We start from the raw sequence: 288358 nt of genomic DNA, 5'->3' as shown, positions 1-288358 counted from the left end.
ACACCTGCATTTTTTGCTTAAATGGAGATGTCTAAAAGGAATATTATGAAACAATAAATTAGCTTCGCATTCTTGTCATTTCTGAGATAATGTGTCTGATGATCTGCTGAGAAAATAAAAGTGGAATGTTACTATCTCTGGCAATCATTCATCTATCAAACCTGAACTTACTTTCCAGGAGCCAATTCTCATTCTTCCTAACATGGTTTCTTCTAGTTTACACTAATAAGGGAGATCTGGATTGCAAAAAAAATCTGGAAAATCAATATTATCTTCAGCGTTTTCACAAGCGATAAATAACGCTGTGCCTACTGAAGGCAGTGAAGCACTGAGTGGAAACTGTTGTACCTTGCAGACGGCCAGCTGAGGCCGCAGGATACCTACAGAGCACCTATGGCATAAGGCAGCTAAAATGCAAAAAAAAGCATATTGCAGCCTTGTACTAGCACTGAGCTTTTGCCTGGGTAAGCTAGGGAGTGACCTTTTTATCTTGATGGATTTACAGACTTCCAAGTGATTGCTATCAGTGTTTGGATACCTTCTCATAGCTGTTCCTGATCAAGACGCACAATGGGAGTAGCAGTGTTGGGGAGCATTGTTTACTTTCTGAAGTAAATGGAGAGCATGGGTGAACTGAACTCACAAAATAAAACTGGAAGTCTATTTTTTGGTCAATCCTAAAACTTAAATTCAGTTTCAGTTAAGACACTTAAAATAAATCTAATGGGATATTTTTATTGTTTTCTTTTACTTAGATCAAATTTGAATAGAGCCTTTTTCTTAAAAAAAATAAAGTCACATTTAAGGTAAGAAATTGAAAGTTTCCCATTATTTCTCATAGTAAATTCTGTTTAACTGCCAAATTTGAAGCCAGTTTATTGCTACATTTAAAGTTGCATTTTCCAATAAAATTATTAATGATATGAAATATTTTCCTAGCATCACTTCATGGCACTTTGTAGAGCAAGAGGAAGCCTAGGCCTCCCATGAAGTATCTGGCAGACAAAATCACATAGAGACCGAGAATAATGGAAGAATAAGGGGACAGATCTCTGAAGGAGAATATTGTATATCGTTTGTTCAAAGAATTAGTCCTTCTAACAGTATTCTTGCTTACTGGAAGTTGAGTTATAACTTATATTACATCCCAAACTTAAATGCTGCTTTTCATTTCAACTACTTGGTATTTGATAAAACAGATTAAGAGCTGATGATCAAAGTACACAAGAGCTAAAACTGACAAGTCTGGTGACCTGCCCTAACCAGGCAGTGCACCCATAAATTCAGTATAAATGGACTCTGGAGGATTGCCTTTGGCTAAGAGAAACACCAAGAAATAGACAGTTGTCTTGGTTTCTCCAATTATTATTTCATATCAAAAAGTGGGAGGAAAAAACATCCACACAGTAACACAAAAATGTCTACATTAACTTTAGATAAATATAAAATAGAATAAATATATTTTTATTATTAAAATTAGTTAATGAGGAATGCAGCTTTTGAAACATTGACACTGCATGTGCCCTGCTTCTGTGTTTCTCCTCCTTTCTTGTTTTTTGCCATTAAACACCTTCCCTGAGGAAGCACTGTTTGAACATCATTGGTTGTATAGCATTTATTAGCAAAAAGACAAATGTCACTGTGGGGAATGCAGAAGGAAAAAAAACTTAAACCAGATAGTCATGCTTTGATAAAAGTCAATAATTTTTCCATGAAATTAAACTTTCAAGTAAATACTTCCTTTAGAATGAAATACTTCTTACACTGAAAATTTCTTGTTAATGTGGAAAAAAGAATTGTTTTGCCTAAGAGATACTTAAATAGTCATAATCAATATACTGCCCCAAAATGTCATGACCAATGATCTGCTGATGTCCATGCTTCTAGGATTGTGTTATCTTTGTTATTTTGCAGAGAAGAATTTGAGACACAGGAAGATTAACATCAGGGTTTTCAGAACTTCATGGTGATTTGCAGCGTCTTGGAATTTTAATGCTCAACCCAAGACTCCTAAAAATATTAGCTCAAGTTAGCTCTTCTCCCAAATCTTCTTCCTACATCCCCCCTGAATGCAGTTCCATGGATGCTTCCTAGAAGAGCTCGCTGTGTCTGCAGTACTCCCTGAGGTTTGGAGCAGCCTTAAAACTTCTCTAAATTGCACCGTGGTTTGAAGCAGTTCCCCATTAGACTAGGGAGGGCAAAAAGTGGAGTACACACATACTGCACTTTCATCCTGTCTGTGCAGGAGATCACACGCTGTCTTACAAAACAAAATGTCAAAAAGGAGCTTTCTATTAGAAAACACATTTCTTAGAGTCAACATATCAAAATATGGTTTTATAATCACCTTGGCATTGCTGTGTTGTTTAGCACTTCACATGCTGTTTTCACACATTCCTGTATTCAGTGCATTCTGTCACTGTTATGAACAGAGCCAATCTGAGTGCTGGGCAACATTTTTAAAAGTCTTGCAAAGACGTAATACATTTTGCAAATATTTAGAAAAAGAATTAATGTAATATATGTAAAGATCTGCACATATTTGATAATCTTGAACCAATTTAATAAATCCTGTCCAGTTTTAATAAACACTGGATTAGGGTTAGACTTATTACAAATAATAAATTAATAATGAAAATATTGCACATGTGGTGTATATGCAGAGCTTTTTTATCTTTTTATATTTTTTTTAAGATCATGAAAACACCTGTAAGTCCTGTTACGGATTTTTAAAACTTCTTTGTTTTCCAGGAAAATATGCACACAACTCATACTGTTAGCAACATGACAGCTTCTAACACAGTATAGTAGAAACACTTGTTTGCATACTCTTACAAAAACTCCTTGTAGCATCCTGACTGTGTTGTAAGAACTTAAAATCAACACAGTGATGATTTTGGTAAAGATTGGAGCATTTGGTGTGTGTGTTGGGTGGGGGGGGACTGAATAAAGTGCAAATAAAAGCAAATTCTTTAATCTCTTGCTGTTTACATGTACAGCCACTTTTCAAGGACAACATATTCGACATTATTAATTCATAGTGAAGCACAGCACATGCATAACCTTGTGCTGGGCACTTCCAACCCTTTCCCTATCATTCACCCTGGGGTAACTAAGTTTTCCAACCAAATGAGAAACTGGAAAATTTGCTACTGTCGTAAAATAAATAAATAAATAAATAAAATAAAGCTTGTCACATTTCTCATAGAAAGCTGCCAGTTTCAATAAAATTTTAATTATGAAAAGCTTTCTACATCCCCAGAGACATGATTAGTTGATATACGCGAGAACCATGGCATGACCAAACTGACTGAAATAAATGTGATAGAGTAATGATTTTTAATTTTTGAGCAAAGATTTTTGAAATCAGATTCATTTGAATCATTCATTTGAAATCTGCATTCATTCAATGCAGAAGATTTTGTTTTTAATCACAAATATCTGTGTGTCCTAGGACATCTCTGCAAAAGATGCTTAGATATGGGACTGTGTGTCTTGGAAGTCCTTGAGAAATAGAAATGAGTGAGGATCTATGTGAAAACCAAATGGATTTAGGCAAGATGGAGTAGAAAGTGCTAGCTGACAAGGGAAATTGAATACAAGTTAAGGAGCCAGACGGGATGAATTAAAATGGCTTCAATATAACAAGGCAAAATAAAGATCCAATGTATTTTAGGATAACATATCAAGGAGGCAGAACAGACCAACAAGGGAGCTTTGGGGGACACCTGCCAATATTGGAAGATGTGGTAATAAATAAATAAATAAATAAATAGCACCATGAAATTATCCTATTGACATCTTAAGAAGCATTTATTGGCCTCTTTCATCCTAATAATTTATTTACTATAGCATATGAGGTACCAGCTCTTCACCAGAGACAGACAGGCTTTCTGCAGACAGGACAGAAACAGCAAGTTTCATGTCAGACCAGGAGAGCTGCAGGGCAAAGCCCATGCTAGTCTTGCAATTTGATTTCCATGCTGCACTTTTGCAGATAATTTCTGTGTGTTTAAAAAGTAAAAGCTTCTTCTCTAAATGTATCCTCTTCTGAAAATACTTATGGAGAGGAATGTCTTACGCCTTGAGCAGTCACTTGATTACATAAGACCTTCAAGAGAGAACCAGTCATTAATTCAATTGCTTTGCACAGTGAGAGCTGTCGCACAGGTAGCGAGCGTGAGCTGGCAGTTTGTTGAAACTGAGAGTAACTGTGTATTATTAAATAATTATAGTAACCAAACTGAGGAAATCACAGAAAAACAGGATATATTCTTCCCTGGGCTTTTCTAGTAACTAAACAATTAAATGATATCATGCAGATAAAAGTTGGGTGGAACTAAATATCCATGTTAATTATGCAGAAAGATGGAGCAATATTGTTTCTGCCTATCTAGCTTTCCATTGGGTAATGTTCGTTCTTTTTTATGGTAGAACTACATATTTGAAACAATTCATTATGGGTCTTGGTTTGTGAAAGCTAAGAATTATTCTGAGGAATATAAAACAGAGTAAGTGGAGAAATGTCTATTAGAGAAATGTAGAGGAAGACTGTTACTGACTTGCAATTGCTGTAAATGAGCCCTTTATTACCTGAGATTTGAAAGCCCACCAACCATAGCATTTTAGCATAGACAGAACCAATAAGGTTTATAAAAGTCTTCCTTTGCCCTCCTCTACCAGTGATTTCTGCATTTTCTTTACTTTAGGTTTAGCACAGTCTTCCTTATTCTCAGCAAACTATTATGCCAACAGTATTGTCTCAGGCATTTAAGCCTGCAATAAAATTATATTGATTTTAACAGACCCTAAGTAGATCTTTAGAACGGACTCTTTAAAATATCCTGCAGTGCTATAGTTCTTGCCCATCTCCAGGTGTGAAACAGCAAGTACACTACTTCAGCAGCAACTGATTATCTGAGTTTTGGTCTCACTATATACATGGACTTTGCATCAGTATAACAAAGTTTGCACTGTGCTTCTCCATTTTAGTATAGATCCCTGGGTAATAAAATCTCTCCTGGGTAAATAACATCAATGAGAGGAAGGCCTGGACAGACTGTTATTATCCCTCAGTTACAACTCACTACCTATGAGGCATCCGTTCCTCAAAGTCTCCTTAAAATACCCTGACCTTTGCAAACATGAGTGAACTGGGAGAGTACAACATCCTTTTGCTTGGCACCAGTAGGGTTAACACTGTGATATACCTTGATCACCGGCAGGTATCAAACTTTGTCAGGAAAGGAGATATCTTCCAAACAGGAAGAGACACAACACAGCTAAGAATCCCTCATCAACTACAATAGTATATGAAAGTACAGCTCAGTTTTTTAGCTCTGGCATCCAATAATAAGTCAGAACCCCGAGGACATTGTCTTGTTCAGAGATGTGAAATGCAAATGAACAGTAACATTGACAACTCAAGACCAAGCACAGAACAGAACACTTGAAAGCTACCTGGGAAGGTCTTGTGTGAACATGAGGCTTGTTTTTGTTGGACAGAAACATATTCATTTATGTGAATAAGTTAGATGGGTAATTTTACTGATCATTGGAGTCCCTGAGAATGTTTTAGTAGAGATAAAACCTTGAGATGGCAGTGTACTGAAATCATTTAACAGCGAAAGTCATCGGGAGCTCAGAAAAACTAGCTCAATGTTAAAAGTTTCAGTGTACAACATAACACGGAAGGATTCACTTGCCCAGTGAAAATTCCAGTATCTTTTCCTTCTCAAAGATTCACTTTTTAAGACGAGAAAATCTAAATTACATTTAGCTGTCCGTCCCTAGTGCCTGTCACAAATTCTCCAAGAAAGGCAGAGTAACACTGTTTCTGCCTACCTAATTCTCCGTTGTGTCATGATTTTGTACTTTTTAATAGTAGATCTAAGTATCTAAAAGCATTAAATATCAATCTTGACCAAGAATTTTTCTCAGTAAACAGAGAAAGCTGTTAAAAAGTCAGGTAGATCCCTGTTCTGGTCACTCGGCAAGACTGCATAGAGACCCCCGTGGAGAAGCTCCACAGAAGACTAGGAGGAAGTCATGACAGCACATGCCAGCCCCCAACACATGCTTCACAAGGCCCAAGACATGGAGAGGGGCAGCTTCAATGCATGGAGGAGCAGGGAGTCAAAGACTCTGAGCTTGGACTTAGTATGGCCTGAAGGGGCCAGTGGCAATTCCCCTTCCAAGCCAGAACATGCAGCTCAGGTGCAGACCAATTCCATGTTGAGGGAAGCATCAGTCCATCCCTTCCCCACCATGGGAGGAGAGCGTGTGTGGAGGGAGCCACGGCATGCTTGGCAAGCTCCCCACAGCCATCAGGTCCAGAGTCAAGGTGGAGGGTGAATTCAACCTTCCGAAAGTAGGCTAGAGGACAGCTCGTGCCTCCAGAAGAAAACAGAGCAAAACTCACAGTGTGTTAATACTACCTGATCTAAGGTAGAGGACATGCAGAATATAGTTGTAATTCACATGATTCCACCCCAAATATGACTATCTTCCCAGCAAGCCAAGGAGAAAGATATTTTATTAGAAACAGAGGGCCGTTCAAACTGCATCATCTGAAACACGAAGAATACAAAAAAAAAAAAAAAAAAAAAAAAAAAAAAGCTTACAGCAAAGCTCTGGAGACCAAAGACTAATAAAAGATACAGCCAAATGCTTTGTGAACCAAAGACAGGAGCGTGTGAGGAACAATAGCTACAAAGATGGGGGAGGGATAATTGTTTGCTCTTAAATTGGGAGAAAAATCTACTGGAAGCAGTGGCTGGAGGAAGGATGTCAAAGAGCAGTGAGCTAATAAACACATGGAAAAGAGATACTGAGAGTCCTTCCTGGACTGCAAGCACTCTCTCTTTTTTTTTATTCTGCAGCAGCTGGTATATTTCCTGCTTTCTTGTCCTTGCATGCATGTGCAGGAGCGTCTCTCAAAGCTTCTTTCTCAGCTAGATCACTCAGAGGTAAATGGAAAAGTTCAAATAAAATATCTCTTTGCTAATGTTGGAGGGATGAAAGAAAACAGAAAGTGGTTTTATGGTACAGCTGACAATTCAGCAGGGTAAAGCACCTCGTATTTGGCACATCTAGTAGCTGTTGTGCCTATGTCCAAGCACAAATACATGCATGCATCTTTATTCCATCAAAAAAATTCTTGAAGTTTTTGCTTTTCTGACCCCCTCTACCTTCTTCCTATTCAAAGAGAGGGAATTCCTCTGCTGACATGCAGGCCTTAGCTTGAAAGCCAGAGTCCCTCTCAGACACCCTCTTATGTCCCCTAGGAGTGGCTCTCTGTTTTCCACTAATATTTTGTGATATGTAATTTCCCACAAAAAAAAAAAATGATTCAGTTGTGAGAGGCTTTAACTCACAGAGTTCAAGCAGTGTTTGTCGGTGTTTGTCTAGTTTGCACCTGAAGCGTTCTGCTTGCTGCTTATTGTACACTAGGAAGCTAGCTGACCGGACAAGCCAGATACGTGAAGAACTTCAGGCTGGATTCACAGAATCACAGAATCACAGAATGGTTGAGGTTGGAAGGGACCTCTAGAGATCATCTAGTCCAACCCCCCTGCTCCAGCAGGGACACCTAGCGCACGAGGCATCCAGGTGAGTTTGGAAGATCTCCAGAAAAGGAGACTCCACAACCTCTCTGGGCAGCCTGTTCTAGGACTCTGTCACTCTCACAGGAAAGAAGTTCTTCCTCACATAGAGATGGAACTTCCTATGTTTTAACTTGCACCCGTTACCCCTTGTCCTGGCACCATCCACCACGGAAAAGAGCCTTGCCCCATCCTCCCTACATTCACCCCTCACAAAACCAATTGCCAGAAGAGTCAGACTGATGCCATATGATGAACTGCTCTCTCTTGGCTGCACTGACCATGGAGGGAACCTGGACACTTGGCTGAGGTGCTCTGAATCATTGTGTGACGCCAAACACCTACCTGCCTTGTACTGCAATGGTAAAGCTGGTTTCTAAATGGGGGCAGCCTGAATTTCATCCATTCAGTCCAGGATCTCTCCAAAAATTATCTGTTCCTGGGTGTCTCTTAGGCCCTGATTCTCAGGAAAATCATCCCTCTGCACATGCAATACATCTGAGCAATAGCATGTGTTCTGCACACAGAACGTGCCTGAGAGTCCCCAGAGAATTGCATGGGCAAAAGCACACACCGTTTAGCAGATACATCACTGCACACAAATGTATTTCATTGCTTTCCCAATAAGGCCTTTTGGATTTGTTAAAAAGTATTTGCAGAGAAAATGCAAGGAGCCCCTGGCATTAGGAGTCCTTGGAGAGAGAGCTCTGTACTGGCTAAAGGCTCTGCTGATCACAGTTGGAAGGACAGCCTGACTTTATCAGGAGGATCAAGGAGAAGAAGAGATGGAATATGGGAAAGGTTGGAGGAAGATTAAAAAAAAAATTATCCATCAAGGTCAGCTAAGTGGAGAAGAGTCTCTACTATGGGGCGGCTGAAAGCAGAATTAATCCAAGCCAAAATTTTACCCTTTGGAGCCTCACACATTGCTTGTGTAGGATTTTTATATTGCCATAGAAAGGGGGGTCTATTTTGGTACTGAATCATTCTGGGGCAGGTTTTACTCTCCATATGTTTGCATAAATCTACAGAGGGCAATGGAGTTACACCACTGTGTGTTGGTGTGAGATCAGAGGCAAGCTCAGTATCTCTCACCTTGTCTGACAGACTCTTTGACCCATTTCACTCTTTTTTTTTTTAACTCTGTCAGCGTTCCAAGGTCAAAGACCATGCCCAAATCTAAAGCAGATCATAACTCAGACGCTGCATTTTAAAGGCATAGGCTCCCTTTTTACATAATACATGATCTAAAATACACTTTCCTTTGTGGTAGCATTATTTCTACATCCAAATGATCTTGACTTGGGCTAGGGGGCACACATGTTTCCGGGAGGACGGATCCCATTTCCTTCACACCAGTTTCCGTGGCATCATCATCATCATCCGCTTATTTCTGCCCTTGATCACATCCTCTGAAAAGCTGGCAGATGTGAAACCTGAGCTACCCATGGGCCTCCACACATCCCATAGCAGTAGGTATCCAAAATGGTTCAGATCATCTCTAATTTCTCTGTGGATCGTATGTCTCCTTCAGAAAAAGGGTGGGGAACAGATGTGCAAAGCAGAGAGACAGAAAGGCTACAATAATCATATTTCTCCTTCACAGAAGGGAGGGGTAAGTATGGGTATTGGGCTGGGGAGGGAGAAAAAGGCATTATAAACAGAAGAACTGCAGAAATTCAAAAGACAGGTCAGACTGAATATGTTAACTATGTGCAAAAGTTTCCTAGCGAGAATATTTCCTTTTGGATGATTTAGCAAATGTAAGCTGGATCAAGTCTTCATTATGCAAGAAATATGTTAGGTTTCTTCTCTGGCTATGAACAAATGGCTGGGAAAAGCTGGATATAGTCCCATCCTATAAACCGGAATCAGAAATAAATTGAAAGATTTATAAATTGGAGGTGCAATTCTTCAGCTCCATTGGTTTAAAGTTGGTGAAATGAATGACTAAAGCATTCGCTCACAGTGTTTTATGAAGCAGATCTAATGTGCAGGTTTTGTGACCTGCAGTGACTTTAACTTCTCAGTAAATCAAAAAGCTTAACAAATATTAAGATGGCAAAGATTACCTGTGTGTGCCAGATTTTATCTTTTATCCGTTATCATTTAGGAAATGAAAAGCTTGAGTCGGAAATCAGACAGCCAGTCACGTGCTGCAGGCGGTCTGGCAGCCCCGCAAGACAAGAACCTGTAGGAGACGCAGATACTACACATTCACTGATTAGTTTTTAGTCCTTAAGAAATGACTCTTTTTATTGTTATTATTATTAGCAACCAATGGGCTTTAGAAGCAGAGCAATTCCTTTCTGAATTCCTCCGCACTGAGAATTCATCAACACAAGCTACAGGAAGCAGCTGGGTCAACCGCTCAGCTCTCTGTCAGGCTCAACCAGCTCCCCGCATACATGAGCTTTAGAGGTGTTGATATTTAGGGGTGCTGTAAACCAGCACCCATTTGACCATGCAGAAGCCAAGAAATCTCTGTTTTCAGCCTTGGACCAGAGAGGCAGGAAGCCTGCTGTCAGATAAGATGTTGGCTAAGCCCCTCACCGCCCCTCTCTCTCCTCCACAGCCCCTCACCTCAACTACCAAAAGTATTTGTGGTCACTCTTTCCCCTCCCACTTCATAGCTGTAACTGAATATATATTAAAGAGCAATGAGGGAGAGGATGGAATAGAAAAGACTTTCCTAAAATGAAGGTTTCTTTTTTTTTTTTTTTTCTTTTCAAAATGCAAAATCTCAATGAGGAAAAAAAAAAACCACTTTTCTACCATACTGGACAAACATTATAGCTGTTTAATAACAGGAAGATATTGTCTTAAAGCACAGAAAATAACTTTTTCTTCTCACCTAATGTACAAAACAGTAAGAAAGGTAAGAAAAACATCTGATGTTGAAAAATAGATCTGGGTTTGCACTGCTATTCCCCATATAGCTGTCCCTCTGTCACAGCCTGAAAAGGGCCAGCAGCCAGAAGCTGACAAAGTCAAAATGCACCATTGCCATCACCTCTCCTTGACTTGCGCTGTTTAGAAAAAACGAAACCAAGCAACCCTGCAGCTGGGGTAAGTCAGCCTCATTCCAAACAGCTTAAGCTCAGGCTTAAGCATCAGGCATCATTCGGCCCCAAATATAACAGAAAAAAAAAAAAAAGAAAGAAAAAAAAAGGAATGGAATGCCCCAAAATAATTGCCAAGCAGTTTGCAAATAAATCAAGAGAAAAGCTTATATATTAACTACTAAAGGCTAACAATGAATGACAACAAAACAACTCAGCCTGGAAGAGAATCAAATTTAAAAGAAACAAACTGTGGAAATATATGTATTAAGCAAATGGTTCTGTGATAGGTTTGTGAATATAGGTCTGTGATAAGGCTCTGTGAATATATGTTTGTCCACCAGATCCATGTTAAACCTTTTGTAGAAACTCAGCATTATTGGCTAAGATTCACCCTGAAAGTCAGGCTACCTCCTGTGGAAAAGTCGCAAATGCATCCTGTCTCCAGGATTGTGCAGATAGGGATCTATAATAAAATCCTTGAATAATATATCACATTTAATTTAATGAAATTGGCTAATTGTTAACATATCTATACAATGCATTTCTAAGCTTTGAGACTGAACATTAAGGGAAGTTGTTGTGAGCTGATATTATTGTGTTGCATAGCGAATGGAACAAACTGGGTCAACAACCACCAAAAGGCTGAAAGACAACTACGCAGTCTGCTCCAAGCAAGGGGTTCTGCACATGTCTCCTCTGCCAAAAGCAGATTGCGTCTCAGCAAGTCAGGTTTCCCACCCTGTTCCTCCTGACTTTGGGAAGTAAGTTATTCCACAGCTCCTGCTCCATGCCTCTGGCCTACAAAAGACATACAGGAATGGAGGCAACTTTCTTCACCAACCCATTTCCTTATCACTCCTGCCCTGATTGCCTTGCCCTTCCCACCAAGATCAGGGCATCTACATCAAATTGGGCCAGACAAAAGGAACTACAGTCTTGCTTCCTTTACCAGTCCTGTACTCTGGGGAGAGCATAGAAAATTAAAGGGAAAAGAAGGAAAAAAAGAAAAAAACAATGTGCACAATGCCACTTTCAGGTCTCATTGTCATTGTTACCTTGCTCCATGGCCTGGGATTGCAAGTAAAGGTAGACTTGCTGTTTAAGATACCAGTGTTATTCAGTGAAGAGAGCAGGGTGGACTGAAATGCCTGCCTGGCTAAGGCTAAGGGTGGGACTTAAAGAAGTTCTTCAAGAAGCATAATTGTTTATCAGAGCCTTTATCTTCCCCGCCTTTATCTGAAACTCACCTCAGGAAGGTTTGTCATATTGTTCTGCCTTATTGCTCTTTGAAATGTGAGGGGGATGAGTTTAAAATGGTGTTTGCTAACCATTGCTGTTGAGGTTGTAGGAGCTCATGGATGAGCCATCACCGAGCAAAATCGGAAGCTGTGGTGCCAGAGCAGAGATCCTGCAGAAACGGAGGAGAATAAACCACCTTAACCACCTTAACAGACAAAAGCAGGAAGCTTCCCTCTCCCTATGGACAGGTCTTTGTAAAGTCTGAAGATTTTTACATGAACTACATGCAGTGGTGCTACATTCCTGCCAGCTGTATTATGAGTCACTTTAATTATGAAAGTTCTGCTATTAAATGGACTTTAATATCTAAATGCATTGCTATTTCTTCGTCTCTTATTATGATTTAATTTACCTATTCATTTTTCTCTCCTTTGAGTTCTTAATAAAATGAATAGCTGGCATCTCCCAGGCCTGCTCACTTTTGTATTCTTGCCAATAGAATAACATCACAGCATTTTGCAGTAATGCTTTTTGGGGCATTAAAGATAGAAAATGTCAAGTACCTTTTATAGACAATTTTAATATTTGTTTTACTCTCCATTGTTTCTAATATCCCCTGAGAACCTTGAAAATAACATTATTTCCTTAACAAGTTTGGCCTTTCTTCCTTCTATTTAGCAAGTCATTTTCTCAGGGCCTTATTATTGCTGTTAAGGAGTATAAGCAACTGTCACAAAATGTTGCTGCTCATATTTCTAGGCTACGAAAAAGAATCTAGAAATAAATAAGCATATCTTCTGCTTTCTTCCTTATCAGCAGACACCCTGCCAAAAACAGGAACATAGAAAATGTCCCCAGAATCCATGCTGGTTTTCCCTTAATACTTCGATTCTACAGCTATGAAAATGGGTCTGTGCTGATAATCCTGTCCCACCTCATTAAAACTTAAAATAAGAAGAGTCATATCATTTATTGGAAAGTCCTATGGAAACTTCTTAAAATTTCTAGAAATGCTTCTCCCAGTAGATAAACTCACAAGTGAGATCCCAGTGTACAATGTGGAAACCAGGAAATACTCAGAGATGTAATTAAAGTTCATCGAGTGATCTCAATATTAAAAGGAAGATGCAGTTAAGCGAGCTTCCAGTCTTCATCATCTAGACCGCAAAGCTCAGTATTTTTGCTTCATTTTCTTCAGCAATTTTAGTTGTTAACTGTTGTGGTCTTTTTCTCCCCAAGAGCATGAAGATTTTCCCTTGTTTTTTCGATCTCTACTGTGTCCATATTTTTTTAATTGTTCAGTGCCAAGAATTAGATTCCTCGGCATGAGACAATACAAGTTAAAGTCCTAGTCAAAGTGAGAAGCACTGGGCATTTAAAAGCTTTCCACTGGACCAGGTGTACTGCAAGTCTGGTCATTAGGTCCATGGGGTACCACACAGGCTGTTTAGAAGGAATATTGTGGCTTTCAGTATTTCGGCCTCTTTCTCCCTTCAAAACCTATTTGCAAAGTATTTGAAGGTCTTGAATCCCCTGGATTCCTCATCTTTTATTTCCTGCTCTGCCTTCCAGCCTGACAAAGAAAAACTGTTTCCAAGGCTTCTCCTCCTCATATGTCCCTAAACCAGTGACAAAACAGGCAAGGATGGTTAAATGTATAAATTCACTTGTGACAGTGCATCATGAAACAGAAATTCTGCACTGATGCACTTCTGGACTTTTTTTTTTTTTTGAACACACTAATTTTTAGGATTTTTATGAGGCACACATGCTGGAATCCCACAGTTCTTATTTCTTTGAGGGTTGCAACTAGGGGTGAGGGAGGACTTAAGGCTCAGCTGAAGTGTTTATGGAAGTTAGCCCATGTAACTGGATCCCACTAGACTGCACGCAGTCTGTCCAGCACGGCACTTGCCCAGGCAGAGGGACAACAAAGCACAGAACACACTGGTCACATTTCACAGGCCTCTATTGGTTTGCTTCAAATGCTGCTTTCTAAAGAAAGGACACAGCATAAGTAACTCATCCAATAGGCCAAAGGAGTCACAATGGCTACTTAATTATGAAACTCTTCTAGGCACTTATATATTAATTCATGGTCTAATGTGGTGTCAAGCTGAGGCGAATAAAGGTTAACATATTCTATTAGTCCCAATTGTCACAAGAATTTCATCGAACAATATGGTTCATTAAATGCTGAATCTAATAATTATGTTCGCCATAATAGAAATTATTCCTATGAACATGATCTCAATAGTTGTGATTTATTAATTTAGACATAAATTTAATTAGCAATTGATTTCAATTGAGTATTACTCCAAACAGTAAGTTTTGTTGTAAGCCATGTACTGGAAAAAATATCCAAAAAGAAATAGGGAACTATGAGACTCCTGTTGATTTTCTTGATTCCCACTGCTGTTTCCTGCTGTATAGGAACAGGATTTCTGCCAAGCACAGAAATCTATTTTCCACCCCCCGCAAAAAAAGAAAGGAAAATCCATCTCCCAAAAAAAGGCTCCATAGTTAGTAGATCTCTTTTTAAAGGTATTGCTGAGTGGAAGAGAGCTCATCCTCTGTGAAATGTCCTAAGGAGCCTATGAGTAGCTACAGCAAGACATGAGATAAAACAAAACCGTGACCTTTCTTTCACGAAAGACCAGTGACAAACTCATCCTCCTGGGCTTTCCTTTCACCTTATCCACATCTCTGCCAGCATCATGTCTGATTTCCCCCTGTCATGCCCAAGCTGACTGTGCAGAGCTGCACTGATCTGGGATCACCCTTCAGGACATCACTTTGTTGTTACAGCAGGGCCACTTAAATGCTCCATAACTCAGTTTCCCCCTCTATAAAACAGGGATAAAACTGCATTCTTGGCAGAGATCTGAGAACCTTAATTCACTAATGTCTATAAACCCCTCTGAGGTTCTTACACGGAAGGCACTGTAAAAATGCAAAGTATTATCACTGATTCAAACTGACCTTCCCCTTGAAATATCACCATTTGAGCTATAATTCTAAATCCTGACTCTAACCAAGTGCTACGCTCTGGGATTAACCACATTAATGCTTAAAGCTGTTGCTCTTTTTTTCCACCCCCCCAGTGTTCACAAGCTAATGCCTGTAGGAGTCTAATCTTGGACAATTCCTTACAGAATTCCAATCCTACAGCTTTTCAGATGAAAATCACTGGCACATTTTCCTGAGTTCTAACAGGAATTAGTCTCACTGCACCTACAATATTGGAGTGCTCTTTAATTATAAACACAATATTCTCTGGATAGTCTTTCCTTTTTGAGTATACATATCTGTGTGCATGCATGTGCACACACACTGTAAATCATTGTATTAAGAGTGATTACACACCCACTGACACAGAAAATTCATGATCGGGTTGTGAGACATAAGAGGTTTACCAGATTGACTATGGAATGGCCACAAATTCTCCATTTTTTTTTTTTTTACCAATCCTCCTGCCACAAACCAAGATCCTTTAACTATAGGAATCTTTCTTTGCTTCAGCAGGGTAGAGAAGGTGGCATTTCAAACTGAGGTATTTTAAAAATGTACTTAAATATCTATACACAGAAGTGCTTTGGTCACTTCGTAAAACACAAGATTACAGAGTGATAGCTGAATCTTCAAAGATTCAAGCCAAATCTGGACTCAATGACACAGGGCCAGGCTCTGATTTTAATATATTTTGGCTGTTGTACGCTCATCAAAACACTTCAAACCACAGGATGAGACTCAAACATCATGTCAAAGCTGCATTTCTACTGTTTGATCTGCTGTCGGACTCTACTTGGATGGACCAGGTTCACACCACAGTCTACCAGGCCATCTCCAACATGAGGTCTCAGCCATCATACACCAGTGCCTGCATGATTTAGCATCACTCCTCATCCCTGCAAAGCCAGGCTGCTGTAATTTCATTAGGTGCCTAGAAATTGGGGTAGGAGAATCATTATTATTATTAAAGGAGATCACCTGCGCATCTTGAAAAATAAGCAGACTGGGCATCTCCAGTAACAGATGCAACGCTGATCTTAGCAACCGTGACTCAGCCAAGGCAGAAGGTGCTCTACCGCCCCATCCACCCAAAGGAGTGCCAAGATATCACAGCAGCAATATTACCAAAAAAAAAAAAAAAAAAAAGGCCATACTGGTGCCGCTTCATTCATTCTAGGGCAGAATATGTCACTCCAAGAGAGGGAGAAAAGAATGAGCATACTGAGTGAAAACTCAACTCAGATCAAGGTTATTCTTTCTTTTTTTTTTCCCCTCTAGTACCTCTATCACTGCCTATGCGGTTGAAGATCTTAAAGAATCAGTCCCCAGGAGCTCAAACCTGAAACTCTTACTCAAGATGTGGACATGATCTCCCGGTCAAGTTTTCCATCTCTCACATCTTGGTGGGGATGTGACTGATGGACCCATTGTCCCCGTGCGTCCTCTGAGGTTCCTGCTGCACAAAGACATGTGCAGCTCAACACAAAGCCATCCTACTTGAGGAGTTATTTGAAATCCTGGGCAAGAAAGTCAAATTAGCCCCTGTAACAGTGCTTATTTACAGTCAGTAAGGTAACCTTTACAGGCATTGTGCTTTGGAAATGCACCATCAGGGTGCTTCAGAAATATCTGACAAAGCAGAATTTTCTCTCATGAGAAATATTACAAGAGGCTCTGTCTTTCATTCGTCTATTAAACTCCCTGGTGTAGAGTGCCCAGAAACATGGCATTTCAAGGAATATTCAGGGGACAAAGACATCTACACATTATGTCCCAGAATCTTGGACTGCAAAAATCTCATAAAAGGACAGAGACAGGATGAGTTAGATTATCAGGCCAAGTAGGTCAGGACCAGTATTTATTCTCAGGCCAGTACAACACAGCACATTGAGAAAGCTTCCAAGAGGCATAAACTGAAAGGGATGTTTGAGACAATGGATGCCCTAATTGGATGCCCATTCTCACAGCTTCCCTCAATTAGGGAGACTCATGGATAATTCTGCCAAGATATTGATGGACAATGTAAGCATTGGCTGGAAAACTTCTACAATTTAATGAACCAAACTCTACACAGTTGTGAATTACATCTGGTCCAAAAATAAATACAGCAGAAAACAGTCCAGTGGTAGCTAAGTCAAAAAGTTACAAAATGATTAATCACTGAATCTTAATAAACTTTCACCAGGGATACTACAATGCAGAGCTCTTGATTTCATATGTTGGCTTCATCAAGTTTACCCAAACCTTTGAATATTTGTTATGTTCCAGAAGACTGGAAAAAGCATCTGTGTTATCCCCTCAAATTAAGAAAAGGGAAAGCCACCATTTGCTCCAATTAGAGAGGAGTAATTCCACTGGTAGTCTCATGAAGTGTCTTACAATACAAATCCTGAGCCAACTGTAACCTTACCACAGCTCTGAAATGAGAGGTAACTAATATGTTTCCTGCACAGGTCAATCCACATAGGCCATACACTTTATGAAACACTTGCTGAAGGCAGATAGAAGAGCAATAGTATATTAATATGGGATCCACACACCCTGTAGGTGTTTAATCCTCTGCATTGGTTAGCTGCATGTCCTCCTATGCCTTTACAATGCAACTGGGGGATGCACGTAGCATATTAATGCCTTTGAGGACAGATTTACTCACCGTCCAGGCTGTTAGTCTGGAGCTGTTTCTGTCATACTTGCCTTCAAACACCTGGAGAAAACTCTTGGAAGGCCATGTACTCTTCGATGCACCCAAGGACACCACCCTTGCTGGGACTATGCTCCAGAAACTTTCCTTCTTCTCTTTGACCTTTAAGTGACATCTTATTATAAAATCATCTCAGGACCTGGTTTTGCCTACAGATCCCATCTTCCTCTTGCAGCAGGAAATCTACAGGGACAATTTGGGTACACTACTAGGGTTTGGGGCAGACAATTTCTTAAGCGTCAAGAAAAGACAACTAAGGAAAAATAGAGATATAGACCCTGTGTCCAGTGGTCCACTTCAGTGGAAATGTTAGCTGTCAGTTGCATTGTGAACTGGACGATAGTGGAATCAGAAATGCATAGACATATCTCTCCACCATAGTTAACCAATATTTTACAGACTAAGACCAAATTGGAAGCAAAAGAACTTATAGTGCGAGTAGTTGTGTTGACAGAAACTCAAGTATGAGGCTAAAGGGGAGAAAAAGTTAGAGAACTTCCAGAGTCCAAAACAACAGCAAACTCATATTCAAAAGTCTCTTACTCATTGCAGACATTCCCAAAAGCAATTCCCAAAACAGAATAGTTTTATGTCGGTTAAGAATAGTCAAGTCCTTTGCTTCATAAAAGAAATGGGAAGGTTAACTCAGCAGCATCATTTAAACTTGCTCTCAAATGTTTGTTAGGTAGACATTGAATAAAAGGATCTATAAGCACAAAGCCTAGTGTAATGGTCCTGTTCCTATGATGTCTCCACATAAAAACACAGATTCACATGGATTTAACAATGCTATGTTGAATACACCTTTGCAAGAATTTCTGTCAGTCGGCAGCATCCTTTGACCTCTGAAACTGGCTGCATGGCACATCACCATGAGGCCCAAGTGGCAAGAAGCGAAAAAGAAGGTTTGGGTTTTCCAAAGGGGGACAGCAATACTCCGACACTTAGTATTCTCATTTGCATTGTTGCTTCATCTGATGTGTGCATACATGCATTTAAAAAAAAAAAAAAAAAAAAAAAAAGGAAAGTCACTGCCCTGACTCCTGGAAAACCTGACTAATGGGCAGTGATGTGGTTGCAGACTGCTGAGAGCAGCACCAAGACACACATTCCCCTGGGTGCACCATGAGCAGCCTCATACTGCTAGAAGAGTTGACCAGAAAGAGGACACGGCCAGGGACCTGGGGAGCATTTGTTTAAACAAGAACACCCAGGGAGCACTAATTAGCAAGCTAGCCAAATGGGAGGAGAGGGAGTCTTCAAGGTGGTGCCTGCATTCAGTGCCCCAGCGGACCTGGCCAGCAGCGCAGCAGTCAGAATGAATTGAGAAGACAAAGCTGGAGGAGTCCCCAGAAACCACAGTTCCCGCAGCTGGCACGAGGTCTAGGTCCATCTTTGCCCTGGGTTATAGAGAGAAGGAGATATCATACCAAGAGCACCAGTGCCGCAGCAGGCACAGGCTGCATGTGCTGTAAACAAAGAGGACAAAACAAGATGAGCTGACAGGCAAGATGCCATGAGGTATCCCAAAATATACATACTTACATACATATATATATATATATATATATACACACACACACACACATATATGTGGTTTGTACCTACGCTGACATTTCCCTTGGTGCAAACATAGTCCTTTGGAACAAAGGGGCTGTGTAATTAATATTTGAACTCTGCTAATATGACAGATCTTGAACTTATTTATTAACCTTTAATTGGGACAGAACTGAACATCATCAAGTATTTTAAACTACAAAAAAAAAGTATGCAGTTGGGCAGTATGATTTAAAAAAAATTAGGAGTGCTCAGGAAACAAGGAACTTCTGGCAGACATTTCACCCACACTTTCTCCTTCTTTCCAGGAGTTCATGAATTTGGAGATTTTTTTGTAGATGTGGCTAGAAGTTGGTGTAAAATATTCCTTCCTGTATATAGTACATTCACCTGGCCTACTAAGTAATGGAGAATTCCTAAGTATTCCTAAGTAATGGAGAATTACTGGAGATTCTTCGCTGCTGATATTGCATAAGGGTCTCCTAAGGCAAATGAGATTATTACTATGCCAGGCTGGATGATGTACAACCCTACAAGACCCAAATCCAGTCAAGTTCTTAGTTATGGACTAACAAAACACATGAATAGTCCCATGAACCAAAGTTTGTGAACTTAATAATAGGTTACAAGATGTGCCTTAAGGCCCTAAAGAGTCTTTAAGAAGGCTGTGCAATGATATCTGAAGAAAATGCTAACACAAAGTTACAAATTTACATAAAAAACTTCGTATTTATATAAAATGCTTGCCAGTGAATGTATTTATTTCAATGCACAGATTCACACAGACACAGCACTGCGATTCAGTTAAAAAAAAAGAAAAAACTCCCCTATTTTCAACAAAATAAAAAATGGTTGCAGATAATGAAGGATATATTCACATTTTTAATCCAAATGAACGCTTTTTATTCTTCCCTTGTCTAGTTCTTATGCTAAGTGTCCTTATCATATGATCACAGAAATGCTTTTCTTACTCAACATTGCTTTAAATTGTTAGTATATCATTTTTTTAAGTCTCTTACAAATTTTATAAGGCTGCGTGCACTTAGCAGGGCTCCATTTTCACATGTGTCTCTCCTCCATAAAAGCTTATTTAAAATATAGATACAAGCCAAAGGAAAATGATTACAAAGAGTACTATCATTAGTTTAGTACAATCAGAACAATGTGTACATGAGTTTATACTACAGAGGAGCTCATATTTGAATAACACATGCATATTGTCCTCAGACAAGGAAAAAAAAACTCCAACCAACCATAGAAGCCAAGTCACGAAATTTAATTAGGAAGATAAGAGGGTATTTTTTTTTAGGTTACGGAAAAAGATAATTTTAGGCAGGGAATTAGCATCTTCTAATAATCTTAGACAAAAATGATTTTGTTTTGCTTTGGTTTGCAAATTAGCTCATGATTAAAGTATCTCTTTAGTTGAGCTTCATTGTCTTTTTGTGCCTATTTTCTGAATGCAACCCTGGCCTGAATACTCTTGTAGCTCAAGTACAAGATTTGAGAGCATGAGAGGAACAATTATTATAAAGTGAAGTACTTACAGTTTTACTGCAAAATCAATGAACTTTCAAGTGATTTTTATCATATTTTGCAGCTGTTCTGTTTGCTTAGAATTATGTTTATCACATCAACAACTGTAGTACTTTTAAAGGATGCTTTCTCTAGAAACTTCCTCCACCTTTATTTCCTTGCACCACCCAGTGTGGGGAATACTGCTTTTTATCTCGTGATTCTTTCATGTCACTGAAATGATCTTTCTCCACACTGAAGCCAGTAACTTTACTTGGGCCCCTGCTCTGCTCCCTCTCATGTTCCTTAAAAAAAGTCCCCCTCTGTGCAGATTAATTCACAGTTTTAGCAGTGCAGTTGTTTGTAACCATTCACAACACTTATTACCTGTATGAATGATCTCACATGCTCAGGAGTCCACATGATGCAACAGGAGCCTCTCACACAGCCAGAGGTACCATTCCTCCCACATCCAACACCATTGGCATCACTGGGAAATACCCCCTGACTGCAGTTCATCTTATTCCCAGATAAGTCTGCTTCTAAATCCATCTTTCACCTCAAGAAAAGCAATCTTCTTCCCCAAAGGGGATTGCGGAAGTCAGGCCCCTGAAGAAACCATCTGTTTGGTCGCATTTCCCGAACTTGACCTCTTCAGGCTCCAAGCTGCATGTTCCAAGCAATATTCACTCTGTACTTCCTGCTCCTTCATAACACTATGAACTCTGCAGGCTATTAACAGTCCTACAAACCTTCCTCCCTCGAAAGATCTCCACCAGCAATCTCTTGGCCTCTAATAAGGCCACCAGTATCACTATCCTGGTATTCTGCTGCAACTGCCCCTCACATGCATTTGCTGAACACATATCCTCTCACTTCAGATTATTTACAATCCAGGTTGCAACTAGATATCACAGGGGCAAAGCAAACACGTGGGTAGGGAGAAGCTGAGCAAGAATGAGGCGACAATAAAAACCAAACAAACAAAATAAACGCAAAATATGTATCACCTGGCATGGTCTTGTAGGCACTGCAGCAGAAGAGAGTTTATTCATGGTGCTATGCCCAGCAGCACTGTATAATAAAATTATATTTCATACATCTACCAGTACATAAAATTAATGCAGCTGTGTAATTCCTATTACACTTCCTTGTGTAATTCCATATCACTCCTATTTCCTTTCTGTTTAAATCAATAGAAATTTAATTTTACTTAACTGCTTACTGATCACCAGTAAAACCTTTGCCTTTTTAACATGACTTATTTGTTTTATCAGAGCAAATACAAAGCTGTATTCATGCTGTTTCAGAATGCAAGTAATTGGCACTCACCTCTACTTCTAAATCACTTTCACTGCCCTTCCAGACCACGTCTCACCCAAACGCAGACTGTGCAAGTCTGACAGTGCACCATCCCAATGCTCAAATACAGGTTGGAATGTGATTAAACTAGTGCCAGCTGTGCTACCTGGCCAGCTAGGTACCCTGCACTATGGCAAACAAAGTGAAACCACATCAGCTAAAACACACGTGAAAGCAGTAACCGCAGCCCGGCAAATGATCATATGTCTGAGTCCGAGAGGAGAGAGAGACTTTACATACATAGCATATGAAAACTCCTATAAACTACATTAAGCTCAGAAAAAAAATATTATTTTGGGAAGTTTATTTCCATCAACACCAGCATAGGGGCATTTATTTAATGGCTCAGACCCTGAAGCTCTTGAAACATCTATCACTTGTCTTCTAGTTCAAAAGGATGATAGCATTTCCCTCATACCTCTCCCTTGTGGCTGGATAATTGGTCTTTATTTAAATTTACCCAGTTACAGCCTTGAAATCAATTTTATTTTCCAATCTTTTGCTGTATTTCATCTAGCATTTTGTATTTTCTTTCTTTTTCTCTCTCTCTTTCAGAACAATTCTTAGTTGAATTTAACACGTGACAAACCTAGACAGGAATATAAAACATCCTAGTGGCTTGTTTCTACAGTACTAATGATATCAAACAGGATACAAAGAAGTCTGAATCCTTGGAATGCAGATCTCACTATTCCAAATGTGCAAAAAAGAAAAAAAAAGTTATAATTACAAATTATACAATAATATAGGATCTTCTACAAAGGTACCCATTTTGATGAAAATAGAGAAAATATGTTTTTTGATGAAAATAGGGAAATATATGTACACGGATCGTGGTGACAATTTCACCAAAAAAAAAATCACAACAAAAACTTTAAAACTTTCATTTGGAATATTTTAATTTATGAATTGCTTAACTTTAGATTTTTATTTCAAGTCCTTTTTATGTTATTTTAACTCATTTATATTCACTCTACTATGTCAATACTTAGAATCTACTACTAGATATAGAATTATGCTGGGAGATTTTTGTATTTTACTGTAAAAATGTTGTGGCAGTTGCTACTTAATCCTTCCTGAACAGACTCTTCTTTTCTACTGCTTGAGTGCCTTAACATTATTTGGCACTAACACAGATCATCTCTTTAACAATTCTTACAAAGAAAAGTTATAGTACTTCAATATTTATGTTATTTCAGATTAGTAGAAACACTGGGTATGTCACAAAAAATATAAAGGTATATGGAAAATGAAATTTTTCCTTCTGACAATGATTCTAAATGAAAGTAAAATGTACTGTGAAAATCAGACATTGGCGGCATTTGGTAAACTTAATAGATTTTAGCAAGAGACAAGGACTACTGTTAGCACTTACTTTCATTTCTTACATACCATCTGAACTTCTATTATTTCCTGTTTTGAATCCAAAAGCCATGATTAAACTGGAGCACATCTTACAGCACAACCTGCAATATTTTCCAGTGGCAGAGAAACTACTTCAGCCCTTGCGTTGTTCCAGCAGTTAATTATCCTCCCTGATAAAAATGCATCTTATACTTAGTCTAAATTTGTCAAGCTTCGCTTTTCATCCCTGGACTTTTTTTTTAGATCTTTTTGTCAGTGCTGGAATTTTTTTCCCTCCTGCAGGTGTTTTTATCACTCTTAAACTTCTCTTTGATTAGCAAAATATGTGGAGAGCCTTGACTTCTGCATTCCAAAGCAGGTTTCCATTCAGGCGATTGCTTCTGTCACTCTTCCTCAAACCCTTTTTCCTCTTTCTCCTCTTTCCTAAAGCTTCTTGGAAGTGCAGCCCCCAAACCAGACACAGTGGTAATCGCTCCCTCTCAAAGCCTTTGCCTTTTTCAACATCCAAGGGTTACTCTTCTTGCCACTCTGTTGCCTGCTTGACCATCTGTATCCACAATTTCCTTGCTGGGGCTTCAGACAATTCCCAGTCTCAGGTAACACGATTTTGGTCACTAGAAGAGGCAGATAAAAAGAAATGGAAGGAAAGAGAGGCAAGTCTGCGTGCTTAATTTCCACTGCTGCCCTCAACTTAGCTGTGAACAGGTGCAGTTTTCTTCAGCTTTGAGGCTTATTTCTTTAATACCGATGATGATGCCATGGAAGGAGCCAGAACGGACCTGCATCTCCTCAAGCAGGCCAGCATCTCAGCCGTCCCCTAAGCCTATTTTAGATAAATATTATAAAGCATGTGATCAAAGTCAGTAGGAAAATACTAGATATAGGCAGTGTATGGCTCTTGTAATGAGGGCACAAAACTTGGGAAAGCCTGTTATCTGGCACAAATTCTAGAATGAAGTGCTTTTTTGAGCATGTTGCAGCACAATAGCTTTAAAGAACATTAAGGAAGAAAATGACAATGAAAGCAGTTGCCTTTGCAACATTACCTGCTCTCAGCTGAGCTAATACCCTCTGTGGTTTTGCAAAGCATTAGTCAAGAAAAAATCCAACAGCAAGTAAAGAGCCCTCAGGGTCTGGGCCAGAAATTCGTACTAAAACAGCATTATAAGTCTCTCTACAGAAGCTTTTAGAAAACAGGAAAGTATTCAAGTTACTTACAACTTTAATGGATTGTTTGTCCTTTCTAAGAAATAGATTGCAGCGATGAAAGAAAGCCCTGCAAAAGCTGGTACCTCAGGTCTCTCTGACTGCAAGTTTGGTTTGCATCCCCCAGAGGTGCTGTTGCTAGCCTGGATGCAAACTCAGAACTGAACCAACACCTTCATGGGATGCCAGGGGATGCAGCAAGACAACCTCTGGGAGCAGTCTTGAAAATCTACATCCTCTCCAAACGACTTGTATATATTGTAGAATCAGTGATTCTTTTTATGTGAATGTACACCAGTTTTGTCATTCACAAGCATTTGAATATCTTGAATCAGGTCCCCTTGTATAATAAGATTTCCTTAAAATTCATGAGAGCCTTTACAGTTGATATATTTGAAGATGAACTAATGCATATAATGAATATTTTTTTAGATCCTCAAGGCCTGTACAACAAATTAAATAAAGTATCACATGAACTTTCATGCCTAAACTATTTTGTGTCACCCTGATTATACACAAAGGTGCTGGATCTTCTTTACTCATCATGGAAGATGGTGGCGAACTATGATTGTGGATATTTGAAATGTTAAGGAAGGCAAATTCTAGGTTAGTAATACGTTTGTGCTATATGGCATAAATGCCTTAGGAGATGGGAAATTACTACTGTTTTCTGGCAATTACAGCCTACCCAAAGGACAATACTTCTGAAAGCACAATGTTTAGCGCAGTCATAAAACACATCTTAAAAGCTCAAACCCCTGAGTTTCAGCGCTTAAAAAAAGATGGCAGCTTGACAGACTGACAGTGGTGGTGTCAGCTCTCCTAGCACTTCTGCCAAAGCACCTCAACCTTGACCTGAGGAGGAAAACACTGAGGGTTTGACTGCGATTTCGTGCCCATTTGCTCTGGCATCTCTGCTGAGATTGCCAACAAGGGGGCCAATTAGCGCCTGCTACTGAGGATCTTTCTCTTTGCCATGTGGAATGACACCTGTCCACTGGAATGGAGATGTGCTAATCCACTGGATGCCAGCACCTGGACAGCCACTGCAAGCATTGCCCCTCTTGGGCACTCCAGAAATGCAGCAGCTTTTAGTCATTGCGCCAGCAGGACAAGACACATCTTGCTTTCCCCACAAGTAGCCCTTTCTTTGTTATAACAGCAGTCTTGTGTTAAAGATTTCACTTAAAAGGTAATTCTTACTATTCAAGCTCCTGTAGCCCCAAGTGTGTTTTTGCTGAGCAATCGATTAAGAAGTCATCAGAAAACTGCACCAAGGCAGAAGGAGATGAAGAGAGACAGCTTCAGCCCTTTCTCTTGAAAGAGGGAAAATGCTATTCCCCCTGCTGGGCTCTTCTCCTCCTAGGTGCTCCCAAGCACACAAGAGATAAATGGCAAATTTCTCAGGCTTTTCTTTGTTCTTCACTACAACAGTGTCTGCTCCATCTTTTTGTAGAAGAACAAGTATTAGGAAGAAGGCTGTCCCCTCGGTAGGAGGTGGATGAGTTTTAAGCTCTCTGGTTCAAGACATGCGACATCGTGCCAGAAGGCCATCAACTAGTCTAGTGGCCAAGAGGAGTAACTGCCACTGTAATATGCGTAGACATAGGTCTCTTGAACCTAGACACTATGAAAGTCATCACACCTTAATTAAACATCTAGCAGTTCGGTTGGACTGCATGCCCATTTGTACTGTAAGCTGTTTAAATATTCCTCAATGGGACCTCAATTCCTGAATTGCTTACCCATTTAATTAAAACAATTATTAATAAATTTTAATTATTGATAAAATTATTAGTAAATAAAAGCAATTGTTTTTCATAAATCCCAATTTATTCAGCTTCATTTTGCCAGACGTGCAAAAAATAAATGTAAAAGCCGTTATTTTTCGAATCAGACATCACCCTCTAGTTCATCTGTCACCAAGTCAGGTTTGCTAACGTCTCTAAGGATGTCATCTGCCTAGAGTTTTCTGTCACTCTTTGTCATTCCAGGTGCACTTCTTGACAATTTTTTTAGATGCTTGTCCAGAGTCTCCTCCAGGAATCTAGAAGGACCATGAAGATTGCATCAAGGACTTGATTAAACAACAGATAACATGCATACCCAGCATACTAACCTCATTTGCAAGCTCTCACAGAAAAAGATTGACAGCTGATGCCCTAAGCAAAACTGCTGTTTATAAAGTCCTTTTCAGTCCAGCTACATTAGTCTCTCCACATAGCAGAAGTCAGTAAACTGCTATCAAAACCAAGCTTGTGACTGGTAATACTGAACTCTTCATTACCTCAAGTGTTGCTGCAAGTAATAGCATGAGTTTGGATGCTACCATTCAATATCTAGGCTTGTTATTATAAATATTCAGCTTATGTCATGATGACAACAAACAGCTTTGCAGCCAAGCTGAAAAGGGTGAACTGCAAATAGGCCTAGGTTAGGGTGCAGACAGTGCCCTATTTATATGAAGTGACTTTGTAGTCTGGCACTGGGACACAGTTTGGTGGAATACCCTGCATTCTGCCAGACAAAAGCGATTGCTTGTTAGCAGAAGCTATTCTGAGAAAACAGAAAAATTGGATCATGCAGGGAAAAACTCTCCTGTCACATGATGGTGTTCTTTTGGTCTTGTCTCAGATTTCTAATACTTTATTAAGATTCAAACCTCATCAGAGTTTTGTTTGTTTTAATCTTGTAAGAGTTTATTGAATTGGAGAAGACACCACAGAGTAACTGTAACATTACAGTTCATGTGGCTCATAGGAATAGAGATTTGTCCTGGCCTCTTCTCCTAAAAACTGACTTCCCTCCCCTCAAGAGGTAGCTGCATGAGGCACTGGCTGTGCTTTGCACCAGCATCTATCAGCAGCAGAACTACTAATCGCTCACCAAGGTTGTGCTGCCTGGAGTCACAGCACACCCTTCGGGCTCCCTTATCCGCTTCGTATTTCATAGCAATTAACCAAAAGTTGCTAAAGGTAAAAATAAATAAGGGAAAAAATTACTTCCCAGCACTGTGAATATGTTGATTCACATGAGCTCGGCACAGAGAGTTAAGCGAAGAGCACAGGACAGCGCAGCACGTCTGTGGTCCAACAGGGAGCTGAACCTTTCTATCAGTGGGATGCATTTGGAAAGCCATAGGGAACAGATCACATACAGGGGAAATATTGATAACCAATAGGGAGCAGAACTAATAGAAATCAGTGCCAGAAGAGACGAGAATGAACAACTAGCCTTGCCTCATTAGCAAACAATTAAAATGCCCATCCATAATGCTCATTCATAAAAAGTGAGCAAAATTAATTTTCTGGAGGATTGGAGGCAGGGGAAAGGAAACAGTGGGGGGGGTGGGTTTTTTTTTTTAGGGAAAGGCAAGCACTCATACAGGACTGCAATGAACCGAGTAGAACTGGTCAATCCTATTTCAGCAAGAAGGTCTCCTGATAGCACGCATATGCTTGAGAACAAAATTTAGACCTGAAACTGAAATCTTCCTGCATCACCCTGCTTAAGAAAGAAGAGCAGTGGGTTCTAAGGGTAACCATTAAAAAAAAATTCTTAAAATATTCTCCTTTCCATTCTCGTTAGCAATTCCTTTTTCAACCTATTGCCTCCAATAAGGAGGTTATTTCTGTCTGATCAGTTGCATTTCATGGTGTGAACTGTTGAAGCTGTACTGGCTTTCTCATTTACAGGTTTCCTTCTTCTGGTTCACTAAAGTTACATCAGTTCTGTGAACTGCTACTCTGAACTACAATCAGGATAATTTCCCTTTAGCTTCTAGATAACTTGGAACAGGCTCAAGACAAATAGAAGCAACATCTAGAATTTACATACTTACATGAGGTTTAGACTAGAGTTTGGTTTGGTTTCATTAAACTGGTCCAACTAATTCCCTCTATAAACGGAATCACTAAAAGTCACAGGCAAGCTCTGATGAAGTTACCTGCAAGGGTTTAAAATATGCCATTCCCCTTCTTCTGGCCTTCTCTCTTTCCCATCCAAAGTTCCTGAACGTACATGAGACGTGCAGAGCAAGACGTGTGCCGCCCCTTAGCTATTGCAATTCACAGTGTGGCATCTCTGATGAAAACAGACAGGCACTAATGTGTAGGATATGCAGTGGCAGATGAAGGATGGGTACATCTTGCAGGTGAGTTATGAGACAAACATGGGGCCGAGGAATGGGACCTGCAGTACAACTTAATCCAGCAGAGCTCAGTAAGAATCTGAAATCAGCAATCTTTTAAAACTGATTAATTGTTCTTCTTTTTATTTAGCCTGCCAAACACGATGTCTACTGAGACTGGTCTAGCAGGAATCTTCCTTTGCAAAGCACCCTGTAAACTATGAGGGACCTGACAAGGCAGAAGAGCGGTCCCATGTCATTGTCCATATAAGGTACACCCTGAAGAGCTGTTTCTCCCAACTGAATTCGGTGCAATTTTGAAGTAATTTTTAATCACCACGTCACTATGTGTTTTGATCACCTTGCATTATCCTGTTCAGTACCCTCCGGATTGATGAATGAAAGTGAAAGACATACCATAAAGTCTTCTGAAACGTCAGCTTCTCATTTACGCACCAGACTCATTTCTTCCCTTCACTAGACTCATACCCTTCCCTTCAGGGTAGGGTATGTGCTCAGCTATTACGCAGGTCCTCCATGCAGCTCAAGACACATGACACAGCTCCCTTTGTCAACTTCCCCACCAAGTTAGCGCCAGTTAATGTGCATGTACTACTGAAAAGTGGAGTCATATCCTCCATTCGGAGGGTGACTCAGAAAAACCTTTTTGTTGGTCCAGCAGCAGAGTTTTGTCAGCTCTGGTGTCATCTCCAACTTCTCCACTCTCTCTACTCTGATCTTACCAAACAACCAGCCCGTGCATGGCCAGCATAATCCCCACCATTGCTGGAAAGGGTGTAGCAGAGCCCTACAAGCTCTGAACTGTACTTACTGATGCCTCATCCAGGATGGCACAGCAGCTCCTGCCTGCCCCTCGCCTCAGAATTGCCCACTCTGCAACTAGAACTAATAAAACTATAGAGCACAGAAGGAGCAGCCCTTGGAAGGCTACAATTTGCAGGCCAATATATAAAAGAAAGACAGAGCCAACGTCAGTCTGCTATACTATGCCGGGCTATAAATGGCAACAGTTCAAGAGCTGGTGGGCCATCCCCGCTCCAGAGGCAGCACTGTCAGAAGAAGGAAGCCCAGGGGAGGGCGGCTGGTTGGGAGCAAGGGGGGTTGGGACGGTTGGCACTTCAGGCATGCCAGTATAATCTGAAGTCATGAGTGAGTCAACACCTCCGCTGAAGTGATGTGTCTGACCAAAGATTGCAGTCTGCCCCTGAGGAGGTCACTGGAGAGAAGGTGAAGATAAAACACACAAAACAGGCATTTGAAATAGCAGTCTCACAGGCCTTATTCATGCAAGCATTCCCTGAAGAGCTGACTGCCACTTGAGTGAGGACAACATGCATGAGCAAGAGAGTCTGAGTTATTTAAGGCCCTGGATTCATTTCAGTAAGCAGGTAAACACTCAAGCAGTTGACAGAGCTGCATTACTGCACAACATTGCCCAAGGTCTTACCTCAGTTTTGCGATCCATAAAATGGGAACACTATTTCAGAGAAATACAGCTGAGGCTGGTATTTGGTGAAGGATTTCAAGAATCCCAAAACACTAGATGCCACTCAATTGCAGAATGTTATTTAATATGACACAGTTAGCAGGTAGCAAAAAATACAGGTCTTAATGAAATTGTTAGGGCTGTTTCTATGCAAAGGCAATGCAGGCAAAAGCCTGTGGCAACAGACTGTGAGGGTCAGTGAAACAGGCAAACAAGGGCAGCATAGACTTGGCTATGTCAGATCCCCAGAAAGCCAGACCAGCTGTTTCTGCCTCCAAGAGAAATATCTCAATGTCCACGGCAGTAGCTACTGCTGGGGAGGGGAAGAAGGTTTCCCCCCCGGAGCAGCCACCACTCCTCCCAAACGCACGGCTAAGGACCCCATCCCCCGGACCAGCACTGAGCTGCCCTTCCTCCTGTCTGCCTCCCACCAGGGCAGCCTGCTTCTGGCTGCTCACATTATGGGCATTAAAATTCAGCTTTGCCTACATTGCTAAGAGACCTTGAGCCAAACTTGCATGCAAGGACTTCCTATGTGAGCAGTGCTACTCATGCAAGCCACCCGTGAAAGCAAATAAGTGATTCATATAACAGAAAGCTACTACCCTGAGTAAGGATTATAGAATCGGGTGCACAGACCATCCATTATGGCCTGAACAGTTAGCATTTATGCGTTATTGGAAATATGCATGAGAAGAATTTGCAATTTAGGGCCTTTGTCCAGCAAGCCACGCTGGCAGACCAGTAAAAGGGTTTGGCCATAGTACAATGAACGATAACAGTAAACAATAGGAGAGAAGAGAGTCGTGACTGCAAGACCATCTGGTTGTTTCCATTTGCTATGTACACATCTTGCTAGTCCTGCAGTTAGAAAGAGAGACAGCGAAAATAGTTGGATCACTGAGTTACCAGTGAAGAGACGGTGTTTGTGTCTCATGCACCAATATTGACATCATTAGTTGTCATATCGCTTGAGATACTGGTTTCAGAGGAAGACCAAGGTGTGAACATTTCTGTCTGAAAAATGATTTGATTCATGCAACAACTTTGTTTTTAGAATTTTCATATGCTGTTATTTCATGGATGAGTGTTCTTCCTTAATCTCTGACATTACTTAAGAGTTCTTAATTCCTTCACAAGGATCACCAGTACTCAGATGGTTAGGTCCATAACCGGCCTTCTAGGTACGAGGACAGAAGGATAAACTGCAATAAAATGAGGACAAGTGCACTTTGGTAGGACACATGAAGGACACCCAATTATTTTCAATTAGTCAATATAGATCAATAACGGATTTGTCCTTAGCAAATCTTCACTAAGCTTCCAAAACAATGAAAAGAAAACAGATTAGGCAGATGCATCTTGTTCCGTGCTCTACCTGCAACCAGATGTGGGCTTTACTAAACCACATGTGGGAGTGAAAACAGAGCCAAGGGCCCTTCTCAGAGAATCACCTGCCACTTGACCATATGGTTTCAACCTTGGAGTTGGGTAGCAAGGGCATTCCAGGCTTTTGCAATCACTCAGATAGCTGACCAAGCAGGAGAAATGCTCAAAGATATTGTGAACTATCCAGGAGGGGCAGAACCATGTCTGGAAGTGGAGAATGGCATGTGTCTCTGACGAAGAGGAAATATTAGATTTGAGCATCTCCTCACTCGAATTAGCGTGGTTTGGTAATAGCTCCATAAAGGTCAAGAGTACAAAGCTGCAGTCAATAGAAGACTCAGGCCTGACTTTTGCTTTGAGCATCCTCCATCTGAATGCTGTCAAGGCTACTTCCCAGTTTAGGTACTCAGAAAACTTCTTCTAATCTGGAAAAAGAAGGGAGAGGAGACTTTGCACTGCTCAGAAGATAAATCTCACTTTCCCACCACTATCTTAGCAAATAGGAGGATGCAAAACAGACTGCCAGAGGGCTCAAGGGGCTTTCTTTCCTGCCGCTCATTTTTCATCACCAATCCCGAACAGACCCCAAAACTCAGACTAATTAAAGACAAATAATTAAGCACATTCAGACTGGGAAGGTTGGCAGACTCCCTCTGCATTGTGAGACCACCTTGGCACTTAAATGGTTAGGGACTATATCCCACAACATCATGCTCATCTCATTGTGGTAGAGAGCTCTTGAGAATGTTATTAGCTGGGTGTTCGCCTTGCCGTTTTTCCACATGAGGCAGATGGGTAATTACGAAGCTAATAGTCTGATTGAGAGAAATCAGATGCAGTGGTTTGCCCAATTAGATGATACATTAGCTTCCTTCTTTGTAAGCAGCTAATGTGTGAAGCAAAGTGGTATTTTTGAGGGTCAGAATCCTTAAACAAGTGCCGAGTTGCAGATTATTGTGTCTCTCTTTTTTTTTTCTAATGGAGGAAAAGTGCTAAGTCTTCATTACTAAAAGCATAGAAAATGCAAATCAGGCTCTGAAACAAAAGAGTGAAGGGACAGGCGAGAATATTTGGTGTCCAATGTGTCAACCTACAACATCAATTACATTGAAATGCAATGCATGGGAGCCTAATCAAGGATAGTATAATTGTAATAATTGCATGCTTTTGTTGGAGAGCTGCTGCCATTGTTATTGTCAACCATTTGTTTTTCTCTATTGTTTAAGGGGAGAGTATTTAAAATATATATATATATACGTGTGTGCATATATAACTGTATATAAATGACTGAAGAACTGCATAGGTAGAAGGTTGGGTTACTGCATGCACACTTTCCGTGAAGTCTTTCCTAGTCCTGTCCTTTGCATGATGGAAAATCAAGAGCCTGAACTCCATGAAGACAGGTAACGCCCAAAACTGAGAAATGGACATTAGCTTACAGACCGTGCCAGGCAATGAGAGTTACTTTTCCTTTTGCTGACGTGTCCCCTGGTGCAAGAGAGGTGAGTTACTCACGGTGACTGGCAAGTCGCGAGGTGAGCCGGTAGTAAATCATCCAAACAACCCCCAAGACACCTCCAGTCTGCTGTCTTACTTCAGGAAAAAAAAGGGAAGAGGTCAAAGTAAACAGCTTCTGTCTTGTTATATTTCCTCCAGAGCTGCAATCTGTTTCTGCCATTTAAACGGCTTTTACAAATCTACAATCTCAACTAAGGCATTCAAGATAAATTAACACAAAGGGGAGTACTGAGTGGGAAAAAGAAAAATGAAAGCAGGAATTTACTTAGGATCGTATTAATAAAGAAAGAGGGAGTGAGAGCCTCCTGCAAATAAACCAGAGATATTTTCCTATATCCTGAAGTTGGGCTGGAAATTCTTCTTACGGCAAAGCTCTCAACATTCAGATCAAATAAGAGGTTTATTTTCTCGCATCAGTTGGGCTTGCCAATAGGTTGAAACAGAGGCACAATAGAAACGGGCTAAAACATTTAACATAGCTGTTAAATCTCATTCTCCACAGCTAAAAAAGAACAATGCTGAACCATCTTTACTGAGAATATGCTCTCAGCCATAGGAGGCTTTTCATGTATCTCTAACAATCCTGTACATACTCCAAAACTCACACTAATTAAAAGCAAATAATCAAATACATTCAATTTGAAAAGTTGGCAAACTCACTTGTATTATTGTGTTAGCACCTTGGCACCAAAACGATCACATCGAACTAATCTCATTGTGCAGGAGAGCTCTTCAGCATGTTATTCAGTAGGTCTGCTCCCTGCCCCCTCCTCCCAGACCCATCCCATCTTCCTCCGCTACCAGCCCTCTCCTTCTGCTTATGCTTTATATCAAGAAAATAAAGCATAAGCAAAGATTGTGTTTTCATCATATTCATTCAAAGGTGACTAGAATTTGTGCCACCTTTTACAGAGGTTTTTTTTTCATCCTGGTTTCAGTTCACCTCCACATATACAGCCGGTAAACTTGAGAGCTGTTTTAAAATAAGCTAAGCAGACTGCATTTGTTTCTCGTTAACTCCCAAGTGTAACGCTGCTATGCTTTTTCACGGAGTGCTCAGCAATGTGCATAATGTAAATGCAATACATAAGAGACCAGAAGATGTTGGCAGTGTTTGACCGACCAGATGAAGAAACACAGAAGGAAGGATCTTGGGATCTCTTCTCCTTGGAAATTTTGATTTACAGGTAAAATTTATTTTCAGTTGCTGTGGCATAAAAGCAAAGCTGTCTTCACTAGCAACGGCATAATACAAACTAAAAAAACAGTCTTTTTCATACAATCTGCAGAAAAAAACTTCTCTTTTTTGGCAGGCTTGATTTATACAGAGAAAAACTTCTCTGTAATGATGCTTGTAAAAACATGCCTGGCAAGAATTTTCACTTTTTTCAATGGAGTAAACCATTCTTAATAAAAGACCATTGTTTTCCAAAGGAAAATAGACATATTGTAGGTTTAGAATGGATGAGATTATAGAAGTACCAGTAGTTTTATAGCTGAAAAAGATTGCGTAGGAGAGCTTATACATATAACATTAGCAAAGCATTAGGCCTCCCTGGGGACTATGTGTTGAGACTGCAAGGTCTTTCACATCAGCCCTCAGTGTGCATCCCCCTGAAGCTAATGACTGAGATCACATAGATGCCTGCTTGCGTGCTATGAAGAAGTGTCAGTCTAATTTTCTGCCCGCGTCTGGGAGGAATTTTCTCCAAATAGTTCAACAAATCAAGACTGAACAAACTTTCATCAATAAAGTGATATTCTGGTGTTTCCAGCCACTATATTTTTTACATCTACAAAGTCCACCAGAGTAGCTATGATCTAGGGCCAGGTATGACCAATAGCCAGAGCAGGTATGACTATTCAGCAGTAGCTTTTCTGCCTTCAGGGAAAGAGAGGCTGGAATCTGTGTTTTTCTACTTCCAAAGTCCTGTACCAGGCAAAGAGGAGCATTATCCATTGGCAGAAAGTATTTGACTGGGGTCGTGTGTCTGCACTTCAACATGCATTTGTTTTTTAAATATATGGCCTGCTATCTATAACATTTTCCATTGCTGTCTTGGTTTTACATTTTTGCCCAGGTCCCAGAACTTTGGAGAAAGAAAGCTCTGACTCTTTCACACTGAAAAGAGCAGTTAGTTAGTTAAATGTTGGTGTTGAGATAAACATGTATTTTCTTAATTTCATAACATTTATTAGGTAAGATAACATTAAAATTAGGGCAGGTGTTCGTGCTGCAGAAATGCAGTTCCAAACATAAGATAACATTTTGTTAAAGAAGAGACAGGAAGGGACAGAGTAGGACCATCCTGACAAACCCAGGGAGGGTGTCACTTGGCTTTTAGGGCAAAGACATCAATACAATAATATTTTACACTAATAAAGTCTTAACCAGGGAGGAAGGTATGTTAGAGAGTCCAATTAATTGTGACCTTCAAGACAGTTAGTTCCTAATGGCACATTTTGCTCTTCAAAATCAAATAATGATGGGAGCCCACATGGCTGAACCTGTTACGAAACGAAAAAAAAAGTGCTGGAGAGTTGGTCCCCCTGAATATCCATGAATTCGACAGAGGTGCCTTTGCAGCTCCCTGCATCGCCTTGCGTGCTCCATCCTTGCTGCAGGGACAGAGGACTGCCCAGAGCCTGCAGACTGACCCGTGCCTTCTAGACTCACGAACATGAAGGCAGACCTGCTCTAGAGCAGAGCAGCACAGGGTATCCAAAGAGCGCAGTGAAGAAACCTTCCACTGTTTCTCTAACCTGAGTCTTAAAATGTTCAAGAGTCTTCCTGTTGACTTTAGCAGGTTTTAAATCAGGCATATATATATGTAGGGCAAAAGCCACATATTGATGTTATTTACATTATCTATTACTGGATATGCATATTTTGCATATTTATGAACAATATTTTGTTCATAAGGTTTGCAGCAAAAAGCTGTTTCTTGATACTCAACAAATAAATAATTACTTGACTAGGCAACTTACATTTTAGTTGTTCATGATTTTCTATCTGCCGTGATGAAAAGCTCATCAGCACAGCACAGCACAGCCCAATCTTGGACAGTCCTTGCTCTATGCAGGGGGGGCTCCCATTGACACCACCAACAGGAATGCGTGTAGGCATATGGCCCCTCTCACATCAATATCAATTTATAGCTTGACATATGGGTGGATAGATACCATGGAGAGATTGAAATAAATACGACAAACTAAGTCATACAAAGAAAAACATGTACACACAATCACACTCGAACAGATGCCTTGGCTGAAATAGGTGATTTTAGAGGAACACATTGTCGATCTGAGAATGGAAAATTTTATCTAAAACCTACAGTGGCAAAACACACTTTTGTAAGCAAAACTGAAAGATGGTTCAGATAAATTCCTTAGAGAATGGTAAGGTACTGGTAAAGAAAGTGCTGATGAACTTGCTGCAGGTTTAACAGTAAATCTAACAGGGTACTTTCCTGCCTCCAGCTGGAGTAGAAAGGTTTTTAAACCAGCTCCATAGCATGGAGGAGATGGAGAAGATGGATTTCTCCAAGGCATTCAAACAGGCTGATGCAAACACTTCACTCTTGTTTGTGGTTTATCGCATTACCCTAGAGATCTGCATGTGAAATCTGGACTTCAGGAAGAAAATCCTCATTTAGCAAAGAAAACGCTGCAGTAACTATGTGTGAAAGCTCTTCCAGCACTGTTTTCTGCTTGCCATATGGCCAGCTTCATCTACATTAGTAGCAACTACTGAGCAAAGCTTCAGCGTTTTGAAAGAGAGCGAGACAGAGAGCAGTGCAGCGGCCTCGTTCAGCAGGCACGACCTAAGCAACACCCGTTTGCCTGTTTGCGCTGATACTTTACCTTCGTTTGTATTAGGTGTTATAAAAGCACAGGTTTGTGCTCTCTCACTGGGCACAGGGGCATTCATTTTACCTCTCCTAATAGCAACAGTAGTATTAGTCTCAGAAATTGTATGTATTTATGTACTTCAGAGATATTGCTGTCTTGTTCTGAGTTTCAAAGCATTTTAAACTCTCCAGTGTCTGCTGTTCCAGGATATAGTTACAATTAGCAGAAGTATCAAGGTCCTCCTTCGAATTAATGAATTTCAGGAACTTACCCAAACCTAATTCCTGTTATGCATATATACACTCTCCCACCCTTAAAAGGAGGAGAACCTACCCAGCCTTACATGCCACTACATAAATAAATAAGCCATCCTCCCTGGTGCTTGGCCTTGAAATGCGGGGGAAAAAAAAGGCCTTCAGGTCACCCGGGGATGTAGATCTGTAGCATTCACAGAGATTCAGCACAACATGAAAAGTTCTCAACAGAAAGTAGCGGGCTTCTTGTATTTGTTACCTTCCTGGTTTCCAGGGATTCACCATCTGCTTATCTGCATCCAGGCCTCCCCTGGCTCTCACGTTATGCCTGCTGTACACATGGTCCTTTAGAGAAGGACTCCTTGGCCAGAGTCTTTCAGGGATTCAACTTTCACCTTGCGCCTGAAACAAAATGCATCACATTCGATCTGTTGTTTTGCATTGCTGCTGCTTTAGTTTTCGCTAGTTGTTGAAGCTGCTAATATACCTGCGTGTGAGTTCTATTCCCTTCAGCCCTCCCTCTCACACATTGCAAGGGCGCAGGGAACGTGGGCAAAGAGAAGCCCTGGATGTAACAGCTGAAGCTCTGGAAGTTCACTAACACATCAGGAGGAAGCGGGGACGATTACTAGGCAGTTTTTTGCTGTTTAGAAATGAATGCCATACTCGTGGAAAGAGTCAGACCAAAGGAAATCAAAATCTGATTTATTCAGAGGATAGATAATTCCGGAACAAGGCGATCATGGCTGAAACTGCCCCACAGAAACACACTCTATCCTGAGCTACAGGAACCAACTTAAGTGCTCCCATCTTATTGATATTTTCCTAAATTTCACACTTCTCTTATTGCTGATGGAAGTTCTGGTGCAGGCAAGACATTCATCACTGCCAACATTTTTATTATTACGTCTTGTGTTCTTACTATTTCCCGGTTAGGATGACATCATTTTGCTTATCTGTTGCCTTCACTGTTGGGAGCTGTGCTTGGAGCTATTTCATAACAGTAGGAAATTTTTACATAGAAAAAAGGCATAGGAAGTTTCTGCTGCAATATATGCTGCCCCTCCCCGCCCCTTGGCCTTTCTGTTGAAAGCATCCTCAAAGACAGTAGCTAAAGTCATGAGCAGATTAAAAATTCAGCAGAAACCACCCATTCATTCACCTGCCTCAGCAAATAACCTTCAGACAGTGTAACAAATTTCAGGCTCACGAGAAGGCTAAACCTGCAATGCAGAAGTGATTTGTTCCATAGCCCATTCCCTAACTATTCACGTCCTCAGAAAAGTAAAAAGAAACTCTTTGCTTGAGTGTGACTAGTCCCTCTAAAAGTTAAGCAAAGATGGTAAACTTGTATATGAAAATCAACAAAAACTAGCACTTGTGCCATACATATTGCCAATAGTTATATTTAGTACAGTATATGCAGAATTTCAGTTTTAAGCTGGGAAAAAAAAATTACCAAGGTGAAGAAACAGTTATATTCAGTGAGCACTGAAGCCTGGTAAATATTCCATTTTTAATAGCATCCACTTCTATGTTGTTCACTGAATTATTGGACTGACCTTAAATTAGAGATCTGGATGGAGCTGAATTGAATATTGTGAAGACGAGTGTAATTACCTTGCTTCCCTTTATTCTAATTCATTTTTATTTTTTTTAATTCTTCCTCTGTGTGACAAACTGAATGTCAGAGTGCTTGTGGATTTATACTCACTGTAACAGGGAGCAGAACCGATAGGCCAGACTGTGCCACAAGGAAAGATAAATCTGCATTGCGGTCAGGAGTGTGACAGCACAACCTCCTGCCTTCTTCTCAGGGAAATAACTGTCCACACATCAGTACAGGCCAAATAAGACTGCTGGAGTTCCTGCATACATCAGTGAAGCCTGTGCTTTCCCAGCTCTTCTACTCGCAAGATCCAACTCAAGTGTATTTTCCCTACTATGACTAATGGCCTTAGGCTTCGTTTTCTCCCTCTTGCCTTTGCTGGATCTGTGGAGGAAATCCTTGCAAGCTAACCTTGGACCACCGATGCAAAGATCAAGCCACCTATGCTCTGTATTATTAGGAGTCAGACAAGGGGTTGCCTTTGCTGTGCCACCAGTGTGCTGGTCTTCCCTTATGACTAATGAATTTGGAGGCTGAGACAACTCAGTCTATACTGGACCTTAGTGTTCCCATCACTTGTGCTTGAGCCTCAGTATCGCCACTGATAGTCAGTCTCTCTTTTTATCTTCCGAGTTTCCAAGGTATTATTCAGGTACACAACAAAATCCTCAAATACCTCCTAAGCTCTTCTCCTATTTAGTGCTATCTGACCTCTACGTATCTGGTTGCTGACATCTTCCCTCACAATGACTTCTTTCCAGCCCATCTCATTTTGTGGAATTATCACTCAATATTCTTTGGTAAGTCACTAAGTAACTGCACATTTCCCTAGACAGTCAGGAAAGCTCAATTCACCAGTACATATACAGATGCCTAAGAGAAGTATATTACAAATAGTGAGACTCCAAGTGGTTAATGAAAATATACATAGTAGGCAGAAAAGAAGGCCAACACAAACTCTCTTTGATAGCCCTAAGAATATGTGCAACGGCCCTAGCTATGTTTGATGGTAAATGTCACATCTCATGTCAGATCCTGCCTGGATAAATTACCCCTGAAGACCGTACTGCCGCAGAAGCTAAGCATTAGCAGCTGCACGCATGCCATTAACCCCTCACCTGCCACACAACAACTCTATACTTGCTCAGGGCCAAATATTTTAAAGGAGGGTTGACTGATTTCAGAGTGTGGGGTCAAGAAAGCTGCAGGACATAAAATGTATGGCAAAGCATGCCTATGTACGTGTGCCCTTTTGTAGGACATTTGCAACAAGGGCACCAAGTGTTCCAGCAGTTTTAGCTGATTTGAAGGGGAAGACTCCTGTTCAGCTGCTCAGCAGAGTAACAGACTATATTCCAGATTTTTCTAATTCCTTAGCAATTATACTTTAGTGCTTTATCATAATCCTAAAAACATAGGAAAATTTACCCTCAGGTATTTGTATGTGCTGATAAGATCCCCTCTTAATCTGCTCTTCTCGTGGCTAAACAATCCCAGCTCACTTCTTGAGATAGATAGATGTTCGAGTCCCTTAATCATCTTCATCACTCTACACTGGACCCTTTCTAGAAGTTCCACATCCCACTTGTCCTGGGGAGCCCAGAACTACACACAGTGCTCCAGGTGCGGGCACACCAGAGCTGAGCAGACAGGGAGGATCACCTCCCTCAGCCTGCTGGCAACACTCCTCCTGATGCAGGCCAGGATCCCATTGACCTTCTTGGCCATGAGGGCACATTGCTGGCTCGTGGTTAGCTTCTTGTCAGCCAGGACTACCAAATACCTCTCTGCGGAGTCGCTTTGCAGCAAGTCAGCCCCTAACCTGTACTGGTGCTTGGGGCTATTTCTCCCAGGTGATAGAGGTATGAACCAAAAGGTAATCCACAGACAAAAAAAAACAGTAGTGGAAAGCAACCTAGAGAGGAGAAACAGACTCATAACAACTAATGTAAAAATGTAGAAATAGTTGTATCACATGTTGCACTGGCTGCATCTAGTATTTTCCATTTTGACCTTCCAGGCTTGAGGCTTCACAACCATTTGTTTTTTTAAAGCACAATATCCTCTCTTTTGCCTGCTATGACATAGATTTTTTTTTGAAGCTGGCTAGCTAAGGGGTTTGATCCATAGATTAATTGATCCATAGATGAATCTGTCATAAATGTGAAACAGTATGGGAGGGATTTACTCTATGTAACTTAAACATTTAACTTCACCTGTATACTTTAAGGTCCTATGTAATCAAGTGAGAGAGGTATGATATGCTCTTCCACAAGGCCATTCAAGGGAGTAAACTCCTTCTGCTGTTTATAACATTTTAGAAGTTGAGAAATTCAGAAATTTGGAAAAAAGGAATAACGTGATCCCTGGCATAACTGATTTGATTGCATTTAAAAATGAAAAAAAATAGAAGAGAAATATAGAAAATTGTTGACTATTAAAATGTATCTTTAAAATGAAATTAAAAATAGAATTCCAATTAAAGGAAAAAGACCATTTTTATCAGTTAATAATTCATTTTCATTGTTTTCCTATTAAAAACATTTATCTTCAGTAAATTTATCTATCTAAATTTATTTGTATTCCATGTTCCCTGAAGTTATAACACAAGGTGCCCTAACTATCCCATGAAACAATCTGGACAACTGATCTCATACCGCCCAAAACAGAAATGTCAATAGGAAGCAGTGAAATAAATCCAATTTTTCAGTCATGTTAACAGAAGAATAATAGAATACCACAAATCATGTAGTGATAGGATATAAGAAGTAGCATAAATGAAAAGGTAATTATAACTGCAACAAAGCAGAAGGCATATCTGACAGCACTAATGATACTGGCACTTGATTTCTCAAGTCCTATAAAAGCTACTCCTTCCCCAAATCCTACTAGATTGTCTAAATCTGAAAGCATGGATCCCAATATCTTTTTTTTTTTTTGATATGCAATATCTAATAGCTATCTGCTTAAACAGGCAGTTACAAAGACTTGGGCTGATATTCAGAGTTCATATTTTCAGAATATCATTCTTGATTCTCTGATTCACACTTGTGCTTTCCTCTCTTATTATCTCCCACAAAGTCCATGTCATGTCTTTCACATTAAATGACCTATCATGGTACTATTTTGACATAGTGTAATAGCACCACTAGATAAGGATGAGTTCAGTGTGTTAACTTGCTTTATCTCTTCCTACTACTCTGTTAAAATGAAACCACAGCCTGAGTTGAACAAGGGAATATAAGTCACCAAGGACAAAATAAATTCTACTGTTAGAGAAGAAAGAGAAAATAGGTGGACCTTCATTGACCTCCAATTACCCAAGACAATAGAGACCTTCAGGAGATTGCCATAGACAGGAGGTGCAGGAACTCTCCGCATTAACTGTGTCAGATCTCTAAGCCCTCAGTGGAGAAATACCCATTGCCAGCAAGCCCTGGAAACAAGAAAATAGTGTCCGTTCTAATTCATCCAGCTCAAAGAAGCAATTGCACATTACCATCTTTTCTAATTCCCATTTAGAAAGAATTCATTTTTTTATGGATTCTTTTTTGCTTCCTCTAGAGCAAAACAGGAAATTACTAATAAACTAGGATTTATTAATGAAACATAATGGGAAATATTAGAAAAGCTGTGTTTCATGTTCTTCATCCTCCTTGAATGACAGAACCATGTATGAACAACTTCTTTCCAGAGGAACAGCATTTACTAAAATACAAATAAATTATTGTCTGCTGCTTGTTCACCAGATAATGCACAAGTTTGCAGTGGTGGCATGTTCAGATATCCAGACTCTGGGATCTACCTCAGGTCTCTGAACCAAAACATATGTTCCATAGGGCCAGATATTTGAACACAGGATCCAGGTCTTATGGAAAACAAAACAAAAAAAAACATCATTGGCTGGCACTAGTGCAGGGCTGAAGATTTGATCTTGGCTGAAACATCTTCGTTCTGAATCCACGACACGGCTGTTCTCTCCAAGACAGTGGACCATTCGCCTGAGACCTTCCTGCCTAGACACAATGTCTGGCTCATCAGTAGCTTCAACTAAAGAATTCTGGGCCTTCTTTCTATAGATATGGGCTTAGACTGCAAAATCTGGATTTTAAATTGACAGGTCAGATTTACGAGCATATATAAGTACCAAACTGTAATGAAGTTTGTTCCTTAGATCTCCATGAAAACCCAGCAATAAATGTTCTGGTGTATCCATAGTTACTCCCACAAGTCTTCTTTGTGTTGCTAGCAAATCCAGGAAAAGAGGGGATGGTTCTTCAAAGGATTTCTTGCTCATTGGGGCCATGCTAAGGCATCAGTTTGTCACACTAGCTTTGGGATTTCCCTCTGAGTATCACTAGGGCTGCATGACTATGCAGAAGTCTTTAGCTTCTTTAGCTTTAACTTAACTTCTTTATAGTCTTTAACTATAACTACTTTGCTAATAGATTTTATTTGTGATAGCCAAAGGGTGGTCGAATGCTAAGTAGACAGGGCAAACTAGAATGTATCTCACTATGTGTTTCTCTAATACTTCAGCACATCTACCTAGTCTAATCTTCGTCATGCCTGGGTCACAACCATTCAAGCTTGCTGTCCTATGACCCTTGGTCATCTCAAGGATACACACAGTTTCTCTGCAAGACCACTCTGGCACTCAGTAACATGAAATTTGGGCATTTGTAAAGGTAGCTACAGCCTTTATTCCCCTCTCTTCTATTCCAAGCCATGATGGGCATATAAGAGAGTGAGTTGGGGATATGGAGGTAACACATAAGTTTGTCAGTGGGACAGGTTTCTGTCACAGCTACAGATTAAGGGGCATTTTTTAGACTTCTTAAAATATAGCACGATAAACTGCAATGTCGGTAAAGAACTTGCTATGGTCTAGTAGATTCACACAGTGACCTGAATTATTTTCAGCATTAACCTGTGTTATCGCAGTGGAATTATTGGGGTGAGAGTGAGTTCACACTTCTGGCCGTCTTTGTTTCCAGTGATTGTTGATATCAAAAGCCATCCTGCACCTGCTGTGAAAAATAAATAGTGTCATCATTGTATTAGGCATTTTTCAGGTAGGTAAAGACATATTTTGCCTAATATATTGAATCAAACTCTAAGTTGTAGAGTCCTTTTCACTGGTTTGGTCCAAGCTTTGTGCACCTGAAACCTTGTCTGTTATTTTCAATTATATCAGCTCATCTAACAAAGATAAATCCTCTTCCTACAAATCTCAGTCCTCTCTAATATTCTTGGATTGTCAGGGATAGAGTGTTATACTTCATGTGTTTTCAACTAACAACATGCTCCCTCTTCTCCCATTTCAAGTAAATCCTAAAGGAAAAATATTAAAAAGCAGGCTACATTTGGAGTGCTTATAGACAATGTTTTGAGCTTGTTGATGGTTTGTTACAAATGGAATGGCAGGGAAGTTTTTTTCAGAATAAAAGAGTGAAGAATCTCAGGCAAACTTGAAGCAGTAAAGACAGTAAATGTTGGTAATCTTGTAAACAGCACAGTAGATAGAAAAGTTAGCCTTAACTTTTTGATGCTAATTGGGAGGTGTCTTGATATCTAGTGATGGCAGCTCAGAGTATTCATATGATGGGAAGAGGTGCTTAGATATCTTCCCAGCTTCTAAGTTGTTTGAGGCTAAGACAGACAAGCAAAGTGGGCTACATAAAAGGCAGGTATCCAGTAATGGATTTTCACCACCACAAATTGTGAGTTTGGGAGTAATTTTGCTTATAAATATTTGGATAGCTTTCAATGTAGCAAGACATATTCTACTTCTCTGATTTCCTAATCTACCACCCAGTCATAAGATCTGCAGCAAAGCCTGGCTTTTATAGAAGTGTTTAAGGAATTACTTAATCTCCATGACTGCGTAAAAAACTTACTTTATATTAAGGTTCAGTTTTCTGCAGTGAGGGGACAGGTCTGTACTAGCTTGAACTCCCACGTTCTCTCAACCATATCTATCTCCTTGTGCAACAGATGATTTCTGCCAAGCTGGTTATATTTTTTCCAGGCTAACTATCAGGGAGGTCTAACATACTGCTCCTTTACCATCAGCTTTGTTTTCAAACATACAATGGTTTGGCATGACTCCAGTCACCACCAGGTGATTTTTGGCCCTTGCCCTTTTTATTATCTGGTATCTCTTAGGGAACCACAGATGAAACCAATAGAAAAGGAGAGAAAAAGGAAAAGCAGGAAAAAGAAAGAACTTCTCCTTTGCTTTCCTGGTAACGTGACATCTTGCCCTCTTTGCATTATATATTTTTGTCCAGCTGATGCTTTGTCCTAGTGGAATCGTGGTTCTAGTATTAGCTCCAAATGGTAGGCAGGCAGTTTCATTAAAAACAATTACTATTTCCAAACAGGAGCTGGTTCCTCAGTTCCAGCCATTCTTGCTGTAAAACGTTCAGCTGAGAGGAGCAGATTGTTCCTGCTGAAAATGAATGGAATCTGGCAGGAAAACCTCATGTTTTTCCAATCCTAGTTTTTTACAAAGAAAACACTGGGATCTTGTTGAAAAATTGCGATTGTTTTGGTGGGCACATTATTTTTCCCAGCTGAACTATTTCCAGCTAGATGGTACAAGTTTTGTGTGTGTGAATATGTGTGTGTGAGTATACATGTGATTGTACATATACATACACATAAGTTTTTGTTTATAATTGCTACATGGAATATGATTAATCAGTCAAGGGAGAGTAAACACATTTTTGTTATTAAAAAGCATTTATGCAAATTGATTTTTTTAAAAAGCTTCCACATTATGAACCCTCAAAAGAAAGTCAATGAGTAAAATACTATATCATAATAACAGCTAGTCTCACTTTTAATACTAGGAAAAGAAAGAGGCCAAGGTGACTGAACTGTTTATCCCTCGGTTGTTCTCAGTAACTTAAAAATGTTGTCAGACTGAATTATTCTGATAAAAATATCAAAGGAGAGAAAACATAAGATTCTATTACAGTCATGAAGGAAATAAGTCACAGGGGTCCCCATAATGATTTTCCATACAGATGCTGCCATTTTAGTCATAAGTGATTTTGTTTACCTCAGGCAAAAATAATGAGCCAGAGTGTCCTGGAATTCATACGAGACTGCAAACATCTCCATCCCCTAGTTGCCTTTCCCTGCACATGAAGTGTCCATCCCAGAGTCAGCAGACAATGAGGGGGGAGAGACTGTTATGTCTTGTACCTGCTGCATCTTGAGAGTTTAAGAAAACCCCCCAAGCAAAGTTCATCTTGCAACCTTCAAGTCCGTCCCCACTGTCAGGTCCTGACCCTCAATACCAACAAATGGGCAGGATCCAGCCACTTTAGCTATGGCATCCCCATCCGTGACCTTCAAGACAATCCCACTGCTTTGACCTGCATCTGAGAAGCATACTCATACTCTGCAGCAACCTGGTAGAGTATTACAGACCAGCCCAAAAGCTGATCACATCAAATATGTCCTGCCCAGCCCTCTCCTGCTCTTCCATCACAGCCATACAAAAGTAACAAGCAACATGAAAACCCCCTAGAATCTCTCAAGCTTAGAAGCTGAGTCCTCCTTGAAGCCAGACATAAGTCACTGATTTTCACTAGTCTTTTGGGATTACCTACTGAGCCAAAATTAAATAGACAGCAAAGCAAATCCTAATGGAAAGAATTACAAATTACAGTAAATTATGATTTTAATGGTGATTGCCTCATAGAAAATGGAAAAATGAGAAGCATTTCCCTTTTCTGTTATTTCCCAGCTATTACAATTTCTTGTTTCTCTTTCAATTGTTCTTGCCCAGAATCTCGTCATTATAATAATACATTCGTAGAAGTTGGGAGCCAAAGGGACCTCAAGAGATCTGCTGGCCCAGTTCCTTGCAGCTATGCAGAAGAGACTGCACCTAGACCCTCTCTGACAGATAGGAGTTCAACTTGTGCTTAAAAAAACTCATAGGAGGAGACTCCAAAATCTCCCTTGTAAGTCTGTTGTTTGGATTGTTTGTCCTGGAGATTAGTCTGCACAAAGTCCATGGGACTTCAGCTACAATTTCAAGGGCATAAAGTACTTTGAATGAGTTGTCTCCTCGTTTCTTAACATAATTTAAAAACATACACTAAATAAGGTGTCAGCAGGCTTCCCACAAGAATCCAGCTGTTATGCCTCTATTGTTGTGTTGGCTTTGAAGTCAAGGAGAAAAAAAAATCTTGTTTGCCAACTTATGCTTCAAAAATGCCAGAAGAACCCTCTTACAAACAAACAAGATGCAAAAGAAATGCTGGCACTGAAGTGGCATAGCCTGTGAATTATGGAATTGTGGAATTGTTTTGAAAGTTAAATTATATGATACATAAATGTACATAGAATTTTTTATAAATAAGAAGATTAGATTTCTTTCCCAGGCAGGGAGATACACATCAGAGGCACCTGTTTATGGATGGCCATCAGGCACTGTGTGCTCTCTATACGCAAGTATGCAGCACAACAAAAAGAGGACACAGTAGGGTTGAATACTTGTATTAAAAATGGGGGAAACCTTTTCTTTGTAAAATACAGTTGAGCCTAGAGTCCTACAACAAATACTGAACAGCAAAACTACTTCTATCACTTGAAAATCAAGAAGCCTGGGTTTAAGAGCCATTTGCCCCTGTAAGAATCTAGTGTGTGTATTCCTCAAATGAGAACGTTATTTTGTTGAGGTATAAGTGCTCTATGGCCTTTTGTGCTGTTCCAGGACCATATCTATATTTTCTATTCATTTTCCTTCTGTCTGATTTATGCTGTTCTCCAATGATTTAGACCAACAGTGTCCGTTTTATACAAAAACAAAATATGTCAGAGGCCCTACAACAGTAAACATTAGATTCCAGCCCAAAAGCTCAGCTGTATGCACCAGAACATCTACCAGCACCTGAACTCAGCTATACTCACTGGAGCCTTGCACTTACATATGGAAATCAGCTCATTGCATGCACTGTTCCCTGTTTCCATAGTGTGCACGTAACCACACACACAGACACACATGTTTTTGCACCAGTACTTGGTAGGCTTGAGGGCAACTTTTATAGGTAAATGGGCAAGGTTTTGAAGCCCGCTCATGGGCTGCTATTTGAAAATGTCCTTTTGGACACTAGAAAAAATAGAACTATGTTTTTTAAGATACAAAAATTCTGATTGTGAGATTCACAAATGCACCTGCCAGCTTTTGAAGATATGCTCTGCCCAGAACCCAGCACCGCATCACTGGGTGAGTGACCATCTCACCAGAAGACCACACAGCAATAGCCTAAGAGTCTCAGCTCTGCACGAAGAGCAGGATCAGCAGAGAAGGAATGCCAGGAAAAGCTTTTCCAAAAGGAGTATAAGACCTAGACATCCAAGTTTTTAGAAAAAGAGTTTTGGTTCAAACAAGCAGTTTGAAGTGCTATAGGGGCCCTCAGCCCCTATAAGGTTCTTCCTGAGAGCAATTAGACCACTGTGCATTCGTGTGCAAACTGCTCTGGCTCATGAAGAATGATAGCCAATGCCATTAGGCATAGTCATTTTATGAAGGAGCCATCAGATGGTGTCACTACTCTGGACCTAAACCGCAGATGTGTCTTTTCCTGTCCAAGCAGAGGTTTCCAGCCACAGCTACTCCGCACCTCCAGTTTCCCACCTTACGTTAATCTGAAAGCCATGCAGCTTGTATGAGCACTCCCTAACTTGCTCCAGTTCACATAGCCCAGCTGAAACCACAATTTATAGTTGTGCAAACTGAGCTGCTTAATTTTCCCTCGAATGAGTTAAGGAAGCAGAAAGCAATTACCTCTGGGAGGAACAGTTGAGGGTAATAATTTCTTCTACTGGCACATCTGGATCCAGAAGAGGATAAGCCCTCTTTGGCCACAAAGGTGAAAGATCTGCAAATCCACAGAGCTATCACATCCCCTGAGCAGAAGGCTCTGAGCTGTTTTCCTGTGAGATATCTCCAACTCTGAGCTTGAATGGAAGTCAGACATCACCAGCTCTGACCCTGCTAAAGTCAAAGGGAGTTTTGTCATTGACTTCAGTGAGGCTAGGATTCACCCTAGGCTAAGGGGCATTGTGTTTTTCAGCAGCCACCCATGTGGAAATTTTGCTTAGATGACTGACTGCCTGGAAGGTAGCAGTGCCAGGCCACGAAATACCAGAAATGTTTGTGTTAATCCACATACTCCAGCATTTGTAACCGCAGATATCTGACTACATCCTTGTCCTCTAGAAAGAGCATGTTCTTATACCCTTGGCTTCTTTACCCCACCTGAAGCTGGTTATGCACCTGATGTACCTAACCTGTTGTTCAGCTGTGCTACTATGTCTGACTGTTTATCAGGAAACATCAGAGAGGTTTTATGTTCACACATTGTAAATAATGTGACAGACCTTGAAAATATAATATGTCTTTTTATAGCTACTGTATGCATTGTGAACTCAAATGAAAACAGCTCCTGAAAATAGAGTTAGAAATAGGTTATTACATTCATGTTTCATGTTCACTCAAATTACAGGTAAAAAAACAAAACAAACAAAAAAAAACTCATAATATATGTTCAGACCGTACAGCAATGGACAAAAAATATAAGAACAAGGATGCTAAAAAAAAAAATAAATCTGAAAGCATATCTAGGAAGTTCCTAAATGCATCTCAGGAATTCGACTGATGCTTACGGTCCTGACTGTGAATACACTGGACGCTGGGAGTTCAAATGAACCAATATACATGTGCAAAGGTATTTTAGCAATGCGGGCTTAAAGCTTTGGGTCCAGATCAAAGTTTTATTATTACAGAAATGCAATAAAACTCCATGACAAGATTACTTGCTTGTCCACAGCCCTTTGTAGTAGAAGGAACCTCACAGTTGGCAATAGATGCATGTAAATATGTACCTAAGTAGATCTATTATTAAGACTGCCATGTAAATGTGTAGTGTGTAAAGAACCGTACCGCAGTACAGGACACATAAGAAAAATGGAGCATAGTTCAGCTGGTTTTGTGCACTCTAATTAGACAGTCTCACACAAACCCATCAAATCTGAGATGAAGACAAAGCATCAGAAATGTGGAAGGGCTGTAAAAATGGAGAGAATACAGAGAATGTATGCCAGCTGCCATGCGACCTAAATTTCTGCCTTTGCATCTTTGGCTTCTTTCTAGCTCCAAAACCTCCAATAAGCTTCTGCACAATGGGTTACTTCTTTCAGTTCCTTTGGCCCAAACCCTGAAGCAGGTATATATCCACAGAGCAGAGAGTGTCTTGCAAGATTTTTGTCATTTCCTGCTTCTCCTTTGCAGCAAATCCATGGTTCTACTTTGGGCCAAGCCACAACAAAATTAGATTTATTGTAACAACTGGAGGTGTTTGTGCCCCTTTGTATAAGATGTAGCAGATGCTAAATTTTATGGGGCTGAATTGAGCCAAGAAGGAGTTTGGGAATAGAAAATGAGTACTTTACTGCACCTGCTTGCAGGCGCTGATCTCGATGGGCAGAATTTATCACTATGACCATCCTTGTGTGATCTGAAAAAAAAATAGAAAAGAAAGAAAGAAACTTTCCACAGCTACAAGCAGGCAGCAGGCAAACAGGCCAGTCACAGACTTGTCCAGTGGATCTATTATCAGCACTGGTTATACCAACACTTTACTCGCCTCCAGCCTTAGCTATCACCATGCCTCAGCGAGCCTCAGAGATACCAGAGAATGAAGGGAAGGAGAAAGACTTACGTATTTTCACATTGTAAGGTATTATTTTCACTTTATAGATGGGAGATCGAGGCTAAAGAAAACAGAGTGACTGGCCCACAAGACATGTCAAATATGAGACAGCCAGAAGCGATCCCAAATTTCCTGAACATTTTTCCTAAAGCACAGGAAGAACCACCTGGCTCCTTCACTCTCCTCACCTCCACAGAGAGTTTATCCTTCACTACACAAATCAAGGAAGTTTCTCTCATGCATCCCCCATACCCGCTTACAAACTGCCTCCCTTCGAGGTATATTTTATTTCCATCCTCCCTCTTTAGCTGCCAAAGAGCTTTCTACCTCAGCAGTAGAGTCTTACAGAGCAACTGCAAAATCCCGCGGTACAGCAGAACAGAGGTTATATGGCCAAGACAACTGCTATTTTCATCAATTCTTCAGCAAACCAGCTGATCATAAAAGCTATTCTTGACTGTCCTGCCTTTGTAACACCAGTCACCAGGAGAACAGAGCACATACTATTGGCTGTGGCCCTCACTAAAAATACACTGCATTCTTGCACAACAACAAAAGCTCCCACTAGGGCCAATGGACAGCAGACTAAAAACAGTAACCAAAGGCTTTAAATTGCAGAAATTACAAAGGTAGAAGAACTGAAAGCAGCATGCCACTAAAAGCCATCTGCCTTCTTGGCCCGCCCATGTGTCCCTTCTCCCCAGCAGTGTTTTATATTAGTAATGATGTCTCTGTATTATGTATGACAGAGTCTCTGCTGCTTTGAGCAAGCAATAATATAGATGCTCCTTCAGTCTGGTGCTTTGCATATACACACGAGCTGGGGCAGAGGAGGATCTGCCTTCCAGTCTCTCTCTTTCTGGATATAGTTCAACTGGAAGGCAATGCACACATGCATATATCCTCCAAGTCAAATGTACATACCATATATCAGGACTTCCACACACATAAAGAGTATGCAAAAATCAATAGAAATAAGCCTGTATTCAGCCATGATGTGGATTATTTAAGATAATAATGAACAACATAGAAGTATAAGAAAAAAAGCAGCAAATGGTTAGTGTGATTAGTGGTTAGATTATGGACCTGTTTCCAGAATACAGGAAATGTTTGGACTTTTTTTTTTTTATAAGTAGATTTTATTAGTAAACAAATGAGTAACTGTCATAGAGGCCATCACCTATAATGGTCTTTGAAGTGAAGTCTCATGAAAAGATTTGAGGAAGAGGAAGAGAAAGAAGCCAGTGCAGACACTGGGATAGCTTGAAAGAAGCTACAGAGGTGGTTGTGGAGATAAGACTGGGGCACAGCCGTTCTGTGTGGAAAAACACCTGAAACAACTCTTTGTGACCCAGCTCAGGCATTGGAAGAAGCTTCTTCACAGGTTAATATCCCTGTGCAAAGTCATTTATTCCAGTTTTTTCTGGAAACAGAATGTGTTAGTCCAGGAGATGCAGCAGGCTTCTGACCACCTGCAGCTGGAAAGGGGAGTGGACTGAGGGGTAGACAGAGATGGAGAAAGGTGAGGACGAAGAATGGAAATTTATATAGGCAAGCAATATTACGAAACAAAAAATAGACATTAACAGGAGCTCATGCAAGTGAAATGGCTACTTTTGCTGGTGACCTCAAAAAGCACTGGGAAGTGAACCAGATTTGGGAAAGTTGGTGGAGAAGTTTATCTGCTAATTGTATGAAGTCATTTATTAAGAACAGCTAGCAGAAAATTCTGTGCAATGTACATTCAGCTGATGCACATTCAAAGTATGACTACAAAACAGGAGCTGCTCTCATCCTTCTGTAGTGCTTGCAGCCCTCAGTCAACATGCGGCTGCAGACAATGTGCATTAGTTGATCTATGATTATCACAGAGAGCTTAAGTTACTTCCTAAGCTTTTCCAGGGGCACATGCAGAGATGCTGACAGGCAAACAAATAACTGGGAGGACATATAAGGAAAGTCCCATTGTCACAGTCCACCCCTCTCCAGAGGCAGGTTGAAGGTGTTGGATGAAAGGGGAGATACTGAGGGTGAGGGCAGGAAGGATCAGAGAGGAACCTAGCACACACAAGAAGTGAAAAGACAGAAAAGAAAGTGAAGGAGAAGACAGGGAAACCATGCAGAGGGAAAGACAATGGGAGAGGAACTAGCAGAGGAGGAAAATGAAAAAAATAAACACAAAAGTGTGACAGGTAAGTAAGTCAGATATAAGCCTAGATAGCAGGCTAGAGATAAGCAAGACTGCAAATAACAGGAGAAAGAGACAGCAGCATGACTAGAAATTGAATAGTTGAGTCTATGAGGAACAAGGGAGCAGAACATGCTGCCCAGGTGCAGGGACAGCAGCAAAGTATACATGATAAATGTATTTTTCGTTCTCCCAGGTAGAGCATTTTTCTCCATTAGAGCTGAGATGGCGGCACGTGAGAATCATCCCACTAGTGACCTGGGGCTCCCAAGCCAGCACAGCCTGTATTTCAGCACAGGATACTATATAGTGGGGTAGGTTTCCAATTTTCAAAGGCCCTGAACATCTAATCATAAGTCTGACTGCTATCAGAGACTGTTGCTTTCCTCTAAAACGCAGTCCTGTGACTTTGCACCTGGGAATTATTTTGCTGTACTTTCACTCATGGTTTTGAGGCATCAAACCTCAGCTCTAAGAGCTGCAGGACAAGAACTGCCATTTGTCTAGCACATAGTACAGGAATAAGGAAAGGTGAATTGGTTCTTGGAGGTAAAATGCTTCAGGTTTGCTGATAGGCAAGCTGCTCGGCTGCATGGTGCCTCATATATTTGAGATGAGAACATCTAATTCCCTAATTCCCAGGATTATTTGCCTGGGCGTGTAAAGTGCACTGAGATCCTCAGAAGAAAGGACTGATTTTAAGTCCAGAGAGTTGACATTTACTTGATTTTTCCCAATCTGCTGTTTCTTAGAACTCCAAATCCAAAGGGATTGGATGGTGTAGGCAACTGGCGATATCATTGTCATAACAGCTACATCATGGCACAGACAGCCCCGGCTCATAAGGCGGTAGGAAGCACACGAGTTGATACATAAAAAAGGACTGGCAGCACAATGCAGTGTACGGATGCCAATTTCATTGCTCACTGAAAGCTGTGTTTTCAAATCCAGCATTTGCCTCATGTCTGAATTCAAGCTGCCTATCACAGGGAAAAAAATACTATTAAAAAAAATGCTAACTCTAAGACTGTGTTGCCGCTGATCCTTGCAGCAGAAGGAGGAAAGCAGGGTATCTGCACTGAAATAGCACTGAAGTGTTTGTCTGAACTGAGCCTTCTCTTGGCATTTGGGTGGTTCCTGTCTTTGTAAAAACTATCAGGACAGAGTTTGTGTCTTTGTGAGAGATTTAATGAAGCTGCAGACATCCATTTTAGCCAAAGTGATTTCATCCCTTTTTCCTCCCAAGCTGCCCAAATGAAGAGGCATCATCAGAATTTTTCTCATCGCCATCACTAGTGTCACTAGCTTGTATCAACGGAGCCTTCACTTCTTCCTGCCTCTCCCTGGACTTACAATCAGTTTGGATGTTCACCAGAAATAGGACTAAAAATTAGTGAAGGAGATAAAAATCCAAGCTACTCTTCAGGGACTTTTCCTGACCTAATAAATTCTTTCAATGTGAAGCACAATGCAAGAGGAAACCTACGAGCTGTTCCCCCATGTCTGGGGAAGCTGAGATTCAGATTCATGATTTGGCTTCATTTTGAGCTGGGATAGCACAACTACAAGACATTAAAAGAATTGCCCAAGGATCTGATTACAGGACTGAGAGCCAGGAAACCATGAGCATCAGCATTATCACTATGATTTTCCTCTGTAAATCACTTAATTTCAATGCTTCTTCATTCCTGTGTCTGTATGAGAACAGACAGACTTGCCTAGTCTTAAGTCTCAAAGTTACTGGCAGAGAAAATCTTCGGCTAAAGTGTTTATTCAGTCTTCATTCTTGAGCACTTATCAGGCACTCGGTATGTAAAGTACAGGGAGATGAGACAGCTGGCAAAGGATTTAGCAAAGGGGGCATATTTTTAGACTCCAAAGGTGTTTTAAGGATCTGGATGCTTACAGAAAGCTGAACAACTTCAAACTTGATCTTGGAGGCAAACAAATCCTTCTCTTACCAACTTAAGATTTACGTCCTGATTTGTATCACTGCACCAAAGCTAGAAGTATTGCCACTCTGCCACCTGTCTTTGCAGAGAAAGTTCAAAGAAAAATGTTGACAGTTCACTCAATCTAAACATTTTCTTAGCATAGGAAACATAAGAAATTTTTAGTGAAGAAGTCATAAGAAACAAATCCTTCTGTAAGGATTTGTTTTTGGCTAGAAAAATCTAAATGAGGCTTAATACCTCTTTGTCAATACACTCTTGTTATATAATTTTCATAAAGCATTTCAAAGAATAAATGCACAGGCTGTAATACTACAGACCATGCAAGTTTAAATTGTGATTAAGAATCTGCAAGAAAACAAAAAGAGAAGTTTCTGCAAATCTTGCCAACCAGTGGTATTATCTGTTCAAAGACCAGCGCAAAAGTTGATTACTAGTTAAGAGGTCAGATAAAATAAAAGTAGTAAGTAGGGAGAATCTATAGAAAGTCATGATGATATGGATTATCTGTCAAGGTTCACGCCACCTCCCTTTTTAAGGGCATGTTACAAAGTGACTTTGCTTGATGTGAGCTACAGCTGTAAGCAGACACTTGAACAATGTAAAAATATGGATCATAAATCCAGCACCATCAGGGACATGATATACGGAAATCATTTGCACTGCCAGAAGATGTGCCTTCAAAATTTAGATGATTAGGTGTTGTCCATAAGCAAGAACAGCAGACAGCTACAGTACAATTTGCAAAGATACAGTCTGAGTGTGAAGTACAAGTGGGGTGTAAAAATACCCTAGCACAACTGAAGAGGGATCTATCTTACACGAATGCAATGTAAACAAAATTAAGCACACAACAGTGCAGATCTGTTGCTGTATTCCAAACCACAACAATTTGTTTGAGAGGTGGTTAATAGTTTTCTAAATACAGTCTAGAGAAGAAAAGGAAATAAACTCAAAAATAAAATTTACCCATCACTTAATGGAGAAATTTTTGCTAAAAACAAAAGACTGATTTTTCTAGTAGTGCGGGGAGAAAAAAAAGATATAGACATTGAAATACAGAGTAGTATTCAATATAATAAACTATAACAAAACAGCAAATAAAGAGTAACCTGTCACTAGGATTAGATGGACAATATGCAAGAATTCTCAAAGAAGAAACATTACATAATTAGTGATAGAGGCCTGCAACCAAGTCCTGAAGCTGTCTCAGCATCTTGAGGAAGAGAAGCGAGAAAACATGGCAACCGTTTTGAATTCAACTTTGTGCTTGGGGAGCTATGGATCTACCACTCTGGTGAATAAGCTGCTAGAAAGTACAATAAAGAATAAAATTGGTAAACCCTTATATGCTGGGGAATGATCCAAATCCTGCAGAAAGAGGTCACGTCTCATGAATCTGGTAAAGTCTTCAGTGGGCATGTGGCCTAGAACTCTGTCTAGTCAACATAGTTTAACAAGCCTCTACTTGCAATGAAATTAAGCATTTATTGAAGAAGAAATTAGCAGCAGGAAGCAAACTGTGCAATAAGTTTTTTCAATGGAAAGACGTTACCAATATGTTATTCACTATATTCATAAAGAAAGCAGATAAGTGAGTGCTGATGATGCAGCATTGGTCAGAACAGTCAAAATTGAAGCTAGAGTTGCAGAAGGATCTTGCAAACTAAAATGAAACTTACTGGTGGTGAAGAATGCCAACTAAGGCACATGGGAAAAATTAACATTAGCTATAGGTATTCAGTAATCGGCTCCACTCAGGAAAGAAGTTTTGGTGTCACTTTGAAAGGTGACATAAGTGTTCAGCTTCTGCCAGAAAGGCCCAGAGGGGTTTTTAAGAACTGCTATGAAAAAGTTGAGAAAAAAACAGAATGAAAAAAATTAATTACCATTTCACAAGGCACCAAAGTGTGACAAGGCACCTGCATCTTGCATACTCCTAGTCTCTAACTCAGATAGAACACAAAACACCCAAGAATATTAAAAGAGTTATGGAAAAGGTGCTGAGAGACACATAAGAGATTTTTTTGCAGTGAGAAATTGAATAGACTGTAATTCTTCAGGCTAGAAAAAAAAATATTGAAGGAGGAACATGACAGAAGTTTACAAAACCATGACTAATTTCAAGAAGTTGACCAGGGAATGATTTCAAAACTGCACAGAGTAGGAGACACTCAATGAAAGTAGCAGGTAGCATAATTAAACTAAACAAAAGGACATTCTCTTTCATGCAACACAATTAAATTGGGGAATTTGCTGTCACAGGATGTCATGAAAACTAGAAGTACGAATAGGTTCCAAAAGAGATTAGACAAAATTAATGGAGAAAGAGAAATCTATCAGGAACTCTTAAACGCAATGCAGCCTCCAGGTCAGGAAGTTTCTCAATTGCTGGTTGCTGGGAGTTAGATTTGGAGTGGGGGGCAGCTCCTCTGGGGTTTGGAAGGTAAAATTGTCATTGCTATTATGGTTGCTCCCTGAAGGTCACCAGTGAATAGTGGGTATATATTATGCTAAGCATGTATTCACATGACAAACAGATGTTCTCTGCCCTCAAACATATATGCTGCGTGTGTTAACTAAAGCTTAAACATGTCAGGAACTTAGCTCTGACTTGCTACCGAATGGGGAAAACACAGCTATCTGGCTTTACATCCTCCTTGTACCCAGAATTTCTGCATTTCCACGGAGGGAGTCGCCCTAAGCAAACACAAATTCCAAATTAGTTGGAAGGTTAAAATGGGCAGAAACTAAAAAAAAAAAAAAAAAGCTTTTTCAAGATCTGTCTCAAAGCAGAAATAGGGAACTGCATGGTTGAAGTTACTGTTTTACTTCTTGCCAGAGAGGACTACTCACCCACAGGGATGCACCATTCCCCTCCCAAGTACAAGTTCCTGAGTTGGTAGCGCATAGTAAGGCCATGAGCTTATTTCAAATGGGCTACAAGATGATGCACAGAACAAAAACTAGCTTAGGAACTAATCCAAAAGGGATCTAAACAGCATGAGCTACCTTGTGAAAGAGGGTGAAGTAAAAGTGGAATTCTCCCACTTCATCTCACATCTTCCATTGCCTCCTGCCCTGCCTATAAATCATTTCCCATACACATTATACACTCACTTCCTTGCTCTGTAACTGATTATGACTTCTCCCTTACTGACAGGTAAACACTCAGCCCCTTAATTTCCCCTGGGTGGATTCCGACTAAAGGCCCTAAGCCTGTTAAGAAGGCCCCAATTCACCTTGCCCTGCCTCCATTTTGTTTCTCTGCATGGCAGTGCCAAACTTTTTACCATTCCCAAACACAGAAAGGCAGCAAGAAAGAGAGGCATAATAAAAGAAAAGACACCACTAAAACATTTTTTTTCATCTCCATGCTGTTTTTTTTTTTTTTTTTTTTTGAGATAAACTTGAGTTCACCATGAATCAAGTCACATACTAGGAGAAATTCCATGGGAAGCAGGGCATGAGCAAGGCGTGGAAGTTGAATTAGTGTGGCACCTTCCAGCCCTTCTCAGCCCAATCTGGCTCAGCCAGTTTCCCTTCCCCTAATGGGCAGTTCCTGCTGGGGTACCAGTACATGGGCCTCGCACATGCCCAATCCTTAATTCTACCTGCATCCTTAACATCCCTGTAACTTCACCACGATCATTCTCCCTTCTTATTTTATCTCGAATCACACACACATACACCAGTGGCCCTCTCCTCAACTCTTTCAACTATGGCTGGATAAAAAGGATTTCTTGTGCACAAAGAGAGTATTTCAAAACTATTCATGCAGGCCCAATCTAGAAGTATTCACCATATAGTTTTGAAGTATGAGTGTGGCTATTATCCCACATTCTGAAATATCTTCATCTGGACTGTCCTTGCAAGGACCTGAAGCTTTCAGCTGGCATGAGTTGCATATTAGCATTTTGGAAACACATAGCCAAACCACAGACACTGCAGACACAGCACAGTGCGGGCTGAAGAGTCCCAGCTGCAGACAGCTAGCAACTAGGGATGGATGAGAGAATATATCTTACTGCAAGCAGGGATGCAGTTCCCAGAGGTATAGGGAGCTGCCATAAAATATTTCCGCCTTAAGATCTTGACCCTTTTATTTTTTGCACGCTTCACATTCACCGTCCCCACAGAACACACTGAGAATTTGTCATTTCAGCATAACGAAGGCAGATTTAAAGTGTTATGTTTCAAAACCACATTTCCTATCAGAACAGGTCTGCACTCATTAGGAAAAGGAACCCATTTTCCAGAGAAAAGCTCACAAGCCACTCGAGTGTATGTGGCAGACAAGAAAGAAAGAGGCCTATTTTCAAGTTCAAAACATAGCACAAAAGCAAGGTCATGTTTCCAGCAGTTTTGTTGGGGTTGAGTTACATCCAGTTCCAGCAATGCTATAGAAGGCATATCAGACATTAAAATGATACCTCACTTGATCTGGCTCAATAGAAAAGCAAAGCACATAAAACAGGTGCTAGACAGCAATGCAGCTTCCCCATAGTTATCTGGTTTACAAACAGCAAACTCTTTAGCCCTATTATTGTTTCTCTCTTTTGCCACATTCTAGCTCCAAAAGCCACTCTAGTTCTCTAAATTGTTAGCAGCTTTTATAGCCAAAGATAAGTGTCCATCACTTTTAATTTTCCTCATTGCATCTGTTTTGTCATTTAGCTGCAGCAGGTTGTATTACAATGAGACAATTAATGAGGAAATATATACAACATTTTTGTTTCAAACAGCAGCTCTCGGACAAGATCTGGAAAACAGAATCGGGCCATATGATTGTATTAAAAAAAAAATCACCCACAAAACCTGAACACCTAATCAAGTGAGCATCATGCCTCTGCCTGTGAGCTGTGAGTATCCAAGAAACACAAATATCTGAACAAGAGAAGGGAAAGATACATATTTTTTTCCCATGTTTACCTTGTTATTTTTATTACCATTAATTTGGGCCTTTTTATTTCACATAAATGTCCAGCTCAAGTGTGGCACATCAACAAATAGGATCATTTATCTTTTACTGAAAAGCCAAACACTGCATTTCCATTCAGAAAAGGCAGCATATATAAAAATATACTGCTAATAACAGAGACCTTCAGAATGAAAAATAATAATTTCTATTGCTCTCTCTAGGACATTTGCCATAAACATGGTTCATTTGTAATTATATTAGAAAGAAATATTCTTTAGTATTACAGTCACCTGCAAATCTAGAAGCCCCAAATTCTATACAGTTCTATATAGTTTATAATTCTTACTGAATTGTGAGAAAACTTAGCACTTTTGGGAAAAAAAAAAAAGCTTTTTAGATGTATCCCCTTTCAGAACAGTCTTTCAATCTGGAAGAATTAATTTAATTTCATTAATATTAATATGACATTCACTTAGCCATAAAGCTTTTAGGAGGTAAAAATAAGAATTTATAAGCATGTAGGCACAGGAGAAAACTATTCCTCTAAATTCCTCTAAAGAGCAGAAACAGAAAATACAGATGAAGTTTTTAATACTAAAATGAGATAAATAATCTAGCCGGAGACCTATTGGATTCTACACTTTCATGTCAATGAAACATTTTGCCAACTTCAGGGCTCAGGCTCTGCAGGAGAATACAGCCATGGATCTCTGCAGGAAGAGAAGACCTTTTTTTTCCAAGTAAAATGTTCCCTAACTCTGCAAGGGAGGTTGGCAGTAGATCTCAAACTCTGGCCTGTCTTTTTAATACCCCTACAATAGCTCAGTTGGATTGAGACCAGCTGTTGGTGCATTACCATTTGTAAATGCTTAAAGCAACTACTCCTTGTTTTCTTGGCAACATGTACTGTGGAGGAAAAAAAAAGGCACTTTCATTCAGACATTAAGAATTGCTGGATGCCAGCTTTGGCTTGCACAAGCCATTGTTTGCACAGATCTCTTCAACAAGTTTTCATAAAAAAAAAAAAATCCATCCAGGAGAGATAAATTGAGCCCTAAAATTCTGATTTACACCGTCCACCCAACCTTCACTGGAAAGAAAACTCCTTTTTCTTTTCTTTTTTTTTCTTTTTTTTTTAAATCTGACTGTTTTAGGGCACTAATCTTTCTGAGTTTCAATTTCTGAAATATCCCCACAAAATCACCCAGAATGTATTCTTAGCAATGATAATTATAACTTGTTTGCGTGTTTAAAAATAACACTGATTTTTTTTCCTTCTAATACACGCATAAGAAAGAGATCTGAGCCTTCTGTACCCATAGCCTAAAATCAAAATTTGGGCATTGCAAGCTTGGAAAAGAAAAAGAAAACAGCATTATTCTTACATTAGGACTATACTTCACCACTTGAGAAATACTGAGCGAATGACAAAACAGGAAAAATCTCCCATTTGGTTGCCCTGGTAAAAAGAGGCCAGTCATACTAGGAAACTCACACACTAATATTTTTTATTATTGTTATTCCAAGGAAAACAGCTCTCATGACCTTTCATTGCCTCGTCCTTTCCAACCAGCCCTAGCAGAGCTTGGTGCACTGGAAGCGTCTGAGCACGAACGCTCGCATCTCGATGGTTGCAGCTGCTAGTACAATAGGATTAATTTGCCATCTACCAACTCTAATGCCCTTCTGTTTCATCTTCTTTCCCCACCAGGGGCAGTGGTGACAGCATCTGTTCCACTGTTATTTTAGTGGCGCCTTTCATGCTGTTGTAGTTAAGGGTCTGTCAGCGTTTCCATTACACACACACGCGCACATGCATGCACACACGCATTTCTTGAGAGAAAGGGCAGTTCCAATCACCCTTTGCAAGGGTGAAAAAAAACAAGCCATTGGGGCTGAAATGATGTGAGTCTTAGAAGGAAGCATTTATATATTCAATTTGATCATTTTATTTGAGAGGAAACTTGGAGATACAAGAGGTTCCAAGTAATCTGTCTTGTATTTATTAGCGTAAAATAATGAATAATGAATATTGATAAATAGTGAAAACTGGTGAATAGTGAAAATGCAGATGTTCCATGACCTTGCAGAAAACAACTGTGCCAAAAAAAAAAAAAAAAGTAATTGTTTCTGAGCAAAGACCTTCTTTGATTAGTTTCTAGGTGCAACTTTTTACTTCTAGGTAACTTTGTTGTTAGGTTATTACTTTAAAAACATTCCAGACAAGGCTTGATGAACAGGCCACTGATCAGGATGACCAACTTTAAAAACATAAAAAGGGGCAGATCTCTAAGATGTCTTCTCCAGGCAGCCCAGCCATACAAAGAGGTAGAGGATATCTCCAGCAGCTGAGATGGTTTGGGAGCCTATGACTGGAATGCCTGGAAATGATGTGCAGTTCTTCCTGCAGTCCACAGAACATAGGCCCATTCCCACATCGCTTTCGGGGAGCTGCCCCAAAGCATGTCTTCCTATTGCTTTCTAGGCACAAAACTTGATGGAAAAGAAAAAAATAAGTGACAAGGCAATTTGGAGAAGGGGCTAGCTTATTTCAGCAGTGAAAATCCTGTGGAAGGGTGCCAGGTAGCATCAAGGAAGGTCTGCTTCAGCGATCACACACATCTCTCAACAAGATGCACCAACATTTCCCCCTGAAACCATTGCACATGTGCAGGCTTCCACCTAGTCCAGAAGGACTTTGAACCAGTATAACCCTTCTAAAATCTCAAAACAAAACCCCTCTTGCTCAGTGCACCTCAGTGCTATGGCGAGGTACAGCTTCTGCAGCAGAAGGAAGGAACTAGAGGTTTCCAGAAATCTCTTCTTCCAAAGAAAAATTCAAAACAGTTCAGAAAATCAGCTTGGGCCCTTCTTAGTGCTCACATACTTTTTTAACAATGGCCATTGGATTGGCGTAGTCTCTAATGCCAATGTGAGCTTTCTATGGGTGAACTCAATTTTGCCTCCAGTCCCAGCAACATGCTACCATGTATGGCACCTTCTGAAAACCTCACCCTCTTTACATTCTGCAGCAATAGTAACGCATTTCCCTTCTTGAATGATACATAAGGCAAATGAGGACATTCATAAGTAACGGGATTTTTAAACTCAGCACACTGGAGAAAAAAAATTAGAACCTCACTTCAACCATATATTGTGATAAATATAGAATGGGTAACTTAATAAAGGGCAAGCTAATCCAGAGACGAGGCTCCAAAGCCATGCAAATTTCTGTAAGCGCACTGATGAAGCAAGCATGGCACAGTCACTGTGGTGGGAAACAGATTAATAACATGCAGTGTTTTTTTCAAGTTACATTGTCAAATACCTAGGTGTCCTTCGTCACATCACTTAACTGCTCTGCATTTCGGCATCCTCATCTGTGAAATAGAATAGGTAATTAAACACTCATGAATGCTTTGGGACTCCTTGGTGGAAAGAATTATTATGGTGTCTTATTACTGTGAGACAACACGCAATTGTCTCAGGTCTCTGTAACAGCTGAGCCTAAATGGTAAAGGGAAAAAATCTAAAAGCTCAACTGAGATCTTCTGCCCTGTCCTCTGCAAGATACAGCTACTACTTCTGTCCCTTCTTCATGCTGGGGGGAAATCATTCTGAGGCTGATCACACTGCAAAAATATTAGCATATTACAGCACTTTCTAAAACAGATTAGCTGGAAATTAGGAAGAGAACAGTGAAAAGAAGAAACATACCTCCCAGAAATATTACATCCATGAACTGTAGCAATTGCTTAAGAGATGCCTGAAAAGAGGAAATTCAAAATAAGAGCTCAAAATGTAAAACCTTCTCGCACAAAAAAAGCCCACCCTAAAAGCAGCAGACCCCTGCAGCAGCACAGACAATTTCCCAAAAGCCCATGACAATGAAAAACATTTTATATTGCCCCAAAACTGGCCAATAGAGCTATCTAGGTGGCTACTGCCCACCTCACAGCACTGGAAAAGCAAGTGCCCAGTGGGTATCATTCTCCATTATCTCTCAAACCTTTGCCACCAGTGTACAGATAGAAGCGGCGGAAAAATGAAAAGTGTGTATATTGTAAGCGTTGGTTAAACAACCCCACAGTAATTCTTATTTGCTGGAGGTTTTAGAGAGCAGATGTAGGATTGGCAGGGGCTGGGAGCTGGCTATATTGTTCTAGCTTGGTTAGAGCCAACACGGAAAGAACACGAAAAACTGCATTTTTGTGTGTGTGCATGCGCGTGTGTGTGTGCGTACGTGCCTGTGTGTGTGTTTGCCTTTTGCCATCGACTCGTCTAAGATTTCTTGGAATCACACTGACACATACGAAAAAAAAAAAAACCACCACCAGGTTGGTTCTCGTCCAAAAGAAATATGACTTATATCAGCTGCTGCATGAGAGTCTTTCAATTGCCACTACTAAGCTGCCTATTTTGCAGTAGCAAGTGGCCATGTGCTGTAACACACTGATTGCCTGCTTTGGTGGTATCGGTTGCTAGAATAAGGGCAAACAAATGGGGAACCAAATATAAAAAGCAGCCAGCAGCACTGAAGAAGCATTACAGCTGCCAGGCAATAACTTAGATAGTTACAGCTGCCATCACCTAGTTCACGCAAGCTTTTTAATATCTTTTGGCAGCACTCGGTGTCACAGCACAAAAGGAAAGTTGGCACTTCCTAGCATACTTTGTTTGACATAACTGTAGGCAGAACCCAGCTGATACCTTCATCAATGTGTATGTGTTTGCTCTTAAGGTACGTTTTAACAGATCAAACATTGTTTTTCTCTTTCTGTTGCACTCACCACTGTTAAATCATAGGTTGGGAACCACACCAGATAAATGGGAAAGAGCTCACCAAGCTGGAGCACATGGCCAATTCCAGCAGCACCTCAGATAAGGAACATACACAAAAAAAAAATCCTAAAAAAGAAAAATATAGTTCGGCAGGAGGGTTTGGGGGAGGGAGGTTTAAAAAATAAATAGATATACTGCTTTGCCAAAATGTTCTCCTGCCTCGCCAGTAGCAGCAGCAGCAGCAGCAGAGCGAGGCCAGATTCTCTTCTCCATTTACCATACTTATAAAAAACCCACAAGCACAAACACAGAGACCATCACATACACATAATTAAAGCACCGACATCCCTTACCGTGATTTACAATCCACACCACCAGAAGTACACAGGCGCTCCCAGGATTTCATCAATGTCTCATCTGGTGCTCTTGGCAAAGCCAACCTCTTCCTTAGACACAGCGCGTGCTACACCTCATTCTCTCAGAAATGGGGATTCAGAACTCTTCCCCTTATGTGAACTAGAGAAGACGGGCACTAAACGTGTCAGGGCTGTGTGATTTGCAGCTATGGGACCTCATTTTGCAGGAGATTAATAAAAGACTAGCCTGCAGCATTGACTCTTGAGGCTGCTTTCTATCATAGCAAGTCTTCACGTGGCCCACAAATCTGGCTTGCAACGTTGCACAAGGAATTGGATGGTCTCCACATAATGACACTATTTTACAGCCATGTCCAGGGTGTACAGAGAGAGAAGGCTCTGCTCCCAACATCTTCCATTAGGTCTGAACAAAGCAAGCAACCAAACTGCTATCTGGAGCCACCCCAGCTTTCTATTAATGTGCTTAAGTCAATCCATAAAGCAAATGCACCCAGGCCTTTCAGGTCTCTGACATTTTAACAGGCGTTAAAAAGCCACAGTCTTGAGACAAACAAACAGCTTTATGGATTCTCCTAGGTTAGTTACCACAAGGAAAGGTAACAACTAATGTAATAGGAGAAACAAAAAAGAGGGCAAATATCATTGTCTTAATTTTAAAAATGGGAACCTGGGGTACGTTAAGGGGAGATGATTGTCCCCAGCCTGATCCAGGTAGCTGGACCAGAGACTGAAGGTCAGTCTCCTTGGGTTCCCATCAAGCACCTCATCCTCAGGTCACTGGCACCATGGAACCACAGACCAAAGGGGGCTTCTCTCCAGGAGCAGAACATGTTCCCCAGCTGAATGTGGCTTGAATTCAAGTCCATAAGTTCCAAAGGGACAGTAGGAAAGTGCTTGCATGTTTTCCTCTCACACCCTATCTAAAATTGACATTCTTGAGGTAGGTGAATTGTTGACAAATTGATGTAAAAACATGTCAAGATTCACATGAATCTGTCTGAAAAAAAAATATCTGAAACTGATCTGGGAGTTAACTGTTTTTAATGACAATTTACAGTGCAAGGGGACTAACCGTGGCTAGGAATGGATAAATCACATATGTTGGGTGAAGGTGAACAGGTGTTCCAAGGAAAGGACAAAAGGTTTTTGCTTTGGGGCTCCAGGGGACATGTTTGCGGCATCAGGAAAAGAAGAACTGATCCACAAGATGCCCCTCTGTCTGTTAGGAGGGTCCAGGCTATGAATACATTTTGAAAGCCCCTAATATGCTGTATAAAGAAACAGTCATTCATGTATATGCACACAAAAGGACAGTCCCAGATTTACAGCCACCCACCAAGGTAGAACAGGTGGCTGTAGTGTAGTAAAAATGTATTGCAAGGAACTTGTCATGAATTTTAAAAACAAAGACACCTACAGACATAATAAAATTGATGTGACATTCAGTTAAAACTAGAGCTTTGAGCTCTCTTGAAATGACAAGGCTGGGGAATTCAAGGAAAGGGCCTGCTCTCACCGTCACTCAACTGTTGCACTCCACTGGTGTGGGTACACTTCTAATCTCAAAATGACAACATGCAATAGGACAACATACAAGAGCATGGCATTAGCCTTTCACACAGGTAAGAAATTGGGACCAAAAACAACCCCAGACGATTGCTGTAGCAAAGCAATGCTCCAAGGTCCTAGCAAAGAAAGACGAGGCCTTTCCTTCCTCTACCACAGGATATGACATCTTCTTTTCCTTGATTATTTTAAACATTTCAGGGGAGCTGTTTTTAACTGTTAGCCAAGAATTGCTTCCTCCTTCCTTGATGATGTTTTTAGTGGCAGCACACATAAGTGGAAAGACTATTCAATAGTTTGAGAGCAATAAAATACACTCTCAGACACTTCTGCCATCCCCAAAAATTAAAAGAGGGAAAGCTAGGCTTAAACTTTTCACAGAAGGTATATCCATCTCAATTAAGATGCAGATTAACAAATTAGCTCAGTCTGACAAGTTTACCATAATTTTTAACAGAAAAAAACCCACAGGTGTAATGGGATAGGGAAGAGAAAGAACGAAGAATAAAGAGCGAAACAGGGATAAATAGTCAATTACGATAAATCAGTTTCCTTAGTAACTGTATTTACAACTGTAATAACATTGATATTTTTAGTAGTGTGCAGATATAAAGTTACATAACTCAGGCATATAGGTTAGCATCTCTTCCACTGGTAAAGTCGAACCCACATCTTAATGGAAGATGATAAACCTCAAAAGATTTGATGGTCAGGCTAGTTCAGCATTGCAAATGCTTTTAATTTGCTTCTAAATATTTCTAAACTTCCTCCTACAGAGAGATGAGCTCATACTGCTGAATTTCAAACCCACCACATCAGTGCTCGGCTGCAAGTTTTCCTTAAAATCTTTGTGACTAGAATAAGGCTCCAGTTTAGAGAGACAGCAGGCACAGGAGAAAGAGAAAAAAAATCAAATGAGAAAATCTTGGGGTGATATTGGAGCTGTTGAGTACATAAATGGATGTGACCTTTACCAAATGTATGCATATAGTGGCCAAAATAATGTACATCCATTCCTGACCACCTCTCCAAATGATTCTGTTGAAATGTACTTGAATTTTCATGACTGACACCTGAAAATAAGGTGTTTTGATATCCCTCTCTGACATTTTAACTGTTTGGGGAGTTCACTGAAATCCAGGTGGATATTACACTCCAGGCTGCAACGAGTTTCCCTCAAGGAACCGCTTTGAAGGAGCACCTGGGGGCTGCTTCCGAATGGCAGGTCCATCTTTCTCCATGTACCTCTGATGCTCAGGGCAAGCGAGGTGCCAGAGCAGGACCCTGCTGCCTCCTGCCTGCATTCCCAGGAAATCAGGGAGACAGATGGATACATGGACAACTGAAGAAGCTGGTAGAGCTAAGTAGTGCAGATGTAATACACTTTAGTCAATAGCTTTTTTTTTTCCATTTACTCCAAAGGGTTTTGGATCACCTGTCTCATGAGTGCATTTCTGTGGGAGGAAATGCCTTATAGAGAATACTAATAATTCTCAAGAAGATTTTCAGATGTTTTCTGAGGGGAAAATGAAGGCACAAAAAGAAACAAAGCGAAAACCCCAGAACTTTTGGGCAGAAAGTCCCTGAAAGCTTTTTATTCCCCACATGCCATAAGTATCAGACTATGATGCTCACTGTAATAGTTATATCACACTGTGGTGCTGAGATCATTGTGTGCTAAATGACAATGCTTACCCTAATTGATGCCATTACGTGATAAAATAATTGCATCTGGGCTCAGTGGCATTCCAGAAATGGCCACAAGCAGTGGCGTGTCCCTCACACACAGTCCAGCAAGGAAAGAGTTAAACCATATATTATATGTCAGTAATGAAAACCAGCGCTCGAGCAAGGCAATTCAAAGCTAAGGCTGACACACCATCGTTAACACGGCCCTTTGTGCTTAGCTACCACGGGAGTCTTGAGCAGCACATGGTGTTGTACCCCACACAATATGTGCTACTACAATACTGCATTCACAACACAATGAATTGAGGTCAAGTGAGTGACCTTAAAAGAGCTTTCTTTTAATTCTTTAAAGAAACACCCCATGATATGTTGGAGCCCATTAAACAAAGCTGCAAGAAGATACAGTAAACTTTAATTAGCAGTGAAGGCAATAACCTCCCTTTATATTTCATAATTTCTCCCACCATGTTTTATTACATGGCACAGTCATTTTAGTACCTTTGTACCTCAGGTAGCATCCATGTGGTGTGGAAAGGGATGTGTTGTTGGATATTTATTGTAATGGGGCTTCATGTGGTTGGAGGTCAAAGTGTAGGACTTTCATTTGTACATCACTGCTCTACTATCTGCTCATGTCTCTGGGTAACCTGATGTTCAAACCTTTTGTAAGGCAATTGCTGAGGAGGTTGTTCTTATTGTTATAAGAACTTGGAGAGAGGATGCTGGGCCTGGCTTCGGCACAAGCTTACTGTGTGACTTAGGGGTACTACAGCCAAAATTTTTCTCATGCTCTTCTCAAATGCTTGCATTTTTAGGGGACTAGGGTGCAGCTTTTATGGCCTGGTCTCAGAAAGCTTCAGAATCAGTAGTTCCTGTTGACTTCTCAGTACTGCTCAGATGAGCTTGGAAATTTTCAGATTTATTACCCCACCAGTTATCTGAAATTTGGAAATTCGGGCCTTTTACCTGTGTACAGCTCAAGAGGAGTTGAGTTGTACAAGTTGGAATGGTATTTACTTGCCTCTTAGAGGAGCTCACTGATTGAAAGGAGTGCTTTTTAACCCTTCTTTATCCTTTTTATGTTATCTATTTATCTAATAATGGGGCATAACATCTGAACCCCTCAGGTAGGCAAGGACTATCTGTATTTTACTGGTGAAAAAGCTCCCATACAAAGATATTCTGGTCCAGATCCACAGCAAGGCTTTAGCAGCTATATCCAATCCTCAGAATACCCAGGAGTCTTTTGGCATGTCACTAATTGCATTACATTTTCTCCACTTTCTACAGTTCTGCTTCTGTGCATGCTTAGAAAATGCTGTCTTGAAAAGGCTGAGTCACTTGAAGATGATCAAGCATTCATGTTCCATCTACATACATCCACATATCTCAGAAGAACTCTTGGTCTTAGAGGCACCTTTGGAACATGCATACTGGAAGGTGCTCCATACAAAGCTGTGATCACTCTCTGTTTCCTATAAAGCATGGCTAGGCGAGGAAGACTTGCCTAGTTATAAAAGCAGCACTTCAGTTCCAATGTATCCTCCACAAATTTAAACAGTTTAAACAGTCTTTGCCATACAACATCCCCTTCCCAAACGAGTGTGTAATAAGCCAACTGTAAACACAGGGCCGAGGTAGTTGTTTATGTCATTTCTGCGCAGAGATGGGTCCTCAGTGGTATTCCACAAAACTAGCACACCTGACAGCTCCATACACTCATTATTTATACAGTTGCTATTAACACATTCCACCTATCCACTGCATATTATACTTCAGCTCTTATAGGATTGGGTGTCTTGTCTCACATACCTTTTAGATTACTGCCTATGTGCTGCTCCTGCTTTCTTTTGGATTGAAGAGTTTCTTGAGCTGGCGGCCACTGGGCTGGTAGTCATGCTACCCCCATCCAGAATTACGTTTCCCCTCATTTTCTCACACATAGTTGATGTTTCCAGTGAAAAACGGTTCATAGTCAGTGCTGCAAGATTTTGCTGATGCAGCAGATGGTCCCTTCTTTTCCTGCTTCAAGGCTCCTGGTGGCATCTTACTGGTCTATTTGCATTTCTCCTATCTCCCTGGCATTAGGTCTCAGGAACTTCCAGAGCCTTGAGACATTACTATGACACTCAATAGGTATTGCAGCACTTGTGGTATCATTACTTGTGGTACTTTCTCTAATCTTCCTCCTTCAAGTCATGCAGCAACTATGATTGCTCAGGACGGGAAAATACAGAAATACATATGATACTCTTTTGCCTTTTTTTAACTATTTCTGGCAAAATATAGTAGAATCCTTTAATAAGAAAGGGTGAAATATTTGAAGATCTTTCTTTTGAGCTTTGGAAATGCCAGGGCTGCAGTGCTATTTAGCTCCATCTGACAGAAACATTGTGAGCAGCACCTCAAACAAACCTGGAAGATTTATGCAATTTCTCCAGACCTCAGCATCCTTTCCTGCCTTTGCCTTGAAAGTGCAGAACTCTGGAGCCTGGGAAACACGACCCTCTTCAACTAGCACACTGGTAGCACAGAGACCTGAACTAATCACAAGTGCGGAGCATAGGTGAAGTTTGCTCTCAGCAGCTTGCCCTCTGTGAACACTGGGCAAGATGCTCTGCTCCAGCACAGGCTTCTCAATTGCCTTTAAAAGTAGGTCTCGTCAGAGCATATTGCAGCCATCTAGTTACACAGTGACAAAGGCACGTGTAATTGCAGCCAGGTTTACATTAGAGGAAAGGGCAAAATCTGGACAACCCAACTGAAACATACAGATGTGCTGATATGAAAGCAAATGAGAAAATTCAACACGACCGATGTGGGATGTATTAGCACTTTCTCCTTCAAAGTCTATCAAAAGGGGAAGCATTGGTGACATGTAGACTTTATTATCTCTTTTCTTTCTCCCATTTTATGGAAGGCATCATACTGATGCACTGGGAGCCAAGTGAGGGTCTTATTGCAAGGATCTTTCAAAACGAGTGTTATGTGCCTAAATCTTTGTTGGAAGCCCAGCTGGCAAACACCCAGTCTACACCATTATCACAATGTCCACAAAGACCTATCTGTAGAAGTATGTAGGACTTCCAAAAATACAAAAAAAAAATCCACTACAAACAATATAATCAATAATTCCCTTTCTCACAACACCCTTATTCCTAGGAAGTACTAGAATATACTCATTTAGATTCATCCTAAAAGCATCACATACCATTAATAATTCTCTTTCACACGACACCTTTATTCCTAAAAAATATTAATATACATTTATTCAGATACATCCTTAATGCAACCCTACCAAAAATATCTGTGGAAAATGTACATCAGGTGTGATTTCGGCCCATGGAGAGCACTCAAGAAAAAATCAATGCATTGAGACTTAAGCACACCAAAAAGAGAAACCACCAATCAGCTCCAGAAAATCCAGGGATGCCTCTGTTTCTGTGTTTTCCCTGTGTTTTTATAGTATATTGTTGCGTATGAGTTACAAATGTGTGAAAACATTAAAGTTGAGCCAACTACAAAATAAGCTAATATCTTGTGTTTTCTGAAAAATGCAAGCTTAATTAGAGTTTAGGTAATTAAAGCTTTCACAGTTATAAAAAATACAATACATTCATTTATGCAAATCTGCCACTGAGTGTGATTTCAGTAAAATACCATGTAATGTGCATAACGTCAGAATTTTGCTTACAATTGAAATGTCTGCAAAGCAAGTTCTCTTCCTAAATTTCAGGCACATGCACTGTAATTCTCTTGCATTATGGATTTAAAACTCAGATTGCTTTGTCTTCATTTAAAAATGATTAGCAGTTTACAACGGATTTATGTACTGGCACAGCCTTTGTATCATTGCACAACTACAAGCTGATTTACAAAAGCCCAAATACACTATGTGTATGTCTATGTAGCTACAAAGTAATATGTGATGGCAGGCATAACCAGCACACATAATTTACAATTAAATGATTAGCCGTATAAGCCACTATTATTAATTAATTTTTAATGCTGACATTATGCTTGGGGCTATATAAAATACAAGGCAGACTCTGCCCTGAGGTGGCAAGAGGCTAAAGTGACAGGTACTGGTTCCCATCCTACAGCTTTCTGGGAGCTGGGGAAAAACCACCAGTCCCGAGGTCAGCTCTGCATTGCAAGGCACAGGCACCACCACAGAGACCCCTCAAATAGCAGCAAACAGGGAAAGCTGAAAGTACTTTTTTTTTTTTTTTTGTCTAGTCTAAAAAACCAGGACCACATCTCAGCACGTAAAGGTTCTACAGCAGCACCCAGGACAGCAAGTCCTGCCTTGCAGCACTCAGTGAGTTGCCGTGTCACTTGTCAGAGTCCCTTGGCTAGGTGGATGGACAAGAGGCACAAAATTGCTCATCCTGAACCCAGCACAGCTCTGTCAAATGGCTTGACTGGAGAAGCCAAATCCCAAGAGGGAGTAACTATCTACTTCCAGGCAAAGAGGGGTGGGCAGAGCTTTTAATACCCACCATGTGAATTATCTAGGAGAAGTTTACAGAAAGTAAAATCAGGTTCGAAACTTTTTGTGGATAATCAGCCCTAGAAAAAAAAAATACCTCTAGCTGATATTTTCGTTAGTTCTGAAAATCCTCTGCTTCTTTCACTCTCAGCAGTCTAAATGGGAAAATATCCAACCTGGAAGTGTCCTTCATTATTATTTACATAGAGCCTTACCTGCTCTTTTGTTGATAAATCGAAAAGCTGTATTTGCAACAAAATAATGATAATATGCAGCTGCATGGACAGATTACGAAAAGCAAAGCAACCAGACAATTATTTACTGTGCTGCTATAAGACAGGATACTAACTTTCTTTACATCAACAAGTTTTAAAACTGTCACACAGCTTTTAATTGCCATTAATAAAGCCCTCTGGGTCTTAATCCCATCATCATGTTGTTGCCAGTTAATGATATGTTAGCCAGCTCTGTATATCCCGAGCTTATGGAAGGGTCAGAAGGAACATTTCATCCTAGGCCAGCGAGGCTGTATTCCATTGGTAACCTCTAACCCACCAAGGCTGTCAATCAACAAGCAGTGTACATGAACACCATATTCTTGGTAAACCTCCTTCCACACCTATGAATTCTGCCAGTCACCCTCCATTATTAACAGTTCTTTCAGCTAGATTAAATTGTCAGATCTTTTCAAGAGAGTACAGGGTGATTTGCTATTGTTCTCCTCTCAGAGAACTAGTGATGTACTGCATGGCTTTGGGCAACTGATAGCACCATGAAAGCCAGAAGATTGTTTGGCTTTCTGCAAAGGACCTCAAAAGGTTTACAAGGAGAATACAAGAACTGTAAGAAACCTCACCACTTCGGATGGATTTAGCTGAGAGATGAACTGGGATCATAAAAGTCAGGTCATGGATAGTAGCTGGGCCCCAGTAATGAGCAAGACCTCTGAGCAGCATTGTCATATAGATAATAGAGATCTGCATCCAACCTACCACAAGATTCATTGGCACTTTGATCAGATCTATGTCTCCTCTATAGATAAGGGCAAACAAAGAATCCAAAGCAAAAGCCATTTTTCCTAGCTTGCTCTTTGAAGTCTTTTTACAGAAAAATACTCAGGAGAACAGGGGCTGTATTGAATAGTTTTACATAGGAAATAGGACTAGAAGAGTCCTCCCAGGTCATCCCCTGCTGTGCTTGACACATCATACCTCATTGATATCACAACATCACAATCTCATTGATAAATTTCTCAAGTTTCTCCTTGAAACCAAATAGTTTTCTTGCCCCTGTGACTCCTACTGGAAAGCTGCTCCAAAAGTTCATGTTGTTAAAAAAATTCATCCAGTTTCAACAGAACATTTATTCAAAGGTGGCTTCTTTTTGTTGTTTATATGGTATTCAGTACATTCCTAATTTAATCAGTTCTTCTCTTTCACACTTTAACCTGGTAATACATTTATAGGGGCCAGTATGCCCCTGTTCTGTTTTAGTTTTGAGAGACTAAAAGAAGGCCCATTCCTCTGTTCCTCATTCCCTGCCTCAGTTTAACAGCCTTTTCTTTTTCCTGGATGTTTTCAACCTTGAGTTCATCTCTTTTGGGCAGAGGTGGCCTGGTATTCTGAAGGAGATTTCCCTAGTGCCTTGTACAAAAGTAGTCAGGAATCTCACATGTTTCCTGGATGTGCTTCCCTTGATGCAACATCCAGGGGAACATCTCAGGGAATATTTCCCTTTTCTGCTGTTGCAGAGCTCCAGCAGTTGCCAGTCATTGTGAATTTCAGCAAAACACTTCTCTCTGACTTCCATCTGATGAGCCTTCAGCTCAAAGCAAAAAAAAAAAAAAAAAATAAAACATCTGTATGACCTTGTGGTTTATTAGCACTTAATTTTATCCGTATTCCGTTTCTCCTGCTGGAGGGTCAGTCCTTTGAATTGTCAAGGCCTCTCAGCTTTCTGTTACTCACTAATACTTGCACACTTATTTTTTCTGCTATGACCAAAATAAAATGTTAAGATAGGTCACAAGTTTGATCATTAATAAACTATGCTAGTTACTATTCTCCTCTTTTGTCAGTTCTTTCAGTTTTGCTCTCTGCAATCCTCCAATAGCCATTTTACATTTCTTGTACTAATCCTCATGATCTCCATCCCAAATAATTTTTCTTCTTGTGACCCTGCATCAAACCTTTTACAGAAATCCAAATGAATTAGAGCTACCATATTTCCCCTGGTCACAAACTCAAAGAAAGATACCATACTAATCTGATACAATTTACCTTTGGTAACCTACCTGCTATTATAATATTTGCTAACACACACTCTGGAACCTCACTCCTCTGGAAAACAAGTTTATCCAGTTAGTGGAATGCCATCAATATAAAATAGATGTAAGAGCTCATCTGCCTTAAAAGAAGAGCCACAGTTCAAACTCATAAGAGAAGGATAATTTATAGATACACAGAGGATCTCAAAATTATTAGCCATCTCAAATCTCAATTAGCCATCTCAAAATTATTCCATATAGAGTCAAAATGATTCAAATGCCCATTGTTCTTTGACATCATTTGAAGTTTATAGCAGAAAGCTTCACCGGCCACTGTTGTTGAGAGAATATGGATCAGCCGCACCAAGTTACTTGTCCTGAGGTTTGCAATGAGATCATAGAAAAATTCCCTGTGTTGTCTTAAATTGTCCTTAAATTTGTCTCTTAGCATTTATCAGTATTTATCCCTTAGTGTAAATATCTTAATGGAAACAGGACATCGTAAGGAAAGAATTGCCTTCATTGTTTCTTTCACGTAGCAGGACATGCAAGTCTGCAGAATTCCCAGCATCCAGAGCAGCTTTAACTATGACCTTGTTCTGCAGGACAGTGACTTTGATATTGAAGACATGCACAGAGCCCATGCTGCTGTGGGCCATTTCAGATAGCTAGTCATGATGTCTGATTGAAAAATAACTGAAAATAACTATCCTTTGTGAACTCCACTATCTTACCAGGTCAATTTAATTACTCAGAGAAGATTAACCAGGAGAGGAAAGAGTAATATTGCTAGACCCCAAACCATGTGCCATGTCCCCAGTGGAGAAAAAAGGATTATTTTGTGACTAAAACACAAAGTGTCTCCAGACATTCTACATGACATTGGACAAGTCACTGAAGGTCTTTGTGCCTCAGTTTCTCCACCTATAAAGTTTCTATCCTAATAGCTCACAATATCACTGGTTAATTTTGAGACCTCACTCATTAGAGTTTTTTAGGCAGCTGTAGAACTTTTAGACAGTTGTAGAGATGGAAGTTGGTAGAAACTGTCATTGACACATTGAGTATATTTGGATGCAAATATTATCTATCCTCTCAGTTGAGTCAGTAGGGCTGCTCCTTTGGTGAAGCTCTTAGAAACTCTTCACACAGGCTCAGGGAGCCTGAATCTCAGTCTTTTTAAGGTAACCAGAGGAAAGGAAGTTGACAGGGTTCATAGATAAAACGTTTCTATCCTCACTTGTCATTGGAAGCTGGTAGATATAGGAGAACATGAAAGCCATAGCAGACAGAAACCTCACACCTTGGCAGAATTAAATAGGGAAAAAAAAAGTGTGTTGGTAAGGATCAGACACTTTTCCAGAGGTCCAATGCTATGAAATGCCCAGATCCTATGAGAGCCATTCATCTGACCCTCAGCATTGTTTCATTCAAAGCTCCCTAATCAATCTAAATCACTCTCTGTACAGCTGTACAATTTCTTTATAAAGCTTGTCAGAGCTGGGCTTGCACTGGTCCAAAGGGCATCCACCAAGAACGCCAACCAACCACGCAGCATGCAGCCATCTGCAGGATGCTTGCCTATCCTCCTACTAGGTGCACATAACTCCAGTCGTCCAGCCTTCCCCAGAGAAAGGGAACAACAGGGAAGGTCATTGTTTCCCTGACAATTTGTGAGAATATTCAAATTAAAAATGGAAGTTTTGTCATTTGCATGGCAAAGAGAGAGGGGAAAGAGAGGAAGTATTGTTAGGTATTAGTAATGTAAAAACATAAGTATGCTGTTATTTATGTAATTAGTTATTGCTTTCATTATGGGTGCAGTCTTAATGGTTATAGTATTTATGTATAATTACCTTAATATTCACTGAAATTTCCAAGTAGCTCCCTAATTAACTGTCTCAAATATATAATTACATTGCATCTTTACGCAAGACTTGCCTAATTAATGTAGTTACACTACTTCTTTGTGAATGTGCATTATTAAATGCTCTCCGCATCATTCTTCTGACTTCTTGTAATTCACGCTTTACAAAAATTAAGACCCTGAATTAGAAACCTTCATGAGCAACCAGCTCCAAAAGCAACCGCCAGATGATCTTTTCTTAAAAAAAAAAAAAAAAACTAACAAACTTACTAAGCCTCATTACCTTTCCTTTTAACAAAAGCTTTCCATCTGGATCTGAAAGAAATCCTAGGTACTCTTGTCTTTTAAGAGGGCATAGAAATCATCGTATAGATTTAAAGAGAAGGAAATCTTACTGCCACCAAAATTCCAAACTCCTGGACTACCTAAATCATCTTCCAATAAGCCCATCTGGTAAAGGAATCAAGTGGTTGCATGATTACACCCCAATCACTTGACACTATCAAGCCACATTTTCAAAATGTCAAGAGCAGCAAGGGATTTAGGAACACTGTCATTCAGTGAGATTAGTCCTCCAAAATTAGGTGGCTTTCATTCAAAAGCTCAGAAGATCTTTCTACTGGACACCATCATCAACCTCTCCATTTGCCATTCTGTGCACCATTCTGAAGAACTTTGCATGCCACAGGTAACCCGTGTGTCACAGCTTGGGAGCTCTTACTCTGACATGCAGGTAGCTTCCGACTTGCAGCCACTGTCAAACACGAAAGCACATGAAGGGGAGGTTACAGCTCCAAAAAACCTAGTTGCTTTTGGAGCCAGAATGCCTCCAATTCCCAGTGCCCTGGGCTGCTCAGTTACTCTGGTAGTGAACTGAGAAGAAAGGGACCAGGAAGAAATTCTGGGATTTTCTCAGAGGGTCTTTATGCCCATCTTCGCCTTGCAGTGAACCCTTCCACATTGCAAAGGGGCTACAGAAAGTACACCAGAGAAAGTTTCTCTAAGCTGGAAAAGGGACATTGGAAAGCAATAAAGCTGAGAAAAACTCAGCAGATTTTTTTCTTAGAAAACAGATAAAAATCTGAATTCATCAAAAAAGTAAGATCTTAAGACAAGATTTGTTAGACTGTGACCAGGATTGGCCTCTTTTCTATGGACTTGTCAGATGTTGGTTTTCCCCTGCACTGGACCCTCTCTGCAGATGCTGTTGACTGTATAGGCATGACAAGCCTAACGGTGCATTCCAGCAGCTGTGAAATCATTTTTTAATGGGTGGTCAGTTTCCTCAAAGGCAGTATGTTTTTCACACCCTGAGGTTTTGGGAGGATTTGGTCATGTACAAAGCCATTTTCCAATGATTTATATACTGATTAAGTGGTTACCCTAACAACTAGGATCTGGAGAAAAAGTTGCCATATGTATTTGTTGAATCTACAATGGTTTTAGCTATTGACACCCATCCATAAGGCAAGTAAAGTGGAAGAAGAAATGTGTTTCAGGGACATTTACTTAGCAAACATTCATATGGAAAAAGGAGGTAAATATTACTGACAGAACTATAATTAAGACAGTTATTATCTATTCCAAATAGACTGATAGCAGGCCAATTTCTAAGAAAGGCATATTTGTACTCCAATATCATTATAGACTACCTGATGCTCCTTCAGTGCGTCACAGCTTCCAAACACACCTACACCAATCTAGAAGATGGTCCATATGCGAAATGGGCACCTGATGTTTTAGGTCTTTATTTTTAAAGGTGGCAAAATTAATCTCACGGATTCATTTGGATGAGTTAATAAATATGAAGTTAGAAAACATTAGTGGGTATTTTGTGTACCAATTTGAGTAGCAAGAGATTAAACCAACAGAATCAGATCTTGGAACTATCGTTAATAAAGACTACCACTACCTTTCATCCTGTGCCCACTCTGTACAGGACAAAGTTGCTCTTACAAAAAAGATAGCCAGTTCCTATACACTATGGCCTGAAAATCACAAAGGTCCAAGATGGGAACACAGCTTGCAGAAGAGAGACAGACAAAGAGAAAATAGGAACAGAAGTTAAAGAATGTTTAAAAAAAAGAGCAAAAAAGGAAGATACAGGATAATTGAACAAAAGGGACATTATTTTAAAGGAATTCTTTTCGAAAGTAAAGGTTGTCCAGGTAGAAGAAAGGTGAGAGAGAGCGGATGAGGCCATTTGAAAACAGAGATAGAAAAGGAGAGGGAGAAAAAAAGGAACAAGAAAAAATAAGTTCTGATATATTCCAGCCAGAGGCAATCTCCTGACTATGGAGATTGCTAAATAGTCCATCCAAAGGAACTGAATATAACCAAGGGGGAAAAAAAGGAATAAATATTATCTGAGCTCGTTGTATGTGCTTGAAATTTCAAGGACCAGTGGTTTTACTAGCCCATTTTTTACATTAGTTATCTATTTTCAATGTGAAATTTTACTTGACAGCTTTGCATGGCAACCAAATCTCAGAAGTAAAAGAACAAAACCTTTGGAAATTAGAACTCAGTTTTATTTGTATTTATTGTTGCAATTACAAAGTTTTTGACCTCCATTTGTCAGATAGGGAGTACAGGCATACCAAACTAAGGATAACATCCCACTTCAGCTCCCATTTAAATAAATCACTACCTACAAGGGTATATGATGTATAAACTATACCATATGAAAGAACCTAACTGATAACTCTGTGTGCATACAGATAAAGTTACTTTGATAAGCAAAGAGTTAGCATAATAGAGGTTTACAATGCAGGCCAACATTTTTAAGTGTAGAAACTTGCAGTTAGGAACCTAAAGAAACAGTCTGACTTTCTGAAGTACAAAATATCAAGAAGACTGGATGAGAGCTAATAGATGCATCTTCAAAAATCCTGCACCAAGTTTGTATATTTGGAACCTATATAGGGCTTTTCCATAGAATTTTATTGTCCTAAGCTGCTTATACTAAAGAAATCTATGCTCAAACAGGTTCAAGCACTGAAAAAATATCAAATACATCATTTCCAGCAAATCACTGCTATTTTAGAAAAGCCTCTTGCTTTTTGAAATGACAGATACCAAGTCATATCCCGAATGTGCACATTAATTGAGCATTTTGTTCTGCAATATTTTAGGCAAATATTTAACACAGCAGTTGAACATGTTACAGCCAACATGTGACATATGCATGGAAAATACATTGTGAATACAGCACCGTTTTTTTCCACTTCCCTTTTTTTTTTTTTTTTTTAAAGTTTTGTAGTGCACAAAGAGTTACTGAAATAGCCAGCCATACAACATCTGGGAGACAAAAAACACACACAGGAAAATGCAGCAGAAGAGGAAGATCCATGAAAACAGGAAACATTAAGCGGAGAGTGAAAATATGTCAAAACAAAGGAGGCAGTGGACTGTCAGGACAAATGGGTTTTCACCAATCAGCAGAAGTTCCTCAAGAGTCTTCAGAGACCAGCCAGGTGACGCATGCCACTCCTGGCACAGAAGGACAGCAACCTTTGTAACTCCCATTTCACACACACACCAAGTATGGTGGTCTGCCTGTCCCCGTGCCAGCTGCACCCAGAAAGGTTAGCTCCACTTTGGAAGTCTGTGCTTTACTCAAATTGGAAACACTAGGTTTTAAAGAGCCCAGTTAAGTGCAAATGGAGATACTTACGGCCAAGGTGCCCAGGGAAGGTAGCTTGAATTAGTTAAAGCACGTTTGCAAATGCGCTTTTTTTTTTTTTTTTTCTCAGCCGGTTTCATAGCCATTCTCATCAACGTCTGCAGAAATAGCGTGTTATTTGCCCAAAGCTTGCCAGTTCTCCTATATTTCCAGGCAAGCAAGAGTATTTACTTGCATCATGCACCTTCCCTTCTGCTATTGTTCAGGACGGTGCAGTTACCCAGCCAGATACTATAAATAATATTTTGTGGGTTGGGGTAGTGCATTTGGCACCAAAATAGGAAAAAGTAAATACTCAAAACACATATTTTGCAAGTAGCCTTCCACCCAAGCACGGTGCACTCAAGCTGCTCAGGCCACATTTCGGAGTGACAAATGTGACAGAGGACGCGATGCAGCGTGAGGCACTGTGAATGCGAAGGTCGTTCGGCAAGAGACTGCATGGACTTCAAAGCCCACCAAGGCCCAGCTCCCATGTGCCTTGCTGAGGGGTCCTCAGGCAGAGAAGCCCTTGCAAGACACCACATACCCTTGGATCTGTGCAAAGGGACATTCCTCATGCACCTTTTCTCAGTCTTCCCATCACAAAACCGTCCAGGAGGATTTTGACTGAGGGATGGGGCACAAATCCAGTTGCTTTTCAAAGGAGAGGAAAGTGCTCAAACACCCCTGAGCCCCCTAGCGTCATGGCAGCAAGATTGAGCCTCCAAGAAGTAGGGGAAGATGCCTTGCCTGGGCCCTGTGACAGTAAAAGCACATTTTAGTAGTGGTGGCCCCCACAGCTAGGAGTGGGGCAGTCCCCCTGCCCAGGAGGCTGCCGAGGTCCTCAGAGACCTTGCTGTAGCCATGTCACCACAAACCCAGGCATCTTCATGGCAAATAGTCTGTTCACGGCTAGAAAATTTGCCCAAATTTCCCTTCGCTACAGTGCCAGAACTAAATGTGAGGGCCACAGACCCCTATCAGCACACAACGGGCCTATCCTCAAGTGGCGAGAAGGCAAACCAGCTCCTGGACGCAGTCCTCGGTGCGAGGTCATCTTGGCTCTGACACATCTCCTCACCATTGGTGTCTCCGCAAAGACCAAGCCTCTCTTTTGGCCTCCAAGATGTCCAGAAAGCCAGTATCGGACACTGCAGTTCTTAGCACAACACCAGAGGAAAGCAATGCTCCCAGGCACCTGTCAACCACAGAGACTGGGTCACAGCAGAAGTTAGCACGGACTCAAGAAATCCGGGAAATATGGGACTATATCATGTTACATAAAGACATGCCTATCTCTGAGTACAGATTCCCATAATGAGTACTGAAATGGGGAATACCCTGTTACCCACCCCACCGCCAAAAGACCCATTCAAAAGAAAGATAGTTCCTTCACAAAGCGCTGATCCTTCACAAACAAGAGAATTAGCAAAGATAGAGGGGTTATGCAAAAAAAAGGAAAGAAAAAAAAAGCACTTAATTACATACAGTGCTGCATGACTTCACAGAGCAGAGCTTTTCTTTAAGATCTTGCGGCCACCCACAAGCACAACACATGGCCTGGAACCTGAGGAGAATATCTGAACAGGGGTCTCAGCATAAGGATGGGAGGCGGGCAGTTGTGCTCAGGCATATGCAAATGTTTGTTTCTGTGGGATCAAATAAAAATTAACTATTTGCTGTGCCTGATTATCAGATCGTTTGCATGAGCTGGGGGCTGCCTGGTGCAATGAGAAGAAAATAAACCTTCAAAACCTGTGACACAGGAGGATTATTTGCCTGTACGAGGCTTTCGTCGCGGGTTTTGGTGCTTTATGTATGGATGTTTTGCAGGAAGAGGACAACGAGGGCTTTGTTCAACTTGATCATCTCATCAAACAAGGCTAAAAGAATAAAAGTTGGGATGCAAGACTAAATGGATATGATCTGAATGCATATTTGTGCTACATCTAATACAACCAGCATCATAGATGAACAAGATCAAATAAATGGTAAAACCTGACAAAGAGAAGAATAGATGGTGTGTGGAGCCATCTGTTTTGGAGGACACCCAAATCTGTCTGAATCAGGAAGGCCAAACTACCAGCTATTCTAAGATCCTCCATTCCAAGAGTGGCCTAATACGCAACTACACAATCAGCTTCTCTCACCATCACTTTGGCTGCAACTTTTTTGTGCAATTAAGTAATTTATTCCTTTCTTCATCCTCCTGATTCTAATGAATCCAAGCCACAAACAAGCCCCAGTTGCTCCTATTCAAGGAGTCTGATTGCATCTGGCAGTAATTGCTGAAAATCCTGAAGAGGAAACAGGGAAGGAAAGCATATTGTTTGTGGGGGTAATAGGTGAAGACCTGCCTCTCTTGACCTATAATACATTAGTGTCAGTGAACATTTGGCAGCCTTCAGATGATTAGCAATGAAGATGAATCAAGCAAAAAAAGAGGTAGAAATCTGCCTCATCTGAATCGCCAGAACTGCATAAATTTGCATGTTGATTAGCTGTTCTTTTGTCTGTGTTCCTAATTATTATGACACATTATGTCTTCATCATGCAAGATTCTGATCTGTCTTGTTCAAAATGCATGTAGAAAAAAGTGTGGTTTATTGATTCAACATGTAACTTTAATTTTTATGTTTGCTTTAATTAAATACATATTTGATTGCCTTTGACTGGTGTCTCAGATTTTTTTAGCTTTTATTTACTTCATCCTGTTGACAAACAAACAGGTAACCTTTCTTTATTCTCAGATCACTTGCTGATTAAAATCTTCCCCGCCCCCATCCTCTTCTTCTCTCACAACAACCTTTGCTTCCTTGTTAGAGCAAAGATTACCGAAAAAAAGTCCTTAGATAACAAATGAGTGGTAAAACATGATATCTACAGTTCTGGGCAGAATTGCTAGGACCATAATGATGCTAACGATAGCAAAGAAGTTCATGAATTACAGAGTCAAGGTAATTTTCTTATAGCATCGATTTGATAGCAATAAGACTGGTAAAATCCCTGAATTTGCAGACATTCTGGTTTGCAGGATTAGTTACAATGGGCTAGATCTTACCCATGAATATTTCCATTTTCACAGGAGCAAGATTAAACTGCAAAATCCTGGCCCAATAGCAAGTGAAATCCTTCGCGTCTCGCTAAATTTCCTACACCATTCCAACATCAAAATATTTTATCTTTTTCTAATAACTAGGAAACTTGGAATCTACACTTTTCCCTGCAGTAATTGTTTGAGTGGGTTTAAGTGGTCAAACCAAAAAATAACATCTAATCACTCAGTGCTTTCATCTAAAACAAGATTCCAAGAGGGTCTATATTTGTTTTTTTCTAAAGACAAAAAAAACTTTAGCAAAAAAAAAGCAAAATAAGGTTCAGTTGCAGTGGAACATTTTATTCGCTCCAAAACAGCATTTTTCAGTTGATATTTTATCTGTTTCATTTTATTTTTTAAAAGAAAAAAAAGAAATAATTTTGAACTTTAAACAATATTTTGAATTTTTAAAAATATATATTTTATTGTAGAACATGTTGAAATGTTTAAAAATGTTGCAGTGAAACAGAATGCTTTTTTGGCTTTTTTTCCTTTTCCTCAAATCGAAACTATTCACTAAAAGCAGTAGAAATTCATTACTCATTTTTCTGGAAAAAAAAAAAAGCATCTTCTAACAAGAAATTCAGTCTAATTTGAATTAAGCATTTTGCCTGCATATTTGCCTACTAGTAATAATTCATCTTCATTGAATGCTTATTATGAATTCTGACCTGTTTGTAGTAAGGCAAGCAATTCTTCCCTGGAACTTTTGCTCTGCTAAATTAAAATAAGCATAATCACTTATAATTTGGAGAGCTAAATAGTGCACAGAAATTTGCAGATAATTCTTGAGAAAGTGCATCAAATATGATGATAATCGACCTTGATCAACTAAACTTAAAAGTTATGTAAGCTTTTCTTTTTTGCATTTTCTGAATCTCTCTTTTGATAAAAGCAGTGAACAGCCTGCTCAAAGTTCTCTAAGCAGGAGCAGACAGGTCTGTGTAGTTATTAATTAAAACTGCAGTGATGAAAATGCCTGAGATTAAAAAAAGCTATATATTCAAGTAACTGATTTAACATTTACTTTTTACTATTGTACCCTTGCCAACCAAATGAGATTTGAAAACAACAGTGCCTCCCATTTTTCACTGTTAATGGCACATGATTGGCTGCAAGTGTAATCAGTTGCTTGGTACCCAATAATCATCCTGAAACACAGGTAAGTGTAAATCCACATATGTGGGTAAGATTGTAAGTGTTTAACCGTAGAAAAACTACTGGAACAGAAAGGCTTAAAGGCTTGGACATAAATCTGCAAAGCAGCAAGGAAAGAAGTTGTTACATATTAAGGCTATACATGGTTATTTTTCTTAATTTTAAGTTCCAAGAGCATATGATCCCAAACTAGTAGTAATAATAATAATAATGATAATAATAATAATAATAGCTATTGCTCTGTCCTTTGTTGCCTCTGTCAACACCCAAAAGTAACCAAGGAGCCAAAAGAGATCTCACACATGGACATAGCAGGACACATCAGGAGCCCACTGCAGGTCACAAGATCAGTGTGGCACCAGCCTTGCAACCACACATCTGGATGAGGCCACGTGGTTACCAGCACCTGAGTCATCCATGGGGCCAGGGCTGCTGCCCGGCACAGCTATGGCAGCGGGAAGTGCCAAAAATGTGCAAAACCTTCAGGGACTGCCAGAGGTCCTCCAGCTCCACAGTGACATCTTCCAAAGAGGAGGTGGGAGGCCACCCAGGAAAGGGCTCACCAAGGCTTGCAGCTTCTTTCCCCAGTAAGGCCCAGCTTCACTCAGAAAAGCTGCTAATTCTCCCCTCATGAAAGCCATTTCTAGAATTCATTTAAAAGGAGGGACCTGATACTTCCTGACACGTGACACTCAACCCATCATCATTTAAGGCAAGGACAAAACTCTTGGTTTGAATCTTCTGTTAATGTTTTCCATGCCCTTCTCTCCCTCCCCTGAAAGACTGAGGACCAGGACCTTTGTTTACGTCTGACTAAACTTATCTTCATTTTATAACCCAAGGAAATGCTGTTGCACGACTGAATGCAGGAAGAGGCATTTACTGACATGTTGGCAGAGCAGGATTTCTGGCTGCAGTGGCTGATCTGAAGAAATCTCCCTGTTTTGGTTTGCGCTTGTCCTGGGTTTAACCCTGCAGTGCTGCCTGGCTGCTTCAAGCTGACATTCATCCAGAGCCCAGGTGACCCAAAAGGCCTTGAATGAGGAGAGCTGGGAGACACCATGTCCCAGACCCAGAATGGTGACCTTGCCAGCAATTCCACCATCGCCCAGCCTTGAAGAAATCCACCCTGCACACAGGAGTTATCACAGACTCGCACTCTACTAGGCTTCCCTGCTTCTAGGAAAGCTTCTACAGTTGCTAGCCAAAGTCCAGCTTGGACTAAATCTGATACAAGCAAATCTTTTAGACCTGGCACAGTCTGGATTCAAGCCAGGACATGCAACTAGAACTACTTTTGTGGCATTGATGGATGAGCCCCTCCTGTCGACAGGGAGAGGGCAGACATCGATCCTCATCCTCCCCGAATTCAGCATTAACCATGAGCTATTGCAGTCCTGCCTGAAGGGTGGCAGAGGTCCAGGATAATGTACTAAAACTATTTTGAGTCCTTCCCACAGAAAGAGACCCTGTGATTAGTAAAAACCCATTATCTGCAGCCCTACACTCCTCTCTTGTGAACTTGCAATCTGTATTCTTGGTAGTTCTTCTCTGTGTCCACACAGAGCTATGAGGTGACATGACATGGACTGAATTGCCAGAAGCAGGCAGATGAAATATGGCTATATCTACAATTGGAGTGTACATAAACATGCTGCTACCATCAATGTGGCAGTTGAAGAAAAGCAGCTGGTTAAATCCAAGCCAAACAGAGGTAAGACAGATGGGAGACAGGGAAGCATCTTTTAGAGCTTGTCACTTGAGTGCAGTATGCCTGGCATGAGGGTGCATTTCCACAATTGGTCTGTTCGTTTCATAATTTAGGAGTGCTCTTGGATTTGCTCCTGATGCTAAATTTTCTCCCAGCAACGTCTGCAAGTAACACTCGTATTCTTTTCCATTGGCTAGGAGACTCCCTCCCTTCCTGGCAGGTGATGACCTTGTCTCTGTTATTCATGGCTGTGTCACTTCTCAGCTGGACTATAGTCATTTGAAATATGCAAGCACGTGGCATTCATGCTTAGAAAACTTCATTTACTGCTGCAATGCATCTCTTCAGTGACAAAGGCATATCAAACCTGGCATTGGGCCTGGCACCAGCTTCCCATGGAATTCCTAATCAAGCTTATGGTCTTCGTTCTCAGCATCCGCCACACATCTCACATGTAGGGTAAAGCCGCGGCGAAGGAAACGTTTGACAAATTCACTAGCCCCATGAGCACTCTGCGGAGAGAATCACACACATCTGTCCAGGGCCATCTTCAGCCTAGAGACTGAAAATCTTAGGGAACTCAAGCCCCAACCAAACCTCTCCTCTGTCGCAAGGCATATTTTTCAATTTACATAAATAATATGAACGCAAAAACAGTTCATTACATCCACTTCTTCTTTTGCAGAAGGGTGGGAGAGATGAGCAATGTGTGGCAGATGCACGGGTCCAATGATCCTCACATGGTGTGAGGAGCTGATGTCACCGTGATGAGCCCCTCTAGGGCTGCACATTCAGCCCACTGCCACCAGCTCACCAGTGACCTCCCCAAGCCAAGGGGAGGCCTTTCTCCTTGTCAAAGCCCCTCATTTTGCTGCATGCCCCCACCATACAGCTGGGGCAAGGGGGCTCCTGGGGAAACCTATGCACTCACAGTGGGGCCTTGCTCAGGTTCCTCAGTTGTAACCTCCACCTGTCAAGAAAGAAGGCAAACCAGGCCCACACAGACACTGAAGTGAATTCACACTCTCTTGTGCTATTGTGTATATTGCCCCTGTTCAAATAAGGAATTTGCTTGAATTCTATACTTGCCAGCTCCTCAGCAGGAATATAATTATGCTTGTTTAAGCTACAAGTTTATGCATTGTTTTCAGAACAGTAATCACATTTTAAAGGATGCTGGCAGGTCATTTGGCCTTTAAAATCACATGTTCTTCTCAGAGCGTGAACCTTAATCCAAATAAGACATTTTTTAAATTGATTTTTCAAGTGCCACAGAGTTTTTAAAGAAGCATTATTGTAAATCCCAACTTGAGATAGTGAAGATTTCTCTGAGACTTGCAATATGAAAAGATCACAGCATATGATGGTAAGATGGTAGGTCACAAAACCAGAAAGCATATGGAAAATGTTTACCATACAAAAACCAGGAAATATAATGCAGATCTGCCTAAACGATGAAAGCACTTTGCTTAACAGCAGTGTTTGCTGATTAAATTATTGCAGCAAGAATCACCTGTTATAGACTTCTTTACCCAAAGCTAATTAATGAGTTGCTGTTAATGTGGCTATTACTAAATGTGTTAGTATCTATAGAATTGTGTGTTGTGTTGAACCCATTTTTTTGCTTTAGTTATTATTTTTCCCAGAAACAATTGAAGTCTATACTCAAATTTGTGCCAAGATAGAGGGGTCAGTTAGAGGTATTTCTTTTTCCAGGGTATTGATACTGATACATCTCCCTAATGTGCAGTGGAATAAAAGTATTTATACAGCTGCACCTGCCTTTCATCCTGAAAGTGGTGGAACTGATGCTGCAGCTTTTAAAAGCCGGGGGTAGGTCTTGAAAATGCCAGGTGGGATCTATCCAAAAAAAGAAAAAAAAAACAGGGATTTAAGGGCCTGGGCTTTTCTGGGGTTACTCTATTCCCCTGTAAAGATCCCAGGGAGCTGCAACCTCTGCAGCTCTGCTGAAATCACGTTACCTCATATTCCTCTATTTTTCTGAACAGAGGACAGAGACTATACTGAGGTTTCACCGTTCCTGCTGTAAGCTCCAGCGTTTTGCTCCACACAGGCCGCACGCCCCAGCCAGGACCAGGCTCTCCTCACATCCCACCTGGTGCTGCAGAGACAAACTCCTCAGTGCGGATGGGAGAAATGTCCTGGTGCTCCCTGCGAGTGGAGCACACGGGGGCTCCTCTGCTTCCGCTCCCACAAGCAGCCTACGTGCAGCTCCTGTCCCCTCCGCGAGCCGAGGCAGCGCCTGTCCATCCCTCCATCCCTCCATCCATCCATCCGTCCATGCTCCCGTCCCTCCCGCGGCGGCGGGCGGCGAGAGGCTGGGCTGCCTCCGGGAAGGCGGCATCTCCCGGTCCAGGTTATTGTTCGTCATATTCCTTTGTTTGCCATCGTAATCTCTGTAGTCATTCCCGTCGATAAACAAACAAGTGAAAAGATGCAATGAGGTGTAAGAATAGATTTGCACAGGGCAGACAACTGAACATTTAATTTATTTACTTCTCCTAACAGATACCTGGGGTGACATTTATTAATAAACGGCATTATCAGGTGTCTGATATGTAGCTCACAGAAATTAATTACCCAGCCCATGGTAAAACCATAACAAGCCTGCAGTGCTGTAACATTTGTGCTAATTGAAAATGAGATAAGTGCTGTGGGTGCAATTTGCATTCAATGCAGTGTATTAATTATCTTCAGTTCTCTTCATGATAAATATACCTGACTGAACCACTCTGCTAATTTACTGGGTAATAGAGTCATAAGTGGATTCCCTTAGGTGACCAACTAAAGGCATCAGGCTCTTTGCAACATCAAGGCCTTAGTCTTTTCCAAGCACTTAAATTGGTTAGCAAATATTATATGATTTTCTTGCAGGCTGAGTTGAAAGTATACAGAAGCAAACTCTTTTCATGACCTCACTTATCTTCAATATGAAATTAAAAAAAAACAACTAAAAAAACAGACTCTGTACTTCATAAAGTTAAGCACTATATATTTCATTCCTGTTAACAAAGTGCCGCAAAGTTTGATGTCAGGTCCACAAGGAGCAGCCTTTCCCCTCCCCAGTCCTCATCCTCCCCATTCATTTCACAGTCACGTTGTCCTGGAATTTAATTATAATTTTTTTTTCTGTGTGAAATATAAATTAATTGACTCTTGTAATGCCAGTAATGATCAGGAAAAATACAGATTTAAAGATACTGTGCAGTTCCAGTAGATTAAGGTGCTAATTGTTCCCCTCTCACTGTCTGATTTATATGAGGATCAAGTTACAAAACCAATATGTGTTCAAGTTAAAACTCTGTGCTCCATACAATTAGGACTAAAGCTTTTCATAAATGGGCCCAATAATGCAAAAAGCCCTTTGCTAATCCTGGTCCTTTGAATTCAGAGGTCACGCATTGTCTAAGGCAACGGCTTACGCTGTTCACAGCCGTTGTCCTCTATTCACCCTCCTCCTCTGCAGCCTGGGGATCAGAATTTGCTAACCTTGGATGCGCTGTCACTGATTTCAGGGTAGGTTATGGCACTGCAAGGCGTTCAGGGCCAGCGCTTCCTTGTGCTGACCCTGGAGCAGGCTGGGCATGTTGTGACGAGGCGGCGATATCGGCCTCCCCGGGACGCCCTGGGTTTGAAGGCCGCGCACGGGGACGGCTTTCGGCTCCGCTGTGGAGCAAACAGGCACCCGGGGACAGAGACGGACGGAGGTGATGGTCACTGTGACTGCAGAGCAGGAAACACCTCGGTGACGGTGTGGGCCAGCTCGGCTCCCTGCTCCCGGCCGTGGGCTGCCCTCGTGCTGCAGGGACCGTCTCGCTCGTCTCCGTCTCGCCCGCTCCGCAGCCGGAGGGGAGGCGCCAGCTCTGTGTGCCTGGGGCATCTCCACCGTCTGTCCCCATCCTTGGGGAGGCAGAGCTGCCTGGCTGTGTCTGCTGCATCAAAACAGCTCTCTGCCGCGCTGCACTCGGTCCACACGCAGCATTCCCAGCCCTGCGCCCACGGGTGCGTTCGGAGGGAGAGGCCCAGCACCCAGGCCCCTCTCATTCCCCATCTCCTCCACTCCAAACTTCGTCCCGGGGGAAGCCTCAGCCTGGCAGCCTGAAGGAGGGAGCACTTTATATTTGCAGAGGAGCCAGCAGTTACCAAACTTATGCACAAGCACGGCAGTCTGTGTGCGAGAGCAGTTAAAAGGTGAGAAAGATCAATTCAATGTTGGAAGAACCCATTTGCTTTATTTTTTTTTAAAAAAAAAGAAAAAGAAAAAAGAGCACATCTTAGTGCAAAAGAGAAGGAAAGAAGGTGAACACTTGCCACAGAGTTTTAAAACAGAGACTGCTCTCCAAGCCCTTAGCCTGCCTGTTTCTAAGCACATCACCTGCAAGCACAAGTCAAATTCTCAAAGCATTTTGTGTAGGAGCCCAAATATTCATTGCTGATTGCGTTGGCCTGGTTCATTAAGTAGGTCAATTGAACATGAAAGGAAACCTGTAACATTTCAGCATTATTTTTAACTTGCTGGTATGATCTCCGCTAAAGACCTGTGCAGTAGCATCTAAAAAGGCATCAGTTTTTTTCTCGTAAGCGCTTTTCTCTTGCCCTGCTAAGGAGCTCTTTGGGAAGAGCAAACCAAGGAAATCTTGTCTCTTCGAAAACTTAGCAGTACCAGCTAAAGGGAAATTAGCAGCTTATCCCATTTTGGTGGGCAGCAAAGAGCAAAGCAGGAAGCACCAAGCATGAAGCCTGCTGCCCCGGGCCCTGCTTTGGGGCTCTGTTTCCCGGTCCTGCTGCCTTCACCCAAGTCCATCGAGGCAAACTCCATTGGTGGCCTGCAGAAAAGACAGCACGGCATAAAAAAGGACACGGGGTACAATAACAAGAGTGGGGCAGCAGGGGAATACGAGCAAAAAAATCTTAACTTTCAGTACGAAGCACACATTTGTTAAATAGAATCCTAATGGTGTTATTGTAGCTAAAAACAGAGACTTGAAAATGCCGTATATGTTATTACTCTCATTATCCACCAACTGCAAGAATGCTGTGCTAAAACTAACTCAAAACACCTCAGGTAAGGTAATTGCTACTAATGGATCTGAAGTGTGTAAAATTGAGTGTTATTACACAGACATCACATTCTCGACTTGGTGAAGCTGTTGGATATTGTAGTTACCAGCTCACTCATCTCTCGATCGGGGAGAGATTTGAGGAAAAGGGCAAGCTCGCTTTCGTACAGCACTGGAAGGAAAATTCAACAGCACAATATTACAGCAGCCTGTTTGCGCTGCTGTGGTTAACATGGGGTCAGTACTTGCTTTTTAAAGCCCTGCTCAGGAAAACATCTGCAAAAGTTTGCTCCAGAAGTGACTTTCTCAGGGAGGATCTGAGCACAGCCTTTGCATTCTGTTCAACTAGAGAAAAAGGAAAGAATGGGACAGGAGCTTGCAGATGTTAATGTAATAAGGGGACCCCCCACACACAGTGTTATATTTGGATGCTAATTAAGGCCCAGATCTTCTAGCCGCCCACTCTTCAGCCACCTTTAATTGGAGCCTCTGCTATCGAGGGGCTTCCCTGCAGGTCAAGGACCATGGATCTGAACTTTGGCAAAGTGCGGGTACATCGAAACAAGATGTTTTGAGGCATCCATTTGAAAAATGCCATATAACAAGAAATATATGTTAGTAAATTTAGTTTGCTCGGTATCTTCACTCACAAGGAGGGATGGATTTATACTCGAAGTGAACCGCTCTGTTCAGATAAAGATCCAAGGTCCCAAATACCAATTTGACTTTTTGTAGCTATATCACTAGTCTTCAGATTAACAAGTGCCTTTCAGTGTTTTCACTCCCTTTAGTAAAAATTTAAAATAAACTCTACCAGGGCAAATACTTTTTAAAACTTTTAGCAGCTAAGACACAATTATTTCTTATTTTAAGTATAACACTGAGCCAAAAATTGGTTTCTGGATAAAAATATGCCAACAATTATAATATCATCTATATGTCTAGTAAATCATAAGTTTCATTGCTTTCTGATTAACCTGGAGGAAGGAAATTAAAAAAGCCTTCTGTGGACTGGATTAAAGTGATCTCTATCCAAGAGAGCACGAAGAAATCTGAACTCACAGCTGCAACTGGAGGCAATAGGAGCTGCACTTTGAGCAGCTTGTTAACTAAGGCCTCTGCAAAACCAGAGCACACATCTCAGGTTGGGAACTTAAAATTGGTGAATATTTTGGTACTTAAGCTCTTTCTGCCTCAGTTCTTCATCGTGAAATGGGGATAATAGTACCCTCCAATGCCTTGCTGCAGTGCTGTGAAAATAAGTTCATTAATGTTTATGAAACATTCAGTTACCATAGTGATGAGTTCTATAGAAAAGCCCATGTGGAAATTAATATTTCTGTCTTCAGAGCAGGACTTGAATAGAACACATTTAATAAGGCCTGAGGCCACACAATGAGGAGAAAAGAAAACACTAAATAACTTGCCATTGAAAAATAAAAACAATAATCAAATCAAAATAGCCTGTTAAACAAAATCAATTTCATAGAAAATTTTCATTTTGGTAAAAGTTATTTGGTAAAAAATCTCTTTTTTTCTGCTTTTCACTTTCTCTCCTCTACTTTTTCACTCATCTCTTCCTAGAATAGGGAGAAGGGATTTTTTGTTGTTGTTGTCTTTTCTAAAGGAGAATATTTAAACAATCTGAAAGTCACTATTTTCTGGTTTCCAAAAATCAAACTTTCCATCACCTTGTTATGGCAAAATTCTGAAAAAAAACAGCAATTTTCTGAAGTAGGTGCAAAGTGTTTTGATTTTATTTTCTGAGAAAAGAATGTGCAACATTCTCAGTGGCCTTGCCCAGGCCCCAGAGCCTCAGGATCTGGGTCTAGAAGAGGTACCAGATGAGCGGGGCACTGTTGCATCCCAGTCTGATCGGCAAAGGCAATATCAAATGCAATGCGTATGTTATAAGGGAATGGATGGGGAAAACAAAATCTTCAAGACACCAATCATGAAAAGATATTTTGTGCCTGCTTTCTGAATGGGAAAAAATGAGAGAGTTACCCTAAACTGACATCACAATCCTTTTTGCAAATTTTCACTTGAAAATGTGATACGTTACAAGCAGCAATTATATACTCTATTCAGAAAGAAAGCTCACAAATGCTACAACCTGAAATTTCCAAACTGAAAATACCTGTTGTGAAATAAACAACCAAAACACCTAAAAATTATTCGAGTGCCTAAATAGAGTTTGGGGTGTTTAATTAGAGGGAGAGTATTTTACAAATGAAGGCGTTTTACAAATCGAGGAATAAAACAAAATAACACAATAGACAGGTTTATCAAAGTGAACAGGTTTATTTTTAGTGAAAATGTTCAGGCGTTTTCCTGTTCTTCTTTCACAATGGCATAAACCACATCTTGAAACTCAAGGATTTGACTTCTAGTTCCAGAAATGGATTCAAAGTTCTTTGAAGCTTGAAACAAAAGATTTCCAAATCAGACTCCTGAGTGATTCCAGAAAATATCTTTGGTCATCCACAGGTCAGTCTGCAGTGGAAGAAATGTGAGTCTCAGGTGTTGAACCCTAAGACCCATGGTTTGGATCGTATGATTTTTGGGCAAACCCAATGCAGGGCCAAGGGCAGGTGCCTGGGGCAGGCGCCGGGTGAGCTAGGTCAGCCAGAGGTGGGGGACGGACTCGCCCACAACTAAACTCTGCACCCTTTCGGGAGCCACGGGGAAAATAGAGCTCCAAGATTTTTCCTTCAAACCGTTTTTCGGATGAAAATGCGCTCCTTGCTTTAGGGTGGAACTTCTGCCAAAAAGCAAGCGAGCAACCCCCTCCACCACCAAAAGCTCAATCCTCAGAAAACATCTTCCCTTTGTTGAACCTGGTTATTCAAGTCTTTATCCTTCTTCTCTTTAGAAATCTTTGTTCACTCATGTATTTCTTCTGTTGCAGACAATAGAAAATACTGGTGGACACTTTTGTACAAACTTCATTTTCATTTTTGCAAGATGCCATACTTTTTTTCTGAAGAATAAAGTTTTGAAATGTTACAGAATGACGAGATAAATGGGAGGAACCAAACTACTCCCTAATATCCTGGAATTATGCACTGTGTTCATCTGTTGAATCTAGTACCAAGGAAAAGACACTGAGGGAAAAGCCAGGGAACAAAAAACTTTTCTGAACATGACTTCTCCCAAACCATTAACAGTCTTAATTTAAAAGTTTATCATCTTCTTCAAATACGAAGTTTCTCTGAGGAGGGGTTATGGGATTGTTTAAACCCCATTTAGTGTCACTTTACTGGATCCCCATTTGCCGCCTTCTTCAGCTTGGGGTGGGTCTCCTAAAACTCAGGGCCACAGCAAACACCAACTTCTGTGGCGCTTAGCAAGGGAGCCAGCACTGCAGGCAAAAGATGACATTTCTAGTTAAGCACAGTGTTAAATGGGCTTGTGCAAGGCACAGCCCCCAAATCCTGTTAAAATTAAGGATTTTTAAAAGTGTAATTCAAGTAGATCTAGTTCGAGTAGTTCAACTAAAGAAAGATAAAATGGATATAATCTTTTACATTTCAAAATAAAGCATGAAACTAATTGGACTTTTCAGGAAACTCCACGCACAATACGATTATTTCCTAATTATTTTTTATGCGGATACGGTTCTCAGACAGGCCTGGTACTGAACAACAGTCCAGAAGAGATACTAGATGCATTGACCCAGCAGTCCAGTTAAGTTTTCCAATTCCTATATTTCTATACAGAGCTACAAAACGGGGAAAAAGCAGCATTTCTAGCAGCATGTGCTTGGTGGGAATGTGCCGAGAGAGAAAGACGAGCCTTGCCTGAAGCCTTCAGCGTCCAGGACGTGGCCCTGAGTCACAGGCAAGGACAAACTGACCCATAGCTGCAAACCTGTCCCATTCCAACAGGAAGCAATGGGGAGCCGATTCATGGGCTTCCAGGAAACGTCATCAGCATTCCAAAAGCTTTTAAGTTTTCTTTTAAGAAAGCTCTTCTAAACCCGGGAAGTCCGATTACGGGAGCTGCAGCCTGCTGCACAGAGCTCTCGTACCCGGGAATGAGGCGAGGGCCGATTGCCAGGACCGCACGTTTATGGCACCCGCAGGTGTTCCCTGCCATGCATCAACGAGGTGAACATCGCGAAACATAAAGCCTCAGCAAGCCGGCGGCGCGGCTATCGACCAGAACAACACAGCCACATCATCCTAATTAGCCTCAGACACTTGTTAGGGACATTTTTATTTATTGACACGGTCAAATTATCAGGCAGCAACATTTTAGTTTAATGATAGCCTTGAAATCAACCCAGGAAGGAAGTTTTAGCGTTAATGCTCAGATACCGCATGGCCACCCGCATTTAGCCATGTCAATACATGCTTTCAAATGCTTAAATATTGACACCCCTATTGAGTTACCTGGAGCACATGAGACAAACCAAGTTCTTTATCAATGCAGATCTTGCTTATTCTATTCCCAGGCTGCAGAGGGACACTACATGACAGCAGAAACTCGGCAAGCAGAAATTGGCTCGGAGCGCATGCGGCCAAGGGCCTGATCTCTGCCCGCTTGGAAGAGCAGATGCAGGCAGAATGGGAGGGCACGGAAAGCCTCCCGCTGCATGCTGCCACCCCAGGGAAAGCACCCTCCACGTGGGGGAAATGAGGCTGGTGCCCAGTTATGCACTGAATTTCATGCTGTCCCTTTCGGAAAACAGTTGCTTAACTGAACGGCAGGCTGCAGCTATAAGGATCTATGTCCATCACCTCGGAGTGGCAGGTTCCTGCAACAGTGTGCAAAGCAGGAGGGAAAATCCCAGCTTATTATTGCAGCAGGGAACTTAGATGGTGAGACCTTACTCTGTGAGACACATGAAGAAAAAGGAATCAAGGAGCATTAAGATTATGGGCAGCTTTAGGGAAAGTGTGCGGAGCAAAGGAAAGCAAGGTTTCCTTTACAGGTTGTCTTGAATGGCTTTGCTTTTCCCTGAAGGTAGTAGAAGTTGGGGAAGGAGGCTCAGTACTTTTGGAAAGGAAAACCTACTCTTATGCATTTAAAATGTACCCAGTACAGATGCCCCCACAAACCACATTCCCTACTTTGACGCTACTCATTTATCCAGCTTAGTACGAATATTACAGAGATGTCAAAAGGGAAACTGGGAAATGATCTCTGTGCAATACCTGAATCAAGCAAATTGCAAAATTGTGTCTTTTTACAGAAATTTCTATAATGTGCTCTGCTTGTTTATAATTGCCATTGTTTGCTAAAAATTGCAGTTTCAGAAAGGCCTGACATCCCCATTCAGAAGTGATCTGGGAGTCTACCTCTACTGTCCAAAGTGCTGAGGCATTTAAAAACACCATGTGAAACTGAGACGCGCTTAGGCACACCGGAAAGCTTTGCACGGAGTCCTGCTCTCTCACCTAGATGTGGCCTGAACACCGACAAAAGGGACAGGCACTACTGCGAGTTCTCGGGTGCATTTGATTTTACACTTAGATGCAGGTAGGAAGATCCACCCACCTGGAAATATTTTTAAAAAGGAACCAGACAATCAAATTTCACTTCAATTTTCCCTGAAACATTTTGCCCTTTCTGGAACAGGCCGGCTCAGCAGGAAGAACTTGCAAGCAGTACTTGTGTATCAAAAAGTGGCCTTGACACCAGTCGGGTCTCCCCCCACTTCCCAGCCCCATTGGGAGCTCCAGGACGGGGCTCAGGGATCATCCCCAAAGTGCCTCCCGCTCCCCACCACATCGGGATACATTTTTCTAGCCTTTCTTCAAGTGATAGCAATATGAAGAGGGGGGACAAAAAATGAAAAACAGCAGTTTCCACTATTTGTCATTATTACAGGTTATATATACAGAAAGAAAGTTAATTAAGCTTTAAAAAATCCATCACACTCATCAATGGCTGCATTTTAATGAGTACAAAAAGTTGAGGTGTTTACTGCCAATTAAAGTGGTTTTTAAATAAGCATTAATTAACACAGAAATTCAGAAGAAAGTTATACCTTGTCAAAGAAAGGCCAGTGCAGGCTATGCCCACTTCTGCTCCCATTCATACTCAGATAGTAATTACCACCAACCCTATATTTTCCATAATAATGAGGAGAGGCTGTCATGGCTGTCAAACAAAAACAAAACAAAAAAAAATAGTCATGCACCAAAATACCCTCAAGTCAAAGTAAACTTTTACAGCACAGAAGCCACCGGAGGCTGCATCTGGCCGGAGGAAGAGCGCGAGCGAGGAGGACCACGGCGGCAGAAGGCAGCGCCCTTTGCAGGCATCTCCTCGCCAGGCCACCGAGCCGTGGCAGTGCTCCCACACCCTTTTTACCATTTTTTCCACCCATAATTGCCAATGGACAGACTTCTTGCTTCCTTAAGCCAGGTTAAGGTAACCACTGAAGATAAAACAAGCTCTGTCTGCTTGGTGCTTCCTACTGGCGCAAGCAGTCACCTGGAAGGCAGTAGGGATAGACATCGTCTTTTCTGTAAAGTTTTCTTAATAGTTATCAGGAGTTTCAGCTCCTAATCTACTAGTGCCTTCCCTGGGCAAGAAGAAAAGGAAAAGAAGTAAAACCATTTTTCTTAAGAGTTCTCCCATTTTTAGTCAGGCCTGTGTTTAAATATTTTTATAAAACCTCTCTTTCCCCAAGAGTTTCTTAGGCACTGGCACCAGATAAGGTTTCTAAACAGCCTTATTAAAAATGTTTTCTCAATCCCTCAACTGTGGCGAGACAAGGACTTCACTACCTTTTCAGCTGCCAGGGGAGACACATCCAATTTTCAGTACTGTAACAAATTTTAGACAAATCTTTGGTGTAGTGCTTATAAAGCTAATAAAAAAAAAGTGGTGAAGAAGGAAGGCGATATCCCCAGACTCCTGTTCTCATGCCGCTCTCCCTTGGCACAATACTCATATGAGTTATTTTGTTCAAACATGTAGCCTTGCTATAATATATATTGTTCACTTCTGTCAGCCGGGATCCGGGTGCCTTTTTCCTATACTATGTCCTCAGGCGATATCTGCAGCAAAATAAAAGGCGTACATTGAAGCCCATGGAAGTTTTGTGTAACTTCGCTGAACTAGGCCTTCAGATGTTTCACTAATCTTTCTAACATATCTGATGGGGCTGGAGAGGAATATTTTATTGCTAGAAATAGTTGAGCGATTACTTCAGAGAAAGGACGGACGTAGCACAAAAGAGTTTCCAAGTACCGACAGGAAGGAGTGTTGCTCATACTAAATTCCACATTAAGCACTACAATAATAATAAAAAACGCACCGGCCCTTGTGATGTCTGAACTCCCCGACACTGATATATGGAGAGGGGAACAGAGGAGGAAAAAGACAGACAGAGAAAAGCAAATATGTGGGGATGCTTACGAGCAGAGTACAGAAGCCAAGTGGCACAAGTTGACCCTTTGTGTCACAGTGAAATCTGGCCACTCAAGGCAAAATTCCTCTAACAGTTTTTCCGCGTTTGGATTTTTCTTGGTAATAGACATTTGTCACAACATTGTGGCACTTAATGTTGTTTAATCAAGACTCGGGAGAAGGAGATACAATTTTAATTACTAAAAAACCCCCATTGTTGCATATTTATGTTTTCCTTAGATATATTTGATCCAGCTCTGATTAAGGGCCGTAATAAATAAACTTTGTGCATACAGATGCACCGTAGTAATGCAGCTTGCTTAATAACAAATGGGCCATGCGCATGCGAGGAAAATGCTTGTTCACTGGTGGCTGCAGAACAGAAAACCCTACAGCAAGTGGCAGCAGTCCTGGTGGCCTGTTGCAGCGCACTACGCATGCAGGGCCGTGGTGCTCATGGTCATCGTGGTCCTCCTCTACTCAGGCTAGATCTGTTGCACATCTTTTGCTCAGGCTCCCACCGTGGAGACACCAGGGCACCCATATGTTTGCCTTTCCGTGCGCACATGAAGGACGAAGGCAGGAGTCCGGCTAGTCCCGCCAGGCTCTCGGTGCGTGTCCATCTGAATCGCACAGTCCCAGCACGGGAGGAGACAGACAGGGACAAGCTGTCAGCTCGCAAGTTACTCTTCACCTGAGATTACCAGGAGAAGTCAGGTTCAGTGTCACAGAAGCGTCCCCATGAGGATGAATGTCCTGACAGCAGTGTCACGGTGCTTGTCTGTCCTCATTTTCCACCAGCCAGGGCCTGTGGTGCCAATGGAGGTGGAGATGGTCAGGCAGGGGTTCCGGAACAAGAACAAGTGAGCACAACTGGGACAGGCCTTGCCAGGTCTCTTCAGACAAGTAGAGGGATTCCTTTTGCCTTTTGTTCCCACCCTCCCAGAAACAGGACTACAAGCAGAAATTACACCCCGGGAAAACAGATATAAATGATGATCTTCACCTTACTTATTACCATGAGCCTACTGCTGGGCTGAGAAACATGGGGTACATATCTACGCACCCAAAGAGTGGACGGAAATACCACTTTCACCTGTGTTCAGACGTCCCAAGCACAGCAAGGCCTGTAGTTATGAGCAGCGTTGCCTTCAGGCCTGGTTTTCCAGGCCCTCTGACATAAGGCTGCTATTTGAATTGCTATTTTTCTGAAGATGCAGCTGCTCCTTCCTTCAGGTTTGTACAGGGGTTGTACAAGACTCCAACAGTATTATGAAATACTGGATGTTCCTCTGAACACAAGCCAGGCCTTTGTCTCTCAACCCTCAACCTTGAGGCTCAGTGACCTTCTCCAACAGGTCCACCTCACACCAGGTCCTTCACACTGAGGGCAGGAATAGTTTGTACTTTCTTTTTTTTTTACTCCAAAACAAGAACTAAATGCAATCCAAAGTCCAGTTTAAAAAAAAAAAAAAAAAAAAGGCAAGAGCTGCTTTATCAATACCAGGGACAAAAGGGGCAGGCTGGAAGAGCTCTGCTGACTCTGTGGTGAAGGCGGACCTCAAAACCAGCCAAATCTTAGAGGTATCTGAGTCCCTCCTGAATCCCTCCAAAAGGCTAATCTGTCTCTGCTGCTCTCTGTGATTGTCATGCACTTTAAAATTATTTAAGTGGCTGAGAGATTAAGCTATTCTATTAATTTTATGTAAAGATGGGTTGTTATTCTTATCATAAGGATGAAAGAAAAAAAAGGGAGGCATTTGTCTAAAAATAAGCACTAGCTTGTTGACTTGTGCCCTGAGCTGAGAAAGCTCCTAATTATGTTCAAAAAAATTTTTTTTCCTTAATATTTATTCTGTGTCTGGAAATATTTTCATCAGCCACATACATAAACTTATGCAGCTCTTGGACCTCAGCATGCAAGGTACGGGAATGTACTAAAAAGAAGGGTACATGTTTTCAAAATGCTTGAATTGAATGAAAGCCAAAATTCCTACAGCAAACAGCCCCTTCCCTGGTGGCTAGGAGGCAAGTGAGACCCAAGTCCCATTTTGAAAATGTCCAAAAAATAACCCAACAGTCAAAATTGCCTCCACACGAAGCACGCTGTAAAAGCAACATTCAGTAAATTACTTGGTTAATAACTGAAAAAAAAATCAAAGAAGCATGTATTCAGAGAGAGTATGAGATAATTTATTTTGAAATAACTAAGGAGCTGTCCAGTTTTCAAAGCTTCTGATGAGGCTTAATATCTGGCCTGGTTGCATAAGCAAAGCTGAACTGTACTCGCAAGACTGTATGTTTATGCCCGCTTAGTTAAATCAACAGAAGCCTAATGTCTTCTGCATAGCGACTTCTGCAGCCTGGTCATATATAAATGACTTTAAACCAAGCTAAGTGTCCCTTCAGAGGGACAGAGAATTGTTCATACAAACGAGTGTGAATCATCATTGTATTTGGCTTCCTATGCTGACATTAGTGTTTTGAAAATAAAAAATGGCAGATAACATTAACTTAACATTAACTTTCCCTGCACTGACTAGGAAATTAAAAATAACTCAAATAAAAATACTCAAAATATAATAAAAACTCAAAATGAGCATGTCTGGTTCAGCTCCACTAGTATTTATAGCCTTAAGAAGGACAGCTTGTCATTCTCCAGCATCTTCAGGCATGCACCCGCTTATACTCAGTCACAAAGGAAAGTCCATCTCATTCACTGGCAACATAAACCTAGAGTGTCTCTAAAAACTGATTTGACATTTTATTTTTAAGTTTTTGTCTGACCAAACAATACTCTCACATTTCAGTGAGGCATTCATTTTTGATCATCCCACAATGATAAAAAGTTTTTTTTGCTTAAAAAACTAGCCATACTCTGGCTGTTACTCAGAGGACACTCTGAATAAACACCAGAGAGAGGACAGTATGAAGAGGCTCCGCAGAGAGCCTCAAAAGACATCTCCATTTTTCTTTTCACATTAGATTTGTTAGGAACAGGCCCTGGCTTCTACCACTCTCTGCCTATTTAAGTGGCAAAGGCCAATTCAAAATTTCCAAAACGGAAGCAAATCTTTAATTTTAGGTACTATATTTCCAAAGGTGAGGCCAACAATGTGACCAGAGAGTGTCCTGGTATTAAGGCGGATATTGTTGTGAAACAGTGGGGAGGTCAAAAGCCGCCCCTGGAGCTGCGGACAGGAGGCGGCCGGTAGCGCAGGTTCCACGTTCCCATGCCAGAAAAGCCGAACCAAAACAGAGCAGCTCACGTGCTCCCGCGCAGGTCACAGGGCGCAGGCCGAGCGCGAGGCGCCGAGCGGGGCTGGCGCTGCGCCTCGCACAGGCCCTGAGCACTGCCGAGGGAGCTGCCTCTGTCCTGAGAAGCAGCAGAGCCAGGCACGCGGGTTATTTATTTAAATAACATCTAAACAATACCTCTGGGAGCCAAAAAACAGAAGGAATTAACCATAATATAAAGTCCAGCTCTATATTTCTAAAATGAACTGAAGAATGACAGACCATAAAATCCCATGCAAAACTGCTCTGAGCGCTTACACATTTCTTATATGTCCTACTGTAAAACTGTGGCTTACTGCGAATCTCCTTTTGGAAGCTCCAGCTGCGATGGCTCACAAGTGATTAAACGGTCGGGCTTGACTATCTTGTGCTGATGGGGAATTTGTCAACATAGTCTCAGCATTTGTGCATATCTGCGACGAAGACTGCATGGCTGCGCAAGGCACCCAGCCACCCGCCGATAATGCTCTTCCCCTGAGTACAACATAATAACACGGGCTCAGTGTGACCCTCAGGGGCCTCTCAGAGCTGCCGAGCTGTGTCCTCCTTCCCTGTCCCTCCAGAGTCCTTCACCACCAAGCTCTGAACTCAACTAAAAAAAAATTCCCTTTCCATCCATCTTAATATTGCAAGAGACCTAACCCTAGGCAAGTCTGCCTGCGTGCGCGCACCCAGACGAAAGCAAAGTTAAGGGAAGGCAGCTTTGATTCACGGCATGTGAAAGGCTACCAACAATTCTTTTTAATAGAGCTTGCCAACATTAATACAGCCAGAGCTGCATATGACACCCATTAGGGCCGGGGAGGGCTCCCACGCATATATTTCAAGAAAGCGGTAGATTCCCCAGTCCCAGAAGCTGTCTTCATTACAAAAGTCCAATATATCAGAAGACAGAGAAAAGCTCGGCTTTTAGAATGCATTTTTTATTATTCAGCCTTCAGTGGAAATGTCACCTTTCTAAAGCAAGCTGTTATCACGCGTTTCCCATGCCAAACACATGGCCTCTAAGGAGAGGGTTTTATCTCTACATTTTTAGTGATTTGTATTTCCCTTTCAAGGAGCTCCATGCCTTAAGGCACGCAAAACGCTAGCAGCACGAGGAGGTAAGGCTGCGCGAGACGCTGCCGAGCGGCGCATGAAGCCAGGCCTGGCGGTCGCCCTGCCCGATACCTCACGTCCGGGAGCCACATCGGCGGCGACGCAGCCCACGGGCCGTGGCGCAGCCGCCCCGGAGCCTGCCAAGGCGCCAGATGCTGCCGCGCGCTGGCATCTGGGCGCTGGAGAGGCACCGCTGGGCGGTCGGTCCTGACCCCCCCGGCTGGAGGGGAAGGAGGATGCAGAAAGGGAGGGGGTGAAATCTCTCCCAGGGAAAAATAAAAATTCAGACTAAACCCTGTTGTTTAGCCATTCTGCAAAGCAGTGAGCTTGGGAAAGAGGGAGACGAGCGCCCTATGCAACCCAGAGCTCAGGACATAAGGGCAAGAGATGCCCTCGAAGGGGACCCTGGTGGCCCTTGTGCTAGACACCATTGTCCCAAGGGGCACCTTCTCAGATGGTGTCAAGGAGCTCTTCGCATGGCACCACAGGGCAAAGCATCCTCCCTATTCTGAGGGGACAGGGGAATGGTCCAGGCACAGGCAGCGACGCAGAGGCCGAGGGAGAGGACATGGACACCTTGCTGAGCCAGAGCCCTGCTAACGGCAGTGCTCCAGGATTTTAATCTAAAAAAAATAAAAATAATAAGCTTATTTCTCTAACGCGGAGGATGTCCCTAGGTATGTTTAAAGTAGGAAAGCAAATATATTCTCCACGCCTCTGCTCATGAAATTGGCTTTTCTTCGCAACTGAAGGGTAGGCTTCTGACCCCAGCAATGTCACTGGGAAAAATCCCAGCGGTGTTAATGGCACGAAGACCTCATGCCATGCACTAGCTCTACCCAGTAAAGCCTATGACCTTGGAACTCTCCTCGGTGTCACCAAGAGAGAGAAGCAGCCTGGAGACACGAGGGTTGAACTAGTCCGTGGCAGTGTGCCGCAAGAACTGCCGTGGAGACGCCCTTCTCCATTGGGTTTGCTGGGGGGCAATTGCACTGGCCTTGGGGGGCAGGAGCTGGTCTCAGGGGACATCTTGGTCAAAGCAGGGGAGAGGCTGCAAAGAAAGGCGTGCAAGGAGGCAGAGTAGTGGGGAGGGAGGTAAAAAACAAGCAAACCAAAAAATGGAGAAAGGATATATGGAGCTTGGCTCGCGGTCCATGGTGTGGAAGCAGCTCTTATCCATGCCCAGTTCGTAAAGGAGGATTATGAGCTGGCAAACGCTGGAGCACAGTGCAGAGGCAAGGGTGCAAGCAGAGCGGAGCCAGCGCCTGCTCTAAATCACGGCACCGCACTGTCCCTCTTCACGTGCAGCCTCTTCCTCGCAGCCCCACCACTGCGCGGGGTGCCGTAAAACTCCCATTACTCACCCGCTGCTGGGGCAAGCAATTTCCCAACCCCTTTATGACTCCTGCATTTTCCTTTTGTGGGAGCAATCCTCTCTGCCTTCATTGTCGCGTGGGGATAACAGCTGCGTATCATAACCCATGTCTGAGCCCCCGTGTTTGGGGACAGTGTTTCAGAAACAAAGGCACGGAAAGGACAGGAAAATTTGTGACCGTGGCTGAAAGACATAATGCAAGGCATGGATGAAGGAAAATACCCTAGAAAACACCCCAGGGATAAACGGCTGGGCTCAGGACAGGGGAAGGGAGAGATGCTCAGGGAAGGGAGCAGGGCTCAGATGTATTCAGCGAAGGATGCAGAGCAGGCCAGCAGGTTTCACAGAGGCAGAGGGGATCCTAGGAGCCACAGAAGCAGCAGCAGGAAACCCAGTTTTCTAGCTGCCCTCCTGGTTGAACAGCGAGGCAGACACTGTGGCCATACTCGACTGCGTCCCGTTGCCACCCCATCTTGGGGACACCTCGCTCGCCGCCAGCTCAGCTGCGACCCGCAGGACCGCTCTCCTCAGCACTGCCTTTGCTTGGGCTGCGTGGCGTCCCTCTCTGCACGCAGCTTTGCTCCGTGATGCCGCAGGGCCCGAGGCGGCCATGCCGCAGCGGGACGGCCTGCGCTACGTGGCGGAGCTGAGTGAGGGAAGCTCTGTCATGGAGGACAGCTCTGCTCTCCCCTGGCAGCACCGCTTGCCAGCTGGCTTGCCCAGGCTGCTGCCCCCACAAGGACTGGTCTCGGACCTGCCAGACTTAGGGCCTCAGCAGCCAGGGATCAGGGCTGCTGCTCACAGCCCCCGCAAGAGGAGGCTAGTTCCCGTGGCCCCGCTTCCGCACACGTGCAGCGGCCCCGCAGCAGAGCAGCTCTAATCCCCTCTGACACCTCCGCGGGCCAAGGAGACAGAGCTGCCTCTGGAGAAGGAGCCCCTCTCAGCTGCCAAGAGGCAGCAAAGTCCTGCCGGGCACCACGTCCAGCCCTCACCCGCTCCCAGGACTGCAGGCGCCCCGTCTGCCACATCATGATTAGCCTCCCTGGTCCAGTGGTGGGTGCCGTGGATGGAGCTGCGCATGGCAGGCAGGAGTGGAAATATTTCCCCACTTTTCCCTTGGGGAAGCTGCAGTTTCCTTGCGGACACCTCAACATGGGGCCAAGGCTCCCGGCTGGGCTCCTGCAGATGGCCCGGGCAACCCCCAGCCCTGCCACACAGGAGCTGGCTGTGTGGTGCCAGGATGAGACCCTGCTGCCAGCAGCAGCTGCCCTGCATGTTCTTCTCGCGTCCCACTCTGCCCCAGGAGACTCCCCGTTGGCTCTGCTCACCCTTCCCAAGCCTCTCCTCTGCATCCAGACACCCCTGCCCTGGGAGCTGCCCTCACCCCCTCACACAGGCCTTGCTGCTGCTCCCAGCATCCCAGGTGTTGTTCGGCCATGTCCTTATTTCCCCATCTCGCCTGTAACCCCAAACAAGCACATCACCACACTGACAGACCAGCCCAGAAGACCATATTGAAAGTCCATACACACATGTGGCCTGGTGTGCCATACACTGAATCCCGACATGCCTCTGAAAACGTACATGAGGATATGTATTTCCATCATGCCACGTACTGCTGCAGAGTGATGGAGAGAAATCCAACTCACTGAGCCAAAGGCTGCTGTATTTCAGCGCTGGAGGCAGCCTGTGGGTCAGGCCACAGGCTGAACACTTCCAGCAGCATCTCTGACAGGATCCGGAGGATGCTGTGGGCCATGGGGGTGGAACTCCTTATGTCCTGATCTATTGAGGTAGGGGAAGTGGCAGCATTTAACAACCCGCTGCACCTTAGCAAGACAAAGAAATCCTGTGCATTTAACTTAGACCTGCCAAAAAGCTGTGGGCTTTCATCTGAAAAACCACATGCTGCTCACAGAAGATATAGAGAGCTGAGGGCCAGTGGTGAGAGGTTTTCTTCATCTGCAGATCCTGCTGCCTGCAAGGGATCTTTGGGGTGCTTGGCCACAGACGGAGCGCAGCTCTCCAGTTGCTCACTGACACAACCAGGGCCCCGGTGCAGAGGCTGCTGCCGCACTCCGTGCGCAGGGCAGAGCTGAGGCCCGGGAACAGCAGGCTCCAGCGCGCAGCACAAATGTGAAGAAATCAACAAATAAACTTTTCCATTTTATTACCTAAATCACTATCATAAATCTCACCAGAGAGGAAGTTTCTGTTTCTCCAGCTTCCTACTCAGTGTCCTTGAGAAAACAAATGACACCACGCTCAAAAAAGCCCATGGTGGTTTACTTCACACTTCCCTATACATTGTTATGCTGAGTGCTTCATTTAGAAAAGGCTGACCTCCCCAGCCTTCTTCATCCCAGTGCCCTTCGCTGCAGGGACGCACCAAGGAACAGGTTTAGAAATGGAGAAAAGAGCTGCGTAGATGTTCCAGAGTGGATAACCCTGCCAACTCAGCATCCCAGAGGTGTAGCGGGAGTCAGCATGACAATAACTGCTGTCTGAGAGGTGATTTTCATGGGAGATGTAAGAACTGAGCTATAAGCACAGAAGCTGTTAATACGGCCATTAAAAGAGACCAAAATGATGTCCCCTTATATTTCATTAGATGCATTTTCTTACATAGTCTGGGTAAGGGCTCTAACTTTCCTCACCACCATTCTGTTCAAGCCAACCTTCACACACTTGGTCCACGAGTCTTTGCTCGTAGGACACAAAAACATTATGCACTGGTTCAACGGGGTACAACAAATTACCACTGAGCAGTGCCCTGAATGTGTCAGCTGCCTTAGGCAAACACCCACCAGTGGAGAATAAGAAAATCTATAGGCTTATTTTACTCTGTTTTACATGGATTTAATAATTCCTATGAATAAAACGGCACTGATTTGTTTTTATATCAGTTGTTAGGTGTAACAGAAGGGAGATGGAATTGGCTTCACACTCCTTAACAAGGTAGGATCATTAGATATAAGTAACTGCAGCAATGGGATCAGCATGCAGTAGGCAAAGCTGGGCTTCCTAGGAGGCACCAAAGAGAAGAAATCCACAATATTTCCCAAGTCATAAAGCCGAGGACAAAAAGCCTTGATTGAGTAGGAAGCATTGTCTTCAAGAAATATACGTAAAGTTCAGAAAAGTCTGACTTAGGTTTGAGGGGCTTTATTAAATAAATACATGTAAACACCAATACAGCATAATCCGTGTTAAAGAGAAAAAAAATAAAAAGGGATATAAGCATTTTTCTCATGTAATCAGCTTGCTTTAGCAAAAACATTTTTTCATTCAATTATGAAAAATAGAGTAGCATCTCAAAGGCTCACTTAGGGCAAGTGCTATTACCAGGTGCCCCATTCCTTCTAATCTCTGCAATCTAGATTTCCTTACTACTTATATTGTACTTGTATTGAAAAAGAAACATTTTATGTCCTTAACCAAATCAAATGCTTTCCGCTGAGAATGAATGGTCATTTGGTTTCTGCTAGAACAGCATTTTCTTTCTGTTTTTACAGATTCTAGCTATTTCACATTGCCTTAACTTGCAACCAGCATGCGGGCACAACAGGAACAAGAGCATTCAAAGGTAACATGGAAAACTTTTTTTCACAGCTATTGCCAAGCAAATGCATCGGGACGGGTCAACATGGGCAACAACATTTATCTGGTAGCGTTAGTGACTGCAGAACCCCAGGGATGGAGTCAGGTGGCAGAGGGAAGGGAGGTGTCCCTTGAGCAATGAGCTCTCTCCAAAGTCACAGCCAGGGCAGTGCTGGAAGGAAGCTCTGTATCAGCCTGGTCTCAGCATTAGAGATTTCCTACCAGCTCGGCACAGGACGCTGTTCCTGTGGCTCACCTGAGGGAGTTCCTGTTATGAAGCCAGAGGGTGGTAGGTTGAAACACAGTTTCTGGGAGTGATGTAATCTTGGACAGCACTCGGTAGGCAATGATACTAGTGACCTGGTTACAACCTGCAGTGTTGTTACAGCCCCTCTGCTGGCCTGGTGATCACAAGAAAGGGAAGAAAGAAAAAAAAAAAAAAAAGAAAGAGGGGAGTGGAATAATTTTAAAAGGAAAAAAAAAAAAACTTTCCAGATTTCCTTTGTTTAAGTGAAGCATTTTCCTTTTCCACTTTATTTGAATGCACCGACCTGGTGTCTAACAGATGGAGACTGTGCAGATGCACTTTTGGGAGTGCCCATAAAATACACTGCTAAAATACAAGTAGGGGGAGGGATACTTTTGGGGGAGTTGTAAATTTAATAATCATGGCTGTCACCTCACTTTCCCAAAGGAATCTGCCCTTTGTTCTCCGGATAAAGCTGGGTAGAAGAAAAAAAGCAAGAGAGAGACAAGGGAATATTTAGGAAAGAACACATATCCATAATCTGTACGAGCATCGCAGCACACACTGTTTGTGCACACATCAGGAACCCATACAAGCAAGTTAGCAGCAACAGCTGTGTACAGCAAAAATATGCTTCTTATTCGTCTGATATTCGTCTCCCATTCTCTTCAGACCTTGCTAACAAACAAAGAGGCCAGATAGCTGGCTCGCTCCCAAGTCGTACCCACAAGGGTTTGCTCAGAGATGTCACTTAGGCCTGAACAAATCCCTGGCTTCTTCCAGCTTGTAGTGCAGCAAAGAGAGTAAAGACTCTTATTTATCAAGAATATTGAGCAACAAGCAGAACAATTCAGGAGGTTCCTCAAGCAGAAGCGTATGAGCAGCAAAGCTGCTTTCATAAAAAGAAGACACTTAGAGGAAGTAAAGTTCATTAAATAATAAAGTGGTGGTTGCAATAATGAGAAGAGTTCTTTCCTTTTTAATCCACGCATTTATTTAGCATTGTGTTTTCTTGGTCCTTTTTAGGTTGCTGAAACGATACTTATGTGGCTGAGGAAAAAAAGATTTCCCTTTGTGTAGTGACTTTGACACACAACTCATCCAATATAACAGAGTCAAGACTTCTAAAGAGACATTGCCAGCCAACAAAGTACAACAGCTGACAGGACTGTTTGCTTTTTATATGCTCTTTCCACAATTTGAAAAGATATGCCATTTTCAAGAAGCATTCCACAATATTATGCAACAGCTTTCTTAATTTTTAATGGATATACTATTTTTATGTGTCAAATTTCACATAAAGCATTTTAGTATTTTATTCAGCATATACCATTAATAAATTATTTGTTCCTTCCTCCCACCCCCCACAGCTGCACTTAGCATGGGGAAATGGTCTATTGACACTATAAAAGATGCTTTCAACTGGCACACTCTAGATATTTCCATCATCAGACAAAGCACCAGGAGTGCACCCCTGTTCCTACTTAGTCGACACGCTGGCAGTGCTAAACAGCTACCCAGCAGTTTCATCACAAACCATCCTTTGGTGAAAAGGTTTACACAAACACACAACAGCCAGTTGCAGTAAAAATAAACTAGCACCCTGCATAACCAGTGATTCCTGTTCAGAGGGTTCACTTTTGGCATGATTACTCCAGCGTCCTTTAGTCATCATGTCCAAGTGACTGGGGACATCTTAGGGAAGCAAGTCAGGGTGCTTCTGTGCAGAGAAACTTGTCCGCTTGACCTGAGTTTGTTCAAAGGGCAACATCTCATCGCAGCAGATCTGCCCATTCTATAAGGGCAAAAAATGGATGAGATTTGATGTCTTCAACACCAGCAACGCCAGCACCAAGACGCTCCGCAGGATTGAACTGCAAAAGCTTGACATAAAAAGAAAAAATATATGATTCAGTGAGTAAGAACAAAAACAACTGCTTAAAAGTTCCAGAAAGGTCTAAGGTAAGGGACATCCTACTGTTTTCCTGCTCTGTGAGTTACTTTCAAGAGTGTGAAGCATACTTGAAATTCCTAAAATCCAACTCTCTTTTCCTTGAGTCTCAGCATTATAGTCTTCAGAGACCACTGATCACAGCATGCAATACCCTGAAGGACTGCACGTTGGGACTTCATTTTAACTGTAACCTCATTTCAAAAAGAGAAGAGCAGCCACAGCCTGCATCCACAGCACTCTGGACATGGCATTTGCTTCATGTTAACCTTTGCTCACACTGCTGTGATAAGGTGACATCAGGGACAATGGTCTGTAACTTTCCGTTTCATAAGTTTCATGATCCTTCTGAGTTGCTCCTAAAATACCACAATATGATGGCCAGTTCTCTATTTCCTAAGAAAGTTTTTAAAGAGTTCCACAAAGTGATTCAAACTGAAAAATCAAAATCCCAATGAAACAAGTGTGATGGCTTAATAGAAATTTCATAAAATTCAGCACTGCACTTGCTTCTTAGTTGTGCATCACATGCTGAATTCATGTGAAAAGGACATCACAATATTTATATCTGTTTAAAAATAATCCATATAAAAGGGTATGCAAAGGCAACACTCCAAAGAGACTAATAAAGACCTATGAAGATATCTTGCACTTTTGCAGCATTGTTTGTACTCTGCTCAATTGCACCCACTACAAAGACCCAATTTCTTTTCTTTTTTTTCTTTTCTTTTTTTTTTCTGCAACAGCTAATAGGATAACTTCTTCCAGTTGTCACAAGGAATAACAATGTGTATTCATATCTTAATGCATCCAACATCTAAGTAAGCATACATCCATAAATATACGAATTTACACATTTCACAATGGCTTTGGCATCTGCAATCATAACATCACACAGTAAAGGTAACTCGGTAATAGCGAAAAGTACTGCTCTGAGTTTCCTCAGAGTTTCCTCACTTTGCAGGAGAAACAGATGCAGCCACTGCCTCTTCACCTTCTCCTGAAATATAATAAGTGCTGACAGGTGGAAAGTATGCAGAGATATTTGTTTACTGAAGTTCTTCCTTCCAGGAGAACTTCAATCTTAGAAAGCAGATGCATCACCAACTGCAGTAGATATTTATTTAAAACCAATACTGCAAACTTTGTTGGTAGTAAACCTGAGAGTACCTGAAAAAAACCTCTTGGGTGCAAAATACTAACTCAACATAAAGCAACAACTTTATCTTTCCAACAAAGAACTGTCATTTTACTCCAAGTTAGCTCTGCAAAGGAGGTGTTTACAACGTAGTCACCTGCACTGGACGTGATGCTGCCTGACAGTACTCTGTATAGCTGAATGGTGATCCCTGAGAGTTATTCAGTGATGCTTTGACCTGTTTACCCTTGGCAGCGGGGGAAGGAAAGTCGCAATGACAAATTGCTAACCATGCCAAGAGAGCTTTCTTCCTTTTCCTGACAAGGCTTCCTCAGTAGTGAATGGCAGCTTCCTTGGATGGTCACACAACAAAAACGTGATTTACTAGCTCATATAGCTGAACCTCCACCTGGTAAGTCACCAGCCTATATTAGAAGGCTTAACCTAATGGGCACTGATGTCACTGTTCTCTGAACAGACACAGCTTTGTAACACATCCTTTAAACGTTAAGTGGCAAAGGGACCACATGGGCTAATTTGAAAAGCAACAACACACTAATCTGCAGTGGAGGACAGTCCTGTAGCAGCAGGGAGAGATGGACTAGAAGACTTCGTTTGTCTTCAGGTTCAGAAGTAGAAGGCAGGAATTCTCCTCACCACATGGGCCTTGGCTCTGCCTTATCCATTTCAGCCATGTATCATCTGTGGGCAAGGGCAAACACTAGCTGCTATCTAATAAAATAAATGCAGATTATACAAAAATGGGGCCTTTCCTTAGTTGCTTCCCTCAGGCATCTTATCAAAATAGATAGTCCAAACGCCTAGCTCCATTTCCACTCTCTGTTTCACAGTAAAGGCAGAGAAGTCAATCTGTCACTGGATCTTTTGACTTGCTGGATTTCCAAAACCCCTTTGCTTGATTTTCTTCAATAACTGTTTGTTCACTCTGCTCTGTTCAGATCTAGATCTAAGTGATGGCATTATTTCCATTCACCAGATACGCTTCATTCAAACAGCAGAGCTCACATATACCACTTATTCTGCTCAAGTAGAATAGGTTCCCAGGCTTCACTTCCTCAGTTAACTGTAGGAGGGAAGATTGCATTACTTGAAATTCAAGACACTCTGTATGTACAAGTTTATTCTCTCAGTCATGACTACCTAAAGCAGTAAACCAAAAATAGCAGTCAACACTCTTTGCTCTTTCTTTTAAAATTGAAAATACAAGGCATATCAGTGTGGAAGAGTGACTATACTATAAAGTAGCCCCTGCTCTTTCTTCCAACCTATGAGTTATCCTATCACAAAAGTCAGATTTTTCACAACTAAAATCACTTTTCCTCAAAATTGGAAATCAGAAGTTTCCTCGAGGACAGCAATAGATTTTCAAACACAGGAAGGCCATAACTTCCAAGAAGTACATTATAAGTTTCAGAGCACCTATTGCTATCTTGTTGAATCAGCTTCAATGTTCCTCAATTTAATTTATTTCATCACAAATATTCCCATGATCATATAAGGTAGAATTCCTAAAATGGCCATAGAGCACCAGCAGGTGTTCCCAAAGCACTCAGCATTGTCCACACTTGTTCTCTTTTGAAGAAATAATAAAACACACTAGTTTCCTAGAGAGACACCCAAAAGAGGTCAGTGCTTCCACATGCAACAATCCTGTTTGGCAAAATTCTTTGCACTGACAAGACACCCATTCATACCTCTATCAGTAGTTTTCTGTTATTACATTTATTTCATCGCAACAGCTCAGGTGGATAAGTATTTGATTGCATGCTTACCTATAAAAAACAAAATTTCCACCAAATTACCTGTTGAATCAATGATCTGGCCTCCTTTGATACATGGTCTGGTATACTCAAAGCAGTGTGTGTGTTTATTCCTGATGGATGGCACTCAAACAGACTCTGAAACAAAAATCAAAGCAGTTAGATACTTTTCTTAATTCACAAAATGTAGAGCTGGATTATATTATCATAACATACATGCAAATTAACATACAAAGTTATAATATCAGCATATATTGATTCTGGAAGGAATGTCTACAGGTATCCAAGTTTCCCTGTCTCAATTTTCTTGCTCTATTGCCCAAACTTGAAAAGGCTTGAGTTAAGTGAAATTCCCTTTCTCCAAGCAGAACTGCCAGCTAATCAACAGAATGATTGGGCCAAGCACTCCCTGTCTTACGATACAGAAAAAAATGGCATTCCTGACAGGCAGTGACATCTTCCTCCATCTACCTGTTTCCAGGAGAGCTCATAATTTATCATCACATCTGCCTGACATTCTAATAAAGGCAATCCACCAAGAGAGTCTGCTCGAACCTGAATTACTGTGTCAATGCCACATATGGCTTCTACATTGTCCCAGGGAACAGAATTTCTATTAGGGCAAAACATTTTAAAACGTACAGAAGAAATTTTAGAAGACTTGGATTTCACCACAGTTAAGAAGTCAGCATGGCTTTTTGATTACTTTGCAGCCCTGAGTTTCATAAGGTCTTATCAAGTTGTTCTGATGAAGCTTGAGCATATTTGATTTCTCAGCTCTCATGTGGATCAAGCAAATTAATACACTCAGGTCTGCAAAGCACATCTGAAAAGGACAAGCAAGGAAAGCACAACTGGGCGCATCGTTTCTGAGAAACTACTGGCCAACATTTCAGTTTTACTTTTAACTAACTTGCCCCCAGCCCTACCTTCCCAGTGAGGAGTTCAAAAAGAATGGCACCCAAGCTCCACCAGTCACAGGCTTCTGTCTCTTCCAGGATAGCTCCAACCTCTAAATATGAGACATTTCGATTAATTTCGATTAATACTGAAAGGGTCAGTCACAGCTTCAAAATTAACATGTATTTACAAGGTGACAGTTTAATGCTGATTGAACATACACTAAATAACACAACTGAACATACACTAAATAACACAGAGCTTTCATTATGCCTGCAAGTTAGCTACTCCTTTAGCCACCCACAGCCTGCAATGTTCAAACGTAGCACCATGCATTTCATGCATAATTTGATTCTTCCTTGCACACATGGGCTTTTTAAGACTTGAAGGCATCAGACTTGAGATTCAGCTAGACTGGACTTGAACTGGGCAGTGACAGATGGTTAGGCAAAACATATTTAGAAAATTTACCCTGGTCAGAAGAGCTGGACTGATCACACTGGCCTGAGGCATCTGTACAATCAGCACAAGGGAGTCTACAACAAGTCAGCACCTAAGCATGCCTTAGTTTTGTCCTGGAGGGCAGAAGTCATCTCATGGCTAACCCTTGCTGTCTGCTGGGATCACCGTGGACAGGCTTTTCATAGTACTCTCCCATGTCTGCTGGGAACTAGATAAAGATGCCAAATCTGCTTTATGTAGTCTATCCACAATGAGTGACTGCATTTTGCTATAAATCAGCTACCTAAATGTAAAAAGTTGCTTCCTCTACCATCCAGCAAACAGCCAGCACTGCCTTCCTGCCATCCATGCACAAGGGAGAGAGCAGAAGAGTGGAGGAACTCATGGAAACCCCAGCAATCCACGTCCCTATGTCCTACAGCACCATGCATACAACAAACTTGGCCTTCACCAAGTCACACTTTACACTACAAAATTAAATGCAAACACACGACCTGTCTGCCTTAAAGCAGGGAGCAAAGGTAGACTGCAATGAAGAGGAAATTTTTATTTTGACGGTCAAAAATGCAGCAGCTGCACTGAAATAGCTTTGGTGGCAAAAGCCACACCAGACTGCCAAGAGAGGACAGCAGCTAGCACGCCGTCACCCAGCCGTTGCTGTGAACTGACGGTTCAGACGGTTTTCCTCCAGTCAGGGCATCACTCACATGGAAAGTTTATTACAGTTAATGGCATTTGAATGCCCCATATATCACTGTAAGAGTACCACACATTAGTAGAATTTATTCTACTCCTTACAGATTAATATTTCTATCATTATCAGGAAACTTTTACAAAGATATAATGGCAGTCCCATGTGGAACTGTATCACTATAATTGTTTAACATGTTTTAAGACCCCAGACCAGCATCTACACCAAGCCAAAATTATGTCAAGGCCAGATAATTTTTGTAACACTCAAAATCTGTTCTTCTAAATAAAATATTACTTCCTTTTAGAAGGAGGGATATTCTACATAATTGTCCTCTAAAAAGAAACTCAGAACCTCAGGTCTTTCCACAGGATACAGCTAGGGTTAGATGACTAAGGGCATCTCTCAGTGAAATGTGTTGCACAGAAATGCCCCTTTCAGTGTGGAACTACTGAACATGATTTCCTAGTGCTCTATGTTCCTATTATATACATTCAAAAATGATATAATATGAACAGAAAACAAAGGCTAAACACAAATATTTGAGGGTTCTTTATAGGAGAGGCATTCTAGCTGTTCTTTCCTGTGTGACTTTAATCCTGTGGATTTGCTGGATTAAAAGTGCTTTCTCTCAAACAATCGAAGATTTATTAAATTAATTTCACCCTTATTCCAGAATAAGGGCCATCAGGCCAAGAGTTTATTGTTAAGTATTGACTGCTGCATTATTAATTCATATGCTACCAGTTAATTTGAATCAAGTTCCCTATGTTGACAAATCTTATTTTTTAGAATAATATCATAAAAAACAGACTACCTTTTCCTCCTCAGAGACACTGAAAAAACACCTAAACTTAAAGCAAGTATAGGCCTTTTTATTTACAGCCTAATATAAGCAAGTTCTAGAAGGTGAAAAGCTTTGTCATTTTGAGCACATAAAAAAGAAAGAAGAAGAGAAAAAAAGTAATATTATGAAAAATACATTTCTGAGCTTCAGTGTTATTTCCCTTTTTGTGTTGGCAGCCACAGATGCTGATCCAATTCTTCAAGGAATCAAACCTACATTGCCTTCTTTCACAGAAACCCAAACTGCTCATTACAGAAGCCAATGTCACCTCACTCACTTCACAGATGAAGAAAATGAACACAGAGTGAGAGTCAAAAAGTAAACTAGAGTTTACCTCTTCACACGCCAAGCTCATTTTTTTAATCATAAGAGCACTTTCACAATCCAAAAACGACACATCATTGCAGATCTATTACATGAAAAGCAACAACTCTTCTATTACTTTCGTCCATCATCAAAACAAGACAAATGGGACAAAATGAGAAGAGCCAAGTAATGCAGAGTTCGCCCCACACTGATCAGCTCTGGCCGAGTTCTCATGCACACAAGCAGGGCCTGTGTGACAAGTCATCTAAACCAGCGCCGGACAGAAAATAGGAAATTCAGCCACGAAAAGCATCTGAATTTTCCTTTATGCAAAAACCATTAGCTCTACTTTTCTTCCATTACCCTACGTCTCTCTTCCTAATGCTTTCCCTAGGTCCCCAAATTACCTCATTTTGGATTAAAATATATGTTTTCCTTAAACAATGCATTGTGCATGCTACAAATAAACATGTGTTGTTTACATTCTCTTACTTTAAATAGGTCACCTTACTTCTGATGCAATACACTGATCGTAATAAGTTCAGGATATCACATCAATATTACTGCATTTTATCTTGACTACACATCATGGGAAAATTTAGAAACTGTGGATTATGAAGTGCTTTCAAGTGATGCAGAGTAGCTAGCTAATGTAATATACCACACAGGGCATATGCTTTTTTTTTAAAGCTTTAATATTACAATAAATCTGAACTACAATATCTGCCTTCACTAAGAAAACATTTTCATCTCAATCCATCAGCAAAGTAATTTAGACAATATATGGTAGCAACCCATAAGCCTAAATGAATAATATCGGGATATTTGTGCCAATTCTTTACTTCATGAACCTCAAAATCAAGGACCTTATCCACATTTGTACAAGCGTAAGTCTACACGAGCATGTGTATGGTGCTGGTGTTTTCAGGACTTGCAGGATAAAGTTTGCAGAAAAAAATGTTCATATAATTTTCAAATACAAAAACCCCTCCAAGTAAAAAATGGTAGACTGAAGAAACAGATCACTAATTCTCCCAACTTCAATGCAAATTTATTGAAAAAGAGAGGGCTCCCTTTTTTTTCCCTTACGAATGCATGTTCATTGAACATCTAACACCAAGAAGCTCATGGCAATAGCAATGTTAAATTCTTGCACAGAAACACGGTTAGCAGCAGCACTCAGAGAAAACTGAAGAGAATGAGATTTGTAAAACGCTGTCAGCGTCAGATCAAGACAGATGGTGCAGGTAAACAGCCTCTCTACCCAGCACTCTTCTCTCAGTGCAGCTGGTCTCAACTGAAAGGCTATTTCTTTATGGTTTCCTTGCTTATCTCTTATTTGCATTACACACGGTAGTACCTTACTTCCTGATACGGGATACGCAGCTGACAAAATCCTATATTTTTAAACATAAATGTCAGTTCTAAAGTAGAAAAGTAGAACCTTGGCTTTTTCTGAACACACGTCTTTGATGATGCTATCAATATCAGGACTTATTTTCTATCCTTTCTACAGCATCTTACCCTGAAATGCAACCTTCATGCTGAAAACTTTCAAAGATTTTTTTCCTACAACTCCTCAAAAGTTTTCTCCCACATACAGTTTCCTCCAGGGCTGATAATAATAAGGCCTCCTGACTAGCATGCTATTATTATTAATTAAAGCACTATTGTTATTAAGCACTAATATAATTAATTAAAAAAAAAGGAAAGGAAAAGGAAAAGGAAAAGGAAAAGGAAAAGGAAAAGGAAAAGGAAAAGGAAAAGGAAAAGGAAAAGGAAAAGGAAAAGGAAAGGAAAAGGAAAGGAAAAGGAAAGGAAAAGGAAAGGAAAAGGAAAGAAAAAAAGCCAGGTTTAGAGCTAGTCCAAGCAACTTGAAATTCGCTGTGCCAATTTATGCCAAACCACGTGTAAATCACCTAGAACAGAATTAAACTTTGTAGGGTAACCTTTAACATCAATAAAATACATCTGAATTAAGAATGAGACCTGAAATCAGCTCTCAAGAAAATAGGCTAATAGCACAAGTACTGCTTAACCTAACATCTAAAAGAGAAGAAGAGCTTTGAGCTGTGAGGTTTCTCCTGAAATTAAGACAGGAGCCTTTTGACTCTCATGGGACGGATAAGAATTTCAAACAAGGAAGAGTCCCTTCCCCCTCTCCTGTGCTTCAAGGAGAAACAGCACACCTTTAAGTATTGTAAATAGCCTACCTGCAAGTACTGCTTCTGCACTGATAAGAAAGCAAGGACACCCATCTGAATTACCATCAGGTGTCTGAAACCGTTCAGGAGGAAATGGACTTGTCCAACATCCTTAAAACATCAGACGCGATGTTTTCCCCTCCTGCCGCCACTGAGATAAACAGTATTGCATGAAAAACCATTAGGGCTGCTTCAAAATTCTATTTACCTTACACTCATCTAATTTTAAAAGCTTACTATTTTATCTTATTTCAATATGTATAAATATAAAGAAGCATTCGCAGAGAACCAAGTAAAATGAGTCCAAGCTAATTTACTTCACACAGATTCAGTCAGCCAGGAATCATAAGAGAGAGTCACTAAGTAATACATCACACAAGCAATCTGGCCATAATGCTTCACCTAAAATGCTTTAGCAATTTATAAAGCGCAGTATCGAAACATCTATAGTTTAGTATAAAAAGTGTCATGGTCTTTAAACAATAAAGTAGTGAGGCAAGTCCAAAGAACATCTGCTAAGATCAAATGGAGTATGAAAATATGAAGTTTCATACTAAAGATATTCAAAAACATACGAGCATCTATGTCCCTCTTTGGAAGAAATTTCCTCCTGTCACTAACAAAAATGACTAATAGAGGGATCCACTTTTTCTTCCTTTTAGTGACCCAAGGACCCAAAAGGAAAGAAAAAAGACAGAGAAAGGAACAGAAAAAAAAAGACAGAAAAAAAGCGCTGAGGTGAATTACCGTCTTTTCCAGAGTTACTAGCTGGCTTTTCTGCCAGTCAAACAAACAAACTAGATTCGTACAAATCAACAACTTACATCTCACTGTTTATTCTATTTACAGGGTCCAGAAAAAATATGTGAACACGTACTTCACCTAAAACATTCAGTGTAGTCAAATTGTTCCTGAGTGACAAACCACATCAAATTATTCTGGAAAATACCTGACAACTCTCCCCAAACCTGTGCTTTCGATGACCTGCTCCAGGCTATGCCGTGCTGCTATGTGGGGAGCCATCAGCAGTTCCCGCTTTCCTTGGGATGCCTTGGTGTCTTTGGAGAGCCACTCACCTCAAAACCCTTGGAACGGTTGTTCCTCCCAGCTCAACGTGGGGTCCTTCTGCACCTCCAGACCTTTCCTGCTTATTCACTCCAGCTATGGAGCTTTCATGTTAACTTTCAGCATCATTTCCTATTGCCAGCGTCTTTTACATTGAACTTGCTGGTCCTGTCACCCTTGCTGCTCAAGGCCCATTTGTCTGCCCTGTTTTTCCCTTCCTTTTTAGGATAATCCTGAGGCTGTAAAGTCACACAGAAAGCTAGGACAGAGTCAGAAATGAAATCTAGAAAACCCCATCTTACACTATAGCCATGAGACCAATCCTCCCCTCGACACCTCGCAGGGTCAATGGCACTTTAACCTACCACAGTTATTTAACTTCTTAAACAATCTACTCCAAATTAAATTACTATAATACAGAATACCACAATTTAATGAGTGTCTGCAAACTGCTACTGAAATACACATACACAAATAATAGGCGGGGTTTTCACTATCAAATATCTTTTTGGTATTAGAAGCAGACTATTTTTTTCCTCACTCAGTAAACAAAAATTAGACCTCACAGGTTAATAGCATTTTAGCAATTTTTATTTTAATGCTTCATATTTTAGGTTATCTAAAAGCTTTGCATTTTTTATTTTGAATGAAGGCTAGTTTGTTAAATAAGGCTTGATTATAGCGCAAAGGTTATGAAGACATCACAATAATATGTATGATGCATTAACGATGGCCAGTTTCCTACTTATATTTTTGATGCAGCTAAACTCCCTTTGGCTTTACAATCTAACAAGCAAACTCCAGTTTGTAGTACATTCAGTCTGACGAAAACTCACTGTTTGCAGGAAAAAAAAAAGAAAAAAAAACAACCAAAGATGTCACAGTTCTGCAATCTAGCTCTCTGATAACGCTGCAGGATATGGCAGAAATTTATCCCCGCCAGCTGGCAAGGGGACTTAAAGAGTATAAGTAAAACATCTCATTCACACATTGCATTTGCACATTATGTTAGAACAGCAAGTCACTTCTACAACATCATGCTTCACAGCCGAGAGGGGAAAAGAACCTAAAACGTGCCTCTTCACAAGCAAGTCTTCTTCTTACTCCGTTCTAGCTGAAGACAATCCTCACTGCAAACAATTCTGTCTTTCTCACAGGTATAAAAAGGAGTCATATAAAGGAATTTTTTTTTAAAGTTACCAACTCCTGACTATCAACAATGGAATATAATCGTTATTTTATTTAAAAGGCAACAAATCTTTATATTTAAGATCATAAAGTTGGCAAAACCTATACTTAAGTAACAGACGGTGATCATTTGCATTTCAAAATTCATCTATCTTGCTTTTCCCTCAATTAGACCAAAACATGTTGATTCACAGGTTTGTGTGTGTGTGTTTGTTTCTTTTTAAAACTTATTTATAAAGCAGAATAATGGCCCCCCTGCTAGGCTGGCATTTGCTCAAGTTTCTGTCTGTGTAAATTGAATCTGTTACTGGAATTTTCCCCCCTTCAGAATACCAAGGCACATTAACCAAGAGATAAAGAGATACATTGCCGATATTATCAAGCACGAGGCAGGTGGATAACGTGAGAGATTTTTTTGTTAGTTTTGTTGGTTTTTTTTTTTTTTGACATATAAGTGATAAGAGTTCTCAGGGGGCATGGATAGCAAAGGACTGTTTAAACAGAAGTGAGTCTTTCTCATCTGATCTAGTAATAACTTTATATTCAAACATCAGCTGCTTAGCACACTTTAAAATACTCAAACACAAAATTATTATTAAGAGGAGGAAAGTAACAAAACTCTAAACCTCACATTAGTCACCTTAACCATATTAACAGATCAGAAATCCTCAGGAATAAGTTTTTAATTTCTTCTTTAAAAGTAAACAGGTTATTCTTGGCCAAAACTCCCACGGTTTTACTTGAAGTGGTGTTGAGTTTATAGGGGATGATTTATAATCCATCACTTCCCTTGTGGGTTAGAGAAACACCATTTGACTTATCATAGGTGAACAGCAAAGATTTGGCTTGGCCATTAATCAAAGCGTGGCCCAGCCGCTACTTTTAAGCGTCTGCAGACAGCTTTGTTGTTACAGTAGCTGGTTCCACGTGAACTTTCCTACCGGGCAGAACTGCGCACGCACTAGAAAGAGTTGTCCAATTTTACTGGCAGATTTGACAGTACTATAACGCACCATTACTCTGAGCTTCCAAGTACAGTTCTTGATATGCAAATCATTACAAATAAATCCCGTCTTTAGCTCTTATGTGAAGGTAGGCAAATTAGAGCCAGGAAGTGCAGGAGCAAAATCCATTAATGGTACAATGCCACCTGCCGTCAAGAGTGGAGAAACGTAACCTCCTGCAAAAGATTTATCCCTGCCTTTGCTTTCTGCAAGTTACACGACTGCTATTTCACACAAAATTAATTATATTGTCTCCAGAGTAGCATGCAGCTGTTGAAACCATTTTCCTCACATCTTTTTGGCACTCCTCCATTTATAGTATTTGTATTATTTTAGGTATACACTGTGGCTACATATATGCAAAGAATTATACATTTCCTCTCTATCCCACTTGTAGGGATAAGAAGAGCTGAGAAATTCCTCCCTGTTCACAAGGGGAAGGATCTGATCAGTATTTCCGTACCAACATTAGTTTGCTTTGCTTTAGTGAAGAGTTATAACCTTGGGTGCTGAAAACCTTGACCACAGCATCCTACACTCTGAAAGCAAGCTCCACACAGATGGACTTCTGCAAACACCGTCAGCTTTCATATTGTTATCCTTAGCCCCTCAAGGAATTAGATTCTGATAGCTCACTTGTTCCATAGAATTCGGGTTCCAGGTTTTCCTTTAACCAATAAAGCCACATAAACGTGCCTTCAGGCACTTTCCTGCTATGCACTTTACAATGTGTGCTCTAAAAAAAAAATAAAGTCTGAAACTGTATCCATTAAAAAGGTAAAATTATATCAAGTGCATGTTTATATTCGCCAAATAACTATTCAATATAATTTCCTAAATATTTTAAATCAAGTATTTCCTACAATGTATGAAACTTTCAGATCCCGCTCTCCTGGTTCTGACTATGTAATCTGCCATCCCTAAATCAAGGCAAAGTGTTAAGTGCATCCAAAAAAGATTCAGCATCTGCTCCAAGTCTGTAATACCAGACCTTTGATAAAGACATCTTCTCCTTCTCATATATCCCTAACTGGGACATTTAAAAAAACAAAAGTTGGAAGCGTGTGATACAAAAGTTTGCCATACCCAAGTTCCATGCTACCCTGAATGCAGCTAAAAATTCACAACCCTGAGTAGGCATCAAGATAGACACATGGAGACAAAATTTTACAAATTTTTACAAATTTTACAGATTTTTCAGTGCATCCTTCAGGTAGTGAGGGAAAAGCAGAAGGAGGGCTGAGTACCTAGAGGAAGGACAACCAGGCACACACTACTAGACACACCAGGAAAACATTAAAGATAGAGACTCACTTTGAGTCGTTTTACTTAGTCACTCTACTATTATAAAATAAATCCTCAAACAGTGGAGTTTTGGGAAGATCTCTGCTCCTCTCCCCAAAACCACAGCCTTTCTTCCAGCAGGGAAACAGCTATTGGAAAGATTTAAGTTACTTTTTTAAACTGATTATAAGATGAATAAAAACTCAAAGCTGCCATCTTCTCTTAGTGAACTAAGGGAAGCACGACTACATTATCAAAATAGTTGTCCCCAGAAACAGCTTGAGGAGCAATGCTATCTCCCTAAATGGGGGACAGGGATTCTGCTGCACTCCTTAAAAGGCAAAATTATCATCCAAGTGAGGCCTATTTTCCTATAACACTAAAGCAGCTATGAAGAAGGCCAATTAAAATGAATTTTCTAATAATGATCGAATCCTTTAGAGCAAGATTTAGCAGCAGCAGGAGCTTTAAGGAAGCTACACTGGCCTCTGCTACACGAAATATTTACGGTACAGATATTAAACCATTACTCAAGAAAAGAATGCCACTTGGCTCAAAAATAGGTTTTGTATTGCAAAGTTATTGCAAGTATTACTCTCCTACGCAAAAATTGTCATCAAAGAGTTATACTAAAATAAGAATACGCTTTGCACAGAGAGCATCAGGATGAGGAAACATGAAAGGTAAGACTCATAAAGCAGGTTGACTCGGCTGTCTTGCATATATCTAATATTTGCACATGCAAATCTTCATCCTGCAGCTCACTCATCACAGGCACATATTTACATCCAGGAGTAATTTCACTGAAGTCTAATAAGGTTCCACGAATGAGAAGGTCCAGATACACAAAGCAAACTGACATTTGAGATAGGACAGAGAAGGAGGAGAGGAGAGGTGAGGAAAGCTTCACCAAGACAGAACTACCACACCTGCACCACCTGTGCCAGGAGGGTGCAGAAAACTTCACTCTTGCATTTGAGGATTTTTCAATATTACTTCAGTTGCTCCCTAAACACTTTATTACTGCAGGAGTTGGCTGGCTGGTGCTTAAGGAATGACAAAGGCCTCTTTTTGGAGGTTTATTAAAATACTGAAAAAATAATCTTTGACTTTCATAGCTGAAACAGTGACAAGGTGGGCAAAGGCTCTACTCCCATCCTTGCTGGGGAGAGCTCTGGACAAGGCTGGGTTAGGGAGGCAACAAAACACCATTTTCTAACATGATGGACTGTCCCTTGGCAACAAGCCCATCTCCCTTCTGCAGGTCACGAGAATTGCTGAGATTCTGAAATGCAGGGATTCCCCTGGTTTCCTGGCCTTGAATTCAAGTTGGGGGAAGATGGAAAGAAGGTGTGGGGCTTTTTTTTTTCACTTTCATAGAATCACAAAATCACAGAATGGTTAAGGTTGGAAGGGACCTCTAGAGGTCATCTAGTCCAACCCCCCTGCACACGCAGGGTCACCTAGAGCACGTGGCACAGGACTGCGTCCAAGCGGGTTTTGAAGATCTCCAGAGAAGGAGACTCCACAACCTCTCTGGGCAGCCTGTTCCAGTGCTCTGTCACCCTCACTGTTAAGAAATTTTTTCCTTAAGTTCCTGTGGAACTTCTGATGCTTCGGTTTCTGGTTAAAAAAAAAAAAAAAAGGTTTTCTGTTTCTCTGTAATAACTGCCATTTCCCATTTGTCTTGCACCTGCACAGCAAAGACTTTATTTGACTATTAATCCTCAAAGGTGCAAATTTAATGTTTTCTTGACTTCCTACAATCTTTATTCACAGTAAGCAGTTCTCTACTGTATTTTAGTTGTGATGGGACTAAGTCACAGAACAAATATGCAGTGCCAAATTTGGTTCAGAACTTTTCTATTGCTTCTAACATAATTCTTCAGCTAATCCTTAGCAAACATGATTAGAGGCTTGAGCTTGCGAAGCATCTTCACAACAAGTTACAAAGTCCGTGCAAGCAGCAGAAAAAGTATGTAGGCATTTGAAATTTCAGTATAAAAGAGACAAATTGAAACATCTGAATAGCCTTCCAGTAGTCATTTTGACTCCAAAAGTGGTGGTTTTTTTAAGCTAGCCATGAAATTTTTAAAGTATCAAGTTATAAGTAAAATGGTTTTGCTATCTGAATTTTACCTGTTACTACCATTTGACCATCAGCTTAGGAGAAAGTAAATTGGGAGAAGAAAGAGAGGGAGGGCTTAGTTTCAAGTGCCACCCTTGCTAAAAAACCCAAGATATTGATTTTATCACTCTCCTGATTGATAAAAGTATTTCTAAGAAAAGAGCTCTCAACTCTTTCAAAGGCCATTGTAGCTCCTCAAAGATCTCACAGGCATCTCTGAGCCTATTAGGACTGTATATTTTCAACTTCTATGTTTTCTCTTCATGTTTTTTGCATGTTCATATTTTCATATTTTTAAACCTCTTTGTCATCTTTTCAATCTGCCCTTTCCCTTATTTGTTCTTTTCAGTTAACAGGATGTACTCACAGCAAATATCTGAGAGAAAACAAAATGTTCCTTAAAGTTGCTTAAACAAGACATTCAATTCAATTACACTTTATATGAGTACTCCAACAAATAACACAGCAGCTCAGAAACAAAGCAGTTATCAACCCTCTTCATTTTTAAGACATTTAGGAAAAAAAAAAAGAAAAAAAAGTAAAGCCTCTCATACATTATATAAACTTAAGCTTAAACATTATAGAGGCTCCGTGAGAAAACAAAAGCTGCTTATCTACTTTTCAAGTGAAACATTGTAGGTGATTGCTCTAACCTGGGGCACAGTACATTCTCTCTATGGCATCGTTGTCACAGGAATCTTCAACCTCCCTCCACCTGCTAAAATACGTTAGCTGAATGTGTCCTAAAAACAAAACGACAGGAGAAATCAAAACATTTTTCCCTTCCATTTTCTGCAGAAGTGAACTGTAATTACTCCTTTTGTAGCTAAAAACAGTATCATTAAGAATAATGGCATCATTAAGTACTAGAAGCTATTACTGGGGGTGAATTTGCTGCACTGATAATGAAGCTCTAGACAGGAAATGAAGATACTAATTACAAGATAAAACGCCTACTCAGTTAATTGGAAGCAACAGCGAATAAAAAGAAATGCATTTGCAAAAGTTCCTGACCTCTATCATTCAATAAGATGTTGTTTGGGTTCAAATCGCGGCACACAATTCCTTCTCTATGTAAAGCATCAAGGGCTACAACCATTTCAGCTGCCCATCTTTGAATGCAATCCTCTGGGATATAAAACCTGGAGGTTATTGCTAATCTTTCGTCGAGGTCCTGAAAAATGTGATGCATTTCCTTCTGCACTGCTACTCCTATTTCTTCTTCGCTCTTTGGTACTGTCTTTTCACCTTCTGCTGCTGGTAACAAAGACGGGTCCGTTTCCTCTTTCCCAAAGTCTTCAGTTTGATCAGAAAACAGCAACACAGCTTCATCTTTTATCACATCTCTATCTAAACTAACGTCTTTAGCACCTGACAGCGAGTTGGAAACAAACACACTTTCTTCTTTGCTTGTCATGTTTAAGGAGCAGGCTCCCAGCCCTTGAAACAGAGCCCCTTCTTCTGAACTACCTACCTCTGGTTCAGCTGTAAACAGGCTCCCAAGAGCTCCCTGAACGACACCGCTTTGTCCATTTGCTTCTTCATGGGAAGAATTGCCCAGTTCTGGTGCCACATGATTTGGCTCTTGATCAAAAGCTTTGCATGGTTCTGCAGAATTATTTAACTGTAAGACATCAGGCGTTTCTAATAATTTTACCTCCAACACGTTCATATCCGTTTTTGTAAACTTTGTGGGCCTCGACACTGCTGCCTCCTCTGTTTCATCAGCCACACCAGGTAAGTTTATTAGGAGATCAGGTCGTCCTTCATCAACACTATTTACATCATCAAAAGCAGCATCCTTAAAGGAGATCACTGGCACAGAGTCATTTGAACCTCTGCTTATGGTGTCATGAGCTCTCACACCCAGTTTGTTTTCCAGGGCATCAAAGCTTCTGTCATGATCTGGGGCAGAAAATAATGGCTTCAAAGGTTCTGATTTAAGGTTATATAGTTTTTCTCCAAAATCAAGCCCCAGAAGCTCACTGGTGCTATCTTTACTGTCTATTCTAAAGAGTTCCATGGGGCTGTTCTTTGATTTATTTAATGAGTCCAATATCCTGGTAGGGCTGGCTATTTCCGACTCAGCATCATCAATGAAAAGCTTTAGTTCCTGAGATGCAATCTGAGTGCTGAAGCTATCACTGCCAACAACCGTGCAGGTCTGCAGACGTCTCTCCTTGCTATTTAGACCTTCATTCTCCAATTTGACAACAGGTTCCTCATTCAGAGAGCCAGAATCAATCTTTTCTTGCCCGTACTCGTTGCATAATGTTAAATAACTAGTAGTGCACTCTTCCTCCAAGCTGGACGCCGAGTCCATCCACTTGGAACTCTCTTGGCCGTCATCCTGGTTGCTGCTGTCGTCCTGAGAGCTCGGCGTCAGGCTGCTCTTCAGGGGCACCACCTTCAGCAGCCTCTCTCCACAGCTTTCTCTGGAATCAGTGCTGCTGCTGATCTCTTTAGGACTAGGGGTCGGCTGCTCCAGGTGAATTTTAGTTGAACTGGATGTTTTGAGTTCAGGAATTTCAAAGCTCCCTTCAGGACTTCTGTTTAAGAATTTACTGACATAAGACCATAGTTTTCCTCCTGCAACAGAAAGGAGGAACATGTTATTAAATGGACTCGAAATAAAAATAATTAATTACAATATAGGAAAATACAGTCACTGACAGAGCACACCATCTACTTGTGCCCATAAAGCAAGTTGGATCTGCTGTCTCAGTTGGAAATAATTACAGAGACTCCAGCTTGCTTTTCACACAGATTTGTATTAACACATAAATATTTAATAGCTGCATCTGAGATTAAGCTTTTTTAAAAAAAAAAAAAAACTTCAATAAAGTCTCATTTCAGAGTCTGTCTCAAGTCACATGGTGGTGACTACTCTCCATCTACAGTCTTAAAAGAAAGCAAGAACCAGAGAAGATCAAATGGTTTAGTGCCCAACACCAGTTCTACCTGTACTGAATGCTTCTGAATCACACCTCCAAAAACATTAGGGAAGAGAGACCACAGAAGATTAGTTTGCAAGTTCTGTATGGGAAAGAACGACTTCACATTAGTAGGATATTTTAAAGTTTTTTTCCCTCTCTTTAAAGAACTACTTTGGTCTTCTAACTATGAACACGTTTCTCCCTTAAAATAGTTCTCTATGGCTTGCTGCATTACACAATGATTTATCAGCACTCTAATTTACATCAGCAAGCTGTTTTCTTCGCATCAGAGACTATACGTACTCCAAAAGTAATTGTGAAGTTACAAAAATACAAAACGTGACTCTCTATGCTTTCAAATACTGCACATTTACAGGATGCTTTTTATAAAAGATGCAAGTCACACAATGCAAGTCACACGACACATCAAGAAATTACTGGATCCTCTTGTATTTTGTTAGCCAAAGAATTTACCCACAGTCATCTAAAAAGCTACCTTCAATAACTTTAGGAAAAAATGCAAAGTCAAGACATTTTAGTATAAAAGATATTACAGAAGTTCTAGAAAGTACAGGAGTTCCAATAAAATCTTAATAGAAGACCTACTTCATAGAAGTATCCATCCCATTAAGCATCCACAACGCTCTTTACTTATTTGGGTAATATCGTTTTATATTATGTTTTTCCAAAATATAGTCCTTCATAGTTGTTTTTAAACAATCTTCCTATCAGGCAAAATTCCTTTAAAAAAATACAACAAAAGAAGAAGGCATTTTTCTTGCCTAGGAACAAGTTTTACATATTTCAAGGTATTTCAAAAATAACTTATCAAAGGCAGAAAAACCTTGATACTTTAAAAAACGAATTTGAATAATATAATGTGGAGTTATCTTCCTCTCTATCCCTCTGGCTAAGACAAGACTTGTTTTTGAAGGGAAAAATAACTCTCACTGGCTGTGGTGAAAATAAGTATATCAAAAATATTAAGAGGGAAACCTAACAGTTTGAGTTCAATGGTAAAGATAGCCATGTAGATCTATAAATCCACACGATTTCTGCCTGTAAGCTACAAATGGACATAGCAGCTCAAAATGACTTTCTAGTATGATGTGACAGGACACCGGGTAGATAGACAGGAGCAAATGGAAACCATGCTAGCAGAGAAGAGAACAAGAGGTGCTATATCAACCACATACGAACTATATATACCTACCTGAAGATGTGCTTGAAACACCCAAACGCCATTACCCTGTCACAGCAGCCGGGCACGGCTCGCGGGCGACTCCTCACAAGGCCCGGCCTGGCTCCGGCCTGTCCCGCAGAACCGAGAGCCCTGGGCCCGCCGGAACCCGCGCCAAGCCGCATCCTGCCTCCGTGAGGGGCTGCGGCTCCACGCAGATGCTTAGGATGAAGTCACTTGCCTTAAAAAATGTCAGGCTACACAGCTGCTCGTCAGGGGAAAAACACAGCAGGGCACTGCTGTTCATTCGGGACCATGCACTTTGTACAGGGCTGTTTTTAGATCGGTTTTTAAATTGGTTTAGTCAAAATGAAAGTAAAATGTTCATTGCAGAGTCATCAATTCTTTTTCTAAATTTATGTTTCTCCACACTTTTCCTACAGAGTCGTGGGGAAATAAAATTACAAAAAGAAGGTGGAGAGAAAAAGAAGGAGCGCAGATGTATTTTTAATTTATGTGTGAGAAGGATCTCAACTTCTTCACACTTTCCCCCATGACAAAAGAAGCTATACAAAAGTTCCCCTGATTCTGACAGAACAAGATTTTTACAACTATTAATTTTATTTAAATTTTCCATAAAATTATGTTAAGTGAATAGTGCTTGCAAAATAGCTTTTCCCAGTTTATTAACTAGGCATGGAACTATGGAGGGTCTGTGCACACCAAACAGTAAAATTTCCTTTGACAATCACCCTCCTGCTTCAGTCAGTATAAATACACTAAATCTTCCTGTCTCACCTGCATTGTATTAGTTAGCAGAAGCAAAGGCAAAATACTTTCATCTTCATATTACTTGTATTTCTTACCCCAGTACTGCTTCACAAATTTGTTCTTATGAAAACACAAGTCTCAGGGGCTCTCTGATGGACTGTCTCTTGATGTTCATCTTTTGTCCTCCTATACTAAGACAGGAGGGGGTGGACTGTGTAAGAAGTGCAAGAATTCTTCTCCCTTTTCAAACAGAAATGGGCCAAGCTGCTTTTGGGACAACCTTAGCCTTCTGCTTGCCCCACTTTGCATGATGCAAGGTGGCCTGCAGCATCTTTAGCACCTCAGCCTCCCCTAGAAGTTGCAGCACAGCTCAAGAAAGGAAGAGATGCAAGAAGGATTAAGGGAGGAAAGCAGACATGTTGATATCATCTCTTCAAACTCCACAGAATCCCCACTGAAAGAGTCAAGTCAAGGCTATATCTTTTAGGACAAACTTTAATTCTAAGTGCTTTCAGCAAACTCAACCTCCTGGATTGACAAAAGACAAAAAGGATGGTTTTATTCTGAGAGTACTCAGGAATTCAACATTGTCCATCCATAAAAACAGACAGAACTGCAACAACGACTGGTTTTCCATTAGTAAACGTGTTATTTTCTTACCTTTTTAAGAAAGAAGTTGCTCATTAATAATCACTTGGACTAAGAGATCACAGTGAAAATGACTACTTACTGCAACTCCAATTTAGAGCTAAATGCAACTAAATAAAAAAAATATTTTTTGATTATATCCAAATATGTTTACATATAAATATTTCAAGACTGGCCCCTGGTCAAGTGGAAATACATAAACAAACACTACTCAATAATTGTGTTCTATAGTGAAAAACAACAATTTTATTCCTTTTTGAAAATGTCCAATTCAGGGTCAAACAAGAGTGATATTTGTATCTGGGTATATAATTATGCCTTTATGAATGACATACTAATAATCTTTCCCCCTCTCTCCATGTGTTGTGTAAGATCAAGAAAACCCATTAGCAAGCCATGCTAATATAGTATCAGGAATCTATAAAAACTAAAATTATAGAAATCAATCCAAACAAGTAAGCTTCAGTCATTGTCAAATTATCTAACGTACTACATAACTACAAAAGCTATCATTTTAAGCTAAAGCTTATTAGTATTTAATATCATTTCAGAAGTTCACTTTTAACATAAATTATGATGAAACTTTCTTTTAACACAAATTGGCTCTAAAACCAGTGTAGCTTACTCTTTCCGGCTTTATTAGGGCACCAAAAATCACAAAATTCTGCATTCTTTTGCAGTTATTCAATGTAAAACTACTAACTAAAACTCCTCTATTTCACCATATTTCTAACAGTCTGGAGGATATATCTGTGCTTCAGAGGCAGAATCTAAATAGTTAGCGTCCAAATAACCAAGAAGACATTTCAACACGAAGTGACCGAGTGACGAAGCTGGCTAGGCATCTTGTTAATTCCACAATTTTTATATCTTCTTTCAAACATTTCTGCAGTTTTCTGTTATTAATAGTACTTTGAAGTAGAAACATCAAAGAGAAGAAGATACAAAGACTATGCAGGACATATCATTAGGATAAAAGGAAACCTAACAGATCAGCAAATTTAGTCTCCTACCATGTTTTTGTTCTAGCAGACAAGAAAAATTCATGACCTGCTGGATTTTTTTTCATCCGGTGCTCGGACACTTACCATTTTAACTTCACATCCTGATAGACTAGTTAAGTGGACATATTCCAAAATAAATCCCTTAGCTTTTGCTAGCCTGGCCCGTAAATTTGTTCTGAAGAACAATATATTTGATTCTTGCAGAACTGGAATGCGGTTAAGAATGCGGTAATCACTGTATTTAGCATAGCCCAAACAAAGTCAGACCCAACAATCCAGGCTTCCAAATAACTATGATCAGATAGGGAAGGAAAAATAGCATTACTAAAAGGCATCTGTTGGAATTACTCTCCAAAACCTCACCAAACTCTTTGAATTCTCTCTGAAGAATTTGTTTAGGGTCAAGCATGCCAACGATAAGTCAGGTGACTCGTGTGAAATAATTCTCTTCCGTATCTAAAACAAAACAACCCTACCCTTGGAGTTTTCTTGAAATCACTGCCCTCCTTTCCAGCACAGACACGAGTGCTAGCAACCTTCACTGTGCTAACGAGCAGTGACAACACGCAATTAGGCTTGTGCAGCTCCTAGGCGCAGAGGGAACCAGACGCGCAGGCCCTGCCATGATACAGTAATGATGTTTCGCAGGGTGCCAGCGGCTGCAGGAGCGGGGCCGCAGTGTACACAGGAATTGGGAGCTAATCTCCGGCCTAATCTCTGACATGACAGTAGTTACAAACACCAGAGTCTTGCGCACACGACTGCTTCCACTGCTGCTGGTGAATCTCTGCTACAAAGTTTGCTAGTTTAGGCAAACTTCCCACTTCCTGAGGCTCTTCTAGCAAATGCCGTTATTTCAAAGCAGCCTCCTGAAAAGGCTCTTGCCGAGGACCAGATCACCTTTCCTACACTTTCTGACCTCCATCAAATCTGTACAGCTACTTCTATCACCTTTCCTGTTTGTAAATTCTTGGCTTTGCAAGCCAGAACGCTTCTGCACTGTTTTCTATCAGTTCCAGTGTGCTGCAAGCCTCTTCATGGTGAAGTTTCTCGAGTGCCCTCCAGATTGATAGGAACTCCAGCTTGCTTATGCTTAAAGAGGTTTGACAGTTTCTAACAGCCACTTAAACTCTGATGTCCCATGGAAGCCCCCCAGCTTATTTCTGAAGCATCTGTTTCTAAAATTTCTGGAGTTGTTAGAGCCAAGAAGTAGTGAGGCCTTATTAACATCACACTGGCTCTCTACCACACTAGGACTTGCCAAGTGCTTTCTGACAAAGCTACGAGACGACGTTATGGACTTCCTTGCTTCTAAGACACCCCAGAAGCCTCCAACTGTGGACGCACACAAAAAAAAAAAAAAGTCTGAGAGGACTAAAGATATCACTGATGATTTCTGGGCATACAATAACATTGAAATGTCGACATCCAGAGCAAGAGTTCAGGGTCAAGCTTTCAGAATCCCAATAGTTCTGAATTTAAAAACACAGTTAAAAGTTACTGCAAATAAAAATAGCAAGTTGCTTAGCAAATACATAATGTCTGTATATAACACTGAAACTTCATTTGAACTTGCTATAATTCAAGACATTGTTTATTTAAACTACTATTTTACCCTTGAACTTCCCAATATGCCAGTACAACTGGCATACTTAACATTAAATAATCACAAAACTATATACATATCTAAATGTGACTAGCAGCATATCATCTTCTATTGGAACAGAACTATGTGGACTTTTGATATAAGAACTTTCCTAAAGTTACAAGATAAAATTTCATGCACCTAAACTGCATTATCCTAGAAGTTTTTATCTTTTCCTGAAATGAAGTAAAACCACTTTCTCTGTTTATACTTAATTGGAGGTATGTATCTATTTTAAGAATGCTTTATCCGTAGGATTCATGATTCTTACTTATGTTTATAATCTAAAGGATATGTTCTGCTATCAAAAGACTGATTTAATCAAGGGCATCAGTGGGATGAACAAGATGCATCTAGCACAGCATAAGCTGACCCCTATTTTCCTCCAACTTGAGCATTTCTCCCAAACCACTTTCCAGCCCTGGTCGCCTGTGACTAGGTGAGGTTCACAGGCCATGATGTTCTTTAAGCAAGACCAAATTATTGCCCTGGTTTGGGACAAGGGATCGGGTCCAACATCTGCAATGGACTCCTTGTACACATCATCAGGCGACTCACTCATCACTTGCACACAGAAAGTGAGGGGAAACTTTATGCAGTTTATAACTTACACCACGGACAATCCAGCTGTTCCAGCAATGAGAAAAATGGAGGCCTTGCATACTCAGAGCTCATTCATTTAAGAGCAGAAACCTCAGCTTACCACTTGTGACAGATGGGGTGTCTTCCTTAAGAATAAGTGATTCTCTCCTACTCATCTTTGACATGGTTACAAATCCAGTGAAATGTTCCTAGTCTGAATGTTTTGCTTTTAGCAACATCTGCTATAACAACTGCTTTCAGTTCCATACTGAAAGGACCTTAAGTTTACTGGAGGCCTGCTAAATAAGAATTCTACAACATTAAGTTTCTCTTAATTCTTTGGCTTTCTATATCTGACCACTACTCCTTCAAATTCCATTACTTCTTCATGCCATTTTTCCACCCCTCCTGAGAAAGAACACTCTTCCTGAACAGAAGAGCAAAAGTGTAGGCTCTTTAGAAACTTAAGGAATACCAGGAACATTTTTATGGTTATTATTTTAACTTGTCTTTAATCTTTCTCAATAGTCAAGTATAAAGTCATTTGGTATCTGACTTTTTTTTTTTAATATTATTTCTCCAGACAAAGTGCGCAGATAGTGCTTCAAGTGATAGTTACTAAGGTATTTGGCTGAATTAAGCACACCTTAGGAAAAGTACCACTGCACAGAGCAGCACTGTAAGCCCTTGAAATCACCATCAAGAAGTACCATAATATGAGGTCCTTCCTCATGCATCTCTGCTCATGGTAAAATTAACTCACGTATAGCAGAAACAGCCATTCATGTTCTACATTCTGTCATTCAAATGACAGAAGTTGTTCTGCAAAAGCCAAAGCCTAACTTATTGGAAACAAAAGAAATAATAGTCAATTTAATAAAATTATCCTCTCTATAAATTAGTTCAGTGCTTTCCTATCATCCATTCCGACTGAATTATTAACACTTCGTAAAAAGAGGTCTATTAGCAAACCCCAAATTTATATTCTGTCCTCATTCTAAACAAAAAGGGGTAATTATATTTAGGGAATATTTAAATCCAGGTGTTAGATGAAAAAAATCAAAATGTAATTATTTTTTGCCACCTGTTCTCTGTACATTTAACGGGAATTTTGTAAATAGTTTGAAGGCACAACTCTGTGGTTCTGCTTTGAACTCCTATATGATGCCACTAGCTACTTTTTTTTAAAATTCAGATCGGAATAACTATGTAATATTAGGTAATAGGCAAATGTTCCTGCTTTTTAACAGAGAGTTATTAAACTCTTGTGGGGATACTTGTCATTTTAACTATAAGATTTTAAAAAGGTTTACTTGCCAAAGTATGCAAAAGTAGCCAAAGACTATCTCCTGGAGATGACTGTAAATACTCCAGGCTTTTTTTTGCAGTCAAACCACTCACTCTCCTATTTTATAGAAAATAAACAGTTGGAAGCTTTCAATACTGCTACAATTCAAGTAACCCATCAGGATTTGAGGCTGTTTGAAATAGGAATCAGATCCACTACAAGTGAGGGAGAAATGGGAGGGAGGGTGCGGGCTGTCTTACATGACATCTTTACTCTTAGAAATATTTTAATTAGAAGTATAAGAGATTAGTTGGACACTGAAAAATACCAGCGAATAAAACCTAAAGCTTTGACTCTTTCTAGCAATACACTTAAACCAGAAACAAACCTTCTGCGTGCTGTAACACAAGAAAGACAGACTCCTCGGAGATGATGTACTTGTGCAGACACACCATGTTGGGCACGCAGCGGGGGATGATGGTCGTTCTGCTCCTGCTGTACTCACTACTTTTCCTTAGACCCTGACAGAGAACAAAAAGGTCAGTTGTACCCTCAGTTGCCTTTGGAGCCTGCTGTGCTCTGTGTTTATCAACCAAACTAATCTATCCGAGTTACTCTGGGCTTCAGAGAAACCACTCATCTGCTGCTCTATGCCCCTCGGTCCCCCGAGGCTGCGCTGATGGCATCTGGCGCATTTCCAGAGAACAGAAGATGGCACAAAGCTGCCATTAAAATCAATTACATGGGTCAATGTTTTTATTAGAATCTCTCTCAAACTAAGTCATCAGGATGACACTCAGTTATTTCCCTGTGACCTTTTTTTTAAGTTTTATTTTTTTGCGTGACCAAAAGACACTGTTAAAATTCAATCCAAGTTCCGAAGACAAAAGAACACCTTAGCTTTACAGGTAATCCTTAGATGTTCAGTGTACGACAGTAAAGACAACAACCACAACAAAAAGCAAGGGAACAGATTAGTCTCCTTGAGAGGTAATGATTTTTGGGAGGTAGCACAGAGATGAAGTTGCCAGGAGTGAAAAAATTGATGCGGGAGGGAGAAAAGAAGGGGAGAGAGAAAGAGAAAAAAAAAAGTATGTCAATAGTGTGACCTATTACAATATTGATAAACATAAGCAGTTAAATGGGAAATTCAATGTTACTCTGTCTGCCAGCAGATAAAGTGAGGTTCCAATATACAACATTCACAATTATTCCCTTCTGAGGAACAAGCAGTTTTCTGCACTTTGCATATATGTAAGACAAACGGTTTCAAAGGCCAGAAGTGCAAAGTTAAAGCAGAATTTTCAGCCAGACTTAAAGCAAAGGTACAAAATGCTAACAACCAGCTAGATCCTTGTTTGGAACATAGTTTTTCAGGCCCTCTTACCACCAGCAGTGTATGTCTCATAAGCCAGAACTAATGGCCACAAGACTTGGACTCAACTAATTCCCGGCACTGAGAATGTTGGGATCTTGGTCTGAGCACTTTTTGGAACAAAAAAGGTTAACCTGAAAAAAAAAACAGCCCTGACAATTAACTATTGCTGATTCAAAAGTTACTAACATTAACTCAGATATGACAGCTGACAGATTTGACATAAAAAAATCCAATAAAGACATTTTGGATAAGACCAGTGTTCCATTTTATCCGGAGTCCACTCTGGCCAGTATCATACCCTTCAGCTGAGGGAAGCCCAAAGTGAACAGTGAAGAGCTGTGGAATCACTCAGTCTAAGGAATTTTTCAACTCAACTTTCTTATTTAAAAACTGGCGCACTCCCTAAGATAGCGGGTCTTTTCAGAAACACATTGTAACTGCAATTCTTTACCAAAGCCTGCTAAGGTATTGGCCTCAATAACTTATGTCAGCTCAAGTGATTAAACCTGCATGGAAGCACAATAGGGAGGTTACACAGAGACAAGAACGGAAAACAACTGAATACTTAGAAAAAGAGAAGATAAATTCCAGTAGGTAATTCCAGGGGTGTAAGTATTAACATAGCAGCACACGACAAAGAGATAACTCTATATATTATGTGCAAGGCATTCTCTGCATGGTGCACATTATCATGCTAAACTGTTTCAAGACGCAATAAAACCTTTTACTCACCTTCAGTATAAAAGTCTCCTGTGTCCTAGTGTCCATTACAAGCAAAACCTAAGCAAAACACATGCAGAAAAATATCTAAGATTCACATAAGTTAACCAAACGTGACCTAATGTTGAATATTCTTACAAAGAAAGTGATATAAGACATGATTAAAATAATAAAGCCCTGCAGCATATTAGCAATGCATTTGTTAATTATTTTTTTTTTAGGAAAGGAATATGGTTGAGGATAGACATCCCTATAGATACACTTCTTTAGCACTAGAATGTCATCTAATTCCCCAACAGTTAACTATAAAAATGAATCCTAATTTAATTTATAAAATAGCACTTTATAATTGCAGCTATAATTCAGCAGAACCCAAATTATAAAAATGTAATGGCAACAGCATAAAGAAGCATGAAAAGTACCCTTCTTCACATAGTATCATCCTCCTGCATTACTTCACTGTAATTCTATTTGTTTTTTCAGCTCACTGTACTTACCTCCCCAGTAACATTTTTTCCCATCAGGCTTCCTATACATAAAACCAGTTGCCTACCAGTGGGTTACAGGAGGGTTTTTGGTTTTTTGAGGTGGCTACAATAGCCCGTTTGCAGGAAGCTAACCTGAAACCACACACACAGAGGCCATGAAAATATGTTTTACCAGCTGTACAGTCATTGCTGCCTCTCTTCATCAGCTGCTCTTTTGTTTTGCAGCATCCATAAGCCACAACAGAAATGGCTGCAAGGAAGCCCAGCTGTAAACCACTTAAGGTAAAGAAAAAAAATGCTGCAGAAAGGAGAATACCTGCAGAACATCTCTGTTACACAGTGCATTACCTCTACTGAAAGCACTTACTTTAACCACAGCCCATTGATGTCAGTGGTACTAAACACTGCTTTGCCTCTTCGCAAGCTCCGTTGCTTTAGGTGGTGAAAACAAAACAAACTATATATACGTACCCATGCATACAGACCACCTGAGGACCTACATCTTGCGGGGGCTGGAGCTCTCCTGCTCTCTGCCCTCGCACAGGGTCCGAATTGCTTCAAGCACGGCTGCAGGACCGCCGTGCAAACAGCGCACGCACCGCGCCGGCTCCGTCCAGCAACAAGGGCAGGGCTGCGCACCCCGGTTTGACTGCAACAGGCACTGCACACCCCCAGCATAAACAGTTGCACATATTTACGCCAAAATACTTGCGCTGCAAAAGCAAGGCCTACAGAGCTGCCAATGCCAGCTCTGGGGGTTGGCACCCAATTTTGAGCTGCATGAGTAAAATGCAGCGACTCAGTCCAGAGGACTAAGACCGGGCTGGCACCTTGGGCTGCTCTCCACGATGGCAATCGGGGAGGGCCATCAGGTGCAGCGCCCGCAGCAAGGTGTGATGGAGACAAAGGGAATTGTATCGTTTTTGAATCATTTTTCTCTTTCCTAAGCGCAAAGAGAGTTCCACAAATTAAAAAACAAACAGCAAAAGTGACAACAGTGCTCCATCCCAAGGACCAATTTTAAAGACCTTTTGCAAACAGTGACAATATCAAAGTCTTTTCAGGAAAGTCTACAAGGATCTGTGACATTCAGGGAACCTAAGGAGGGTATGAGCAGCAGTAGCTCAATCTCCATAATACATCCCGTGCCCCCTGAACACCAATATTGAACATGATCATTCAAGTATAAAGATTTTAACATGTTTGCTTTTTATTAGAGCTGCAAACAATTTTAAAAGCTATTGTATATCTTCTGGGGAAAAACATCAACAGAAGTTGCTGCTACTGAGATTTATCAACAAAGGAATCACAAACAGTTTCCACCTCAGAGGGCACAATAAGGAAGGACAAATGTCCCTAGGCCTACAAGTTTCCCAGACAGCTTTTCAGGCCTCTTTCTTACATGAGCCTTCCAGAAACAATGGAAACGGGCTGAATATATTACAACAATAAAATTGGTTTTGCTATCAGAAGGTGTGAAGTTAAAAAATATATACAATAAAAAGAACCAAGTGGACAAGGGAAAAAAAAAAAGGTCACTTTACAGGAGGTCCTAAAACTAGACAGATAAAAATGGTTAGGAAATGATTATTTGTTTACAGTCTCCTTCTTTCTTCTCCAAAGTTTGTTTGTAACTAGACACTGTTCACATTGAGGCAATAAATACAAGAACATATGTGATTTTTTTTTAAATGTGCCCTTTGACTGTCAATATCTCCCAAACAGGTGTTGGCTAAATGATTATAAATTGGCCTCTGGATACACCTCTTCAACTGAGCCGTACAGGACTGGCGATAATATAATTAGACGTAAAAACATCAGGCTGGTGAATGCTTTCCATCTGTTTGGCAATAATGTTTAGTTAACAGTAGTCTTTAAAAGAAGCACCTTCAACTTCAGTTCTTCAAGTTATTTATAGGGCCATTCTTAACACCCCAGCACTCTTGCTAACAAGAGCTTTAGCCACTTGGAAATTATTAGCCATACGGCTGTATACAAAAAGGAACGGCTGCATTTAACATCTGTATCTCTCCAGATTTACATGCATCAACCTCATTTAAAGTCACTTCTTAATGAACAGTTCCGTGGTCTGTATTAATATTATAGTTGCATGCACAAAGATCATAAGGAGCCAAACATTTTTTTAATACCAACAGTAGGCCAATCAGTAATGAAGCTGTCAGCACAAAGGACAGAATAATAGCTTCTTTAACCCTCAAACAGGATTTGTTCATTTGTAGAGTAGAAGACACCAATTTAAAAACTGCTCATGGGTTCGCTCACCTTTATAAAGACAAAAATCTAATTTGGTACTAATTTGATACAATTGTCTTCCCAATAAAAGGCTCCTAAAGCCATCTTTTATTTCATGATAAAACAACTGTTAAAACTAAAACTGTCATGAAATAATTACCTTTGATAGCATACCTTATTGCACAAATACAATTAATGTATTCCTCCCTTTCATTTTTCACACTTGCTTATCAGCGCTGTACCAGCATATGGTGTACCAGAACAGATTACTGAGTCTTCACCCTATAGGAAAACATATAGAATGACTACCACTAACGGGAATAAAGCAGACAACTGGTCCCTTCAGGGCTAGCTTCATCTGCTACACTACCAGATCAAAACGAAAGGTGCAGCTACAGCTTTGTAACAGTATGAACAACAGACAATAGTCCTGTGCCTTTGAGGTTAACTGCTGGTAGGAACCAACCAGTCTTCCTAACCAGCTTCTCTCTTCGTCCTTCCCAACACACATCATACCTGTCCCTTTTTTTTTTCCAATATTTTATCCCGCTTTTCCAACAGTGAAAACAGCATGCAGCTCTGAAGATAATCTACGGATCTGTTTCATTTAGAGGGAAATTCTTTGCTGACTCAATCCCTACCATTCTGCAAGGCTGTTTATTTCACAAAGAGTCCAAGCAGCCCAAGGAGAATCATAAAACAAACTTCCTAATGGTACCTCATGGTGCTGCATTTGGCCTAGATACATTGGATGGGCCCGCTAAACTCAGAAGTCATTTCAACAGTGCATGCAAATTCCAGAAGAGGTGCCTTAACCAGAGCCACCCAATTAAATATACAGATTAAAAAATCACCAATAAAAGGGATAAGACAAGGAAAGAGATTGCCACAAGCGTATTTCCTTGACTTATTTCCACACATATACAGCAGAGGCAGGTGAGAAGCTCTTGATTACAATACCAGGCTGCTGCAGAAGTGCACACACAGCTCTGCCACTGGCCCAAATACCTGCTCCTCACCTCCTATCTCACAGTCAAATCCTTTACAGTAGCCCTGTCCCAACAAGTCATTTCTGTTTGCATTCCTTTACATTTCTTTCTCCTTACAAAACGGAGAGCAGGCATGTTCTTCATTAATTGTTTTTTTGGTAAGGTTTCCTTTTAAAATGCAAAGTGGCCAGGATGACACAATCGAACAAAACAAAATTCCACATAGAGTTCCCTGCTGCTTAACTCTATCCTCTACCAGAGCAGGTCACACAGAGCTGCCTCTTCCTGGCTTGCACAGGCTGGTTGAATCTGTTTCTGTGATGATGACTACAGCGTAACTTGTAGTATTTAATACCTCATAACGTTGAGCTGTCAACTCTAACATTCAGCATCCTGTCCCAGAGAGAAGGGAGAAAAATGCACAGCAGGGAGAAAAATGCACAGCAAGAACAACTAGACTGTGACACAAAAGGAGACAAGGCAAAATCCTATTTGTAATACTAGTGAACAAGCAGAGCTGAGGTCTATGTACCACACTGGCATTTCTAACACTGTTGCCTACTCCTTGTTCCCCACTTTTTGTGTGTCTCAAAGCGGCCAAAAACACTGACAGGCAAACCGCAGTTGCCACAAATATAATGTATGAAAGTGTCTTCAGCAGCACAGAAATCCCATGGGTGTTTTATATAGCACCTGAGCTCTCAGACACATCCCAAACCACAGGGGAACACAGCGAAACTGCAATGGCAGTGTCTCAGCAAACTGGGGAAGAGCAATAACCCTGTGGGGTGGAAAATAAGATTTCCTGCCTTTTTTTTTTTTCTTTTCTTCTAAGTCAAGGGTTAATTCTGATGCTGACAACAGCTACTTAAAAAAAATTAGCTTCTTAGCTTTGATTTATAGTGTATTCAACAGCTTAGTGGAAAATAAATTAAATTTAATTCAGTATAGTAGGTACAATTAATTGGAGAAAAATAAAATAAAACCTGACTGGTAAATAACCATACTTCAGCTTTAAGAAAACAGTTAATTTTAGGACCCTTTAAATGCACAGAAATTAGCAAATGTTTCAGTATGCTAATTTTTTTTTAATTAAAAGATAGTTCTGCAGTAAAAGCTCTTTCATATGCACTACTGATTCTTCATCAAACGTTAAGTTTCCAACTTAACACCAGTATAGCCGGTGGCAGCCTGAAGGTTTACCATCTGCTGCCACCCAAAGTCACGGTGGCCACCTTCAGAACATATGCATCAAAGCCCGGAGATGAGAGACTGAAGGAATACTGCAGAAGTCAGCATACGGGGAAACACAAACCCAGAGGCAGGCAACAGGCGAGTCACCGGGAAAAGGGAACGTGGTGAACCACCAGTCACCCTGCAGAGCACCCAGCCAAGGTCACGGGGGACGCTCCTGGGAGAAATAAGGGCTGCTCCGAACGTGCTGCTCTCTTGCAGGCGGCTTTCGTACAAACGCAACCCTCCCACGCAGGGCCCTCGTTTGCCTTCCCCTCTCCCTCTTTCTTGTCTGTTTTTCCCCCCACCCACTACTTAACATTGCTGGGTTTCTAGACTCCACGCTTTCAGCATATGGCACAGAACACGTCTGTGCTGTTTTATTTACTTGAGAAAGGTTTAATACTAATCAAAACAAATATATCAAAACATGTTTGCTTACAAAAAATGTAGCTTTAAGATGACTAAAACAGGTTAGCAAAGAGCTCATGCTTAATCAAATAAAATGGAATATAAACTCTTACTGCAGTTCCAGGTACCTGAAGTGTTTTGAAGATATGCCACCATTGCAATACTCCTTTAGAACCAGTTCCATTTTCTCATTAAATTGCTGTTCTATGCTGAAAACACATCGTGTAATAAAGTCACCAGTAGGTCACTGTTGGTCCTTGACTCCTGATCAGACGCACTCCTATTACAGGGTAGACTTTCTAACAGAAAGTCTTACAAACTCAAAGAGGTATTGGCTGATCATGTATGATTTTTCCCTTGCATTTACGTCAGTGGTGGTGATGTACAACCAGGAGGGAGACAAGCTGCTCACCTGAGCCCAGGATGGGACTGGAAGAAAACCTTAGCAGGGCCTTGAGCACAACAGTTCGGGTAAAGAGGCAGAAGAGGGGATGGATCCCCCTGTGCTCCTCAGTTGCGCTGGCTGTCAAGGCTAGCAGGATTAAAAGATCTATTTAACACAGACTTATTCTTGCCAGTTTTCAGATTACACCATCTTGATTCTCCCTCGTCTCCCTCTGTCGTTATAAAAAAGAGATTACATTTGGCTAATACGTATGAAAAACGTGATTATTGCTTATCCTTGTAACCTGCGCAATATGAATTATCTTCAGTTTGCAATTATTCCTCCTTTCACACCATTATTGTAAGGAACTTATGGTTCGTGTACGCTATGACTTGCAGTAATAGCGTACTTAAAAGACAAACCCTGCAGCTTCAAATACTGCAAATACCAAAGGAAGCAGCAGACATTCAAATTCATGGTTTTAAGTAATTTTAGTTAGTTTGTAACAGAGAGAAAAGCCTCTGTTCTCAGAGTAAACTAAAGAAAAGACAATAAACAACAGACACTAAGCTAAGAGGTGTATCTGGTAGGTTATAATAGAGAACACAGGTTACAATATGAAATATCAGTCAGTATCACATACAGAGTATTTGCCTGGCATTGATTATGTTCTAAGCGACTTAGCAACATTTAAGAAGAAAACTATATCTGATTTTAGTTTAAAAGGAATTATCTCTATAAATCTTTTAATTCTGGAAGATGGAATATTTACATGTAGTTCAGCCTGTACTGGAAGATTCAATAATTTTATTTTTATTTCATAAAGGAAAGGGAAAAATCTGCACTATTTTACTCAGTTTTAAGACTGTTTTGGTCAGATGAAACAAAACATTCACTGAAGTTGTATGAAATTTCAGAAGAAAGAGAGAAACTGGGCTTTATAGAATCAAAATACTCAAATATACAAGATGGTATAAACGGAAAGAATTTAGGAAAACAGGCAGCAGGTGTTAGAGGTGCTTGAGGGTTGGGGAGAAGGGAATGAACACCTCTCATCTGGAAAACAGACTGGTTTGAAAGTCAACGAAGCTTCGTAATTTGGGACTTCGATCCTTACGCTGGCCTAAAGGTAATCCTGTGGCAGTATGGAAAGGGAAGCAGTAACCCAAGGAATCATTTCTGATGATGATTCCTGTCATTTGTTTGATCCTGTAGTCTTAGGAAATCACTTAGGAAACTGAAGGATTATCAAAGAACAAAAGAGGCTCTCAAAAGTTTCATCATTTTCATTAATTGCTACTACTATTACTCAATTTCAGCTTTTTAAACCATTTTTGCCACCACTGTTTTCCAGCATAATATGTTTGCATGTGAAAAAACAGCTAGCCAATTTAATTCTTAATAACATGTGCTCCTCTAGCCTCTCTTTCTGACCATCTTAGTGGAAACGAAGGTCTGAAACAAGCCATGCTCTTAAATACAGTCACCCTCTCTCCTCACTTCTCACATACACACAGCGGCTCATTCAAATCCGTGGGATGATCTAAAGGAGCCTGGCTGGCAGCGCGGACTCCAGAGCCAGGCGCAAGGAAACATGAGCTACGGTCAATTCCGTTTCATAATCACAACATTCTTTCAAGTCCCAACAAAACCAAATGCCTTACACCTGAGCTTGTTACAAACTAACAGGACATTGCTCCAGCAATGTTACATATTCTTGTACAGCACATGCATTCATTTAAAAAAGCCCACTTCGCCTACCCCTGACTAAACTCCATTAAAACTAACCACAACCCGTTTGAATTCAGTGGCAGGTCTGCAGATTGCACATGTGAACTCCACCTGGATCCCCCACATTTGTGCTTTTTTGCACTTTTGCTCGCCAAGGAGGTGAGCAGCAGTCACCCTTGTTAAATAACCCGTTACACCAATTTGGGTGCCACACACAGATATCGGGCCCACTCATCACAGCGCAACAGCATCAGAGCGACGACATCCCACGGTAGCACAACGGCACAAAAAGGACGCTGCAGTCAAGATCACCAACGCCGCTTCCAGTGCCCCACAAAAAAACGTTATTTACTTCTCAAATCCTCTTCAGCAACACCCTGAACAATTTCCCCGAGGCCCTGGTGAGAGCGTTTCGTTCGGTGCGGCGCCGGCTCAGCAACCAGCGCTGCGCCAACGCGGACAACGCGGCCTCACGGGGCACCCGCGGAGGGCATGGACAAGACATAAAAGGCCAGCGCCGGTCACAGAGGCACTTATGACTTAGCATGTGCAGCTTTCAAGATGAATGTTTAAACTGAATGAATCTAAATAACAGAGGGTTCTAAAGAATAAGAAATTGCTTTTGAAACAGCATCGTGAAAGGGATCCAGCAGCACCATAACAAAGTGGTTTCTTCAGGGCCCAGTTGGAGCTTCAAAGGAGAGATTCGCCTAGGGCAGAAACTCAGCATAGGATCTGCAACCTGGATTTTTAATTAGATAAATTTTGAAAGCAAATACCTTTGGCATTCCAAAAAGAAGTTCTACACGCTAAGGCCCAGGAACTGATAAAATAATTGATCATTCCTGGTTGGTGACAACCTGAGCTAAAATACTTAGATATTAGCCCACTTTCAGTGTGGTACCTCTGATGACGCCGAGAACGATGCTTGCCTATCAGTGACAGCTTAGAGCCCATGGCCCGTGTAGCACAAAGCCACGTTTTGGATTAGATTAAACCTCTGTTTTAAGAAACCTATCCCCAGATTGACTCTTCCCATAACAAACGTAAAAAATACCTACAAATACCATCTAGTTAACCTTTGGCACAATGAAGTGAGCAGACACAGCAGCAGCCAAGTGTAGGAAACCTGGTTTCCTCCAGCAAAGCATAGGTCTGCTGAGGTCTATTTTAAAATAGCTGGATTTAGACTACAGCTTTTTGCCTGAGAGAAGAAGAGTAAGAGGAGAGGCACTGATACGGGCTCTCTTCTACACAAAATCTTTAGGAATTTTATAAGGCTAAATTCTCTGTCTCGGAATTATCAGAGAAGGGTCAACACGATAAGTTATCCAGGTGACAAGGAAGATGGAAAAGCACAGAGAGGGAAAGATGGCACCTCTCCATGAATCAGGATAAAAATATGTAAGGTCTAAAAATTTTGCCTGCTATAAAACAGCTTGAAAAAGACAGACTTTCAAGGAACAACTAGAATTTCATCTGTGAAAAGTAAGTGCGTTCAAAGTACTTCAAGTGGCTTCAGAAGCAGAACAGAGAGCGGCGTTACGCCAAGGCGCCGCCAGCTGAACCCTCCACCCTGATGGCGTGGAGGTTTGCAGCTGCTTTCTCAGGCCAGCACTGGAGCAGGCAGGCACCGCTCCGGGCCTCCAGCAGCACGGGGACAACAGGTCTGCAAACCAACCACTGCCGCTTTCAGGCCGTTTATTTAGCCTGTTCTTGCACAGAGAAAGGCAGGAGGGCACTCAAAATGCCAACGGTTCCTTCCTACCCTCTCACTGATTTTCTGAGACAAATGAAGCTTCCTCAGAGTCAGATGATTATTCTGGGGCAAAATTCTGTGTAACTCGTTATCGGCTACAGACTTGTGCCCAAAAGCACCGTGTCTTCAGTGCTGGCCCTGGAAATCAGAATTCACTTCCAAGGACACACTATGCCACACGCTTCGCTCCAGTCAGAGTCCTTGCTTTAGAAACCTACACACCTATCTGTATTTCTCCATGATTTGAGCCTTAGGGTATACGCCAGTGCACAGAGAGGCAGAAAGCAATGCTGGTGGTGAGGAAGGAAGTGAGACTGGTTTAAATGAAAGGGAGAGGCATCATCTCGGCACACAGACACATATGCACCCTTTTCCTTCGTGCTTGCACGCATTTTGTGTACACATTATAAAACCACATAAAACATCCTCAGAACATTCTGGCTTGTACCAACTGAGATTAGCTTTTCATTTGTTTCACAACATTATGAACACTTAAAAACACATGATAAAAGCGAGCACTCTCGGAGTAAGACTAAACACAACAAGGAGTCTGGAAGCAGGTACGCAGAGTACAAAGACTCCTGAAAGAATATTGCTCCTTTTTAAACATTAACTCCAACCCCTAGGACACTGTTTACACATGAGCATACCAGCTGTCTGCACAGGGCTACGCTCTCCGAACGCTCCTTGGACACAAAGACCTTGTATTTCTATCCCCACCAGAATCCTGATTCTTCCCAGCTCCACATGGAGCCCTGGATACACCTCCAGCCCTGGATACACCTCCACCTGGATACACCTGGGGAGCTCCAGCCCTGGATACACCTTTCCAGCACCTGGGACACTCGCTAGCACTGTGCTAGGAGAAATCCAGGAGATCTGGCAGCTCCAAGGACTCCAAAAGCTCCATTCTGATCAAGGCCCTTCCCAGTCGCTGCTCGTCCTTTTTGTGCAAGGACAGAACACAGCAGCACAGGCCGCCGGTCCGTGTTCGTCTGCAACAGTTGTGCAGGCTCAGGCCACTCCACAAAGGCCATGCCTACTGCACCTAGCGAGCGGCTCCTAACCCAGCAGACAGGAGTTCTTTCAATCCTAGCTCCTTGAGAAATATCCAGAGGAAACACTGGCTAAATTCTGTATTTGCAAAAGAGGGAAGAAGATGCAAGGAACATCAATTCAGAGCTGAGAAATCGTTATGTGCTATGGAAACAACCATAATAGTTAACAGCCTTCTAAGGAGAAGTTATCAGCTTATGCACATAATTACATAAAGAAATGGGCAAAGAAAAACAAAAAACACTCCCACAGCCAGGTGCAGCCTAACAGGAAAAAAAAAAAAAAAAAAAGAAGAAGGAAAATTCAGAATTAAGAGGCCAGCTGCAGTTTTTCTGAGGCAAGCTACACAGGAGCCAGTTGACCTGACACCAGCTATGCTCAGCCCAGGAACAACATAAGGAATTGTCAAAAAACACACGGAAAACAGCACAGCAAAAAAGGAAATGAGTCTTTACAGTCTGTGTAAGACACTGCCACATGGCAGCATAATGCATCATCTTAAAAGTACTCGGGAAGGTGATAATTAGCATTATCAAACCAATGCATCAATTCTTCTGGTCTCTTAATTAGGCTTGCAAAAAAAAATCCGTATGGTCCTTTACTGTTTACACAGGAATATTACCCTGGGATTCTGGTAGACATTATTTGCATGAGTCAAAAATAAGCTTTCCTTTACTGTTGGATCTCTGTCTTGGCTCCAGATTTCAGTCAAGGAGAACAAACAGTCCTCCCTCCCCCATTTCAAGTGATAGTTCAAAAGTAGGATTTTTTTTACCCTTCTACCTTTCAAAAATCCACCAGTTTATTCAACTGAAAACAGAGCAGCTCGTCCTTACCCCAGCACTGTAACCATGACTTCATTTTCAAAAAACAGGCCTCCTCATATTGAATGCCACCAAACATGTACCTTATCCTTTAGCTCAAATATATTTTGCATGACCTTACATGAATTGCTTAGATAAAAGCCTTTTTTCTTCTACTTTTGTTATTTTAAAGTGCAGATGCATTTGAGTCATTTTCCCCTTTTGTTTCATATCCTTAAGATCCACAGCTTCAAAGACAAAATGTCAGCATGCAGTCGATTTATGACTGAACTCTTGAAGAGATACTGAAGAATTACCTTGTCAATCACCCCAAGGACTCTGAAGGCCTTCAGTTCCTCGGCAGGGCTCCTTAGGTTCCAAGAGGGCCTTGAACTTAGTGATCCTGGAGGCTAATGGAAGATATCAAAGATTATACATCAATCAGGGTGGTACTTGAAGGAAGACTGCCTGCTGAAGCAAATGCCAGGCCGAAGGAAACTAAATTTATCATAAATCAGAGAGAGTGAAGATGAAAGGAGAAGTTTCTGTTTGTCCTTAGTGGAGAAAAAAAAAAGCAACTTGCAAGTAAATAAAATCAAGATAACACTGAAAAGAAAAACTTAAAAAAGAAAAAATAATTAGTTTATACACTTGCTATGGTTAATGAAACTTGGCAATCAATTGCTGAATTCTCACCCCATCCCAATAATCAATGAAAGCCTTATAGGTATTCTGGATACAAGATAATTCAGAGATCACTGAAGAGGGAAAAAAGAACAAATTAGAACCTTTTTAAGTTAGAAGAACATAAAATACAGAATTATAAACAAGGCTACCTTGTTCTCTAGTGAGCTCTAGGAAAATCTTTCTAATAAAAAGGTGTGCAACATAAATGAATCTCAAAACTGCCTTAGAAAAAGACAGCAGTGCATTATTATTCTAGAAATTAAGCCATGAAGACTATTCCAGTAGTGAATAGGCATTAATTTTTATCTATGTTGTGTTTTCTAATTTTTCAGGATAAACTCAGAGCTTGCATGTCAGGGGAGTGAACGATATTTCACCTGCATGACTTCTGAGACAAACGTGTGCCTCTTATGCATCACACACAACTCTGGCACTTTAACAAATGTCTTCAGAAATTTCCAGTGGCAAACCGAGAGAATTCTTTAGATCCTTCTCCAAAATTTCAGCAGGCAGCTTCTACCAAAAACACAGACCTGAATCTCTTCCTCACAAATACGATAACTTCATTTGCAAAGGCGTCGAATGCCAAACTCTTTTTAAACGTAAACCGGCCACACCAAGCCCACTTCTCTTGCACAATGTTAAAAAAAGAAGGTGAAACTCCTTGATTCTTAGGTTTCTGAAAGGCAAAAACTGGTTAACTGATTTTTCAGCATCCTGAGGCAACAATTGGCAAATATCACACGAAAGAAACTCACTGCTAGCAGTTATGTTTGGAATGCATCAGGAAAAAAAAAAATAATAAATTACCTTACAATCAGAAATTCTCAGGAAAAAATAAGCATCCCAAACTGAATACTCCATTGGTTCACCTTTCCCCTCCAACATTTTTACTGTGCTCTCCTCAATGCTCACAACACCTTCCTGAATACTCCCCACCCCTGATCCCATTCTATCTTGCCATTCCACCATCTTCTCTTCCCTCAAATTCTTTCCTAAAATCAATTTTTACTTTAGCTTTGTCAGCAAAGTTCAACAAAAAGGTCAAAAACACATGTTCAAGAAGCATGGAGAAAAGGGTGCTTTTCTTTTGTTTTCACCTACTGGACACTGTTTTTCAAAGAGTTTATTATTTATCTTCATTTATCTGTCCAGGTCTTATACCTTATCATCTGGGTTTTGTTACTAAATGATGCAGAACAGGAACACAGACATCCGTTAAAAGAAAAGATATCCATATGAAGGGGAAAAATATATATATATATATATTCATGAAGCTATTACTCCAGATCTAATTTAGGTTCCACATTCTATCAAAGTATCAGAGGGTCAAAGGGAGGTTCTTTTGTTGGGCTGTATTTTGTTTTAACTGCGCGTGATTTATCTGCAATAACAAAGTATTTGCTTTGAAACAGAGAGTCATGCACAGTTTACTCATGACAAGACTTCAAAAGTATTCAAAGGTATATATTTAACAAAAGATTTTTTCCAAATCCTCTAAACCACTATAAAAGATTTCCACTTCTATCTGCATGCTATTATTTTTATAACCATTATAACATCTATATCGTTAAGATCTTCTCTTATTCGTAACATTTCAACCAAGAGCTAATTTAATAAATCCATACACAAGTTGTCTAATAATGCTAAAGAGTCGGAATTTTTCTCCCATGTCTGAAAAGCTTGAAATAAAACTACCTATATTTGAGCCCTTCTCTAAAATATTAGCAGTGACGGCACAGTCAGCAATACTGTGTACAGACTGCTTTTTCATGTACTATTCTACATAGTCACTTCTTACCAAAAGCAATTATCATATCCACATCTCCACAACCCCCACAGCATCTCTGTTTTTACCAGTCTTGGATTATTCTACATTCTCTACAGTATTTTGGTTTCATGGTTACAGTCAGGCAAGTTTATCACATTAGCCTCATCTAAGGCAAGAGCACCCCTGTCCCTAACCTGAAGCTGGGACACAGCTGGGAATCTGGAATCAGAGTCAGGTAGGGATGCAGCATGTGGTCTGGGAATCCTTGAGACAGAATTTCTATTTTGCATTGAATTCACGTCTCATAGGACAAATAGCAGTACATTTTCTTTAAGGTTTATGTAATTGTAATGCACACTTAATGAGAATTTTAGGAAACACATTTCATGAAAACTGCAAGGGGTTAAGACTGTGCTTTTGCTGCTTGGAAGCAGACTTGCATTACTAACCAGCTTTGAATATTGAAAATAATTGTCATTTTGAAAGACAACAGCTTTTATAAAGGTGCAAAATGAGGCGATTTTGAATATAAAAAATTAGGCATAATTACAACCAGAAATAGTTTGAAAGAGTGAATAAGTGTATTATAAAAATGTTAAGAAAGTTAAGAAAGCAGCTATAGCCCGTATGTGTGCAGGGCTCTGCAGCTGGCAGATATGCAAGACTGCAGCCTTCCGACGGTCCATCCCATGCAATTCAAGGCTGCAGCAGCAAGTTCCCACTCAGGTTTGAGAGGCTGCTCTTCATGAAGAGTTACGGGAGAAAATACAGCTCGAGCAGCTGCAAAATGGCTTGCCAGCGCCGCGACGCAGTGTTCTCAAGGGTTTGCATTAAAGAAGGCCCTCGAGGCTGCCATGCCACAGGAGGAGGAGGAGGAGGAGGAGGGCAGCGTTTGCAGCAGCTTGTTTTTCCAAAAGGAGCGCATCTCTGTGTACCATCTCCAGACGCCCCCACATCCCCTTCTCCTACAGGTCACGGCAAAGCTTTTCTCACTGTTTACGAGACCCTGTCAAGTGAGTTCCCAGTTCACGGTCAGGCACGGCTGCGTCAGTTCCCTGTGCTGCTTCTCAGCCCTAAGAAAACCTCCCTCATCCTTAAGCCCTCTGTCCACAACCTTTTTTTAACCGTGCCAGGAGTTTTCCAAACACATGCTCTAGTGCTTCTCTCTCCACCGCGCAGGCTTGCTGGCAGAAAGGCGGTTGCTAAGGATGCTAGGCTTGAGGGCCATGCTGTTAGCTTTTTGCTGAAGGCAAGAAAAGTAAGGAACTATCACTGTTCTTTGTTTGGTTTCCATGGCATCAAAGATGATTTCTGCCTCTCAGTTCTGAAAGGGCAGGCCTACGCCTCTAGGGAGATCGTAAGCCCTTCTCTGGTCTTCCAAGCCGCCAGGGCCTGGCATGTCTGGCCACAGGCTCTGAGATAACCCGCTTTGCTTTCCTGTCGCCTGGTCTTCAAGTGACAAGCAGGTGGCTTCGGGTATGTTTACCAGGCACAGATTTCTGAGGCTGCTTCATCTGGCTCAGCACAGGGCTGGCACACAGAGCTTTTGGGAGCCCTGCGAGGCCGAGGGGTGCAGGACAGCAGTTGAATCTGCACTTGTGAGCTTACCTCTATCCGAGGTGGATTTTCTCCAATGTGGCTGACCAGAAAGAAAGAAAATGCACTGATCCAAGTGGCATTTTACAGTTACTTAAACGCACATGCACATACGTACCCTGGCCAAGCACTCACATTTGAACAAAAAATGGTATAATTCAACAGGAGCTACCATAGGAGGAGATGCTAGGGGCAACAGAACGGTCTTGCCTCAACATGACCAATGGCATGTAAATGGCAGCTAGAAACTGCCCCATCCCCAATGCAAAGTGAAGGTGCAAAGATGCACACACACTAACCTTTAACCCTCCAGACTTATTTCTTTGGGAGGATCACACACAAAATATCTGTATGATTCCACTAGTGAATATTCTCCCAAAATCACTTTGTGTAGATGCAGGTCATTTCAGCACTCTTAGCTTTGTCTGCATAGGCTGGCATAATTCTCACAAACTTCAAGGTAAATTATCTTCAGGAACAAAAAGGATAAACAGTCATTAAAGTACAACAATTTAGGTCAATTCTCGGCAGTGATTCCTGTCACTATGCTTGCAATAAGTTTGATATGCAGGTCCCTCTTCCTATTCATTTTCAGGTATCAGCTCAGAGACAAGTGGGTCCTCTCCACTGCCATTATGATCCATGAGAGCCATCTATCCCAATACCAGCACATTCCAAAACTCTAAGATAAAGTCAAGTTTCTATGTCACAAAGAACAGGAAAAAAAAAAGGCATAAACCTGGTAAAAACAAAGTCACTGAGCGGAAATATCACTTTTTTTTTTTTCTTTGTAAAAGAGAGATTAAGCCAATATTTTACTTGCGTAAGGTTAAGATCTGCCCTAGCTTGTCAATTTTGGGTTTCTATACAGGAGAATGGTCTTCTATTCTCACCTTTTTGAAGGGTGGAGGGTGTCTCATTGCAATTAACCTGCTTCCCTTTCAATCTGCAAAGGCGGCACTTGCCATATTCAGTACAGCCTTAGAGAAGAAATACTTCCCAAGTTCACATACAGAAATACAACCTATTTCTTACTCGTTCCCAACCACAATTTTTAACTTATAAGAAAGCAAAAATAGGTTGCTCATGGCTTTTTGGTATTTTTTTCTCTTGTTCTTTGGCTCCCAAACATACAAGGGTATTCAGCATAGATTCTTCCTCATTTTCAGGAGCGTTTGACCCAAAGAAAGGCTATCTACCAGGAGTTCCTATCAGTCCAAAGTACTGTATTGTTCAAAGTACAATTCATAGCAACAGCAAGACTCCAAGTCCCATAGAATATATCTCATCTGGAACATCCTAAAAAGTGTGCTCTCATCATAGAAAAACCTTTTAAAATCAGTGATTTTGCTATTTTAATTTACTTATTAGACAGCTGGATTTCATAAGGCTTCACATTTCAGCAGCAGTGATTTCCTTAAAGCACTCTCAGACCTGTGCAAAATAAAAAGCAACAATCTTCTGTCCTTTCTGTCCTTAGCCGGTACAAACGCAAACAGAGAGGAAGTTAGAACTTTGATATTTATTACAAGAGAGGGCAGTCATTGACAATCACATACTGTTTAGCAAGCTGCAGTAAAATCCAAAGAACAGGTAAGTCCCAAAGGAACTGGACGAGGAAGGGCAAAGTAGAAATTTATTGAAGGTGCCTTGGAACAAGCTTTGTTTGTCTTTTGTACAAGTAAAGATAAGGATGTTGCTCCTTAAGGAGGTGGGGATCGCTTCTGAAACTCCTCAAAAATCAAGCAGCTGCTGCTGACTCAAATGTAAACAAGCTAGGTTTTGAAGGGATCAGGAAGACCTTTGCTCAATTAAGCATTTATTTAGTGAGACATTCTTCCTCTCCCACCCTCCTCAAATGAATTTGATTCAGTTCTGGTAAAACCATTATCCACTAGGCTAAAGAAACCAACAACCTTCCCGTTCCCTGCAGAACCAAGCAATACCCTCCATGGGAACAAAAAGAAACTTTATGTTCTGGGGTTTTTTTGTTTGTTTGTTTTACCTTTCAATTCTTTAGCATTACTAAAAAAGGCCTATATCATCCAATGCAGGGGAGAAGGCTAAAAACCCAGGCCTGGATTAATCAAGTACTCTTTCTAATACTATGAAATGCTGTGAAAGAAAACTACCTACCAACTTAAGGGAAGTGTAGTATCAAAATACTGTTCAGGCCTCCTATTAGAGATTTTTTAAAATACTAAGCATGAATACACTCTGCTAAAAGATAATCGAATTATATCAAATTCTGGTTCAGGAAAAAACACAAAAAACACAACCTACCATAGAAATAGATGTATCTTCAGAGGGTTTATGGTAGAGACTGGAAATTTTTTCAGCACGCATAAGGTACTCTGCAGTCTTCCTTTTCACTGCTTCTCGACGAGTTGGACTCGATTCACCTCAATAGAGAAAGAAAACATTATTTTTTTCTATAGAGACAAAGATACTAAGTAACCAAAGCATGTGACTACTTTCATTTTACCTTTTTGACATACTTCGGATTGTTCATATTTATCATGACCAAGCCTAAAAATATGCATCTTATAAAGTCATAGACCTGTGAAGTATGTAAAATATATGAAAGATATATGAAAAATAAAATTTTGATCCTGTTATAGACTAAAGCAAACACTTACCTCATTTTCCATCATCTGGTATACATTCCTGTGATAACAAAAGCAAGAACCGAAACAAACTACTGATGCAGACTTTGCATCCAAAAATAAAAAGAATTACGGAAGACACAGTGAGGAACTTGGAAACAACGAAGAAATTGTCAGAAATACTATGAATAGACAGAAGGCACCATTTGAGAGACTAAGACCTCTCCCTCAGAGCTTTCTCATGCTGACTGCTCCTTTCCTGCCTGGCTCAGGGTGACATATGAAGACAAAAAGTGCTCACACCAACAACTTCACTTCCCAGATGGCTGAACATCCTCCATGTTATGCTAAATTTATCCAAATGTTTATAAGAGATGAAAATACCATAGCATGGTACAAATTCTATGTTTATTCTAAATCACAGAATCATAGAATGCTTAAGGTTGGAAGGGACCTCTAGAGGTCATCTAGTCCAACCCCCTGCACACGCAGGGTCACCTAGAGCACGTGGCACAGGACTGCATCCAAGCGGGTTTTGAAGATCTCCAGAGAAGGAGACTCCACAACCTCTCTGGGCAGCCTGTTCCAGTGCTCTGTCACCCTCACTGTTAAGAAGTTTTTCCTTAAGTTCCTGTGGAACTTTTGGTGCTTCCGTTTGTGGCCATTTCCTCTAGTTCTGTGGGTGGCCACCAGTGAAAAGAGGCCAGCACCATCCTCCTCACTGCCTCCCTTGAGGTACTTATAGACACTGATTAGATCCCCTCTCAGCCTTCTCTTCTCCAGGCTGAACAGGCCCAGCTCCCTCAGCCTCTCCTCATAGGGCAGATGTTCCAGGCCCCTGATCATCCTTGTGGCCCTGCGCTGGACTCTCTCCAGCAGCTCCACATCCCTCTTGTACTGTGGAGCCCAGAACTGGACACAATACTCCAGATGCGGCCTCATCAGGACTGAGTAGAGGGGCAGGATCACCTCCCTCAACCTGCTATGTTCAAACACACTGTGAGCAGCATTTGGTCAAAGTAGCCCTTCATTCTCCATTTGTGATGACAAAAACCCGGTCAATCAACAGCCAGGCAAAGATAAAAAGACTGTGAGCCACAGTTGTTACTATAAGGAGTTCCAGACACTGTGCTGAACACTAGTGACAGACAACTATCTTAAGACTCAGAACCATGGCACGGATTTTATATGGCACCAACAGCCCCTTCCAGTGTTAAAGCGCCGTGAGAGGCTTGCAGAGACCCTATCCCGGGCTGTGATGGGTTTCTGAACCAACAGGGGTAACCCAGCACCTCTCACACACCCATGCTCAGACAGCTAGTTACATCTTTGAGGATATCTAACAGCTATTCAACACAAAAGATAAGGCAAGGAACAGAAGAGGTAATAAATTAAACAGAGAGACACACAAACCTTAACACACAGCTGATAACAGAGGCAGTAAAAAAGACTAGAACTCAGAAGACGTTGATTGATGGGCCATTGCAGGAACCACCGTGTGTAACCTTGAAGAAATTCAACCAGAAACTTTGGAACTGATAACACAAACACAAAATTATTGTGGGTTATCAGAATGAGTCTAATAAGAAAGAGGAAACTTCTGTGGGGGACTGAGGGCCCCCACAGAACTTACTGGAGGACGTTTTCACTATTGTAGGAACATGAAAGACATCATAGATGGTCAGTGGAACGATCAAAGATGGGGAAAGAGAGAGGTTAAGGTGGCTCAGGGTGGAACAAGCATGGGGGAAGAGGGACGGGAATTAAACAGCCCAATTTTGTGCACACATTGATCCACACATGGGTCTGGCTGAGGCCTTCACAGGACCAGCACAATCTGTCCCATGTTCCTGGTAAAATCTATTCCTCCCTCTTTACTGCATGGAGCATGCTCTCTATTCCCTGTGTGCATTATACACTACCAGACCTTAAGCCAAGCTGGAAGGCAGGACAAAACATCCGAGCGCTGGACATTGCAGAGAGCAGAAGTGTGAGGGCCAGTTACCAGAGACCTTGGGGCAAGGGATATTCCCCTAGGCAGCTGTGCTTAGTAAGAGGGTTGGGGCTGTTCATATTGTCTACGTTTACAGAGTTGTCTGGAAGGCTCCATCCTTCTGTCCATGTTGCTCTGCTTGTGGTCAGCCACATGCAAAGTAAGGCTGCACACGCGTACACCTCTCAGGAACGTGGTGGGACACAGAAGGGGCATAAGGCTCTGACCCTTCCCTTCGCCCCACTTGGTGAAACAGCAACTGTGCTACTAAAAGAGAAGCAGCAAGTTGTCTGGCTGTTCAACTTTCCCCAAACACTTTTAAGACAGTAAAATGTATGCCTGAAGGAGGAAGGTGAAGCCCAATGTTGCTTTTTCTGACATAGTTTTGTTATGGCACAAGAGTGAAAAATTAAGTACTAGGTCCTTCTAGAAAATTCAGGGGACACTGAAGTTACTCTTTTGTAGACTCTCAGAAAGACTGCTTCCTCCTTCCCTGCCCAAGAAGGGATGAAAATTCCCCTGCTTTAATCAATGCTTAGAGTTGGAGAGTGAGCACCCAATGAAACACAGAGTGCTGAAGGTAGAGGCTCTCTTCCACATCACATGCATCCATATCACTAGGTCTAGCCCTAAAATAAAATCCCCTTCCCCGTAATGGCTAGAACCTATCCAACCACACAAGATTGACACAGAAAGACACACTTGGGAATAAGCAGAAAAGACCAAAGCTCTCTTCCCAGCCTTGCTGAAAGTCATCTATTACAAGACTTATTATCTGGCTTGCAGGAAAGGGGAAAAGTGATTTTTTACTTTCAGTTTACTTTTGAGCCTTTCTCAGCAAAAACTTCAAACTGTCCAGCTTCTTCAAGAACAAGTACTGTCAAAAATGCAGTATATCTTCAGCTTACAGTATTACAGACAAGTCCCAGCTCCTTAAGAGTGAAAGAAATTACTAAGAGATAAGCAGATCTTTCTGCCAACTCCAGCATCTCTTTTATCAACCCCAGTTCACTGGATTCTGCTGAAATGTCCCTAGATTGGAAGGTCAGTATTATTCTCATCCAGGGGAAAAAAAAAAAAAAAAAAAAAACACAGCAGTTTGAACTTGGCTTTATCTGAAGAGAATAGAAACAGTCATATTTTAAGGAAGTGCAACACATTTTAATAAAAACTGTTTCTTTCATCTTTATACTGGGTCTTACTGCAACATAAAATTTTATTGTGCCAACTCAACTCACAGGTGAGAATCCACATTCCTAGACACACGAAGTGGTAGTTGCTCAGGGTCGACAAGTCATCTGCAGAGCAACATTAAACTCTTCAGCCATCAGTTCCTTCAAGCAAACTGGTAGCAAACTGCTATGTTAAAGTCTAAGGCTATCAAAAAAGTCTGTGATAGACAGTGTTTAACTGTTAGTTATGTGATTTAATGGGGATGTTTACTACGTTTTTTTCACTGCTTCAGTAATTTTAGGGTAATTAACACAAACAAGATAGGATGTCCCTTTAGAGCTTTCTTTCTTCCCCCTATTTTCATATTAATTTCAGGGTTTTTTTTTCTACTTTTCCTTCCCGTGAAATCTGTTAAAAGGAATTTACACTATTCACTATTCACTCATTAACACAAGGTGATGAGTAATGATAAACAATTTATTAAACTAAAAAAAAAGAAAAACCCTTTAGTATTTATATTAAGTTTCAGGTCATAAAAGTTCGAAAAACCAAATAAACCTTTAAGACAGTTTTAAGACACAGAATAAAAGATATTAAAGCTGTGACACATATATATACTTATAAATATTGCATTATTTATTGCATTTGTATGTTAAGGGATAATGCTTTTAAAGTCACTCGAGATAGGTACTTTTAAAAAAAGGAACAAATTTAAACCAAATGGCGTTTATTAGAAATAAATATTGTGTGAGCATGTTGACTTATTTCAATTTCATGGTCAGCCTACAATAAGCTAAAGAGGTATCTCTCTAATTATAATTTATAACTTGAAAGGCATTTTTCTTTAAAAAGCAGCAAACAGGAAATGTTTAAAGTGTGTCAAAGCTTTTGATGAATCTTTACAACTGCTCATAAAAGCTCATCCTGCTTAAAATAATATTGATTTTTCATTTATTTTCCTAGATACTAGAAGATTTATGTTTCATCTGATCAGGATCAAAGTCTTCCCCCTCCTGATCACTGAGATTAAATCAGCAATGTCATTTTACATGTTTAAAAACTGTGCAGCTAAAGCGAGATGTAAGAGCGTAGTAATGCTGATGATAGAGCCCTCAGAATAAAAACCCCTCAAGATTCCTGTCTCTCTCCCTCTCCGCATTTGCTGCGGAGCAGCTGTGCCTCACACAGATTCACATGAATGAAAATATTAAGGCGAGAAACCACCCACTTAGTTTATTTTCCATATGACTTTCCTGTAATTATTTTGTAAACTGTTCACACAACAATATATAAAAACATCTGCAAAAACAGGTAATTAATGTGTCAAGCCAAACTAATGCATTTTTATGGTGTCCATGCTTCGTCAACTGTAATTATAACTCTTTTTAAGCAAATGATGATGTGTTTGTTGCAATGTGCAAGTGGTTATTTTAGATGCTCTGTTTACTACTACTGCAAACAGAATATAAAAACTCTGCAGCTACTTTGTTGCACATATAAGCCTTCATCTACACAAGCAGGCTGCTCCCTCATTTTCCAAAGGCTTTGCCTCTTTGGAAAAAAAAAAAAAAAAAAAACACACACACAAAACTTAAAATGAAAATCGGCTTTGGAAAGGCAGATCAGGCCACCCACTCACCAAAGTAACAGTAGCCAGGGCATTAAGAGAGCAGCCAATGATTTAAAATTAGATCTTTATTTTTTATTTCTAAGGATGGTTCAGCTATAATGTATTTACAAAAGTCATGCATTCCTTACAACACGAAAATGATCCTGAGAGTCTGATAGAAGCCTGCCACAAATACCAAAATTACAGTGCTGCTGAGCTCATCTTTGACTTGCCTGCTGGCTTTCCCAATGGACCACTGGTTCAAATGAGAAGCATGGAGAAGAAACTGTTCCTACTGTATGCAAATAACAGTGCTACCCGGGAAAGTAGTAATATTATTATAAAAAGAGTTTTCTACCCACATTGTCATGGCTCTTCAGAAGAGCACATATCTTTCAAAAATTAACTAACTCAATATCAAAGTGTTAAGTAACAGCTCAGTCAGCTGCTTATTCAACTGCCAGGTCAGCTATAATTGTATCACGTAGGAAAACGATTTATGTTGAAACGTTAACAGCAAAAACCTAACGAAAGGTGACCACGTACAATAAACACGACAACAGCAACAAAATCTGTGAGAGAACCACCACAGAGAAATCAGTGTGGAGGAAGCGCTCCCCAACTTGCTCTTCTGAGAGCTTAGCAGTAGGTTGACACCTCTCTGCAGACACAGGGCCGAATGAAGCCACCCGGACTTGCAGGGTGGCAAGAAGCAAACAGCTCCAGCCATCGTTTGCCAGTGACACACAGTGATACCGAGCATGGCAGTTGGGTCAATCACAGTGTGAGGGTGCTGCGGGAGCCCTCCCTTCCTGCCCTCGTGCGTGTCCCCACGGCGCCATACGGGCTCCCTCAGGAAGGGCCGCCCTGCCGCGAGCGCCTCAGTGCCGCCCCTACCTAACCAGCTGCTTCGCTGGGCCCTAGATATTTCCACAGAGGAGGCAAGACTCCAGTGGGCACAACTTCTCCCAAGCCTCTGTAACCTCCTCATTCCCAGTCTTCCTGCTCTTTTCTCCGACTTGCTAAAAATACACGTGGGCTGCCTTTGTCTAAGCACACTTCAGAAGAGACGTGCTTCAGGAAGGCCTGTCCTCGGGCAGAGCGGGCTACAAGGAACTTGCCGGAGACTGCCTGTTGTGCCAACCCCAAACTCCATGCACTTAACAATTTAAACAGTAAAACTTTCTCTAAATACTGAAATCTTCAATGAAACATTTATAATTGCCAAATCTAATAGCTATAATACCATTTTTTATTTTTAAAAGTTTCTTTATCTTCTTCACAGTCTTCCTGCACATATCACCCAGCTGGATTGCAGAATTTTTCAAAGAATTGCTCTCTATAAAAATGCAAGGGAGTAAGCCTTAAAAGATTTATTTCTTCTCACAATGAAAAGAGGTTTAGCAGCACCTTCCTTATTAGTGGGTAGCCCAGCTGTTATTTTTGCCTAATTGGTTCAAGAGGACCTCTGTTCTTCTTAGGGCAAACACTTCTTACATCATGGGAAGCAGCCTCCTTTGTCCACAGTAGCCAAACAAAAGCTCGGGCACACGGCAAGGGACAATGCGACTCGAGCCCGCACAAATCTGTGACCGCTTCGGGCACAGCTTCGTAACCCCAGCGCTTCAGAAAAGGCAAGAGCCGCTGATTTAGAAACGAGCCCCACAAACTTTGGCAGAAGAGTGGGCGAGCTTTTATTTTCAACCAATTACAGGAGCGAAACGCAGCAGATGCTGGGGTAGTTGGACACCTTAGGATCCAGGAAAGAGCTTTCAGCAGCAGGCAGCACTTTGGAACGGTGAAATAAGCTTGCTAGCTGGTCATCTTTAGTATGCTGTATAATGCATTAATGATTTACGTTGGGGTGGGAGCCAATTACGCTGTTAAAAAGAGACTGTAAATATTAAGAAATAACCCCAAGATTATGATCCTTGTGGTATTTTTTTTTTCTTGAGGAAGATCACTTCAAGCACCCACCCACCCACACATTTTGGAAGAGTCAAAAATGACTAAGATGCATGACATTCCTCACACCTATTCTTTCCTGTTTTTTGAAGACTCAGGACAGTACTGTACTCCAGCAAGGAAGAAAGGCAACTCAAAGATTAAACCGCACATGTGGAGGAACAAATGTGTGACAGTGAGTGGGCACCTATGAATCCTCCTTCTAACTTCTGAGCGTGTTTATAACAATTAGGTCTATATTTTTTAATACCCATGCCTTCTTCATTGCCTGTTGCTCTACACACACACAAATAGTCAATTCCTGTGGGATTAGCAACTCTGTATCCTGTGGCAAACCTAGGTCTTGTCTGAAGACTTTTACACCACCTACCTAAATATCTCTCTGGAGAAAAAAAATAAAACACAAGCCACCAGCACAGGAGAGAGAAAATACATTGCTAAACTCCCTTGCAGTCTCCCTCCCTAACTAAGAGAGCTAGTCTGACTGAGAATTAGCAGCCACAAACACAACTTGTTTCACAGCAGAGGAAGCCCAGGCACACAGACATCTACCCCTGAAGTTAGAAGTTATTTTGTTTGAAGAATAAAGCATTGCAAAAATAAAGAACGACAGGGTGGGGGGAAGCAACCATGAGACTGTCCTGATAGTCTCATGGTAGAGCTCATATCTCATATAGACACAAGATATATGTATATGTTGTGCTAAAATATACATATTATAGTATTATCTATATATATATTAGCACAACTCATACGTTCTTTTTTATGTACCTTTACGGAGTACTGTGGGAAATACTACCTTTCCACTACTAAAAAGAAGAAAAGGGTCACTGACCTGAAACTCTAAAACTGAAGAGCAAGCAGCAGGCCCTGTAGAGATCAAACCTATACACTAGTCTTTCCACACAGTTCTGAAGCCAGAGAGGCTATTTTAAGATACAGGTGGGAAAAGACAAAAGGAAGATGGGAAATCAAATTAGCAAAAACTGCTTTAAAAAATTCTGCATGCAGTATCATGCTCTTGTTGAATATTTGTGCAACTTTTCCCTGTCAGCTAATTCACCTAGCCCACCTGACTCATTTAATTTTACAGCCAGGGACTGCGATTTTCTCACTTATGGACAGAAGCTGCGCAGTCAACTAGATCAGTCTCCTCTGTCCACACCATATGTTGAAAGACGTGCAGCAGCCCCACCGGTCCTTCTGCTGGGAGGCAGGAGCCCCGCACAGCAACGGTGACGACGCGCTCGATGCTCTGGGCTGCAGCCGCGCGGGCAGGGACAGACGTCTCGGAGGCCGCAGAGCGCCTTGCACAAGCTCCTTAGCAGCAACCTGGCAAGGAGCTCCCATAAAGACAGGCTCAAATACCTCGGAAAAGTCACATAAATGAAGCCAGCAAAACTAGCTGTTCTTTCCTGATATGGTAAACAGATGGTTTTTTTAAGCGCATCTTGTCACGTACTTATTTATTCCTTAACAGTCACATATTAAGTACTGCCGAGTCATCTCTGCATCATTCGTTACACAGTGGCTTTCAGTCATTGCTACAAGTCCCCTGTACGCGTATGCTAAAAACTCTAAGCCGGGCAGAAGATAACCCAAAAACAGCCCTTTATCAGCCTCTTTGCACACATAAGTTTTGAAGTCCATAGAAGACTTTGTCTTGAATATTTATTTACATACCAGAATGTGGTTCTACTTACATGTTACCAGACTTCATCTTTACTAACAGATGCCATATTTTGCTGCTTCACGGTGATGAGGGGTATACACCCGTAATTCTGCATATGGAATGGATTTACTCAGGGTAATGCCATGGGATGGCACAAGTCTGCTCTACAGCGGCCTTGGAAGTCAACGCACATCAGTTACGAGCAGTTCATGGCCCACACTAACACGAGTTTTAGCATCACGGAGAGTACAGTATGACCATATGACACACAAGCAAAATACAATATTTTAACCACCCTTTCTTAACCCAGTTGCTAGTCGATAGACAAGTCCTCCCCAAACACCTAAGCTACTAAAACTGGGTCTACAACACCACAGCTGTACAAGGCACTTGAAGAGGGACGGCACTGCATGGACAGCCCAGTCCAAAAGGGACTTGATGCACCACCACCCCTGTGTGTCCCGGGCCCATGGAAACCCAGGGTCCCCAAAACAATCTTGAACACACAATATTAGCACAGAGTTCCTCGTTTTGATTTAGGTGACATCCAGCCAATGTGTCCTGACACCTCTAAAAACCCAGGTTTACCACTTCCTCAAAAACACAGCTTTAATGAGGTAACTGTTGGGTAGCCACAGACTCACCGAGGATAGTGTTTAACTGTGTAAGAGATTGCTACTCTCAGCGATAAACACTATCCAGAGGACCTAATTTAACAAGTGAAAGGAATACAAAATAGCTATTTTGTTGCAACAGATACAAGCTTCCTAAGCACCATTCAACAAAGGAGCAAAGGTGCTTTCCACTCTGAAAGCCAGAAACACTCCTGAAACAGCCAGGGCTCTTCCTCCCCTTTTCATGAAGCACCGACTTTTTGGCACTCTCACAAGCATGCCCCTTTTTGTATCCCTGGCTCCATCACAGGTTCAAACCATACTCCATCGTAACCCCGGGAATTAGATACAAGTTGGTTTGCTTTTGGTATGTCCAGAAATATCATCTAGTTGTCCAAAGCATTCTCGGTATTTCATTGTATATGCATTTCTGGGTTAAAAGGCAAAGTCATTTTACTGGGCTTTCTGTAATTCTGTAATTTTGGTTCCAGCTCTGTTTACTACATAAACACCAAAATAACATAAAGCAGCATGGAGTTAACGTTTGCAGGCTGCTTCCAAAGACACCAACATATTATCTAGAAGTTGTAGATACCTAATGCAAAAGACAGATATCTGGAAAACACAGGTTGCGGGAGTAGGAATTCCTTCCTTTACTCTTTCCATAATTTCAGCCTCTCAATCTGTTTTCTTTTTTTTTTTTTTTTTTTGTCTCCCCACAACATAAACTATGTTCTACAGCAAAATGAGGGAAAGCACTAGCTTTGCATACAACACAGTTAGCCTTCAGACGAGAAGCTGGTGGCTTGCTATCAATTAGGGTATTTCCACCACTGGGCCTTACGCAAGACATTGACCTCATGTTAATAAAACAAAAGAACAGCTACAGCTGCGAGCCATAGTTCCTAATTGCTAATATATTTATTTTCTAGTATGTTTAAAAAAGCTGGAATATTTGAATTCCAGGAGGTTAAAGAATTGCCTCACCATTTTCTAATCCACTATCCCACAGCCCATTACAGACCTGCTTTCCAAAAGCTCCGGTCTTGCACACACTCAAATGCAAAAGCAGCAGCAGAACGGGTAGGTAGTCAGAGGAGAAAGGAAACAAGTGTTTTTACTCCCTCTCACTGGATATGAGGGAGATGTTACAAACAAAACTAAGAATGGGTAGCTCAATGGCTCTGCTCCCATGTCAAGAATTTGCTCTTCTCCTACGCATTGCCAAACGTGTGACGTGGAGTGCACACGCAGAGCTCAGTTAGGTCTAAGACATTTACAGAGCAGATGTCCAGAGCCCAAGTTACACAACGGCCTCTCACCACACACATCCTTTACGTCAGCGCCTATCAGGCCTTTTGGCAGGACTGTAAACAGGGCATTAAGAGATTTGGCATTAAAACACAAGAGGTAACAGAAGAAAATACATGGGCAGTTTGCACATGTATATATTTAACAGCACCACATTTCTGAGAGCACGTACACAGAGATGAAAACCAAGTCAAGACAGATGCTCCCTTGGTGAGAGTGAATACAACACGTCGCCTCCTCCGCACAAGTGCCACCAGCTAAGAAAGTTATCAAAAATGACAGAGCTCTGAATACTCCAGCTGCCTTTTCAGAAGTCAGCTACTAACTAAAACTAAACAACACAAGTCTACAGAGTTGCAGTAATAAATTTACACATACACCATTTTGATAAGCCAGCCTTAAGGAATAAAAAGATCTCCTTGTAGCAAGGAAAAACGAGCAGCTGGCAAAAAAGCTCATCTGAGATGAGCACAAAGCCCCTCCAAGTTGGTTACATTCCAGAGGTAATTCTGAGAGAAGTTTCAAATAGAGGACTGGCAATGAATCTTTTGGGTACCCTGGCTACATTTTCTGAGTCAATTTTTTTAGTGTCTATTTCTATTTTCTTGGTGCCACCATGTGGCAAAAATATGTATTGTCATTTTACATGTAAAAGTCACTTTTACTCCATTCTGCATATGAGTAAGATAAAACAGTAATATCTGAAAGTGAAATATGGTGTACATTGTATATATTTACATAAAAATGTGTACACAAAATAGACTGAAATTGTCAACTAGTTACAAGTAAGTCCATAAACATGTTTTAACAATTGTCTCATCCTTATCTTTAAAACAGGCATATTTTTGTGTGAAATGTATAACTAGGTGTGTTTAATTACAGTGATTCATTTAAGGCTTTTTGTTACACGGTATATTGAATATTTATGTTTCCACATTAAACATGATTTAAAAAGTGACACATAGATTAAAAAGTGACACAAACGTCTATAGGGAGTAGAAGTCATGAATAACTAGAAAGCATTTGTGGTTCAGTAAGACGTTTGAATCGGCCTGCTCGCTATGAAGAGGACACCACAATCTCCCTGCCAGCTTGCAGAAGCTCTAGAAATAACAGGACACAAGGTGAACTGGATCTACCCAAAACCAGGGGAAGTGCCCAGCGGGGGATGGACCATCCATTTCTTTTCCATTTCCACAGCCACACAGGGTAACAGAGAAAAGAGAAAAGAGCTGACTTGTACACAGGCTAGTTTGTATTTTCCAAAGGGATAAGATGCCAGATGAAAAAACATTCAGTTTAATTATTCCCTCCCTTGTGTTGTAAGGATGAAATGAAATGGACTACCCAGAATTTGTGGGCGCCAGCTACACATCTCTCCATCCACAGAGGAAGCCCTATCTCTACAGGTACCACTACCATAAATTTGTTATAAACTCCCACTGTACCATCTAAGCAGCATCAGAGAAACAAACAGGGCAGAGTATTTGTCACACATTTCTGAGACTCCTTGATATTTTGCAGGTGAAGCAGCAGGATGAGTAGCCAGTCAGTGAAACAAGAGTCCTTACAGAAAAGGCTCACAATAAGAACTGAAGGGCTCCACTCACCCTGCTTTAATGAGTCACAGTGCATCAGTTGAGCCAGTCACTTACCATGCATGCAGGTGTAGCCTTTCACAGCTGCAAGGTAACGTATTAGCATAAGGACTATCACAGATTCAAAACCAACATGCTGACAGAAGGTCTGCCAACAGACTCAACATCAAGAGTGAAAAGCACACGGATAGCATGGGCAAGGAAAGATGAGGTACTTTTAAAAAGCTACAAGCACCAACCAGCAACCCTACTGACGTCACGAGGACTTGCAAAGAAAGGGGTGGGTTTTCTTTTACAAAATATGAAGACACAGTACAAGCAAAGGCTGTGAACATTTGCTTGGCCCACACCTCATCTCTCACACCTCACTTCTATCCACTACTCTTCATCAGCCCCTGTTAAGCCAGCTCAGCAGGTAACTTTAATCCCTAGAACCATCCAGTGTGTCTGCCATGCTGAGGGCTCTGCTATGGAACATGGCTGGATGTGTTAGCTCCGAAGCTCAGGCGTTATGCTGCTCTGGAGCTATGTGCTACATACAGTCAAACACAGCCTGTGTTCTGATCCTACCTGCTTCGTTTGTGCAGGACAGGATACACAGACAGCGAGTTCGCTGCAGGAAAGAACAAACCTTCCCTGTGCTTAATACTTCTAAGTTCTTCTTGGACAAAATACAAATAAATGCAGCTATCGCTCTAAATTCCCAAGAGTCAGAAGAGGAAAGAGGAAGAAGGAGAGAGAAAAAAAAAAGTTCCTCAACTGACAGAGACCAAGAAGAATCTTGGAGTTTATATGGAGTTGCATCCAGTAAATCAACAGCAGCTTTTGCAGACATACATTGACATACCAGAGAGTTTGGGTTTTGTTTGTTTGTTTGTTTTTAATATCCTGTTCTCCCTAAAGCTGTGCGGAGACGTAAGTTTATGTATGTCTTCTAGCTAGAAAACGAACAAGTCAGTGGAAGATGCAAGAATCTGGGAGCCAAAAATAGTTCTAATTCTGCTGTGAAGGGAAAGTTAACCTGAGCCTGCCTCTCCCCATGCGTAAAATGGGGATAATTAATCCTCACTTAACCATGTAAATTAAATAATGTTTCAACAGTGCTGCGAGCGCCACATATTAATTAATGCCTAGGTAATAAAAAGGGAAGGAGAGAGCGGGGAGAAAAATGGCAGTGTTCTGCTACTTACCAATAAGTCTGAGGTTATGCTGCAATTTTAAGAGGAGATACCTGGCACTGAGAGGATGAGCCCTTAAGTTACCATTCAGTCTTATAGAGAAATATTTCTCTCACACACACATATGCACAGCAGCAATCAAGTACATGAAAGCCGAGCACACACCCTTCTACCCATCACATTTCTGTGAAACACAGTAAGCAGATGCTAACTGAGGAAATGCCATAACCAAATACTCATAAACAGAGATAGGGCAAACACAGCAAGAAGATGCATACCTTGAACCCCCTCCAGAAGCAGATCAACCCCCTTTCTGTAAAAGCTGAAGGCAGTTTCGTAATCTTCCTCCTCTTCCTTCTTCAAGGCCAGTTTTATCAATTCTCCTGCTTTCTCCAAGTAATCTTGTTTGCCAGACTTGAGTTTTAAGCTTCCAGTAAACAAGCCATGGCTCTCCCTCTCGCCTTCAGTCTTGCTCCACTCCTGCTCAGATGCCACCATGCTTTGTGCTGGGGACTCGGAGAGAACACCAACACCGAAGGCTCTAGTGGGGGAATTTTGGTTGGATGCCATTCCATCATCTAATTCAGCAAGAGAGTCTACATCAACCGTCAGAGAGATCAGGTCACTGTCACTAGAGAGTCCTGGAAGTGTAAATCAGAAGAACATCTATTATTTTAGATTTCTTACACCATAGCAGCCTCCAAAACTCTTCATTACAACACCAGCTCCAATTCAAACTGTAAGCATAAAGATTTTAACTTCCTTTTTTGAGCTTCCTGAGATTTTGCACTGAGTGCTCCAGGTGCCCCTGCTGGAGCAGAGGGGTTGGACTAGATGATCCCTAGAGGTCCTTTCCAGCCTCAACCATTCTGGGATTCTGCGATTTCCCTGTATGCAAGTGTGTCTTAGAAATCCAGTTTTTAAGACCCTGAAGGTGCATTGTTTTCGAAGTTAGTAACAAAATTCCCTGACCTAGCCTTCAGTCTAACATCAGAAATGAAAGGACAAACAACTATCATATTAAACTTCAAAGTCCTCTTACTAATGGGTTCCAGGAAATTATGAGCCTCCCTGGGTGGGTACTCTCAGAAAACAGAAACAGCAGGAGTCAAATTACTATCACAAGAATCCCAACATCCTATTTTACAGTCAGCTTACTGGTCCGTAAGGCACAGCATCACAAAAATATTGAATTAGGAGGTAGAATTCACACAGCAGCGACTGTTCACATGCGTCGTGATCACATAACTCAAGGCTACTCACAGCTACTGCGTATAGCTTACTTCATTGCTAACACATGGTAAAATGAATTATCTCAAGTTTCAGCGAAAGACATGAGCTAACACATTTTATTTTGCATTTTCCATAAACTAAGAGCACATATACTTATTGCAAGCTGGCAGTCCTAAAACCATAACAACTTAGCAGAGATATTTTTGCGTAAGTGGCAGAAAAGGCATCTCACATCTATGACATTTCGCTCAGTAAGGATTAACATCCACAGAGTGTTCACACATAATTATGACTTTATAATAATCTAAATGCTGCAAGTGTAATGGAAGCAACACTTAGACCTCACCTCCACATTCCGATTGGCTGGTAAGTGTCACATCATCAAGTCCACTTAAATCCTTCCGAACTGAAAAGAACAAGAATGACAAAAATGTTTCTGACATCCTTTAGCATTACAGAATAGCTGTTCAATTAGCATCGAAATAAAAGGACATGACTACAGGTAAAAATACATAACATTAATCTGCTCTCAGACTAGCTGTCAGAGATCTTAATTTTGGTATCAAGCCACTACAGTGGTATTAGATTTGCCATTTCTTCCTGCTTTAGATGATAAAAGCAAAACACACATCCTATCAACTTACCCAAATTCAAGAGCAGTAACATTTTAAAACCTGTTTCTCACTGTTACGATATTTACAAGTAAGGAGACTTAAAACTGGAGAACCTGGAAAGCTAGGACCAACAGCTACACACCAAGAAAAGAATGCCAGCTTTCAATCTCAGAAACGTCATTCCAGGGTAGTATCCTGCAGGAGACATATGGAATGAGCCATGAATTTGGCAGTACCACCTGGATATCAAGTAGCAGCTTGTCTTATCACCTTGGCACATGGATCCACTAAAGGAATAAACAAGTAGGCAACAAGGTCAAGATGTTTAGCTGTTTGCATACAGGGAAATGAAATTTTGAGCTAGAACTTGCTGTAGGATTTCTTCTGTATTACCAGTTGAGTCAAGAGGTTATCCACGTTATCAGATAAAGCATCCCGACTTATCTTCAAATTGTATGTGGCAATAGCAAGGAGCTGACTTAAAGATTCAACTTCATTTTTGATTTTGCAGCTATAGAGGTAAATGGGTTTTGTAGTTTATGAAAGAGGAGAAAGGCGGCATGCATCTTCCCACCAAGTACAACAGAAACATCACTTCTCTAAAGCTAACAGCTTCTTTAAGGTGAGCAAGAGGAAAAGGAGACAAGAAGAACAGATGAGTAGCTGCAGACTTTCTATGAGAAAAAGGGACAGTGATATTTAGTGACAAAAGATTATTTGACAGGAAGGAAGAATATCCACAGAAGATGACACCCCTGATCATTTCAAGGAAGGAATATCAGGCCATGCAAAGAAAAATTACTGAGAAGATAAGTGCCTGTGTAGTATTCAGCCCTGCAAGAAGGAAGGCAAACTCGTAACAGAAAGTTAGGGGAAAAACAGGTGTATTAATGATGAGTTGTATACCTGCCCAATCTAGGGACACAAACGTTGAGTTTTGATGCTGAAGACTCAGCTTACAAACTAAGGTTTAGAGAAGTCGGATGATTTTGTTCAGAAAAGCAAAAATGCTAGTTAAGGACTATATGGGTGGAAGTAGAACTGCTTGAGCATGTAGATAGAACAATTAAATAGGAAGTGAGAAAATGCTACAAAGCCTTGCAAGCCAATTTCAGCTTGAGGTAAGCAATGGTATTGATACTTCTTGGGCACTGTTTCTTCAGGCTCTCTTGCCATATAGAAGCCTTTGAATGCCCACAAAAACTAACATAGTGAACTGATGATCAGACTTGGAAAAATCAAATATAGGTAGGATAACTTCAGGGAAGGAGGGCAGAGATGTTAGAACCAAGTACTGCTACTGCCACCTAGAGGATTTAACGTAGATGTTTCCTTCTGTCCCTAGTTACCTCCTGATATGGTTTTGAACATGTGGAAAAACACAGGTTTTAGAAATGAGAACTCCACAGAAGTCCCATTTAGCATCTGGAAATCCTGTGTACATAGTTGTTGTGAATATCCCCCCAAATCACTCTAATCCGTTCAGAGAAAGCTTATTTTTCCCCTTTATAGGATGCTGAAGAGACAAAAGGTTCTCTCACATAAAGGCAAGGGCTTTCTCCTCCTAAAAACAAGGCCATTGTGACTAAAGAATACAAACACTTAAATTTTAGAAGCAATTTTATATAACAACAAAGCGTAAAATGGACGCTTTACCAAAATGTAAAATCTTTAAATTTTACATACATAGTGTTCCTTCAAGCTCTATACATGACAACTATTCTCCGCAATTAACCCTCTGTCTTAGTTTCTTCACAGAAGGACAAAAGATTGTGGGTATATTCCTTCATGAACACCCTAGATGTTACTGGAAAATAAAGTGCAAAGCAGGCAGGATTATGTGTATTTAAACTGGAAGGTTCAATTCACAGTGGGACCAAGAGGGGCTCATTTTGAGAGACAGAGCGCCAGGATTTCTAAGGCAGACCGGACAAACTCCCAGAAAGCAAGTTGTTAGAAGAAGGGCAGGCAGGCAGACAGCACTCTGCAGAGCCCAACTTCTCTTTTCTAATCCTAGTTCTGGCATTTCTGTCAAATACAAAGCAAAGAGAAACTGGATCCCAGCGCTCCTACAATATGGCACTAGCCATTTAAGCACTCCTTTTAATCAAATAAAGCTAGAAGGTTACACAAAAACGAGCAAACCTTCAGAGCTGCAGTCGGACAGGTTGTCAGTCAGGGAATCGGACAGAGGCTCAGCAGGACCGATCAGTTCAGAACCATCATGCACCTCCCCACCCTGAAAAGAAAGAGGAAGAGGAAATACATTTCTATGATTAGCTGCTGCTGGAATAGCTTCTTGCAGATTTCTGGAGGTGAAATAAAACTTGACTGAATCCTTCTAACATAACTACATACATTTTAAGTCATATCATTTGCAGTGCACCCCCTCTCAAAACAGAAACAAATACATGAGAAACCACTTAAATGCTTTCTAAAAATTTCCGCTTGACCTCTGAGGTGCCAGTTTCCCATACAAATAAATCAGAACCTGCACCATACCCAAGGTAGTGTCACAAACAGGCCTTCCTAACCTGTCCTGAACTAGCTCAGCATGCTTTCACATCAGTCAGCCCATCTTTCTTGGGTCAATAAATGCAGATACACATAGCATGCACTCCAGTATTAGTTCATACTCGGTGTCTACCTTCCCCTGGCTATTTGTACAAAGAAAATCTGAAAAACAGGAAAACCACCAGCGAGTAGAGCTGAGCAAAACTAGCTGAGCTGGTGCAAACAGTTATAAAACAAAGCCTTTCCCACCAAAAAAATGTGAAATAACACAAGGCAATAAAAAGAGCTTAGGTTTTGACACAAGCACAATTGCTCTTGTAGGTATACTCAACTCCTCTTTAAAAATATGTATATATAAACTCTCTATTTTATTCGTTACCTTGTAAGTACAAAAGGCTCTATGAGAAGGCTAAATATTATATTTTTGTTAACCAAAGAAGGGTGTTTGTCTTTCCCCAAAATAATAGAAGTATTTCCAAACAAAAAGTGCCTCAAAGGCAGAACAGTAAAATTCCTGATCTAAAATATACTATGCAGAATGGTTCCTTGTCACTGTTCAAGCAGCACATGTTTTATTAGTTACATGCAAAGTTTGCTGTTATGGATCCCAATCCATAATAACAGACCAGAAGAAAACAGTCCAGCTAATAGTCCTGCTTTTGATTATAAGCTATAAACACTTATAAAATACAGAAATAACTACCGTATTTTTTTTACTTCCCAACAGAATATTTGTATTTAACATCACTCCTTTTCCTCATCATTCAATAAGCAGAAATTCTAAATCCCTGCACTTGAACTTCCTATAACACTTTTTAGTTTGTGGAGGTATGGCACCCAATCAGCTCACAGGCCCTCCACATTTTATAAAGCAAACAAAATCAGCACTGCACTTTAATCACGCTATAAGCAGCACATACTTCTGCAAATACTAACAAACCTTAAAAAACTCTTCAAGCTGTTTGCTGTTATAGAGAGCAGGGATGTTAGCAGAAAACTGCAACAGATCTTCAGCGCATTGCCTTCTCTCTTCAATCACAGTTTCATCAAATCGCCCTGGAACAGACACACAGATTGACAATTTTAGAAATAGCTACACATTTATTCTGCAATACCAATGACAGAAACCAAGACAAAAGCCATCTTCTGGGGACAATGCCCTGAATCTATGAAAGTCACTCCACTGCTTCAGGAGAACACGGCAAGTCTTTGCACTTCCTATTCTCAATTGTCCCTAGAGTCCTGTCTTCTGCAGACCACTCAGATGATGAAAACTGGCAGCTACGACACGAATCCTTAGCACTCTCATCGCAAGAATATGTGAGGCAACACTCTTGATTAGCCAAGAGACACTAACGGGTGTCCAGTGTTATCTAACAGTAAGTGATACGTGCGCAATTTGACAATATGCCAGTCAGTGTCAGCCTTGATTATGGCCCAAATCCTGCTGGGAGCTCAGCATTCTTCATGTTTTCTCAAGAACCACACACGATGGGAGCAGAGAGTAAAGGAAGTGCTGCAAAAAGCACCCAGATTGATAGTCCTCCCCAAGGTCCGGTCTATGTAGACGGACTGCAAAGGAGTTGCTGAATGGAAACAGGTCCTCCCTGATGAAGCCCTGCTACTGAAGCTCTCCTCCAAAATAACCCCACAGGAGCAGGAACTCATCTCCTCCTAGATTCAAGAGGTAATTGGAGCTAGGAGGTAGTTCAGTTACCAAAACATATGATCCTTCTCTTTTTCCTATTCACCACTCAAGATATCCCTATTAGAAAAAGGTATTTAAAGAACAATCCCATAGTTCACCTCAGAGATTCGCTCCTCAGGAGAAGGAACCCTTGGACTATTACCTTAAAATCACATTCTTCACAATCGCACACAACTTTTTAGCTTTTCATATCAACACCGCTTTGTTGTTGAAATGGTTACAAGTTTACCAAAAGAAAAGGGCAGAGGTTAACAGTCATAATTGGAAGAGAATAGAAGAGAGGGTTGAAACGGCTACACAGAGGAAAAAAAAAGAGCTGAGAAGACAAGTTTAAGAATCTGTATTGCTTTAACAGCATGATAGCAAAAATAAGAACCACCTGTGACAGCTCTGTGGCATTAACTTTGAAGAAGACAAAAGATACATTGAATACAGAAGCAAAATTCATTTACACTCTGAACAAACAAAAAAATAATCCCAGAAGAAAGCATCAAAGCAGGATTCTTTCCAGAAACTCTTTAAGTAAATACGTTCTTCCTATCTGCTACAACAAAAAGAAAATAAGCTAGAAAGACACATACATACCTACAAGGAAGATCAAAAACTGAAGCTTTAGGGGGTTATTTCTTCCATGAAGGAAAAAAAGAGAGGTTGCTGGATTAATTTTCAGCTGGATCAATTCTGTGATGTATCTGCTATGCTTATTCAGCTGCACAAACGTTAGCAGCACTTAATAAAAATAAAAAATAAAACTAAAAAAGGCAGCACTAGCCTGGTCAGGGGGAGCACAGGGATGAGGCCATGTTAAACTCTTCAAACTACCGATGTCTTGAAAGCAACACCGAGTGCGCTGTGACTTTTGTTTCATCCTAGGCAAAACAGGAGAGCACCAAAAAAAAAAAAAAAAAAGAACCCACCCACAAACACACCCTCAAGTAAAGTGCAGTAACATAAACTGGTTACACGACTCTACCAAACACTGACACACATCAGCTGCAAAAGGGCAAGTGCCCAACTAGGTCAGCAACCCACGACTTTTGAAAAAAAATAAAAATAGAAAATACAAAGTAACCCTGCAGTTATTTTTCCCACCTTCCCAGAGCGTTCCCTCTCTCCCAGAATTCCAGGCACGCACCTCCCCTTCCACACCGCCCCAGGGCTCGCAGCGGGCCCAGCGGAGCTCCTCGCGGCGCCAGCGGGCCAGGCAGCAGCAGGGAGCCCAGGGCCGCGCTGGTCCTGCCGGCCCCGCACCGGGGGCTCCTCCGCCAGGGCTGTCCCCGCGCGGCCGCCGCTTCACCCACCCCACAGGACCGCGCGGGCGGGCACCCGACCTCTTAAATGTTGCTGACACTAGCCAAAGGGTACGAAAATCTGGCAGCATGGTTACATAAGGCTAATGCCTCAGGAAGCTGAGCATAAAAAATGAAAATTTGAACAGAGCCATGAAAATATTTGTCACTGTCACATTTTGCAGCCTATCAGCCTCACCATACACTATTCGGATAACCAGTTGCAGGACTCAGGGCGAGAAAATGAATTCTGGTATGGCACCAGTTTGCTCACAGACCACCTGATTTGTCACAGGCAGCTTCGGACCCAGCCACCTCCACCTTCTTCCAGGCCAACACATTTTTTTCCTCCTCCTTTTCTCTATATTTTCAAGAAAGTCAACCTACTCGACACGTTGAAAGTCTGACCAAGAGGGGAGAGATTAATCAAAGGTATTTAGCCACCTAGCTGATACCTCAAACATTTCTACCATAGTCTTTCCAGATCTAAATCAATGTTATTTCTGCCTTTTTTTGCATCTCTTGGCCAAATGAAAGTGTCATTGCTGCAAGTGCCAAGCATGACTGTAGCACATGAAAAAAAGGCAAGATTAAGCTATTCCTCCAGCAACAATTTATTGATAACTTCTTACAGACACTGGATTCTCTTTGCAAGAATATACATTCGGTTTCTCACTGCTGTTTCTAGAACAGATTTTAGAAAAAAAAAAAAAAGCACACACATGAAAGGATGAAAAAAAAAAAACCACACACACACACACACACACACACACACACACTGAGCGAGCAAAGTTTCTGCTCATTTTTCAGAGCAGTTCCAACAATAACGGACAGTTTATTCTTTAAGATGATGTTACTTTATTTGATATCTTCAAGTCCAAACAGTATCTTGATCTGAGGTATATAATGTGAACGAACTTCCTAACTCACTGCAAGCTAAAGTTGTAACTTAAAATTCAATATCTGTAGGATTCTTTTTAAATAGACCCAAAAAGGGGAGGAATATTTTGTATAATAGAGTACATTGGTACGGTTGCTAAAAATCCTAGGAAATGCTGAAAGAGATTTTGGCAAAATACAGTGTATAAACAACATACAGTATATTTCGATAGCCTAATAAAATAATCTGAAAATACTAAAAAAAATATTTTGATGCATATTTGGGAATGAGAATAATCACTCCACAGAAATAGATTACAGCACCACAACAATTCAGAGAAGTTTTAACAACTGGAGCTGTGATCTCTATTTTAGATTCCCATGCTCCAGGTCATTATTTTTCTTCCTCATACGATGGGTAGAAAAAGACCTAGCAAAGCACAGGAAAATCAAAATGATTTCTTCTCTCCCTCCCACCATCATCCTTTGATGCCAGCATCTCTGTTCTAACAGAATATATGCACTTGCACATTATTGTTTTCAAAACTTGTGCTGCAAAACATGCAATACAAACAGCCCAGTTCTGCAGAGGCAACAAATGTCTTTTTGCAGCAAACATGGAAGTGCATCATGACTTACTCAGCTTCAAACACTTCTCAGTTCTCCACGCCACCTCCAAAAACCCCGAATGCAGCACTTGAGATTCTGCTCAGGTTTAATACCTTTTGTGCCAGCAGAAAACGAGTCTGACTCACAATCAGCCACACTCACTTGTAAAACATACTTACCACAAAACAATATGTATATGTTAAAGCACATACATTAAAAATAAAACCAAGAGGCTGCCAGGAACTACTGGTGATACTATCAAGCAGCTAAGTCAAAAACCGCTACGAGCCAGACATCACTGCACCAGAGATGTTGCAGAAATATCTATTAAAGCAACCTGAAAGCAGAAGATTTTAACTGAAACTGATCTTGAAGTTCATCATTAACCTGAGACCAACATTAACTGAGACTCAAAATAAACATCAGAAAGTCAAAATATTCTGTAATCTATTAAGATTACATTGTATTCTACTACAAAAGTTATGACATACCTAAAGATAAAAGCCTTAAATGGAAATAAAACATACAGCAGCTATTAAGAATGAGACAAAAGGATATATAATAAAATTTTACACTTCAATAAGAAAGATAACTTTTAACTTCAAGAAAAGAATCAGATGTTTTCAATCCTTTCATTTACATATTAAGCATCTTTAGGCTAATTTCTACATTACCTCCTCTTTCCTGCATTTTTCTGTGACTTCTCTTCATTCAAATGTAGTGGGTTTGGGGGTTTGTTTGCTTGTTTTAATTTTTTTTTTTTCATTTCAAAGAGCTTTTTGTCAATAGCTACATTTAATTATTCTGTAGATTTCCTTCTGTAACAGTGTACATTGCAGTCACTTTGTTCTCCCCATACAATAGAAGAAGCATGTCTTTCAGAATGGATTTCACTCACAATTCTTCCATTGCTTATAGAGTTTGTGCAAAAACAGCTAGCAGGAGACTTGCATTTCTGTCATTTCTGTCAAAGAGGTCAGATGCTATCTTGCACTCTTTTTCTTTTATTCCTCCCTCCCCTATGAATACCTACTGTATCTTCCACCTGAATTTAAATTATCATTTACAAATATCGGCTTTGTAAATAACTTGTCCAGTGAACATACTGCTCTCTCAATCAGATTTAAAACCATCAGAATCACATCAATAAAACACTTGTATGTAACCATTAGTGCACAAGTTCTGATACAGCACTGAAGCTTGCTCCACTTTAACTTTACCAATAAGTAAAAATAAAGAGACATAAAAGTTGGATACCCTTTAACCTAGCATAAAAGACAGCTCTCCATAAGAGCCATGGGATGAATCTCAAAGCTCTGCCTCTCTGCCTCTCACTTAGCCTGTTCTTACACGAATCAACTAAGTCAGAAATTGCCCCAAAGCTCACCTGGGAGTTGGGTTACAAGCTAACTACAGCGTTGTTTGTGTTAGTATATACTTTAAAACATCTCCTGCTGCTAAGTGCTGTAGTCAGTCCTTAGAATTAAATGTGATACCCTTAAGCAGCAAAAGCAAGGCAGTAACCGGTCAGGACACGTCCAGGAGGGGAAAGGCTTGTGCTTTCCAGGCTGAGGCCGTGCCTGCCAGGGCGTCCGTTTGGCGGCTTCCCTGGAGAAGCCCCTCCAGGCAAAGCCGGGCTGCCCGGCAGCGGGGCCCGGCGGGCGCGCGGAGCCGCGGGACGAGGGGCCGCGGAGCAACCTCCCTTTGGGCGCCCGCCGCACCGACCGGCCTAACCGCGGAACGTCCGTTTATTCCAACGTAACGGCCAAACGCACGAGGAAGCGGAGGAGAAAGACATGCTTTACTACAGCCAGTACCTTGTGCATCACTTAGCAACACTTTTCAGTGCAGCTCTGCTAGAAAAAGAAACAGCAGCTTCCCACGAGGTATGTATGTGTCCTGCCAGTGCACATGACTCCCTGCTCATCACAGCTCGCATCTGTATCCAACCTACTCGGTGGGAATGAGATCCAAGAAGCGCTGCTACACTTTGAGCTCAGGATTATGTGGTTTCTAATAGATGAATACACAAGGTGACTAGGTGGGGAAGGAAGAAACCCCTCCCTCTCCTCCTCCACTCCCCTCCATTCCCCAAATAAAAAGTTTTAAAAAATAAAATAAAATTTAAAAAGGCAGAAAAAGAGGCAGAGGACTGGTGTGGAGATTTCCACTCACGGCATGCCACCACTTTTCAGGTGAAATGCCCAGATGATCTTAATAAATTCCTCGATAAGGCTGGGGCAACACACTTTTATTATTACTGACATTTTGCTATTAGTTCTCTAGTTTGTTAGGTGGCACCAGAGTGTGTTCCAAGGCATGTGGAAGCACATGAAACAGATACAGCTTGAACCACCATTGAGTAAACATCTTCTCCATAGCTATTTGACAACAAGGTGTAGCACAGTGTGGATTGTCACCACTTTGAATGGTGACAATGGTGAATGTCAGCAGACTAAAAGCAGAACAACTAAGCAAAACAGCCTGATTTTTTTTGTTTTAAACCAGGAGAAAAAAAGAGGGGCTTATTCAACTAGAAGGGCAAGGTGAAACCTTAGTCTACAACTACTTTTGTAAGTGTAGCACTGTAGAGATGACATAGAACATATATACATCAATAAATATCTTGCACTAATAAGTCTAAAATGAAAGCAGCAGAAGAACATAACCAGTCCTGTCAAAATTTTATCATCAAGCTATGACATCAGCACATCTATAGTAGAGACATTTAGGACAAAATAAAAGGTTGAGTACTAAAAACACAGAGAAGAATTGCACACAGCTGCAAAACAAGATGTACTTTACTTATAGGTATTGGAGTTAGCAAAGAACATCAGCAATTCAGGAAGAAACTATGCTTACCAAATAATATTGCTTTGGCAAAAGGGGGAAAGAGTTCCGTATGCCTGCATAGATTTTTATGAATTTGCCAGAGATCCTTGTGCAGTTTCTTAAAGTCACTGTATCTCTTCCAAACAACTATCTGAAGCAGAGAAAGGTGAAAAAAATATATATTAGTGAGGTTCATTGCTCATATTTAAGAGAGACCAAAAACACACTTTTCTAAGCAAATCAGATTACTACCCTCACCAAATATTTTTAACACTTGAACATATAATCTGAACTGCCAAGTGTAACAATCACAGACAGTAATACAGGTTCATAGTATGTCCAGAAACTCCATTTTGCCTAACAAAACTACAGTGTATAGAAAACATTGCATAAAAGCTGAAAGAAATGCAGAGATCAAAAGCAATATAATTTCAGACATCAGCCACACTGCCATCCAGAGCTATATAGGGAATCAGAACGAAAGAGAAAAAAAGCAGGATAAAAGTGTTTCACCATTCAACACTCAGTTACAAGCTATGCTAAGCACAGCTGCAGGTATGGAGGGAGGAGGGAGAAAGACAGAAAAATACAAAACAACAGTAAAGAAATCAACACAATTAAAAGATGCTTATGGACAGAGCACTATAAAAAACACAGAACAATAATTTAGCCTATGTGTTTATGAAAAATGTTAATCATGTGCAAGTACAAGTATGATTCAAAATGGTTGAGGACTAATAACATTGACAAAAATTAAATACATTCATTTTGTAATGTAGGCAAAAATCTTCAACTTGAATGTAAGGAGATCATTAGTTGATTACACCACTTGAGACATAAAAATTTTCCTTATCTCTCCTGATCATCTCTCAGCCAGGCATCAATTTTACCTTCCTTCCATCTCATTCTTTGTATTTTAAAACTCAAAGAAAAAGAAGAATTCATCAGGAAAATCAAGCCTGGGAGAGAATTGAGCAACTAAATTGGCACTTCAGTACCAGTAAGTTTGTTTTAGGGTTTAAAAAAATGGGCAAAGCTCTATCCATCTTATAAATGTAGCCATGCTGAAACTAGCTGATTCAGTTCCATCTCACCAAGGACTCAGTTGCAACTAGTACCCCATAGAGTTCAACAGACAAGGCAACAGAAACTGAAATCTCTCAAAAAGGCAGGTAGTGATTTTGTTATCAGAAATAACTGATGATTTTTCAATGCTGCACTCCTACCTAATCAATTTGCAGAGGGGTGATGATTAGCAATTCTTGAGCAATGCATATGCAAAACAAGATTGCTCAAGATTGCAAAGTTTCAAACCATCAACTTACTGCACTGTTAGCACTGGCAGATAATGTGAAAAGCTGCCAAAACAATAAAAGCATAATATACTATTTCACTAAATAAGTATTATTTCTGCTGCTGCAAGTGACTTACCAACTGCCAAGGGGAGAAAACAAATACCCATAAACAGCTTGCAAAGCAAATGAATCAAATGCATCATATAACTTTCTCACAAGCTTATGAAAATCATGCCTTGCACGCACATGGCTCAGCAAAGTTGGCCAAGTTCCCGCTCTGGTGGGATCTCATTAAAAATCAGACTTGGAGGGAGGACATGCTGTACTTTGATGCCAGCCAATCTTGATACGCAGCAAGCGTATCACAAAACATACGTTAGATTCATAACACAACAGGCTGCTTGTCGTGGCTAGAACTAGGAGATATCTATTAATGCATTGACCCCTCCACTGCACGATGAACAACCATTTCTCTTCCATGGATCCATACAGAAAAAAAACTACTTACAAGACAACCTTTACTGCAAATTAGGTACAGCGGTTAAACAAGCCCTGCTGTCACCATCCACCCCAAAAGCAAGGGAATTAAAATGAAAGTGACTAGCCATTCTATATCTAAAACTTCTCCATCTAATCTTGATGATAAACCACTTGCAACTTTTTGAGAAGAAAACACTTACAAGGTTATCTTGCTTCCTGTCTCACAGTACCCCTTCAGGGTATGTTAGATTGCCATTTGGTGCAACAGGGAGGATTCATTTTATAGGATTATATTCTAATGGGTAGTTAATAAAGTGACAAAGTTAGCAAGTACAGTGAGGGCATAGCACGCAGCCTCATTTACAGCTGTACTGAATACAAGCTGTTTTGCAATTGCAATTCACCTGCACAGCAACTACCATCTAGGATTATACTTCTTTTAACTATGAACTTCAGGGGTTTGCTCATAACAGAAGCACACCACACTTAGCAGGCTATCTCACACAAAATCCTTCACAGGCTACAGTGAAGGGTGAGAAAACATTAAGCATCAAGTTCACAACATAATTATGTCTGCTTGCTGACTGAAGAATGCAAAATCTTGCATGTTTAACCTGTATCCACAGCTCAAAATCAAGATCATAGCAATAAGGGGTGGGGATTTTTTTTTTTTCAAAACTATTTATCATTTATTCATGCAATATTCTAGCTGAAAGACACTTACAATATTTTTTTTTCTGATGAATGGCTCATCAACAGATGTAATAAAGGGTTTTTTTCCCCCACAAATGAAGATTAAGGTAATGGTAGAGTTTGTTCATGGATAGGTTCAATTCAGGAGTGTCCCTGGAAAAGGTGAACATCAAGCTGCAAACTACAATAACGCAGTTTGAAAAACAGACCCCTGATCATTTCTCGGACGGTGATAGGCTATTTTAACCTTCCAGAGATGAAAAAGAACCAAAAGAACATGAAAGCTCATGTTTGTTTGATTCTCAAGGCTTCAAAGGAGGATGCAACAAAGGAATATTAGTCAACTCTCACCTCTGCAAGGGGCTCTTCCTTCATCAGCTTTCCAGATTTTCCTCAACTGTGATAAGAAACTGCACTAGAAATTCAACATATCCATATAATTGTCAATGTCTGAAAAGCTACAAGGTTGCGCTTTGGAAGGAAGATTTTGCATGTATACAGTATAATAGTATCAACATGTCAAGTCATTGGTCTTTCAGCTTTTTTAATTCTGAAGCAAAAGTGTGATGTAATTTTTTGTCCCAATAAAAAGGCTCTTGACGCTCTTTTGAGATATTAAAGAGCCACAGAAATACACTCACTCCTCATTCACATTTTGCAGAGGAGGCAAAAAGCAAGCAATTAAGTTTTATCAAAGTATATCACAGAAAGATACTCAAGGAGCCTGAGAGAGAGGCATAATATATGAATTGCAGTCTAATCTCTCTCAACTACTCCCACACTCCTCCATTTTTCTTGTTCACTAATAGGCAATAATGATGTAGGTTTTTCAGTGAAGTATTGGTTAAAGAGGGAAAGAATACCTACAGCTGAGACATAAGACTTGGATTGTGGACTGATCTATAATTTTGCCAGTAGGAGTTAAGTAACCAGCAATTTGCCAATTTCAGCCTTGAGAAAAAAGCTTCCAAAGTTATCAAAGCAGTTTTGTCATCAAAAGACACTTTACTCCCTAAGACTTTGTTTCAAGTCATGATTCACTGCTGACGGCAGAATTGCAATACATTATGCTAGCTATTTTGTTTTTGAACAGAAAGCAAAAGACAGATGGAAACACACAAAAACCTGTCTGCTCAGTTACAGTGACTAAACACACGCACAAGAAAAGCTAAATTACATCAAAGATGCTTTAAAAGCTACAATGCAGTACACAAACATATTTGCACAAATTTAAACTGTTACCTCCTGGACATCCTCTGGATTCTTTCTTGAAACGATCTGAAATGCAAAACAAAAAAAAACATATCAGTGCTTGGATTTTCATTTTGGAAATTAGTTTCATTTTGGAAGAGGAGCATATGATGATCTCTTGCTGAAAAGAAAAATCTGAGGGGGGAAAGAGGGTATGTTCTTTTTCAGTTTGCACTCTTTTTTTTCAGTATTAAAGTTCACTATCCAAATACATCATAACAAGGTATTTTAACATTGGACAGAGTTGTGACACACAGAAAGACGAAAGTTCTATGCACAGAGACACAGAAGGCATTCCTCTCCAAAAAAGCTACACAGAACACATCCCCATCAATCTTTCTAGCCTTTTCCTACAAATTTATATCAGGGTCACATTAGTCCCAGCAACAAGAGTCAATGATAGCCTCTTGGCTTGATAAAAGCTGTGCACGACTTCACTGCAGATCTTAGGCTTGGCATTTACTAAGACGTATTTCTACTTGACTTACAGCCTCCACAGCACAGCTCGCACCAGCTGACTCAGTCCTTGTGTTTTACTTCTCCTTAAAAACCCTTTACCTTATTAATTATAAATTACTTTATCCTCAGGAAAACTGACATCAAAAATAGGCTTGGCTCCATACCACAAAGGAACCTGTATTTTGTCAGGCTTTCTTTTTTAAATAAAAATTGATTACAGAAGTCTCTGAAAACTGAGTTCTGTATTGGGCCTACAAACGGCATACCCGCACGAACAAGCAAATCAAATTAAGGTATCTTTAATTCATAACTGCAATTATCTTGCACAAGTCTGTGTTATCTTCCACTATAACTCAGCCAAAGCTCTTGAAAAATTCCAAGTCTGATTGAGCTAAACCAACATAGAGCATTCTCAGTCCAAAATAAGATTATCCACATACACCCCAAAACACCAGTAAATGACGTATATAGACAAGTCCAAGAAGCCCATGCTACTTCCACCCTACAGACTAAATTAGTATCCAGCAGCACCACCAGCATCACTCGGCTCTTGCTAAGATGGAAATCTTCCTAAGATGGAAATCAGTGAACCCAGACTTCCCTCTTGCTAAGTGCTCACCACCCTCCCCAGATAAACTGGCTCTCTCCTTCCCTTTGGTTTTCCAGGAATCCTTGCTCAACCCTCCCAGATTTCCCAGCATCAGTTTACTAGACAGACAAGTCACCAGTCTTTTACATGTTTTGAAGGAGACATGACACAAAAAGGAAGGTTTGTTTTCTGCATCACGTTTATCAAAAACCTGAAACATTCTCCTTCTCATTTCCAAGTTATTTTGTTCCTCCTGCACATTAAAATCTTCTTCTCCCAACATTGATAAAACACTCCTCAACTGTTCTTCAGTCTAAGAAGTCTAAGATCTTGCACCGTTACAAGTTTTTAACTTGGCGGTGGTAGCTGTGCTTTCTTTCACTACCAGGCACCTCGCGTGGAGTTTGCTAAAGAGTCTCTACTCTTCTAAGATTGAAATTCTTGATGGAAGGAAGCTGTAGAGCTGAAGTGAGGGGAGAAGGCACCATAGGCATGACTGCACATCACGGCAGAACATCAAAGGGCACCCACTGAGTGTTTTGCTTTGCAAGTCACCTTCAATTAAAGCCTTACAACAATTTTGGCAGCTAGGTAAGTTACCAGATGGGCAGAAGACTCAGAGAGATGAGTAATTACCCAGATAGTTAGTAAGAATCTGAAATAAAATCCAGAGGCCTGTATCATCTGAAATAAAATCCACAGGCTTGTATCATAGTCACTTGTTTTAACGTTACATAACCTTCTATATCTACATACCATGCCAACTTTGAGTCAGTATGCAATATGTGTTGCCTACTTTGTTCTTCATATCCTTTTTCTGAAGGTCAATCTCAAAAGAGGTCTTCCCATTCAATCCAAACTATGATAATTCAGAGACTTGGCCAAATATTCAGTGCATATGAATCAATGCAATTGGCTTCTTATGCCAATCTGTAATGCAAGCAACTTTCATCCATTTAGAAATATATCACTAGGCTACCCACTAATGTGAGCTGAGCAATGCATAACTATGTTATATGCCAAAGACAGAGATCCATGAGCCAGCAATGTGCCCTTGTGGCAAGAAAGCCAATAGGATCCCAGCCTGCATCAGGAGGAGCGTTGCCAGCAGGTGGAGGGAGGGGATCCTGCCCCTTTACTCAGCTCTGGTGAGGCCGCACCTGGAGTACTGTGTGCGGTTCTGGGCTCCCCAGGACAAGGAGGACATTGAGCTTCTAGAGAGGGTCCAGCGGAGAGCCACGAAGATGATTAAGGGACTGCAGCATCTATCGCATGAGGAAAGACTAAGTGAGCTGGGCCTGTTCAGCCTGGAGAAGATTGAGAGAAGATCTTATCAACATGTACAAATACCTGAGGGGAGAATGTAAAGAGGATGGGGCCAAACTCTTCTTGGTGGTGGTCAGTGACAGCACAAGAGGTAATGGGTACAAGTTGAAACACAGGAAGTTCCATCTCCATGTGAGGAAAAACTTCTTTACTGTGAAGGTGACAGAGCCCTGAAACAGGCTGCCCAGAGAGGTTGTGGAATCTCCTTCTCTGGAGATCTTCCAAACCCACCTGGATGTCACCCTGTGCCACATGCTGCAGGTGTCCCTGCTGGAGCAGGGGGGATGGACTAGGTGATCTCCAAAGGTCCCTTTCAACCTCAACCATTCTGTGATTCTACGAGATCAAGTAACCCAACACTGAACAAAGCACTGGAGACTATTCCAGCCCTCCAGATGTCCAATGTAACTCATTAAAATTTTATCAGTGATAATCATAATCCTCTGAATTATCAGTTTTACTAGTAGCCAGTATTTATAGATCTCATTATTGAAGTTTATTTATAGATCTCTTATTGAAGTATTTTTATAGTACTGTATTACCTTACAAAATACTCCAATGTATTCAGTTTCTACAAAATACATGACTTGCAAAACCAGAAAGCGATTGATCAGTGACCAGAAAGGAGTTTCATAAATAAGGACTTTTAGAAAAAGTCAGCAATAATGACAGCTGATCTGCACATTCAGAAGAGCCTGCATAGGCAGCCATGCCTTTGAGTCAGATGTTTAGGACACTCCAAACAAGCCCTTTTCTCAGTCATACTTACCAACTTATCATAGTGCTGAAATAGAAAGCTCTTGTAACTTAACTTAGTTTCATGAGGCATTCATTCACAGGTCAATGGAAGGAACCAGAAATCTCCTAGATCTTGCAAACACAATAGGAAGTTCCCTCTTACTTTTTTTCCAAGCAATTCCCCCGAGTTGCTGATCAATAAGCACATGGCTATCGAATTAGCCATAGAGTCAGATCACTGCAGGAATGGGAGTGAAGAATAGGAAGAGAAAGAAAAGAAATAGAGATGTATACAGAATTATTTTAAATGATTTTGTGCAGTATCTAACTCTCTGTGTCTTCCTCAGTTCAACAACTACATAACAGTCCATCAGATAGAGCCCCAGAGACAAAAGCTATTTATACATCCACACTTGTGAATTCAAAGTTGTTGTGTTTTTTTTGTTTGTTTGTTTCTGGGGGAAGGGGGAGCCAGAAGAGGTTTTCTTTTTTTCTTTTTTTTTTTTTCCTTTTTTTTTTGGGGGGGGCACACTTTGGGGACTCCAGTCATTGAACACATTGAGAAACTAACGGATCTGTGTCTAGCTTTGTTTACAATACACAATCATGATTACAATATCACAGAGCATTTTTAACTAACTTAAGCCAGTAAGAACAAAGCCCTTAGAGCAGAACAAACAGAAGTCTTGGCTCATTCCTAAATACAAGAGCTGGACTCCCTATTCCCTACTGCACTGATATAATGGCATTGACTTTTTAGGGATTTAGCTCATGATGACCTACTGAGGAAAAACGCGGAGACACTGTTTTCCTTGACTCTATCCCAAGAAAGGCTTTTAATATTAGATTCAGAGCAAAAAAGCAATATTTTCTCCTATCAACAAATACCACATTTTGTTTGGCTTAAGAAAAAAAAAAAAGTACTTTCCATGCTCGTGTTCCGCAGACTACTACATGAGAATTTGAAAATAATAAAACAAGAATTAATCCGCATTTTCACAAGCCATGCAAACTGATTGTGCTCAAATAACCCAAAAGCTACAATACGTGTGTGTGTGCATACGCTATACGTACGACGGACCCGTAAGGGGCACCTATAAGTGTTCACTGCTCTCACAGACAGCACATGTGCAACTACAGCAGCTGTAAGATCACACAGAGACCATTTAAACAGTCAGTCCTCCTGCGACACTCCCTGATGTTCTCTGTATGTCCTGCCATACATGTGGATTGAGCTTCCAGTTCCCTTACGCTGATGTGCATGAAGTTTCAGCTCACTCCCCTTTCTTGCTTAAGGAGAAAATGGAGGAACAAAGAAAACATGAGTTTTCCCTTGGGGAACAGAAGCAAGGCCGGCATTCCCCAAACCCAGCTCTTTGCTTCATCTCCCCTTCCTCTCCACCGGGCCCAGCACTCCCACTCCCCGCGACCCTCTCCTACCCCAGCGGAGCAGGGAGGCACGCACGGCCCTTCGGAAAGGGACTTCCCGCAGGCTCTCCAGCTGCAGCAGCTCCGCGCACCGCGGCCGTGCTGGAGACACGCGCTCCGCTTGCTAATCCTCGCTCGGGAGCTGCCTGCGCTGCGGGATGGAGCGGGAGGCAGCGCGATTCCACCGCGATCCGTCCGAGGAGCCTTGGGGGAGAAGGGAGGGAGGGAAGCAGCCGCCAAAGGGGCGGCCTGGTTTCTAAGTCACTGTCCTCTGCCCTGCAGCAAGCAGCGGAGAGGAGCACAAAGGAGGTGACTCCCGAAGGGCGCCTGGGGTAACCGCAAGGCAGCGCGGGGACCCGCGCAGGCTCCGCTTGTCGGGCACCGCCGCCCCGCAGAGGCGGCGGCGGCCCCGCGCGGCGCCCGGCTCGGCTCGGCTCGGCCCGGCCCGGCCCGGCCGCGCACGCCCTCCCTCACTCACCCGCGCCGTGACCTTGTAGACGGTGTGCCCGCGGGGGTGGCGCCGCGGCTCCGTGACCGTGTAGAAGCGGGCCAGGCCGCCGCCGCGCTCCCGCGGGCTCAGCATCCTGCCGCCGCCCGCCACAGGCCGCGGCGCGAGGCGGAAGCGCCGCCGAGAAACGCCCCGGCCGCGGCCCCGGTCCCGCCCGCCACCGGCCGCGGCCGCCCGGCACCGCCCAGACGCCGCCGCGAGGGGCGGGCCGGGCCGGGCCGAGGCGGAGCGGAGCGGAGGTGCCGCCGCCGGGGCAGCCGTTGGGGCCGTTCAGCGTCGGCGGCCGCTCGCGTGTGCCTGCGTTTTCCAGCCGCCCCTCTGTCCCCCCGCCACAAATCTCCCGGTTTTCAGCGAGGCTTAAGGATCTCCCGATCCTCGGACCTCGCTGTTGAGGGGCCCTCCCGTGCGGCCAAGGAGCGCGGTGTGAGGCCGCAGCAGATCCTCGTGCCGTGGGCTCCTAGGATGGAAGATGCCTTCCATTAGCTGCCTGTAGCGGGGTCTGTGCAAGCGTAGGTCCTACCTGATATTAAATGAACGTTTAAAATTCTTTTTATAATTATTTTTTCATTAATTTAATAGCAGATATTTTAAAAATCAGCTTCTTATCAGCAGCTTGTTAACACCTCTGATCTCACACAGATCTCTGACATAAGGAAAAATACTTAATTCGCCTTCTCTGTAAATGGTAAGAGAGTCTTGTTCTAAAGCTTGCAATAAGCAGGTGTCTCCTTTGAGCAAGACTGAGCTGTGTCATGAATCTTTACAACCCTCCCAATTACTGCTGTGAAAATGAAAGCAGTTCATCAAGGATTGCATTAGTTTCCTGAGCTCCAGACGAGATTCCCTTCTGCAGACCGGGAAGGCTCAATCTGCGAGCTCACCGCTAAGTGAGCGGTTTCACTGGAGGCACCAGTAGGGCTTCCCCTCATGCTCGGCCGCTCCTGCTCGTCTTCTGAGCATGGAAGAGCCTGTCTTTTACCTCTTTTGGCAAGATGTTGATATATCTAACTTAGCGCAAGTAACTGTTGAAAAGGAGCACCTCAAGAAATAAGGCGATCTTGACCATCATGACTCCAAAGCAAATTTTCCAGCACCACAGCTAGAAGATATATCAAACTCCAACAGACAGTAACTGTTTTCTTACATCAAGAATAATGGAGCTAATGTTTCCTTGAATTAGACTTTGCAGGAATAATTTTTTTATATGAAGTAATTCTAGTGTACTAATGTGGGGAAAAAAAATGGGTTTTGCTTAAATCAGAAGTGAAAGGGCTAAAGTGATCTCAGAGGATACTTTGTTACTGTTATCTTCCCTGATTTTAGCTATAGGAAACTTGCATTTGTGTTGGCCCCTTTATAGAAAAGAGCTGACAGAAAATACACTTGGCCTTCAGTCAACAAAACAGCATTTTCTAGCACAGTGGATCAATTGCTGGATCATTTACTTACTCACAGACCACTACTTGACCACTTGGTTATGTCATGCAGGTCTTATAACCCTTCAGTGTAATAAAATGATTAGACAACCATTGCTGTGTCTTAATTTAGTTTATAGGGAATCTTTATGCTCACATATATATACCAGCAGCTGCAGAGGAAGCATGTCCATGCAGAGCTCAGGAACAGGCTTCCCCAACTATTATCAGTGAGTGACGTATACACATTTTTTCAGTTGGTATAGTTACAGCTAACAGTCTCTTGAATGGCTACACATCCAAGGCACTGGAAAACTCTGCAAGAACTATCCAATTATATCCAACTGGAATTCCTGGGATATCAGGCAGGAGTTGGCAAGTTCAGACAAAGTTTGGGGATTCTTCCTATGATAACTTTAAGATAATGGTTAATAAAAAAAAAATGGTGAGCACCATTTAAACTTTGCACAGGGTGATACCAGAGACCATGGGTACCCCTTAAGACACTCACTCTGTTAACAGCCATGCCGTTCCATGGCTCACTGGTGCCTGCAATGGTGTGAATAGAACTCAAGGGTTCTGTTGAAAATCTATGGAGCTAGCAGTCATGTCTGGCTCACAATGAAGTTCCCAATTTGATTATTCTTGCTTGAAAGAGGAGTTACTTGGGCCGGGCTCTGCAGGTGATGTTGCTTTCTTGCAGTGGGAGACATGTACTCAAGTGGTCAGTCCTTCAGCATGTATGGCAGTGTTGGTGCTTCATAGGATCTCGTAAGGTCTCCTCCAGTGGGGCTGAAGAGAGGTCTTTCGTTGGTGGACTTTCACATATCCCCAGTCTCCTGATTGCAATGGATGACACAGCAGAAGGTTCAGGAGGAGCATCACATACCCGTGGTTATATAAACCTAACACTTTTAATTAGTTCTCTGCAATATCCTAGCATTCGGTCATCCTCAAATATTAAATCTCTTGGTCCAATTGGAGGTGTAGGTGGCAACATCATAGGCCTTCCCATAATAATTTAATATGCTGATAGTCCATGCTTTGAGTTTGCCATGTTTCAAATTTGTTTTAATTTGCAAATTAACGCAGTGAGGAGGGCCCCTGGCCCCTTAAGGTTAGCCTCTGCACGAATGTTTGCAATGCATGTTTTTAGGTTTCCATTTCTTCCACAGTTCCACTTGTTTGCGGATGGTTTGCACACTGCAGCTGCTGTTCAGTGCTCAAAGCCTTGCACACACCACAAATAATCAGTCCTGTAAAATGAGTGTCTCAGTCACTGACGATTATCAAAGGTACTCCAAATGAAAGAATAAACTCTTTCAGCAACTTTTGCTACCGTGGTAGCATTAGCTCTCTTAAATAGATATGCTTCTACAAAACAAGAGTACATGTCAATTATTACCAAAACATATTCCAGATTACAGCCCAGGGGCATTTGGGTAAATTCATTTTGTAATCTAACATATGGTCCATAGGTCCATAGGACCTGGGTTGGGCTGAAAGGGTTGTTTCCATTCTATTTCTCACATTGTGGGTTAAACAAATAGAACAGGTACTAGAATATTTTTGTTGAATTGAGGAAAAATTCAGTAAAAACCAATCTATTTCTATTGTAGCTATCATCTCCACCTGGTTCATGGGGCCCATTGAATGGGCCACACGAGCAAGCTTAGGCAAGAGATTCTGAGGTACAACCAGGCAGCTGTCCAGGCAGGAGCAAAGAGTGTCAGCCTGTAAAAACCAGCAATGTCACAACCAAACATTCCTCTCGATTTCAGGGGCATTGTCCTGCAACTGCACAAGATCTTGCAGGAACGAGAAGGAGGTTTGGTCTTTTGACAGACAGAGGATTGTAAAGGGCTGCCTTTCTTGCAGAGTGATCTGCAAGGGCATTTCCAATAGCAACATCATGGCAAGAGGAGGTATGAATTTGGCATTTCACAACAGCAGGTGCTAGAGGGAGCTGTAAGGCATCTAAGACAGTTTCTACATGTGTGAATAGAAATTCCTGCTGCGGAAAAAATGCTGTGGGGGAAAAAAAAAAAAGTTTCCAGAGTGGTCCAAAGTCATGAACAAGTCCAAAGGCACATGGGCTGTATAGTACATGTACAGTACAGTATTATAGATATAGTAGACTGTGTAGATACAGTAGAGTAAATCTAGTCTGTATAGATAGAGAGTCCTTTAGCAAGAACACACGCAAAGGTTAAAGCAATGAGTTCAGCCGCTTGTGATGATACCACACCTTGTTTGAGCAGGTGGACCATAATTGAGATAGAAGTCAATTTAACAGCTCATTTGTTGAATCCTCACATTCAGAGGAAGGTGATGTTTTCACTGAACCATCATAATCACATATTACAGCAAGGAATTGCCCCTTCTGGTATACAGGAACCTCCAGCAATACGTTATCCAGGGAACATTAGATAATACAACCAAGCATGCACAAAAGATCTTTACAAGAAGATCAACAGGAGTAGTGGGACTTAGTAAAAGGCACACTGGGCAGAAATTGAACCAATTGAAATAGTAGTTGGTCTGGAAACAGAACGTAAAATAGGCAGCCTGCTTATGCCAATGATATTTCTTAACTCCTCAGAAGGTGGTAAAGCAGGAAAGTCAGAACGTTTAAGGGTAGAACAAGTTGCCCCTGTACTGAATAAAGCATGGTACTGGAATAGTCCAACAAGGGTGAGGGTCCATGGAGCCAGCCCAGAAACTTCATTTATGTAAATATCCACAGGGTTTTGGAGCACATACATATCCTATGCTGACAGGATAGGCACTTTGAGGCACTAGGATTCCCTTAGATTAACTGGTTCCCATTCTCATTCATTCAGGGAGACAAAGTCAGAAAGGGACCCACGCATCCTGGATGTCGGCATGCTGAAGTATCTGCCCTGACAATAAAACCAGGGAATTGGGGGGGCGGGGAAGACAATACAATATGCACAAGGACACTATGCCATTTAAATACCTGAAAGACTGCTCCTAGGAGTCCAAACTCTGCACGTATTAGGATCTCCTTAAATAAAAAGTGTCCCTAAGAGGCATAGCTCTTGGTTAATCCCCCTTGAGCTTGGGACTGCCTTTGAGATTTCTCTGTGTTCACAATGAAGCTGACTAGAGAAGGCAAGGTAGATGAAATTTCAGAGAACTTCTGGGGAAACTTTTCTTTCAAAGCCAAAATCCTTTCAGTTAGCTTTATGCTGTTGCCGCACATCTGATTCAAGTGCTGCTCAGTTTTCTGGATGGCAAAGTCGTAATTCTTTTTCTTCTCAACATGCCCAGAATCTGAGCAGGTAGAACTGTAATCTTCTGCTCCTGTGCCTAATCCACTGTTGCCTTTGCTTGTTCAGGTTTTAAATATTCCTGATTTTCACAATTTCTATTTTGATGTTCAAGTACCCAGTCAGATGGATATATTTTTCCTGAGTATTCTGCCAAAGAGGATCCAGGCCTATCTATAACACTCACTAAAGTGCCACAGGGTTCTGACTTAATGCCTGCCTCTCTGACCAAGATGAAATTAGAAGCAGCATCAGTTCTGCCTGTGCCTTTCTTTACAGAGTTTAGGTCTGTGCCAGTGAAATGGAAGTTTTCGGAGCCGTCCTCAGCCATCCTTGTCCACATGCAACATGTGTCCGCTTGAACCCTTAGTTGATCTCCTTCAAGGTCACTGACTCTAACTTCAGACTTGCATCTACCTCTCATCCTATCACATTGATTTTCTGCAGTCTGGCTCTGGTCAGGCAGTTTTTGAGCAGATTTGTTGGCTGTCATCTCCTGTGCTATCTAAGAGGCTGTTTACATGGCAGGCCCATCATTGGGTTATAAGTGTGTGATGCAACATTTGCCTCACAGAGCTGTCGATGCTGGATTTGCTTCTGTTTAACATCAAGAACTTCCTTCCAGGGCTTCGTTTTCTTGTTTTAATGATTCAGGTGTGGATTCTATTACATGCTGTTCTCCTTGCACCTGATGAATAATTGCTAATATCTTGTGGATCTCCTTTGGATCAATCTTATCATTTTCCCTATGAAGTAAAGGCACTTTTTTTTTTTAATCTTTGACAACAACTCTTCCTGGCCTTTTCTGAAAAAAAGAGATGTTGATATTTGCCACAACCATATCGCTCTTGCTTAGCTGGGCCTGGTTTATATTGCATAATTCTACAAAAGCCATAGCAGTTGAGCTCCCTCACGAAGCTCACCATGTTGTTGTGCTTCAAGTGTTTGGGGAGGATCCTGGTGAAACTCTCCTCATCCAGCATATTGAAACTCTGCCCATCTGCGCTCCAGCAGATGAACTCGTTGGTTTGGGGATCCTCCACCAGTGCCCAGATCTTGATGAGGAAGTGGGGCACAGCTGTCCTACCCCCACCCAGACTTGTGTCATGACCACTCGGCCACATGTGATCCCTCCCCTTTAAAAAAAAGGGCAAATCCTCCCTTATCCGGTGATCGTCTGGAAGCATACAGGCAATCCTCACTCAAATTCCAATATAGAGATTTGAAAGTTCCCTTACCTTCTTTTATGGAATCTGGTATTTCAGTGCAGGTGGCCTGCAATCCTTACCCCCGGTCCTGGAGGATCCAAGTCACAGCACCAGAACTGTCGTAGAAAAACTCTACTTGTCATAATTTAGTTTATAGCCTTTATTCTCACACGCGCACACAACAGCAGCTGCAAGGAAAGAACATCTGATACACAGCTCAGGCAGAAGCTCCCCGAGTGTCTTTATATATATATATATATGTATATGCACACACACATATAGTGCGAGTGACTTATATACGTTCCTTTGGTTGGTATAGTTACTATCTAACACTCTCACAAGTGGCTATATATGCTAGGTATTTTCACTGGAAAATTCTGCAAGAACCATCCAGCTCTATCTAGCTGGAATTTCTGGGATATCAGGCAGGAGTTGGCGAGCTCAGACAAGGCTCAGGTATTCTTCCTGGCTTCTTATCTTAGGATAGTGGTTGGTAAAAGTGGAGTTTGTTTTCGATTGTCTTTTATTTCCACAGCAGGTAGAAATTTGCTTATGAAGCAGCACTTGTTTATTATATCTCTTAAGATCTTATCACTTTGAGGTTTAGTGGTATAAACAGAAAATAAGGGGGACTCAAGCCATTATTGATTCATTGCTGATGGATGTTATAATAGATCTCATTTAAATTTAAATAGCTAACTCAAGCATCTTCTGAGAAAAAAATATACATCTTTAAATGTTGAGTAACTTCAGGTATTTGGTGGGAGGAGGAAGGGAGAACAAGCAATATTTTCAGTTACTCATAAATGGAAGCCTCTTTTTGAAAAAGATATAAATAATTTACTTTAAAATTATTCTCATAATCTTCCCCAATCTCAAGTGTTCACTGCTGTTCATTTGTGAAACGCAGTGGGTCTGGGGAAATTTTTTTGAGAAAGTAGGAAGCAGTGCTCGGGGGACCTGGATCTGAGCCACCACCTTAAAGTCCATATGTTCAATACAACAGATCCCAACACCTCCCAGTGAGTCAGTAGTCTCCATTCACTAGGGAGTTTCAAAAACTCAAATGATTCAAAATATTTGGCTTATAACTGACTTGAAGAGACCTTGCTTGAAGAATTTCTCTTAACGCAATGTAGCCAAATTAGCTGTACGATTACAATAATAATCAAGGAGAGCATGTAATCTCCGACTAAGTGTTAACAAAATATTAAGGCTTCCAGAGATCTTAATAATGAGTAAGGAATAATAGCAAAAGGAATTACTGAGTAAGGAACAATAGCAAAAGGAATAACATTTTCTGTCATATTAATAAGCTTTTACTTACCTCCTGCTTTGTCTGTTGTGAAATCAACATATATTTCTCTTCCTTAAACAATTTGAAGTCACTTGTATGAAACAAATATCACAAATGGGGAGATATTTTTTTTTACTTGATTGCAGTTCCTGCGCAAGATCTGCATTATTCAGCACTATCATGTTTCATACGCCTTATGTTACATTCTCTTGCAGTAAACGGTACCAGCGCTTACTTTGTCCTCAGAGGACCTCCCCAGAAGCGGAGAGACGCTCGTGGGCTGGAAGGAGAGCGGCTGTTTACGCAGCTGGGAGGCAGAGCACCGCGTGTTTCTGCAGAGCCGCTCTCCCAAGCACCGCGTCGTGTCGTGTCGTGTCGTGTCGTGTGCGAGCGGGTGCCCCGTGTTGGCAGAGCACAGCGTGAACTCACAGCGAGCACCTCGTCAGGCGGCTCAGGTGCGCTTTAATGAGAGGAAATTAAAAGGCATTCTCAGGTGAGCGGCTTTTGCTTTTCCCTTAGGAGGGACTGCGGTGCTGCCGTGCTGCAGCACACCCGGCTCCTGAGGGTGGGGGGGGAAAATGAAGGGCAGTCTCGTTTGAACGGCTTTACACCCCCCAGGGGTGTCTCCCTTAAGGAGAAGGCCGCTTATGGAAACTGCTGCATAAATACAGTGCTATATCCATTTGAAGGACCCCAAAATACTGGAAATGGGGCAGTCTAAGCCATATTCCAGCCGCACGGCGCGGGGGCCCGCAGCCCGCCCTTGCGGGTCGGGCGTTGCCTCGCCTCGCTTCCTGCCTGCCCTCACCTAAAATGGCTCCTGGGGCTTCACCTTGCCCCTCGCCGTAGCGCTCCTCTCCGTGACCCAAGATGGCGATGCGCCTCGGGCGCCGGCCTCCCGGAACAAAGATGGCGGCCCTAGGACTACAAGGCCCAGGAGCGAGCGCGCGCGGGGCACCGCCTCCGTGGGGGAAGCGGCGGGACGGGAGCGCCGCGGCGGCGGCCGCGGGCGGAGCTGGCGCTGCCCGGGGATGACCCCTTCGGGGGGTGCCAGGGCTGCGTGGGGCGGCTAGCGGGGCCCGGAGCCGCCGCGCTCGCCGTGAGGTAATGGTGACCGCAGCGGGGGGCGAGGGGGCACCGGGGCGGGCCTGGCCATAAGCCGGCGGGAGCGGTGGCCCCGCTGGAGGCCCAGGCGGCCCTGAGGCCGTTAACGGCCATAAGCGACCGTTGGGGTTCTCGCGCAGGCGTGGCTCGACCCGAGGCGGGGAAGAGGGGATTACTGACAGCCGGGTTTATTTAAAGGAAGCCCCGCTGTTGGCAGCAGGGCGGTCGTCAGCGAAGCTAAGCGTAGGCTTGAGCTGTTCGTTGCTGCTTGTAGGTCACGGTGGTGACGTCTTTGTGTCGCGCTGTGCTTCTGAGAAGCCGCAGGCCGGAACGAAGGCTTTCTGGATTATGTTTTTTTCCATAAACAAGAATCCTAGGAAGTCTTCGGAAAGAGGATACTCAGGAAGTGTTGTTGTGCCTTAGTGGAATGCAGTGCAGTATCCCTGTGAGACTGCTTTAGCACACAGCTCTTTAGCTCTTCTAGGATAAGTTATTTTTGCCCAAAGATGTATTTATGCATGTTCTCTGGACTGCATGAAAACCAGGAGGCTCTGGATTTAGGCCAGTTAGCTTTGATGTTTTTGTAGACTCCAGATACATTAAATAAAACTTATTGTTTAACCAACAATGAAGATGAGCCTGAGCAATGTCACTCAGCTCTCCTGGATCTGTGTGGAGACTTTTTATTTTTTATTCTGGAAAAACAAATCAACCCCCCCACCGCTGCTTCATTTTTGCAGTTCTCTGAGAACCATGCATGTGGAAATAAGAACCCAAACAGTAAAATCTAAGAGTTGTATAGACTGCTGTCAGCAAAGGAGACAGTTACTACCATCTACCTCCCTGTCTTGTGCTTTATTTATTTGTGAAGTCAGTGGCTTCTTAAGTGCTCTAGTGACTTTTTGCGGGAAGCTGATTTTCTGCTTCTTTCAAACAGCTTTATAATAAAATGTCTGTAGTATGCAAAATTACTTTCTGCTGAGCACTTGTAGGAGGAGCTAGTTATTTCAACAGGCAGAGGGTAAACTGTAAACAATTCAGGTGAAGGGAGCTTGAAAATTAAATGGTATTATTTGCAAACTGATCTTGTAACTTTTTCTTTCTCTTCAGCTTTACAAAGTCCCACTTTGCAGATAATGTAGGTGAAAGTTTAAATATCTTAATGTTCCAATTATAATTGCAGTACCAAATAAAAATGCACTATATGGTTGTGTCTAAAAATCAGTTCTGATTCAGCTACACGGGGTAAGAATCTAATAGGAAAATAATATCCAATATCTTGTATGGGTTAATTTGTAAGGAAAACATATTGCCTATAAACCGTATCCAAAATGACTTGCATCTACAAACAGTGGACTACAGGGAAATGTAGTTGTGTTTTATGTAATAAAACCTATCCTTCTTTAACAGACACTCCATGCTGCCCCGTCAAATGCAGAGGGTGGGCAGAGACTGGATTGCCCACTGGAATAGTTCCCAAGTATTTTCCTGGAACAACCCCATTTCCACCTGCATGAGATGGGTTGGACACTATCCCTGGGCCACATTTCCACTTTCGGTTCCATTTGATTACTCGGCAAACTGGAGGTGGCCTCTGTTTTTTGGACCTTGGAGACAGTTTCAGAACTCAAACTGGCAGCTTGATAATTTCACACAGAATTGTTGCTTTCATCTCTCTAATCCCAATATGAAATCTGAGGGAGGAGAGCCATCTACAAAAAAGAGAAGACTCAGTGGCCAGCGTGATACGTCGGCTCCCGAGGCAGAAAAAAGTAGCTCTAATCAGAAGGAAGCACCGTGTCTTTCTGTAGCGCAGAATGAAGGAAACTGTACCAGCAAGAGAGGTAAGGATGTAGTTTGCTTGTTAATTTGTAATACTAAACATTTTCTAACAAGTTACAGACTATATTGCCTGTATCTTTTGAATTCCTATTTGGCTTGGCAACAGAGAATATGTGTTTTGATAGAGAGGAACGGAGTGTGTTCCAGTTTTCTATCACTGGTTACTCTGTAAGCTGTTTTCTTTGTGCTCTCAGTCTGCCAGAAAGAACTAGTAGAACTGTGTTCTACTGCTCAGCAGCAGAAGACAGTCAATTTTGCATCATCTAGCATAGCACAAACTGAGATAATCCACAAAATAAGTGCTAGATCACATGCCAGAGATTGTACAGTTGAGGAGCTCCGAGCTTGATTCAGATTCTCTCCAGGACCTGTTCCCAGTTCAGGTCTGTTAACTCTTGGCTGCTTTTTAAAGCAAAAGATTCAGCTAAATCGCTTGCAGAGCTGAGCTGGCCTTGGAAGTTGCATGGCTTAATTCCTTTCCTATACCTGAGCTGATAAGCCCTGCTGAACCTGAATGGGCTTCTTTCAGAGTCAGTTATCAGTGTTTGAGGTAAGTGAGAATTAAGGGATAACTGAGACTTAATGTTGTTTGTTTCCAGTATGGTTTGTGTTTTCTTTTGTGCACCTTTTGCACCATGGCTGATAGAGCAATCAGCAAATGTACTTAACTAGATAAGGGCAATTAAGAAGCATGAAGATGTCTACCCAGCTTATTACAGGCTTTTATGAAACTTGGAAGTGTTTACTTTAGCTTATTATCTGTATAATCTTCCACAGAGCATCAAAATGTTTTACTAACTATTGTGGATATTAACAGTTTCGTCCACTGGTAGGGGTAGGAAAAAATAGAGGGGCACAGTCACAATCAGAGCCTTTTTGCATAAATCACTTCCTTAACAAAATAAACTGGAAGTTGTGCTGAGACTGAGACAGGCAAATCCCAGCAGCATCACAAGGGGATTTTTGGACACGCATGCCTATAAAAATGAAGTTCCTGAAGGTACAGAAACCTCCTATGTATCTTCAGGATCTGGAGGAAAAGAGGTTGCTGTGTCCTTTCTTAAAGCTATCTCCAAGTGTATCTTGATATGCCTCTATCTGAGAGAGTGGTTAGAATGATAAACCTCCCTGGTTACCCTTTATTTACACATTGTAAGGTGACAGTAATCAAGACACCTGATGGGAAGCGGCACAGTCTCTCTGCCATTGTAAAACTACTAGTTAAAGCTTTGCTGTATTCATTACAATGCCAGGCAAAGCCTTAAATAACCTGGGCACAGTGAAGAAGTTTAGTGCCTGCTTGTCAGAGGGGATTGTACCTTTGTGTACAGGGAGGAGCAGAGAGCTACAGCTATAGCTTCAGTCCGCCACCGGCTGGCGATGCAGGCAGCTGGGCTTCAGCATACTCACAGGTGAGTTGGGGCATGGCTGAAAGTCATCTTTGATCATGAATTATGAATATTTGAAAAATAGTTGGGTAGTTAACAATGTTCAGATATATTCTTACTAGCTTTCATATGCAAATAATACATCTGAAAGTAAGCACTGGGGAAAGATAAAGTTAGTCTCTTCTGAAGTCTTGTCAGAGGTTTATGGATCTTAATGCCTCAACATCAGTGAGAAACATCCAGGTTCAATATCTGTTCTGGAACCTCTAGAACAGACCCTTTGGGGATTTAGGTTTGAATTTGTTAGACTGAGCACAGAGAAAGACCAAACCTCTGGTCCTCACCCTTGCTGGTGACACGTGATCACAGGGTCAAGAAGCTGGGATATGACAGTCTGGGACATGCCCTTTAGAGCAGCGTATACCCATCTCCACTGAGGAGTTAGTATATGACACTAGCATAAAAATGTCATAGACTAGACATGGTTTGACAACATTTCTGCAAGGAGCAGGATGGTGTAGTGTGACTTTGAACATAGCAGTTTCCTAATTTCAAAATAGTCTAAAATGCAGCATACGCAGCCTTATGTGATTTTTACTGATACTCATAGTTCATATTAAATAGATGGCCTAAAGTCCTGCTAATCAGATGGGTTTTTTGATTTGCTTAAGCAATTTGAAAGGGAAATTGAAAGGCAAATAGTAATCAGTAGAGTTCTAAATGCAGTAAGAAGTAATATTACATAACTTGTTTTTTGTTTTGTGTATTTTTAACAGGAGCAATCCAAAGACATTGGGAATATTTTTGTCAGCACAGCAGAGCAATGAAGACCTCTAAAAATAAAGCAACCGACCAAAGCAATAGAGAAAGTGAGGCAAAATTTGATTTTACAGTCATGTCCTACAATATCCTTTCACAGAATTTGTTAGAAGATAACTCCCACCTGTATAAACACTGCCAGCAGCCCATATTAATCTGGGCATACAGATTTCCCAACATTCTACAAGAAATCAAACAATTGGATGCAGATGTGAGTAGAAAATGATGATGTCGATGTTTCTCAAGAGACTGTAAATGGAGTAGCAAATTCCTGCTGTTTTTTACTTTAGTAAGTAGCCTAGTGAATCGAACTGAGCCTTTAGTTATGTCTGGGTTAAGTCAATAGCTCTGTTTTATACTTACGCAATTAGTGGTTTCTGCATAATCTAAATTTACAGCAAACACAGTTATAAAGTATATACTGCTGATTACTGCTTTAATGTCAGAATACACTTTCTTTCCCAAGTCTTTTTCAGTCTGTGCTTAGAACGCATCTGAATAGAATGCTGTAAATAAGGCCCTGAACAGAAGAGCAGATCTGCCTAGTCCAGTGTCATATTTTCATCAGGAGCTAACGATGGATGGTTAAGGAAGGAAAATGGAGCACCTCTTGCCAGGATGGTCATAGTTTAGGAATCTTGAGAGATGGAGTCTTTTTCCTTAAGTTATTAAGTGTGAAGAAGGGTTGCAAGGCTAAATAGTTTATCACCATTGGCAAATACTAATCTTTCACACCATGCTGTTGTGGAGGAATAATAATTGCCTGTGTCCAGGTGGATTAAATTAAGCCAGCCGTCATTGTTGGCATTTCTAAACTGTGAAGTGTCCAACTTTGACTAAATACTTTTTCAGGTAGTCATAACAGTCATCATTATATTCAGTGAATCAAAAGTCCCTTTCTAAAATATGGCTGCTAATCCCTTAGATCCATTTGTTAGACCAGAAAATAGGGAACTTGGTTTTGTGCAAAACCTTTGCGTGGAAGGCAGACAAACGAACATGCTTCACCCACTCTTTTGATTGTGTAAGATCTTGAGTGATAAGACTGTGGATCTCTCTTTCCTTATGATTAATATTTGTAGTTGAGAGAGAAATGCAGCTATTGGTAGCATTTCTTCCAGTGAGACTGATCCAAAATTGTCAGATGTTGTCTTCTCCTCCTAGTGCTCTTTATCATTTGGCTCATGATCAAATTTGCTGTCTTTTATCAAAGACATGCTTCTAAACTCCTGCTTGTGTCATGGTATAGCTTGTACAGCTTTGCATGTTTTTTGTTAGTTTTTTTTTTTTTTTTTTTTTTCTTCAGGGATGCTTACTGTTAATAACAAAGTCAAGTCAATAAGCTTATTGTTTCTGTCATTTTTCGGGTGCTTAAGAGTTTGGTGAATCCTTTTACAGGATTAGGAAGGCAAAAAACTACTGAAATCTCTTTTAAAAAGTTTTGGCAACTGATGAATATGAATTAAAAATTTGTACTTACTCTAATATGTTTCAACTGTAAACTTTTGCCTTAGGTACTTTGTTTACAAGAAGTTCAAGAAGACCATTATAGGACAGAGATCAAGTCAAGTCTGGAGTCCCTGGGTATGATAAGATTCTGTGACCAATAATTCATCTTTTTTCCTTCTCTTCTCACACTCTTCCCAGTGCTTTCCCCCCCACCCCAGAAATAATCTCTTAGGTGATAGAATCAAGTCCCCTCCTATGCCATGCAGCATTGTATGCTTCTTTTGAAAAGTTCATCAAACATTCTTGAAATTGCCATAGTATTTTTTCCCCAGTTACTCCTGTTGAATTGCTTCTTTGTAGTTCCTTCTCTCTGTCTTGAAACCTTCCAATGTCAGTACTAAACTTCATTCGTGTTCAATTTGTATTCATCAGTGTGTATATGAGTACTGTCATTCAGCCTCGATAACAGGTTCCTTGTCTCTCCTGCTTTCAGTAAGGAACATGCTGATAGGGGTGTGATTCCATGGCAATTTAAACTGGTCTAAATCTATTTTGCCCTTCATTTATTTTCAGTCTGATGCTTGGTCTGATAACTCGTTGAATGCCAAGACAGGCCAGTTCAAGGAGCAGCACTTGACCAAAATTTTCCTTTCATGGTTAATTGGCAGTCTGACTCCCAGAAACGGGTGTTTATAAAGAAGGCGGTGATGCAGTACTGACTTAAATTAGCCTAACAGGTTGTGAAACAGCCCTATAAAGCCAGGCTCCTGTAGCCACCTAAGATGCAGAGATAAAGTGATTGCTAGGTTTAGCTCTTCATGAATGAACACAAGTTGTTAGTTACCTTAAATAATTACTCATTTTTAGAGCACAAGGCTTAAACAAACAAACAAAAACACATGTTGAAAAGGTGTTCAGGCCACTCCAACATTCTGCATTTTTTTGTTAGCTAAACTTGTACTTTGGGCAGTTACTGTTGAACTGTTTCCCAGCTTGGGATGGCAGCCCAGTGCTGTGATGAAGCAATTTTCCTTTGACACTTCACTTTTTATTGTGACATGAATGTTTGGGAATTTTATTTTTCTGGCAGAAACCATTAAATTATTATTATAAAACCATTATTATAGGGAGTTTGAGATGGTTATTTAGCATTTTATGAATGGTTCTTGGCTTTGTACTTAGTCATGCCAAATAACTCGCAATATACCTCATTTCTTCTACAAAGTAATGTAAACATCTAAAAATTTTACCATGGCAGACAGAGGTCAACGATGGGCATCTGAAAGGGAATGTAAAGGGCAAGGTGAACTTCACCCAGTCTTTGTTATTTTAGACTGGGTGTTGAAGGAGAAAATGACTGTGAGGTTTTTCTAAATTTTTGGAAAAAAAAAAAGAGTATTTATTGAATGGTATCCTAATCTTTTTGATTGTCTTTCTTGCAGGGTATCACTGTGAATACAAAATGAGGACAGGAAGAAAACCTGATGGCTGTGCCATTTGCTTCAAAACTTCCAAATTTAGTCTGATCTCATCAAGCCCTGTGGAATTTTTCCGACGTGATATCCCACTCTTGGACAGAGACAATGTTGGGCTGGTGCTGCTTTTGCAGCCCAGACTTCACTGCAAAACCAGTGCTGCAGTCTGCATAGCCAACACACATCTGCTCTATAATCCAAGGCGAGGGGACATCAAACTGACCCAGCTTGCCATGCTCCTGGCAGAGATTGCTAGTGTTGCCTGTCAGAAGGATGGGACTTTCTGCCCAATTATCATCTGTGGTGACTTCAATTCTGTTCCTGGTTCTCCACTGTACAGTTTTATAAAAGAAGGAAAGCTAAATTATGAGGGACTCGCTATAGGGAAGGTAGGATATGTGTTTTATCTCTCCCTCTCTCTCTCTCCCTCTCCCACTCTCTCTCTCTCTCTCAAAAAAAAAAAAAAAGGCTGATGAGAGAGGAAATATATAACAGAATGGTCTTGCATACTGTACATCATCAGCTTGTGGTCGTTTCCTTCCAGTAGCCATCTTAGTGCCCTTCTGCAGTCTGCAAAGTGAGAGTTGCTATGGAGTTAATAAAATAAGCCCGGGCCCACTGGCTGTGCCTTACAGAATGTTATACCTGCTGCTGGCATTGTGAAATGAACATTTTGACAAACAAATTAATTGTTCTTGAAATGTAATTAGCCACAGGATGGCTATGACACTGTTCCTCAGTGTTACAGCTTTCAACAGGAGAAAATAACTACATAATCAAATACCCTATTATGTTTTGTCTAGAAAAAAATACTTGTTTCTTTTTTTAGATAAACTTTACAGTTAGAACTGTTTTAAAGGCAGAAATATGATTAGATGCTGAGCCTAAACTGCTTCAGGTTAGCAGTATTGTGAACTTTTGTATGTAGCTGCTGGAGATGTTAAATGCTATCCAGTATAAAGCAACTGAAGCACGTACAGGGAGAAAATGGCACCATGGATGTTTGTTACTAGTGGGTAATTGTTTCTAGCCCAGCTTTGAGCTGACATCCTCCCAGAAGAACATCATAAAGTATTTGCCAGGGAGATGTATGTAACAGGGATGTATATGCCAGGGAGATGCATATACTCTCTATATAGTGTGTGTGTGTATGTGTATATATACATATTGCTATGTTGCTGGAGGTTTCTTGACAGTTCTTAACAGTTTCTTAGCTTGATGTCACAAGAATTATCATGGACAACGGGGTAGCAAAGGTGTTGTAAATTAGGAGTATTTTGACAGAAATTTGGTAAGTTGGTATGAGACTTACTCTAAGGAGGTACTGTTTGTTCAAAGTGTCAAGCTTTATTGTATAGAGAATGTCCAGTTCTTTCAGTTTGTTTCTAAATCAGATTTCTGGCTGGAACAAGCTCACATTGTTTTTTCTTAGGTCTCTGGACAAGAACAGTTTCCAAGGGGACAAAGAATCTTACCTATTCCAATTTGGCCCCAAAAACTAGGTATTTCACAAAACTGTGTGTATGAAATACAGCAGCAACAAAAAGAAGAAAATACAGGTCAGTTTCTGGATTGATTATAGTCCTTAGAAGACATCATTGAGGTCACACGGAAAAATGGATTTTCTTTTCTAGTAGAGGAAGATTGTTGTCGTGTGAAGTTACATGTTTGCAAAAGCTTTTGCAGATTTTCATCTTTGGGATCTTTAGCTGGGTGGTTTGCCCTTCAGAATCTGGTGCATGATATTGGAGCTACTGTGTTTGCAGAGTAGAAACCAATTATGAAGTGACTGGGGAAAGAGCTGGAGGAATGCAGCACACGTGCAGTGTGAACCTACCTTATGCTCTAGTGTTCATATGTTATAGTATTCTGTGGAACAAATGGGAAAAGCAAGTGATCCCTGTTCCCCTAGCTGCGTCTCCTTCTTTCATCTATCATTTTTCTTTGACAGACAATTTAAAATGAACAAGAGGTAATTTGAAAGCTTCTTTGAAGGCAATCTTACTAATGGAATAGAAGAATTTAATCTAGCTTTATGAATTTTATCTTGTCTGCCACAAACAGTAAATGTTTTTAAAGATACTACATTAGGCTGTTCTCTTTTCTTGTAGGTTTTCATTATTGGCCTTAATGGGAAGATATTTTTAAATCTGAAATAAACATTCTTATTTTGCAGGAGAAAAGATGACAGAAGCAAAGTTGGACGGCACTGAGAAGATTGTAATAGCGTCTGAAAAGTATGTGTTGTGGGTAGAAGAGCAGAGTTGCTTGCCTGATTCCTAATGTTCGGGCTTGGGGAGTCTTTTGTTTAGTTTTTAGACCAAGTTTGTGTCTGATTCTAGGTATGGATACCAGATACTATACCTATACAACCCCGTTGGCCCATGTGGCAAAAATTCATATTCACTCATATATGAAAGAGCTGATCAGATAACTAGATCTGGAGAGAGTTAAGAGTGTTTTTTTGTTGTTGTTTTTTGTTTTGTCTTGTTTTTCTTCTTACAGTGTCTTACAGCAGGTGATATCTCAGCATGCAGCAATGAGGTATTGGGGTACATTCCAGCTGCCTGTTAATGAATACTTCTGATATTTGCTAACTGCTTTCCCTCAGCAGGGCAGCTTGCTTTATAGCAGTACTGTCAGAAAGCTGTGAGCTTCAGCCCAGGTGCAGAAATCACACTGTAAAAAGGCAGTGTTGCCCAGCTGTTAAGTGTTGGCACTACCTCTCTCCTTGTTACCGCTTCTGAGATATTGTTTTATGAAAGATGATAAAATTCTGTAATCCAATGTGAAATTTGGGTAAAGGAGGGGAAAAGAACTGAAAATCTTCCTTTTTAGAAGTTCTGTAAGGAGAATTACAATTCCTCGAATTCCTGAAACTAGTAGTATTTTATAAGGGGGGAAAGAAAAAAAAAATCTTTAACATTACTTAGGATTTGGCAGTACAGCTCCTAGTCAGATCAGAAAGTTTACTACTTAAACTACAGGGGTTAGACTGCTGAGGTGGAATGTGTGTTTGGTTTTTGAAAGGAAGGAAGAATATATTTGCATTTACCACACTGGTAAAGGTATGTAAAGTAAGGCACAGAAGGAGTTACCCTAACTATGTCAGGCTCCAAGTTAGCCATTTCTACTCAGAAATGAGATCTTGGGATCACTGTGGATAGTTCTGTTAAAACCCATAGTGATTTCTGATGATCAGAAAGGCAAGTAATGGTCCTGGTGAGAAAAGAGAAGATAACAATACAAGAAACATGATGTTATAATCATGTGTTACTATAGAAATATGTGGCATAGCATGTCACATGTTGGGACACCGTTTGCAATTAATCAATGACCCTTCTGAAAAAGGTAATAGAAAAGCAAGGACGATCAAAGTTATGGAATAACTTCCATATGAATGGGGGCTAAATGAACTTGGGTCTCCCAGCTTAGGAAGAAGGTAACTGCAATAAGGGTTAAACTGCTGGGAAAGCATGAAGGGTTGGAGGGACATGAATAAATGTTGTTTTGGGGAAAAGTAGTGAATGTGCTGAAACTACTGAATTCTCAAAATAAATTGACAGGCAGTAAATATGAAACAGGCAAAAGATCTTCTTGGTGTGAAAACTAACTAAAATAACATGCTGTTTTTTCAGAGCAATACTTGTTTTTTAACCAGGATGTGTTGCTGATCAGGTTTAAAATGCAGCCATCCACTGTGAGACAGGTACAGCTGAGCAGGATGATTTGCAAAGCTGATGGGAGGAAATGATTGGGAGGGAGAGAATTCTTCTGTCCAAATGTGCAATTCTGCTTTTCATGACTGATTTGAAAGGAAACAGGTGAGACAAGATGGACTGGACAGGTGGAGGAACAGACTAACAGACTGGCAGATTATGAGGCAAGACAAAATGGGAGCCTAAGCAGAGGAAAAAAATTAGGCATGGCTATCTGTAAAACACTTGGCCCTTCTAGTTTAAAACAAGTAACAACAACCTTAGTTTATGTTGAAGGACCAAGTTAGATGAGTTCATCTAACTCATGAAAGGTTTGTCCCTTTCATATCAGCTATTCTGATGGGCATGTCTACCAGTGCACCAGGGGTAGATTCCTGAATGAGGACACGTGAAATCTTGAATGTATAGATGGAGGTGAAGGCTCTGTATATTTAAAGTGTCACTTTATCTAGTTTTTGATAGGCTCTTTGATTTGCCACTAACTTTGTAAAGCTCTCCTTGTTTTACCTTCAGAAGTTTAGTTCCCTAACAGAAAAAGTGATGGGATTGAGTACAAGAGAGAAACAAACACTTATATATTTTAAAATTAGTTTGCATATCCGGATTACTGATTTTATTTGTGACTAGAAGCTGGTCAGTATTTCTTTATCACTCATTTCTAGCAAATTCAAAAAAGCAAACTCTTCATATTTATTTATTTATGTTTTAATTCCTGTTTAGGTTATCTTCAAAATTACAGCACCATTTTAAACTATCTTCAGTCTATTCTCATTACTTCCCTGAAACTGGGAAGCCAGAAGTTACAACCTGTCACTCCCGAAGTGCTGTCACTGTGGATTATATTTTCTTTTCTGCCGCAAATAATGATACTGCTGCCCAGCCAGGTAAGGAAGCAACTTAAAAGTATTTTCAGGAACAGTAAAAGGCAGCATTCAGAAGGTGTGCAAAGGGAAATGTAGTGATAATTTCATCAGGTATCTTTGGATGTTACCTGTGGAAATGTAGTTGGGCTTGCTTGTTTGTCCCACACGTGGAAACACTGTCACCTAATGAGATGTTTTTGTTTCATTGACAAAATGAGACGAACTGAGGCTGCAGATACTTAGGAATCTAAGGAACAAAATGGGCAGCGTCAACTTACAGTCTGCCTTAAAGCTGATAATTGAGCAGTTTATTAGAAAGACATTTTCCAGATAAGGTTGATGAAACGTCAAGTGAAGGATCCGTGTGGCTGCTGCTGGAGCCGTCACTCGTGCTCCCCGCTGTCCCCGTCGCGCTGCAGTTGCAGCCGTCGCTCAGCAGATGGTGCAGGAAGGACGGGCCTTGCTCTGCGGGCAGCCTCGTGTCCCCGGCAGCGATTGCGCTCGCAGCACGGGCCCCGCTGAGCTCGGGGACTCGAGTGCCTTACCCTGCTTGAGAGAGCATCGCACGGCGCGGTGTTATCAGACAGGGCTCTGCGGAAATCGCACCCTTGCCCTCAGTGCAGACTTCAGATGTGAGCTTTGGGAGCTGACATTGCTTTCATTACGTGAAATGGGAATTGCTGGCTGCATCTGTCACACCTTGGGTTACAGACCATTAAAATTTGTTGAACTAATGCATGAAAGCTTTACTAGCCATGCACAGCAAATGAACTTAAAGTGGAGAATTAAAAAGCTTCAAAATATAGGGATAAAAGCTTTGACTGAAACTGAGAGGTGAGAAGAGTCTGAGCTCCTGGGTTTTGTGTGATTTAAGGGAATGCAGTTTCTTGGAACAGTGAATCCTAACCCATCTGCTTATGTATGTTGTTGCAGTACCACTGCTCCAGCACTGTTAAAGCTGCATATGTATGTGGTTGTGTGGCACTTTTAAAAAAAAAAAAAAAAAAGGAAGAGCATGTTGAGCCTCTGCTGCACATGTTTCTTCAAAGAGATTTTTTTTTTTTCACCCTAGACCTGAGCACAGAATTGGAATAAATTTGAATTCTCCAAGTTTTTAAAATTAAGTTAAAATTTCTAAGAATTGTTAAATGAAAACTAATCATCTGGCTTTTCAATCTTCTGATGCTCTGGGCTTCCCCAGCATACAACTTGTTCAAAGTCAGCATTGGATGTGCTGGGGGGATGACCACTTCTTTATGCAAGGCTTGGTTTGCTATTCAGAACTTGCTGTTGAAAAGAGGGTTTGGGAGCTACCTGTGTTCTGCAGCACTCATTTTTGCTGGACCCAGAAGGCTCTGAGCTGCCTTTTACCACTGGAGGCTGAACAAGCTCTCTGTAGCATCAAACCGTTGCCTTACAGATGTGCTAAATGCTCAGTTTGGCTTGAGGGTTGTCTGGACAGCTCCAGTGCCCAGGTCTGCCCAAGGGAGTAGCCTCTTGTGCAACGCAGCAGGAGCAGCTGCTGTCCAGTGGCAAAGGAGTGAAACTGCTGAGCAATCTGAGGGGTCACACTGTAGTCCTTTTTCTGCAGAGCAGTGAATTTGTGGGTGGTGGTGGTGGGTTTTTTTTTTGTTTGTTTGTTTTTTGCCATGCTAATGAATATATTTCCACTTTTTTTTATCAGGTGCAGAGCACACTCTCAGTGGAGGATTGAAACTTCTTGGTAGGCTGGCACTTGTATCAGAGCAAGATCTTTGGACTGTTAATGGTCTTCCAAATGAAAATAACTCTTCTGACCACCTGCCGCTGCTGGCAGAGTTCAGACTTATTGAACGGTAATGCTCAAAGGACTTTTTGTATAGCTGGAGTTTCCTTCACCATCTCTCTTAAAATAATTTTTAAAATTATTTCAAGCACTGCTGGTCCGGTTTTAATATGTTTGCCTGCATGCTGATTTGTTAGCGTTGTGTAAAGTAGACTTTTTAAAGAGACTTGTTTTTTTTAAGGTTGTCTAAATTACGTTTCAAAGTATTTAAGGCAAAACAGAAAAGAGTTTACATTAGCTTCTTTTTGATAATGGAAAACATCTGTGCCAGTCTCAAAATGGCATTATTTTTCACAAAGATGCTGTAAATGATTTGTATTGTACATTGCAGTAAAACTGATTATTCTGTAAGAACTGTGTGTTTCTTCAAGCCAAGGGGTGTGAGCTTGAGCAATGTTTTCTTGCAGAATTTCTCTGTTGCCACTTCTATTTAAATAATTCTGTAAAGGGATTTCTTCAGTTACCTAGAGCAGAGTCAGTGCAGAGGATATTTTTGCAGTGAGGCAAATATTTATCCTTGAAAAAAAGTTATTTCTTAGACTTTGGAGAGCTTAAGTCCTAGTAGTATCCATTGGAATCTTTTAAAATGTCCCTGAAATAAAGCCAAAGTTATTGGGCATTCAGCACTATAGCACATCAACTAAACTTCTATAGAAATAAAAAAAAAAAATCATAGTCCTATGCTTTGAGGCCTCATCTATGTTGAACAAAGAGGGCAAGGCTTTTTTTCCATGTAGTTCTTTAATATACACCTTGATTTTCTTTTTAAATGAGAACACTTGTGCACTATTCAATATACAAAAATTTTATATTCACTTTCATAATGCCTTGATAATCATCCTCTGTGAATTTGGCAGTTGTCTAATTTTACCCAACCAGTTTCTTGCTCAGACTTAGGGTTACAAATCTTACAATTTGGCCTAATTATTTATGTGTAGCTGTGTAAAGCTAACTTTAGAAATTTCTACTTTTGAATTGTCTTACTATCATAGTGCTGGGAAAAAAAATCACCCTCTTTCCAGAAACTTTGTCCTACTGTTCCAATATCATTTTCCAAATTTTTCATCTTTATTTTCCTCTTCTGACAGAATAAATACAGGGGGTTATTTTGTGCTTGGAGAATAAAACAAGAAGGCTGGTGATGATGACCACAAACCAGCTGAATTGAAAAGGTACTTAAGGGTTAGAGGAAACAGCCACCTATCCCCTCTTCAGTTTAAATTACTAGGAAGTGGGGAAGGGGGTACTTCCCTTGTAACTAATGGTGCCTGGGGCCTCTGCTTCTTGATAATGGTCAAATTAATTATGAAGGTGATGACTTGAGTTGGTATCAACTCTAGTTGGATACTTTACACCAAACCTGTAAGTACTAGTTATGGCTAAATGTGTCCAGCTGTGGAAACCTCTTGTGCCTGTGACAAGAGCAAGGCCCTTTGCCTACCTCTGGGACTGCAATGTCATCCTTCTTGCAGAAAGCCTTCTTTCACCCAAGAAGAGTTTTCATATTGGTTCTAGCCTCTTTTACATAGAGGGGGTTGAACGTAGGCCACTAAGGCCTTAGTTGTAAAGGTGGCTCTGTATATGCTAATTTAAAAGCAAACATGTTGGACTTGCAGACTGATGGTCTTCTTGTTTGGCTTATTCTTACCTATTCAGCAGTGTCCCTGTCACTTGCAGAAGTAACCAGATTCTTCAAGGTGGTAGAAAACATCATTAGAGAAATAGGGATATAGGTTCAGAAAGTTACCACTTGAAGAAATACCTTAGTGCTTTAAGATTGTCTGTTACTGTAGTGCACGTTGTTTTTGAAGGACCATAATAAGGATTCCCATCCCTGTACAAAAGGGATTTGTCCCCTAGTATGTTCCCCACATCCCTAATTTGTTTATTGTTCCATTTTAGAGGGTTAAGCAACTTGTTTCAGTTTTTAGTAGCATAATCTATAAAGACTTAGCTAAAAGCTTAATGCTTACATTGTAAAGAGTAGGTGAGAGGGGTATTTAATACTATTAATCAGCTTCAGTTGATTCCCCTCAGGCATGTCTTGAATCAAGACTGCAGGCTGAAGAAGTACTACAGATAATATTTGAAAAACTAACATGTGGAGAATAATGGTGTAACATCTAATGTTTAAAAGAATATCCTCAGGCATTTAGAAAAAAAGACTACCATAATTGTTTATTAAAGTTTCATGCTGTATATAAACATACAGGTGATGAGAGAGAGAGAGAAAAAAAGGCAAAAACAGTCATGCACAAGTTTTTTTTTTTTTTTTTTCTTACTACTTACCCACAATGGAGTGAACTAGAAAAAAAAAGTCACTAGAACCACAGGTAGGACAAATGCCATCATAAGCACATTTCAAGAGAAGATAAGAATATTTCAGTGGAATATCAAAACAAGAACCACTCCAGTAGTTTATCTCACAGCTCTACAGCTTAGAAAAGTTTCAGTATAAGTCAGAGGTTCAGAGATAAGAGTTCCAATTGCTGTGGATACTGGTAAAAGCTATATATCAACCACCCTTACTTAAGTTGAAGTAAACCATGATTTCATAGAAAAAAAATGCATCAGATAACCTGGTGCTACTGCTACCATTTATCAAGATTTAACAATTTTATACGTCATTTTACTCATGAGAAATCTACAGGATACATGAAAAAATGTTTAGGTTACAAAACACTGAGCAGCAGAAAGGTTAGAACTGAAATTCTGCAGCTACTGTCAAATTATAGGACTTCTGTCAAAAGAGTATGTCCCTCTTTTCCTCAGCTTCACCCCTGACTGAAAAGTATCTCATTGTGAAGAGGAGTGAGAAAGGTTAAGGAAAAAGGGATGGAAAAAGGCCTCCCTCTATTTGATTAAAAACTTGAGCATAAGAAGTATAATAGGTTTGAGATGTTTGCTGTCTAGTTTGGCCTTCTGAAGTGTAATTACTGGAAAATGTTTTAATGTTTGAACAGTTAGCAGCTTTCCATGTTGTCTTCCTGTCCAAAGCAAGTGAGATTCCTTGAGGTCTGTGCTATCTGGTTATCATCTCCTCTGTGTTCACTTCAGCCTTGCCTGATCCAAGAGGTCATCTAGGAGCTTAACCCATTCAGCCTGAGCCCATGTTGCTGTCCCTGCTTTATGAGGCTCTGTCTTCTCAGGGATACCAATACCTAAGAGCCCAGCAAAGGAGGTACCAAAGGCCCAAGGCTGTAACTATAAGCACAGCCCAAGAGGGCTTTCAGAAAGATTCAGCTTCCATTTAGGCACCTTCTGAAATGTTTTCAGGAATTCACTCAGACATGTCTAGAGAACTGATAAAGATCGTGCGCTGGCACTTGGGCACTGCCATCATTACCACCCCTGGGGCAAGCCCCCCCTCCCTTGGTGGAAGGCCAGAGCAGGGAGGAAGCAGACAGGCTTGAGCTGGAGCTCCTTCCCACACACAACGTGTTTAGTGCTGAACTTGCCCCAAACAACACACATGTTCTTCTCAAGTCTGCCTAAGCAAGTGTTGCTGTAACATACAGAGGAAGAACTCCTTGAAGTAGCATGGGGGAAGCAAAACTTCAGTCTGGGATATCTGATCTTAATATAAGATGTCGAGACATCACCTGTGAGGCTGCTCAGCCTTTCAAAGACAAGGTTCTTAGTTACACACAAGCACTGAAAGAAAAATGTAAAGATTCAAAGTAGCAATTCTGACATTTTTTTTTCCATTATTCCAAGAACATGTACAAGAAAAACTGGCACACAGTTGTTGTCTCTAAAACAGCAGTCTCCATGTTTTGTGCTTCATCAATGTAGTTTGGAAAGACTAAAAGCTTGTGACAAAGTATAAAAAAACTAGGAAAGTTCTTTTTTTAAAAAAAAAAAAATTGGTCAATCATCATTTAAAAAACAAAACTTTTTTTATAATAAGATTCAATGTTTAAGAATACACTTGCATATTATTATACCTTAACCTTTTTCAACAACATGCATAAAAGAGTAATACAGGTGGCAGAGCGCATCCAGTGCTGTTTCAGTACTACCAGAAATGCTAGGAGACAGTAGAAATTAGTTACAAAACAATAATACTGACAGTTTTGCATATCTATTAAGTTTAGTGAGGTAATGTTGACACTTCAAAAACTCACGCTACTTCTGCACTGCTTGTTTTTATTGCTGAATATTAATACTGAACATATTTTGTTTTGTTTTTTTTTTTAAAAAAGAACTGCACCTCAGCACATCTTAGCACTAAGAATGATTTCATAATCATCCTAGTGCTACCACCCAGCACAGTGCCCAAGTTCATTTAAAACTTAAGAAAAAAATAAAAGAAATTATACCTAAACCCATGTACCACTGGAGCCACTGCCTGCATGATGGAAGAAAAAAATCCCATCTCCTGGTAAGCATAATTTTAGGTTTTCTTTACTGATGCCATTTCCATGAATTGAAAGAAAATAAATATTGCCACAAAAAAAAAAAAACCCACAGAAAACCAAGTTTCCTGTGTTCTGTTTTCTGGTACAACTTTAATTAAAAGGTCCACGAGCTAATAGTTAGTCCCATTCCTTCTTCCTTCCACTGGTGTGCAGGTGAAGTGCCGTGGGAAGCACTGAGGAAGCCCCTGCCCAGCCGGGGCTTCGCTAGATGCGGAGCTGATAACCCACCTCGTTGAGCGTCGCCAGATCTGCCTTCTTGTCCACCACCGCAGGCCTGCAAGCGAAGCAGGGAAGAGCTCAGCAGCGACCTGACACTGCTGGGATGCTACAGGTGTAGGACAGGACCAGTTTACTTCAAAACCGGCCTGTAAAGGTCTCATTTTCTAACCTCAAATAAGCAGAGCTTCCTGAATTTCCTTCAATGCAGCCAAGCATTATGTAACCTAGTCATGTAAGTTCCCTCTGAAGCCAAGCACCCCCACAGAACAAGTCATGCCAGCCAAAGGCAGGGATGTGAATACATACCTCCATATATACTATTAGGTCATTAAAGTATATTAACAACCTTAAGCAAATGAAACCTTTGGAGCTGGCAGTCTCCCTGTTGAGCAAGTAATGGAAGAAGCCCTGCAGAGTTAATAAAGCTAAATAATGCCCATGATTTATAGTCAGTGGAGGTGTCTAACCTGTAGGTTTATTCCAGGCTTTCTGCTATTTTCACACTAAGCCCTATGAACAGGTTCTCCCAGTATCACTTCACTACAAAAAGTTACAGCCCAACTAGTAAAATGTGAAGTTGGTAGGTGCTCTGGTGCCCTCCTCTCCTATAGCTCTTTAGACCGGTTTTTCCAGCACTTAGGCTGTCTTCACCCACTGTGCAGTAGATGCAACCTACGAATTGGCGCAAGCAAAGCCAGCATTTAACTCCTCCATCCGAGCAGCCTGCCCCACTCCGGCAGCAGTGGCTGCGGGCCACCGGCCTATTACTCAGCTTAACCACTACAGACTTCTTCGGTTAACTAAGCTCTGCACCTTGCCTGCAGGAAGGGATTGCACCCAAGGACACCTTGGTGAGGTAATTTAGAGTGGAGACTTCACAGCCTCTTCCTCCTTGGCAGGGCAGTGACCCCAAGCAGAATGTCCCCTGCTAAGCGACTAAGGTTACAACCCTGCTGTGGTTGTCCCTATGTGTGATAGGGGTAAGCGCTGTGCTGGCAGAGAGGTCCAGGCTGCACCTCCTGCCCAAAGTGCCATGAGGAGCATCTGAAGCTGCCAACAGCTGCTTGGTACACAGCACACAGGGGCTGCCGGTTTGGACTCCCTTTCCATAGCAGAATACATGGTGTTAATAGAGCTAGCAACTCCAAACTGCTTCTCCTCAGCTAAACAAGGCCAGAAGGGTACAAGCCAGTATTCGTTCACAGAGCACACGTGCATTAAGCCTCCAGTGTTGAAGTGAAGAGGAAATACCTCAGGTGGGCTGGCATTTAGGAGCAGAAATTGCTTCAGGCTGTCACATCACCATCCCTCCCAAACTTGGGTTAACTCAAGACTCCTCTGGCTCCAGCTGCTCCTACTGAACAAACCGCTGCTTTGCCCATCCCAGCACTGTGGCCTGCAGCATATTGCCCCCTCCTACCTTGGGGGAGAAGAGATGATGGGCAAGTGGACATTGTAAAAGGTGATGTGAGGCACAGCTCCGCAATGAGCTGCTCTAAGTTGATGTCACATTGGTCTCTTAGGGGGCACGCACAGCTCATTGCCCCTCATCCTGCAAGATACCCTGTAGCTACACATTCAATATGAAGCATTTGCAGGAAAGTGCTAATTAAAATTTGATTTTAATGCTTGCTTTGTTTCATAAAGTGATTTTCTGTAGAAAACAGCTGGGGAGATTCTTCTCCATAGTATCATTTCAGCTGAGCCACATAATGAGGAATTCTTATGCCTAATCTAACCTTATTATATTTCACTTGTAACTGTGCTCAGAACGAATTAGGAAGGATTTTGTTCTAAAAGCCTAGATCATAATTCTCCTCTTTAAGGGGTTAGACAGTTTGCTAACAAACAACAGAATAAGCAGAGATACCCATTCCGTCGGTTACAGAGTGAGGTGGGTGCCGACTGCTATTTGAAGTCTGAATACAACACCACAAGCTCCAAGGTAGCAGCTAGTGCAGCCCCATGGCAGCAGAGGTGCAGAATAACGTGGCTTGTTGCTGCTCAGGGCCTGGCATTCCCGAGCTACCTGCATTCTGGTGGTTTTACACGGGGACGAGACGAGGACTCTCCCCCTGCGCCGCCTGCCTGGCGTCACCCGCAGGGCCCCCTCGCCCAGGCACCACAGCAGGGAGGCCGAGACCAGGCTGGGAAGCGCCCGCCTGGCCGCGCTGCCGCAGGCGCTCCAGCCGCCACCACAGGCACTTGTGCAACAGGGCCAGCAAGGAACCAGCACGACCAGCTAAAGGGCTGAGCCAGCAAAAGCCGCTAGCACCCCCAAGCCTTGCTTTAGCCCCCGTCCTCCAGAAAAAGCAGCCAGCAAAGCCATTACTGTTCACCATGATGAACCCCAAGTATTTTTCACAAGGAATCCTCCCCAGGAGGCCCATATAGTTCATTATTGACAGAAAGGAGGCTGTTATTACAACAGCTTGCCATCGGCAGGTGAATCCCCTGAGCCCTTCCTCACCTGCTCACACTAGTGCAAAAAGCTTCTCTCCCCCTCCCATGTAAGCTCTAATAAGCTATAATTAGAGCATGCAAATAAGATTCACAAAGAGACAAAATGCAGTGTCAAAAGCACTACTGTTACTTAGCAGAGGATTCAGCCTCAAAAAGTCTTATCTAGAAGTCTTTCCTTTTCTTTGCACAACACAAAGGCCTCTCACCGCAATTAGGGTCTCAAGGATCCCATCAACACACCAAAGAAAATGCCCAATTTTGCCTCTTCTTTCTCCCCCACTGTCAGCTGCTGCTTGGTGTGCCTTGCTCGGTCACCTCTGCATGCGTTTGCCCCTTTAGACCTCAGAGGCCTCCCACAGCAGTGGGCAGACACCAGTAGAAACCTAATTTTGGAAATGAAGGGGTTGCGTCACCAGCAGGAAACTCCCCACTGGCTGCAGGGTCACTCCAGCCAGGACAAAAGGCACAGCCAGCCCTCAAGCTGCCAACACCACTGGCCAGTGCACTCAGAAGCACCATTTTGACATGAAGAAACCAGTTTTCTCTGATATCACTTTTACAGCAGTGAGTTTTAGCGTGACTAAATTGCCCACACAGAACACACTGCTGCTCCTATGGCGAGATTCAAAGTGCCTCATCACTAAAAAAGGCCTCTGGAAAACCCCACTAGGTGCCTATATCCCCAATGCCCATGGGACCAGGGGGAGCTAGGCGCTCTAGGAAGGGACATGCATGTTTTGCATTTCTTCAGTATCAAACTATCTTTCAAAGGCCTTCAGTGACTCATTCTCAAGTATCAACAAAATTTAGCTACCAAAAGAACTGTCGTTTCACGCAACCTTTTCTAACTGAAGTGTTGAAAGGGCTGGGGCAATTGTGAGGAGCTTGACACCTAAATCCAACACCTGCAGTTCCCAGGCTTGCATATGCACCCTAGTCCAGAGCTGCCTGTGTTAGACAAGTTCTAAACTCACCCCTTTGCTACCAGGGCCGGGACTCCCACTCCCCACAGTGTTACGAGCGCCTTGCCCGTGCCTACAGACCGCGCGTTGGCCCTGCTCGGACAGCACCCCCGGGGTCTCCACACCACACGGTGCTGACCGGCCTCCTCCACAGCGCAGCACCTTCCCGCTGCTGACCCCTTCACGTCAGCAGATTAAATATCCTAAGTCACAGTGTTAGGATACAGACCAGGGTACAACTGGCAGCACAGAAGTTTTTCTTCTTGTGATCAAGCTAGCAGGCAAACAACTCCAATCACCTTCTCAAAATGCAAAGACAAGTGGATGCTACAATAGCCATTGACTTTGGTGTATGCAGCTACAAAAATAAATGCCCCAGACACCTCACTGCTCTGCAAGTGTCTGAGAGCAGCAGCCCCGCTGCGCCCTGCTGTGACTTCCACCCAGGACCCAGCTTTGAACGCTTGCTGCCCCACAGGCAGATCATCACAGCAGCAGCACTGAGGTGGGTCAAGGGAGATGCAGAACACAGATCCCTCTGCTCATTAGCTATTCAGTGAAGAGTCATATAAAAGGAGAATTTATTCCCTAAAGAGGAGGAGAAAGTAAATAAAAATGCCTCAGGTTTTCCCTGCTTGGAATTTTATAATACCCCTTAGAGACACCACTCCAAGCAAGCCGACAAACTCTAATTAAAGGCCAATTTGAGACTAACACGAGACATTTTCCCACTCTGTTTCTTAAAATGCTTTACAAACAGCCTCATTCTGTGCCCTGCAGATGAATATAGGTCATCCCTATCTTAGGGTAGCAAGCTGCAGCACAGACAGGTAACAACTCACCAGTGTTCACACAGCTAAGCAGCAGCAACATAAAGCTGATTTGTCAGGCACAAGCTTTGTGTTTTAGCCTCAAACAACTCTTCCTATAGCAGTAACAATTAGAAAGTGCAGCCATGCAGAGAGGTCCATCTTGCTGAGCACCAGACGATTCCATAGACAGATAACGAGAGGCACAAGGAGGTCAAGGCTCAAGTATTCCCATGATCAAGGCAGTCTTTTTGCCAGAGCACCCCATAGGGTAAACAGGGAGACTTTAAGCCACCAGACAGCCCCAAAACAAGGACTATTTGCATGGCCATTCCCAAAACAACTCTGAGGGGATGCTGAAGATACAGCAGCCTGCCTAATTTGAATTGCCAAAACCATTGCACAGCGCCAGGGAGGCTACTTAAACTTTTCTTATCCTTCTCTAATGTAAAATGTAAAAGCAAAGTAGCCAAGAGGCAGCCAACAGCTTGAGTGACCACACAGTTCCCTTAAAGCTACCTCAACTGGCTCGTCTTTCCAGGCCCAGCAAGATTTGCTCTTCTCTCCAAATGTGTGTGATTCACTCCAGCAACTGCCTAAACAGCTGCAGAAACTCAAAAGGAAAAACCCTCCCTCAATGAGGCTCTAAGAGGTAAGGAAACTGAAGCAGCAGGGCCTATTACAGCTATAACCATCCACACACTAAACAAGGAGCTCTCAGTGACAGGCTTCAAGTATAGTATTGGAGACTTGGTATGAAGTCACATGGAAAAATAAAAGCCTGCTGCGAAATCATCTGCTGCTGAAGTATCTTAAAGTTATCTTTAGAAAACCAGTCTCATATCTTTAAGTGCTGAGACAGAACTCTGGGAGCCTGTTTAAAAAGTGATGACCATAAATATGTGACTAATCTGGGTCACGTATAGGCTTTCACCAGGGTCAGCGTTCTGGCACGACGCGCGCAGCTGGAGCGGCGTGAGGCCTGAATTGCTGGCGCCTGTAGAAAGCCCGTGACCCGAAGGCCTAATTTTATCCATTTGGAGGTGTCACATGCAGTTAGCCAGTCCTTCCCTGCACTGTAAAAGGGAAACAATTAATTACATACTATATATGGTCAAGGTGATCTGTTTCTTAAACCACTTAAAAAAAAAATCTCAGTATCCAAAGTCAGTCGTATTTCTGCCTTGGCAATAAAAGACTTATTTTTTCCATATTCTCTGCAAGCTTGGTAGTTCACAGTAAGAACTGCTACATCAGCAGAACAACCTAATACTAGAGTTAATCACAGAGAAGTCAATTTTTATTTGAGTGACCATGATGACAAGGAGACCCCACCATCACAAGGGGATAGGGTCTACTATTTTTTACCTACCTTTGAACACCCTTAAGCGTGATTATACTACTTTCTTTTCTGTGAAGGTCTCCTACACCCCAGCCTAGCTTCTTAGTTTCTCCAGAACAAATAAAAAAAGAAACACATTTCCACAGTCATCCAATGTCAAGCAGAGTCAGATGGAAAAGAGCCCATCCAGGCCTCTGAGGTCACTGCACAGGAAAGCAGCCAGGCGGCAGGAAAGTAGGAAACCCAGCAACACCAGGACATTAGCAGTAGTGATTTCTAGAGCTTCCCAGGTAACCACGATACTCGTTGCACTCTTCCTATACTGGCTATTGAGCATAAGCAAGTTTTGAACAGTAAAATAATGTCATCACCTTCAAGTTTTGAGCTAGTTACGGCAGCACCAAGAGGGCAGGAATACTCACGATTTGTCTCTTCTGCAGGGCCGTCGCTGAGGGCTGGCCTGCCTCCGGCGAGGGGACAGCGACTTGCCCCGAGATCTCTCTTTGACTGGAGAGTGGGCACTTGAGGGTTTCAGAATCTGCAAGAGATGGGGGAAGGAAGAAAACGCCACTCAGTGACAGCAGCGATTCATTTAAATAAGTTAAACAAGATTAATACAGTACCAGAGATGGCACACAAAGAACTTTTAGTCCCTTGCGTTTGTTGTTGTTGTCATCTTCCCCCCCCCCCCCAAACCCTACCTAAGAAGTACTTAAAACTTATCAGTTAAGAGGTACTGATATCACGTGATAGCTGTTCAGGGACCCCTTCCAAAAATTGTTTGGTGCCAATAATTCAGTACCCAGCTAAATAAGTCCCTATATAGATAGACGTGTGTGTATATACATATATATGTGTGTGTGTATATATTTATATATAAATATATGTAAATAAAACCCACACACGCACAACCCCCACACAGACAACATATTTCTTCAGGGCTGGCAACAGCAAGGGACAAGAAACTGCTTTGACCCTCAGCTGAAGGGGTCTTATGCAGGCAAATTTCATTCTCCAACTTCTCCCTCTACACGCACAGGCCGTTTGTCTGTAAGGCAGGTGGTTAATTCTCTGGGACTGGGAGCTCTTAATAGTCTCATATCCATTCACGCATTTTTCTGCAGTCCCGTTACTCAAAGCTCAGAAGTCCGTCAGCATAGCATTCATATTCTGGGCTATTTTTAAAGACTTAATGTTTTAAAACATTATGTTTTAAAACATGCGCGAAGCATGGGGAATAAGCAGGATGAACTGGAGATCTGTGTGCGGTCCCAGCGTCATGATCTCATCGGAATCACAGAGACGTGGTGGGATAGCTCGCACGACTGGAGCGCTGCCATGGAAGGCTATGTGCTCTTTAGGAAGGACAGGCTGGGAAGGCGAGGTGGTGGAGTTGCTCTTTATGTGAGAGAGCAACTGGAATGCATGGAGCTCAACCTGGGAGTCGAGGATGAACGAGTTGAGAGCTTGTGGGTAAGGATTAGAGGGCAGGCTAATGTGGGAGACACTGTGGTGGGTGTCTGCTACCGGCCACCTGACCAGGACGAGGAGGTTGATGAGGCCTTCTATAGGCAGCTGGATGTTGCCTCACGGTCACAGGCCCTGGTTCTCATGGGGGACTTCAACTACCCCGACATCAACTGGGAGGACAACACAGCCAGGCATAAGCAGTCCTGGAGGTTCCTGCAGAGCGTCGACGATAACTTTTTGACGCAGGTTGTGGAGGAGCCGACGAGGAGAGGTGGGCTACTGGACCTCGTGCTATCAAATAGGGAGGGCCTAGTAGGAGATGTTAAGGTGGGGGGTAGCCTCGGCTGCAGTGACCATGAGTTGGTGGAGTTCAGGATTCAACGAGGAGGAGGCAGGGCTGTAAGTAGCCTTGCGACGATGGACTTCAGGAGGGCCAACTTTAGCCTCTTCAGAGACCTCCTCGGTAGAATCCCATGGGCTAGTGCTCTAGAAGGCAGGGGGGCCCAAGAGAGCTGGTTAGTTTTCAAGCGGCACTTCCTCCACGCCCAGCAACAGTGCATCCCTGTGTGTAGGAAGGGAGGCAGAGGGGGCAGGCGACCTGCGTGGATGAGCCGGGAGCTTGTGGCAATGCTCAAGCAGAAGGCAGCGGTATACAGAATGTGGAAAAAAGGACAGGCCCCCTGGGAGAAATACAGGAACGTAGTCAGGGAGTGCAGAGATGCGACAAGGAAAGCTAAGGCACGTCTGGAAGGCAAGCTGGCAAGGGACGTTAAAAATAACAAAAAAAAATTCTTCAAATACATTAACAGCAAAAGGAAGATCAGGGAGAACGTGGGTCCGCTGGAGGACGGGATGGGCACCTTGGTTACAAATAACACAGAAAAAGCAGAGTTGCTCAATGCCTTCTTTGCTTCGGTGTTTACCAAGGGCAGCCCTTTAGAGCCCCAGGCCCTAGAGGCAAGAGAAGAAGCTGGTGGAGAGGAAGACTTGCCCTGGGTAGAGGAAGATTGGGTCAGAGAGCACCTAAGGAACCTCGATACCCACAAATCCATGGGCCCTGATGGGATGCACCCCAGAGTGCTGCGGGAGCTGGCAGATGCCATAGCTAAGCCGCTCTCCATCATCTTTGAAAGATCCTGGAGAACGGGGGAGGTGCCGGAAGACTGGAAGAAGGCCAATGTCACGCCAGTCTTCAAAAAAGGCAAGAAGGAGGACCCAGGCAACTACAGGCCAGTCAGCCTCACCTCCGTCCCCGGAAAAGTGATGGAACGGCTCATACTGGCCGTTGTCTCCAGGCACATGGAGGACAAGAAGGTGCTCAAGAGTAGTCAGCATGGATTCACCAAGGGAAAATCTTGCCTGACTAACCTGATAGCCTTCTATGATGAAATGACCGGCTGGATAGACGAGGGGAGAGCGGTGGATGTCGTCTATCTCGACTTCACCAAGGCTTTTGACACCGTCCCTCACAACATCCTCCTGGGCAAGCTCCGGAAGTGTGGGATAGATGAGTGGACAGTGAGATGGATTAGGAACTGGCTGGATGGCAGGGCCCAGAGAGTGGTGATCAGCGGTGCAGAGTCTAGTTGGAGGCCTGTGGCTAGTGGGGTCCCCCAGGGGTCAGTCCTTGGTCCAGTCCTGTTCAATTTATTCATCAATGACCTGGATGAAGGCACAGAGTGCTCCCTCAGCAAGTTTGCTGATGATACCAAACTGGGAGGAGTAGCCGATACCCCAGAGGGCTGTGCTGCCATCCAGAGGGACCTGGACAGACTGGACAACTGGGCGGTGAAAAACCTCATGCAGTTCAACAAGGCCAAGTGCAAGGTCCTGCACCTGGGGAGGAATAACCCCAGACACCAGTACAGGCTGGGGACTGAGCTTGTGGAGAGCAGCTCTGCGGAGAAAGACCTGGGTGTCATGGTGGACGACAAGTTGACCATGAGGCAGCAGTGTGCCCTCGTGGCCAAAAAGGCCAATGGGATCCTGGGCTGCATTAAGAAGAGCGTCTCCAGCAGGTCGAGGGAGGTGATCCTGCCCCTCTACTCAGCCCTGGTGAGGCCGCATCTGGAGTACTGTGTCCAGTTCTGGGCTCCACAGTACAAGAGGGATGTGGAGCTGCTGGAGAGAGTCCAGCGCAGGGCCACAAGGATGATCAGGGGCCTGGAACATCTGCCCTATGAGGAGAGGCTGAGGGAGCTGGGCCTGTTCAGCCTGGAGAAGAGAAGGCTGAGAGGGGATCTAATCAGTGTATATAAATACCTCAAGGGAGGGAGTGCAGAGGACGGTCATGGTATCTTTTCAGTGGTGGCCACTGATAGGACTAGAGGAAATGGCCGGAAACTGAAACATCAAAAATTCCATAGGAACTTAAGGAAAAATTTCTTAACAGTGAGGGTGACAGAGCACTGGAACAGGCTGCCCAGAGAGGTTGTGGAGTCTCCTTCTCTGGAGATCTTCAAAACCCGCTTGGATGCAGTCCTGTGCCACGTGCTTTAGGTGTCCCTGCGTATGCAGGGGGGTTGGACTAGATGATCTCTAGAGGTCCCTTCCAACCCTAAGCATTCTATGATTCTATGATTCTATGATTCTATGAAAACCAGCACCCTCACAATCTGAGCATGCTGAATGAAATAGCCCAAATTCTGATCTAACCCAAGGGAACTGTTGTGGCCAACGTCAGTAGGGCCAGGACTGCATTAAGCACTAATTTATATGTGCAAAATTAGAGGCAGTTCAGAGCCTCAGTCCTGACTTTCTGAGACACTGGCAAGGGTGGGATTCAACATCACACCTCAGCACAAACACAGAGCTCATCCTTCCACCACAGGCAACTACTTCACTAAGTTCTCCTTCCACACGCACCTATCTGACTAGACCCCTCTTTAGCTGTTCACTCTCTAAATGGAACTGAAAGTACATTAATAGATAGGAAAGTGGGGGAAAAAAAGCTTTATTACACATATGTTTGAGCACATTTGCTTAGATTACCGCACAGCACAGCGTAGTATGGATCCCAGTCCACGCTGGCCATGTTGCCCAATGGCCTCTCACCAGCAGCACCACCTTGGCCACTGGGGCATCAGCCTCTACAGTGGCACCGCTGCCAGGCTGGACCTGCTGTGACCTCAGGCTCCCCTGCTGCCACGAGGCCTGGCGGGCACCTCGCTGCCCTCTGTGTGTCCCCACGCCCACAGAGAAGCTTCCCCCCTCAACTGCAACAAGTGATTTCATGCTTAAAACATGAGCCCTCAGCATGTGGGCTCCAGTCTTGGTACATCCAAGCTGTAACAGACAGCCCCCTTCACCCCGAGGAACCTCCAACTCCTGCTGGCACCTGGCGTGTGCAAGTGGCTGAGAATGAAGGTCACCTCACACCTTCCTCATCGTTCAAAACTCCATGGCCAGGCTGGGGGTGGCGGCAACAGGGGCTGCAGATGCCAGCCAGACTGCTCAGGCAGCCCTCCCACCCCAAGCTCAGGGCCGGGTCCCTTAACCTCCCCCAAAATCCACACACAGCTGATGAATATGGGCCATTCCTCAGCAGAGCAGGGAGCAGGAACCCAGAATAACTTGGACCTGATTCCACATAACTCCACAGCCCATCCAGCCCCATACTTGGCGAGTACACCTGCTCTGCTCCAACTGCCAACAGATGGCTGGAAAGGCATCAAATCCCATCTCACTGCAACTGAAACCAGCTCCCCGCTCACACCAGTCCTTGAGACAGGGTCAGGAGCAGAAGCCAAATCCTCAAAAAGGGTGGCAGCTCACCCACGTTTCCCCTCCAGGCCATTCAGTCTGACCAGCCAGCAGGGAAGCACAAGCCTTCTAAGGGCTCATTTTCTTCACCCTTTCCATTTAACTGACTTCCCAATTTAGCCCGGGAACAGCCGCTGCCCACAGATGGTGGGATGCATGCAGCAAATGGGTGACCCAGCAGCACACTCCAGGAGAAGCCACCCACCACCACAACACGTGCTTCTCATGCCCGGTGGATGGTTGCTTATCACATTTTAAGTGCGACTCCTCTGCAGAATTAATTTTGCATTGCTAATCGGATAGAGAAAAGGGCTGGCTTTCCTCTGCCTCAGGAGCCACCACTTGCTAATGCTCTGCTGGCCTAGTTTGGAGTGTGGAGCAGTACAAAAACCTCTGCAGCATCCACCCACACTGCCACCACAGCTACCCAGCTGCGCTACCTTCCTTCGTCTGCTCCCCCAAGGACAAACTCATCCCTGCAGCAGAGGAGAAGCCCAAAAGAAGCCTTATTTGGGGGAGCAAAAAGGGAATGGGAGATAGCCCTCGTTCTTCCTGCCCACCTTCTTCCAGACATAGCACCAATGACTCGTGCATTAGCTCCTTGCACCAGGGACAGTTATAGTGCTCATGTTCTTAAACTGAAGGAGAAGTCTTAGAGTAAGAAAAAAAAAAAAAGTTACTTAACAGTGCTTGAAGACACACTGGAGTGTAGAAACTCCAAAATAGATTTAAGCACAACCCCAGCCCATCTGATGCATTTTAGTCTCACCTGGACCAGGATCCGCCTGTTGAAATGGAGCCCAACCAACCGTGGCAGGATCAGGCAAAGCACACGGTGAGGAAATTGCTGCCCAGACCCATGGACCTACCTTCATTCGCATATCCCTAGCAAACTTCTCCAGCTCCTTCCTGACATCTGTGCGCATCATCTTGGATACATTGAGGACCAGCTGTTTCCACTCGATGGGCTGAAAGCTGTGCGGCTCATGCGGGACATATAATCCAATTTTTACTTTTTTCACTGAATGCAAGTACTTTTTATAAGAGTCTTCAAATTCAAAGATGAGGTCACTCAGAGTTCGGTAAGTTAAAGGTTTGTCCATCAAATCTGATCGCCTGCTCATGCCCAGTGAGCCATACCGGCCATTGCAGTAAATCCCAAGCACCACATGATGAAAATAGTTCCCTGAGAAGTGGGTTTTAAAGCTGATGGGGAATCGTTCCACAGAGGGCTGCCCATTCGTTAAGTATCTGGCACGCACTATGTCAAGGAAACAAGAAGTTTGAGAAGGGCACAAAACAATTACGTCTGTAAGACATTTTTAGAAGTTTTGACTGCCGGGGTCCATGCTTTCTTACAGAGATGAATTCATCCCCTCAGTGCCACAGGAACAGTAAACATCACTAATACCCCTTATACTATTGGGACAATCAGATGCAATTATTCAGCCAGGAAAGGGCCTGACTCTTACCTATGTTAACGGAGAAGGGTAGAAGGGAAAAGTGGTCAGTTTAGGATGCCAGCAGAGAGAGGAGAACCCCCAGATCCTTGGGAATCCCCCTATTTGATACCAATCCCAAATTGCTTTGCCTCCAAAAGGGAATGGTGTTTCTCTAGGTTTCCCATTGGAACTTGGTATGGCTCAGGTTGTTGGTATTCACACTTTCACACCTCCCTGCAGCCTTCAAACAGTACCACAGGTCAGAACCCGTTCTTCTCCAGGACAAGTTCTAGCTTTTAATGTATACATGGGCACTTGGCTTGGCAGCTCCTGATACAGGAGAACATCTTTGCATGTTGTACTTGTAACCCACTGCTGGGACACAGTCAAGAAGAGCTCCCAGGTCCCCATTTTTCTCCAGATACGTACACACAGCTAGGCACAGATGTTAATAAGCAAACAAGAATCAACCCAGCCACAGAGTTTGTTCCTAAATCTCTAGCCAGCTATTTCAAAGGCACCACATGAGAAGTGCAGGGACCAATACTTGTAAGGGAATATTACATGATCTTGGCTGGGAACTACACGTAGGGGTCCAACCATTCCTCGGGACCACGGAGCCTCTTGAAAAGGCAGGAGGAGAGGCTCACGCTCCCTCACGTAAGTCAGTTTGCGTCAACGCTTACGTTTCCTGCGGCTCCCTGCTGTTAATCCACACAGACAGCTGGGACCTGCTTCGTTCCAAGAGGATTCCCCGGCTCTCCAGGCAGCAGGCTGCTTTCCCTTCCAAGGTCAGGGCCGCGGAGATGGCAGAGCCCACACGGTGTTGCTTCCCCTCTCATGACACCAGCAGCCGTGACTTGGCACCTGCCCTACTCCCATGCCACGTGAACACGGACAGCCGGGCTTTCTGGCAACTGCTCGGGGCTCTGAGCCAGGACCAGCGAGGACGAACCCGGCTGCTGCTTCAGCGCGAGCAGCCGCGGCGCTCACCCCGGGACCCAGGCCCAAAGCCTCAGGCACGGCCCTACAGCCCTGCTGCACTCCCTGTGGCTCCACCAGCTCTGTGACACCAACCACAAGTCTAGGAAAGACAAGAGATGTCTGACAAGCAGAATATACACCATAAAAAATAAAGAAAAACACCACAGTTCTGATTCTGCCCAACCTGAGACCTTACCACAGCACCAGTACCACATCCTTAGATTTGATTCTGCTCCCCCATCAGCGCTCTGCATTTCACTTTTTTTTTTGTACAGAGATGCAGAAATAGCACCCAAATGTGGCCCTCACCCATTTCCAAAGCAATTTCTCAGAAAAGTATATCACTCACCTGACACTTGCACAAACTCACACTTTCAGACTCTTTAGCCAAGGTGAGCACAGCTCAGGAATGCAGTACTGAGATTCCTGAAAGACACCTAGAATCTGAGGTCAAAAGCACTGATTTAAAACAAACAAATAAAAAAAACCCACACGCCCTCTGGCCACATCTCCAGGACAACCACAGCTAAGCATCTGTGTTCAGTGTCAAATACGTTCAGCTCAGTGTCATAAGCTTTAGCAGTTGTGAGAAACGCATTAGAAGGCGCAGGAACAAACAGTGCTGTGGGCCTCACACTTCAGTATCTGCTCAAGAGTAAATCTGAACAAGTGCACAGGGCAGAGCACAGATCTCACGGCAGCACACAGACAACTCACCAAGCCAAGGTTACATACAGCCTCCTTTGCAGATCTGCTGGCCCATCTACATCAAACAGGAATGCTAGGCACCAGTTAGAAACAAGAAATAACTCTATTGTCCTCAGTGGTCTTGCTGAATCTGTTGCATCAGAACCAACTCCACCAAAAACAATAAATAAATCCTATACATCATTAGTAAAATTGAAGATTACAAACACTCTGCAAGGTCAGAATAAGGCACTACACCATTATACCCACTGAAAAAAGTCAGCCCAGTCACCTCATTTAGAAGGCCACCCTGCTCCAGGCCTTAAAGGAACATCCTGTATATATCAAAGTCAGATTACAATAACTTCTGTCCTATGGATGAATTCTTGTGGAAGCTCCTCATTGTATTTATTATTCTGTGTAACTGAAAAAGCAATGTCTTCTATTAATACCTATGAAGCTTTCAAACATCACCACTATTTTTCTCTTTAATAATAAAGGGTTTTTCTCTCCATGCTCCAACTACCTTTCTCTTAAGTCCACACAAAGCTTTTGTGGCCACCTGCCACACATACACACACTTCTGCCACAAGGTCTTGGAGAGGCTGCAATTTAATCTCATTAAATACTGGGTAGGAGTAAGTCTTCTGAGGGAGAAAATTACCCACCATCAAACAACCCAGCAACAACCACCACGGAAATTAACCTTTAGGTACAGGGTGCTTCTGCTAAGTGACTAGTTAATGAGAGCCTCCACCCGAGATGAAATACACAGGAAATGGCCTGGAAAAGAACATCAGATCTTTCCTTATTATTTCTTTTCTGTTTCACCCAAGGGGAACTGTATTGTAGCAAACAAAAGGCAATGACACACCAGCACCACAGCTGTGATCATGATTTTGAGCTAGGACTGTGACTGCAGGACTGCGAGTCAGGGAGTACATTACGCGCCACCATAGAAAAGCAGAGCAGAACGGGAAAGGGCAAAAGCAGCTTTAAAGGCAGCCCTGTGGCCTCCAGATTCTGGGCCCTCGCATAAATCAAAGCAGCTTCCCCAGCCTGTCCCTCCGGGCTGGGCAGCAGAAAAGAATGAGGTCAAAAGCAGATGCCAGGCTCCTCAGAGACCGCCCCACAGGGACATGGTCTTCCACCTCCCCGTCCCGATGTGCCTCCTCTCCCCCAACTCCCTTATGCCAGGAAACAGAGAGGACTATACCTGGAGCTTCATCTGGACACCATAAGCACAGGAGCAAGAGCCTGTCCCCATCCCTCAAACTCCCCAATCCACCCCGACCCCAAGCTCTTCTGCAGCATCACACCAGTCATTCAGCATTTCCATCTCAAAGACATCAGCACCCACTAGCCAAGGCCGCAAGGTTTAGGTAACTGATGGAGCCTGCTCTCCTACCCAGGAGATCAATTTTGAAAACACCACATCGGAGAGGAATTGCATGCAGAACATGCAACATTAGCAGGTGACAGTCATCATCACGGCATCACACAGCCTGGCTCCATAACAAGCAGTCTCTCTCAAATGCACCAGCACTGCCAGCAGCCTGCAGAGAGCCCAGTCCCCTGTTCCACGCGGTGCCCCTACAGCTCTGCAAGCCAATTCCAAGTGCACTGAAGTTGTGTGTTTCCTTAGATGCACCTTAGGGCAACCTTTCAGCTCAGACTCCTGCTCTTCACTCTAGCAATCCTCATCCAGTATAATATCAAGGTGAATGGAATTGGGATCTGAATCCCAAGGACCTTCCTAACACACTTCCATTTACAGCTGCAATTCTGCCCTATTGCACCTTTCACCCGAGATCGCCACTGAGACCATGGGAATCAATGTTAAACCACACAGCAAAGATGAGCTGCTATTTTGGATGCTTGACCTTGCCACATGCTGTACTAATATGTTAGTTCATCCCGTGTAGCCCACCACCATGCTCCAGGTTTGTTCTACTTGCCAAGTGAACCCCATGCTAGGGGTTTGGCAGGATCGGGGTGCAGATGGTGCTTGTTGCTATTTTAAGAAGATTTATTTTCAAGCATCCTTGGTTTTGATAAGCACACAGCAGGAAAACCTCAAAACCAACTTCTTGACTTAGACATCTTACCAGTTTTCATCTTTGAGGACATTCAGATCCCAGACTCAAATACAAGACAGACTTGGGATACAAAACCAGCACCCTGGACACTACATGGATTTTCCTGGGCAGTGGAGTAAAAAAGGAGCAGTAGCCCTAGTCACTACAAAAGAAAATAGGAAAGTTGGCTGAGTTAGGCTCCACAAGCAGCAGACCGGGAGTCAACCAGTTACTTTTAGCACCCTGGAGCAGAAACAGGTTGTAGCTGTGCTTTCTCAATCTGCACAGCCCCATAGAGACTCAACCAGTGCTTTACAGACAGCTCTTCTGAGGTTTTTGGTGGTGTTTTTAAAAACATTTTGGAAGATGTTATTTACCTGAAAAAGTCCAACATAAGTTTCAGGATTACTCCACAACCCAGTCTGTACCAACAGGCAATATGTACCAATGTGATCACACTGAAGGGCAGAGAGCTGTTCCTGGTCAGAATAGAAACTCTAACTCCTTGACCTTGTTTACTTCCTAGCAGAAGCCTTTATAGGGAAAACTTCCATCTCTATTTGCTTTTTTAGGTAAATAATCTGAGAAGAAGCTGTATGTGCCAGCACTGTGGCTCTGGGCCGTGAACACTGACATTTCTGGAAGTGGTTGTAACAGCTGACAGCATCCACACGGCAGCAGCTGCCTTTCTACGGCTACGCGAGCTCCGCTTACTTCCTGCCGGCGGTTTCGCACTGCGGCGAAGACCCGCAGCCAGCTGGACATGATGGGGGCAGACACTTGTAAGGGCCTGCGTCTAAACCAGCTCCTACACCGCATAAACACAAGGGGCAAAAATAGCACCACTGCCGCGCAGGCCCACTGACTGCACATGGGGGACACCAGTGGCAGGCTAAGGGACGCGTGCTGTCTCCAAGCAGTGTGCCTTCTCAGAGGGCCAGGATGCAGGAGACAACTCTTGTGCCCACCCAGGGGGATTCCCCTGCCTATTGCCCTGTTGGCACCGAGTCCTGCCCATGACAGGAGCCAGCAGCAAGTCGTGCCAGAGCTGCCAGCCAGGAGGGCCCAGGCAGCAGGGCACCAGGAGAGAGCACCGCTCCCCCTTGCCTGGCACCCCAAGGGGCAGAGCAGCCCCACGGCAAAGGCAAGAACAGTAGGGGATGGGGGAGAGAGCATTTCTTACAGCTGTGTGGGGGAAGAAATGCCCAAGTCAGTGTACAGTGAGGCCACAGAGCCAGGAACAGCTCGACTCAACCTCAGATTTGAGGTAGGCACCAACATCAGCTGTCTGATCAGAGCAGCCAGTCAACAGCAATTCCCCAAGTGTGTTTAAGCCCCTAGTTATCTCTAGTACCCCAACCTACAAGTAGTTCTCTGCCAGCTGCAACACCAGCAAGCATTTCCTCTGACAGTTTCTGGGGTAACTGTGTTTTCACTAAAAACCCTACTCTGTCTCATTAACCAAAGTCCGATGAACCTGGTATCAAGCAGATGAACCCTCCTTACACCACTTGTGCTATTCAACTCCATACTGGTTTAAAAATGTCCCCTGTTTAATCAAAACCAGACAATGCAGTGATGCTTCTTGTCATACGGAGGGACTTGGGAGGCTTATGGAGGGACACGTGCAGGAACCTTCCCAATGAAGTCTGGCTGAGTCCAGCACAGAAAAGCACAGGCTGTTCCTGTCCTCTTGCCATTCCCCAAGCAAGGAAAGGTCAAGCAGGCCCTCTGAACACCACAGCAAGCTGCATCACCCCACACACCCTTCACTAGAAGTCAAGGGGATGAAAGCAGGCTGAGGATGAGAGAGGGCACAGCTTTATTTAGGCTAGCAGAGCTGAAGCTGCTAGCTCAGAATGCGGGGGATCTGGAAGAAGATGAACCTCACACTTCACAGTTGCCTGATAAAGCTTCAAGCTTCAGCAAACACAGAGGAGCTATTTTTTAAAAACAACCAAGGAACTTCTGGCAATATCAGAGAGCCTTTGACTGCCAGACATAAACACTCAGAAAAGTTTCAAGCCTCAGTCTGGATTCACATTGTAGCTCCTGCAGAGTCCAGGAGTATCAAGATCCAAGGAACTCTCTCACACTAAAAACCACTTACTCCCAAGCAAGCGAGGTCTCCACCAGGCAAGAGAATCAGGGTGAGCATGGGACTCCAGCAGTGATAAATACCATGCACTGATAAAATGCACCAAAGGCGCAATACAGAAGCTACTAAATCACCTCTTCCCTTCAAAGCCACTTCCGTATTGCTCTATTCCTCCTCATTTAATGACATTACTCAGTGGGAGGAGGTCTTCTAACACACTGCATGTCCCTGACTGTCACCTTACATGAACTGGGATGGGCGCACTTGGGTCGATGACAGCAAGTTACACTCATCTGTCACAGACCACGCTGCATGACGCTCCCCAAGGGCGGATGCACCAATGCCCCTTCCTCCTCCAACATTTTGCTCTCCTTACTTCAATAAAGTGGGTACAGTATGAGTAAAATTCCCTCGACGCCTTTTGGTTCACTGTTCCTTTTCTTGACATAAGTAGTTTCGATCCTGCACCCCGGCGGTGAATGCACCATTACTCTGCTGATTTGCAACCGAACAAAGGAACACCCTGGATTAGACGGCAGGAGGACTGCCCCCGGTTAGGCACCGATGAGCAGACCATGTAAGCGGAGACACGCAAAGCCTGCACAGTCACACAGAGCGGGAGATCCATATCTAACACTACAAGATTTTTACAAGCATTTAGTAATCTTGTAATAGCAGCTCCCTTGGCACACACAGAAAAGGTAGCTCCGTATTTAACCCACGGCAATATAGAAATGGTTCAAGATGCATCTAGTGCAAAAGCGGTTACGCAGCACTTAATTCTGCACCAAGAAGGATTACGGGAGCATTTTATAGTAAGACGCACGCTAAAAGCTAACGGCACGAGCCGGCAAGCAGCTCAATTAAAGCGACATCTTGCTAAGCGGCTCCGCGCGAGCCGGCCTTTGAAGGAAGGCTCGCAGAGGCCGCGCGACGCAGCGCGGCCCCTCTCGGTATCCAAGCAACACCGCGGGGCCCGTCAGCGCACAAACTGCGATCAGCGCCCGACACCGAGGGGCAGGGAAGGGAGAGAAACACGCACGCGCCGCGACGCTCCGCTCAGGCACGTTCCCGGAGATTGATGTGACACTCAGGAGAGGAAACAGAGGGAAACAGCATCTCTTATCTGATAACCACCCAACCTTGGAAACCGAGTCACAGACCTCACTGTGTCTGTATATGGAGGCTGATGCTGCATATCAAAACCTCAGGGCTAGAAAAAAGTGGAATATATGTATTTTCAGCAAAGTTAACCAGCTGCTGTGAAAGAGATCGGCATTGTGCACACGCAGCATGACACGGCCAGGCTCTGCAAGGACACAGGCAACAGAGGTCAGCTGCAAAGCTTGTGTATTTTCACAGCCTGCACACTCCCCACGGCCGCACACTTTTCACACTCGCATCTCGCAAGCAAAGACTTCAGATTTTTTGTTGGGCGATACAGAGGGACATGAACCTGCCACAGGCTTACCAGGCCAGTAGATATGCATTATTCTTATACAAAAGACTTCAAAGTCAACGACTAAGAACTATGGAGGACGACAGGCCTGCGCCATTCCCTCCCCTCCCGAGCGCAGTTGAGAGCGGCATCGATGCCTGCCACGGACCTCGAAGGACAGCAGGGCCTGCATCCAGCATCAAGGCTCACATACCACACATAACAACCCTTGCCCGCTCGCCCACGTTGCTCTTCCCACTGTTGATCATATGCATAAAACACACTGGGTATATGATTACTCTCAGGGCCCTGCCTCGCTCACTTCTGGTGCTTTAGGATGACAGAGGTTAATTTGGCTTCCTGATCCTCTGGTGCTCTCACTGCACATCAGTCTTTAAAAGCAAATATTCTTAGCTTTGCTAGGCTTGTGGAGGTAATGAGCATTGTTTTGCTCAAGCATTTAACTATAAGATGAATGCTTTTGCACAAAGCATAGGCATGGCCTTGGAGATAAATCCAGTGAACAGGACCCGGTCACGCAAGCATTAGACAAGCACAGCACAGAGCTCAGGCTTCACAGGCATTAGGTAGCTCTGACAGTGATGAGCACAGGAAAACTAATGGAGGGAGCCCGAACTGTGTAGGCAGATGCTTAGCTGGGCACTCAGGGTCAAGGCCTCACATGATGCAAGTTACCAGGGCAGGAGGCAAAGCTGGCACTGCTGGAATTAATGTCAAGAGACACTTGGAAACATATGCACACAGCACCCAAGTTCCTACTAACAAATCTAGTTGATTCGGCAACGTGCCGATCGATACCGAGACTTTCCAGGTTGTTCACACTCACCCTCAGCTGCAGGCATCTTGAACAGCATCCAAGATGGGCAATATATTAAACAGTGCTCCAGTAGAACAAGATATAGACATGTGAAAGGATACATCCCCAGGATAACTGCTTCAAGGCATTTGATAGGTAAGGACTCTCTGGTCATTTCTCTTGCTGTCTCCATTAACCTAGAATGGAAGCAAAAAGGTTTTCAGACATTTCAGTCAGAACAATTGACAGGAATCAGAGCGTCCTCACTTAGATCAAGAACCAGACGCCTCTCATTCTCATCTCAGCAAGTGACAGTGAGCATGAATCTCTTCAGTGACTTGCCTCAGTCACTGACTTCAGCTCTATTGATCTCTGGAGAGAAGAAAAAAAAAAAAAAAAAAAAAAAAAACAAACAAAAAAAACACCGAACAGGAGTTTGGCATCCCAGTGTCTTCCACACCTTGACAAAGCATTGGAAAAATGCAGTGCTCTGCTTTCCTCAGGAACTCCATATGAGCGTCACCCCAGACTACAACACAACTTGCTGCACTGCAAGATGACAGTTGCACAAGCTCACACATCAGGACTAATTTAGCTCATGTCTAAAACACCCCTGGCTCTCCTCTGGAGAGAGAGAGAGAAGGGAGGAGAGAAAGAAAAAAAAAAAAAAAAAAAAAAAAAAAAAAAAAACACACACACAGAGGAAGGTTAGAAGCCTACATGATGAAGTCCCCTTGACCCTTGGCTATAAGGGCAGCAGAATATAGTGATTTAAAGTAGAGCTAGTGCTTCTTACTGAAGTCTGCTCTGCAGAAAGCTCAAACACGACAGACATTGCACACAGACAAGGAAAAGGATTTTAAAAAAGGAAACCGTTAAAAGTCTTTCTATTGGAGATAATGATAAAAATATACTTCTCATACCATTAGAGTTCTACTTTTCTCCACTAGCTCTCCTATCTTAGGCATTGCAAGCCTTATACTCAGCGCAAACGGCAACAGAGCTGGCTGTGTTATTACTGCCTGTCACAGCGATTCCGTCCCCAGTTCATCCAAGTTGGAAACCATCGTTTCCTTTGTAAACAGCAGCCCTCCTCACAGTGGCTGCAGCGCAGAGCACAAGCGGGCGCTGCTCTGCCTCCGACGCGCTCGCAGGCCGCGCAGAAACCTCCCCGCGCCGGCAGCGAGCGGCAGCCGCGGCCTGCACGCACAAAGGGGCCCTTCATGGCCCCCAGCAGCTCCTCCACCCAGGCAGGAGCTGCCGCAAGGCCTCACGCCAGGCAGGAAGAGCAGCATGAGGTGAAAATTCACAGGACAAATCCACAAACGACAGGAGCTACTGAACTTCTTAATTTTAGCTTCAGGGGAGAAAAAAAAAGTTGCAATTCTAAGTGTGGCAGCCCACTGTACATGGAAGGCAGGGAAAGGCTTACATTGCAGTTTCCAGCTATTTAGTAGCAGATAAAGGAGCTACTTTCAGTAGCTGTACGACAGTAGCTGTTCCGCTGTTTTATCTTGACTCTTATCTATACAAGTTTGTTTCAATAGCAAGAGCACTTCTACCACATAATGAATATAGCAACAGATCTGTAACATTCTCCCTTTGTGTGAGAAAGCCGCAGCAGATGTTCAAATGCCTTCTTGAGTCTATTGTCTGGCAATGGTATGAGCCAATTTTTCTTTACAGCTCCATCAGGATTCCTTAATAACATGGTGTGTGCAAAGAGCATTCTTTTTTCCTTCCCTGTTATTTAGTTGCATAATTCCCACACGACTGCTTCTACTGCACTCTTACTGCAACTGATTATCCATTATATTTGCAGCCACAGAAATGTCTGTCTTTACAGAATGATGTGAGCTGTAGTTTCTCAGAGTCCCTAGAATCTTGCCCAAACCTCACAGAATAATTGAGGTTGGAAGGGACCACTGGAGATCATCTAGTCCAACCACTCCTGCTCAAGCAGGGTCATCTAGGGCACATGTACCAGAACCCTGTCCAGGCCGCTTTTGACTATCTCCAAGCCTGGAAACTCCCTGATTTTTCTGGAAATCTGCTCTCGTACTCCGTCACCCTCATGGTAAAGCAGCTTTTCCTCATGCTCAGACAGAATTGCCCATGTTTTCCCATTGCTTCTTGTCCTATTGCTGGACACCACTGAAAAGAGCCTGGCCCTGTCCTCTTCGGACACATGTATTCATTGATCAGATCCCCCTGCCTTCTCCAGGCTAATCCAGCTTCCTCCAGGGTGGAGGAAGGCTCTCCACCCTTCCTCCTATGGGAGATGCTCCAGTCCATCATCTTAGCCCTTCACTGGACTCGCTCCAGTAGCTGCAACATCTCTCCCAGGCTCTGGGGAGCCCAGAACTGGACACAGTTCTCCAAGCATGGCCACATCAGCACTGAGTAGAGGGGGAAGATCACCTCCTGCAATCAACAGGTCCAGTCCCTCAACTCGCAATTAACTGGAGGGAACAGCACAACTCCACACTTACTTAGATCACACAGTCACACACAATTACTTTGGGCAGGACAGAGATACTTTGTTCCTCACCCGTGGTCAAATCTATAGCGTAGCGCAGAAGTTTGCAGAGACTTCACAGCTTATTGTAAGGCCAGTAAAACAAGTTTGTTAGTGCTTAATTAATAGTATTTAGCTACACCTGTATTCTGGATTTGTGCAAATACAGCAAACGCAGGCAAGATGAGGTTCACTTTCAAGAGCTGTTTGCCAGTACAACGGGAACAATATACAGTTTGCTTGATGACATCTCTGCCCTGACTTACACAGCTATGTCGACAGAAATCTAAGGTTTTCAAAAGTGTTATCTCTAGTCTATACAAATCCAAAGAGTGTCTGGCAGTGTCTGACTTTTTTCTCAACAGAGGCTTTAAATACTGAATCATGTCAAGCTTGTCTTCCCTTATTGTTATGAGCCACCTATAGATAATTTATGTTCCTCTTCAGCCCAGCCAGGCATTTTTATTCCCTCATGGATCACATTGACACTCACAGTAAATCCCCATAATATCTAGACCTCCCTCCATAATAGAAATGCTCATTAATATGCTCCAGCTGTTTTAGGACACTTCCACATGAATTTATGAATATTCAGTTTCCATCTAGTGTCCAACTTGCTTGCATCCAGACATTGCTGCCTTGAAGACAGATATTGTAATACTTTCATTAGCTCCAAGCCTCTAATACCAGATAAGCAATATGTTTAATATCAATAAACCAAGGATCTCAGAACAACCTCTGCTTCCAAGAGCCAGGGGAAACTGAAGGCACGCAGCATCTCACTGGACTGACCTGCTAATACAAAGTTGGTCACGCAGGTGCCCTGCTGTTCCGGAACCAGTAAGGGCAAGAAATCCTGTACTTTTCCTGCATGGTTCCCCAGGCTGGGATCAAGGCCTTGGCTAATAACAGCAATAACAACAAGCAGCCAAGGCTCCTGGCAGCATTTGGAGGAACTCCGGCATTCTTGCTGCCAGGGCCGCTCTCTCCTAGGCTACAGGCGCGGATGCTGGAAGAGCTCCCTCCTTTCGCTCTCCTCCGTCCCCACATCCCGCTTGCTGCTCAGCGGCACACGCGGCCGCCCGCACACCGCGGCGGATTTGTCAGGAGCAGCCCTTGTTGTCCCGGCACAAGGAGCCTGCTGTTACCAAACATCCTCCAGACAGACTCCTCCAGCCTGTGGCTCCTACGTCAGGCGCCAGCACAGAACAAAGCGGCTCCAAGACACAGTTCAGATTTCTCGCAAAACACGACACCTCCCAGGGAAAAACAAAACAGCGGAGGTGTGGGTGTTTATTAAACTGATGGAAAATGGACTAGCAGGGGGAGGGAAAAAAAAAAAAAAAAAAAAAGGTCACCAAGAACTATACAAGGAGCCATCCTCAGCTGCAAACAGACTGTCACACAGCTCAGCTCACACCCAAGCTGATACAGGAAGGTCTTTGAGCACCTACAGGGAGATCTCAGCGTTACTCCTCTTTTCACAGCTTGTGAGAATAAAATAAACAAACAAATAAGACCAAAAAACCCACCAGCATAAGTTCTCCAGCCCCACTGCAATATGACAGATTTGGGACTATGCTTGTAGCAGCTTCACTACTCTTAGCACTCCTGGTAACTTTGAAACCACTGGAGGAAGGAGCCAACAAAGATGGGCAAAAACTAATGGATTTAATGCTGTGCAATACACGCCAGGTGTGACGTGACAAATTGCCATCAAGGTCCCTAGACATTAGGCCCTTTCTTGGTGCGCACTCAGTAACTCTGCAGAAGTCATGTCAAAAAAGTCCACATAGGAACACAACAGGAGAGAAGTCAAGTAAGAGTTCCCAAGCCACCAACACCAAGGCAGGTGAACAAGGGAAAAGTGACCACTTAAGAAAGGATCCAAAAGCACAGGTGCATCTCCAGAGGGGAGCATTACCTCAGTTCACTTTCAGCAAGAAGTACAGTCCTCTTCAGCCAGAGCTTTACCAACCTCAGGAGAATGAACTTTTCAAGCCATAAATTCTGAACAAAATCCACTTTCATCTTTCATGCCCTTGGCAAAGGGTAATGGGAAATATTTAAGAATAAGTGACCAGCCTGAAAATTATTTTAAACTTCTATAAACCCATCCATCATTCAAGGCATTAGATTTTTTCTAAGGAAGTCCCACCTGGTAAGTCAGTGAAAACTCCATCAAAGCGGAATGTGAAAGACAGCTGCCAGCAAGGTGAAAACCTGAAGTCTAGAGCTGTAATGGGAACTGGAATTTACAGCGACAGCCATTAGATTAACAACAGACAGCTGGGGAGAAAGAGAGTTAGCACAAGCCGCAGGAGTAATTACACTCTGCTCATCTAAATAGCCCCCTAAGTAAAAGCATGATGCTGTCAGCATCACTGCCTGCCCTAATCTGCCAAGTTTCTGGGTCCTGTTAGAGTGCTGTCATAACCACGATGCAGTTCTTGCATACAAGGGGATCCCAGTGCCAGGCTCCTTTTGCACACATTCATACTGGCACTGCGCGCTGCATCGTCAATCGAAGCACAAACCAACCACACGGAAGAAACAACAAGAGAGGAACAGGGTCACAGCCCTAAATAATTCATCATGATCCTCCCGGGGAAAGGTCTGAGACCAAGGCAAGATCCAGACCCCACAGCATTTTGCACAGTTCATCTCCTGTCATCAGCAAAGGACATTACACCATGACCAGAACTTCAGCGCTTACGTGGCTCCCATACAAACAGCCTGGTGCTCCCAACCAAACACCAACAGGTAGAGACTGTTGTTCCAGCTACTTACATTCAGCTTTGGCCTAAAGCTATGCAGGTGCTTCCACAAGGCTGCTGAGGGAGACCAGCTCTTCCATGTGCTGGCTCTCCCTGGGTCCATTTGCCACCTGGCAGCAGGAAGGGACCCTCCTGGCAAAGGCAGCAGTAGAACATACACATTTTGGCCTTGCCAAGGCAGCCCTCCCATGCTACAGCACCATATTGCGTCATGGCAGGTGACCTTTGGTGTTCTCCTGGGACACAGGGCACTAGAGCACTTCTGGAGACACTTACCCACTTAAAGGCCTGGTTTTTCTAATCTCGAAGAACTGAGTTCCTGTGTGATTGTATCTGAGTTTTGTCTGTTAAGGGAAAGCAATGTAAGAAACAGTCAAACAACAAAGCCCGAAGGATAAATTTCCATTCCAATTGAAAAATAAAGCAAACAGTAATGAGTGATTAATTCTCACCATAGAGATGAAACAAGGGTATGGGAAACAGTTACAAGGAGGAAAAAAAAAAAAAAAATACACCAACCAATATTAGGTGGAAAGTCTTGCAAAAAAAAGGCCATAAGTCTAATTGTAACATACTAACACTAATGCAGCTTGGCATTTGATGGTTATGAATTCTCTTTTCCCAGAGTTTGAAAAAGCTTCCCCTTCAGGCAAGGGAAAACATTTATAGCCTACTCAAACCAATCATCATTCATCCTTTGAACAAAAATTTGCTTTCTTTAATTTTAAACTCAGACACAGGGAGCAACAGCACAGCAGGTGCATCCAATAACATCCAGGAACTATAAATCATTCTCTAAAAAAATACAATTCCCTTAAAATATAAATAACAGCAGTTAATGTAAATATGTAAATAATAGTGCAGCACAAGAACATCAGTTAACAGTACAACCACAGGTGAAAAGTGCATGGCAAAGAATGCCAGGGGACAGACAACCCGTCAACCAACGTCATGCCCATGCACTTCCTTTTGCTGGGTTATTTTTCTAGCAGAATCGGCTCCCAACCCAGCCACTGTAACATTTATATAGAACTGAGGTGGGAAAACCAGGACAAAGGTGGGTGACTCTGCAGAGGCAAAGGGTGTCTAGCAAAATAGCACAGCTACTGACCATATAACTATGGCCTAAATAAGCCTCCAAATCATGCCAGGCACCTGGATGTTCACAAATGACCTCAATTGGAGTGCAGAGTTCTCCAGAAATAACACTTTCCTTCCTGCCTGCCTTTGAAGCTTAATTCATGAGCCCCTTTCACAAAGGGCTCTGAACAAAACATATAGCCTCTTTGAGCCCTAAAAAGAAACTAGGAGCCTGCTCCCCAACCCCAAACTTTGAAACCTTTTTGAATGCTGAGCTAAACCCCATGTCCAAGGCCTGATTTTACTACCTACCAGAGTGCAGGCTTTCAAGACTACTATGAAAGAAATGTATTTGAGCTCCACAGGACAGAGTCTGCTCTCCAGCACACCGCTCCTTGCCATGATAGGCGAGGAGAGCACAAGCTTCTCTTGTCCTTCCTGAGCAGCCCATGTGCAGCAGAGATGCCTCCCCTTGTTGCTGCTCTGCCTCTCCAAACACACAGCTCCTCTTTCCTCCCTCCCACTGTTCTTGCTCTGTTATGGAGAGCACAAGACTCATGATGTGCTTCAGAAAGGGCTCAAAAACAAGAGGAGAAAAGGAAACCTCCAGTTGCATCCAGCCCTGTGTGGGTTGGACTACCCAGTTCCAGAGCCAGCATGGCTGGGTTCGCTGCCCTATCCCAGTGACAAGCATCCCACGCCAGCCAAGGAATGTAAGCAGCAAGTTCAGCCCTCAGGGAGCACCTAAGGGCTGCCTGTGCAGAGAGAGAAGTGGTTTGCAAACACAATAGCTCTCCCTTTGTTGCTTTGTGAGGAGGTGCCATAATATCCCTCCAGGCACCACAATCTGATCGTAACAACCTCATAAACCAACTTCCAAATGAGCATTTCTATTATTACAGAGACGTCACTTCAGGTAAACTCTACAGTATCATTTAGAGGTAATTACATGGCCCGGATGATTGCTGTGACAAGTTCGGTGTTGTAGGTGCTATCACGAGTCCTTAGCTGTGCTGACAGAGGAGCCTCCTCACTCCTGCACAAAGCCCAGCCCTTGCAAATGGTGGATGGGGGCTTCAGTCCATCCCCAGCAACTCTCGGCCACACTCCCTGCTGGGCAGCCTCCCCTGGAGGCCACGTGCTCGAGAAGGATACTGCAGCATCTTCATGTAGGTCTGTATTGCCTGAAGCCATTCCGGGATGGACATGCAGAGCTTGTAGTTTGGCACTGGTGGCACTGAGGGCTGGACAAAAGACAAATAAAAGAGGTTAGACAGTTGCAGCTCAGGTGTGTGATTTACTTGGGCAGAGACATGTGCTTAGCGCAACACGGCAGAGCAGCACAGATGGCTCGAACCCCGCATGAACTCGGGCATCAGACGGAAATCGCCCTGCTTCCAGCACGGTCTGTGCACGCACCGCGCTAGCCCGGCTGCGCTGGAACGACGGGACCAGGACAGGCCCCGGCACAGCCGCCACAAGCAGCACAGCCGCCCACGGCCCTTGAGCACCGCCCCACACCAGCAGGCGAGCTAGCCCAGAAGCCAGATGCTTTGCATTTTTTTTTTCCTCAGCATAAAATAGAAGAGGAGAATTCTACGCAGTGCTGGCTTTGTCACCCCCCCCCCCTTCCCCAAAATTCACTTTGAATTTTTGGTTTCCTCACCTTCAAGGGAAAAGAGATAAAAGGACTCAGATACCCTAATTCTCCAGCTGCTGCTATGAGCACCACGCTTGCCAGCCACAACAGGCAGCCACAGGCCCCAGCTAAGGCTGCAAAACCAGGGATGACTGGGCAGCTGGGCAGTCACCTGGGGCCCAGATTTTTAATGATATTAAGATATAGGCTAGCACCTTAATGTGATTTTAAAAAAAAATCCCCTAAGGTGCTTAGGCAAAAGCAGATGTCTTAAGAAGCCTGGCCTTCAATCCATACTTAATCCTCATAGCTAGGTGGCTCCTTAGCCTATAACCCCACAAAGAAGGAGCAGGGCCTTGCCATAAACACCTGTATTTTAAGGGCAAGGCTGCAAAATACACAGTCAGCTTATGTCAAGGCTGGGGAACAGAGGGTGAAGCAATAAAATCAAAGCCCCAAGAGAAATACCACAGCAGAAGTCAGTACTGCATAGCCTCATGAGCTTGCAAACCAACAGACAATCTAACATGAGAGAGCTTCATACATTTACTGCTACACAAATATTACAGCACTTTTGCTTTCTGTTAAAGCAGTCACCGCATACTCACCAAAGTCCTTCAGAAATGGGCATAGGCTAGCCCTAAGTTTCATTTTGCAGATTATGAAGTGAAAAACACTGCTCTGAAGACTAAGTCAACTATGACAGGTAAGATGCAGGGAAAAAAAAAAAAAAAAAGAGAAAGGTCCCATACTGTAGAGCTGTCTCCATTACACTGACTTTCCCCTACAGAATCCCACCTCACAAACAGCATGAGGTTTTGCTTTTGCTTTCAGAGAACAAGGCACCCATAACCCCAAGGAGATCAAATACCTGCTGCAGCCAGACAGTAAAAAGGTGTCAGAAGGGAAAAACAAACACTCCTGTTTTATTGGTATATAGAAGAGTATTTTAAAATGGAAAGGAAACAGATGGCCAGGCCTCCAACATGCCATCAACACTAGCACCATAAGAGACCAAAAAAAAAAAAAAAAAAAAAAAAACTAGTAATTCTGCACACAGGGGGTTCAGTGGTAACAAGTGGACATTACTAGCAAGTATCATTAATGTTTCTTAATCACTATTTCCACACACAACCTCCTCAGAGATCATTTTTCTGTTTCACAAGTTGCCTCCTCTCCCCCTACCTCAGTCTTTGGAATTTGGGAGCAGTAAATATTCACCTGTCACTCCTGGTGCTACAAAGCAGCTGTACTAAATACACTCAACAGCAAGTAGTTGAAAAGAAGCAAGTAGCTGAAAAAGAGAGAGTTAAGGTGGGCTTTGCCAGGTCCTTCCAGATGAGTGTAACAGCAGCAGGAATTACTTCACCTAAACACTCCTCCTCCTCGAGGCAGCTTGGCCATGTCAAGCACAAACCCAAGAAGGGGTTAATGTGAGCACTGGACACTGGTGCTGCCTAGAACACACTGAAGCCAGAGAACCCTGAACAGCCATGCCTTGAAACTGCAGCGCAAAGCCCCTCTCCGGCCTGCATCACCTCTCCCCCATTCCCACCTCCCAGCCCCACAGGAGCTGCCTTCTCTCCAGGCTCTGGGTCACCGGGGCCGAGGGCACTGCCAGCAGCATCCAACATCTCCCTGCCATGCTGAGATTCCTCGGCCAGGTCCGCGGGCTACACACAAACCTGGCTTTTTCAAGCGGTAAAAGGATTTGCAACTGGATTCCTGAATTTCCAACCTTCCACAGCTATGAGGAAAAGAAACAGTGCGCGACGCAACGCACGCGGCAGAGGCTGCCGGCTGGGAGCCTCTTACAGAGGAGCACGGAGCGATTAGCAGGATCGCGCAAGGCTAACGACAAGGCAGCCGGCTCTTCCGGACCTCCCTCCGAGACCACCCGGCTGCCGGGAGAGCCCCGAGCGCAGCAAACAGGACGGGGAGACGCACCAGGGCCAAGTGAGCAACTTATTTCTACTTCCCAGGTCCTTCTATAAACGCTACCAAATACTCCACAGGCCAGCCTATACCATCTGCACACTCGCTTCCCAGGTCTGTCTGGAAAAACACCTAAAATCCACTTACTCCTGGAAACAGTCCCACTAACCTGACCAAGGGATTCGATGGGCCCAGGTAACCCAGGGGAGTTCTTGGGAGCACTCGTGGGACTCGGTTCCCTATGGCTTGCTTAGGGAAGGGACACACACCACTCGGGGCTGCAGCACTGTAACACTGCTCACTACACAGTGTTTAGGATACGGTGCCACACACATTAGACTCTCAACATTTATAGGGGCTGCTACGATCCCACCACCCCTCCCATGGTCCCTACAAAAACACAGTGCGCAAACTCAGGGAGGAATCCAGCCAAAACTAACCCTGAGGAAAACCGACAACAAATAAAAACAAATCCACATCCTGATCCCAGCACTGAGGGGAAAGGGCAGGGTGTGAGCAGGGAGACAGGGGCAAGCAGCAGTGCCCTGCACACATCTCCCCACCAGCAGCAGGGGGATGGACCCCGGGCATGCAGGCAGCATGGGTGAGGAGCCAGGTCAGCAAAATGTATTCCTACAAGTTAAAGCAAGCCCAGGGCAGCCACAGCTCCGCACGACGAGGCTGGAGCCCCTCAGGACACGTCACAGGACAGGCGCTCGCCGCCAGCAAGAGTTTGTAGGGGATGACAGAAGTGCTGTGAGGAAGTGCAGACACAGCACTACTGATCATGAATTTATAAAGCAAGTGAAACCCTGAGAGCAGACAGACTGAAAATCCTTGACCTTGTATCAGTGTTCCTACGCAGTGACGGCTCCAGAGACAGCAGAGCTCATGCAGAGCAAGAAGCAGAGCTAGATGTTTTATTAGAGCTGGACACCATCCTATCACTGAACTTGCTCTGGTCTTAGCTCACCACAGACCCCCAGTGTGAACCTCATCTCACACGACTCCATATTTAACAAATACAAAGCCACTTCTTTGCTAATTCAGCCTGAAAGTACTCTCGGTGTTACTTAGCATAAACGAAGCTGACATATGGCAGCCCTCAAAGCTAGTGACATTTAATTCCTTAGGACTCACAAGCATCCCCAACACCACAGGCGAGGTAAAGGATTGCACAGCACTCCTGAGCAGGCAACCTGCACCAGGCCCAGAGCTCAAGCCACAAGCCCTAGATGGGCCTGCAACCAAGCGACCCTTGAGAGTCTGAAGCTCGCCCAACCCCAGCCAGATTAGCCACCTGGGAGGACCCGGCTTTGCTTCCCCAGGAGCTGAACATCGTCAGCCCCCAAGCTCTGCAGCAGGAGAGGTGCAGCCCCACATTCCTGCAATTTGCATTTGTTCCAATAGAGACAACCTTGCTGATGAGTCAAAAAGCTACTTAGAGCCCTGCATGTGTGACTGCTGGGACTAATACCAAGACGATTAGAGAAATCAATTGCAGCTTCCTGGGAAGGGATGAAAACTGCCTCCTGTCACTAGGGATTAAAAACAGATCCTAACCAAAAAGCGCAGCTGCACACACAGCCCTTACGGCCTCCACCAGCTACCAGTGCAAACAAATGGAAAGCTCCCTTCTCAAACACCAGAACAAGCAAGCGGTTTCTCTCACTGCTTCAGGCTGGTACCACCACTTATCTTTTGCGGGAGGCAGCATAGCCATCAGCATGAGTCTGTTAAAAAGCTGTTCCTTGATTTACACAACTCTCCCCTCGTATTTCCACTCTGGCCAGAAATGACTATCGCAACTTTAGCAACTCAGCACCACATTGTGGGAAACAAATCTACTCTTACCATTCACCCACCCTGCTGAGCTTTGCTATCTTTAATAGGGACCAGGCAGTCTTCAAACCTGAGCACCCAGACCTCAGGCTTAGCCAGGAAAATCTAACGAGTCAGAGGAGAAACTTTTGTCCTCAAAGAAGCTAATCACTCTGCAATGGGACCTTCCGGCATTCCAGTGGTGAAAAAGCTTGTGCTGATCAAGAATTAGTCATTCAACTTTTGAAGGAGGAGGAGGACAATCTGCGAAGCTATGCCACAGCTTAATGAAGCCGACTTCACAGCATTCTTCCTCCTACCCAGCTCCAGGAGACACAGCGCAAAGTTAACTTTGTGTTTCAACCCCAAAAGCACCTGCACGGGCACTGCTCTTAGCCCTCCCGCAACGCCACCACCGTACCCGGCGGCTGCGGCACTCGAGCCACAGCCGCGTCTCTGACGGATGCTGTGTCAGGCACCACGGATATCGCAAGTGAAAGCCACATGCTTTGGAGCTGGAAAGCAAGGGGAGGAAACCAAGTCTCCAGCGTGTGCATCGCTCTCTTGTAATACCAAACAGACCTCCAAGCTGCTCAAAATTACCAGCACAGGCTGGTAATACTGCCAAAACAAGAAATTGTGCCCTCTCCCTCCCCCTCAAGTGTTTGTGCATGTATGAGAACCACCACATTACAGAACTGAGAACAAACCCTGCAGAAAATGATTATTCTTTAGCTGGATCAGTTCCCTCACTCAAACAAAGGCTCATTCCCATACACGCAAAGAAGTAGGAGCAGAGACAGCAGAGATGCCCCTTCTGCATCTACACGGAACTAAAGAGACTGCAGAACAGACAAAAATCCTCCTTTGCTTGCATCTCATCTGCAAAGTGCCTTCACTATATGACCCTACACTGCCTAGTTCCCTGCACACACAATTTATCTTTGCTACTCCAAGGAAAAAGGGGGGGAAAAAAAGCCGTATATTTCGGTGTCATCCTGAAATGTGAAAACACTACCCAGGCCATCTCACCCCAGGGAGAAAAGGGATATGATCCTGCACTGACTTCAGCCATCACTTTAGATTAATGCTGCTGTGCTGGGAGGAGCGAATCAAGCCCAAAGTCTGCCAAAACAGACAAATCAAACACGCTGCGATCAGCACTGCCGCAGCCGGCACCGACACCAGGCAGAGCAGTAGAAAAGCCTTAGAATAACAGGAATAAGGCAGGCAAAAGTATTTCATTTGGGTTAATAAAAAAAAAATGGGGGGGAGGGGGGGATGAGTTTTGAGCCCTGTAAGTTGCTTTGGAAGCCAGGTCGCCTTTTAGGAAATGCTCGAGTTGCACAGAACGGAGCAAACGTGCTTTGAATGGAATAAAGCACGTGATACCTAGGGACTATTTTTTATTATTATTTATTTTCCTGCTTTCTCCTCGCCTCAGTGGAAACCCAACAGAAAGGGGAGCAGACACTCCTCCCTCCTCCTCCCCCTCCCGCCCCACCGGCCCCGCGGTGCCCACCCCGCAGCCGCCCCGCGCTGGCCGCGGGGACACTCACCCTGGCGAGGCGCGCGGCGCTGCGGATGGCCGCGGCCACGGCGCTGCCGTCGGGGTGCACCCGCTCCACGTGGCCCCACATGCGCTCCCACGTCTGCCCGTCCAGGGGGAAGCCGCTCTTGTTGACGAGGAAGAGCACCCCGCCGTCGCGCTCCTCCTCCTCCGAGCCGCCGCCGGAGCCGCCGCCGCCCGCCGCCCGCGGCTGCGCGCTCCGCGAGCGGCCCCCCGCCTTGGCGCCCGCCGCCCGCCGCGCCGCCCCGGCGCCGCCGCCGCTGCCGCCGCCCGTCATGGCCCCGCGGCCATCGCCGGCGCACGGAGCTCCACCGGCGGCGCGGGCAGCGGCGTCACCCGCACGGCCGCCCGTTACCGGCACCGCTCAGCATCACCCCCGGCGGGGGCAGCCGGCGCCGGCCGCGCCGCGGGGCGGAGCGCGCGGGCCGGCCTCAGAGAAGGGGCCCTTTGGAGCCGCCGAGCGCCGCCCGCCGGCTCCGCTCCGTCCCGTCCCGCCCGTCGGGTCCCGGCTCGTCTCGGCGCCGCCCGCCCCGCACCTGGCCGCGCCACCGCCCTACGCGCGCCACCGCCAACCGCAGCGCTCCGTGCGGCCGCGCCGCGCCCCATTGGCCGCCGCAACAAAGAGGGGCGGGGCCAGCGCTGCGCCCCGCCCCGCCCGCCGCGCCCCGCCCGCCGCGGCGCCCCCTGGCGGGCGGGGAGCAACGGGCGCGGGTCAATGTCCCCCCACGTACACAGACATTCCCAGCGCATCCCGGTTCGGTTCCCAGCACAGAGCTCCCGGTGCGCGTCCCTGCCGCTCCCCGGGCCCGGCTGCGAGCCTCAGAATAAAGCTCTAGGCTCCAGAGCGGCTGAATCGAAGCCAAGCAGCGCGAGCGAAACCACGGCTGCTTCCAAAGAGAACGGCCGCGCTGGGCTCGCGGGCTCCTTGGGGTACTCTCAAACGCTGCCACGATGGCTGCAAGCTGCAAACACGCAAGCAAGGGCAGCTGAGCGAGGTTGGCAGACCCTTCTGCTGGTGACCCGGGGCTTGGGGAAGTCCCGTCACAGGGAAGGGAGGCTTGGATCTGCCCGCAGACCTCAGCCTCTTCACCTGCCTCATTGGCATAGACAGCTCAGGAGATGATGTGGAGGAGAGACTCACCCTCTGCACCATGGTCTTGTCCTGCAGGGTGTTTCCCTCTCGGCTGGGGAGCAGAGGGTGTTGTTGCTGCCCAAGGCCGTGCACTCACACCCGGCACCCTCCCTGCGCTCCCCTGCTCCTGGGCAGGCTGCCTGCTCAGGATCTACAGCTATCGGATTGTATCTTTCACTGTAAATAAATCTCTTCAGCACCCTATTCAGCTTCATGGGCATCTCAGGAATTGTGAGTGCCTGTTTAGCTGCTGCTCACAACCCTCAGGAGCTGCCTTGACGTGGTAGGCCTTACCAGCCACCTCGGCATCGCCTCCTGGCTGCAGGACACAGCTGAACCTCACCTGGTTCAAGGTAATGGAGGCCAGAGAAGGGCTCTTTGGACACCTAACGTAAACCATCCGCTCCCGCTTGCACAGCTGGCTCAGTGCTTGGTTTCAGCCTGGAAGATTTTGCTCTGGGGAGTCTGAGCTGGAGGTGGGGGTTCAATTTGTACCTGGCATGTGACGCAGAGGAGAGGGGAAAGTGTCAGCGAGGGGTTAGCACTGCTGCGAAGCCTTCACCTTTTCATGACCACCACACCTGGAGGGCAAACGTGCCGGGGTGCATGCCAGGAGGATACCCCCACTCCATGCATGATCCTCGCCTTGCTGCACCACGCACGTGGGCGCACACCAGCAGGGCCTTCCAATGCGGAGACGGGCTCCAGATGGGCTGGGATGAAAGGCAGGGGCCCAGGAGGGCCGCAGATGGCCAAAAGCCCAGCAGAGAGGGCTCTCGAGGAGGCCCGGGCATAGCCCTGTTGGGAAGGGGAGACCAGGAAAGCCTGCAAGTTTGCTGGAGCAGAGCCAGGGGAAAGCTCTAAAGCTGTAGCAAGCTGGATCTGGTGGCGCTGAGCAGGAGGTGACAGCCATGTGCGAGCAGCTGGGGACTCTGCGCGGGCCGGAGCCCAGAGCACTGGGACCGCACAGCAGAAAGGCACCATTGGAGACGCTGATACCACGTACGTCCCAGAGCCTTGCTCGCTGTTGGGGCAAGCGGCCGCAGCAAGGCTGCCGCAGCCTTTGCTTGGTGCTGCCCAGCGTCCAAAGCAGCTAGGAACCTGCAGACCACTCTCTCCTTTACCCACCCGCTTTTTAACTGCTCTGGAAGTGTGGAAACCAGTTATGTTTCACACTTGGCATCCCAGAGCCTTCTGCATTCATGGCGCTGGGACACACTGTGCCCCATGGGGTAGGTAAGGGGCACGGCGAGGGACACCCTCAACCCTCTGCCTGCCAGCCCGTAGCTGCCCTTCACAGAACTCAGCACCTTCCCCCTTCTTAGCTCCTCCTCCAGGTCCAGGCTGAAGCGGGCTCCTCCAAGAGGCCATCCCGCAGGTCCAAGCTCGGCCGTGGGCTCGACAGGCGGGGCAGAAGGTGGCTGAGGTCCTGGAGCTAACCGTAATGGCAAAACTGTGGCCCAAGGGGCTTGTGCTCGCAGTGCTGCTCGTCAGCGCAGTCAAGCGCTTCCCTTCGAGAAGGGCAGGCAAGTGGCTGGCTGCAACAGCGCAGCGTGCAATGCACTGTATATTTGGGTATCCAGTCACTTTGCACGGAGACACCTTTCTAAAGCTAGCTGGCAATAATGCTGTTAATGTGGGCTTATTCCTATGCAGAGCTTGTTGCTGCCACAGCTGTTTTCTGGGTCAAAGGAACTAATTTCATCATCAAAATCATGTAAGAGGGTTTTAACCTTCATTATTTTCAATTGCAGACTAATTTAAATGTGGCATTCAAAAGGCTGTGCAGCAGAATTACAGGGGAACCAATGGAGGGAAAATTAATGGCTCCCCATTGTGCCATGGTGGGGAGGTGATATTAGCACTGGCAGTTTTTTTCCCAAGAGAATTTCTCCTCCAAAGGTGCCATCCCAGCACCACTGCAGAGCTGCCCTTCCCAGCCCGTACCTCAGCGCGCACAGGCAGAAATGCAGCCCCGCCAGGTAGCAAAGCCTCACTGCCCTGCAACATTTCACGTGCGTGAGGCGGTTCGTTTATTTACTTCTTTGGGATTTGGGCTGCAATTGCTTCCTGGCGACTCGCGGTTCCCATCTTGCCAGTGAGGTGCAGGGACCGGGGACGAGCAGAAGAGGGCTCCAACCGCCCATGGACACCGGCTGCCGAGGAGGATTTAGAAATCGCCGTGTGTTCAGAAGAGCCGCAAGAGTCCAAAATGTCTAATTCTAGTAAAGTGTCTTGGCTTTGCAAAAGGGAACAGGTAAACACAGATCTAGAAAGTTTCCCTGATGTTGCATTTCTCATATGCATCCATTATGCTGCTACCTGGAAAGGCCACTGTGAGCTTGTCTGGCCCCTAAAAAAGGAAATAAAACTTGTTCATTTGGGGCTTTTTCCTGGATTGAAGTAATGCTGAAACTGGATTTGGTTAGTTGAAAGGAAAGGTTAAGCTGTGATAAGGATGTAACCATGGTAATATGTTAATGGCTGGTGCTGCCAGTCTAACAAGTAGGAGCGATAACCTAATGTGTAATCAACGCAATCACAAAAGCCTGGGAAATAAAGACACAGAGTAGCTTCTAAAAAAGGAAAGCTGTAAAAGGAACACTTAAGGGTGAGCTTCTTCAGAGCTTCCCCCAAGGTAACCTTTCCGGAAACTCTATCACACTGTTTATTTCCTACCTAAAACGACCACTGTTAGATGAGCTCCGCACAAGGTCTCCTTGGCCTGATCCCCTGCTGACAGCAGCAGCTCTGCCCGTCCGGAGCTATGTTTATTATCAAGGACCTTCCTTGATGGCAGCGCGAGCCGCCGGGATTGAATCCGGATCTGTTGGTGCCTGCCTCGGGCAGGAGCGCGCTGCAGTAGACGCCGCTTGTGTGAGCTCAGGGCCTTGTACGCCGGATCCGCCTGGAAGCTGACTCAGCAGCGCAGCTCTGCTGCGGGCTACCCAGGGCCCGCTAGGAACAGCACTGAGGAAACCCTCTGAACAAACGCTGCCCTTGTTTATAAAGCTCCTCCGATGCACTGCCCCTCACGGCTGTGCTTGAAAGCACACTGGAAAGACACGTTCAGTAGTAGCACAGAAGTCCAGAAACCACAGCTGCCTGCACTTAGGCGCTTCGTGAAATCCGCAGAGGCATCCAGGCCTCTGCCCTCAACACCACAGTAGAACGAGGTATCACAGCACTGATCATCTCATCAAGCAAACTTGCATCTAAAGCATCGCTGCAGGCCTCCCTGAAAACCAGGGAGCTGGACACTAGTGAAGAGCAGTCAAAATACTGCCAAAGTGGCCCGAGGTGGGGGTGAAGTTCGACAGTTGTGCTCTGAACACAAAACCGACAGCAGATTAAAGGCTTAAAGCTCTCGAAGGAAGCTCTCAAGGCAGTAAAATCCGTACTCACTTACAAATTTGAGAGGCATTTTCCACTGGCACCTACATGCTGCTGTAACTAACACCTGTGCAACAAGTCACATCCAGCAACCCCCGAGGGAATTTCTATTGCAAGATATTCCCACTTACGTTCTGTGGAGCCAATGAATCAGCCAAAGGTGGTTCACCCTTGCCCTAGCAGCACCATGTTGCGCGTGGGCTGTGGGCTTCTAGTGCCTGCAGGCTTGTTTGGAAGCAGGTGCTGAATTATTCAGAGGAAATAAAGGAATTAATGGAGAAACACACAGGCTCAGACAGGCTGCTGTTACATTTTTGATGTCTTTTCCTCTTGGCATTAGTTGAACAATTTAATTTGCACTGTAGTGAGCAATTCTGCACACATCTGTGGTCCCCAGTCTAACTTATTCACTTGAGTGATCAACAGATGAACAACTTCATGATGCCCCCATTCAGGGGAAAAAAATAAAAGAGAGAGAGAAAGAGAGAGAATAGGACTCAATAGGATGCACATTCACTGCCTCTTCCATGAAGCTGATGAGCCCAGAACTGCTGTCGCTATGGGTCAACTGGTCAGAGCTTATGGAGGTATCTTTAAGCAGATTTTTTTTTAACTGAATATTTCATGATACATATTCTTCAATCACCCAGACTCACAGCTTTTGCAGACAGTTTCCAGCATTTCTACAGCTTATAGCACAAGCCTGTGGTTTTAACAATGCCCCTTAGATACTATTTATAGCTTTTCTTAACAGCCAAAGCATCGTAATAAGCAGAACCAGTTTACAAAAACAAAAAATATTTCATCAAATGACTGCCCCAGGCAGGCCGGCTGGCCGGCCACATTTTCAATGTACTTTCCATAGCCCAGACCAGAACCCAAATTGCTGTTGCTTCGCACTGCCCGTGCAGCACCCTCACCCGCCTCCAATGCCCATGTAACGAGCCACAGCACCCAGGTGTGATGCATTTCGAGAAGATGGGCAAAGCTGAGGGCACCTCAGGGCAGAGTGTGGAGCACCAGCACCTCAGAGGTTCAGTTTTGGCTACAGCTGTTACTGAAGAAGTATTAAAGAGCCTCACCAATTAGTAGCCATGCCTGCACACTGCCTGCGCTTAGCTTTTTTATACTGAAGCATGACTGCTAAAGGACATCCAGAGCTCAGGATATTGGTGTTTTGACTTCTGAAAGACGTTTAACTGAAGGTTTAAATGCTGGTTTTGGGCACAGGCAGATAACGCCAGCTCACTGTGCTGAAGTACAGCAGCAGGACCCCCAAGGGGTTCTGAGAAACCTTGTCAGTGGGGAAGCCGCTGGACTGCTAGGCACCCGTGTATTTAATCCATGCACAAACTGCACCATTTGCTGGAAGGAATAAAACTGATACTTCTGGATACATAGAGTCTTTTTTGTAGAAACAAAAAGCTTTTTTTCCTTCCAGAACCGCTTTGATGGATCATAGCCAGAACAACTCCACATCTTCCACCCACCTCAGAAGGTTTCGTGCGTTTTCCTTCAAGAAAACCAGACCACCTGCAAAGAATGACCTTCAATGACGTAGTAATTTGCTGTGGTTGCTCTTTTCCAGCTGTGGGAATGTCTAAATTACAACACTAAAGGGGGATATAACCTACAGCTGTACAGAAACATGCCCCTCCAGTTCTGGCAATAAAAGAATGGGCCCATCTGAAAATCCAGCTCGCTGTCCTAGGAGCTTTGAGCGGACGCTGGTGCTGTTCTACCGCTGGGGAATCAAGGGCTTGTGTTTCCTGTGCTCGGCAACCCCTGCAGCCTCCTTCTGCGGAGAGCCTCCGACAGGAGAACAGCTCGGAGCCAACTGCAACCCTGCGCAAAGGGAAAGCAAACACCTTTCTTTGAAGCAGGTTCCCTGAGCTCGCTCCCTCCTCACGCCCTGGGAATCAAGGCTAAACATCCGCGTCCGCACGGGTCCTCCTGTGCTCCCGCCGGAGACTACTCCGGTTTCACAAACAAAAGTTGGGCTCCAGCTGGAAGTTTTGCAACGTCTTCCTTGCATTCTACCTAAGCAGTTGCTCCATCTCCTCTTCCCAGCTAATCCCTGTGGAGCTGGGTGCTTTACTAAAACAATATTTGCACTACCCTTAAAGAGCTGGCTTTCTCTGCACTGCTCAGCTTCAGGGTCACTAGCACTTTCTCCACAGGCCTTTGCAAAGCAAAGGAAAAAAAGCACAATGCGAGGGTGGAAAAGCTCAACCACCGAAGCTCATACTCAAATAGCACACATTGGCAGTATGCCAGTGTATAACACATGTACATACCACATTTTAATGCAGTACACATATGTATGCATGCATGTTTATTTATGTCACATATATAATCCACATATAAATTCCCCTACAATAAATGGCAACTTTGGAGAAAAAAAATTGAAAAAAAGATCATTTTCAGACTGTCAGGTGCATCAGCAGCTATCAGAAATGGTAACTATGGCTTCAGGCAAGGTACATTTTCAACACTAGATACATATAATGATAAGGGATGATTCCCTACACACAAACACAAAGGTACAACATTGCATGGAGAGAATATTCATAACAATTTTGAATTTTCCTTTGGAACAAAGAACGGGACACTAACAAAAAAGTTACAGCAAGGATCTCTGCTATCTTCATGAAGAGAACAAACACATGAGCAGTAAATAACACGGGTCTTAGAAATAAACACACTTCTCAAATGCTTTGGCTCTGTTCATTCTATTTCATGCACTAATCTCACTTCTCTTAACAGATTTCAGACCACATCGTGGTGGTTGGGAAATCACACAGGGATCCCCCCTATGTTACCATTTAGCTTGAAGTCTGTGAATCAGCCTTTAGTAGCCCATAACACTGAAGAACGTGGTACGTACAGGCACTGGAAAAGATAACAACTGGAAAGGTCACAAGTTCCCACTCCTGCAAGAGATCCTGCAAGTTCACAGAACGGGAAATTAAAGTAATAAATGCTGAAAGAGCTCAAGCAATTTCACTTGGCTGTAAACACACAAGTTAGCCCTAAGATTTTTCAAAAAGCAAATTTCCATGAGGCAGCACCGGCTGGCAGCTCGGGCTACCCACTGCAGCCATGGGGTCAGAGAGAGCAGAGCGTCCTGAGCACGACACGGGCCAAGAGGAGGCAGCCAGCAAAGCTCTCGTAGCCTGAATTCGTTACTTGCTCTTCCCAATTCTTCCCCTCTCTGAAAATGTGACCATTTAGCAGCAGAAGAGACGCTATAACAGGCAAGCACCAATATGTAAAAAATAAATGATATTAAGAACTTATCTTTCAAATTGAAGAACATTTCCATTTAAAGAAACTCTGGACTAAAGGAGGAGATCAGGCTAAAGTTTTCAAACCCAACCACCAGGAACAAGGATGTTCAGACCATGTTAGGAATCATTTAGATAAAAATGAGTCAATGTTTTTCAGGTCCCTCCTCCTGAAAACTACCAAAAAGCTCCGCACATGTGGGGTTGTGGGGAGGGGTGTAGAAGAAAGTCGGAGGTTTTTCTAGGCTAAAGTTAGCAATTAGGCACCTGATGGGCCCCGGTAACTTGGGAGCAGCCCTAGTGCTTGCACTAAAGATTACACAGATTTTCTTGCATCCTCAAGAGTTCTCTTGAAGCACTCAAAAGAAAAACACGCTGACCAGCAAAAGCTGATGCAATGGACTGCAAAGTCCCTCCTGACTTGGTTCCAAATGTGCTCTCACAGTTGACATTTACTCCAGTCCAAAGTGTTTGCCTCTCCTTCAGCAGTTTTCTTTTCAGCTGCCCCTTCCCTACCACTACTCTCACTTGGCTGAGCCAGAATACAAAGGCTCACAGTTAGAAACCTCATTTCCAATCCCAGACAAATTTTGATTGGCTGATTTTTTTTTTTTTAATATTAGAACAAACAAACAAAAAAAAAAGCAGAAGCATAAAAAGCTCCAAGAATCCACCAACACCAGACATTTTTTGGTCACCAGTTGGTACCTCATTTTTTGAGGCATTGACAAAAAAAACTGTTGCATAAAATATCTGCTTTGGTCTTTATTTTGTTACTGGGCGTTGTATTTATATACTTTAGACAAACATAGACTCACAGCTTTCAAGCTCCTTTTGGGGGGGTATTAAATCCAGGATGTAATTAAAGCTTTATTATTAGGAATGTTTTCTTTTCAGGAGCCCAGCAGGCTTTCTAGAATGCCAAAATCTTGTTTAGATCTTTTTCAAGTAATTTGGCAAACCATAAAACACAAGGAGCCAGCAGGGACAGTTCATTATTGAAAAATGCTCTGAACAGCAGAAGGAAGGAGTCAACTTATAAGCTCCAAAGAAACTGGAAACTAGTAGCAGGGAGAGGAATTTAAAAAGAAAGAATAAAAGGTGAGGGGAAAAGAAAAAATCAGTCACAGAAGTTCAACATTTGGACAGGCAGGGTGCATAATGAATACTGTAAAACACTTTCTATGAGAGATCCAGGAAACGCTTTTCCAAAACTGCAGAGCTAAGGGCTTGTAAGGGCTTGTAATAGTGGAAATACACAGCCCCCATGGGCCAGGAACACACTAACTGATTTACTGAAGCTGTGGTTAGGGAAGGAAGATGTAAACTGGTACCATGTTATTACCACTTCTCCAGAGGCAAAAGCCACGCGCAGTTACCAAAGGGCAACACCACCAGTTTTGTTGGAACCGTCGCTTTTATTCTGCCGAGAAACATTTGCAGGAAGTCAGCAAACTCACACTTGACTTTTCAGGAATAAGGGGGCCTCAGCACCCGTGTATTGCTGTCAGTGCTGTACCTGTGCAGATGGAGCAGGGCATTTTCAAAGCACTGCTGGGAGAAACCCACAAGATAATTTCAGATAAACGTAATGATACAGGTGAATGTTAATGAAATCCACACGGTTTGTAGCTGAGGCGCGTGACATAGCGAGAAATGATCCCATCAGGTGAAGTAAAGCACCACGGTATTCCTTTCAGTCATCTTTACAGTTTAAACAAACCGTGAAAGACAACACACAACTCACTTCTAAGTTACATGATGAGCACAAAAAGTCACAAGACACAGATGACAATTCATAATGCAGAGAAACAAATGCAAAAATGAGAAAGCACATTTGCTGATACTCCACAAATACTTTGAGGAGGTTAAACATGCAAAAATGAATTTCTTCAGCAGCAGTAATTAAACTAAGATGAGGCAAGGATCTTCTTTACAAAGTAAAGGCACCATCTCTTTGTAAACATGTACTCCTCTCACTTAAACTGAGAAAGCACTCAAAATATTCTTAGAGGCAATCTGAATGGTAGCTTTCCATTGCCTATGAACACTTCACAGTAGAGCTGTCAAAGGTCGTATTCTCTTCTTCAGTTTGTCTAGCAGGAAACTCTTTAGATTTCCCCCCAAATGTTATGATGAACCTACAAGGAACTGTCCTCTCTTAAATGCCTTCTAGTATCTATCAAGAAGTTTCAAGGCAGAAGAAATATCAGATGCCAGTATCAAATATCCATGACTGTAGTCATCTCTTATTTTCAGTATTGTGCTATAGACAAAGTTTCCCAGAATGAACATTTAGTTTACACCAGATATAGTAAAAAAAGAAATAAAAACAAATAAAAAAACAGAAGTATCAATACCCTCCAGTTCTGCAGCTACCTACTCTCTGACTTTTCAAGTACACTGGGAAAAATCTGAATTAACTAATTCTTGATTTCTTGGAAAATAAATAAAAATTAGGTGTTTCTGATACGATTGTACTTTAGGTTTCCAGATTTTTCTGTGTGCACCCTGACTGTCTGTTCCTCCCAGGAGAGGAGAGCATTCACACAGTACTTTACTAGTGAAACTACTTTACTAGTGAACTTGGAAACTGCTAGGATGAACATTCCATACAAAGGTAAATTGTTCGCCTTGGGCAAAATGAATCAGGCATCTTCACAGTTTCCACTGCACAAATATCACCAGTATCTAACAAATACATTTTAATACTCATATACATACAAATCCAGTGATTACACTAATTAGTATTGTTCAGCGTTCAACCAAAATTGTGCGTTTCAAAGTCACCTTCCTTCAGTCTCACAAAGAAGACTGAACTTTTAATGCAGTACAAGTTTCATGGTCTACAGGACTGTCAACTGGTACCTGTAAAATAAACAAATAAACAGGAATCAAGCTGTTATGTAGCAGAAGCTGCTCCTATCCTCAGTATTCCTGGGCAATTACTGGGTTAATTAGAGCACACTTATATAACATGGTCAATTAGTTGAGATAGACACTTAACGAAAGCCTTGTTGTCCCTTCTTTTTTGGTATTACTCCAAGAGACATATTCATCACATATAGCTACTGATCATCACATTTTGACTTTCACAAACAAACTTTTGGGTTTTTTTCTCCATTACATTTAAATACAGCAGAATCTTGGTGATCATCCTTATTTCCAGTAGTGCCTGGAAAGCTGCTGAAAGCTGGTCTTGGGATCTCAGTCTCCCTCTAAATTTAAGGGGGTGCTCAGAAAAAGAATGGACTAATTCTTTGATAAAATATAGTGTAAAAACTGCAGCACGACTTTTGCTCGTTACACCCTGACTCATCTTAAAGGAATGCCACTTCCTTCTAATGAAAAGTGTAGTGTAACTCCTAGACCAACACATAAAAATGCTTCACAACTCACAACGCTAACTGCAGGCGTGAAAGAGCTAGATTCAAATAATAAAAACAGAGATCAATATTAACCACCTAAATTGCAGGAAAGAAAATGTGAGTGGAAGGTGTTTTACTAGGGGGAGAAACAGATATATGAGGATAGGGACCCATGTAACTGTTGTTCCAGTAGAACAAGGAAGAAGTCACATTACAGGTTCCTGTCAACTACGCCTTTGCTGTTAATATGATCATACCCATGGAAGCCAAGCATTCAAGGACAATAATACAATCAAGGGAAAAGATTCAACACTTACGGCTTTAACGTCCACATTCATAATCCCTGAATTCACATTGTGTCTTCGCAAATCTGATTTTATTAAGGCTGAAACAATCAAGCAAACAGAGAAGGCCGTGTTGACTCAGTAATGACATTCCTTCCAAGAAGGATGTTTTGTACAACAAAGCACACAGGAGCTACTTTCAGCATATACTCAAAATTCCTGTACTCATTCTTACGCAATCAGCACTGCTTCACTTCTTACCAACAATCTGAACTTGCTCCTCACATATCACATGCAAAAAAATCACACTAAGAACTTTTAAATCACGAGTACCTCCAGCAAAATTTGATGGTTTTGACACCATCAGCACACTTCCAAAGTACTGGTGTGTGCAAATTCCTGCCACAGCTTATAACATCAGCAATTCCTCATATTTGGGCAACTGCAAACTGTCTGTATATAAGCATTTGTTTGCATTTACTAGCCTACTCCAAGATAGACATCTGCCTCAAGGCCAAGACACCATTCAAGAAATGCATCCAAACAGATGGTAGTTCACATACGAGCAACACCATCCTTGAGCAGAAGGTGTATGCACAGCACGTACTTAAATAACACACACATGCACACACGCACAAAAAACAAAACACCCTCCACTTATGACTAACTTTTGTCCTCAGCCCAGACAGGAAAGCCAAGCAATTAAACACTCAATATCCAAGTTTCACATAAATTCACTAGCTAAAAATCCCCAAATGATTAGATAAGAGGTAAGTCATTGCTTGTGTTTCTAATTACCTGTTAAGATAATGCCCACAAACATCCAAGCACAAAGAAAGAGGTTTCCTGCACGAGGACTGTAGTTTGTTGTGAGCTTTCCTTGAACAAGAGTAAAGATAATTCCAAATATCTGCAAACAAATAAGTCTATCAGTATTGCAGAGAAAGAATTCACCATCTTTTGTTTTGCTTGCACAGTGTCAGACTACATCTTATAGAAACCAAATTAAAAAAAAAAAAGACTAGAGCAATATAGCAAGGATATAGCAGCCAAATCTAAGAAAGCCTTCTCAGATTCCAGCAGAGCAAGGCACAGAGTGCAGAGTATCAGAGTATTATTTCACTTGAAGAAATGATATAACCTGTGCTGACGCGTTAAGGAGCCCTGATGAAGTGCCTTCAGACTCGGGGTATGTGATTTCCACAGCAAATTCAAACCCGAGTGGAAGATAGCCAGTCATGAAAAACCTGTTAAGAGGAAAAGAAGAGGATGACAAGTGTGGCTTTTATCTATTATCACTGCTAAGAAAACCAAGGCATAAAAATATGCTAGTGCGAACTAGCTGTTATTCTGGACTAGCTGTCTGCTTTCAAAACCTAATTCAGGATTCAGGTCTTGAATTGAGCCCTGAATTCAGGATGTGTTTGTCTTCCCCCATCTCATTTCCCTGATCTCATCCAACTATTTCTGCCATACCTCTTTCTTGGAGGACAAATACATTTTAATATATTTAATATATGTGCCCTGTTTCCCATAACCACCTGCACTCCACAAGCACGAAACAGCCTTCTTCACAAAGTCCACAAATCACTGCATGAACTAATTACTTCCAAATATGAGACATATGCAGAGCTCAATCTAAAGAATCATGTCATGTGGGAAAGAGACCACGAGTAGTGGGATGGATGGACACTGTGATGGCAACCAGCAGCTCCCCTGCAAGGGGCTGAAGGGCAGATGGGTGTGAGGAAGGACAGGGGCTTCACACAGTTTGGGTGGTGGTTTCTAAATTGAACCTCCCAAGAGAAGCTTCAGCTGCTCCCCTGCCCATCCTGTCTAGACAGGGCATTACACCCTCAGCATCTCTGGGGTTTTCTAGGTTTTACATCTCTCAGGACTGTGATACATGTTTTTAATCAATTGACAAAGCACCAAATAGATCACCTGGGCTAACAAAATATAAATTAGTAACACACACAGAAGCCAGTCTTCCTAAACATACTCCATTAGACTCCAGTCAAATAGCCACTGAAGACATGAAGGAGATTTAACTTTATTCCAGTGGACTTTGTGAATTGCAATTAAACAAACTGGCCACATACAGACTTCCGTTGGGGTGGTAACAATTTTAAATGCAATTCACTTTAGATGTATGTTAAATGTAATTTACTTTAGATTTACATTGATGTAACAGAAGGTGAGGTATTATTAAACTGCAACCGTACTATAAGATATAGATATATGTTGTGAGTATGGCATCAGAGTATGCAGCAGCATAGTTAACATGGCCATTAGCTTTTCACATTGTCACAGACACTGTCTGTCAGCAGAACAGCTGCCCCCTTTAACTGCTTACCCAAGTACTCCTCCAGTCACAAACACCACGATGAGGTACCCGAGATCCAGGGTGAACGTAAACACCACCATCCCAATAAAAGACAGAATGTAAACAATCAAAGTAGTTTGCCTGCAACCCAACAAGAAACATACACACGTTGTTAATGTAAGACCATGGCACGTTGCTGAAGTACGACAAAGTCATAAAAACGTCACTTTAGAACTGACATTCTGCAGTTGGGAAATTTGCTTCATGTAACGTTGACTCAAACACATCATGCACTTCCATGTAGGTGCATCCCTTCCCCAACTCCTTATTCCCTTAGTTCTACGGCTGCTTCACTCAAGACTAAGAGAAATTCTCAGATTTTTAAAGAATAATCACATCAGATACGATTACCTCGAGGCTGTTTTAGTTCTCTTGGTCATCCTGCAGGATAGGCCATTAAACAAAAATTGAAAGATGAGCAGTCAAATCAAATGTTATTAGTGCTAAAAGTCAGCCTAAGGGGCAAGTCAAACAAACCCCATTTGGGTGTTTTAATCTGAAATAATGATTGTCATCAAAAAAAAAAAAACCACATAATTTATTTACAGGCCAAGCCACATGCAGAAATAAGGCCAATCTAGAAGATTAACATCCATTATGCTCCTGGAGTCCTTGCACATCCGACTCACCAGGGGAGAGCTCTTTCCAGAACCCATCCTCGTGTTTCGGCAAGCAGCACATGAACACGCTGCCCACGCCATGGGTGAACTGCCCGGAGCTCCTACCCCCAAAACACAGTTCTGCTCTGTTGGCATCCATCCCCTGAATTAAGGCAAGTGTTGGCCTTATCAAAAGGCTCAGAAAAAGCGTTTAAAAAAAACAACAAAAAAAAGAATCTATTGATCGTCTGCTGCACAAAAAAAAAAACAGACTGTGCTTTCAGCCTTCATGTGGTCCCTCAAGGAGGAGGAGACAAGCTGGCCACCTCATGCAGCACATACAAGGCTTTTCTTATTAGCATTACACTCCTTGCAGGGCAAGGGTAAGGACTAGATAGAAACCCCCTTCCGCTCCTCACATTCTCCACAGCATTCCCTCTCTCTTTTGGCCAAGAACCAACTTGAAAGTCTCAAGCTCTGGCTGTAGCCTCTGTGAAGGCTACTGAAAGATCAGGGACTTGCTGCCTTTTACCCTCAGTTCACGTCTTCCCTTGTACTCCAGCACTTTTCTAACATGGTTGCACCGTTTTCCTACCCTTAACCCCACACATGCCTACCCACACTTACTTGTATGTTTTAGTGTAATCCAGCCACAAACCACAAATAATCGAACCCACCATTCCTGCCACCACCAGTGTCAAGCCAATTCTCCCAGCGTTCACTTCTTCTCCCTTTCAACAAATATTTATACGGTGCTCATTAATAACTTGCTTCCACTCAGAGTCAAGTTCAGACCTCTCGGCGGTCACAAACACAAACAAACATTCCTATGACTCCATAGCTGAATGACACGAGATGCAATAAACCATAGAGGGGTACAAAGGAAACCAAATGTCTGAGCACACACAGTGCCTATGTAACAAGAAAACTGCAAAAGTACAGTTAAAAACAAAAACACACATGCACACATTAAAAAGACAGTAAGAAGATTTGAGAAACTTACTTCATAATGTGTTATTATCATCTGGTTTAATAAAGTAGAGACAGAATAAAATGCCCCAGTCATAATACCTAAAAAAAACAAAAGAGGACAATTCACCTCCTTGTCATTCAACATGTGTCAGTCAGAATTTACATTTGCATTATAAATATTTCCTACTAGATAATTCGGCAAAATACCCACTGCTTGCCTGGATAGTCCTAGATTTTTCTCATAACAGTCTCATCTCTATGATCTGTCAAGGGCCACTGTCAAAGGCGTTACTGGCTGCCAAGAAGAATTAGATTATATCCCTAAAGCTATCACATTCACTACTTCTGAAATTGAGAACTTCATGTAAATCACTCATACTTCAATTACTTTTACCAGTAAGGCGAGTACAGGGGTACTCCCTCTGAGCACAGGGTACAAGGCCATTTCTCTTTTTTTTCCCCTAGATTTTTTTTCTGACATAAAATGTCTGCAGTCACACATTTAGTTTCACTGTATAGCCCCCTTCCCAAATCTGAGGAAGACAGGTACATCTTTCACAGCCACAGAGACCAACAGTCACTAAAAGGAGAGGGAAAAAAAAAAAAAAAGAGCTTTAAGTACCTATTTGGACTGTGTTGCCAGACTTCACAACTTACCATAACTGATCAGCAAAAGGACAAATGGAATATTTTTGAATAAATTAATAATCGACTGCTTGTAGGAGTAATCCTCAGGAGGCTGAGTTCGAAGGACTGCTTGAGAATGACTAGGAGGGTATTTGGGCTTTTCTTCAAACACTAGGGAAAAACAAAATGAAAAGATTTTGGTCTGCCTTTACCAGACGAACATTTTTCAAAATGCGAAGAGTTTTAGTTTGAGTGATTTCTGAGGACGCATTTGTGGTCTTTTTTAGTATTTTTATAAAATAATCTTCATTTTCTCAGGGTAGAATCAAGCCACAGCCCCTAGGGATGTGCTAAGTATTTGTTCCTGACTGCTACACTCAGGGGTACACTTCACCAGCAAGGCATCTGGACTTTATTCTGCAGTTCTTGCAATGCAGATGCAGAAGTAGAAGAAATTTACATTCTAACACAAATGTCCTTTTGCTGGGTAGCAAGAAACTAAGTGAACCTGAGAGAGGCTGATCCACATGAAACATGACAAGGATGAGGAATTGGTCGTCTCTTACCCCTGACACAAGAAGTGAACATGCGTAAACCTCAGAAAAGGTAGCCTCAGTTACAGGCAAAGAGAAAAATGTATTAACTACCAAAGGCTTCAATCTCTTGTTTTCCACTTTGTTCTTGTATTTTTAAAGATGAAAGTTATGATCCCTCCCAGTAAAATCCCCTTGCATCCTTCTTAGATGTGAAAGCTCTCTGTTAATGTATTCATGAAAATAGTTTCCCCCAAAATTTCCTCAGAAGATGAGCAAGACCCAACCCCCTTAATCACAACACCTACTCCTTGTTTTTAATATTTAATTTTCTTTACAAAGGGCAAAATTAGGGTGATTTATTTCTTTAGCTTAGCTACTGAAATTAATCTACCTTTTATAATTGAGCATGTTTTGGAGTAAAACTGTGACAGTTCTGCAAGAAAAGAAGACATTAATGACTTGGAATTTCCTAAATATTTGAAAGTGTTCTTGAGCATATTCAGAGTCACGACTAGGCTGCTCTTCTCACATAGGCAAAATTTAGATCACCCAGTACAGCTGGCTAACAGGTTCACCACTAAAGCTCCACACCACCTCAGTGTGCTACAGAGGGAGCCTGAAGATACCAGACAAGTAACTTTGAAGTTGTCACTGCCTAAAGTAAGATGGTCTAAGCACTCCCTGTGGTCCCTGTACTCATGATATTATGAAAATAGATCACTTACCAACTCCGGTTAAGAGGAACAGGAGCGTGGATACTATTGCTGTTCCATAGAACATGATGCTTATATTATGTGCCATTAGATCGAGATCATTAGGTGTATTTGGAACCAAAACAGGTGGCAACAGAAAGCCAATCGCAGTGCCAAGCTGTAAAGCAAGAAAGAAAAGCAACATTATTTTCCTAAGAATATAAATTAATAAAAGTCAATAGCCTTGCCAGGTAGGCTTCAGAATTTATACCATAATTACTATTAAAACAAACTATGAAGGCAAAGTGCACCTTCAGCATACTAGTTATGAGCCACTTGCTCTCACTGACACTTTACAATCAGGTTTTCAATGGCCCTGGTTCTTATCTTTTCATTTCTAGATTAAGCTGCAATTATATCTTTAGCAAACAGCATATTCAACTAAGCATTAAGGAAGTTCTTTTTACAAAGAGTATTTTCACAGGAGAATGTTATGCATGCACATTAACTTGTATCAGTAATCCTGTGCGCGAAGAATCAAAAATTGAGACAGAAGACTCCAGTTATTCCTGTAAAAACTCTTCTCTCTTTCTTCATCAAAATCCTGCTTTTGACATCGCAATCCTGCCGCTACTGCAGGACCAACACGCAACAGGAAAAAAAAATGTGTCCTCATTTAAAAAAATAAATAAAAAGAAATCTACAGCCAAAGAAACCTCCCCAAAGTAGTGAGTTTGTATTGCAACGTAGCAATAAATTTAGTACTGAAAAATAACAAAAATCAACGACGGACCAAAAACTCCACTAAGTCTGATGTACCTATCTGAGATGCTATTTTTTTTTTAAATCAGCCACTCATGACAGCCCTTGGCATGTACATAGGTGCATTCCCAGTTATTTGCATTTCATCTGCAAATTATCAGGGCTTCAGAAAAAAACAGGCAATTTGATTTTTGATAACTACTCTGACCCTCCTGTCCGTAATGCAGGGACCTGCTTGCTATAGCTTCAAAGGTCTGCAAAATATCAGGTGCACAATATAAAGACCAACAGCCCCATGCACTGTAACGATCCGGCTCTTCTATAGAGCTCACCTCGTGCGATTAGACAAGCACAAGATATGTAATTGAGGCTAGTATCCTAATGCATATGCAGAAGGTGGCTGCACTGTTATACAGACAACATTGATTGTAGTAGGCTTTTAAACTTTCAAGTGCCTAATTTGTCATCTTACTCTTTCAATCTATTGCTTGGCACTGTATAAATCTTTATGGGTTATAGGCAACACGAGGATCTTAAGACCTATAGCACAAGCTCTACAACTGGAGCTGGTGGAGTACTGGCCAGCTGCAGAAGAAGACACGATGTGCAGAATTGCCTGAGGAAGGTGAAAGCCACCTTCTCTGTGCATTTCCCAGATATTTACCAGGCAGCAGAAGACCACCGACTACTTGGATGCTCTAAGAGAAGTCCTAGCCTCTGCAGGGGAATGTGCTCCAGCAGGCACCTAAGTTCCCACATTCACACCTCTGCTACTGCCTCCCTTGTCCCTCTTTCCCTTGCCTTCCCCCCTCTGCACTCCCGACTCTTCCTCTTGCCCTTCACCACTGCATCCCCAGAGCAGAGCGGAGCTGCTGTCTGGCACAGGGATGCACAGGAGTGCAGGCAGTTCAGCTGCCAAGGAAGTCCTCAGTCCGACTCCTGGAAGCAGATGCTAGATCTTTGCTGACAGCTAAATAATAATAATAATAATAAACAGTCTAAAATGGGCAGTTGGTTTGTCCACTGATGACCTCAGCTTTTTTTTTTTTTTTTTTGAAATAAAAAAGTTGAAAAACAGTAAACCGACACATAACAAAATAACAAGCAACTCTTAACCACCAATACGTACCATTTCACCCTTAGCAAACCAGAGGGAAACATAACTAGTGAGAGAGCCAAGGCAGGCCAAACCAAAGCTCTGTAAAGTTAACCAACGGGCACCTACGGCTGCAGCCTGCACCAGACGGCCCCGTGGGGACCCGACTGCTTCGCTGTCCCAGGAAAGCGGGGCCAAGGCTGTGAGACGGCAGGGCGGGGAATAAACATTATCTATAATAATAATTTTAAACAGACACATCGTCTTATTTGCTGGACTGATACAGGTCTGGCAGGCGTGGGGGCTGTAAAGAAATCTGTGCCTGGGCTGCTTATCAGCTCCCCGTGCGACTTATCGAACCCTTACGGAAAAGGTCGCGAGTCGGCGAGCGCCGACTGGCTCTGCTGCCGCTCAGTGCTTCATGGCCGTATTTTAAAATGGAAAAAAAAAAAAAGAAAAAAGAAAAAAAGGAAGAAGTGGGTGGACAGTGCAAGTTCATCAGTACGTTCTGCAGAGCGAGGCGGGGTGAAACGCTGCCTGCCCAGCTGCCCATCACTGCTGCCTCTGGCTCCATCAGTCCTTCCCCTCCACATTCCTCTCTCTAACAAGACCGACTATGAATAAATAACAGTAACAAGGAGGCAATAGGGCCCCAACGGCCGCCGAACGGCCCCAACGGCCGCCGCGGGAGGCGGCAGCGGCTCTGCGGCGCCCCGCGCTCCCCGCCCGCCTCCCGCCCGGCCTCCGGCGGCGCCGCCCGTACCTGGTTGCCGAGCACGGCCACGGCGCAGGCCGTGGACACCTCGGCGGGCCCGAACCAGACGGCGGCGACGCGCGAGGGCAGCCCCAGGATGAAGACCTGCGCCACGGCGCACACGGCCTGCGCCGCCATGGTGACGCCGTAGCGGCCCGGCGCCACGCTGGCGCACTTGAGCCACGCGCCCAGCGCGTTGAGGCCGGCGCCCAGCAGCGCCGTGAGGCGCAGCCCGCGCGCGTCCAGCAGCCAAGTGGCGGGCAGGATGAGCGGCACGTAGGCCACCATGTAGACCATGGAGAGCCAGTCGACGTGCGCGAAGGAGACGCCGTAGAAGTGCGCGAAGGCGCTGCTCAGGATGCTGTACTGGATCCACTGGAAGGCGTTCACCAGCGAGTAGCCGCTGAACACGGCGAGCACCGCGAGCCGCCGCCGCGACAGCCGCGTCTCCGCGCGCCCGCCGCCCGCCGCCGCCTCGCCCGCCGCCGCCGCCGCCTCCTTGCCGGGCAGCAGCAGCCCGTTGCGCTGCGGGGCCGCCTCGGCGGCCACCAGCATCTCCGCTCGCTCGCCCTCCGCCTCCTCCTCCTCCTCGGCCCCGTCCCCGGCCTCCACCATGTCGCCCGTCTCCGCGCCCAGCTTCCCGGCGGCGGCGGCGCTGCTGGCGGCGCGCAAGCCCCGCTCCGCGGCTCTGCCTCGGCTCGCCGCCCACCAAGGTCACCCGGCGCCGCCGCTCCGCCCCGCCGACCGCCCCTGGGCCGGGCCGGGCCGGGCCGGGCGGCGGCACCGAGCTGCGGGCGGCAGCGCCGGGCGGCTGCTTCCCTGCCCGTGCTCGTGGCGTGGCGCGGACGGGAGGGGTCCGTGGGTGGCTGCCCGGTTTTGGCTGCTGGCGGCTTCTTTCTTTCTCTCCTTCTTCGTTTCAGCTCTTGCTGCAGCCCCGTATGCCCAAAAGGCATTGCATGCATCCAGCATGGGAAGAAGCTTCTTAGCGTGTTTTTTTTTTTTTTTTAGTAGTGGTCCTTTCGAGAGCTTGATGCTGAGCAGCACTTTTTAACAGGCTAATTGAAATCTGCTGGCCCAAATTTTTATTTGTTTTAGATACAATCCTTCGGTTTTTGTTTAAGCTGATGCTCTCCAGGCTCTCAAGTGCAGATGGCCGAGGAGCGTGGGGAGAGCGAAACGCTGCCCGTAATCCCCACAACATCTCGGAGGGAGCAGCGGCCTAAGCTCATTCCCGTAATCCCATTCCTGTAATCACTTCCCTGGCCCGTGTGCCGGCCGCAGGCAAGGCCGAGCGGCCGCAGGCCCGCGCTCGGTGACCTCCTGTGCCCAGCTCATCTCCTTCCTGCATCCCCCTGTCCCGCAGGGCGTAGAGGGCAGAGAGGAGCCACCGCGGCAAGGGAGCGCGGCCGGGACCCCGCGTTGACACCGGGGCTCCCGGCGCCCCGCGCTGCAGCCGGGGCTCGGCGTTGCTAGGACCCCACCGCTGCAGGCCGGGAACCTTCGCCAAACATTCCTGCTTCCCGCTCGTCCTCTGAAGTTCAGTGCGGCTCAGGTGTGCGGTGCTGGGGTGTGCGGTGTTCTTGTACGGTGGTACATTACGTCAGTACGAAAACTCCTTAAACCCGGCGTGGTACCTGTGGGTGTGGGGGTGGTACGCAGCAGGCCCCGTCCAGGATTATGAATCTACAGCCATCAGCTCAACACTGTAGGGAAAAGATGGATTGTTCTCCAAAGAGCTTTAGGAAGAAAGATCTTTAAGCCATATTTAGGTTTGTTGACAATGTTAGAAGTATTTGGCTGTGGGAAAGCTGTTGGTGTACGTTCAGCAAATAAAATACTGCAGACTGTTCATGGATCTGGTAGAGTCTTACCAGATTTGCGTGTGTGCAGTAGAATATGCCTAGTCTTTAAATTTCCGCGTAGACTATGAGCTGGTATTTTTTCACAAGATCGGGTGATCTCAACTGCATCTCTGGGTGTTATTTACAACATGATGATTACACAAACACACACTTCAAAAATACTGTTTTGGCTATGTTTGCTTTCCCTAAGTACCTAGCTGAGCATCAGTAGAGATGGGTGCAGGCACCACAGATTTTTAGAGGTTACTTCTGCCTGGCTTCAAGTTCAAATACTACTTGCTAGAACAACTTCACCTTTTTAAGAAACAGGATGTCAGTTCAGGGAGAAGTCTTGTAGAAACTGAAAGAAACGTTAGCAAAGCCACAGAGCACAGCTTTCACTTCACAAACACATGTTGGTGTTACGCACTGGTAGAAAGACGCTTAAAACACACTGGAGGGCATGTCGGGCAGCACCAGTTGTGATCACTGCAATCCAGCTCTCCGTGCTGCTGAACTGGCACAGTTCTGGCCTCGGCATATTTCAGGATTAGCACGTGCCAGGGAGCTGTGCGTCCCCTGGCAGCTCAGACACAGCCAGCCTTTTGGGATGACAGGAGAATTTAACCCCACGGGGCAGCGAGGCTGCCAGCTGGCCTGGGGAAAGGGCCGGGACCCTTTGGAGTCCAAAGCAACTCTCGTCCTTTTGAAAGAAGGTGTACGCATTGATTTTAATCTGATTGCGTTTAACCAAGCATTTCCATTGAACTTGTATTTATTATCTTTTATTTATTATGTACAGACTTGGAGGTTAGAAGGCAGATTAGAAGAAAGGGTATGTTTTGTGGTTGCAGACGCATCTGAGGTTCCGCCTTCGCAGCAGCCAGACGTCTCCATTACCCGCCTGACAGTCCTGCATCCGGTTTCGTTGCCTTCTACTCGGCGCTCCTGCCCGGAGGGCACTTTTCTCCAAACGATGTCTGAGGCAGCAAAAAAGCACCTGGTTGCCCCACGCACGGCGAGGGAGCCTGTGCGTTTGGTAGAAGGGCGGAATGACTCGATTTGGCTCAGAGCTGAGAGGAGACATTTCCCTCAAAGCAATCGGGGTTCCTTAGAGATCAGTAGGGAAAAAGAGCCCGAGCCGGACAGTGGAAGGGGTTCCTGGATAGAAGTTACCTGTCTTCACCATAAGGAAAGGAGACATTTTCCAGAAAGAAGTAAGTTTATTCACGACAGGTCAACACGAGGTCAAATTCTGCTCTGCCAACTTCCATACCGAGATCAGTAAAGTGAAGTGAAGGCAGGTTGAACTTGATTACATAAGGGCAGTATGATTTCATATTCAGAGATATTTATTTCCATAAGTAACTTCCTAAACAAGAAAGGAAAGGGCCAACAAATTGACAGCATCAAGACAAAGTCCTGATAGTTGTCCTCTGACTTTTCACACAGCTGTATTTCACAGACATTATTTTTGAGCTATGTCCATTTGTATGAGAAGCAGGGCCAAGCACATTGTTGCACAGCAAGAGAAAGTTGTCCTGTGAGAAACCTCCAATGCAGGAGTTCACTAAAAGTGCACATCATGATTTCTACATTTCACAGGCAATTTATTAACCTAAAAATAACCCCACTGATGTCAAGGCTTACGGCACAGACTTAACTTAAAGCTGCTGCTATCCTTTTATTATCTACCCTTTAAGCCTGAATTTAGGCTTGCCCCGAAGATTCATGTTAGAGACAGAGAAAGAAATTGCTTCCGTAGATGCAACCATTAACAAAAATTCTATTTTCCCGAAAGCAGTGAAAAGGGTAGGATATATCTCATTTATCAGGCAGTCACCTGAAAACAACTGTTATTAATTGACTCCCCAGTAATTATTTTCTTGTGCCCAAAACTTTACATACCAGGCAGAAATATACCTTGAAATTTTCAGGCTGTGGAAAATTATAAAGCAATTAGAAACACAGTATCCTTTTTTCAAGTGGTGTTATTGTTCCTGCAGTAGCATATATTCTATTGAAAGAACAACTCATTTCCGTAACTATTTTTAAATTTTATCTTGCAGACAATGCCATCTTTGGATGAAGCTTCACTCCAAAGCTGCCTTTGTGTTTGAGACCCAGTTACTTCACAAAATAAAGAGAACCCGTCCATTAGAGGTGTGTTTTGCTCTCTAACACTCCTAGTTGGATTGCTTCAGTGATCTCCGTTCTTAGTTACGTCTTTCTTCCAACCCTTAAAATTCTATCTAAGCTATAACCCGCAGAAAAAGAAACAGAGGTCAATCTATCTTTGTAAAATTTGAGCCCAAGTATAGGAATCTAAAGTGAGCAAAGGAGCTTATTCATAGGGATTGTGGTTATAGAAGGTTGCTAAAATACCCCGCTTCCTCCAAAATAAAATCAGAATTTTTGTATTGGAATCATCAGGCACACAGTTGTTATTTCCTTTCTTGTGCGAGTTTCAGATCATCTTCAGATCAGTCTTTACAGCCAAAAATTTAAATCTTATAATGCATTAACTCTCTGTTCTGCTATGTTTTAAAATGCAAAAGTATCTCATAGAGCACAGGAAAACCTAAATGGCAGGAACGCCGTGGGTGCTTGTCTTGTTACAAGGGAAGTGACTTCTGAATGAGAACTCTGAAAGCAAAACAGAAGTTCCCACTGAGCTAGAAAATAATGATTTTAGCAGTGTATTAAATCTCAACAAACTGGGCTGGAAAGATAGTATGCAGGAGTCAGATGTTTACATTTCTTGATTGAAAAGCTTTTGGAAAATACAAGGAAAATGTAAACATCCTCTTCCTCCAATGGAGTCCTCATCGTAGCAAGAGTTGCCCACTCTCACCTCAAGGCAAGGCCGTAATTCCCCTCAGAATCAACATTTGCAATATGAGGCACTCGCTGAAGTTTGCTCGTGGCTCCAGGTATTTGCCTGGTCATCTCAATTTGGGAACTTAACTGCTGCCAGTAAAGCAGTTTTTAATGACCTGCCTTCAATTTATTGACAGGAATATATAAGAATACTCTAACTCTAGTAGCCACAGTTCGGAATTTTAAAATATGGCTGAAATATGTGTGCTAAGTTAGCAGACTGCTGTCTTGCACATAAATTAGCATTTTTAGATAACTTGATGCATCTAAAAGATGGAGAAGTATACATCTGGTTCCTCTGTTTTGCTGCCATCTGGTTTTCATTTTACAGTCGGCTGTCAATTTGATATTCCTAATGGAATTCTACCCTCAACTTTCTTACCAAAGCTAAGGGGAAGAAAATTATGTACACAAAATAATTTAGTTGTACAAAAAGATAAACACATGTATGAATACAGCAAGTAAAATTTATTGGGTTCTTATTTACTGGGATGAACAGGTCATTTATATATTAGAAAAACTGTAATATCCATCTGAATCTTTTATATACAGTAAAAAACTGCATATGCCTGAAAAAAAAAAAAAAACAGGCCAAACTGTTATCTTTGAGGAACATTCTCTCTCCTTTTTTTTTTTTTTTTTTTTTTAACAAGTATTCATTCTTTCAAATGCTGTTTAATTTTGGGGAAAAGCTTCAAGGCATTTTTGGTTGTTGCTTCACGAACTCTTTCCACTGGTACTCCTTTCACGTCTGCAATGTACCGGCACACAATCCCGATGTTCTCGGGTTCATTTCTTTCCTAAAAGAAAACCAACAACGGTGTTTTGGGAGAGATACCAAATGTGATTGAGCAGACTTATCAAAAAGCTATGGAACAGAAGCGATTTAAAAAGTCACACTACGTTTGTTAAGGAAAAAAAAAAAAAAGCCAAATTGCAGTAGATATTATGGTGTCAGGTTTCTTGGTAAGATCCACCGTACCAAATGCAGGCGGCTGCATCTGAGCTGTGTGTCTAGATTGTTTCCACTGCCAAGGGAAAGACAGGGGAGCTGTTAGGATGCCCATTTGTCTCTTCCTCCATAGCACAACAGGGAGATAACTGCAGTCCTTTCACTAATATGAGCCATTTACCATCTCACTGTGTAAGAATTCAATAAGGGGAAATGCTCCCTTAAAGTCATCTCTATGAGAGATCCTAATGCAAATGTAGACTTTGGTAGGTGATGGGCATCTGCCAACAATTCCCACACTCTGCTGCTTCTACAGAGAAACCTAAGCAATGCTACAGGGGAAAACAGTGAGACCCCCATTCAAAGGAACAAAGATAACATTTCTTCTTCACTTTTAGGAGGTCTTGGGTGACTTAAGAGTTACAACAATGTAAGGCTGTATACTTGAGAAAAACACTATAGCATGGCTTAACTTTTCCAACTCTCTTTGACCAGTTAACACATTGTGACCAATATGCCCATTCCATGCACACGCATCCTTTGAGAATTAGATGGAAGGGACATGATTTTGGATCCATCAAGAGCTTAGTACGGAAATGTGCTTCTATTTTTAAGGACGGATTGCTGACCCAAGCTTGAGAAATGCTGCTGCTCTTGCTATTGAGGAAAAAACAAATATTTAGTAACAGCTGGAAGTTCCCAGTTTCTCTCTGAAGAGGGGTTATCAGCAGGAAGAGAGCCATGTTCTTTAAAGCTCTAGTTCTACTTGATAGGGAAAATGCTGGCTGACCTTGACCTAACTAAAAATCAGCAAGAATTTTTTGTTTAGAGTGACTAACAATAAAAGATGCCTGCCCAAGACCCTGGCTGTGTTAAGGCATTATGGATAATGCATTAACATTCCAGCAGCATTAATCATTTTAACAGTACCTCAGCCAGCCAGACACCAAGAGGGACTCCCTTCTGCTCCTTGGCTGGGAAAGCACTCCAAGCCTTCTCCCAAGACCCTTTCAAGCAGTTGTCTTTTGCAGCACGGGATTTAAATCCTGGCAGGATTTAAATTGTTTGAGATTAGCTGGAAGCCAAAGAATTCTCAGTGAAAATTCCCTCTCTTTTATTGCCAGAAGAAGGTAAATCTAGTTAACTGCCCATGCCATTAACTGCCCTAGCCATCAACCAACAGGCAAGTCCTTAGGTGGGAAAATCCTAGAGCATCGAGGCCTCTGCGCGTTGAGAATTAAAACATCCAGGTCATCCAGATGTTTAGTGAGCCATAGGAGAGCCTAGCTTTCTGCTTTGGTATCCTGCCTGCCCAGAAACCTGCTCAGTAACAGCCAGCCCCAGCTCCTCAAGGTCCCACGGAGAAGAGAGGCCACACAACAACACCCGCAGCGGCTCAGCACGTGGCACCGTTCCTCGAGGTGTCGGCAAAAATTTTATCCGTGTGTATGACCAGAGCAGCTCAAAAGCTGAGTGTTGACTTGCAGATTGTTTCTCTATCTTGTGAGCTACTTGAGGCTCTTTTTTTTTGTTGTTGTTGTTGTAATGAGAACAGGCCAGTTAAAAAAAAAATGCATACATGTGAATGTTACACAGTGCTAAGGCTCCTAAGAGCACATGAACTTTAGAGAGGATACCATAGAGAGACTGTACCTCTTTGTTTGGACCAAGAGAGGGGGAATCGGTCTCCAAGCAAATGTTCTCCAGTGGAATCTGCTTAATTAACTTCGCTCGCTTGTGTGGGAAATAAAACAAGAGAGAATAGCACATGAGGAGCTCAGTCTCAGTGCAGCAATTGATACAGCAACCTGCACTGTATTAAACTTGCATGTAGAATAAGTAACGGATCAGCCAGTGTGGCATTCAGACTGTTTAAGCCTTTGGAGATAATCCTAGGTTTCCAATGAACTGCAAGCGCGGGCTGAACAGAGCATTTATATACATTAAGACCTCAGGCACCAAAAATGGTTTATACTTTCTATAAACCCAAGGAGGGGAATGGAGAGGAAATAACAGGTCCTGAGAATAACTCTGCCTTGGGAGCTTCTGTCCATAGACTATACAACAAACTTTGGGTCCTTGGAGGAGCACAGGACAAAAGCTATGTGGGAACTCCAAAAATGGACTCAAAAAGCCAGTGAAAACACACTGGTTATTTTAACATTCTGGTGAAAGTGCTGCAGAGAGGCACGAAGGGACAGTAGCTCAGGCACACACAAATGGATTCAAGTTGCTGTGTAAGGTCTCATGCTCTTTCCCACATTCCCCATATCTCATTTTCTTTCCAACAGGGAAAAGGGAAAGCCAGTGTAGGGGGGCGCTGGCATGTTTCATTTTCCTCCTGATGTGGTTCAGATACTGGAGAACGATAGCTGGGAAGGGAGGAGAAGGCAAAAGACGAGGGCTGGTGCAACCAGTCCTAACCCAGGGAAGGTGAAAGGGCTCCCAGGAACTCTGCAAGGACTAACCTGGTCGTGCCTTGTGACAGCCGGAGGAAAGGAAAAGTAATAGCCAACTCGTACCCCTTCCAGGGCAACAGACGGTCTTCCAGCAAAATTATGAAGCAGGGCGTCTTGAACACCTACAACACATGAGTAAAACCGAGGGAGGGAGCTCCTGACGCTGGGGCTGGGCTGCACAGCGGGGCACCCCAGAAGTTGTGTATCTCGTTTTCCTGCCACAGGACACTCCAAGGTTACAGGTCAGGAGCACCCGCACTAAAAACACAAATCTTGGGCTTGTTCACCCTGCCCTCCCTACAGGGACATGGCTGCTGAGTCTGCCCAAAGTGCCCCCAGCCCTCGGGCAGATACCCCGCAGACCAGAGACAGGCTTCTCATCCCGCAGCAGCAGGTAACCAACACGTTCTCCAGTTGCCTGGCCCTTGCTGAGGCTTGTAATTACGGGGAAAATCTTTGCTGTGACAGCCCAATTTCCTGCTTTCCAGAGCTAAAACCCCCTTATTTCTGTTGGGCTGCCTCCTGCTGTGCTTGTACTATAGGCATAGATCTGGTTGCTTACTCTAGATTAGTGATATGTGTATCCTTCTTTCTTTCCCATAAGGTAAGTCACATTTGTAATATACAGATCTGCTTAAAATAGACAACAGGGTGTAAAAAAAAAAAAAAAAAAAAAAAGCCTCCTGAAATCATAGTCAGACTCAAAAGAAAATGCATTAGGTAATGTAGGCACAGCAGCCGTTTTGCTCCACTACCTTCTACCACAACCCCCAAAGTCGCTCTGCTCTTCCTGGTCTCTATCATTAAATTTCCTCCTGACATAAACATTCATACTTTGCTTTGTTTGCATTAACAGGTCAGTGCTGAGCAGCTTCCCCATACTTTCCAGCTTGCACCGCAGACTTTGCTGAAACTTGCCGCACGCACTGAAGGCAGAGATGCCTTATCAGCACATCAGGTAAACAGAGCGGGTGGGCGCACGGCTTGTACGTGCGTGAAATGATCCCAGAGGCCAGCTACAAAAAGGATGATATATAAACCTACACTCTCCTTTTTAAAAAAATAAAAATGAAACAGAGGAGCAATCCTACCTTCCTCCTTCAGGAAGGCAATGGTTTGCCTGCCGGCTGAGCGAGAGTGCACGTTCCTGCCCAACAGAAATGTGTGTGTTAGAAAGTGGAGTGACACTGAGCCCGCTCCTCGCTTTTGCCTGACACACCAGTGTGTTTCCTTTCAGAAGGTGCTGTGTTTCTTCTAGCACTAGAGAGCCCCTTCTAGCCCCTTCTAGCACTAAAGGGCGCAGGGGAGCAGAGTCACCCTTCGCGCTCGAGCACGGCTAGGGGATAAAAGCACCGGCCCTCGGGCGGACGGCAGGACTCGCGTGTGGGGCAGAGCAAGGCCTTGTGCCCTCTTGTGCAGAGTTACCCGGGCGGTGCCATTTGATCTGCACTCTTTTTTTATTGAAAGCACCATTTTAAAAGCTGAGCTCGCTTTGAAGGGTCACTTGCAGCACTCACCCATAGTTAATGTAACCAGACACTTCCTAAACCAGAGCTCCCTCTCCACAGACCCACCTGCCCACGTGCTGTGTTTTTGCAGTCAGAAGCCACCCATAAGGGAGTTTCCAAGTGTTGCTTTCCCTGCCTTGCTCACGATGCTGTTTGATGCCGGGCTGAGCCGGGGCTGCCCGGGCTGGCCTTGATCAGGACAGCGATCAAAACGCAAGCTGGGATAAGCCTCACTCGGCCCCACCTGCATAGCTGTTAGGCCAGGTCCAAAGGGTGGAAGGGTAATAGCTGGCAGCGAATTATCTAAGGATACCCCTGCCTGGAACAGCCTTTCCCAATGACACAGACTGGCACCACGGCCACATTACACAGCACGGAGCAAAGCATCAGTGCTCCAGACCACCTGATCTTTAATTTCCTCCAAACATTTATTTTTCAGTGAGCACTGCTGGCCATGTGTTATTTCCTTTTTGTTCTCATTTGCACCCATCTGACGTTTAGGCGAATCTTTTGAAAAACTTTGATTTTATTTAACTTGTTTTTATTCTGTTGTTCAGTGCCACAGGCATCTAGATAGATATAGTCCTGAGCCTTCCCCACATGTGCACACTACATGCAGCACACATATAATAATACGGTTTGTGCGTGAAAATATAGAAAATTAGATCCTGCCTCCCTACTACGGAAGCCTTTCCTTGATACCCAGGGCACGAAGTGAAGGCTTGAGAGGAACAACCACACGACTCTGTGCCGCGTGGTGCCATGCAGGGAGCACAGCCCAGCTCTTGTAGAAAGGTGGACGTGGGGACAAAGAGGAAAAGGCGAAGAAGTGAGATACAAGGGCTCCTGTGGGGGAAAGGTGGGAAGTTTCCCGCGGGCTCGGCAGCAGCACAGCTGGAGAGGAAAGTTTCTCCAGCCAGCTTCTGGTGACGATGCCATCCTCCTCAAGGTATTGTTATTTTTTATAACCTCGAGCCACTGAGCTCGTTTGGATAAGCTCAAACTTCAAAACCGCCCCTGGAGCTCTGCAGAGGATGCCTGCAGGGATGCAGGGCAGGAAACAGGTGTCTGGCCGAGTTAAGGCCTGATGCACAAGGGAGACGCTGGTTTAAAGGTTTCTGACTCACACGGGCAAGGCCAGTTGTTTTGCTAGGGCCAGCTGCAGTGCCAGGACTCTCTGCTGCTCCTCGCGCTGCAGCGCTGTGGGTGCGAGCCACGGCGTGAAGTCCAGCCCAACCTGCTCAAAGAACCATTTAAGAGAGCACGAAACGTGACGGACTTCAAACAGGGGCGACCTAACGTTTTCCCTGGTTTAATGTTCTTATGAGAGAGTGGCGGAAGTTCTTGTCAATGAAGCAACAGAGCAGAAGACAGCAGCTTTGGAAAGGTGACATACCTGGAAATACCGTAACTTAGGAATAATGAAAAGTCAAGCAAACATGTTGTCACACACAAAAATGCTCCTCCTGATAAAGATCTAGAGCAGCCTCTCTAGCTCCCTTGCAATGTTTTCATTGCAGGAATCCAATATCTCAAAGATCTCCAAACAGCGCTCCCGCCTTGAGGGATTTTGCAATTTTCATTTTACTCTTGCAGCATTGTTTTGCCAGGAAAATAAAGTTTTTGTTTTGTTTTTATCTGAACTAATTTCATATCTATTTGTGAGGAGCAATGCAAGCAGCAGCACCCAGAGGGACACTAAGGACGCAGCGCGTTACACGCACCTTCATGCAATTTGCACACAGGCAAACCTAGCAAGCTCTGCTTGCACTGAAATCAGAGCACATTACCTCTCCGACGGCCACCAGCTTATCTTTGTATTTCTCGAAGAGAGGGAGGGCAGATTCCAAGTCCTGTAATAAACCAGCTACAGCTCACATGTTTTGTAAAAACAGCTGGGGGGTAAGCTGAGTCAAGGCAAACAAACCCACACATATCTGTATTATCATGCACCTTGAAAGGCAAATAAAAAGCAGAAGATCAAACAATCTGTTTTCATGATGAAAACAGCAGAGACAACTAGTCTACTGCCTTACTAACAACTTCTGAATAATCTAATTATTCAGCTGTCTAAGAAGGAGATGAACAGATCTCAGAGAGTGTTAGAGGGGTGCTGGCCCAGGTAACTCTGCTAGTGAGTAGGGAAAGACCCCAATCTTCCTCACGTCTCGCTATCCATCCAGCCTCCAGGGACATAGGAAACCTCTAAGAAGGGAGTGTTGGCAATGTAACATGTCCCTGGGAACCTGATCCTTGGTGGTGCTTGTCCCAGAGTAGCGGTGGCTGTGGGTGCTGGGGAACAGGTCTCCTTGAACCAGCCTAGCCTTGCTGCCCTTGCAGAGGAGCCATGGAGAGAGCCCTTCCTCAGCCCGGGCTATTAAAGCATGGGGTCATTTGCACCTCTTCAAATAAAAAAGGCATCTTAAGGACTCTCATCTTAAGGACTCTATGAGCGATTTCCGAGTAGCCTTTGAGTCCTGGTGAAGGAACCACCTTCAGGTTGGCTCTGATGATGACAAAGGGTTACATACAGTACATGAAGGTTTTCTTAGAAAAATCCTCTCTTCCTACTCCAAAATCTTGCTCTTGGGAAGGAGAGAAAAAAAGTAGGTTGGTAGTCTTTCTGGGACTTCTTGATACTTAGGAGCCTTTTGGGATAAATGTTCCCCCCTGCACAGGGAGATGTGGTATGAATGCGCTGCACAGAGGGGATGATTTCAGAGCAAGATGACATCTGCACATGCGTGCTAGCCCACGTTAGTGCACGGCACATGCACTTGTCATGGCTTGAGTCAGTCCAGAGGTTCTGTGTGGCACAGAGCTGAGTTTCCACCCAGAATTTCCCAGGCAGGAATATAGATCCCTAAGTAGACGGGAAATTACCCAGTGCTGCTTTGACTGGAGCTCCCCCCACGGCGAGTGCTCCACTTGTTCGCTTCCTCCCGCTTTGTTGTGTGTCCAGAGACGCTCCCAGCACAAAGCCGTGCTCTGTCTTTATTAATAGCACCAGGTCAGCGCTCATCGGGACTTCAAAGCCGCTGTGCCCCAGGCACTTCACAAGGACCGGCCTTGCTGCGAGATAACCCCGGCCCTGGCCGCTGCAGGGGGACGCGGCCGGACGGCCACGCACGGATGCAGCACGGAGGACTCCGGATCAGCAGGTCTGAGTCCACCCCGGAGATGGCTGTACCACCCTTGCACACATCCCTTTGGAAAGCAGGTGGTGCGGCCATGCTGTCTCTTAACCCTCATATTGGTGACTATCAAGCAAGTTATCCCTGGGGGAGGGCAACTGGCAACTCCACAGGGAAGGTTTAGACATAGAGCAACCAGGTAACACTGCAGCACGAAGCACAGGTGCTGCGGGCAGGACTTCAGCACTGTGCTGGGAGCATTGAGGATGTAGGAAACTGGGATCACAGCGGTGGAGAGGTCACAAATCCCTGGGAAACAGAGCTTGACTGGTGTGCTGCTCACAAGATAACTTGTCTTCAACTAACAAGGGACACGTGCACTTTATCTGCACAAAGGCTGTGCCCTGACAAAGAGTCAAGTGCCTGTTTCCACTTGTTGGTGACAAAAGATATAGTCCTGAGACAGCAGAAGTGCCGGAGACAAAGCAGGCACATCCGAGAAGTAAAACATAGGTTCCACATGTGATAACGGAGACACGAGGTTGGCACGGGAAGGAGCTGGGCACCTCACCTGAACCGTGGTGCTGCGCTGCCCCTCCGCACCGCTCTGGATCGGGTGGACCCCAAAGCACGGCATGACAGAGCCGCGGTACCTGCGGGACACAGGAGATGCCAGGGACACGTAAGCAGATGTAGTGGCAATATTACCTCATCCTCACTGCAGGCAAAGCCCGTTGGGTTTGATTTTCACCCTGGCTTTGGTAGGGCATCAGGTCCCCCTCCCCAAGTTTTGTCACAGAAGTAGCTTGCTCTTCACGTAACAGCCCCTTGATAGCAGGGCAGATTTCTGTGCTTGTGCCACTCTCCTGCATTTTTTTTCAATTTTTTCCTAAGTTTTCCCATGCCATCTGCACACTCGTTGCATGACAAGTGCTCCACGCACCAGTGACTCTGTGCAATGAAGCCTCCTGCAGCAGCTAACCCAAATAACAGCACCGTGCATCATGCTGTGTCCTGGGGGAGAGAGGAGCTACGTCTCTGATATTCCTCCAGGCTCCTCATTCTCATGCCTCATGCTGCTTTCCATGGAGCGAAGCCCTGAGCATGGCGAGACACGCATTAATTCCTGATCCAGCCATGATTTCATCAGGACCATGGCCTCCAGCTATATTTGTTAATCATGGCAGTCCCAAAATTGCCAGGTCTGAAGGAATCTCATGCCTGTGTGTCACTAATTCACCTTGATAGAGAAACCAGCCCCAGCACAGGACACGAGTGGATGGATAACCATCTCGGCCAGAGGAAAATGCTTCGACAACTGAGCGCTATAGCAATCTGTATCCTCTCTTTGATCTCAGCTGTATCATTGTGCTACATATAGAAAGCGAAGAGTAGAATAACAAACCTTTCTGCTAAGCCAATAACTTTCTCAAATTCATTTTCCTGCTCTGTAACGGAAACAAAAGCTTGAACCCCAGCCTGCATAAATGAAAAAACAAACAAAAGCAGGAACTCATTAGCGATGAAAGTTGCATTTCCATCTGATTATTTATTTGTTTCTGCTTCTAAAGAGCCTATCTATGCATTGTGTAGGAGTCTGCTGGAAGCACCTTCGGTAAAAGTCTTTGGTCAATTTGTTTAAACTCTTATCACAATAAACAGCAGGATGAAAGACTGTATCACTGACTTGGCCTTCCCACCATCTCTTCAGTTGTTCCCATGTTAAAAATCCTGAAAAAGCATCCTCATGCATGTCCCAGTGCTCAACCCACTCATGCCCTGCTAGTCCGTGAGTGCCTCAGAACAAGCCCCAGACCAAGGGCTCTCAGTGAAGATGCTCCACCTCAGTCCCTCCAAGAGCACCCCAGCAAGCACAGATGGTGCGAAGGACTCTCAGCTGTTGCTCCTGAACTCCGGGGTGTTTTCCAGGACCTAAGTAGTCCAAGCAGCTTATGCTGAACCTTGTAGCAGCTTTTACAACCCACCCCACCCTCGCGAGCCACACGGCCTTCACTCTGCGCTGCCTCAGCCTCGCTCCATGAGTCACACAGACAGCCTGGCAGGGGTGGCCAAAGGCCACTGCCACCAGGCAGCCACGCTGGTGCATCTCCCGCGTCCTCCCGGCCCCCGCTGCTGCCTAAGGCGCTTGCTGCGCCAGGAAGATGCAAAGCACCTCAGGGTGACCCCGTCACTACACACTGAACCACTGCTCTGTCCCTTCTCGCAGCCAAAGCAGTTTTAGAAGCTTTTTGTGTCTGCAGGCCCTGCACCTCAGTGCCTCAAAAGCACCTTCACATCATTACTGTTCTCCTGCACCCCTGGCTCATGTATGACTCGCCCTGAGCGATGTGTTCCTGCAAGCCCTGGCACGTGTGGAAATTCCCATGCACTCTGCACATCTGCGAGCTATATTTTAAGCCTGGAAAGAACCAAGCGGTGAGGAGCTTTACTTTTCTTCCCAGCAGGGGAAAGGAAACTGCCTGTCTGCTCCGCCAGCTGGGCTGGCGGCACAGGGACCGGCGGAGTCTCATGCCATAGGGTCAATGCTAGTGCCAGCATGGCAGTATCATTAATAACAAATAATGATGAGTGAGGTGTCTCGAAGGCACCAAGGAATTATGTGAAAGAAATCACAAACCTTTCTGGATTTTTCTATCACCTCATGTAGATCCTGCAAGACAAGAAGACATAAGCTGTCACTCAGAGGACCAGCAGTGCTGCTGCTTGTAGCCTCCAAGGGAAAGATGGTGGCTGAAGATGCCAGCTGAGACCTTGGGACTGCTCATAATGCTACAGACCCCCTGCGCCATTGGGCAACTTGTTTAACACTGTTAGAAGTTCAGCTTCCCGTGGAAAGAAAAAACATTAACTGCCCTGCCTGCTGCAGGCAGCAGCACAGGCATCAGCGAAACGAAAACACTGGCAGCTGGAGGCACCATGCCTTCTCCATTCAGCAGGAGCTAAGATGGAGCCGGATGACACTGCAGTTTCTTTTTCTGGAACCTTTAGGCCACTGGGGCTGCAACTCATCTCAGATGCTCCCAAGAAGAGGCAGAGGCGGCCTGGCTCCCGGCAGCCCCAAGGAGAGGCAGAGGCAGTTGGCTCCCGGCAGCCCCAGAGGCGGCCTGGCTCCCGGCAGCCCCAAGGAGAGGCAGAGGCAGTTGGCTCCCGGCAGCCCCAGAGGCGGCCTGGCTCCCGGCAGCCCCGTGCGGCGCCGCTGTGGGTGGGCGGGCGGGCGGCGGAGCAGCAGCCACGCTCAGGCAAGAGGCAGCGCGGCCGTCACCGTCGCCGTACCTGGCTGAACTCCTGGGCGGCCAGGTGGCAGTGGCAGTCGATGAAGCCCCCCTCGTCCATGCTCCTGCCACCAAGAGCCCTGGGAGCGCCGCAGAGCAGTGCCGGGCAGCGAGCTGCGGCTCCCGCCGCCTCCTCCCCCGCGAGCGCCGAGCCTTTTGCGGCAGCCAAAGGGGTTGGCGAGCTCAGGTTAGAAATCATCACGTGTGCCGAGGCTGCTGCTCCAGCTCAGCCAGCTGCAGAGAGGGATTCTGAGCAGTGAATACCCAACATGGACAGAACTGCCTAAGGATTTCCTTCCTAGATGCCGGCAATGCAGGGCTGGACTTGGCAAAAAGTGGGGCCCACACCTCACTGTGCTTTCACCAAGAACATCTCCAAACATAACTGCATCCCCACCTGTACTGCGAGGCACAATCAGCATGAACCACCTTTAAAGTCACCCGGTATCACCTCTTTAGCAACTCCTGCAACAACACAACTAATAATGATTAAATATTACTATTCTTAAGAGTGTTGCACACCTGTTTGCTAGCACCACCTGGAGGCAAGCTGTGTTTTCCACCCAGTTTAGTGGAAAAGGAAGGAGTCTGTACATCCAGGATAACCAAAGGCTCTAACTATTCTGGGTCAAACAGCCAGCAGAGATTCAGGTGTCTGCTGATCTGAATGGCCATTGTAATACAGACAGACCTACAGACTTACATTGGCTTGTTTGCTTGAGTTCAGGAAGGTGTGTTTATGCTTAAGAAGCTAATTCTAGGTAACAGTCAGAACAATACAGCTTCTCTGCAAAAGCCAATGAGAAAAAACCTCTGGCAATGCCCTTCTAAAAAATCAGGGAAGAAAAAGTGGAGAAAAGCCAAATGCCCAAGATGAGTGTCACCTACATTGCAAGCTTTTCCTCCAGAGAGTTGAGACTTTCTCCTGTTGAATCTTTCTTCAAATAGAAGAGGGAAGGAAAACAAACAAACAAAAAAACACCCTTCTTGCTAAACTCTAAGGTAAGAGTATCTTTAATTTCTTAAATTACTTGCAGTGAGGAACCCTGGAACCCTGTTTCCAAGCCAAGTCAATATTCTCTTTCCTCCTGTTCCACCCCCCAAAAAGGTTATGAATCTTCACCAAGTAATTTCAGATCAGTGCTTTATTAACCATTCCCCAAAGGGTCAAGAGGTAAAACACCTCACTAGTAAGGAAGGAAGGGGTTCACCTGAAAAATCACGTAACTACCTAGAAGAGGACTTACCTGACTCCTAAAGCCAGATGCCTTTGATCTTGTCATAGGTTTGTATGCTGCATTATTTTGTATCCAGGGCAGTCACAGACAAAAATTAATATTCTCCCCATATTTCCTTCATTGATCTAGTAACTGCCCTAGAAAGAAAAAGTCTCTGGGTCCTTAGCTGGCCCTCAGAACCTAAACGACATTCATAACTTACTTGGCGCATTGCTGTTTGACAGTCAAGAAAATGTTAGTGAGCATTTCAGCATGTTCACATCCACACAGGTCCCGTGAGGCAGCAGAGCATACAGGTGCACTAGCCAATGCATCTGAATCCACAGCTTTAAGGAAGGCATCCAGTGTGTCTGTATAGGTACCTCCAAAACCTCACAAAATTGGGGGTTGTCTCCCTCTCACATCCCATTGCTCCTGATACTGTGCAGTCATAAGAGTTTAAAAAAAAAAAGAAGAAAAAAAAATCTTGAAGTAAAAATGAACTTAAGGCTCCTCTTTCCCAAACTACTTACAGCTTCTTTTCAGCCCATAATTTATCTATATAAACAATCAAAAAGAAGAGCAAAATCTTCTCGAAATAGCACAGATCTTGTCTCGAACAGGTCTTCAGGGATTTACTGGAGACGATGGCCTGGCTCATCCTGAACACAGAAAGTGAAATCTTATGACCCCCCTCTGGGAGAAAACAAGTACCGAGTCACTGTACACAGCAGAAGTGGTAAGAAGGAGCCAAAGGGCTGCAGCTCTTCTCCTTCCAACTCTTTTGAAGGAAACTGGAGCTGGCTTCTGCACCACTCCAGAGCTCAATCAACAAGACACACCAAAAACGTCCTGTCCCGCGGAGCTTTTCAAGCGCCTCAGGCAGGGATGTGTCCTGGGGCTGACGCATTATAAGAGTGTGCCAACTGGGTGACTTCCCTACACGCACAAGAGCAGAAATTGAGGAATGAGGACGACTGAGCACTGAGCATTAGTCATATCCCAGGCTAGGAGCAGCTGAACAAGTAGTCTGAGAAAATACACTGTGACTTAAATATCCAATTTTGTGCCGCTCTTCTTTACCTTTATTCGGAAACATTCGGAAATGAATGATCTATCTTTACCCCCTCTGATGTGCAAGAACAATGTATTGGAGAAATACACAATATACACTGCAGCATGCAACTACGCGACAGATTTCTTGGACTCTCCTACAGCAAAACTGCAATTTGAGACAGAGCATGTGTTGGTTTTATTTATGAGGCCATGAACAATAGTTTCTGCGACTAACTTATTTCAGATTTTATGTGTTGCTAAGCCTACAAACGAAGGAAGTTCCGAAGTTTGGGGAATACCCTCAGCGCATTCTGTGTTGTCACTTCTATAACTTCTTCAACTGGTATTCCTTTAATACTGGCAATACAGTCAGCAGCAACGTAAATATTTTTTGGTTCATTTCTTACCTGCAGTGCAGAAAAAGACAGAATTAGAGATCCCCACAGACAACAGTATGTCAGATTCAGCTCCTTCTGACACAGTTTCAACTAGGTTATGGCATCTATGACATTTATCTATCCCCCATCTCCCAGCCACAGGAACACTATCACTTCAGGTGTTTGACCTGTTCATTGAAAAATTTTCACCTGGCAATATATATATATATATGTGTATATATATATATATACACACACACATATAGGAAGCTTTATACACACATTTATATAAAAGAACTCTACCCACAGCTTACCAGTTTTACAGGCCCCAGAACAGGAGAGTCGCTTTCTAAGCATATATTTTCCAGGGGTAGGAATCTAACAAGTTTCTGATTCTTGAAGAAAATAAAGACAACTATTATATGCTCTATTCATGTAGACATGGAAAAAAAAATGCAAGGTGAAGCGATAATGTTCTACATTTAAAAGCAATGTCTAAAGACTTGGTACCACTGACAGGTACACTGATTTTATCAACAATTTCAGAATAGAAGCAAAAAATATCAGGAGTTGCTCAAGAAGTCTTTCAAAAAATAGGGTAACTCTGTCTTTTTTACTCTCAGTAATAGTACAATTAATAACTAGTAGTTAAAGTACTGTTTCCTAAACACTAGATGATTATTTATTAAATAAGATAATTATATTGCACAAAATAATTTATGCTTGTTAGTTACCAATGCAATTCTCATTTGTTACTTTTCCGTATATATATTTGTATATCTTTTTTTGTTTGTTTGTTTCACTTTCCCTTAATCCTATTTTGCTTTCTTTTTTTCAGGTTCCTATCCTCATCCTTGTCTATATTTAGCCTTCATG

At 42.8% G+C, this 288358-nt stretch overlaps 6 protein-coding genes and 1 pseudogene across 7 annotated transcripts in view; 1 reads left to right on the top strand and 6 right to left on the bottom strand.

Annotated features, from left to right (window-relative positions):
* Positions 1-107723: 107723 nt before the first annotated feature.
* On the bottom strand, positions 107724-188966 carry RPS6KC1 (ribosomal protein S6 kinase C1). 2 transcript variants are annotated; one of them, XM_088532005.1, is made up of 16 exons: positions 188819-188966; positions 183792-183827; positions 180112-180232; positions 173705-173820; positions 172396-172489; positions 169983-170042; positions 168682-169044; positions 154968-155086; positions 148948-149040; positions 137535-137582; positions 135813-135945; positions 126385-127959; positions 126024-126113; positions 114221-114303; positions 113334-113429; positions 107724-110304 (listed from the first exon to the last, which is right to left on the bottom strand). In XM_088532005.1, exons 1-16 carry the CDS (start codon positions 188921-188923, stop codon positions 110194-110196), a joined length of 3243 nt encoding a protein of 1080 aa, XP_088388131.1. In that variant the 5' UTR covers positions 188924-188966; the 3' UTR covers positions 107724-110193. The 2 variants fall into 2 exon arrangements, with proteins under 2 accessions (XP_088388131.1, XP_088388137.1); XM_088532011.1 differs by lacking the exons at positions 183792-183827; positions 188819-188966 and adding an exon at positions 182581-182668.
* A 4343-nt stretch (positions 188967-193309) lies between these two features.
* LOC148596044 (heat shock factor protein 2-like) lies at positions 193310-194680 on the bottom strand (annotated as a pseudogene).
* Positions 194681-197060: 2380 nt separating this feature from the next.
* Positions 197061-210720, top strand: ANGEL2 (angel homolog 2). Its single transcript, XM_088531900.1, has 9 exons — positions 197061-197165; positions 198576-199009; positions 201172-201425; positions 202729-202798; positions 204106-204527; positions 205571-205697; positions 206315-206375; positions 208578-208741; positions 210405-210720. Exons 2-9 carry the CDS (start codon positions 198583-198585, stop codon positions 210557-210559), a joined length of 1680 nt encoding a protein of 559 aa, XP_088388026.1. The 5' UTR covers positions 197061-197165; positions 198576-198582; the 3' UTR covers positions 210560-210720.
* A 4298-nt stretch (positions 210721-215018) lies between these two features.
* Positions 215019-249154, bottom strand: VASH2 (vasohibin 2). Its single transcript, XM_088532111.1, has 7 exons — positions 248867-249154; positions 243068-243156; positions 241109-241165; positions 235660-235734; positions 226863-227244; positions 221184-221299; positions 215019-215240 (listed from the first exon to the last, which is right to left on the bottom strand). The coding sequence occupies exons 1-7, from the start codon at positions 249152-249154 to the stop codon at positions 215171-215173; spliced, it is 1077 nt and encodes a 358-aa protein (XP_088388237.1). The 3' UTR covers positions 215019-215170.
* A 10206-nt stretch (positions 249155-259360) lies between these two features.
* On the bottom strand, positions 259361-269380 carry FLVCR1 (FLVCR choline and heme transporter 1). Its single transcript, XM_088532030.1, has 10 exons — positions 268775-269380; positions 266187-266331; positions 264956-265096; positions 264330-264397; positions 263954-264057; positions 262698-262808; positions 261483-261588; positions 261140-261251; positions 260375-260442; positions 259361-259557 (listed from the first exon to the last, which is right to left on the bottom strand). The coding sequence occupies exons 1-10, from the start codon at positions 269378-269380 to the stop codon at positions 259492-259494; spliced, it is 1527 nt and encodes a 508-aa protein (XP_088388156.1). The 3' UTR covers positions 259361-259491.
* Positions 269381-274089: 4709 nt separating this feature from the next.
* Positions 274090-284895, bottom strand: LOC104571398 (putative deoxyribonuclease tatdn3-A). The gene is made up of 10 exons (XM_088532135.1): positions 284834-284895; positions 284178-284210; positions 282945-283018; positions 282111-282192; positions 280196-280258; positions 279533-279642; positions 277989-278044; positions 276907-277019; positions 276092-276172; positions 274090-274286 (listed from the first exon to the last, which is right to left on the bottom strand). The coding sequence occupies exons 1-10, from the start codon at positions 284891-284893 to the stop codon at positions 274143-274145; spliced, it is 816 nt and encodes a 271-aa protein (XP_088388261.1). The 5' UTR covers positions 284894-284895; the 3' UTR covers positions 274090-274142.
* A 2382-nt stretch (positions 284896-287277) lies between these two features.
* LOC104571399 (putative deoxyribonuclease TATDN3) overlaps positions 287278-288358 on the bottom strand; it is a 5226-nt gene continuing 4145 nt past the window's right edge. The window contains exons 9-10 of the mRNA XM_088532198.1: positions 287797-287877; positions 287278-287512 (exon numbers count right to left, since the gene is read on the bottom strand). Of these exons, the coding sequence (XP_088388324.1) occupies positions 287369-287512; positions 287797-287877 (225 nt within the window). The 3' untranslated portion in view covers positions 287278-287368. The remainder of the gene's footprint in view (positions 287513-287796; positions 287878-288358) is intronic.

The sequence above is a fragment of the Tinamus guttatus genome, unplaced genomic scaffold (genome assembly GCF_059628265.1).
Source record: "Tinamus guttatus ecotype Peru unplaced genomic scaffold, ASM5962826v1 Tinamus_guttatus_pri_ptg000033l, whole genome shotgun sequence".
NCBI classification, from domain to species: Eukaryota; Metazoa; Chordata; class Aves; order Tinamiformes; family Tinamidae; genus Tinamus; species Tinamus guttatus.
Note: the sequence above shows the minus strand (reverse complement) of the source record. Positions and strands in the feature narration are given on the sequence as shown.

What these genes read in the sequence shown, in the direction of transcription:
- RPS6KC1 (XM_088532005.1), bottom strand. Translation starts at nt 188,923, where the DNA reads ATGCTGAGCCCGCGGGAGCGCGGCGGCGGCCTGGCCCGCTTCTACACG. An exon ending in AGCTTGAAGAGTTTTTTAAG is followed by an intron (nt 172,490 to 173,704) that starts GTTTGTTAGTAT and finishes CTTTCTTTTCAG; the next exon opens with GGTGGGGAGGTGCATGATGG. An exon ending in GTCCGACTGCAGCTCTGAAG is followed by an intron (nt 170,043 to 172,395) that starts GTTTGCTCGTTT and finishes TGTTCTTTTCAG; the next exon opens with TTCGGAAGGATTTAAGTGGA.
- ANGEL2 (XM_088531900.1), top strand. Translation starts at nt 198,583, where the DNA reads ATGCTGCCCCGTCAAATGCAGAGGGTGGGCAGAGACTGGATTGCCCAC. An exon ending in ACAAAAAGAAGAAAATACAG is followed by an intron (nt 205,698 to 206,314) that starts GTCAGTTTCTGG and finishes CTTATTTTGCAG; the next exon opens with GAGAAAAGATGACAGAAGCA. An exon ending in ATTGTAATAGCGTCTGAAAA is followed by an intron (nt 206,376 to 208,577) that starts GTATGTGTTGTG and finishes ATTCCTGTTTAG; the next exon opens with GTTATCTTCAAAATTACAGC.
- VASH2 (XM_088532111.1), bottom strand. Translation starts at nt 249,154, where the DNA reads ATGACGGGCGGCGGCAGCGGCGGCGGCGCCGGGGCGGCGCGGCGGGCG. An exon ending in GCGCCGCGCGCCTCGCCAGG is followed by an intron (nt 243,157 to 248,866) that starts GTGAGTGTCCCC and finishes TCTTTTGTCCAG; the next exon opens with CCCTCAGTGCCACCAGTGCC. An exon ending in CCCTGCAGAAGAGACAAATC is followed by an intron (nt 215,241 to 221,183) that starts GTGAGTATTCCT and finishes CTTCGCTTGCAG; the next exon opens with GCCTGCGGTGGTGGACAAGA.
- FLVCR1 (XM_088532030.1), bottom strand. Translation starts at nt 269,380, where the DNA reads ATGGTGGAGGCCGGGGACGGGGCCGAGGAGGAGGAGGAGGCGGAGGGC. An exon ending in TGGCCGTGCTCGGCAACCAG is followed by an intron (nt 266,332 to 268,774) that starts GTACGGGCGGCG and finishes CTTGCTTTACAG; the next exon opens with CTTGGCACTGCGATTGGCTT. An exon ending in GTTCCTCTTAACCGGAGTTG is followed by an intron (nt 265,097 to 266,186) that starts GTAAGTGATCTA and finishes GTTTTTCCCTAG; the next exon opens with TGTTTGAAGAAAAGCCCAAA.
- LOC104571398 (XM_088532135.1), bottom strand. Translation starts at nt 284,893, where the DNA reads ATGGACGAGGGGGGCTTCATCGACTGCCACTGCCACCTGGCCGCCCAG. An exon ending in AGCGCAGCACCACGGTTCAG is followed by an intron (nt 280,259 to 282,110) that starts GTGAGGTGCCCA and finishes GGTTTATTACAG; the next exon opens with GACTTGGAATCTGCCCTCCC. An exon ending in CTCTTGGTCCAAACAAAGAG is followed by an intron (nt 274,287 to 276,091) that starts GTACAGTCTCTC and finishes GTTTTCTTTTAG; the next exon opens with GAAAGAAATGAACCCGAGAA.